General features: G+C 38.3%; 9 protein-coding genes, 2 long non-coding RNA genes and 3 other non-coding genes across 20 annotated transcripts; 9 read left to right on the plus strand and 5 right to left on the minus strand.

Annotated features, from left to right (window-relative positions):
• Positions 1-3063: 3063 nt before the first annotated feature.
• LOC117298983 lies at positions 3064-8395 on the plus strand. Its single transcript, XR_004520021.1, has 5 exons — positions 3064-3225; positions 4977-5055; positions 6129-6220; positions 6960-7044; positions 8084-8395. It is a non-coding gene; the product is annotated as an uncharacterized LOC117298983 (long non-coding RNA).
• Positions 8396-13623: 5228 nt separating this feature from the next.
• On the minus strand, positions 13624-25525 carry LOC117298275. Its single transcript, XR_004519958.1, has 8 exons — positions 25406-25525; positions 24525-24678; positions 23380-23511; positions 22427-22607; positions 21550-21715; positions 20888-21037; positions 19276-19355; positions 13624-17124 (listed from the first exon to the last, which is right to left on the minus strand). It is a non-coding gene; the product is annotated as an uncharacterized LOC117298275 (long non-coding RNA).
• A 323-nt stretch (positions 25526-25848) lies between these two features.
• On the plus strand, positions 25849-55267 carry LOC117298525 (telomerase reverse transcriptase-like). 5 transcript variants are annotated; one of them, XM_033781824.1, is made up of 27 exons: positions 25849-25910; positions 27193-27325; positions 27857-27980; positions 28552-28611; positions 30467-30623; positions 31608-31763; positions 32371-32480; positions 33865-33932; positions 35223-35502; positions 36071-36208; positions 36788-36884; positions 38071-38108; positions 38882-39007; positions 39837-39994; positions 40756-40852; positions 41628-41807; positions 43103-43177; positions 48528-48653; positions 49325-49409; positions 49973-50071; positions 50600-50680; positions 50987-51059; positions 51444-51486; positions 51734-51860; positions 52686-52755; positions 53715-53820; positions 54549-55267. In XM_033781824.1, the coding sequence occupies exons 2-27, from the start codon at positions 27225-27227 to the stop codon at positions 54624-54626; spliced, it is 2853 nt and encodes a 950-aa protein (XP_033637715.1). In that variant the 5' UTR covers positions 25849-25910; positions 27193-27224; the 3' UTR covers positions 54627-55267. The 5 variants fall into 5 exon arrangements, with proteins under 5 accessions (XP_033637715.1, XP_033637713.1, XP_033637718.1 ...); XM_033781822.1 differs by lacking the exon at positions 25849-25910 and adding an exon at positions 26094-26172; XM_033781823.1 differs by lacking the exon at positions 25849-25910 and adding an exon at positions 26120-26185.
• Positions 44124-46373, minus strand: LOC117298526 (tripartite motif-containing protein 3-like). Its single transcript, XM_033781828.1, has 2 exons — positions 45992-46373; positions 44124-45545 (listed from the first exon to the last, which is right to left on the minus strand). Exon 2 carries the CDS (start codon positions 45516-45518, stop codon positions 44631-44633), a length of 888 nt encoding a protein of 295 aa, XP_033637719.1. The 5' UTR covers positions 45519-45545; positions 45992-46373; the 3' UTR covers positions 44124-44630.
• Positions 55268-57294: 2027 nt separating the features above from the next.
• Positions 57295-116020, minus strand: LOC117298310 (unconventional myosin-XVI-like). Of its 2 annotated transcripts, XM_033781486.1 has the most exons (30): positions 115937-116020; positions 111814-111883; positions 103740-103994; positions 99944-100014; positions 99210-99353; positions 97243-97351; positions 96497-96621; positions 95533-95734; positions 94656-94809; positions 92965-93109; positions 91142-91252; positions 90167-90460; positions 89114-89376; positions 87164-87269; positions 85730-85916; positions 84797-85005; positions 82950-83099; positions 82288-82458; positions 81534-81609; positions 80976-81151; positions 79879-79953; positions 78792-78997; positions 78192-78294; positions 77669-77768; positions 74876-74997; positions 68204-68310; positions 62728-64544; positions 62200-62325; positions 61399-61823; positions 57295-60473 (listed from the first exon to the last, which is right to left on the minus strand). In XM_033781486.1, the coding sequence occupies exons 3-30, from the start codon at positions 103966-103968 to the stop codon at positions 60234-60236; spliced, it is 6243 nt and encodes a 2080-aa protein (XP_033637377.1). In that variant the 5' UTR covers positions 103969-103994; positions 111814-111883; positions 115937-116020; the 3' UTR covers positions 57295-60233. The 2 variants fall into 2 exon arrangements, with proteins under 2 accessions (XP_033637377.1, XP_033637376.1); XM_033781485.1 differs by lacking the exons at positions 111814-111883; positions 115937-116020 and adding an exon at positions 110039-110510.
• A 4696-nt stretch (positions 116021-120716) lies between these two features.
• On the plus strand, positions 120717-129739 carry LOC117298437 (ATP-dependent RNA helicase eIF4A-like). Its single transcript, XM_033781698.1, has 10 exons — positions 120717-120824; positions 122255-122351; positions 122905-123040; positions 123476-123615; positions 124329-124494; positions 124981-125093; positions 125399-125542; positions 125944-126081; positions 127208-127377; positions 128439-129739. The coding sequence occupies exons 1-10, from the start codon at positions 120784-120786 to the stop codon at positions 128581-128583; spliced, it is 1290 nt and encodes a 429-aa protein (XP_033637589.1). The 5' UTR covers positions 120717-120783; the 3' UTR covers positions 128584-129739.
• Positions 123995-124225, plus strand: LOC117299025. The gene has a single exon (XR_004520026.1). It is a non-coding gene; the product is annotated as a small nucleolar RNA SNORA73 family (small nucleolar RNA).
• On the plus strand, positions 124598-124829 carry LOC117299027. The gene has a single exon (XR_004520028.1). It is a non-coding gene; the product is annotated as a small nucleolar RNA SNORA73 family (small nucleolar RNA).
• LOC117299026 lies at positions 126537-126766 on the plus strand. Its single transcript, XR_004520027.1, has one exon. It is a non-coding gene; the product is annotated as a small nucleolar RNA SNORA73 family (small nucleolar RNA).
• A 2148-nt stretch (positions 129740-131887) lies between the features above and the next one.
• On the minus strand, positions 131888-142351 carry LOC117298477 (replication factor C subunit 4-like). Its single transcript, XM_033781754.1, has 11 exons — positions 142224-142351; positions 140555-140767; positions 139824-139902; positions 138742-138821; positions 137802-137918; positions 136796-136865; positions 135538-135611; positions 135265-135385; positions 134330-134455; positions 133720-133845; positions 131888-132341 (listed from the first exon to the last, which is right to left on the minus strand). Exons 2-11 carry the CDS (start codon positions 140668-140670, stop codon positions 132177-132179), a joined length of 1074 nt encoding a protein of 357 aa, XP_033637645.1. The 5' UTR covers positions 140671-140767; positions 142224-142351; the 3' UTR covers positions 131888-132176.
• Positions 142352-142465: 114 nt separating this feature from the next.
• LOC117298476 (carbohydrate sulfotransferase 1-like) lies at positions 142466-163712 on the plus strand. Its single transcript, XM_033781753.1, has 3 exons — positions 142466-142724; positions 152032-152197; positions 159584-163712. The coding sequence occupies exon 3, from the start codon at positions 161549-161551 to the stop codon at positions 162875-162877; it is 1329 nt and encodes a 442-aa protein (XP_033637644.1). The 5' UTR covers positions 142466-142724; positions 152032-152197; positions 159584-161548; the 3' UTR covers positions 162878-163712.
• Positions 163713-168583: 4871 nt separating this feature from the next.
• Positions 168584-195780, plus strand: LOC117298472 (putative ATP-dependent RNA helicase Pl10). The gene is made up of 16 exons (XM_033781750.1): positions 168584-168713; positions 171497-171536; positions 171737-171787; positions 175159-175216; positions 175454-175984; positions 176455-176554; positions 177099-177234; positions 179027-179112; positions 180086-180172; positions 180824-180984; positions 181667-181811; positions 182072-182234; positions 185644-185825; positions 186595-186712; positions 187574-187724; positions 191869-195780. Exons 1-16 carry the CDS (start codon positions 168672-168674, stop codon positions 192077-192079), a joined length of 2262 nt encoding a protein of 753 aa, XP_033637641.1. The 5' UTR covers positions 168584-168671; the 3' UTR covers positions 192080-195780.
• Positions 195781-205562: 9782 nt separating this feature from the next.
• On the plus strand, positions 205563-217696 carry LOC117298816 (low density lipoprotein receptor adapter protein 1-like). Of its 2 annotated transcripts, none has more exons than XM_033782153.1 (3): positions 205563-206130; positions 215317-215583; positions 216491-217696. In XM_033782153.1, exons 1-3 carry the CDS (start codon positions 205788-205790, stop codon positions 216808-216810), a joined length of 930 nt encoding a protein of 309 aa, XP_033638044.1. In that variant the 5' UTR covers positions 205563-205787; the 3' UTR covers positions 216811-217696. The 2 variants fall into 2 exon arrangements, with proteins under 2 accessions (XP_033638044.1, XP_033638043.1); XM_033782152.1 differs by lacking the exon at positions 205563-206130 and adding an exon at positions 213229-213792.
• Positions 217697-221503: 3807 nt separating this feature from the next.
• On the minus strand, positions 221504-240397 carry LOC117298809 (elongation factor G, mitochondrial-like). The gene is made up of 20 exons (XM_033782143.1): positions 240234-240397; positions 239484-239537; positions 238935-239045; positions 235732-235864; positions 234591-234756; positions 234142-234297; positions 233713-233786; positions 233043-233119; positions 232505-232585; positions 232282-232349; positions 231183-231258; positions 229730-229867; positions 229134-229292; positions 228088-228177; positions 227521-227651; positions 226746-226815; positions 225595-225687; positions 224118-224262; positions 223481-223641; positions 221504-222572 (listed from the first exon to the last, which is right to left on the minus strand). Exons 1-20 carry the CDS (start codon positions 240312-240314, stop codon positions 222393-222395), a joined length of 2244 nt encoding a protein of 747 aa, XP_033638034.1. The 5' UTR covers positions 240315-240397; the 3' UTR covers positions 221504-222392.
• Between the last annotated feature and the right edge of the window lie 649 nt (positions 240398-241046).

A 241046-nucleotide genomic window follows, 5' to 3' on the forward strand; every position in this document is an offset into this window, starting at 1 on the left:
ATATTGGTATGAGTATACTAAGACTTTTTGTAATCATTTGATAACTATGAAGTCATTTCTAGAGCATCTTTAGCCTACAACCTTTCATGATTTTTGCACAAAATTTGTACAGTAAATACTTGTTTAAAAGACATTTGCACCAAAGAATTATAATAACTTGGTATTCTGTTTTTCTTGTTTAAGTTAGCCAAAAAGACAGGGGTTTCTAGTAAGATTGTGGAACATGTAAAGTAAATCCGCAAATAGCTTAAACAGCAAACTAACGTGTGTTATGTTCAGGCCCAATTTAATTAAGATCAGCAAATTCTTTTGCTGAGCGAGTTTACATCAGGGCGTCAGTCAATACAATGTTAAAAAAACATATTGGCTGGTAACCTGTTTCTGCTTAGCAGTTATGTTCTGTGCTAAGCAAATTTGTATATACTTACCAGATTTAGGTCCTGAAGTTAATTGGTCACCTTGTTGCTATAAAGCGCTAGGCAGGTTCATGTGTTATTGTTAACAGTGACTGTTCTTTTTCTTCTACAAAGAGACATTCCTGTATTTGATTAACTTTCACAATTAAGATATCAGAGTTGCTTTTGCAGAAAATATTACTTATAAATACTATGCTAAGCAGAAATGAACAGGATACAAGGCACAAATTGGACATTTGACATGGTAGTTTGGCTGGTAACCTTATTCTGGTATAGGCAACATTTTCTTGTGCTTAGGTACTTCTCGTGCTTAAGCAGCTCTATGAAATTGGGCACTACAAAGAAAATAGCTATCTTGAATTTATTTAATTTTTATTTATTTTATAATTTGCCATAAAGTCAGGGAGTCTCTCATTAAGTAAAAAAAACCAATTGTTGTCACAGAAACATAAATTGATGACTCTTAGTTGTTACAATGTTTTAACAAGAAATTCTACTGAGGATTTCTAATTGATGAATGGGACCATCTAAAACTATACTCTTGCCCTTACTTGGACATCTTTTTCGTGCCCGAAACAGGACACAAATAATTATTTAGATATTTATTATAAATTTATTATGGACCAGATTTCTAAATAAAGTAATCCGTATTTAAGAGAATTTCTTGCAGTTTAATTTATGTTCTAGGAAAAATATGTAAATATTATTATCATCATCAGGATAAGGAAAGTTAATTTTTTTGTACCATGCATTTATATAACATTGTTTTGTTACATTAAACCTTGTATTAATTTGATGACTCGATGCAGGGGTTGGTGGGGTTTGTTTTACACAATTATTGTAACTTAAAAAGGATTTCCCTATTAGATTTACATACAACGTTTCCCTTCTCATTGTACGGCAATTGCCATTTATTGACAAAAATATCTCGTAGCCCATTATTTTAGTAAACTTTTGTATAACTTTATTTATTGAATTTGCCATTTTGTAGTGTTCATAGCTATCAGGGTATTTAAGTTTTGGGGGAAATTAATAGAAACTCACTAGGAGTCAATTAATTTATAAACAGAAAGAATTTGTCATTGAAACTTGAACAGGGAATCCCACCTTAAAGCCATTGGACCCTTTCGGTTCAGAAAAAAAAAAGTTCACAGATTTACAAATAACTTACAGGGTTTACAGAAGGCATTGGTGAAAGACTTCTCTTGAAATATTATTCCATGAAATGCTTTACTTTTTGAGAAAACAGCAAAACAATATAAATTCTCGTTAACGAGAATTACAGACTTATTTTAAACACATGTCATGACACGGCGAAACGCGCGGAAACAAGGGTGGGTTTTTCCGTTGTTTTCTCCCGACTCCGATGACCGATTGAGTCTAAATTTTCACAGGTTTGTTATTTGATATAGAAGTGTGGTACACAAAGTGTGGGTCTTGGACAACACTGTTTACCGAAAGGGTCCAATGGCTTTAATTAATTTATTTACTTTTTATGATTTGATTTTTTTTCTGGATTTTTATTTTTCCCTTTCTTTTTGTGTGTGAAATACAAAAATCCATTTTGTCACAAGCTATTGTCAAATGCAACAATTGTCCAAAACCACAAGCCACATATGCATTGTCATGTATTTGCATTTGTTTTCCTTTCACGAATGTTTCGACTATGTCCTGTTAAGCACTGCAGCTAAAAAGCAAAAATGCAAATATAGAAATAGATGTAAACATTTAGTTTGCCACATCATTTACAATTTTATTTCCTAGACTGAGGTGATACAAAATTTGTTGAACAATAAATCAAAAGGGTTAGTCTTTTATGCTCAGCCGTTTGTCTTGAATAAATCAGGGTCTGTCTGCCTTAAGGTCTGGTTAGTCTTGTTTTCAGTCGTTTATACTGAATGATTCAGGGAAACATGCCTATATTATGCAGTAGGCCTTTGTATAAAGGTTAAACTTGTCATTCTTCAAAAACGGCAAATTTAACTCAATAATATTTAGTCTTTGCCGAATATTTAACATGAACGATTTTTTTTTGACAACTCAACTAAATATTTGGATTAATTTGTTAGAATTTTATATTTGTATTTTTTAATAACAGTATAAATGTTATCTTATTTCATGTGTACAATTTTTGTACTTTTAATTTCTTTGAAAGCTTGCTTAAGAAATTCACTGATAATAAAACAGTTTTGTTTGTGTATTTTTCTAAACACACACACTGTGCACTTACTTCTTTATGCACCGATAAAAATGTTTTGGGGATTTTCAGAATTGTAATAAAGCGAACAATTAACAGGGAAAATATATGTATGACTATCTGAGTTTGTGTTTTTCCCTCTTTTTTAAATGTCGTCTTGATATAGTTTTTTCTTTTAATTCCTGGAGCCGATTCACGAAACGCTAGGATTAATCCTATCTCGTGATGGGTTCAATGCGTCCTGACCGTCTATGTATACGAAACTGAACTCGTCCTAAGTCCTAAGATTATTCCTTAGTTGGGAAGAAAAATAATGTATGTGAAAAAAAAATAATAATAATACCTTTTTTTAGTGCGCCCCCTGTAGTTCCAATTTAGGTAAGTAAGACGTATTGGCGCCATAGAGCTATATAGCTCTATGATTTGCGCACGTGTTAAATCGAAGGACATGCGCACTAAGGTGAAATGTGGTCATTTAAAAAAATTGCGCTTTTCATGTAGCACCTGTCTGGATGTTTGGACGACAGAAAACGTCCCAAAAACACCCATAATGACATGTTTGTATGCGCTTCGACAAGTTGAAAAATACCACAAGAAGTGAGGCATATTTTGGTAAGTAATTTCTTGCTTTTGGAACATGTAAATGCAAGAAAACTGTGTGTTTTTGTGTTTGAGTGAGTGAGCTAAGTTATTGAGTAAAAGAAATTCCGAATATTTTCTTCTTATTATTATATGCTAATAATATGCCAGCAGTGGGCAGGCCGACATCCTGACGTGATGCATCGCGGGAGATGACCAAACCGACTTATTATGAACTAACAACAAGCATGGTTGTATGCACAATACAAAGCTTCAGTAGTCAGGGGTTTCAAATGGTCAGTAGGATTAAACTTGGCTTAATTTTTGATTGATCCGCAAGGTTTTTGATTGGTTCATAAAATTATTTAGATTAACTATTCCGATTGATACATATCGTAGCGTCATACGTTATCGACCCTCATATGTTTTTGGTCCCAAACTTTGATTCCCGTTTACCGCGAAACTGTGCAAGCTGCATCGGTGACAGAAGCTATGCAGTTTACTCACGGTCTGTTTTTGGGTATCAGGCTTAATCATGCTGAGAATAAAGTTTCCTGTCGTTGGTTATGCTCAAACATTTATAAAATGATTGATTTTTGGTACTAATCACTAGTGCATTATTATGCCAACATTCCAATGAGTCAAAGAAACATCATCCAACCTCGAAAGTTCAAAACAAAATTACTATCTGCTAGATTGAGTTTCATTCTGCTTTAGTCACTAGATGGATTAAGTGAGGTGGTTACTATTTGGGATTCTATGGTATGCAAATGTGGGGAAAATATTAAAATATTTTAAGTGAAAATGACAACAATTTTAATTTTTTTTATTTACTGCATACTGTAATAAATTCCGATAAGCGTAATAAATATTAAGTCTACATTAAAGAGAATAATATCATAGATTGGTTTCTTATCTCCTGAAACAAAACATTACTGGTCTGAAATGGGGGAAAACGGATTGTTATGAAGTGTGTGTGCTTCAAGGGGGGTGGGTGTTTTACTTTTCATGCCTTATGATATCTCTGGATTCTAATATAGTAGCCATAATGCCTTAGGACAAAAATGTAATTAAATTTGTTAAGTAGTAATTGAATAATATTTTTTATTTATTTTGCACGCCATACTAGCTTCTGAATATTCAATAAAATACCAACCAATGAAAGGTGTGAAAACATATGACGTTGCTCCAATGTCGTGCATGCATAAGCACTGTTAATGGTGGACTGTCTCTCTCAACGTAAAACCCAAACTTTAAAAATTTCAACACACCATGAAGTAAAAGTGTTATTGTTAAAAAATTTGATAGATGATTTGAATTTTTTTAGTTTTTGATTGTGAACAATTTTCCTGTTATCCTACTGAAAACACATGACACCAGGATACATGTCCTGTTTCGGATAACTTTTCGTATGGCGCCACCACTTTTTCACTAATTTTTACAAAAAAGGGATATTTCATTGAGGTAATCTTGACACTATAAGTATATTTCATATCGAATGAAAAAGTGTTGGCGCCATATGGAAACTTTTCCACGGGCACTTCCATTGGAAAATCTTCATGTCAATGGGAAACTTTTGAAGGGGCACATGTAATTCCAGGCCTGTGAATGTGAAAGTGTGAAAATGTTCATTACATTAATTCCTTACAAATTTATTGTTGCTTCTTGCTTCATTCAAGCTGGTGCCTGAGTTTTGCTGGCAGTTCCCAATCATCTTGGACCTTGACATTTCTAAGCATTGGTTTTGACTTTAAGTATGTTTATTTTGTTGTCTTTTCAATTAGAGTTGTGTGTTTGAGACAATCCATCCATCAAGGAGAGCTCAGAGTTCCAAGCCACACATTGATTGTCATCCTCATAAAGGTAAATACAAAAGAACATTGATGATCTGTATTAATAAAAAACAGATCATCAATGTTCTTTTATTAAAGGCGTTGGATACTATTGCTAATTGTCAAAGACCAGTCTTCTCACTTGGTGTATCTCAACATATGCACAAAAGAACAAACCTGTGAAAATTTGAATTCAATTGGTTGTCGAAGTCACGAGATAATAACGAAAGGAAAAACACCCTTGTCAGATGCTTGATTTCGGGACCTCAAAAATCTAAATCTGAGGTCTCAGAATCAAATTCAAATATTTTAGTGAAAAATTACTTCTTTCTAAAACTACGTTACTTTAGAGGGAGCCGTTTCTCACAATGTTTTATACTATCAACAGCTCTCCATTGCTTTTTACCAAGTAAGTTTTTATGCTAACAATTATTTTGATTAATTACCAATAGTGTCCAGTGCCTTTACAGGCACTTTGTTACAAGTAGCACTCTTGTGTTTTGTTTTAACAATGTATGGGTAACTGCAAGCCCCTCCTATTATCGTTAATGGTTCAAGTTTTACTTAATTAAAGGCAGTGGACACTATTGGTAATTACTCAAAATAATTATCAGCATAAAACCTCACTTGGTTACAAGTAATGGGGAGAGGTTGATAGTATAAAACATTGTGAGAAACGGCTCCCTCTGAAGTGACATAGTTTTCGAGAAAGAAGTAATTTTCCATGAATTTGATTTTGAGACCTCAAGTTTAGAATTTGAAGTCTCGAAATCAAGCATCTGAAAGCACACAAGTTCTTGTGACAAGGGTGTTTTTTTCTTTCATAGTTATCTCGCAACTCCGACGACCAATCGAGCTCAAATTTTCACAGGTTTGTTATTTTATGCATATAATGGGATACACCAAGTGAGAAGACTGGTCTTTGACAATTACCAACAGTGTCCATTGTCTTTAACTTTGAATCGGTTTTGAAAGTTATTGATGGGGTAAGCTTGTGTAACAAGGTATCGTGAATGCACCATCCTTATAGTTTCACATTTTCTGGGTGTCACCGTCAGTACAAGATGTTGTTTAATTAAAAACAAAACATTTTATTTGATGCAGGTATTTGTTGCTGTCGTTCTGGTATTTCTAAAGATATCAACCACAAAACTGAGGGATGCTCCGCACCATGAATCAGGATTCATCTTAAAATGGTAAGCTGAATTAAATCTGCTAAAGCTTGATTCATATCTGCGAATGCGATACAATGTTGACGTCACATTCGCAACGAACAGTTCAAGATATTTCTGGACATTTGAGACCCCCCCCCAGCATTCAAACATGTTTTCAATTGTTTTTGTTTTTACCTCCACATGAGATTATCTTGGGGTACAAATAGTAGATAGCACAACGAGTTGAAAAGGGGCTTGATAATCAAATGCAAACTGACACATGTTTTGTTATAGTTTCACCACTGATCCTGTTGATAAATCTGACCTTATTGAGTTAGAAGTACAATCAAGAAATATATGTGTACCATTTGTTTACAATGCACCTCTGGATCTCATACTAAATCATCACAAGAGAGGGTAAGACTCAATGGTGTAAATCATCACAAGAGAGGGTAAGACTCAATGGTGTAAATCATCACAAGAGAGGGTAAGACTCAATGGTGTAAAACAATAGTCATACAAAATAAAGGCTTTTGGGGTTGAACAAAGAAAAATTGGCTAGAGTGAGATTCGAACCAGCAACCTCCAGATTAACGTGTCGGCGCTCTACAAACTGAGCTATCTAGCCCTATGTTGGCAGTCTTCCTTTATTTGGCAATATCTTTGTTCGGGGGTGCCACTAAGAAGCCCTTGTGGTTTATATTGATATGTGAAACAAACAATAAAGGTGTTTCACTAGATCCAAACTTATTTTTGTCCTTTTAAATGTTTGTCTTTGTAGTGTTCGTCCACCACCGTCATGAAGATGTCAAGAGATCACCAGTATTAAGCTCATAGTGATCTGAATATGATGTATAACTCAGAAGGTAAATACATAATTATTTGAAGAAAAACATTTTTGGGAGGGTAATTTGAAGGATTTGATGGCAAATGGATCTCCACATCTCCAAACAGAACTAATCCTCAGATTAAACTCATCTAGATAAAGGCTAATCACCTTGTAATGTCATGCATTTTAAGCTTCATATAACTACATTGTTTTTGAATTTGCCTTAATAAGTTCTATTGATAATGACTGGGGACAAGGCCAGGGTACACACAAATCCAAGGCTGACCCCCCCCCCCCTCCCCCCAGCACCAATGTGTCATGAGGTCTGATTTATACACAATATAATGTCAGAAAATTGGGCTGATTTAATATTATAATAATAATAACCAGTTTTTATATAGCGCTTTTCACACCCCCCGAAAGGGCGTCTCACATTGCTTCCAACATTGTTACCCCTGGTCACTGGGCCTTAACTCATTCCTTAAACCGTCTCAGCTCCCTGGGGAGAATACAGCCTGTGCAACAATAATGTGCTACTAAGCTACATGATCTGCATGTTGGTGACTAGTGATGGTGACCCTGCTTATTGACCAAACCTTACCAGGATGAATAGGCCAAATTTGAAACTGTATTATAGCCATTATACACTTTCAGTACAGAAATAAAAAAAAGTTCACGGATTTACAAATAACTTACAGGGTTTACAGAAGGTAATGATGAAATATTATTCCATGAAATACTTTACTTTTTGAGAAAACATTAAAACAATGTAAATTCTCGATAGCGAGAAATACGAATTTATTTTGAACATATGTCGTGACACGAGGAAACGTGCGGATACAAGGGTTGGTTTTCCCGTTATTTTCTCCCGACTCCGATGACCGATTGAGCCTAAATTTTCACAGGTTTGTTATTGTATATAGAAGTTGTGATACACGAAGTGTGGGCCTTGGACAATACTGTTTACCGAAAGTGTCCAATGGCTTTAACTACAAGACTGCGTTAGAATCATACTCTGTTAAGTCAGATGATTAAAACAAGACTAATGCAAGAATAATTGCTTTATTTTACGTTAGAACCAACTGCGAGGTGGCATAACAACTGCATCTCCTAAGGACCCCATGCCATCCATGAAGCACTACCTAAGTCAACAGTGTCAGTTTGTAAGCAAGGCCTGAATGAACCAACCCAGGGAGATTCAAGCTCCACTGAATGGAGGGCTGACACCCATTTTGCAGCCCTGGAACTATCAACATGTGAAGCAATTGTTAAGATGATTTAATGAACACAAGTCATGTTTCTAGTTTAGGTTGCCTTGTAAACTGCTTGTGAATTTATAAAATTTTGCCCGAAAATGCAACAAAATGCAGCATAATGCATTGCATTTTACTCAAACAGGCTATGGCCTTGCGTATTTATCAATTTTTGCTTAAATTTCTGCTCAAATTTGCCTGAAAATGCAAATTTGCGTGTTCATCAACATGTGTTAAAATTTTGCCTAAAAAAGCAACAAGGCTACATTATATGACCTTTCGTATTTGTCAATTTTTGCTTAAATTTTGCCTGAACTTGCAAGAAGGCTATAATCTTGCGTATTTACCCAATTTTTGCTCAAACTTTTCCTGAAAATGCAACAAGGCTATAGACTTGCAAATTTTTTTTTTCTGTACCGAAAGGGTCCAATGGCTTTAAAGGCAGTGGACAGTTTCTGTACCGAAAGGGTCCAATGGCTTTAAAGGCAGTGGACACTATTGGTAATTACTCAAAATATTTATTAGCATAAAACCTTTCTTGGTGACAAGTAATGGGGACAGGTTGATGGTATAAAACATTGTGAGAAATGGCTCCCTCTGAAGTGCCATAGTTTTCGAGAAAGAAGAAATTTTCCACAAATTTGATTTCGAGACCTCAGGTTTAGAACTTGAGGTTTCGAAATCAACCATCTAAACGCACACAACTTTGTGTGACAAGGGTGTTTTTTTCTTTCATTATTATCTCGCAAGTTCGATGACAGATTGAGCTCAAATTTTTACAGGTTTGTTATTTTATGCATATGTTGAGATACACCAACTGTGAAGGCTAGTCTTTGACAATTACCAATAGTGTCCACTGCCTTTAAGGCTAAATCTAAGTTTGCTCAAATTTTGCCTGAAAATGAAACAAGGCTATAACCTTGCGTATTTATCAAATTTTTGCTTAAATTTCGCCTGAAATTGCAACAAGACTATAACCTTGCGTATTTATCAAATATTTGCTTAAATTTCGCCTGAAATTGCAACAAGGCTATAACCTTGCGTATTTATCAAATTTTTGCTCAAATTTTGCCTGAAAATACAACAAGGCTCCTTGCGTATTTATCAAATTTTTGCTCAAATTTTGCCTGAAAATGCAACAAGGCTCCTTGCGTATTTATCAAATTTTTGCTCAAATTTTGCCTGAAAATGAACAAGGCTATAACCTTGCGTATTTATCAAATGTTTGCTTAAATTTCGCCTGAAATTGCAACAAGACTATAACCTTGCGTATTTATCAAATATTTGCTCAAATTTTGCCTGAAAATGAACAAGGCTATAACCTTGCGTATTTATCAAATTTTTGCTTAAATTTCGCCTGAAATTGCAACAAGACTATAACCTTGCGTATTTATCAAATATTTGCTTAAATTTCGCCTGAAATTGCAACAAGGCTATAACCTTGCGTATTTATCAAATTTTTGCTTAAATTTTGCCTGAAAATGCAACAAGGCTATAACCTTGCGAATTTAGCCAATTTTGCCTGAAATTGCAACCTTGCGTGTTTATCAAATATTTGCGTTAATTTCGCCTGAAATTGCAACAAGGCTATAACCTTGTGTATTTATCAAATTTTTGCTTAAATTTCGCCTAAAATTGCAACAAGACTATAACCTTGCGTATTTATCAAATATTTGCTTAAATTTCGTCTGAAATTGCAACAAGGCTATAACCTTGCGTATTTATCCAATATTTGCTCAAATTTTGCCTGAAAATACAACAAGGCTCCTTGCGTATTTATCAAATTTTTGCTCAAATTTTGCCTGAAATTGCAATAAGGCTATAACCTTGCGTATTTACCAAATTTTTGCTTAAATTTTGCCTGAAAATGCAACAAGGCTATAACCTTGCGAATTTAGCCAATTTTGCCTGAAATTGCAACCTTGCGTATAAAGTTTTGCCTGAAATTGCAACAAGGCTATAAGCTTGCTTATTTATCAAACTGTGAGTGTTATTTTATTTGTACAAGAATAAAGGCTGATGCTATTTATGGGCAAGTCAACCATTAGTTGATTTGTCTAAACTTGAAACTGTTGTCTCATTATTTGACTCGTCTACTTGGCCGCCATGTTTTCCCACAATGCAATAAATTGGGTGTGTATTAATTTTATTGGAGTTTCCTTGCGCAAAACAACTTGCTAAAAGCGACTTAGATACGCACCCAATTGTATTGTGGGTAAAAATGACAGCCTGAGGGTCCCACCAGGATAAGGTGGGCCCTCGATATTTAAATTGGGGGGGGGGGGGGGTAGGGTTAAGACAAATAAAACACAAGTTGCAAGGAGAGTCATGTTCAATTTTTTATTGAAAAATTTGGCCAAAAAAAAAGCAGAGTTGTGCAAACACCTGTGCCTGTCGGTGGACCCCCTCGGCCACCTGGAACTTATGATGACCTAAAGGCCCAAGTGCAATGGTTGATATGTTCTACGTTCATTGAAGTTCAATTAGATGTACTACTAGTGTCTACTTCAATGTTGTAATGTCTCACAAAATATAGATGAGCTAGATGCAATTTTGCGCTTTGTTTTCAGATGCAAGCATTGAGCAGAAGGTAGTTGTTGCTTGCTTAAATGAACTGATGCCCTCAAGGGCCTAAGATTTCACCGATTGTTGTCTCGCAACCAAGCCGCACTGGTGGTGCCAAGAGTTGTCGACGCTTGTTCCAATGGGATCCTAACTCAACAGATGATGACGACTTGCTATCCAGATGATGATGTGCTGGTTGGAGAAACAAGTTCTGCAATGGCCACTAATTTCCCCCTTGCTTTCCATGGGGCTGCAATTTGGATGTTCAGATGTAGCCAACTAACAAAATGGCTACAAATGAACTTGTTTTGGGCCAACTTTGATTAAAAACAAAGGTGACGATGTGTAAAACACATAGATTGTACCAGAAGCTTTGAGAACAATGCTTGATGTATGGACGCAAACATCGCAAATTTGGTAAAAGTTTTTTAGTAAGCTGAATAGTGACGTCTTCTCAACATGTTTGCCAATAAATGATAACAAAGATGACATTGGATTCATATAACGTCTACCATTCTAAAAGAGACCAACTTTGACCATAACAACAAAACATTTAAACACAGCTAAGATTGATCAAGAACTGAAGTATTTGATTTACTTTCTAGACTACTACACAACACTGTAATGGTGTATTGTATATTCACTAAAATTCAACTAAAAATTGTTACCTCTTGAGTTATTTGTAACCTAAGATTTTTGTCATTTGTGTTCAGAGAAAGTAATTAGTAAGAGAAGTAAACACTTCTAAAAGACAACTGTAACTATTGATTAAAGAATCAACCAGGAATATTTTAACAACAAGATGCATTTGCACAGAATAGGAAGAAAAAAAGAAGCATTTTAGGATACAGCTGTTTCCTAAACTGATGTTTTAAAAGTGATACTTTGATCGTGTTAGCAAATCTTTGGCCTTGCAGCAAGAGAAAAAACCTAACAATTTGTGACAATAAATTCCCCCTCAAATTATTATCTAATGAAATGAGGGACTAAAGATCTTTGTAATTTAGGGCACAACTGTTTCCTAAATTAAAAACTTGGTAAGAATACTTTAGCTTTGCTTGCATTGAACATTTTTGGCCCGCAGCAAGAGAAAGAACAAAAACAATTTGTGCTTTGCCATTTAGGGCACAACTGTTTCCTGAATTGCAGTCTTATTAGGAATACCTTGACTTTGGTTACAATCAAACATTGTTGGTCTTGTAGTAGGTAAAAAAAAACTTTCGCTTAGTTTTAGTTTTTCACTGAAATATTGTTGACCTTAACAGTATGACAAAACTTGTGTGTAACTTATTTACCCTCAAGTTATTTTCTAATAGAATGAGGGACTAAAGGTTAATGCAATTTAGGGCACAACTGTTTCTTAAATTAAAGTTTCTTTTGCTTGGTTTGTTCGACAACATTGCTGGCCTTGTACTAAGAAAAAAACGACAACCATGCTGTTTTGCATTTATTCCTCCATCAAAGTATTATCTTATAAATGAGGGACTGAATTTCTTTGCAATTTAGGGCACAACTGTTTCCTAAATTGAAGGTTTTGAATGAATACTTTCACTTGGTTTGCACTGACTCGAAGTACGACAAAACTTGATTTCCCCAGACAAATGACCGAATGGTTTTTTACTTTTTGTCAAAGATTGACTCAAAACTGTGACAGAAACCAACTTTGTTTCTTAAGTTCACACCCCTATTTTGGGTAACACAGCAGTTTGCTCTCTTTTCTGTTAACAGCATTTAACAGCATCACTTATAAAAAAAAAAATAGCCCTATAGGTTTTGTGCAATAATAACCTGATGCAAGATGTCTGTGTGTTGTACATTTTCCTACAAAACTTGAGACAAATTTATCCCTTTGAAACGACCTATGACCTTTCATGCAATGTTTTAATTGTTGGCTGACCAATTGATGACCTTTGACACAAAATGGAGATTCAGGTGAACAAGTCAGCACCCCTAGCTAGTAAGGAGTGAATGCTGAAAAATTCCAATTTACATGCTTGCTCGAACTTGCACTTGAACAGGTTAGGTCAACCTTTTCTGATTTGATACACCATATCCTAAGATAAGATTTTAATGTTATTGTCTAAGGAATTTGGGTGATATTCAATTTTAAAATCCTACTGAAAGATGTTAAGTGTGATGTCCCAAGCATTTAGATAAGTAGAAACATATATAATCAACATGTTGTACGAACAATGCTTTACACATGTGTAGTTCTACCTTGTCTAATTAAAATAAAATATGGTTTCAGAACTTTTTTTAAGTTAATGCCTTGAGTGGGTTTAGTTCTACCTTGTGTGACTTCTAAATCCCCCAAAAATATATTTAGTTGTGAACCCCATGCTTTAAAAAATGTAAACTTTTATAATAAATTTTCAGTTTGGATTTTATTTTTGAAAATTTGTTTCTTTCTATCTATCTAGTCTGATTTTATAAACTGTGCTCTCTCAACTGTGCTTTAAATATTAACAACGTAATAAGTGTTTAAAGGGAAGGTACACGTTTGGTAATTACTCAAAACAAATATTAACTTAAAAACTGACTTAGTAACAAGCATTGGAGAGATGTTGATAGTATAAAACATTGTGGGAAACGACTCCCTCTGAAGTAACGTAGCTTTTGAGAGAGAGGTAATTTCTCACTAAAATAATAAAAGACTGCTAGCTAGAAGTCTTTTATTCTTATCTGAAAGCACACAATTTCGTCCAACAAGGGTGTTTTGTCTTTCATCGTTTTCTTGCAACTTCGATGACCATTTGAGCCCAAATTTTCAAAGGCTTGTTATTTTATGGGTATGATAGGATACACCAAGTGAGAAGACTGGTCTTTGATAATTACCAAACGTGTACCTTCCCTTTAAACCTACAGTAACCTGTAGGTCGATTTTAAAATAAACATCCTACATTAACATTTAGCTGTAAATGTCCCAAGCTTTTAGAGAACTATAAACTTTTATCATTAACCTTTGTTTATGAAAGCTAATTTAGTTCTACCCTAGTTTGGTTATAAACTTCTTATCCTAGAAAAATATTTAGTTGGGAATGTCATAAGCTTTTTGAAAAGTATAAACTTTTCTTATTAACTTTTTGTTAGACATGCGTTGACGATGAATTTAATTCTATCTTGTATGGTAATAAAAACCATGGTCTGTTATTAATGTTGCACAGTTTCAGAGATAAACTTTCATGATAAACTATGTTTGGCATTGCTTTGAAAACTAAATGTTAATTCCTGCAGTAATTTGCCCTTGACCATGAACAGACCCTAAGAACCTTGACATAGACCAGACCTTTGACCTCTTCTAAAAACAATCGACTCAAAACAACTACAATATATAGGAATCCAGTGTCATCTTTGGTATCAAAAGGCAATAAAATTTGTGTTCTTACTAGATATTTTGGATGTAAAGTTGCATGACCAAGCAGAACATGTTTCTCCAGCCCTCATATCATCAACTGGATAGAAGTCCTCATCATCCACTAAGTCCAGATTCCATTGGCTCAAGCAAAGACATCTCAAGGCACCTTTGATGATCTTGAAAGATCCCCAGTACAAACCTGTTTACTCAAAAACAAAAGAATGAAGTGACCAACAAAAGGCTAAATAATAAGGGGCCCTCATCCCGACGTCTTGAGAGATCGACCAGAACGTTTTAGGGACCAACCACTACCTTCCAGCTCCGGCCCTAGTATAAACGCATGCTTCCAAAAATGCTCGCTCTAGCTCATCAAATTTTGTTAGGCATTACACCAGTGAAGGAGAACACAAGCTGTGCATCTAAAAGAATTTCACTGAATGGAGAACATACCTTCCATTGCACCCGGGCCCGCAGGACCACCACTTGTTCCAGGCAGCCGAGGGGGTCCACCAACAGGCACAGGTGTTTGCACAACTCTGCGAGTTTTTCAGAGGGTTTGGATGAGGCCCTAACATACATGAAATGAGCTGCTCCTACACAATGAGTCCATAATTTAGATCTTGAAAATTTCATTAAAAAAACTCTAAAAAACTTGAGAAAAACACAAAATTTTGTTTTCCCTTAAGATCTGAAAGGTATTGCCAAAATCTCTCAGAACAAAAAAATTATGAATATTGCATTTCATTTAGATAAAAATTTCGATATATCTGCAAGATACTGAGATTTCCATGGTTTTGTTTTTATGTTTGGTGAATGAAACAAAGTGAATGGCAAGAAAAGTCAATATTTTTTGAAAATTTTACTTAGATTTCCATAGTTTTGTTTTAATATTTGGTCATGAAACAAAGTAATGGCTTCGCTTGCAAGAAAAGTCACTACTTTTTAGAAGTTTCACTCTTATAAATGGTCTCACTTTTCGGTAGGAGCAACTTGTACACTTTACTTACATAACACAAAGACATATGATTCAGATTTGATGGTTAGTCAAAATAAATAAGAAACAGTTTGTGTTTTTCAAATCAAGATCCAAAAGTTCTAGAAACATTTTTTTTTAAATGTCTTTGAACAGTTTCAATCAGAGTGCTCTCTGACTGGAAAAATGGGAAATTTTCATCCAAAAGTTCTGCAAAAATTTGTTTTTAAAGTCTTTGAACAGTTTTATTCAGAGAGTTCTCTGATTGGTTAAACTGTTTCCCTAGAAGACGATCAGAGTGCACTGATTATCTGCAAGGGAATGTATCAATTATATTCACCAACAAGTTCTGCAAACAAATTTTGTTTAAAATTCATTTGAACAGTTTCAATCAAAGTGCTTTCTGACTGCTCTCTGACTGATAAAACTGTTTCCCAAGAAGACAATCAGAGTGCCCTGATTATCTGCAGGGGAAAGTTTTCTTTGATTTTCAAAGGTGTTGTTTTGTGAATTTGGCATGTCTGAATCTGAATCAAATATCTTTAAGTGTGAAAGGAGGGATTGTTATAAACTAAACTAGAGAACTACATAACTAATTTAGCACACAGGGGGAAGTGTGGGTAAACCTTACCACAAAGCAGAGTAGGTGAAAGTAGATAACAATAGTGTCAGTTACTCACTACACAAAGGAAGTGTGAGCTGCCCGAATAACACAAGGGAGAGTGTCAGTAGCTTACTACAACAAGGAAGTGTGAGCAACTCAGAGTACACAGGGGGAGGTTTCAGTTACTCACTACACAAAGGAAGTGTAAAGGAAGTGTGAGCAACTCAAATGACACAAGGGAGAGTGTCAGTTAATCTAATCATTACACACAGGAAGTGTGAGCAACTCGAGTAACACAAGGGAGTGTCAATTACTCAACACACACAGGAAGTGTGAGCAACTCGAACACGAGTGTCAGTTACTCATTACACAAAAGGCGTGTGAGCAACTCGAGTAACACAAGTGAGTGTCAGTTACTCATTACACAAAGGGTGTGTGAGCAACTCAGAGTTACACAAGGTGCTAGGCATCAGTTACTCACTACACAAAGGAAGTGTGGGAGCTCAGGGTTACACAAGGGAGAGTGTCAGTTACTACGCAAAGGAAGTGTGAGCTGCTCGAGTTACACAAGGGAGAGTTTCAGTTACTCACAACACAAAGGAAGTGTGAAGGAAGTGTAAGTGCTCAGAGTAACACAAGGTAGAGTGTCAGTTACTCACTACAAAAAGGAAGTGTGAGCGCTCAGAGTAACTCAAGGGAATGTGTAAATTTGTCCACACAAAGGAAGTGTGGCACACCTAGAAACGTTGACTAACTACAAAAATATTCAAATAATAAACTAACTGTGTCTCCTATTTCAGGCATGCAACTCTGTATTTTGATAAAAGAATTTCCAGAAATCCAGGCACAGCGAGGCTTTGTGCTGTGTTTTTAAATTGTTCAATGGTTAAGAAAACCATAAAAAAAAAATCAGATGTTGCATGGCTGCTAATGCTGATGTATGAGATGGGCGAAAACCCCGCCTATCTAATACCCTCTTGGGGAAAAAAGTCCCATCCGGCTCCACTATATGGCAACCAAGTGTGTCAAACTCCACACATCAGCACACACCTAAGCTGAATGCACTAAATGAATGTGCTAGAATAGTGAGCGCAACATTCTGAATAAAGACTCTGACAACGTTTCAGTTTGTGAGTTTGATGATAGACCACACAATGGAAGTGCGAGCAACTCACCAAAATAAGGGTATAAAGTGGTGCAATTTGGCACAGTACAAAGGCAAGTGTGACCAAGTCACCACCCAATTAATTAAACCATATCCCTATAATATTCAAATAGTTACAAAGTATACATAAAGGTGGTGCATCTCTACCAGTCATGGACGCTAACTCCTTGTGAGATCCAACACTCTCTGTCTGGATTTTGATCTGTAGAAGACGAAAGAAAAGAACAAACAAAAAATTGAACATCTTCGTTGATATCATCATTTAATAAGGCAATCAAAATATATGTATGTGATCCATTGTCATGATTCATTAAAGCATTTCCCTCTAATATTTATTAAAGGCACTATACTTTGAACGCATTGGCTTGTCATGTTGTCTGCAACAGACATCTGCCAACTGTAAGGGTGGTCATGGAGGTTATCAAGAAAGTGCCCACTTTATCGGAACTTGTGCATGTTCATGTTGAACTATTTTGTCATTTTTCTTTTGCAAAACCAAGTTTGTGGACAATCTTATTTTGCACCTAACAGTAGGTAAAACAATTTGTATACTGAGTTAAAACTATATAAACTTTCAAAGTTGAAGTTGGCCAGGATGCCATAATGACGTAATTCCCTTTCACATAATTTTTGTGGATAATGACTTTTTTGGAAATCTATAGGTCAAACTGATCCTATGGTAAAAAATTGTGCTTTTGTTCACCGTGTCACGATCTTTTCCTTATTCCACCTCACTAAAGGGTGTTAACCCAAACTACTTGGGTTTTCCTTAGAAATGTTAGGTTTTTATTTCTACCATAAAACTATATCTGTGACGTCACTTTTGATGAAAGTGTAGACTGATTTTTACGAATAACAGTAAAAAATGTGACCAACCGTCATACATGAAATAAGATAGACTATGTGTTTTTATTATTGAGAAATCCAAGTTATTGAAACTGTTTTATAAACAATGGGGGAAACAATTTAAGTCAAAGAAAATACCAAGCATGTGAGCAGGTCATGGAAAAAATCGAGGAATTTTTTTTTTCGTGTGCGGATTTTGGGCCAGCGCTATGGGTCTGTCCGAGTCCAGATTTTGGGCCAGCACTACGAGTCTGAATAACAGGCTTTGTACTGCAGCGTAAACAAAACATTAACAGAAACATAGGCCACAATCGTACCTGGTAACAATGTGTTGTTCGTCCTCATTTTTAAGATGTTTTTTGGTGACAAGCGCGATGCGTCCTCGACTACCATCATTTAGTTTCAAACTTGTCAACGTGAAAGACAGTGTGCGCCTAGTCTTGGCTCAACGTGTTGGCTTTTTAATACAGTTTTTAGTAAAGTGCCCTCTCTTGGTGGAACGGCACGATGACATGGGCAAAAGTATCCATCGTGCTTAATGAAAAACTAACAACGGCTTTAGTCAAAGACTATCACGAAGATGACAGGTTCCCTTTCTCTGCTCTGTGCGAGTGTTGTGCAGTAAAATTACTTGCTGCTTGATGAAAAAAATGAAAAAACGCAGACCGGCCATTCACGACAGAGTCGGGGAAAATGCAGAGCCCGCAAGAAAAACACAGAATGGGAAAATTAAAAACGCGACGCGTTAACGCTGAAGTCTCACATGCCTGAAGGACTCTAAAGTGTAGACTTGTGAATACAATGAACTCACCTTTGACTTGTACATTATATCCCGAAATCTACACTTTCTCTTCCATTCTCTTTAAAGGCACTGGACAATAATATTGGTTATTACTCAAAACAATTGTTAGCATAAAAACTTACTTGGTAACGAGCAACGGAGAGCTGTCGTGCATTATGAGCAACGGCTCCCTCTGAAGTAACATATTTTTTGAGAAAGAAAGAATTGCTAACTAAAATATTTGAATTGAATTTGAGACCTTAGCTGAGGTCTCGAAATCAAGCATCTGAAAGCACACCTTGTGCGACAAGGGTGTTTTTTCTTCAACTATTCTCTCGCAACTTCGGCGACAAACTGAGTTTAAATTTTCACAGGTTATATGCATATGTTGAGATTCACCAAGTGGGAAGACTGGTCTATGACACTTACCAAATGTGTCCAGTGCCGTTAAAGACACTGGACACTATTGGTAATTGTCAAAGACCAGTCTTCTCACTTGGTGTATCTCAACATAAGCATTAAATTCTAAATCTGAGGTCTTAAAATCAAGTTCGTGGAAAATTACTTCTTTCTCGAAAACTACGTTATTCAGAGAGAGCCGTTTCTCACAATGTTTTCTACTATCAACAGCTCCCCATTACTCGTTACCAAGTAAGGTTTTGTGCTAATAATTATTTTGAGTAATTACCAATAGTGTCCATTGCCTTAAACATGATGTTTACATACCTGTAATTGATTGCTCAATGCAAAAGTACTTCCACTCTGAATGAAGATCCGGCACTCCCGAGTGTCTGGCTTCAGTTGATCTGAGTATATGAAAGAAGGTCAAAACAAATATTGAACATACCATCAATAAGACATGTACAAAGCGCAAGTTCATTTCAACCTGTAAACCATATAACCTGTGACATCACACATGTTTAAAGAAGATCACTCACAGAGGCTGGACATTCTGCAGGTATGATTTTTCTATGGAAGAAAACGTTGTATGGATTTTTTTATCAACCTGTGATATGATGAAAGGAGCACATCGAAAACCCTTTTTAGTTTCTAATTTTTTGTAACTCTTGAATTTACTTGGAATTTCTCACGCAACAATTTTCAGAGTGCGTCTTGGGCTAAAATTTGATAAAATCACAAGGTTGAATCCTTGTCAAAAATGGGTTCAAGTTAACAAAATTCACAAGGGGTAGGCCTTGCGTTTTTTTTCTAACAAAGGTTAATAGGCTAAATATAAGGGGAGTAACCTTCGCATTTTCGTCCAATTTGGGCTGAAAAATCATTTGAAATTCCTTGCATTTTCCTTATAAAATAGGCTTAAACTAGATAAAATCAAAAGAGTTATGGGCTAGAATTTAATAAAATCACAAGGGGTAGTAAGCCTTGCATTTTTGCCCAATATCTACCAGAATTTTATTAATTTGCACAGGCCTCGCTTTTTGTCAAGAATGGGCTGAAATTGATAAAATCATAAGCATCATGTTTGTCAAAAATGGGCTGATCATGAGGGGTAAAGGCCCGGTCCCACTGCAGCGATAACGATAGCGATAACGATAACGACACAGAGAGAACGCATTCCATTGGTTGAATGAGCTTGTGCGTATTCTGCATCGAGCAATTCAACCAATAGAATGTGTTCTCTTTGCGTCGTGATCGTTATCGTTTCGTTATCACTGCAGTGTGACTCGGCCTTTAGCCTTGCATTTTCTTGGAAAGTTTGTGGATACAGAAAAACAAATGTCCACTTTTGTCAAAAATGAGTTGAAGTTTGATTAAAATTATGCCCTGCATTTTTGTCAAAAAGGGTTTAAAATTTGGGTATCACAAGGATTTTAAGCCTTGTATTTTTGTTGAAAATGTTATGAAATTGGATTAAATCACAAAAGGTGTAAATCCTTGCATTTTTGTCAAAAATTGCTGAAGCCTTGCAATTATGTCTACAATGGGCTGGAACTGGGTAAAACCTCAAGGGGTGAAGTGTAAGCCTTGCGTTTTTGACCAAAATGGGTTGAAATTTGAGGTATGGATTCTGACAATTTACTCTGGTTGCGTGGCTATGGATTCTTTTAGAAAAGCAAGAACGCAAGAACCCAATGGGGAGAAGACAATGAGGAATGAAGTTTCAGTTTTAGTTGTGGGAGGAACACCCCAGAAATTTCTTCCAGGAAAAACCCATGCAGTCACAGGTACATGTAGGAACTGATAACCCAGTCCACGTAGTGCCCCTGGTGTGATTCGAACAGGGGGTCATAGAGTCGGAAAGCGATGTAGGAAGTTAGATACCACTACGCCAACTCGACCACCAATTTTGTATTATCAATATCGATTTGTATCGTACCTGTAAATTTGAAGTCGAATGAGTTGTCATATCGGAGATTGCTGGACACTTGGCTTCAATAACGATAGCTGAAGACATGGCTTCTGCTCGTGTGCGACAGGACAGCCACTATGAATGATGATCTGAAAACCTCTGTTTGGATCACTTGGTCTGTAGATGAAAAACAGAATCTGAATTTTCGGTAAAGATTTCTAAAACTAGATCAAATATGGCACTGCTGAGGGATCCATTTACAGTTTCGTCAAAAATTGGCTCACATTTGATAAAACCCCAAGGGGTAACTAAGCCTTCTTCTTTTGTTGAAATTGGGCTTAAAATTTGATGAATTTTCTTGCATTTTTGTCAAAAATATATATTTGAAATTTGATTGCCCAAAATGGCTTGAAATTTGAAGTATATATTCACCTATTTGTGTAAATGGTGACAATGTAAGAATTGTGGTTCATTTTATTTGAATTATTCTGGTTGTGAGGCTAAGGATTATTTTCGAAGGACACCCCAGAAAATTATTCCAGTGAATACTCACGCAGTCAGTGATCCCAGGAGTGCCCCAGGTGTGATTCAAACAGGGGCCCTAGAGGTGGCAATGATGTAGGAAATTAGATTCCACTTTGCCAACTCCTACCGCCCATGTATTATCAATATCATTTTTTGTATCGTACCTGTAAACATGAAGTTGAATGAGTTGTCAAAACTCAGATTACTGGACACTAGGCTTCAGCATTGCTTCTTCTCTGTGTGACATGGACAGCCACTATAACTGATTATCTGACAATCTCGACGGCACTATGACTGATGATCTGACAACCTCCGTTTGGATCACTTGGTCTGTAGATGGAAGAAAGAAAATGAGGTTCAAATTCATTTGTTTTCCCACAGTATCGAAAGAAAAAGACATTATCACTCAAATAAGACCGGTAAAAAGAAAACATCTTTACAGTATGGATTTAAAAACTACATGAAATATGGCACTGCTGATGGATCCATTTGCTATTTTATTGAAAATTGGCCAAGATTTGATAAAACCACAAGGGGTAACTAAGCCTAGCATTTTTGTTGAAAATGGGCTTAAAATTTGATGAATTCACTTAGTGTACCCCTTGCAATTTTGTAAAAAAAATAGCTGAAATTTGATAAAACCACAGGGGTAAGTCTTGTATTTCTGCACCAAATGGGTTATGGATTCACCTTTTTGTTAACGGTGACAATGTCAGAATTGTGATTCATTTCATTTGAATTGTTCTGGCTATGATGCTATGGATTCTTTTAGACAGCAAATTTAATCACTGTACTAGCCTAGAACCCAACGGGGAGAAGACAATTAGGATGGCAGTTTCAGTTTAAGATGTGGGAGGAACAGCCCAGATATTTATTCCAGGGAAAACCCAGGCAGTCACAGGTAGGAACTGATTACGTAGTGGCCCCCGGTATGATTCGAACAGGGGGTCCTAGAGTCGGAAGGCAATGTAGGAAACTAGATACAACGTGACCCATTCGACCACCAATTTTGTATTATCAATATCATTTGTTGTATCGTACCTGTAAACATGAGGTTGAATGAGTTGTTATATAGATGATTGATGGACACTTGGCTTCAATAACGATAGCTTGAGACATCGCTTCTGCTCACGTGCAACAGGACAACCACTATGACTGATGATCTGACAATCTGGAAGGCAATTGACTGATGATCTGACAACCTCTGTTTGGATCAGCTGATCTGTAGATGAAAACAGGAGAATGCGGCTCAAGGTTCAATTATTTGCCCACAGTATCGGAAAAAAACAGACATTATCACTCAAAAGAGATCAGATGAAAAAATACAATTTTACAGTACAGATTGCAATTTTGCCCAAAATGGGCTTAAACTTGATTTTTTTTTTAAGAGTTGAAACTGGATAAAGTCAAAAGGGTGTACATTATTCATTTTTGCACAAAATTTGCTAAAATTTGCTAAAATTTGGTCAATTCACAAGGGGAAGGGAAAGTCAGTCTTGGAATTTTGATAAAAATTTAATGTCCTTATTTTTAAAAAATGGGCTGAAATTGTATAAAAGCACAAGGGGTAGGCCTTGCAATTTTGTCTAAAATTTGCTGAAATTGGATAAAATCACAAGCCTTGTATTTTTGCACCAAATGGGCTGAAAATTTGAGTATGGATTCACTATTTTGTGATCGATGACAATGTCAGAAACGTGCTTTGTTTCATTTCATTTGTTCTGGTTGTGAAGCTTAGACAGCAAACTTAATCAAAGTACTAGCCAAGAATCCAATGGGGATAAAAGACATCCAATGAGGAACGAAGTTTCAGTATTGGATGTGGGAGGAACACCCCAGAAAACTATTCCAGTCACAGGCAGGAACTGATAACACAATCCATGTAGTGCACCCGGTGTGATTTGAACAGGGGGTCCCAGAGTCAGAAGGGGATGTAGGAAATTAGATACCACTACACACAAGTTTGTATCATTATCATCATTTTTGTATCGTACCTGTAAACATGGAAGTTGAATGAGTAGTGTCATATTGACGATTACTGGCACTAGGCTTCAACATCACTTCTGCTCTGTGCGACATGGACAGCACTATGACTGATGATCTGACCTCTGTTTGGATCACCTTATCTGTAGATGAAAAAAAGAAAAAAAGTTCAAGTTAATCTATTTTCCCACAAATCGAAAGAAAATAAACATTAGTACTCAAAGAAATACAAACAATACAACCTCTAGTACAGATTTTAAAAACTTGATAAAATATGACACTGCTGTGGGATCCATTTTAGAAGCAGAGCTTAGGCAATGTTTCCTAATGACAGTCATTTACATGGAAACAGAGAATGACAATTTTCTACCTCTATGAATGAACCAAGGAGGTCCAATGAGAATTTTAACACATTTTGTATTTTTTCGGGGGGAGGGGACCAAATGTGATTTTAGCCTATGACACATTGAAAATCTCTGCTGTAAAAGCCACTGTGAAATCTCAATAAAGAGCAGGATTTGGCTGATTTTCAAGGAATTATTGCTCTTTCACCCATGCTTTTACTTTTAGGGAACTTGTAACAACTTGTCTCGGACCAGTTGGTGGTCTCCAAAAATTTCACCCTGAATGGCCCCAGGCCTCTGGAATTGGTCAGTAATTCTCTGAATGTCATTTCCCACTTCCCCAACTCCATGGTCTCATGGGTTTATTTGCCAAATTACCGTGCTCTATACTTTCAAATCTAAACATAGGTCTATCAATCTATACTTTCACATGTAAACATAGGTTTATCACAGTGTGCTGAACAGCACTGTTCTAGAGTTGCAAAGGTCCCTGGCCGAATTTGAAACCCATCAAAGTAATATGCAAGTGATTTTTTTCACAAACATCGGGAAAGTACTGAGTAAGTGTAAACCCCATCAATTATATTCTTTATCCCCATAGTAAATTTAAAATTTATTTTGTAATGATCACAACAAGCAACCAAACTGAGCAATTTTCCATTATACATGAGGGGTTATTTAATTAGAACTTGTTTTCAGAAATTAGGCTAAGCTTGTCTTAGAATAAGCATGTGAGGGAGGAATGATCTTTTTAATTTGAACATTAAAAACATCATTCATAATTTGTGTTTATATTGTTTATTGTTTCGCACCTTTACAATGTGAAGCTTCAGTTTTCAAAGCAGATTGCTGGAGACTCTCTGAGGCTTCATCATTGGTAGATTGAGACATCTCTGCTCAATGTGATGGACAGCCATCCATGAGTGAAGATCGGACATCTCTGCAGTCTTCAGTACTTTATTTTATCTGTACAAGTGGAAGAAAAAAACCGTAGGAATGCGTACAATTTTAACATTTAGTGAGTAAACTATTCATTGATTTAAAGACAGTGGACACTATTGGTAAATGTCAAAGACTTGGTGTATCTCAACATATGCATAAAATAACAAACCTGTGAAAATTTGAGCTCAATCGATAATGAAAGAAAAAATACCCTTGTCACACGAAGTTGTGTGTTTTCTGATGTTTGATTTCGAGACGTCAAGTTCTAAACTTGAGGTCTCAACAACTAAAACTGAGATTAAAAAAAGAGGAGGAAATCAGCTGATCCAAGGAAAAGTTGCATACCTGATTGGTCGTCGATTTTGCCCTATTGTTGAATATTGAAAATCACAAATCACTAAGATTAAGAAGATGTTCGTCGTTACAAAACGGAGTAGGCATAGGCCTGTCAAATTATCATCTCCTTAAGTAAATTAGATACTTTTTATTTCATGACGAAATATTTAATTCAATGTTGTTAATATGTTTACAGTAAGTAAAGCAAAACATACATGTATCGTGCATAAAAACCAACACTTTTGCCCACGGCCCTTCCGTCATACTGCCGCCCCTCCCACTGGCCGCCGGTCGGCGCGTGGTTTTTGAGTGGTTTTGGGGTTGTTGTTTTTTTAGGACAAATTATGCACACTCGACGACGAAGAACACAATTTTTTTTTGCATTTTTCATGTTCAAAAAGCAGTAGTCACTTACCAGGATGTTCTACAATTCTTGTGGAATTTGCCAACTTATCCAAGTGTATCAAAACCATGTAATTTTTTGACATTTTCTCGTCGTAAGACTCGTAAAAACGTTCACACGTGTACTACACAACAAGCGCCATTTTCTTAGTGGTGACCACATTTCACCCGATCAGTGCGCATGTCCGTCGCCTACACCCTGCATCAAAGTCCCCAAATATTGAATTAACAATTTTAAACAACTATTTTAAACAAGCTGTCTTGCTAAATAGAGCAATTCTATTGTATTTTTTTGACGTTGCAGTGTTTAATATTACCTAATTTAGAGGCAAAGAGCTCTTTCACCCTGAGCTATTATAAGCGGAGTGATATCCCCGCCCTCTTTAAGTAAAGTTGGCGCGCGCACACACCATAGAGTTATCACATACCATGCTCTGGTGATGCCTGATGGTACCACTTTTGTTAAGAGGGGTGGTGCAATTTTTAAGAAGGGACCCAATACACACAGATATGTAGAAGTTAGAACATTTAATCAATTATTTTTTGTAACTACTGAGATGTCTTTTGGGTGACTGATTCAGCGCAGTGCGCTAAACTTTTGGCAGAGAGTTACGATACGGCGCCCCGCCCACGGTGCCAATCGAACTTGCTCTCGCAGTCGTCAGAAACAGCGCCCTCCAGTGGCTTGAGAAGTTCATTGACGCTAATGGCAGCGCCCATGAACCGTCTCGTGTTTGTTTTTATCTGTCATCTGTCAGTGTCACTGTTTATCATAGACAGGTGTCATTTGTTTGTTTGTGTAATGCATGTGTAGCTTTTTACACTAACATTATATTGATTTAGGGATAATTTTCCGCACGTCGCCAGCAATCTATCTGCCCTAAATTGGGGCTCAAATGACAGTGTTTTTTTTTATACACATTCCTAAAATTCAGGCTGAATCCATTTTGTTATGTTTAATTAACTTTAAATTGGTGAATTATTAATTAGGCCTACTCCACTGGATTCGATGGGGATCATCATAGAGATGGATACTGAAGTTTCTATATAGAATGAGGGGATGGAGTGTACCTCCTTAGACACAGTAACTGGGGTGCCGTTACTCCTTTTCAAATTTGTCATTAGCAACCGATAATGGGAATGAGCAAATTTGAATTTGAAACAGAAAAGGGAATACAGCGCCCAGGCCCAGTTACTGGATCTAACTCTAACCTTAACCATGGACTCTGGCTAGAGGTAGAAATAGACTCTGGTCTACAAACCTCCATTTACTAAACTAAACCTCAATTTATTAAAATTGATGAAACAAAAATTACTTACTTTACTCCTAACTAAAGCCCTACACTAGCCCCACTTGTGTGGCCAATAATTCAGCTATCCTTGGCCACGCAAGTGGGGCTAGCCCTACGGTATTTGTCACTATTTTTAGGTAGCTCAAGCAGGCTACGTCTAGAAACTATAATAATTAAGGCTCCCCCGAAGTAGCTCTACCTTTAGGCTACTCCTAGAACTATTTCGGTTTCTTCCGGCTATCGTGTCGGAGACGATAGCCGGACGAAACCGAAATAGTTCTAGGAGTACCTTTAGGCTAGCATGGTAAGGTTTAACTTAATCCTAGAACTATGAGGTTGGTTCCGCTATCGTCTTCACTAGTGGAGACGATAGCGGAACACTAATCTCATAGTCCTAGTTAACTTAGCCCACCTTGTTGGGCTGACAGTTGCTACAGAGCCCCAGTTATTGGATTTAGATAAAAAAGTATTAGTAATCTTATTTAAAACTTCTCTATTTTGTCTTCAGATCGTCGTTTGTACATCATCATGGGATGAGTGATGGAGGTTCTTCAGAAAATCTACCCTAGAGTTCTTCCTCTTCAGGATTACCTAAAAGGCCTTGGATGCGAGGATGTTGTCCGCGAAGACGACAAACCAGGGCAAGTCATAAATATTGTAAACAATTGTTACACCTGAAGGATCTTTGTATTGGGATTTCTCTGTTTAAAAGGCACTGGACACTATTATTGGTAGGCCCCCTACTAGTTACTCAAAATAATTGTCAGCATAAAAACTTACTTGAGAACAAGAAATGGAGAGCTGTTGTATAAAACATTGTGAGAAACGGCTCCCTCTGAAGTAATGTAGCTTTTGAGAAAGAGGTAATTTGTCACCCCAATATTATAAGACTTCAGGTCTGAATCCTTTTATGAGGGCGTCTAAACCACAACAAATTGGGCAACAATTTCATTATTCTCTTACAACTTCGATGACCGTTTGAGTCAAAATTTTCACAGATTTTTATTTTATGCATATGTTAGGATACACCAAGTGAGATTAATGGTCTTTTACAATGACCTCCGGATTAATGTACACCAATTGGAGTGAAAGCATGTGATAAAATGTGATGTTTGCTTTTGTCACAAGTTTGTTAAATTAAAAATAAGATGATTCTTTATTATTGTTTTCAGCTTCAAGGTCTTCATGGAGAAAACTTTTGTTGGGGAGAGCGCAAATTGTCCGCAGTTCAGAGGGAAAGTCACGAGTGATTGCCCTGCTGCTAGTCTGGAAGACGTCATTCAGGATGCTGTTTTGGTCAGATATTTATGTGCTCTTCATCCCCTGACAACACTGTCTCCCATACTGCCCCACCCTGCCATTCTCCCACTCTACCCTGCCCCCTCGATCTGTCCTGCCTTGCCCTATTTACACCCTGCCCATCACCACTCTGACCTGCCCCACCCCTGCACATGGCCCACCCTACCCTGCCCGGCACCCTGACCTGCCTCTAGCCCTGCCCTGCCCCCACTCTGCTCAGCTCCCACCCAGCCTGCCCCACCCTGCCTATCCCAACCAGCCCTACCCCACTCTACCCAGCTCCACCCTGACCTGCACTACCCTGCAGTGCATCTACTCTGCCATGCTTCCACCCTTCACTGCCCCACCCTGCCCTTACCCCGTTGTGACCTGCCGCCCACTTTGCCCATCTTCCACATTACCCTGCCTTTTCACATAAAGGTCTTCAGCAGCACTTGGTAGCTAAAATTGAAAACTGAAAAATGAATGAGCTTTGCTGTATATCCATTTGTGCAGGATAACACATTGAAATACAGTGTTTTATATCACATCAATAAAATACCTTTTTTTCGCCCTCAATTTTCTTTAGATGCTAAAATCAAGAACAAAAGAACAATCAGTGAATGTTTTGACTTTTGGAAAAGTAAAGGTGAGAGGAATTTAAAATTGTACGTCTTGTACAGGTTGCCTATCAAAATTCAAAAAATAAAATATTATGAAAGTAGGGTTTACAGAATTGAATGCATCAATTGAAGACTTTTAGGGACACTAGGTGGCAGCAGACAATACCAAGTAATTACTTTGTTCTCAGAAATGTTTGCGTGCTATAAACATAGGAGTTTATATACCTGGTCAGGGCTGTATCTCGTTTTTAAAAGAGCAAGGGCCCAAGTCATTTTCTTCTTGGTAAAGGGCACCCTATGATGAAATTGCAAATTTGTACGGGAGCAATTCAAGGGCACCAAGGCAATGACCAGGGGACACGGAGGCAATCGCCTTCGTTGCCTCCGTGAAGTATCAGGCCTCCCATGTAAGTTTGCCACCACCGAGCTCTGTTGTGTACTGCATTATAACCAAGCTGTTCTCCCCTTCAGGTCTGGGCCCAATTTCATAGCCTGGAAGCACAAAAACTTGCTTCTAAAGGCAGAATCAGGTTACCAGCCCAATTTACATAAAAATTTGCATTTAAAGGGAAAGTACACGTTTAGTAGTTACTCAAAACAAATATTACCTTAAAAACTGACTTGGTATTAACGAGCATTGGAGAGCTTTTGATAGTGTAAAACATTGTGGGAAACGACTCCCTGTAATACCAATATCCGTCCGGCGTCCGTCCGTCCGGCCGTCCGCGTTAAAGTTTTTGGAAATGTTAAAGTTTTTGGTTTAAGTTTAAGTCTTTGAGTTGAATTGTTATTGGTATATACAAGCCAAAGTGAGATTACTATATACAATTGCCAGTCATTTTCAGTCATTTTCAGCTATGTTTTCAAATAATGTTGACGTTTTTGGAATAAATTTTTTTTAAAGTTTTTTGGAATAAAAAAAAAAGTAAAAGGTTTTTGGAATAACAAAAATGTTAAAAGTTTTTTTTTTCAGGCTCAAACATTGTCATCTGGATTTAAAAGAAACAAACTCAAATTAAAATCTTAAAGTTTTGAAATAATTTTTTACAACAAAAATCAAACTATCTGTCACTGGTTCCAATTGAATGAGCTGAAACAATGAAAAGCATAAACGATCATCACTCCTGATTGCAATGATGTACTGACTTGAAAGTCAAATATTGCTTCTTACATATGTAGATTCATATGAAAAGAGATAACTTAAAAAGTTAATCACAGGTTTCAGTTGAACGAGCTAAAATAATGTTATTTCATGCAATATGTTGATATACACCAACTGTGAAGACTAGTCCTTAACAAATACCAATAGTGTCCACTGTCTTTAAAATGCGTTGAAACTTGAACTTGGTTTTTACATGAGTTTTACTTCTGTCTTCCGTTAGTCTAGTTTTCCTTAAAGGAAGTGGACACTATTGGTAATTACTCAAAATAATTATCAGCATAAAACCTCACTTGGTAACAAGTAATGGGGAGAGGTTGATAGTATAAAACATTGTGAGAAACGGCACCCTCTGAAGTGACGTAGTTTTCGAGAAAGAAGTAATTTTCCACGAATTTGATTTCGAGACCTCAAGTTTAGAACTTGAGGTCTCAAAATCAACCATCTAAACGCACACAACTTCGTGTGACAAGGGTGTTTTTTCTTTTCATTATTATCTCGCAACTTTGACGACCAACTGAGCTCAAATTTTCACAGGTTTGTTATTTCATGCATATGATGAGATACACCAAGTGAGAAGACTGGTCTTTGACAATTACCATCAGTGTCCACTGTCTTTAAGTGAAACATAACATGAAATTTTGTAATTTTCATTTGAGTTGATGATTTTATTGCCGTCAAGTGTTCTCTTCTTTGTTTATTTCCTGCTGTTTTCCTATTAGGAAGGAGGTCAGACAGAGAAGGACAATCAGGATCTTGTTAATGTGAAGCTCTGGAAGATGATGTTAGGCAAGATTGGAGTGGATGTCGTCATGTACTTATTGACCAACACATCTGTGTTTCTTTTTGCCCCTCCGTCCTGCTACATGCAAGCATGTGGTAAGCTCGCTCACTCACTCACTCATTCAGTCGACCCAAGTTGTTGTGTTGCCGCATGTTTGAGTAGGGCTCGTATGTCTGATACAACTCCATCCTGTATATAACTGATTAGCTCCTCCTTATTGTTAACTCCTGCATTGTGGATCAGGTTCTTGAGCATGCACTGCGGAATGTTTGAGTTGGACTCGATGTCTGACACGCCACACAACTCTATCCTGCATACAACTGATTAGCTCTTCTTCTTCATCATGGATCCGGGTCTTGAGCATGGTCTTGATGGGTTTTCCAGGACTTCGCCTGCCGTGGGTGGGTTCCCACATGATGACTTGTTTGGCTGTTAGCTCTGCGTGCCGTAGGCATTGACCAGCAAGGCACCGACGCTCCATATTTTTCTCAATCAGTGCTGGCAGGCTGGCAATAGTGGGTCTAGCATTCTAAATCCCGTGATGTATGAATGGTCAGACAGTAGGAGGGTTGACTGTGTTTCGTTGTAGATGCGTTCACTAAATCATATCATATTCATCATTTCAGTTTTAAGGCCTTTGTCCAGTCTGTTCTGGGTTGGCTTGCTTTCTCCCTATGGCTCTCCTCCACTTGGCCCTGTACGTCACATCCCTTGCATTGACTCCAAGCAGTTCCATGACATTTGACACGGAGCTCTGCCAAGTCTTGTGTGGTCGGCCAACGGGTGTTGGCCCACCCGCAATTACGTTGGTACACCTCTTGACCCAGTTTGCATTTCCTTTCTCTCCACATGACCAAAGGCAAACCCTGTCAGCCTGTGCTTCCTTAATACAGTGCCGATCCCCTCTACTCTGACTCTCCTCCTCAGCTCCTCACTTGACAGCCTGTCAGCCAGAGACACCCCACACATCCACCTGATCATTCTCATCTCTGCTCGTCCCATATTGCAAGTTGCATAACTAGTGTATGATATTATTGTAGGTAAATTACCAAACAGATCGAAATGTGTTACTATTCCAGGCTATCCCATCTTTGACCTTTGCCCTTGGCTGGGTCAGAAAAGGAAATGTGAAAAAGAGAAATCCCCTTGGAGACATATGGGGAAGGACATCAGCGTATTTCCCAAGATCTGTGTATGCTACTGCAAAACAGGATTCAAGAAAATCTGGACAGATCGTGAGCAAACCCTTCCTTAACATTCTTGCCCCAATTTTATAAAAGCTTTCTTAGCACTGACAAGTATTTCTTAGTGAGAAACAGGTTGCCAGCCAAAATAGACTGGCCTCATGGCTTTCAGGTTAGCTAAGTCGTTTCCATCTCTGCACTTCATTTTTGTGGACCTTAGCTTGAATAATAATAATAATAATAGAAGCTTCTTATATAGCGCGCATCTCCGTCACTCAGTGACGCTCAAGGCGCTTTAACATGCAGTATTTCCACTGCATGTGGAACTACTTTTGAATTATGAGATCTACATGTACTCTTTTTACATAGCGCAATGTAATAGTTTACTAGGTGCACTGGGTTCTTTTATTTGCGCTACACAACACACGGGACCTCACAGCTTTACGTCCCATCAGAAGGCCGCAGCATTACTGGTTTAAATGTATTGTTTAAGGACACAAGTGTCAGGACCTGGACTCAAAACCATAACTCTGCTGATCAGAAACACAAGAGCTTAAGTCCGGTGTTCTTATCTGCTCTGCAACAACTCGCTGCTGCCCCTATAATGGACAATAATTTAAGGAACATCTCATTTTCTTGGTAAAAAATTATGTTTTAGATGTGTTGTCAACGTCGCCAGCTACAACCCCTGGAGCCATCCTACTCCTGAAAGCCATTTTCCCCTTTGGGAAAACAGTAAGGGAATCACTTACACAGAAGAACGTACTGGTGAGAAGATTTAAAAATATTTCCCTTGAAGTCTTGTTCGAATTCCAAGGCACAGATGTAAAATCCCAAATTACATGAAAAAAACTCTTGGACAGTAAACACCCGGTTCAGACAGGCGCTCAAATGTTGCGCTCAGTACATGAAAAGTTGACGTCTTAAAATTGCTGGATGCTCTGAAAGTCGTAAGATGCAGTTGTTCGGATTGACTTTGGAGCATCTTAACTGATAGAAGTTTTCCTTAGTACAAGTTATTATATGTTTTCTGAACAATATTATCACAATGTGTTGATTGATGTTCACATGAAATAAATGTATCTGAGATGAGCTGAAAGAATTGAGAAGTTCGCCTGTCTGAAACCAGAATTTATTTGGGTTGACATAGAGCCGCTCCTAATCTATTTGATTCAGCCACGACTCTGGAGCAATTATCTAAACTGTGTGTAAAAAAGGCAGTTCACACAAGTGCATGTGACCTCAGTGTACCTGGTAGCATTTCGCTTTATGCAAGGGGGTGTGTATAGTCATGACAGTGATGAGTTGACACCTTTCAATCTTTTTAGTTGGTGGGCAGTTCTGAGCGGTCCTACTACTTGCCGTCAACTCGCCGACTTGCTGTCAACTCGCTGTCAACTCATTTTCGTGCCGTCAACTCATTAAATTTACATGAAAAATCTATAAAAGGGGCATGGAAGTGTTAAGTCTGGGCTAAACTCCATATTTTTCATGGTTTCAATTCTTTCACAAAAACGACTTTGTGTTGATAAAAAAAAAACCAATCATTGACATCTTGGGCTAAGACTAATCATTGAGGAAAAGCAAGATGGCGGCCGACGGTTTTGCGGATTCGAGATAATCTTTTCATGAGAAAAAAACTCGATTTTTATTCCGAAATATCTCTTTGAGCTGATACTTTACAGTTCTATGCTTCTTTTGTGGATTTTAAATGTTTATTGGAGGAGTTGACGGTGAGTTGACACTGACAGTGCAGGTGAGTTGACGGCGAGTTGACGGCAAGTAGTAGGACCCGTTCTGAGCATTATTCAAGGGGGTATAGTGAAGAGTAGACACTTATCTTTTTAGTGGGCGGGCAGTTCTGAGTAGAACCCAAGGTTTCTTAGATAGCTCAGTTGGTAACGTGCTGCATGTTCAACCAGAGATTGTTGGGTAAAATCCCACTCCAGTAAAAAATGTTTTGTTCAACCAAAAATTATAAGGAGAAACACTGACGGCAATGATTATAGATTTTTTTTAAAGACTTGTTGTATTTTAAGTTTTAATTTCATCATTGTATTCTGCTTTGTTATATTTAATTTCAAATTTCTTTCCCTTTTTTATACCTTGCAAAACTAGATTATATAAAAAGCTGTGTTTTTTTTCTCTTTAGGTGAAAAGAACCAAAAAACGTTTCGTCGCTTTGCAGAAAATTCTGAGAGACCTGCTGACAAATTACAAGTAACTCTTCTCATTTTTGAAGTAACGGTTTATGAATACTAATAGGCAGAGACCCATAATCATTGTATCAAACCCCCTTATACACTTTTGATGCCTCTGTTCATTTGGGCCTTTTAAGCATTCTTGAAACCATCTCAATTCCTTTGGAGTAATGCAGAACCGGCTGCCAAGTTGGTGCACATAATGGCTTATTATTCATATCAAGTAGCTCAAACCTTCAATGCACAACAATACATAATTATTCTCAAAATTAGCATAAGAACAAGAGTTCACAACCTTTGGGGAGAAAAATGCATATTCATTAGTGGATCTGCCCCTGTAAACTTAAACATACATATTCATTAGTATATCTGCTCCTGCAAAATAAACACCATACATTAGAATGGGGGGTAATTCTGACACAATCTTTACCCTAGAAAGTACCTGTTTACTCCCGAGAGGCATTTATGGCTAGGTCTCTTGCCCAAACACGCAAATGTCACGAGGGGGATTCAAACCCACACTCTGTGACAGTCGTCAGAACTTGAGTTTGAAGTTCTACTTTGAGGCAGTTATATGCGCTACCCATTTACTTCTTCTCAGAAGCAATTGTAGTTAAGTGTCCTGCCCAGGAACACGAGTGTCACGACACGGATTCGAACCCACACTCTGTGACTCCACCTTTAGCACTTAAGTTTGATGCTCTACTTTGTTTACTGTTAGGCAGTTTATATTGGCTGCCATTTGAACTGTATTGACCCATTTTACCTGACGTCATTAGCAGAAAAATCTTCAAGGCGCCATACTGGTGGGCAATTTCACTGTGCGTTTTAATATTAACTCTATGCTGCACGTTATGCAGTGAAAGTGTGCATTTTAGGCGACGCAACGTTAATACACGTAAACCTACATGTAACTGCCCACCAACATGGTGAGCATGGCATTGGTCGCCGTGTGTGATACGCGTGCAAGGGGTCAATAGCACTTTTCTATTCGATTCTATTTCACTACTCTATTCCCCGGATCGCTATTCACACTTGATCCCTTTACCACCCGGTATGATGGGCATACCCTGCCCTGAGGAATAGCCATCCCTGCTCTGGAGTAGGGGTAAGCAGTAAAACCCTGGGATATTCTTGAAATGTGTAACCGCAACCCTATGGAATAGGGACCTTCATGTACATGTAGGTGGGGACTTTGTGAAAGAGTGCCGGGGGTTAAGAACTCCTAGGGTCTCCTCAGGGATGTACATGTACTTCACCGGGATAAGAGATGCAGTGTGAAAATAACCCATTCCAAATCCCTTTCCAGGAAATGCAATATCATCAAACTACTTAAAGCTCACTGTCCAGTCTCAAGGTCAAAGGTCAAGAATGCTTTGCCCTCTGAGATCATGGAGTCATTGGTGAAGTCGAAGGTTGAACCCTGGAAGGTGTTCTTGTTCCTGAGGCGAGTCGTAAAGAGGGTCGTTCCACTTGAGTTGTGGGGATCTAAGCACAATCAGTCAAGTTTCTTCAAGTTTGTGGAGAAGTTCGTCAAGATTGGCCGAAGTTCCAAGTTGAATGTGGAATGTCTCATTGACAAGATGGAGGTGAGTTTGAGTTGTAGTTAAGTTTGGGCGTGAGCTCAAAAGTGAGATTTATTTGAACATTTTGTTAATAAAAATTTTACTTGCAAGGAGTTGTGTAGTCTACAGTTCCAGTCAAGAAAAATTTTGGTATTGTGTTTTACATAATACCAATTTGTGTGGACAATTTCTACTAACTAGTTTCCCTGTGAAATTTACTCGAATGGGATTCAACCCCTTGACCTTTGCCATTTTAAACCAGATGTCCAGCCACTGGACCATCAACATTGCTGAAGCACATAATGTGTGTATAAAGATTGGTAGGATTCGAACCCATGACTTTTGCAATTCTAGAGCAGATCTTCTAGAGGAAAGAGTTAATCTATGCAGACCAAAATAACAAGAGTACATTTTCCATGTTGTCGACCTGTAGAAAATAGTCTAACAGACAAACTTCAAACACATGTAGGTAGACGAGATGAACAGATAACGAAAAAAAAAATTCTTCTCTTTTTTCTCTGATTGCAAAAGCAGATTAATTTTTTTCTGAAAAATTTTGTTTTTGTTTTTGGTGGATAATTGTAAATTTTAGACAGCGGACCTGAAGTGGGCCGTCCACCAGGCGGTAAAGGATCACCCTTGTTGCCACTCTGTCGTAATGACCAAAGACAAGATGATAAAGACTGTCATGTCGTGGATCATGTCGCAGTTTGTCATTTCTCTGATCAGGGTAGGTACATGACAAAAAGAAAACTTAAATTACGTTATCATGCTGGTTTTGAAGTGTACCTGGAAAAAACACTAGAATCCTTTATTGCTGATCTCTAAATTTTCAGCCAACTAGATTCCTTGAATTTGGTTGATCAACTGACTACCTTTCTTCTTACAGCAAACAAGAGTCCTTGATGTTGGTTGGTCAATTCGTTACCTGTCTTGTACAGAGAATTAGTAACCTTCATGCTAATTGGTCAACTCATTCCATGTCTTCTTACAGCCAATTGGTATCCTTGATGCCGATTGGTCAACTCATTCCCTTTCTTCATACACAAATGTGTATCCTTAATGCTGATTGGTCAACTCATTACCTTTCTACTTACAGCAAATTTGTATCCTTACTGCTGATTGGTCAAATCATTACCATTCTACTTACAGCGACTTTGTATCCTTAATGCTGATTGATCAACTCATTATCTTTCACCTTCTACAAACTACAATGGTTGATTATGATTGGTCAAGTCGCTATCAATTGTTCAGGTAATAAGTTTCCAAAAGTTTAGTCATCAGTGATCCTTTTTTTTTTTTTTGCTAGAGTGCCTTCTATATTACAGAGACATCAACATCTCGCACTGGAATTGTCTACTACCGTAAAACCACATGGAGTGGCCTAGAGAAGCTGGCATTGGAAGGTGAGATTTTTAAACAAGAGGTACACCTTAATAACAAAAAAAGCAGCCTACAACTCGTGTTCTCCGACCATCTTCTACAGCCCACCTGGAATTCAACTCTGGTCCTATCCCTCGCACTCGCTATGGAAACCGATCCTTCTCAATCGCACTCCCACTCTTTGAAACAATCTCCCCGTTCCTATCCGTGCCTCATCTTCACTGGACTCATTTAAAACTGCTCTAAAAACACACTTATTTAAATCCATCTGGTCTGTTCAGTTTCTGCTATTTCATCCCACTTTTAATTGTCTTTCTTTTGTTATCATACACTTCCTGTTCAGCGCTTAGAAACCTTGTATTAAGCGCTATATAAATGCATGTTATTATTATTATTATTATTAATAATAAATAATAATAATAACCATATTTATAACCTGCCTTTTGCCAAAGGATACAAAGCGCCAGGTTTTTTTACTGCAAGGTTTGGGGCGAATTTTGAGATATAAGACCTAATCCTTAAGCACCATGTAATGGTTTATTCACACAGTCTTCAGATGGTTTTGTGTATGTTTAGAAATGAAAAATGAAATAAGTAACTCTGTACACTGACAACAAAATGTAAACCTTTAATTTGGAAGCACCTCATATAGTATATACAATAATAATATCAATGCGCTTTACATTAGTACCCTGATCATTGGGCCAATAACATTCTTGCAATCTTTCTCAGCTCCCTAGAGAGCATACAGCCCCGAGCTGCAGATGGTGCTCCAGTGGCTTTTCAAACACAATATCAACCTCTACCCTCGCATGTACCCATTTATACTCCTGTGTGAAGAGAAGCAATTATAGTGAAATGTCTTGCTCAAGGACACAAGTGTCATAGCAGGATTTCAAACCCACACCCTGACTAAATCACCAGAACTAACTTGAATTTGATGCTCTCATCCGCTCAGCCATGACAGTACACCCAATACAATTCTTGCTGATGCTGCACTTCTCCAGAAAAACTGTCTGAAATACAGTCAAAGATTTATAACAAAAATAGCATTTCAAAACCACACTCAAAACCAAACAAAAATCATTTATCTTGAGAGATTTTGAAAGAGTCACCACTTTAACAGCATGCAAAGCAAGAGGTCTCAGATTAAAAGGATTTACTCTTTAAAATGTTATTTTCAGAACTTACATTTTATTTGTTTTTTAGATTGCAGAGCTTCTGGGAAAATTAAAGAGATAACAAGTGTAAGACTTCTTTTTATTCATTGTTAATTTTTATTCATAATGTAATTTGTCAAACTGCTTTCAAAAAGAGAGTGCTCATTAATTGTTTATGGCCCTTTTATGCTTGTGTTATTGAATGATATATGTCTTAACAAGTAGAGGATTGTGTTGGATTAGGCTATTACAAGAACCTACGTTTTATCATAAGTTTTCTTTTTGTGTTTGACTTAAAAAGTTTTACAGAGTATTAATTTTGGTTTTAACATTACACTGATGTGTGTTAGCACTGTAAAGCCTTATACTCAGATCTTTGCCGAGTTCTGTGGAAAAAAGTCACAGGCATATTACTCTGGTGGGATTCTAACCCACGACCTTTGCAATCCTAGAGCAGTGTCTTACCAACTAGACCACAGAGATTGCCCGGTAACCAGAGGCTGTTTGAATCCTATATTTTAGCCTCTAGAAAATAGTGAAAAACCGATTACACATTTTGCATGACATCGATGCAAAACAAAAAATTAATAAATATAACGCTCACTGAGAGATGAAGTCCAAACACGAAATTAGATGAATAAATTTCTCATCAAATATTACATTTGACATTTATGACATTTAAGTCTTCTACTATCATCAACAAAAACCACAGCACCTCATCAAGTAATATTTTAAGGGAAGCTTTCTTCCGTCAGTATATATTTTCAAACTGTGTGAGTTTAATGTAAATCTGTGGACATTGTGTTGTGTGTCCAACAAAAACCTATCCAAACCCTTTTAAATTTGCTTTTGATTTACAGAGGGAAGCCGAGAGTTACTTGTCGGTCAGTGGAGTTCAGGAATGTTCATCGCTTCGATTCATTCCTAAGAAGAACAGTTTGAGGCTGATCACACTGCCTGCAAAAGGAGCAAAAGCTGGCCAAAAGGTTTGGCTTGATTTCTATAATAGTCATAATAATAATAATTTGGGTGGCTAATCATCAAGTTGCTTTCAGCTGAGAAGCTGAATAGACCGATCCGGTAGGCTCCGCCCACGACGCACTTGTGAGCAAGAACACGTGGGGCTCTCCAATGCCTTTCTGCACAACTCTGCCGCGCGCGCCAAGATACGCGTATGCATGTCGGACCTTGTTTGTCGGACCTTCGTTGCGTTGTGATTGGTCAATATGCAATGGGGCGGAGCTTAATGGATCGGTCTATTTCCAAGGACGGGACTACAATATGTTTGAGAAGCAAGCATGCAAGGGCACCTCTAGCAGCCAGCCACATTGTCCCATATGAACACGGTGCCAGACATGTAAAGTGTTTGATTTATCCAGGGGGGTGAGGAGGAAAACCTGGAGGGCCCAAAGAAAATCCTCAGGATAGAACCAATGCACAACTCTACTCAAATATTGACTTAGTTGAGAATCGAACCAGGGTCACATTGGTGAGAGGCGAGTGCTTTACGCACTTGCTACCCATGCCACCTATGCCGGCATGCTACATGGCATCCCTCCTTAGTAACTAAAGTCTGTTCACTTTGATGCACACCGAATCTTGTTTCAAAATGTTAGTATAAACAAATCTTCTTAATGACGAGGCATTTATACCACATTATTCAGTTTTGTTCTTTTACTGTAAGAGACCATTTTCACTGTGTTTCCATAGCTAGCTTATTATTATTATTTTTTTTTTTGGGGGGGGGGTGTTTCCTTTTTGGGGGGTGGGTGGGTGGTCCTGACTTTTGTTTAATTGTGTCCTTTTATACTTCAGACTCGCAAAGTCTACAACCCGTTGGAAAACATTTACAACGTCTTAAGAATGTTCCGACACCATACTCCATCTCAACTCGGCTCATCGCTCTTTGGAGTCAGCGATGCGTATCCAAAGTGGAAGCGGTTTGTCTCGGAGACCAGGAAGCAGTCCGACAGGTAATGCTGTAGTGTTAGCCTAAAAGCATTTGAACTGCCTCTAGCCATCTGGCTAGCTCGAGGGCCCAGTGGTATGACATCAGCTCTAGCATTAGAGTGTCGTGGCCGAGTGGTTAAGAGCATCGAATTCAAGTGCTAAGTCACCGGAGTGTGGGTTCGAATCCCGGTTGTGACACTTGTGTCCTTGAGCAAGATACTTTACTATAATTGCTTCTCTTCACCATGGGGTATAAATGGGTACCTGCGAGGGTAGAGGTTGATATTGAGAATGAAAAGCTTTCGGAGCGCCGCAGCAGCTCGGGGCTGTATACACCCTAATGGGAGCTGAGAAAGATTAAAGGGAGTTTTATTGGCCCAATGACCAGGGGACTAATGTAAAGTGCATCGATATGGTTTTTTGTGAAATGCACCATATAAGAATTTGTTATTCTTATTATTAAAGGTCGATGGTTTGAATAACACCCAAGTGATTTGCCTGTGGATTCTTTTTATCAAAGAACTTTGGAAAGTACTGAAAATAAAGTAATTTATACAAATCTGTGTAAGGGTAAAAACAAATAATATTCTTTATCCCAAATGCAAAAATAACATCTACTAAATATGAAGAAAAAGGACCTCAATATTTTCTAAGCAATTTGTTTTATGGTCTGTTAATGGCTTTAAAAAGTTTGGCTTAAGTGGTTATACCATGTCAGTAATTGCTGTAAAATTGTTATTTTTTGTCTTATTTTTGGTTGCATTATTTTTCAACCCCGACGCAGGCCTCTTTACTTTGTGAAGGTGGACATCATGGAATGTTTTGATTCTATTCCTCATTCTGAGCTCCGAGGTGTAATTGCTAATGTACTACGAGCTGAGGTAAGTCACTCAGTCACTGTGTATTTTCAGTAAAACTTTGCAAAACATTAAAGATGCTATGTCAGATTTTTGGCCCCAAACATTAAAAAATAGAGAAAAAAATTTTAGTGAATGGTACCACCTGCTCTAACGAAAAATAGTTGGTCACGTGATATATTGTCGGGATCCCGACAAAAACTAATTTTGAGCAATGGCTCAAATGAAAGCTTGTAACTTTCTCGACCCCTATCAAAATACCTATTGAATTTTAAATAAAAATGTTTGGGTCAAATCGGCAAAAAAATCTGACATAGCATCTTTATCTCTTTCAATGCTAATGTTGTATGTACGATATATTTAATGTATACCAACATTTTTTCATAAATCATACATATTCGACCCAGTTATCACAAGGGGGCATTATCACTCAAGAAGCACTATTGACTGGGATATACCAAGGCAACACAAATCAGAAAGATACACTTTGTTTGGTTGGAAATATTCTTTTTTGTTTTTACACAAAATCTAAAAAAGCTGTGCATTTTAGGTTCAAAACACGTAAAAGAGAGGGCACCGAACGAGTTTGCAATATTACCTGTTGAAACAAGTCTTCAAAATCCTACCCTTGTCTGAAATGTTCTCCCCATTGTCCCGATCCCCTGTCACTTAGCATGACATTTACTGATTTGTTATTTACAACTATGCTACAATTTAGCAAGGGACCCTTGCTAAATTGGTCTCGTGTGAAAGGGGCTAAAGTCTCATTATGTTCTCCACATTGTCCTCCACCCCATAGCATGACAGATACTGGTTTGTTATTTACAACTACGCTACTGTGGCCAACTGGAGAGGACAACCAAGAAAGAGATTTCACAAGAATGCCTTCTTGATGACGCAGTTTGTAGACCCCTTGTCGTTACTACTGTTGCAAATGGCCAAAGAGGAACGCTTGAAGAACACGATCTTTGTTAATCGGGTAATTCATTTTTCAATCTTAGTGTTTTTATTTTTAAGGTATTGATTGATATTTAAAGTAATACAAAAGGGAAGATGTGTGTTAGCACTGTTTACTCAGTACTTTCCCGAGTCCTGTGAAAACATATCACAGGCATGTTACTCGGGTGGGATTCGAACCCACGACCCTTGCCATTTTAGAGCAGTGTCTTACCAACTAGACTGCCGAGGTTGCCCGGTAGCTAGAAGCAGTTCCAATCCTATGTTTTGGCAGCGGGTATCGCAACGATATAATAGGAAAAAAAGGACTCGGGGGGGGGGGGGGGGGGAAGTACTGAGTATACAGTGCTAACACACATCGGTGTATGGGTAAAAACCAAAAACTTATATTCTTTATCCCCGATGCAAATTTAACATCTATTAAAAGAGAAGATGCTTTTGTTGATGTGTATTCAGAAGTATAAGTCAAGCGGAGGTAGGATAATCTCCATGGACAAATCACTTTTGCATATGATATAAGACAAATAAACTGATTTCCACTTTCAGTCACCACTTTCATAAAACATAAGAACAAAGCTCGAAAGTAAAGTAGGAGAAAACAACTTTCAAAAGTGGGATCACTTTTTTAACCACCCTGTTTATTCTTTGGTTTTTCAAAATTGTTATATTGGTTGTGTTCGGTAGACTTCATGTTGTATGTTTGATTGTTAACATCCAACAAAGTCTTCATTCTGTAGTATTCTTGTGGTGAATAATGGTGGGCTTTATTCTGTACACTACAAATTTTGCAAGGTCAACCACTATCGCCCAATCCAGTCTTCATTCTGTATTACTCTTTTAATTATGTTTTGTTCTGCAGACTTCATCTGCAAAATCTATCATGTTTAATCTAGTCTTTACTCTGTAGTATTCCTCTGTTCATATAAATTTTTATGATTTTCATTTTGCAAGTTCAATCATATAAAAGGGTTTGCAGTAACACCATGTAACGACTATCTCTAATGAGTTGGGGTGGTTCTGAAAAGAACCGTTGGTTTCAACTCGACGTTTCAATCAGTATGCTCTGATCGTCTTTCTCCAGAAGACGATCAGAGCATACTGATCGAAACAGTGAGTTGAAACCAACGGTTCTTTTCAGAACCACCCCAACTCATTAGAGATTATTATAACTCATTAGAGTTATTACACAGTGTTACCGCAAACCTTTCTATATCGTATTTCCACCATGCAAAGTTTCAAACCTACTTAAGTTCAATCATTATAGTATTCATTCTGTAGTCTCGTTCTGGTGAACCATAATTGACTTTAATTCTGCAGGTGACCAGTTTTCGTACAACTGCAGAGACCTTATTGAACACAATGTCCCAGCATGTTGAATGGAACATAGTCAAGGTATGTTGTTCATGTTACAAAAGTAACATTGTTACTTAAAGCTTTGAACCAAAAATACCCAGCTCTTTTAACTTTATCAAAATTCTGTATTAGAAAAAATTCTTTTTTTCTCTTAACTTTATCTTGCTGATTTGGGTTGCCTTTAATTCGAAACTCAGTAGTATTTAATAATAATAATAATAATAATAATGATAATTTTATTTACTGCGCCTTGAACAACCAGCAGGGTGGATATGTGCGCATTACAAGTCTTATTATTAATAATAATAATAATAATAATAATAATAATAATAATAATAATAATAATAATAATAATAATAATAATAATAATAATAATAATAATAATAATAATAATAATAATAACAATAATAATAATAATAATAATAATAATAATAATAATAATAATAATTAAAGCTTTGAACCAAAAATACCCAGCTCTTAATGGGTAAAAAGAGTTAAAAGAGCTGGGTATTTTTGGTTCAAAGCTTTAATGGGTATATTAATGGCGTCCGGATGTTGTGCTATTAGATAAGACGAAGAAGATGTGTCATCTCATTGACATAGCGGTGCCAGGTGATATAAGGGTAGCTTCGAAGGAGATGGAAAAGATCGAGAAGTACCAGGACCTGGCCAGGGAACTTCGTAAGATTTGGCAGGTAAAGGTAAAAGTAGTCCCCGTGGTGGTTGGAGCACTTGGCACCATTCCCAAAGCACTGGGGAAACATCTAGATGAAATAGGGACAAATGTGAGGGTAGATCTATTACAGAAGGCAGCGCTTTTGGGAACAGCGAGGATCCTGAGAAAGACCCTTGAGATCTAAGGCTACGGGACGTAGCCCGGCTCGAGGAGTTACCGGCACAAAGGAAAATGAGATATTTCTTTTGCATGCTGTGATAAAATGAAATAATAATAATAATAATAATAATAATAATAATAAAAATAATAAAAATAATAATACATGTACAAAGTTCTTATAAAGCGCACATATCCTAGACACTAGATCAAGGCCCTGAACAATTTTTTGAATTTCATGATTGAGTCAGGCTAGCGGATTTCTGGAGGGAGTTTGTTCCATAGGTGGGGGGTCGCTATATCCAAAAGCACCCTGACCAACCACTTTCTTACAGATGGTGGGAGTAAGTGTTGTTGTGTCAAACAGTTTATGGAGTCAGCTGTCGCGATGATAAATGGAGAGAAGGTTGTTGAGATAGACAGGTGCTGAGGAGTGAAGGCATTTCCAGACAAAGAGCATTATTTTGAACTTGATTCTGTCAGAAACGGAAAGGCAATGGAATTGTTGAAGGATGGGCATGATGTGTTTGAATTTTCTACATCCAGTTATTAAGTGGGCTGCGTGGTTTTGGATTTGTTGTAGTTTGGCAATCTGACAACCTGTAGCTACAGATGGCTTTGCAGTAGTCGATGTTTCAGAGTGATATTCGGGGGGTCATATCACATATAGCAAAATATTTTCACTGAGAGACCATCAGCCACCACGAGGCCACCAGAAGGTGTGAAAGCAATTCCAAAAGGGTTTTTCAGTCCGCTGATGACCCGACCTTTGTACTTCCCCTCGGGGTCAAAGTGGTGAATCTCGCCTTGGTCCATCTTGGCGCCGGTCTGTGCGGAGATGTAGATGTCTCCGTTGCTGTCGCAGCACACACCACACGGCTGGATTGGCTTATTGTGTTCATCCACTGTATTCACAGTGAATAACGCATTACCGTGATCGTCAATAGACAGTAGTTTCCTTGCATGGAAATCGGTGTACAGAAAATTCTGTTTGCTACCGACAGTGAGGTAGTCCCCGATCATTTTAGCGATGATGCTTACGATGTGTGCGCCGTCAGGGTCAAAGAGGTGTATCACCCCATTGACCTCGTCTCCAACAGCTATATGACCTTTGCCATCATCAACTGTAATGCATGTTGGGATAGCATACGATGTTTTCATCAGGCTAGTCGTAAACTCGCGTATGAACTCGCCGCTCCGACTGAAGATCTTGATCGTTTGGTTTTCCAGGATGAGTATTTGGTCTTCCTTGTTGACCGTAACTCCAGTGAGGTCACCAGTGTCAGGTTGGTTTTTTGCCGACTTGACCTCATGAAGTTGACCCTCGGCGTTTAGAGTGACCAACACGCTACGACCGTTGTCTGCAATGATGATGTCACCATCAGAGAAGACGGATATCTCAGTGCAATATCCGACCAGGTTCTTCATCGGATCAACCCCTCGAGTAATCTCCGTCTTCAAACTCCATTTCTTTGATGACCCCTGACCCTCCAGTTGGCCTTTGTTGACCTCCTGACCCGTATACGTCTCTGTGCCTTTGTTCTCCATTTTGAATTGAAACTTCAGATCAATATTCTAAATTAGAGTTGAAACAAATGAAGAATAATTAACAAAAGGGCGACAGAGTTTATGAAAACTAATCGAAAGTTTCAACAGTAAGCTTAGTCTTAAAACCACAAATTGTGAATTGTCAACAACCCAAAAATGTAATTAAATCTCATGTATTTGGGGCACAATCGTAGCAAATAAATGTTTTTGAAGAAACAAAAACGATTTTTTTTTTTTTGACTATCTCCATATCGTACTTCTTCAGAAGAAATAGAAGAAATAAATAAATATTTTCGTACAAAAAAAAACCGGAATAAGTACTTCAACCTACATGTAACACTTCAGCAAAAATCTAGCAAATAAATATTTTCGGGAAGAAAAAACCCAAAAACTAAATTGTCAGTATGAAACTTCAGCAGAAATGTTACAAGTATTAATTTATTTATACAAAAGCATATAGACTAAATACTTACATTTCACACTTGTCCAGAAAACAGAACAATGTTCTCTCGTAGCCTTGGTCCAGCTAGCCAAGCACTAGCTGATCAGAACTCTGTCCAAGTTTTCAAGCTGGCTAGTTCAGCATTGTAAAGCATCACTACTCACAGTGAAATATGGACTAGTGAATGGACAAGTGAACTGGTTGTCTGATTATTCACTGAAAAACATAGGCGAAACATTAAGCAAGTACTTGAAAATCTTACACTTCCTGATGACGAAACAGAACTGAAGTGAAGACTTTCATACATTGTTGAGTATAAGTCCCTAACATGCGGTTATACTTCAAAGGGGATTTCTGCACAGTATAGGAAGATGAGGATTTTCATGAAATGTAAAAAAAAAACAGGAACTGTTTTAAATATCTAGTGTTATGTTATCAATAATCAGATAGCTTGTGGTGTTTTGGTAAGGAAGTGATGGTGTAATCAAGCTGCTATCATGCTTGCTATACTTCCTCTTTGGCGGAGGACGTCGTGTTCACCTCTTGGTGTCAATTATTTGAGGAAGTCCAGATCCAGACACAAATTTACGATTTGTTTCTCTGTATTAAAAATGCTCTGTTGTGTATGGACGGGGTTTGGATTTGGGATGGGTGACATTCCGATATATCTACTTTAGAAGAAAACATTAATGTGGATGCTATTTAAACTTGTTTATGATGTGTGTCACACCATGGGTCGGATTATCCCAGGGTGTGGACCTTACAGTGAAGTTGGTTAATTGCAGAGAATGAATTATCCTTGGTTAGCTTTACTTAGTTGTTAGCTTTACTTAGTTGTGCTTGTCACAACAAACGTCTGGGTGTTCCTCCAAGTTCCCACAAAACTACACTGGTGCTTAGCTGAATCAGCTGGCTGAAGCAAGGAAGAGGAGTTGCCTCCTTTGCCCACACAGGGCGATGTCCACAAGGGACAATGTCCACTCAGGACATCTTGGGGGAGAATCAACGATGGGGCAGTTCCTCAACAGGAAACTGCTTACCACGATAGTGCCACCATGGAGGTAGAAACATGGTGCCACACAGGCTTGATTCAGAAAAGTTTCCGTGTGGCGCTACCACTTTTTCATTCGGTATGAAATAATATAGTACCTAAATTACCTCAATGAGATACCCCTTTTTGAAAAAAAAGGGGTGGCGCCATACGGAAAGTTATCCCTTGCTTCCTCCACTCCAGTTCTAGTCTGCTCTTAGCTTCACTTGGCCCTGACCGAGGAACCTCTTTTACAAGTAAATAAAATATATTTTCAACAACCTTGTCACACTAAAAATAAGGCTAACTGTCGCCAGAATTTCACAGAAATAAAATAGCAGGTACATGACGTGTCAGTTGCCCTATAATATCCAGGCAAAAGCTTTTTCCACAAAACTCCATGCTGGAAAATTACAAATGAAATTTCCTCCCCTTTATCCTCTGATACAAAAATGTAAATGCAGGCCACAACCTACATAAATCTCTTTGACAAACTATGTACAGAAAATGAGATAAATAAATGCAACTTACGGTACTCCAACTGGCTTCTTATCCTTTGAAGATGGGCTATACCCAAGGCATTCCACACTGCCTCAATCATAACCGCACTCAGCAATCTCCAAACAGCATGTTCTCCCACCCAAAGTCTGTCTGGGTGTGGCTGCTCCTGCAGTGCTGTATGCATATATCTTTCTACACACATATACTTGTGCCCATACAAAGTCGCCCATGCATGCTTGCTCACATGCACAGAGCACAGAACATACATTAGCATATGCCTTGCCTAATCTTTGAATACGTTTAATACTTGCAAACTTCTGGGCAAACTTTTTGGGAGTTGGCTATTCCACTGGGGCACAATACCCAAATAAATGAAGAAATTAAATTAAATTATGTAAAGAATACAGTCACCTCTTGACAGTATGTTTGTTTATCATTTAATTGTAATGTTGATATTTTTACACTTCTGAATTCGCGTTATTATCGATCATAATGAAAGGAATTTCGTGTACTTCTAAAATGACAAACAAATTATTGAATTAAATTGAGTTATTTTCACTAACAAAAACTTACAATATATAGCCAAAAACTCTTTATCTCTCTCTGTTTTTTTGTCAATGAAGTTGGGTACAGATTAGAAGCATATTTGATAATTGTTCATGGATTAAATGATATATAGTTGACGCTACTCGAGCCGAACTCGGCTCGAGACATTGTGACCGTGGGTTTTGTCAATGGTGTTTGAAGCTTTGCATGGTGTGGCGAATAAGAAGTAACTATAAATACTAAATCGTAAACTTACGGGTACATCCATGTATAATATATCTTTTGAGGGAGTGTTGGCTCTGAAAAGAGCTGATGTGGTCTCATTGTTCGAACAGTATCTGCTTGTCTTCAGGAGAGTGTTAGAAATTGTGGTTTTGTCAATGATAAAAATTGTGCCCGCTTAGAACTGTGTAAATACCCACCAAGTCTGCTTCTAGCCTCTGAAATGTCGACCATTGAACTGCCTGCATGTTTTTCCTTTTTGATGCAGTTTGCCGGATCTCATTTCTTGAAAAAGAAGGGCATCCCCCAAGGATCCATCATTTCATCTTTCCTCTGTAACTATTTCTACGCTGCCATGGAAAAAGAACACTTGCCCTATTATGGGAAAGATGAGGTCAGTATGCCTACCCCAAAAGCTCACGATGGTGCTGAGTCACTCTGTGGACATTCCTTTAAGGAAAATCATGGTGTCAACACTGAAAATAACACTTTACGAAAGTGTTGTAAGTCCATATAGTGTTTCAAGTCCCTACTCGATGTGGACATCTTTTGTTTTAAAATCCACTCTTATGTTGTGTTAAAACATTCCAAGCATCCTTTTTTCAAATATTTTCTTAAAACTAACTGTGAGAAGTATATTTTGTTGTAAATAAATACCATTACAAATTGTTTTTTCGATTTATACCTTTTAAAAGGATTCTGTTTTAGATCTAACGCTTGAAATTTTTTTTTAAAGTCAATTCAAGTAAAACAAATAAAAAATTAAATGTTAGTTTGAGAAAAATCGTAGTAGTAGGCATAATCCATCAACTGACAAAGGACTTTGCCCGGGGGTGTAGAAGAATAGAGCTGTTCAAAAACAATATATAACAGTCAAGAATGTTAAATTGGAAGACAAAAAAACATGAAGAAATTGAATAGTTTTTGTATTGTTTTGTATATGATTTGATTTGATTTGATTTGATTATTTTTATTTGATTTTTTAATTTTTTATTTGACTTGATTTGATTTGATTTGTTTTGATTTGGTTGATTTGATATGATTGGATTTGATTTCTTTGATTAGCTCTTGATGCGTCTCTTGGATGATTTCCTCTTTGTGACTCCTCATCTTGAGAATGCCCAGAGATTTCTAACCCTGCTTCTCAATGGTACGTCACCATGTTTATCATCTTGTTTCAGTAGTCTCCTTACAGAGGGCAGTGGCCTTATAATAGGGCTAATTACGAATGGCTTGTATAATCTGCGCCCTGTGAACCAAATGGATAGGAGTGTAGGTTTAAGTTTGATTTTAATAAAATGATAACAAACAGCATTACTCTGGATGAAAAATCAATATTTTACAGTAAACAAAAAGATTTCACACCAAGATCATCACAATGAAGTAAAGCGATGTCAGATAAGGGAGGTGCACTATTAAATGAGACGCAGTGATATTTTTGGACCTATAAAAGTCAGATAAGCTGTGTATTGTACAGAGGACATTATGGTATATCACGCCATTGAGGCACGACTTGAAACTTGCACCACATGTAAGCTAAGGTCTTAGGATGTGGTCACCAAAATGGCAGCTTCAAAAGTATGTGTGCGATCTATGACATAGATCCACAAGAATGTACACAAGATGGATGCCCAGACCCCCCCCCCCACTCCCCCTCTGAATCTGCTCCTGATGATGGCTCTAATTAAACGTTGTTTCTTTGCTTTTTTCAAGGCCTGCCGAGTTATGGTTGCCATACCAACACGGCAAAGACGCTGACCAACTTTGCTTTTGTTCATGACGGGAAAGAAGTGAAGAGATTAGAACCATCAGGTAAGGATCAATCAAGAGATTTTAGCTAGATTTACTTCATGTTGTAGGTCATATTACAAAATTGGTTCATCAGAGTTTCAGTTTGTTTCCTGGACCCAATTTCATAGAGCTGCTTAGCTACAATGGAAGTTTTTATGTAACACACTCATGCTGAAATATTCAGTGAACATCAGTGTCGGGCTTCAGAAACATCAATCAATTCGCAACCTTCGTTCTTCTTAACGCAACCTTCTCTTGGAGCATTGGACAAAAAGTAAAGCAGGAGACCGAGCAGAAGAGCAGAAGAGCCTTCTCCAATACATGCCTGACATTGTGGAACTCAATACAAGACAGCTGCAAAAAAACAATTCAAGAAACTGCTGAAGACCCACTTGTTTCGTCGAGAGTGATTTTCTTTTTTTGGGACATCTTTGATTTAGATTTTTTAATCTGTGTTAGACACATCCTAGCGCTTTGCAGCCTCTGGAAAAGGCGCTCCATAAATGCCAGCTAATTATTCAAAGTTGTTTTGCCGTTTCTGTTGTTCAGAACTGTTTCCTTGGTGTGGACTTCTCATCAACACGGAGACTCTTGGAGTATCAAATGACTACACAAGATACAAGGATGTCAGTAAGTGATTATTTTGTGTCTCAATGCATCAAAAATCAACCAACAAATTCAATAAATCAATAATTTAATTGATCAATCAGTTAACCAATCAATAATCCATAAATTAATCAATCAATCAATTACCAGAATCAGCACTTTGTCCAAAATCATCAGGATTTATCTGGCAAATTGGTCCTGTTTCATAAGTCATGTACATAGGTGCAGGTGTTTTACATGTTACATTATACATGTAGGTGTTATATTTTGGGAGGGCTTAATTGTTTTGTTTATTTTGTTTTCTATTTTTCATAATTTATTTTTCTCTAGGTATCAGCCATACCATGATAGTGAACTTCACAGATAAGGATGTCCTTCCCAAAGTCAAGACCAAAGTACTGCAGTAAGTATCAAATTATTACCGCCAATGCAAAATGACAACTTGAATTTCCTCTTACGACACCCTGTATTTAAAGTGAAAGCAAGTGGTTCTATCCGCTAAAGTGCAGTATTCTGCATTTGAACATCGCTGGAAATTGTGCCTGATTGCAGCTTTGAGTTGTAAACCGTTCAGCACTGTTTAAAGCAAGTGATTCTATTCGCCATAAGCAAAGAATTTTGCATTTGAACATTGCCGTTAAATTGTGCGTGATTGCAGCTTCGAGTTGTAAACCATTCATGTTTTTTTTCAAAACCTTCATTCATAGATTATAGAGAGAATATTTACATGATTTTACTTTGTCGTGCTCTCATTTTCCCTTTTCTGTGATTTGTATTTATTTTTCAGATTGCTGAGGTCAAAGTGCAATAAATTCTTCCTTGATCCAGAGGTAAACAAAATTGTAGAATTTTTAAAGGTTTTTCTTGTGTCAGTTTCTTTTTGTATGTCACCATAAAAGTTGGTAGACAAATTTGCTCACTGTTCTGTTATAACAGAAAGCAATTTTTCCATAGAGCTCAAAACTATGAAATTGGCCCATTGCAATGGTGCCTTTTACTAATGGATGTTCTACTCTATTTCTTTTAACACATAGTACATGAATTCTTTATCCTGATTATTTTGTGTTTCTATTTTAGATCAACTTCCCCGAGATCATCAAGAGGAATTGTTACGAGTTCTTCCTGATCTCTGCATTTCGGTTACACAGTCAGCTTAAGGTGCTTCAGTTCAAGGAGGCAGACAAGGCTGCCAGTAAGCTCATGGGTAAGACTCTTGACTTGAAAATTGTAGTCATCCAAAAATCATCTATATTTATTAGACAAGAGTGCAGAGTTTTGTATTGTATTGTTCATCTTCTTGATGAAGGGTTGGGATCTTTCCCACCGTATATCTGTAGCCAGCTTCTGTCTTTTCTCAAGATATTTATATGGTAAATGTGGCACCAGTGTGTCCGAACTGGTTCCTCCCATCAGGGTGTGTGAGCATGAAACAATACTTTCTGCTTCTTCTCATCTCCATACACTTCTTTCTTTGCAGTAAAGTAACAAAATAAAATATTTTAAAAAAATTACGTTTTGCATCTCTTTGGAACTCCTTGCCTGGCGTGTTACATGTACCACCCTCCTACATCCAAGTCAACTGCCACCAGGGGCACGTTGCCACCTGCTCCTGAGGCTGGAACAGGGTTACCCCTTCACAGTCTGTGAGGATGTAGGCATGGATACAATGTCCTTTTCATCACCATCCGTGCATTAAAATTCTTCTCACCTTTACACATCGCTTCTGTAATCAACATCCATATAAGCCATCTTGCTCAGGTCTCCGGTCTTCAAGTGATCTTTCTCTAGCAGTCCCGAAATTAATACGATGATGGGGTGATTGAGCATTTACTTCCAACACTCCTCCCTTGTGGAACAAGCTTTCTAACTCATTGAAGACAATGTGAGAATATTGTTAATTTCAAGACCAAACTGAAATCATACCTTGTGATACACTATTTTTAATTAACTTTTGTTCTTGTCAGTGCCTTGAGATGGGTATGTTGTATGGGTTAAAAACATCTTTAATATAATTATTATTTCTATCCAGATATACTCTTTCGGCTGACAGATCAACTTCCTCACATGGGATGCACTCTCAAGAAGCAACAAGTAAAGTGGTGAGCTGCCAAAAGTGTTTTCCGAAAATCACATTTAGAAATTATCATGAAACTGTTTTCAGACGTTTCCTTGCACTGTGTTTAAAAACTGTCTCAATGTGCTTTATTAGTGCCCTGGTCGTTGGGCCAATAACATTCCTCTAATCTTAAAGCTCCCTGAGGAGTATACAGCCCTAGCTGCCATGGCGCTCAGAAGGCTTTTTCAAACACCATATCAACCTCTATCCTCACAGGTACCCATTTATACCCCTGGCTGAATAGTATACACATAATGAATGTTTATGAGTGCAATGGTGCGAATATGTTTATGAGTTGAAAGATGGAATGTTCTATTCAACGAGGCGGAGCCGAGTTGAATGAAACATTCCAGCTTTCAACGAATGAACATTTTCGCACCATTGTACGAATGAAAAACATTCATTATTTGTTTTATATAACATCCAAGTAGATCTTTGTCATTTTGATTGAAAGATACAACTTTCAAAACAAACAAAGCGTAGGCCTACAATTTTTAATTGTCGAAGTCGAATGCTAGTAATGTTACTAATATGCCTTGCAGTAACACTGCTGCGTTACCAAAGACACGCGCACGCAGTGATGTTTTTACTCAGATTTTTCGTTCCATCCGAAAAGTACCATTGCACGCTAGCAGCGTGCAATGGTACTTTTCTGATGGAACGAAAAAGCACGGTGAGCGACTCAGCGTGTATTGGTACTTTTATTTGCTATCACGTGATGGACAATCCTCCAATCAAATGGCAAGGATCTGCTTGGGTGTTATATAAAAGCAATTATAGTTTAAAGCATCTTGCTCAAGGACACAGGTGTCACGACCGGATTCGAACCAACCCACACTCGGATGACTTACACCACCTGAAGTTTAATTTGATGCTCTTAACCACTCGAACATGACACCGTTCATGAACTAACATCATAATATTTTCATTGATACATTGTAGGTTGTGCATGAAAGCATTTGAGACCAAGCTTCAACGTCATCACAGCAGATACAGAATTCTACTGAGGCGTATCAAGAAAACAAAGAAGAGAGCTGCCAACTGCCTGGTAAGCTACATGTGTAATTGGTACTTCTCTGCGAGGGACCTTGTCAAAATTAGTTCAGAACCACCAGTGGATAAAGACCATCACCATTGATTCTCCTTTTTTGAAATTGGGTGTCAGAGAAACAAATGTCACTTGATTGATTTGGGCAAGCGGCCTAAATCAATTGCCACCAGGGGCACACTGCCACCTACTCCTGGGGCTAAAACAGGGTTACCCCCTTCACAGTCTGTGAGGATGGATACTATTCACTAGGAGCCTGGCTGGTAGAGCAGAATTCACTACCTACCCAACTTTTTCTGAAATTATTATGATTTAGTCCTTTTCTCAAGGGCACAAGTATCATGACCGGGGAATCAAACCCACACTCTGAAGCCGACAACACTCGAACTCGAGCTGACAACACTTGAGCTCGGGTCCGGTAAACTAGGCTGCTAGCTACTAGCCCAAATTAACCTGCTAGCCCAAATCAGCCACGACAAGCCACAAGTCTTAGCTCTTTGTGGAGTCGAGCCCTGGGGCCATTTCACAATGATTTAATATTGATCTTTACTGGAAGTCAATCACAGCTGCTAAGAAAAGTGTGATGTCACGATACAAATCACTAAGGTACATGTAATACTGAAAATTTTTTTTACAATGAATTTTATTGCTTTGTGGAAATCTCTTTTCTCCTAATGACGAGATATGTCGACACTTACCTTCCCTTCCTATATTACATGTCTCCCCAGGCAGAGCAAGAACTCCTGGCACTAGAGGTAGCCACATCACCATCCATGCCTCAAGCTTTCAAGGAGATGAAGACATGACAGGGGAGTGTGACGCCCCATGAAGCAGGGTAGTCCATAAACCCTTGTTTGACCTGTAGCAGGGTAGCCCATTTACCTTCAATTGACTTGCGACCATCAGAGCTAAGCAAAAAAAGTAGCTAAGCACAACAAAAGAAGGCATGTCAGAATAAGGTTACTAGCCAAAATAGCATGATATATTAATATCTGTAGCTGGTATCCTTCTTATTTTGCTCTAAAATGCTCAAAATGCCTCAAGGTGTACATGTAACCCCTTGCCTTTTGTTGTTATCAAGTTTTGGCCTAAAATGCACAAAACAAATCATAAGGTCTTGCATTTTCATCAAATTTTGCCCTAAAGTGCACAACAAAATCATTTTAGAACTTTGTGCTACAGGGCCAAACAGGTGAAACATGGGCCAAAGTTATGTTATATGGTTTTTTTTTTGTGTTTGTAGATTCTATGTTTACATGGGAAACATTGGACAACGTCAATTTGGTCCCATACATTTTCTTTGACTCTCTTATACATGTAAGACATGTAGTTTGAGTAAAAGTAGCTCAATACTGAGACTGTTTGCAGCTGCTCAGGGCTCAATGTCATGGCTCTGCTTACCGCCGAATTCTGGGCTTACTATCACGATTCCCCGCTTACAAGGCAAGCGCCGAATTTCTGCGCTAGCCTTGTAAGCGTAGAATCCCTAGTAGCGCGGAGTACGCACGCGCAGACGCCAAATTTCCCGCTAACCCGTGAAATACGCTTGCCGTAAGCACGGAATTCCCTGCTTCCGTAAGCGCCGATTCTGTGCTTACAGTAAGCAGAGCCATGAAATTGGGCCCTGGTCTTTTTGGTACAAAAGGCTGCTACATGTATGGTCTCTAAAGGGTTAAACAAGTGATCACCAAAGAGGATAGGTTTAAAGTGTATACATTATTTTGTGTAAAATATTTTGTACACATTGTATTGATGTCTCCTCTTAGCCTATCCATTCTACCGTCCACTTAAAGACACTGGACACTATTTTGTAATTGTCAAAGAGCAGTCTTCACAGTTGGTGTATCCCAACATATGCATAAAATAACAAACCTGCACCATGGTCACAAGAAGTTGGGTGCTTTCTGCTGCTTGATTTCGAGACCTCAAACTCTAAATCTGTGGTTTCGAAATCAAATTCAGGGAAAAATTACTTCTTTCTCGAAAACTACGTCACTTCAGAGGGAGCTGTTTCTCACAATGTTTTATACTATCAAACTCTCCCCATTCATTATCAAGAAAGGTTTCATGATAATAATTAGTTTTAGTAATTACCAATGGTGTCCACCGCCTTTAAATAACAAAGTATACAGGAACAAAGGTAGTCAAAGGTAGTTTATAATCAATGTGTGACCATTTCATGTTAAAACAAGTAACATTAACAAGTATTGTAGTTGTTAATTTGTCAGATGTGTTATTTTACTGATAACGGAAAAGAAATCCAGCATTAATTACATTTTTAAAAGGAATCATCAAAAGTAAAGTAGGTAATCATAATTCTTAAATATGTTTCTGAGCCAAATTTGAGCTAATCGGACAAATTTTTTAATGTTAATAACCTGTTATTAAACAACCCATTTCATGTTTTTTTTCTACAGTTTCTGCTTTCCGATTTAGCTACATAATGCAGGTTTTTCTCTGAATACAAAGTCCAAACAAACAAACAAATCGTTAAAATCAAAAGCTTCACTCTGAAAAAATTAACCATGGCTAGTGTCTCATGATCCAAAAATATTAAGCTGGAATTTTGTTTAAAGACAGTGGACACTATTGGTAATTGTCAAAGACTAGTCTTCACAGTTGGTGTATCTCAACATATGCATAAAATAACAAACCTGTGAAAATTTGAGCTCAATCGGTCGTCAAATTTGCGAGATAATAATGAAAGAAAGAAAAACTGCCTTTAAAGACTTTATCCTTGTTTCAATAGATGGGTTGCAATACGAGTCATCGACCGCCATTTTTGATGCATTACCAAGGAAAAAGTGCGCGTCGTGTACGCATTGCACTTGATTCTCAGCCAATGGTAGCTCTTCATGCGTGCACAAATTATCAAATATGGTGGCCGATGACGCCTATTGCGATCCATCTATATTTGAAACATCTCACCCTGAAATGTTATCAAAATCATTCCTTTCACCCAATGGTGTGTTAATTAAATAATATAGAACGTAATACATCATTGTACATGTAAAATCAAAGCGCAACTTATACAAATAAAAATCATATAGAAGCAAGACCCGCCTGCTTTGGAAATGTTACTGTTAGAGCATAAATAATGGACAGATTCAGTTATAGTTTCTGCAAAACCAGTTGCTATTCTTTATGTTAATTACAAACTAAAAGCTTTATACAGTTACACACCTAAGTTCCGATGTCCCTAGTGTTTTCCTATTCCTAACCCCAACCCTGGCCCTAACCCCTACCCGAACCATAACCCCACCCCAACCCTTACCATAACATGGAATCACAAGAGGGTTGTCTGAATATAGAACACTGGCCTTTCATACAGTCTATTTGTGACTTATTTTAAATGTTTATCAATATATTATATTGAAGGGACGCAAAAAAGAGCTTTAAGAGCAAAATGGCCGATGAACCTCATTTTAGTGCTGTGTTAATTTGTCCGTAATGTGTGATTTTCTTGCCAGTAACTTTTTTTTTGCTCATCAGAATGGCAGTGCATATAAAAAATAGCCTCAAAGAGTGCATCATATTTAAATAAAAAGCCAAACTATTTGACATAGCAACTGTCTCTTTAGTCTGAGGAATTAAGCAAGTCATTGTACCAGACATTATTTTATGTTGCCCCATGTAACATGGACATTAGAGCAGGTGCGCGCAAACACACAAATCACATTTCAAAACATAAAAGTAATAATTGAAAGATAACCTGAAGGCAAACCTTAAATTTAAAAATCAGAATCAAGATTGTGATTTATGTAACAGCCTGGTTAACTCCTTGTTAGTAAATCATAAATATGTCATTAAGGACAATAGCATTGAAGTATTTTGTGTTGTATTGACACCTTCTCGCATTAGTTCATTTTGTACACTTCACATTCACATGCATACCTATTGGAAATGCCAATCAAAGTTAACCGTTAAGTACGACTGCTTTTGTCATGTTATTTACCATTTTAACATAAATATTTACAAATTACTTTCAATGAAAAGAAACTACGGTTAAGTCGTTAATTACCCTGTCCCTTAATACATTGTATATAAAACATTTCTTATATTAAGTTTTTTACTTATTGATTTAGAATATTTCTTCAAAAACCTTTCTTAAAATGTTGTCGAAAAGTGAAGAAAAAAAATCTTTCATTTGTCCATCTCACTTCTTGGAATTAGAAATGCAATTTGCATACGTTTGCATAATCTTAACTTACCACTAATCTCGATAATAATACAGATGTTTGAGTAATATATTATAAATAGATCTACATAATCGCCAACAATAAAAAGAACAGCAATGTTTGTTCTGAAAGGATATGAAGCACTATTAATGAAGATTACAATATCATTGATTATTGCTACAAAACAAAATCAAAAGTCATCATCCCCAAGTTGCAGAATTTTTAAGAAAATATTTATATTTTGAAATAACAAATTTTTATCATGACGCCATAAATAAAACTTACAAATTGGAACAATTGTTCAGAAATGGTCCAAAATTATGTGCAAACTTTAGGAGACTGGGGAACACTACATGTAGGTATTCAGAGGTCAATTTACTTCTAAAAAGACATTTTTGAACATTAGCTCATTTAAAAGAACAATTAACCTGGTAAGTCTGCTGCCATTGAGTGTTTCCAAAGTCTCCTATTGTTCCAAAATATTTATTAGACACATTGTCAATATCCATTTTATCGCATATTGTACAACTCATTCACAGAATAAAACAACTATTTTCAACATAAAACTGTATTAAGTTTTCCATGAAGGTACATTCCTACCTCCATGGCTTTTCAGACCAACTACCAACATTTTTTTTACTGAAATATTTTTACTAAACCAGGAAAGACAACAGAAGTCAACAAAATAGTTATATTCAAAACACACTTTGTCAATAATTTGGTTGTTAACAGTCAAAACCAAAGACTGTTTCAGTTAAATTAGCCATTGGTTAATCACTGGTTACAGCCACAAAAATGCACCCATGATGTCCATGTTTACACCTTTGACCTTTTTGTGCTTTTCTAAACTCAACCATAATTCTAGTCATATATCAAAATGAAAGCAACTTTTTAAGGAATGAATCATCAGCAGTGAAAAAAGTGGACATACTGTCTTAACAAAACAGCAATTCGTAGAAAAATGCCAGTTAAAAAAAACCTTTAAATTAAGAATTTCAGTGAAATCAGGAATCAAGATCCAAATAATTCCATTTTAGTTTTGTTTCCCTTTTTTGTGAAAAGTCGTATATATAAATATCATTTTCCATAAGGTTTAATGGCATTAAATTCGGACGTAAGCAGAGTCTTTATCTCAAAGGCTAAATGACAACACAACACAGACAAACGTGTGTCAATGTATGAAACATGATTGCATTTTTTTTCAGAACTGCAGTGCTAAATATTTAAATTTGGAATGAATATTGGTCAAGTTAAATTATCAGGAAATAATTATACCTGAATTCATAATTGTCCTCAAATTAAAATTGTTTTGTTCTGATCACTCAGTTGTGATATAAAAAATGGTGAAATAAAGTCACCAGCGCTTTTTGACAACCTGTAGGTAAGTAATCATTTACATGGAATGGTCAACATTGGTCACTTGATTTGCAATTAACCAACAAACATATAGTATCAAACATAATTTAACAATTTCATTTCTGTGTAAAAGTCTAGCCACTTAAAATGGTGACCCTTTATAGAAACCATGCATTACTGTATAAATACAGACATACACCCAGACTTCTTGGACTATCTCCTGACTATTGTAACTTTTCACACTAGATTCCTGGATTTTCCATCTACGGGAACCATGGTTAATATACATAGTGAATATGTTGGGATATGGTTGGCAGTACAATACAATCTTGCATCCCATTATTATTTGTTTCATCCGATGTGGATTTCTTCTTGACCAGTTTTTCCAAACGAAAAAAAAAATCCAGAACTTTTCCATGACTTTCTACAATACATTCCTTGATTTTCCATGTTTTTCCCCAACATCTATGGGAACCCTAGTTAATACAAAATGTATATACACAGGAAATATCCGTGGCAGTCCAATACAATCTTACAACCCGTTATTATTTGTTTCATCCGATGTGGATTTCTTCTTGACAAAAAAAGTAACAACAATCCAGAACTTTTCCATGGCTTTCCACAATACATTCCTTGATTTTCCGGGTTTTTTTTTTTCCAACGTCTATGGGAACCCTGGTTAATACATGTATATACACAGTGAATATGTATGGAGATGCTGGCAGCACGATTTAATCTTATCTCCCATTAATTTTTTCTTTACATGATTTCAAAAGTAATTTTTCTATGACTTTCCACAATACATTCCTTGATTTTCCAGATCTATGGGAACCCTTGTTAATATACACATGGAAATATCTGTGGCAGTCCGATACAATCTTACATCCCATTATTATTTGTTTCATCCGATGTGGATTTCTTCTTGACGAGATTCCGTTTCCACGTCGGCATAGCCTTAATCTTGGCTTCTCGCTCTTCCTTGTCATGGTCAACGGCGGCCTGTGCCTCCTCAGCCTTCTTGCGCTCCTTCTCCATAATCATCTTCTTCTTCCATTCTGGGATGTCTTTCCATTTGGCGTCTTCTTGTTGTTTCTTCATCGCTTCTTCTGCCTCCTTTTGCTGAAGGTTAAAAAAAAAACATGTACATGTAACAAACAAAATCATGATTTTGGTCTGACTGTGCTGTTTCCATTTCATAGCAATGCTAACTGTAAGCACACAATTTTTTTTTATTGTGCAATGCAAATCCCTGGCAAACGTGCAAGATGGGCGACTAAATTTCTTGCTAACCTGTGAAATACGCTTACACGCTTAGACGGTCTGGAACTACACGAAGGCCATGTCTCTATGGGCTTGGTCTTCGCCTTGGTGTCCCTTCAAAAATTTCCCTTAGACATGTTAGACTTTTGAATGCTCACTATGATTATTATTTAGTGCTAGCTTACTTGCATTGCCACTTACTGGTGTGACCCAGGAACACTCGGGTTAACCCCTAATCTTCCAAGATAAGTGTGCTGGTTTCTTTTACATGCACCAAAACTAGTACTATGTCCCATCTAGGGGCAAAGCAATAATGTTAAAGTATGTTGCTCAAGGACACAAATGCCAAGACCAGGACTCGAACCCACACTCTGCTGATCAGAAACAACTTGAGTCAAGTGCTCTTAACCCCTCGGCCATGACACGCCATAGTAATAGCAGAATTGGAAATTGAGTATCGATATGCTGAAAGATCGCAATTGCAAATTTGTAAGAGAATAATGAAAGAAAAAACACCCTTGTTGCATTACTCTATGTGCTTTCAGATGCATAATAGAAGGCTTCAGCTGAAGTCTTATATTTATTTAAGTGAGAAATTGCCTCTTTCTCAAAAACTTCGTTACTTGAGAGACAGACTTCTCACAATGATAAACACAGCTCTCCACTGCTCGTTACCAAGAAGAAGAAAAATATTTGCTAACAATTATTTTGGGTAATTACCAGTAGAGCCCAGTGCCTTTAAAAAGACCGAATCTTTTTTTCAGAAGTGAACTTTCACCCTCACCTGTTGCTCCTTGAGTTTTTTATCTCTCATGGCCTTCTTCCAAGGAGGCAGATCATCCTCTTGAGGCGGGGAAGCACCTTGCCCGACTCCGTTTGATGAAGCAGCACCCTGGTGGGCAGGAGGAGGGATGACTCCTGGCTTAGTGGCAACACCCTGGTGGGCAGGAGGGTGGTTGGCGGTCGGTCTAGCTGTAACACACATGCCTGCCGTCACAGACGGAGGTGGAGGTATCACTCCAAGGTAATCATCACTAGATGTTGATTTGGTCTTGGGTTTTGGAGCGACGAACGGGATGGGTTTGGCTTGGGTTTTGGGGCCAGGACTCTTCAGGGCTGGGTTTGGAGGGGTCTTCGATGGCTTAGTCGGGCTGACTGGGGGTGGCTGACGCTTGTTGATGATCTTGGCTTGCTCATCAGGGTCAGCGACTGCATGTTTCAAATTCAGAGTTAATTCAAATTCAGAGAATTGCAAAGGTCGTGAGTTCGAATCCCACTCGAGTAATATGCCTGTGATTTTTTTCCACACAGTGCCAACACACATCAGTGTATATGGGTAAAACCAAAATGAATATTTTTAATCCCCTATGCAAATTTAACATCTATTCAGCAGCTTTTAAGCAGAAAATGCTGGTAAGCAATTTACTTTGATACGCAAAAATTGAGAGGGGCACCAGTTGCAACAATTTAAACCTTTATGGAATTTGTGTCGGTAACCAGTTTTTATTCAGCAAGATTATTCTGTGCTTAGCAAGTCTAATGCTTAAATGCTTTTTGAGATTGAACCCCAGCTTTGAGTGCTTACCTTGTCCCTCTGTGCCTGGACCTTTGACTGGCTTTGGAGTAGGACGGAGTCTGTGAGCTCCTGACAGTAACTCAGCCACCAGATCATCCATTGGTGCTTCAGACTTTTTACGCTTCCTTTCGGTGTCTAATGGTTGACAACAAAATAACACTATATTCAGCAGAGTCACATTTATAAAACAATAGGGAGACCGCCAACATAAGGCTAGATAGATCAGTTAGTAGAGCACCAGCTTGTTAATTCGGAGGTCATTGGTTCGAGTCCCACTCTAGTGAATTTGTCTTTGATCATTAAACTCAAAATCAATTCCAAAAAAATAAGAGTTTTTCTCATACCATGCATTTTCAGTCTCTGAATCAAAATCTGAATTATACAGTCGGCAAAGCATCGTAAAGGAAACATCACACCAACTTTGTTTTAGAGAAGACAGTGAATAAAATTCAGTTTTCAACATAGGGGAACTGAAAAACCCAATCCAGGAAGTATGAACCAGGCTTCATCTTAAAAGAAAACAAAAATCACACTCACCAGGCGCAACTGACGACAACTGCACGTTCATGATCCCATCTAAGAGGCCTCCACCATGTCCTGATGACCCTCCCATCGGAGCAGACGGAGAAGGCGGGGGAGGAGGGGCAAAGGGTGCTACGGGTAACCCTGAGGGTGGAGGGGGTGCAGGGCCAGGCGGTGGAGGGGGCGCAGGGCCGGGTGGTGGGGGCGGGGCTGCCCCTGCATTGTCCAGCATCGGAGGAGGAGGTACAGATGACTTAGAGGCTTTCACAACTCCAGGGATCCTCGTGAAAACATTGCTGGCATTCGATGGAATTGGGGGTGGGGCTTCAGTGGGCGGGGGAGGAATGTTCGCATATAACTCGTTCAGCGATGGATCTGGCTGCTGTAGGTTGCCGTAGAGTTGTTGTTGTTGTCGTTGTTGTTGTTGGTGATGTTGTTGTTGGTGATGTTGTTGTTGTTGTTGTTGTTGTTGTTGGAAGTGATTTGATTGAGGCTGATGAGAAACAGAAGGGGGCGAGGAGCTGTCCTTGTACAATGAGTAAGGAACGTTTGAATTTCGGTGAGCATTGTTGTGAGGGGCTTGGTTAGGGGAGGTTTCGGGAAGATTCCCATAAATAGGTTGTTGGACTGCCTGTGGGGCTAGTTGGACTGCCTGTGGGGTGTGTTGGACTACTACTTGCTGTGCCTGCTTAACATTGCCATAGAGGGGCTCAGAGACATTTCCGTAGAGCGATTCCTGTGGAGGGGGAGGGGCAGGCATGTCTGGAGGCGGGGGAATCCCCTGGGTGTCCGAATACCTCCTGGGATAATTAGATGGTTGTGATACTGGGTATTGGGTAGAGGACGTTTCAGCGCTGGACATACAACGCTGTTTCTGCTCATGATATGCGACCATCTGTTCGGTTCCCATCGTAAGACGGGTATGGGGGTCTCGAGTCGGCGCAGGGGGCCTTCTCTTAACCGCTGCAACCTCTTCTTGCATCCGAGATGGTGGGTATTGATCATGTATATCGGACAACGGTCGACTTCGAGTTTTCTCGGGAGAGGATTGTCTTTTCTCGGCGGATTCAAACTGCGCCTTGAAGGCTGCAATGCGTTCTTTCTTGGCAACTCCCTCTGGCTCATCGGCGGCGCTCCACCGTTTCTTCTGGTCGACCGTGACCTCCGAACCATGTTTCTCCTCCTGTAGGAATCGCGCTCGGATGTTTGCAATGTTCTGTTTCGTCTCCTCGCTGACGTCCGACATCGGCGGTGGAGGAGGAAAATCACTGGGTATGTTTGCAACCTCTAGATCATGGGCAATTTCCATCGGTGGAGGGGGTGGGAGGTCACCCATTGGGACGTAGGTGTCCTCACTGTCTCCTTGCACGAACCCATTCTGGGATGGAGGGGGCGGGGGCGGGGGAGGGGGAAACATATCTCCCCCTGGCTGGAATGGTGATGAGTTCATACTCAGTGAGCCACTACGTGGCGAAGGCTCTTCCAGATGTTGAGTTGCCCCGCCGATATTTATGCTTGCATCGGGTCCCAAATGTAGTTCGTAGATCGGTTCGTCAAAAACGTTGTCGGCTTCCTTTGGCGTCGGTTCCTCGTCTGCTTGTGTAAGCGACGAGGAAAGTATGTTCTTGTTTGCTTTTATTTGATCTGCAGTCAGCTGATAAGGCAGGGTAGATTGGCGTCTGTCCAGTTCAGGCTTACTAACGTACATATCTTGGTTACTGTAGCCATTGCCAGTCATACACTCATACGACAATTCTGAAATCACTCCTGACAGTCGCACATTTCCTTCCATATGGGCATAATTAGAATCTGTCGAGACATTCTCATCACTTCTGTAGAATCAAAACGAGAAGAAAATTCATAATTATTCCAAAATCAGTTTTCCACATTTATAACAATTAATAAGTTAAACATTTGAACAGTTGCCCTGATCCTGGCCTAAGTGCCCCTTCAAAACCTTTCCCACAGACTTTAGGTGTTTCCAAGGAAGTGGTATGGGCACACTTCACGATCATCAGGACTTGCTAAGACAATCCTGCAAGGCACTGAGTGGATGGGCCTAACGCTGAATGACTCCCTGAGAAAGTCTGAGGATCGAGAGGGATGGAGGAAACTGATTGAAAAGTCTTCAAGGGGTACCCTCACTGTCAGAAGACTACGAGACTGGTAACAGGTAAAGGAAATGGCCTTAGTCATCAGTCAAAATTTATTCAAAAATTTGAAGTTTGATCAAAGACTACATGTAGAGCTGGATTTGACAAAGCCTGTCAGCATAAAAACTTGCTAAGCACAGAAAAATCTTGGCTTTACAGAACCTGGTTACCAGCGAAATTTAACATTGTTGTAACTGGTGCCTTACTCATTTTTTGCTCAGCAGTATTTTTTGCCTGACAGCTTTATGAAATTGGACCATGATTGAAGCTGGTAACAGGTAAAGGAAATGGCCTTAGTCATCAGTCAAAATTTATTCAAAAATTTGAAGTTTGATCAAAGACTACATGTAGAGCTGGATTTGACAAAGCCTGTCAGCATAAAAACTTGCTAAGCACAGAAAAATCTTGGCTTTACAGAACCTGGTTACCAGCGAAATTTAACATTGTTGTAACTGGTGCCTTACTCATTTTTTGCTCAGCAGTATTTTTTGCCTGACAGCTTTATGAAATTGGACCATGATTGAAGCTGGTAACAGGTAAAGGAAATGGCCTTAGTCATCAGTCAAAATTTATTCAAAAATTTGAAGTTTGATCAAAGACTACATGTAGAGCTGGATTTGACAAAGCCTGTCAGCATAAAAACTTGCTAAGCACAGAAAAATCTTGGCTTTACAGAACCTGGTTACCAGCGAAATTTAACATTGTTGTAACTGGTGCCTTACTCATTTTTTGCTCAGCAGTATTTTTTGCCTGACAGCTTTATGAAATTGGACCATGATTGAAGCTGGTAACAGGTAAAGGAAATGGCCTTAGTCATCAGTCAAAATTTATTCAAAAATTTGAAGTTTGATCAAAGACTACATGTAGAGCTGGATTTGACAAAGCCTGTCAGCATAAAAACTTGCTAAGCACAGAAAAATCTTGGCTTTACAGAACCTGGTTACCAGCGAAATTTAACATTGTTGTAACTGGTGCCTTACTCATTTTTTGCTCAGCAGTATTTTTTGCCTGACAGCTTTATGAAATTGGACCATGATTGAAGCGTTTTACTTCTCTTTAATATTTTTTGTCTGACTGGATTGATTTGAGAGCAGGTGGGAAAATTAATTTACCACCTACAATGTAGTTGCAATACAAGGAGGTATATGATTAATTGACTTGTCGGTTATAGTGCCAGTCGGTTATAGATGTAGGGAGGGAAAGAGGAAAGCGGCTGGAATTACAACTTATTCATCTTTACTTGACAGTAAGTTTATTAAAACTTTTAATACTTTTCAATTCATATTTTGATTAGAGGCGCGCTTCAAAGTAGAACATAATCCATTACTTTTCATGGGCATGTTTTTTAAAGGCAAAGTATTCCCTTTGTTTTCTGAACCATTCAAATGTTTTAATCATATATAAATGAAAATATAGATTACATATAGAAACATTACTTACAGTGACGCTTCTCAGAATCAAAATTTTGGGCATTACATATATAACCACATTACTTCAAAGAGAGTTGTTTCTCACAAGGCTTCAATTGTCAATAGTAAATCAGTTGTTACCCCATAAATTTGAATATGGGAAGCATTACTGACAGTATCTTTCTTAGATTGTGTTTTTCTATTAGAGATTATTCTTGTTATTTTAGAGAAATAACAAGTACAACAATGTCACGAAAATACGTTTTACATGGAAAAATAACTACTGATTAGTTTTTAAACTAATTTCTTAAAAAACTACAGCACATCAGCAAGTAATATTTTAAAGGGAAGCTTTCTACCATCAGTATCTTCAAACTGTGTGAGTTTAATGTAAATCTGTGGACATTGTGTTTAGTGTCCTACAAAAAGTACCCAGGGTGGATTTCACAAAGGTAGTCCTAACTTAGGACTAGTCCTAGGCAATGCTAAGAGATAGGACCAGTCCTAAGTTAGGATGAGTTACTGGTCCTAACTTAGGACCAGTCCTATCTCTTAGCATTGCTTAGGACTAGTCCTAAGTTAGGACTACCTTTGTGAAATCGACCCCAGACCCTTTAAAAAAGTGTAGATGGGAATGATACAGCATTTGTTATCCAAAAGAAATTCACAAATAATCTTGTTTGTTTTTCCGGGAAAATTATCAAACTATTTTTCCGGGTGATCCCAATACACAGGTAACAGACCAATACACACCTGTAGGGTTTAATGTGACCCTGACCTTTCACCCTTGACCCAGCTTCTTGTCATACAGGAAGTTGGCAGGAATCATCAGTTATCTTGATTTCCCGTTGAAGTGAGGGTTATCACTTCAACTGATAATGAAATCAACGAACAGGAACTTGGCCACCGTGCAAAAATTAAGTTGCTATTGTTTTTATATGAACTAGTTATTACCAGACATTTTTGTTTTGTTTTTTGAAAGGGATATAAATATATTGTACATGAATGGTGCATGAATTAGTACCAATGATGGCATTTTAAAACTAATGTATTTTAAATTGATGTAATATTTAATCATGTTTTTCATATTGAGCAGCAGGGAAACCATGATGATGATAAAATAAAAATGATGAACAGATACTCTACTCTATGGGTTTACTTTAATTTGTGATCTAGAATAAATGAACTGAAATTTTTCTAGTTTCAGTGATACAACATTATCTTTGTTTTATTTGTTCATTTATTTGTTTTGTTTTATCATTTATTTATTATCATTATTTTTTCCCTCAATATCTTCAAAATTAAAAGACTAAAAAAATTATTAAAAACTGAAATATAACATTGTCTTTTTATATAGCTTTGCTCTTGTACACAGTGCTTCTGTTTTGCGGCAATACTGTGCCTTATGAGTTTTTTTGTTGATATTTTAGGAATTTCCTTACTAAAATACATATCCTATGGACCCAATTTTTTACAGGAGCCCGATAATTTATCCCTAAAAGGTAACATATAAATTAAGTTATTGGTAATAATATGATTTTAATGTCGATAATATACTTTAAGCTAACATGATTGGTAGTCATCAAACACAACAAATAATTTGTTTTACTTGCTTAAATTTCTTTTGTTTATTATTTATTTCTTGTTTGTCCTGGGGAACCTTTAAGTGAAACACATTTTTTTTCAAATGTGCCCAGCAATAACACTCATTCAAGAGACTATATTTAACAGAGAATTGTAGAAAACATTACTGAAGCATTAGTGTTTATAATTATAAGGGTCTGTTTATGTTAAGTAATCACTCTAAAAAAAAAAAAAAAAAAAAGGAACTGAATACCAGAAAAATTTAAGTACATCCTAAACCAGAGACCCTTCGTACCTATCTTCATTTGTGTTGAATAAAATTTGAAAACAAAATTTGCCTCTTACCTCTCTTCTACCGTGCCTCCTTCTTTGTTCTCCCCCGACGCAGCAATATCATAGAGTCCCTTCACTACAAGCGTAGTCTCATCATGATCGTTGCAGCTCTCCAGCACCTGGGGAGTCGAATCACAAGAAGGTTCCATATTCAATTCCGTTCCACTCTACTACTCAAGAGAATCAACCCAGCTCAGGGTAGCGGGGGCTGGCCAGCAAAGAGTGAAATGAATACCAGACGTTCCCAGAGTCCCAGTGGAGATTCTATACTTCACTGGCTGTTTGTTTTCATTACCGTTCCTTCAACATTGACCCATGGTAAAAAAAAAATCAATTTTTTGTCTGTTGCTGCTTCTTTATGTCAGCATAATTATGAATGGATTTTTTTTTTAGCTTCTTCTCAAGTCGACTTTGACAAAGGAGAGGCGGAGCAGAGACGGACAAAAGCACTTATTAGTCATTCACATCGCTGGAGAAATACTATACTGGCCTTTCCAGTAGAGCAGCCACTTGGCATAATGGTACATGCAGCAGTGCCTGCGCAGCCTGCCCTCATTGTCGGGGGGGGGGGGGGGGGGATGGATATAATTGTTCACTCTAGTGGAAATCTGACACATCAAAACATGATATGAAACAAAAAAGCTAATCAAGGGGAAAGAGATAGAACAATATATTAATGTGGAAAGAAAAACTAGTAGGCCTACAGATTGAATAGATGTTATTTTTGCAGCGGGATAACGAGTATGATTTGTTTTAACCCTTACACTTATGTGTATTAAGCAATAGGCCCTACTGTAATTTCCTGAATTCTGTGGAAAAAAATCCACAGGTAAATCACTCGATGGGATTTTAACCTACGACCTTTGCATTTCTAGAGCCTCTAGCCACCGAGCTAGCTCAGTGTCTAATGCCTAATGCTAAGACATCCGCTCAAGAATGCAACAGAATATATTACCACAAAATACATTACAGTAAGAAACATGTTAGAAATGTATGTAAGAAAGAAGAAATATGGCCATGAGCTATGTACAGTCCTGGAGGCCAAGACTTGCAAATTTGATTTATGACACAATTTGGCAAACAAATTAACTTTGGAAAGAGACTTCCTTTCAAATAATGACCTAATAATTCCAATTGTGTAAAATTATATCATACCCTGAAAAAGAAATTTCCAAGCCAAAACATGCCCCTCCCCCACTTAAAATAAATAAATAAATAAATACAAATGACCAATTCACTGACGTAAATCTCTCCAAAGCAACAATGACAACAAAAACACATTTCAGCAAAGGACGCTTAATGCAAATTCCAGCTGTTCAGACAAATTTTCTAAGCAAACTGAAAGGAAAAAACAGACTCCACCTTCAGCCGCGAGCCTTTGCAGTCATCAACGAGTGATATCGTCAGAGTATAATGAGATGTCAAACGCCCGGTCGGTTGTCTCCACTATGAGTTATGTCGATATTACTAGACATTCACAGTCCTACTACCTAAAGCAAGTCATTGTTTCTTAAATCTTACGCTCCAATGAGTTCTACAACCTTGACTTCATCCTCTGTTCTCTTTTACCGGTAACCATCATAAACAGTTAATGCTTTTGGCATAGCTTCATAATCTCACAACCAGCTACTATTACAGACGATCCATCAAACACATTTCCTTGGTGTTGAATCGCGTGCGTTTTCGAGACATAGACTAGCCAAAGGCCCTTTATGTATTTCTATAAGACTTTATATATTTCTAATCTATAAGAATTCTAGACTGTAAAGCCTAGACAACTTATACAAGTCTTTATTTCTATTAAAGGGCTGTTTTTGTCACATTAGAAATTCTCAGTTGTCAATGGTCCAAGTAAACATAAGATATTTAGAATATTCCGCGCAAAAACCACTGTAAATCATAAAAGTCTTTATTCCTATAAAAAGGGGTATTTTCATCTCATGAAAATTTCACATCTTTGGGTAGTTTTTCAATGTTCCAGTGTGAACATAAGATAATATTCAGAATAACACCTTGCTGTAAAATAAAACTTGTCCCACACAAATAGCCTAAAAACATTTCCTCAGAAAACAAGCCGTGACCCGATCTGAGCTTTATAGCCTTGACAGTGAAATTATTCCTGCCCTCACATCCCATCGCACCCCCACACATGGTTTGGTCGGGGCTCTGCACTCTGTAGGCCACAAAACAAGGTCAGGTGATGTATAGAAGGTGTTACCATGGTAACAGATCAGATGGGAAAGCCATCAATTGTTGGCTGTGGTTATTGAATGGGATTCTGATTGCCATTGAAGGGGCAACATCATAAGAAAAGAAGTATTCACATTTAGTATGGTTCTAGTGTTGACAGTGGATATGAGGTGATGGAAGCTGACCCAAACTATGTTATATTGCCCCTTTTGTTACATTATCCCTAAATGTATAGGGTATATGTTTTCTAAAGTTGTTTTTTGCATTTTAATTGATGTTTTTTGGGGGAACTAGTTTGTCAGTTTACATTCCATTGGAGGAGCTAATATCAACTGTCCAACTGAAGCAAACTATGTTATAAGGCCCTTTTTGGTACACTATCCCTAAATATATACAGTATATGTTTTCTAAAGTTGTTTTTTGCATGTAATGTATTGTTGTGTGAGTCAAATAACAAACAAATAATATAAATGTGTTTGGGAAAACAGCAATGCTTGTCTTAGAGGTTAATGCAGCACAATGCTGTTAGAGGGCGCACTATTACGATTTAATCTGCTGAGCGTAGTACACTATGTACTATCGATCACTGACTGTCTCACATGAATATTCTCTCAACAATTAGCTCTAGGTATTCCCAGCCTTTCTTTTATAGTAAGGCAATTGTCTTGTAGACAGGTTTCTGTGTAGAGTAAGGCCTACAGGATTTCCTTTTAGAGTCTGCAGTGAAGACACTTGTGTCAACTACACCACGCCATGACTTGGTGCTTAAATTACTGCTATAGGAAAAGGCTCATTCGAATCTCACTGTCACACCACACTGACACATAATGTATGATGTTTAATCTACTATCAGCTGATGCTAACACTACGGCTACTAAACACTGACTTCTGAACAATAAGTAAGTTTTTTTTTTTATGAGTCGGATGTTCGCCTGTCAGTGATTTCTATTTCTATATTAGTTGTCACGTTGTGAGAGTTCAGTTTTTATTATGAACTCAAATGCCAATAGAAAGAGTTCTAATAAAAGTGGGAAGTCTTTAAATGGTGTAAACTGTCATCTTATTTAATACAATTTCAGAGAAAATTTTCAAAAATTATGTAATTTGCAGCCAAAAAAAAAAAATACAACCAAAAGAATTGTTTGTTTGTCTAAAAGTAACATTCAGAGCTGTTTTTGATTACTCCGGATTTTTTGCAATATCTCAAAAACGTTTACCATCATTTGAAATGAACTTTAAACACTCAGTTTCATTGTATCATATTTAACGACACGACACAACAACACTTACTCCAACCATTTGTAAGAAAGTGATTGTCATCGTTGGTTTTAGCGGCCCCCACCTATGTAACATACTCCCTCCGGAAATCCGCCAGTCAGACTCAATCATGACATTCCAAAAACTGTTGAAGACTTGAACTGTTCAAAGCTCATTTATTTGTTTATTGTTGATTCTTTATTTGTTCAGCGCCTTGATCTAGTGTCTAGAATATGTGCGCTTTATAAGAACTTTGTATTATTATTTATATAGGGTTAAACAATTGAACAGTTCCAAAAACCAAACGTATATTTCCCCTTTAATCTTTAAACACATGAAACATTCATCATGCTTCATCTGGGCAGATTTATGTGAATCTGCGTAATAATGTCATTGATACATGACATTCAAACCTCAGCTGGGCCTCACAGGGTAGTAAATTAGAAGATGATGGTTACAAGAGAAAGTCATCATTATTTTGACAACCCTTCATGTGATGAAAGAAAGTGACCTTTTGAGAAGTGGACAAACTAACAGTTGAGTCTTAATGACGAACCACACCTGCAGACTAGGTTGCCAAACCCGAGATAAAATGTGATGCGATCAAGCAAAATGGGCCGTTTGTGGACCCAGGTAATTTTTTTATATTTTTTTTATAATTATACAATTGAAAAGAGCTGAGTATTTTTGGTGATGAAACCAAAGATGCCTCGTCAGTGAACTTAATCACTGTAGCTCACAAGCCTGAGGAAACCTGTAAACAAAGGTTCTTGCTATGTGAACCTGAAACACCAGGGTTAACCTCTACTTTTCCACGATAAATCAGCCATGGTATTTGGTCCTTTGAAAAAAGTAGTATAACTGTATTGGACACAAGACAAGTCCTGACCTACAGTGGTAGACTAATTTCATGCTATTTAATCACAAGTGAACAAAATCGCAAATCAGACTTAAGTAGAGAGAATATCATGCTTGGATAAGTGTTCTGGGTGCTTTGAGGTGCACTACCAATCCCAATGCACAAGACCAATGGCTTAATGTCACATCAAAAGGACAAAGCAATTATGATAAAGTATCTTGCTCAAGGATGCAAGAGCCAGGACGGGGACTCAAACCCACACTCTGCTGATCAGAAACACCAGAGCTTGCTCTCGGTGCTCTTAACCACTCGTCCACAACACGCCAATGAGCCATTTTGAGGTATGGTGTTCACAACACTATGGCACTGTAATGTTTGAGTAAATCTGTCTGTATACACCCAAACCAAACAGTGCACTCCTATAGTGGCCACCACACCTCAAAATTAGAAAAATGCCAATGTCATGTCACCATGAACTTGGACAAAGTTGCCACCTTAAATTTCCTGTGAGAGCGATCCAGGTCAATTTTCTAGACCTTTGTAATGTGAAGGTTCTGAATATCTGACAATTACAATCATCTCCCTACCACAACAATACGTAAGTGACCTGTCACCACAAAACATCACAAAGTTGCAATACTACACTTCCTGTAAATAGAGTTTTTTAGGTAATTTTTTAAATACCTTTTTAACCTTTAGGTCTAGATACATCTATCTAACCATTACAACAAAAATTCAATGACCCGAGTCCACAAAACCTGGCAAAGTTGCGACTATAAATTTCCTGTAGACAACGTTCTAGGTAAGTTTTCTAGACCGTTCTAATGTGAAGGTATTTAAAATCATCTCTCCATAAGAAACAAAGTGACCTGTCACCACAAAACCCGGAAAAGTTCCAATTCCACACTTCCTGTAAACAATGTTTTAGGTAATTTTTTCTTTACCTTTTTAACCTTTTACAACCATTAACCAGTTGAGAAATATATTCAACGAACTGTCACCATAAAACCTGGCAAAGTTGCAACACTACGTTCCTATGAACATCCTTTCTTTTTTTAAGTCATTTTGCTCCGCGTTTGTAACCTTACAGTCAATAGGATCATCTAACCATTAGAAGCATAACAAAAGGGTCAGTGCCCCTCACCACAAAACTTGGCAAAGTTGCAACATTCAATTTTACGGCGACACTATACCAAGTCAATACTCTTAACATTGCAATATTTATCTATTAGAATAATCTCACCTATAAGAAAAATACACGTGTCAGTGACCTGCACCACACAAACTTGACAAAGTTGCAACTCTAAATTTCCTGTTAATAGCATTCCAAGTAAATTTTCTATACTGTTTAAGATTTTTAAGATCATCTCACCATTAGAATAATACAATGGCCAATCATCACAAATACAGACAAATATGCAACCTGTCACCACAAAACGGACAAAGTTGCAACCCTAAATTTCCTGTGAATAGCGTTATAAGTAAATTTTCTATACTTTTTTAGGCTTCCACGATCATCGCACCGTTAGTATAATATAACTGTCACTGACCAGTCACCACAAAACTGACTAAGTTGCAAACCTAAATTTCCTTGAAAGAAAATTGAATTTGAGAAATGATTCATGGATGAATCATTTCTCAGATTTCTAAAGGGTTGGTGCGGTTGGTATCTGCTGTAACCTTGCTAAACATGGATGAATTTGACGTTCAGGTTATAATACCATGACGTTTTTTTTCCCTGTTTTTTTCCACAAGTAGACACTGTAACTTTCATATGTGAGTTTTTATTGTATTTTTCTTTATCATTCTTCTTATATGTCAGTATTTTGTTGACAACAAACCAACAAGGACCCTAACAGCAGGATACAAAGTGTACCACGCGGCCCTAGTCCCACAAGGTATTTTTTACAGGCTAATTGGAGGCCACTGAATGCACTGTATGGCAAAGGGAGACACAACAAACAGAAAATTCTCTGAAAATTGAAATGTCATCAGTGGTTTTTTTTATTTTATTTTTTATGGCTGTGATATCCTGGAACCAGTTGCCTAAAAAATAACCCTGTGCAACACGGTCCCGATATATTCTTTAATAATAATAATAATAATATTTATTCAGACAAAATATTCAGAATACACATTAAAAATATATTGATAATTTAATTTAAACAATAGTGGGATGCCCAGGAGAGCACAAAAGTAAAAAATAAAACTGTCCCAAATACATGTACATGTAGGTGTATGTCTCCCAAATCCCAGAAAAGAATAAAGGCAAGAAAGGGCATAACAAATGGGCCTAACAAACAGGAAAAAGAGCACAGTAAGACAAAAAGAAGAGACTTAAAAACTCTGTGGAAAGAGAGAAATGAAACCAAACTTACCTCCAGCACCGCATCTCCCTTTGCGCTGATTTCATTCAAGAAGTTGGCTACGCATTCTTTCTGTCGATTCCAATGCCCAAAGAAGCTTTTCATTCCTTGTCGGCTTAGAAAGCCTCGTACCACTAACAAAATAAATGCCAAGAAACTTTACTGAGCCTGTTGTTAATGTTTTCCTTTCACTCCACGTGGTTGTTAAAGTTTGATAGTTTTGTTGTAATTAGTTTTGCACCTTTAAACCTTATAAAACGCTGAAAGTGAAAGTGCGTACTGAAAGTACAAGTTAACTTGTTGCAAACGAAAACTCAGCAAGTACGTTCCCCTCAAGAAAACTACATAGACTTTATTATGGCATCATCATCAGATGTCCTGTATACAGCAATGACTACGGACACACTATAACACAATAGGAACCAGACTATTTATTCCTCTGGCCTCGGTTTGGTCATAAAATTTGTGGATACTGATAAGTGCTGCTCTACACAAACAGTCCACTAACAAAGGGGCATGCGAGCGATATGAACCAAATGAATGTTTGCAAACTTGTTGCCTCCAACGGATGTAGATTATACTTTTAACCTCATCATATTACAAAACATCTTTGATAAAATGCAACCAAATATTTCCTCTGTATATGCAACATATACAAAAAGAAAATGTGTCTAAAGTTGTAACAATATATAAATGAGGAAGGAGTGAGGAAACTTCTGATCGCATAACAGGACACAAGTTTGGAGTTCCCCGAACCTAATAGCACCATTTCCTGCAAGAAGATGCTTAAGAGGGCTCCCATGGCTCAAATTCGAGGAGGGGGGGGGGGGAATCCACCACACTGCAGGGCTTGTACATGTAGCTTAAAACTTTTAATGGACCAGAGAAATTGTTACAAGACCGGAATCTACATAAATGAGAAGAACACCATCTACACAGTTTCACATTTGAGCTGTTTTTGGAACAAGTACTAGGAAAAGATTTTTTTATATTTTTTTGTTTTTTACATGTAATGCTTCACTACTCAAAAGAATGTAAATATACATGTATTTGTATTTATCAGTTTAAAGGCAGTGGACACTATTGGTAATTACTCAAAATAATTATTAGCACAAAAACCTTACTTGGTAACGAGTAATGGGAAGAGGTTGATAGTATAAAACATTGTGAGAAACGGCTCCCTCTGAAGTGTCGTAGTTTTTGAGAAAGAAGTAATTTCATCAAATTTGATTTCGAGACCTCAGATTTAAAATTTGAGGTCTCCAAATCAAGCATCTGAAAGTGCACAACTCCTTGTGACAAGGGTGTTTTTTCTTTCATTATTATCTCCCAACTTTGATGACCCATTGAGCTCAAATTTTCACAGGTTTGTTATTCTATGCATATGTTGAGATACAGCAAGTGAGAAGACTGGTCTTTCACAATTACTAATAGTGTCCAGTGTCTTTAAATTAAGAATGCAGCGAGGTGTTGTGATTCCACAAGCACAAAACTGCTGACTTGTATGGTCATAACTTAACTTGCCCGATGCTAAAACCACTGGCCTCTGGTCCAATGTTCATTTTGGGCCCTGACTCCCTATTCATATTACGTACCACTAAGGAAGGTGCAGGGCTAGAATTTCAGGAAGTGAAAACGAAATCTACTCCACCACAGGGCTTAACTGGATTAGAAACAGTTTTTTTTTTAACAAGAGAGGCATGACATTTGAAAAGTAGGAAAGTTTTCGAGTATAAGGAACCAAGATCATAAATTCATTTTGGATTTTACCCATATACAGTACACCAGTGTGTACTAGCACTGTATACTCAGTACTTTCGTGATTTCTGTGAAAAAAAATCACAGGCATATTACTTGTGGGATTCGAACCCACAACCTTTGCAATATCAAGGTGATATAAACACTCATAAAGACTTTTTCTGTCTAAAAACGTTTCAACAATTTCATTCATTTAGGCCTACTAAGGAAAGCTAGAGATGATTTCGACCTCTTTGTTGCTCTCGCTTTTAAACTTGAGGTATGCCTTCCAAATTTGCATCACTATTTGTTTGCTTGTTTAGATGATCTTCCCATAAAGGGAACTCAGCAAAATCCCATAAACGCCAAGCTGGCAAAAAAACAGCCTCTCTCATACAAACATTGGTTTTGCATCTATGATTGTGAATTGCACAGATCAAGACATTTGAATTCAGTAACCAGATGACAATACTCAGTCTAGTAATTGTGAATCAGCAGTTAGCTTGTGTCATTCAAACCCACAACCTTGTAATTGCAAGTACATGTACAGCAGTCTTACCACTGGCTCACAGTGTAAAATATCATTTGACCAGTCAGGCAGATGGATGGGCTAAAGTATCTTTAAAATATCTTCTGAAATACACTGGACGACACTATTGGTAATTGTCAAAAACCAGTCTTCTCACTTGGTGTATCTCAACATATGCATAAAATAACAAACCTGTGAAAATTTGAGCTCAGTGGACGTCGACTTTGCCAGATAAAAATTCAAGAAAAAACACTCATGTCACACGAAGTTGTGTGCTTTCAGGTGCTTGATTTAGAGACCCCGAAATCTAACTCCGAGGTCTCAAAATCAAATTCAAACATTCTAGTGGAAAATAACTTCTGTCTCTGTTACATCAGAGGGAGCCGTTTCTCAGAATGTTTTATACTATCAACAGGTCCCCATTACTTGTTACCAAGTAAGTTTTTATGCCAACAATTATTTTGAGTAATACCCAATAGTGTCCAGTGCCTTTAAAACATCTTCTACAGAAGGAGCAAGACAATTGAAGCGCATCTTACCTTTCTGACATGTTACTATCTTTCCTTCCAGAACACGGCTTATCTCTCCCAGTTTCTCCGCATGCCAATGCCGGAAGAAAAACTTGGACGACTTGCCAAGCTGTTAAAAGAGACGAGTACAATACACTGAATGCTGCTTTCTTGGGAGAAAACTATGCACATCTAAAAATAGCTAATTGGCACTTCCTTTAGACATAAATGACTGATCGTTCATGAGTTAAAAATAACTAAATTTTAAACCATTGGTTGCTGAGTCAAGGTTTTTAAGTTCAGGGTGAACTGGGAGGGAGAGGGTGGGGGTGGTCTTGAAAGGTAGTGATGTCACAAGAGCGGAAGGTGGGAGGACAGTGCTATCATATTCTTTAAACCACATAAGTTTAGTGTAAATCTGTGGACGCTTGTGTCTTGTGTCATACAAAAAGTACCCATTCCCTTTAACTGGTATTATTACATGTATGATTACAATGGAGATGAAAAACGATAGTGGTTTTAGTTTTGCCGAAAAAACCCTAAATAAACCCACCTTCCAGTCTGTAACGTTGTGATGTTTCAGCGCATCTTTACACTTCTGCAGATCCCCAGCTCCTGATTTCCTGTCCGTTGAAAACTCCACCAGAGCCCCATACCTGAGGTCAAAGGTCAAACAAATAGGATAAAGATGAACCTTATGGAGGACCTGGACATATAGACTGGTCCCCTGTCTTTATCCGCTATGACAAAGACATGCATTGGCTTTATATGTATACACATGTAAAAAGATTTAACTGCAAATCTCCAGGACCATAAAGGCCATGTGAAATGAATGGGAGGTCAAAGGTGATTAAGGCATTGGCTAAAAGGCAGATCTCTGGCGTAATTCATGAGCCTTGAAGTGTGACGTCAGATGTTCAGGCTAGTTTCTTGGTAGGTCTTGGTGAAGATTACAAGAAGACACTGATATCTAAGAAACTTTGATTTATTTTCGGCAGTATCTCAAAAATGCTACCACCTTTTGAAATGAAACTTTCATGCGCAAGTTTTACTGTATATATCTATGTTTACATAGGATTAAAACAATCCAACGACTCCAAAAACCAAAGTTTATTTAACTTTGCCTGAAAACCTCCTTCAACCCCAAACAAACCTCTTGATAAACTCCTCGGGTGTCAAGCGTAGCGGGAACCCACTCTGTCGGATCCTGGTTGTCTCCATGACACCCGTGTAGCGTAGCTGGGCAATCACGTACTCCGGAGTGAACTTGTCCGGCAGTTTGGCCGTGTTTGGTTTGATACAACGGATGAAGTGGGGAGAGGAGTGCATCATCTTATTGATTAACTCCGCCAAGGAATTCTGCCAGGAAAAGAGGCACCATCATAATTTTCAATTTTATAAACAAAGTTGAAATATATTTATTGTCATCTGGTAAGACATCTGAGTGATTTGCCTGCGGATTGTTTTCAACAGACTTGGAAAAGTACTGAGTATACAGTGCTAACTACACATCGATGTAAGGGTTAAACCAATTAATTATATTCTTGATCCCTGATGCAAACCTAATAACTATTAAACCGTTGCCGTACCCACAGCATATGGAATAGCATGAAAGATGTTTTCGAAGTATATTATAATGATCCACACAAATAAAACTGGCATTTTGTGGAGTCAAAAATTTGACTCCACAAAATGGCGTGTCGTGTTAGTTCCTGACGTATAAGGAAAACTGGCAATTTCAAGGCATTTTTGTGTGGATCATTATTATTATTTATTTGGCAATTCACATAAAAATACAAAATACAAAAATTGTATTCTCCTTTTAAAACATCTATCCAACCATATGCATTTTATAACAAACGGTTTCAAACACTTTCAACAGACCAATTCGCTCGATCCAAGGCAACATATGTCCCTTTAATCTGAATTCATATTTTTTTTTCAATCAGGTTGTCGAAGAAAATCATCCCTTGTTGATCCCTTGATGCAAAGATTTCATAAATAACGCTTCTTCTTCTTTTGAGTCCATCATCTACTCTTCAAATGTTTGGCCAGGATTTCATGGCAGCACTGCTCCTCAAGGCCTGGGCAGCGTAGAAGGTGTGACAGGGGTGATATGCCACAATTGTATTTGATGTCTTGCATCTACCCAGCTCTGTACGTAGCGCATTGAGGTACTTCAGAGCTGTACTTGTTTCAAGGTTTTTTAAACTTACAATTGAAAATGAAAGCATTTTTACCTTGAAATGAAACAACACCGTTGCAGCTCCCTTCCTTTCTGTTCCCAAGACAGGCCTCTCCAACTTATGTCGTCTCTGTTAACAAAATAAATGATTACAGGTAAATTATATCATAAATAACCAACAGAGAAGATGCTTTACTTGTAACAATCTAGAAACTCACACAATATTAAGTTTCCACCAGTACAAATCCTGAAATGAGTTGAACAAATAGCTTCTGCTGCTTATTTAGAACTACGGCAATCGAAATAAGCACATAAATAAACATGCCCAGAATATCTCACAAAGCTTGAACAGCCTTTTAATGATTTCACTAAAAAAGAAGTCTCAGATTTGCAACATGCAACCTTTTATTACCCCCCCCTCCCACCACCTTTAAGGATAAGAAATTGCCTTGTACACAATTAGTTATGTTTTTTTACAATGTTATTTTCTTTTAAATAAATATTACAAAAATAAAAAACTTTTCGTAATATACAAGGACCTTCTTTTTTCACAGGAGTATGAACTAGCCTTGCATACTCCCCACCAGGGAGTTGAGATGGTTTAAGGAGTGAATTAAGGCCCAGTGACCAGGGGTAATAATGTGAAGCGCTTTGGGACGCCCTCCAGGTGTGAAAAGCGCTATATAAAAACGGGTTATTATTATTATTATTATTATTATTATTAAAGAGTTTTTCTCAACACATAAATACATATATATTTGGTTTCCTGTAACACCATGTGTGTATCTACTTGCCAGGTAGTGTTTGTTCTTTAGATTATAGAACTGTCTTCCTATATTCTCTTACCGCAGGGTAGATTTATCAGATTGTTCGGGAGACTTCTCAGTTCTGAAAAGAACTGCCCGAACTGCCCTGCTTTTTAATAACATGTACTACCTGGGCAGAAGGTACAGAAAATAGGCTGGAACTACTACATGTACATGTACATGTACTTTAGCAGCTTATAGGATCATTATTAACTGCACTATCGAGGAGCAAGTTCTTAAAATGATCTCAACGTTTCGACTAGCTTGCTCTATAGTCATCGTCAGGAGACTATATTCTAGCAATTCCTCGATCAATTGTTTCTGATAATATCAAATCTACACCTACCAGACTTTCTCGTTCTGACATGCGCTTTTTGCGGAAGAATTCAAACGCATCATTGGTGTTCTTGACGGATTGCTTACGAGACTTCCTTGTTGCACGTTGTCGTATGCTGGGAGCGATGGAACCTGTACGAGTGACTTTGCTCTGGAACATCTCACGAATCAGGGAACTGTAACTTGCTGCAATTAAAAAAAAAAAAATAATATTTTCATTTGTCCGAGGCCCATGTCACTCACGCAATTTACAGGCAACCAGTTCCAGGCAATCTCTAAACAAGAAAAGGCATTCACATTTGAATGTTCACGTACATGTACTATTCTTGGGGATGGCAAGACATTGTTCGAAGAATGACTCATGGGCTACAAAAGTGGTCCTTTAGCATCAAATTCAATAAATACTTATTTGGGTATTGCTCTCACATGATACAATACAACATTGGTGTTTCATAATATTAACAGTGACAGTTATAAACAGTAGCATACATTATTGTCAGAAGGGCAAAACTTAGGATTGGGTGAAGCTTTAGCTTTTTTACCTAACCTATTGACTCAGTTGACTTACTTTTCATTGTGAAGTGAACAGACTTAGCGAGAGTGTCCCTGTTCTTCTCTAGTATCCCATTCAGGTCATAGTGCACCTAAAAGAGAAAGAAATGGACCGCTAAATGTGATGCTCCACGCCCAAACTAGGCACTTCCTGACGAAGGTCAAAATTGGGATCATTTGCTCATCAAATAGTGAGAATTACTGCTTTCTAATAACACCTAATTTAAGCCTATAAGGTAAATATTTCTCAACATGTTGAATGTTTGAAGGGAGGGTGTACCTTTGGTAATTACTCCAAAAATGAACACCTACTTGGTAGGAAGCACTGCAGCTGTTGAAAATTTAAAAAAATAACAATTCCCTTCAAAAGAATGTGGTTCCATTCCCTTATGGCACCGTGTTAAGGTTTACAAGGTTCTGCAGCGCAATTTGCTGCCGATCAAACCAGGAACACCAGGCCCAACCCCTTTTTCTATAGGATAAGTGCACTTGGTTTTCTACATGCATTACACATTACAGGACCTAGGGCTTTATGTTCCATCTGAAGGAGGCAGCAATAATGGTTAAGTGTCTTGCTAAAGACACAAGTGTCACAGCCGGGACTCAAACCCACACTCTGACAATCAGAAACACCAGATCTTGAGTTCTTATCCGCTCGGCCACGACACACCACGCAGCACCTTGACGTCGCTGAGGTCTTTGAAGGATAAAAGACAAGCTCTTAAAGAAGTTTTTTTTTATTTATTTTTTTATTTAAAAGCCAGACTTACCATGCCAGCATAGTGTAGAACACCAAATGTAAGACCACCATCCTTGGGTGCAAAGTAGACATTCTTGGCCTTGGCGCTGAGCCCGCTGTGAAGCTTGGTTGCCATGGATTTATTGGTTCCTCTCGGAAAATGACTCTCTTCATCAATCAGTGCGATGATGCCAGTATGTCGCTATGGCAACAAGAATAATCATGAGAAATATTTAAGATAAAAATGTAAAATGATAAATGGTGTTTGAAGCTTTTGCATGGTGTGGAAAATAAGAATTAACTGTACTTAGTAAACTTGCAGGTAAAACCATGTGTTTAATCTCTTTTGGAGGAGTTGTTGGCTCTTAACAGAGCCAGGGTGGTCTCAACGTATACGCTGCTCATCTTCAGGAGAAAACTGTCTCCTGAAGAAGAGCAGAAAATACTGTTCTCTCCTGAAGACTGTTTTGAAACGTCGAGACCACACCGACTCTTTTCAGAGCCAACACTCTTCCCAAAATAATTTAACACATTGAGGATGAAGGATATGAACGCTATAAAAGAAGCCACTTTCACTGTTGTACCCGCAAATTTACTATTTATAGTAAACTCTTATCACATTTAATGATAATAACAAAATCACAACAATGTTATTTGTCTATTTATTAGAATAAATTATTATTAATTTTGTACCTCCAGAAAGAGATCCAGACATGGTTTGTTGTTAGTGAAGTTAATCTTGTCTAGAGCGATGCCTTCCCTCTCGCAGTCGTCTTGTTCCTTCAAGAAGACGTGCTCATTAAAGAAGTTCTGAAACTGCTCATTGGCAAGATTGATGCAAATCTGTAGCGAGAGAGAAACAGTTGGTCGTTGAGATATTAAACTGCTGGCTGATGTAGTCAAGCTAAGGAAAATCACATTAATTAGGAAGAAACTAAAACCAGGATTAAGTTTCACACAGACATGTTGAATGGCAAACTACCACGGTATGAATACTGTTTGTAACTTGGGTTCTTGATGATTTCTATTAAAGGAACATGTTGCCTTGGATCGGTCGAGTTGGTCTTTGAAAAGCGTTTGTAACCGTTTGTTATAAAATGCATATGGTTAGAAAGATGTTTTAAAAGTAGAATACAATGATCCACACAAATTTGCCTCGAAATTGCATGGTTGTCCTTCTACTTTGCAAACTAACACAGTTGGCCATTTATGGGAGTCAAAAATTTGACTCCCAATGGCCGACCGTGTTAGTCGGCGAGATAAAAGGAAAACCACGCAATTTCGAGTGATACTTGTGTGGATCATTATATTCTACTTTTAAATTATCTATCAAACCATATGCATTTTATAACAAACAGTTACACACGCTTCTCAAAGACCAACTCGACCGATCCAAGACAACTAGTTCCTTTAAATAGATGGATTGCACATGACGCCAAAGATCATGAGCCAGTCATCAAGCCCAAGTGCAAGACACAGGTGGAGTTAGAATCAAAGCCAGAGATGGATCATTTGCCCAAGCCACAGCTCAGAGCCTAAACCAGACTCAAAGTTTGGGCCTAAGACAAAGCTTAAACAGCAGCCTAAGCTGTGGCTACAAAGACTTCATTCATTCCACTGGATATTTGTGATGGCTTTCCAGATGCCCCTGTCCAGCAATTGCCTATGTCCAATTTCATAGAGCTGCTTAAGCACAAAAAGTAGCTAAGCACAAACAATTTATGCTTGAAGGTTACAAGTCAAAATACCCTGTCATTTGTACAATCTGTGACTTATATCCTGCTTAACGTTGCTTGGCAGCAAATGTGTACGCAATATTTTCTACTTAAGCAGCTCTATGAAATTAGACCCTGGTTGAGGTCTTCACAAAACCTGACATCACTTGGTCTGTTCTACTCTTGCAAATGACTTACATAATTGTAAATATATTAAAAAGCTGGCTTAAAGGCAGTGGACACTATTTGTAATTACTCAAAATAATTATTGGCATAAAACCTTTCTTGGTGACGAGTAATGGGAAGAGGTTGATGGCATAAAACATTGTGAGAAACGGCTCCCTCTGAAGTGCCATAAGTGACGTAATTTTCTGCGAATTTGATTTCGAGACCTCAGATTTAGAACTTGAGGTCTCAAAATCAACCATCTAAATGCACACAACTTCGTGTGACAAGGGTTATTTTTCTTTCATCATTATCTCGCAACTTCGATGACCGATTGAGCTCAAATTTTCACAGGTTTGTTATTTTTATGCATATGTTGAGATACACCAACTGTGAAGGCTAGTCTTTGACAATTACCAATAGTGTCCACTGCCTTTAAGCCCGGTTCATACTTCCTGCGAAGCGAATTGGACATGATTTTGACGCCACAACTACATTTTCGCTGCGATATTCATAACAGATTTGAGCACAACTCAACCCCTGCGAATTATTCCTGCAAATTTGTGGCATCAACATTTGTATCACATTCACATTCGCAGGAGTATGAACCGGGCTCTACTGGTCATAAAGTTCAACAATAACTGAACCCTGTTTCCTTACCTGCTCAAAACTATTCTTATTAAAGTTCTCAAATCCAAAGATGTCGAGCACTCCGATCTCATAGGCGCTTTCACTTTCCTCTACGGGTTGAAGAAGTTGATTGATGTTGTTCACCACCCAGCTAAAGAGACGACTGTAGATTGCTTTGGCTAGTGCATCACGGCATTCTTCTGCTTGTTCCACGGTGCGAACTTTGGTGATGGCTTCACCTGAAGATGATACATTGTCATAACCATGATTAGTTTTAAAAGGGAAAGTTTACCTTTAGTTTTTGGAATCGTTTGATTGTTTTAATTCTATACAAATGTAGATATACATGTACATATGTAGATATACATGTACAGTATACAAAAAAACTACCCTGTGAAATATTCATTTTTGAAACATCAACGAAAATCCGGAGTGAATATTATGTCCACGCAGGAAAATAGTCCCTATCTCAGATTCAAATGTTGGGCCATAAAAACCTATATCTTTTACATAAACTTATTACTTTGAAGTAAAATGCTTACACTACCAAAAGCTACTGTAGGCTTCTAACAAGAAGTTTGTATTGACATTAATTTAAGAGTGATAACCCAATGTATATATTACCTTTAAGATACGTTTACTTAATTTTAGAACCTCAGCTCAGGCAAACTTCAATGCCATATGTTGAAGACTTTCCAGGGCCCACTTTCAATTGAAAAACAAGATTGCTTAAGAATCGTATGCTTAACAGAAATTTGCAGGATACCCGTCACATACCCATGTATTAAGGTACATGTACATGTAACATGGTTGTTTGCAGGTAACATCACTCTGCAAAGCATACTTCCTTTTGTGCTTAAAACTACTTGTTGTGCTTAAGCAGCTTCAAGAAATTGGACCCTGAATTCAAGAACAGTTTCTGACGTGATCGCAAACCTTAAGTTTCTCAACCTTTGACCTTACCTCTGGTATATGTGGTCTCTGACATGATGGCCCCTCCAAGCTCATCAGAAGACACTTGAAGGAGAACAGAGACCCTCTCCAAGACCTCTTGGTTGACAAGGCGAGCCATGTCTGTGTCTGATTGGGTGAACTTAAGATCACCGAGATGGAGGACTGCCGCTAAGGTTCGATAAACACTGTCCTCATCCTGATAAAAAAAAATTAGCAAGTTAGTATTGAGCAAGTTAGTATACTTGATAATGGACACAAGTGTCATGACCGGGACTCAAACCCACACTCTGCTGGTAAGCACAAAAATTTGCTAAGCATGAAATGTCTTTCTTGATAAAAACAGGATTACCAACCCAATTTCCATTTGTTGCATATTGCTTTTTACTGGTATTCAGCTGTTGTTTGCTTTTATCCTGAAAATCACATGGAAATTTGGTTGGTAATCCTGTTTTTATGAAGGAAGAAATTTCATGCTAAGAAATTGTTTGTGCTCAGCAGCTCCATGAAAATGGGCCCAGATCTTGGGTCTTGGCTACAGACACTTGTCCGCTCAGTCACGACATGCCATCTATCATTCAAATTCAAAACCAAACCAAATCAAATTCCACTGTGCTTGACTGTGACGGTGTACATGGATGCATGCATCACATGATAACATGGCTACATTAGCTGGCATACATGTACTGCATCTATTACTTTCAAACAATGTGGATGGTATTGAATGGTCTGGCATCAGGAGGGTTGATTGTATCCTGTGTAGATGCATTCAACACAAGATAAAATGAGGTAGGCTGGCAAAATGCTTCTACAATGTATCATTCAAAACAATGGGATGATATTGAAGGGCCAGTCAGTAGGAGGGTTGACTGTGTACTGTGTAGATGTATTCAACACAAGATAAAATGAGGTAGGCTGGCAAAATGCTTCTACAATGTATCATTCAAAACAATGGGATGATATTGATGGGCCAGTCAGTAGGAGGGTTGACTGTGTACTGAGTAGATGAATTCAACACATGATAAAATGAATCAGTCTAGCAAGTGCATCATCCAAAATCACTTGAATGATATTGAAAGGCCAAACAGTAGGAGAGTTGATTGTATGCATTTTATAATCATCATCTGTAAGCATCATGAATTTCTGCACCGGCTGCCTGACTGGTGAAAAGCTTCCAATTAGACCGATCTCTTGAGCTGCCACTTCTGCCTCCTCCAAAGACCACCCAGTGCCCCAGTCTGGAGAGGTCCTTCTGGATTACATTTTTCGATGTCGTCCTAGGGCAACGTGTACATTTCCAATGGGTTGGTAACCAGATTGATTTACCACACAATAACATATGGCTTGGAGCATTGTGCATAAACTATATACCACATAGAGAGTCAGACAGTAAGAGGGTTAAGGGTATGATACATGATTGATAACGAGAGAATTAGCTTGACTTACATCTTTTGAGAAACCAATATGGCGGAAACAATCTCGTACTGACTGGAATTTCTGGCGGGATGCCGTGTTAACAGCTTTTCTCACATCATGGCCTTGGTTTAGGTACCTAGGGGGGGGGAAAAAGAACAGGACAAGAGTAAGACTACTGCTCCTGACTAAGAAACAATAATTACATCAAGATGAATTGGGCATGATACATTAAACAAGCAATAAATTCAAAAAGGACACTGAGAGTGGAGCGAATCTGGTGTTTGATGGAAAACGTTCCGTATCCTGCCTCCACTTTTTCACTTGTTTTTACAAAAAGGAATATCTCATTTAAGTAAATAACAATTATTTACTATTTTAATTCATGACAAATGAAAAAGTTGTGGCAGGATACGGAAATTTTTCCAAATTGCTAACCCTGGAAAACCTTTAAAAAGTTACCCTTCTAGCTTAAAATTTGGCCTCAACCAGTTTCAAAAATGGTGAAGTTTGTGACGCCATTTTTCTTCCAGCGTGTCATACAGACACACGATCTATACGTAAATTTGGGCTCCAATCTTTTACTTTTAGGTGTAATGGTGTTTTTTTTTGTATGAAAAGCAGTTTTAATCATAATCAAAGGTGCGTTCAACAAAGAGCAAAAAGAGGATGAGGAAACTGCAGAACATCAACAAACAGCCAACAGGGAATAAAATATAAATCTACAAATAGAATTTTCGTATAAAGCTGGTACATATGTACTTCATGCAAATTGGGAAAACACAGCGCATTTTATGTCACCATCCCAATGCAGTTGCAAAATATCAACCAGGACAGCAAAAATATTAAATTTACAGGCAGTTTTGCCCGAGTTGAGCAACGATACAACCAATCAAAACACTGTATTATCTACCGCTTGAGGGCGCACTTCTTGGAGTTAGGAGTTGGACAAACTAGTGCACTGATGGGTACGGAAATCACTAAGCGCTTTACAACAGCATCGCATGTGATGACAAAAGCAATGAGCACATGCATATTGTATGTTATTTTAATGTAACTTTACATGCAGAGCTTAACTGCTTAATACCAGAAACCAATCCACTTTTGAGGTTACCAGCCAAATCATCACCATTTAAAGTATGTACTTTCTCTGGTAACCTGCTGAACATGCTTAGCAATTATATCTACTTAGCAGGGAAAAGGAAGAATTGAAGATGAATGGCAGAAAAGAGTGATGTACAAAAACGACTTTTGTGTACTTACACGCAATCCTACTAGGGTGGAGAATGAAAGAAAAATGTGATCAGAAGAAAAGTCATGATTTGCTCACCCATGAAAAAAAGTGAACGATTTTCCATAAAATTTGCATGAAGAAAATACAAGTTAGAGAGGCTTGCAGTAGCACTACGGTTTTACTACTTCCTTGGAGGTAATACACACATGTAGGTGGCAGCAGATTTCACCGTTATAATTCATTGCTCTCAAATTGAACATGCCCAAAACATAGCAAAACACTTAGCTATATTTGCTTCTCTTCACCCTTGGGATGGTTCTTTTGACTGATTTAGTTTGACGCGCTACATATGTACACATGTATGGCAGCACAGGCTGTAAACTACCAAGGGAGCTGAGATGGTTAAAATAAAAATCTCAACAAAGAGCTAGATAGGTCAGTCGGTAGAGTGCCAACACATTAGTTCAGAGGTCGTTGGTTCAAATCACGCTCTGTCAACTTTTCTTTGTTTAACCACAAATTATTTCAAATTTACAAAGTCAGTTTCCCTTGTGGTTAAATAGGTGATATTCTGTACTAAAGGCATGATACTTGAACCCTGGACAAAAAGTAGAACAACTTTACTGAATACAATGCCAGACCTACATTTTTAGATTGTACAAGCATCAACAGACTTTTCATGTTATTCAATAACAGTTTTGCTGATTTTTCTGAGGGCCATAAGTTCGGAAATCAGTCTGAAGTTGTACCTGTGAGATTCAGGATTACTCAATCCATACTCCATCTTCTCCTCGTCCGACAGACCGCCATACATCAAGTAAAAGATATGGAAGTTTCTTTCTCTCTCGCCCTGAGCAATGACTCGTGATTTCTCAAGGAGGTACTCGGATATCGAAGCTCCCTGGACGTGACCGTCGCTGGAGAACAATAACTCCAGATACTTGCCGAAACGGCTGGAGTTGTCGTTCATTTCGGTTTGGGCATTGCCAAAACACTCAAGCAAGGGATTGACCTGTGAACATAACAAAGTTAAATATAATATTATCGCTCATTATCTCATTGCGTCTCTTGTATGTATTCTCCCTATACTCAAGGAAGACAAACTTCATGTTTTTTTATCATGCCAATAATTTGTTTAAATCTTAATCTTATTCTATGGCTTGAACGATAATACATTATTTTCACTGCTGCCTTTCTCGTTAGTTTCCCTGAAATGCGCACAATGAAAGTAGTTCCTGTCGCCTGTCCAAAGCTGCATTGGTGTGAATGCTTGGGGAGTTGGCGTTCGATTAGTTCATGTTAGAGGCTTACTCGGATGAGTTCACTATGGTTAACCCGGAAAGCTAATCTAATGCAGCAATTAGTGTGAATGGAGAGGGAAGTTGGCGTTAAAAAACTCATGTATGAGACTCACTCAGGAGTGCGTTTTGGCGACCCCAACCAGAAACATTGGTTATCGGTTGAGCGTTTTCGCATGTTCGGTTGAGCGCAGTGACGATGCTGTTCAGACCAACCGGTAACCGACTTGTTGAGTTGGTTGGGCTTTGGTTGGGGTCGCCAAAACGCACCTCAGACATGAGCACACCATGAGTTGCTAATCGAACGTACCCAACATATTGATCTGTAGCACCTTGTAAAACATTACATGGTGCTATAAAGGAATAGGTCTCATACTTCAAAAATGTAGCCTCACATACCTTGCAGAAAAAAAAAATGAGTGCTTTGATACGCCCCAGTAGGTGTGTGATAACGCCCTAATATTAAGAGCTCAGTATTATTCATAATAAAATAAGAGTACCAACCTGCTGAATTTTATCATTGAGCAGACTCTCTTCACTCTGAGCCGTCATCAAGATGTGCTTGACAAAATATTTGGCGGATTCTGTCTTGCCGGCTCCGCTTTCACCACTGATAATGCAGCATTGTGATTGGCCCTCTCGTAGCATCGCTCGGTAGGCGCGGTCCGCTATGCAGAATATGTGCGGGGTGAGGGAGCTTCGGTCAGCGAGGTCCGAGTACTGGCGGGCGACTTGGTTAGAGTAGATGGGGAGTGATTTGAAGGGGTTGACAGATATGAGGATGTCACCAACATAAGTCTGGAATGAGAAGAAGACAAGAAGTTGAAGACATTTTATTCCAACTTATTCTACTTTCAGCAGCGTGTCATGGTCAAGTGGTCTAGCGCATCAGCCTTGAGCTCTGGTGTTTCTGATGAGAAGAGTTTAAGTTCAATCCCGGTCTTGACAAGACACTTGTCACATAGCTACTATTGCTTCGCCTTCAGATAGTACGTGAAGTCAAAGGTCCCCTGTGTTGTGTAATGCATGTAAATAACCAAGAGAAACGGTTTGAACCTTACACTCAGTAAACCCTTACAAAATGATATATAAACAGGTCTCAGTTAAAAAAACAATTATGTGCCTCAACAGACTGTATACTCCCAAGGGAGCTGAGATGGTTTAAGGAATGGAATAAATGGACCAGGGGAGTTTTATGAGCATCAGTGAGTGATGAATTTGAGTACATTATGAAACCAATATTTGTTAACATTACTATCAAGTAAACACTTACATGTATTATTCATTGTTAATTATATAATTGTTGCTACCCTCTCCCAGGGTTATGGGGGTATGTTCCTGAATGGTATAAAACATCAGCAATTTGATGAGATTTCAACTATTATTTCTTTCATTTAATCATGATATGGCATAGGCATGTTTTGTTGTCCCATAATAATAACTCAATGACCTTCTTCGGGATCATCTTCTTGTACTTACATAGATGACATCTTTGGTATATCTCAGCATCAGCTCTTGGAGAATCATGTTCTGTGATAACTCCGACATTGATGTCAGGTCATCGGTTGAACTGGTACGTGGCAGGTAAACCTACAAAAAAAGAGAGAATCAAAAGTGTTTATAATGGGAGACTTTCCAATGCTAGGTGGCAGCAGACTTACCAGGTAATGTTTACGTAGTTCTGAGCGTGCGCACATGACCGAGAACAATGGATTTTACCTGGTAAGTCTGCTGCCACCAAGTGTCCCAAAAGTCTCCCATTTACAACTCTTCTGAAGAATGTAACATAAACCCTTGCCTTTCAACTCAGTGGACCCATCTTTGATGTGAAAATTCCAGCAGTGCAATATTATCAAAGTTTGTTTCATATTTCTGGATTTCTTGCCACAGTTGAATGTCCAGAGTGAAATGTACCACTTTAGGAGGAACCTGATGTAATAAGACTAATGTAGAAAGAATCGTGTCTGATAAATACCTCTAACAGGCGCTATGTACATGTATAAACTAACCATAAATCAAAGCTCTTTACATGTAAACCCGTCATGAATTGCTGTGCACTTTGTTATGCCCGTAGATAAAGCATGAGATGAAAGTTGTGGGCTAAAATTAAGCCTGAAATAACCCCCAAGGCCCTTGAGCCCATGGTCTCTGTTGCCCCTTTGTGCCCCTTCAAAAGTTCCCTTAGACTTTAAGATTGTCAGATGTAAGTGCCCTTTGCAAACTAAAAGCCTTGCCCTCTAGAAGATGAAATTCCAGGCCTGTAAAACTATTCCAATATGTTTGCCTTTGTTTCTCACTTTTTCCTCCTCGGATGGTAGACAATACTAAACAAAATAGCTGTGTTATTCTGATAGATAAATCAAGCAGGGTAGTGGTAGCACTTGAACACTAACTAATTACCTAAAAACTGCATAAGCTTTCGTAACAACAACTATTTCATCAGATGCAAAGAATAATAATAATAATAATACCAGACTCTTATATAACGCACGTTACTCAAGGCGCTGAGTATATATACTAACTTTCAGAAAGATAGGTTATTGAAGTGATGAATTTTGCGACCCAATTATTTAGCACCTTATAAGATACGGCGCATTTAGCAGCCACAGCCAGGAATACCGGGGCGAATCCCTTCTCTTTTCGATAAGTGCACTAGGTTCTTTTACATTCGTTAAACAACACATGGTACCAACACCTTTACGTCCCATCCGAAGGACGAATGAGTCCAATAATTAAAGGAATTGGATTCATTCACCCGTCTTGGCTTGATCCGCTTCATTGCATAAGATGAAGTAGTTGTTGCTAAGAAAGCTTCATGCATTTTTTTTTCTGTAATTAGTTAGTACTTAAAGCAATCGCACAATATTGGTAAACAGTATTGTCCAAATGCCCACACTTTGTGTATCACAACTTATATATAAAATAATAAACCTAAGAAAATTTAGGCTCGATCGGTCATCGGAGTCAGGAAAAAAGTAACGGGAAAACCCACCCTTGTTTCCGCACGTTTCGCCGTGTCATGACATGTGTTTAAAATCAATCCGTTATTCTCGATGTCGAGAATTGATAATTGTTTTAAAGTTTTCTCAAAAAGTAAAGCATTTCATGGAATAATGTTTCAAGGGAAGTCTTTCACCATAACCTTCTGTAAACCCTGTAAGTTAATTGTAAATCTGTGAACTTTTAATTTTTGTTCTGTTCAGAAAGTGTCCAATGGCTTTAAGTGCCACCACTACATGTACCTTTCTTGTTTCTTCATCCTGATCAGATTGATCTTTGAATACGATTGTTTAATAACTTACCGTGTCTTCCTCTTTGGGGACCTTCAGATCAGGGCTATTTATAGACTCCTCAATATCTCGGCTGGATCTTTTCTCATCGTCTGGAAGTCTCGTCTGAGCTTCAAAGATCTCTTCTGTCTTTGACAAGGAAGAGGACCTTGCTCGGCTGTAAACAAACGAACATACCAAGCATGTTTTGTTGGTGTTTTTTTTAATTTTTTTTAATTTTTTATTTTATGAGAGATCACCTAGCATCGCGGACAACCACTTTAAGCTGAGGCCTACATTTAACTGCTTTGGGCTATCGATCCAAATCAACTGCCACCAGGGGCAAGTTGTCACATACCCTCTTCAAAGTCCATAAAGATGAAGGCATGGGTATCATCCAGGAGCCAGGCTGATAGAGCAGGAGTATGCACTACCTTCCCAAAATTTTTACAAAGCAATAAATGAAGTACATGTAGCCGCCCAGCCTAGTGACATTAGGCGATTTTTCATTCAAAAAAAGAGGAAGATCTTAGGTGTACTAAATGGGTATCGGACTCAACCAACACCTTCTTTCAAAGTGACAAAGTGAGTCCAACTTGCCCGTGGTGGTAGTTGATTTGGGTTGATAGCCTCTGAGGGGATCCCAAAACAATAGGCTTCCGAGGGATCCCATGACTAATCCACAACCAAGTTTGGAGTTAATACGGCAAGTCCTTTTCAAGTTATTTCTTGGACAACTTTTTGTTTTGTTTTAGCCATAATGAGCTTAATATTTATCTGAGGGGGTCCAAAAACAATAGGCTTCTGGGGGATCCCATGACTAATCCACAAACCAAGTTTGGAGTTAATACGGCAAGTGCTTTTCAAGTTATTGCTCGGACAACTTTTGTTTTGTTTTAGCCATAATGAGCTTATTATTTATCTGAGGGGGTCCAAAAACAATAGGCTTCTGGGGGATCCCATGACTAATCCACAAACCAAGTTTGGAGTTAATACGGCAAGTCCTTTTCAAGTTATTGCTCGGACAACTTTTGTTTTGTTTTAGCCATAATGAGCTTAATATTTATCTGAGGGGGTCCAAAAACAATAGGCTTCTGGGGGATCCCATGACTAATCCACAAACCAAGTTTGGAGTTAATACGGCAAGTCCTTTTCAAGTTATTGCTCGGACAACTTTTGTTTTGTTTTAGCCATAATGAGCTTAATATTTATCTGAGGGGGTCCAAAAACAATAGGCTTCTGGGGGATCCCATGACTAATCCACAAACCAAGTTTGGAGTTAATACGGCAAGTCCTTTTCAAGTTATTGCTTGGACAACTTTTTGTTTTGTTTTAGCCATAATGAGCTTAATATTTATCTGAGGGGGTCCAAAAACAATAGGCTTCTGGGGGATCCCACGACCAATCCACGACCAAGTTTGGAGTTGATACGGCAAGTCCTTTTGGAGTTATAGCTCGGACAACTTTTGTTTTGTTTTAGCCATAATGAACTTAATATTTATCTGAGGGGGTCCAAAAACAATAGTCTTCTGAGGGATCCCATGACCAATCCACAAACCAAGTTTGGAGATGATTCGCAAAGTCCTTCTTGAAATATCGCTCGGACAAGGATGATGTGCACACACACATACACACACACAGAAGGACAAGGCAAACACTATATGCCCCTTCGGCTGGCTTTGCCGGCAGGGCATAAAAAAGCCTAACAACATAAGCCTACTTACAGGTTCTTGCTGTTGATTCTGACGACTCCCTTAGACTCTGGGAGTTCCTCGTAAATCTCCTCATCATTGGGACTGACCGGCTTGATGCGGTTTGGTAAGTACTCCTGCATGGCAGTCTTCAGCATCTGCTGAATAAGTTCTGTAGCAGCGATGTCTGAGTTGAGAAGAAAACAAAACCCGGAGTGACAATCTGGGCCCAATTTCATGGCTCTGCTTACCGTACAGAATCGGCGCTTACGGAAGCAGGGAATTCTGTGCCTACGGCAAGCGTATTTCAAGGGTTAGCGGCGAATTTGGGCTTCTGCGCGTGCGTACTCTACGTTACTAGGCATTCTACGCTTACAAGGCTAGCGCAGAAATTCGGCGCTTGCATGTAAGCGGGGAATCGCGATCATAAGCGCAGATTTCGGCGGTAAGCAGAGCCATGAAATTGGGCCCTGAACTTGTTTGCCATCATTCCCCTACTCGGACTTTACGGTCATCTCAACAGTCATTGCTATCAACTACTAGAGTTTTTTCCATTTTTGATCAAAGATCATGGTCTTACACTGCTTCATTTCTTAGGAAAAGTTTAAGTATTTACCACATAAAAAAAAAATTGTCAAACAGTTCTAGTATCATAAATTCTTGTTGCGCCATTTGAGCAGGCTTGTTCTCTGTAATCCTACTTACATTGTTAGTTCTTTGTATGTATACAGTATTTGTGCTGCCTGGAATTAAATAAATAAGTAAGGAAAAAATACATGTCAAACGTCAACAAGTCTAATACCATGTACAAGGCTGCCATTGTTCATCCCTAAGCTATAGACATCAGTGACAATGTAGCCATTGGTGCGGACACAAGTTTCTGACAATCCCTGCCAAACTATATACAAACCTTGTGGCGTCTCTTCATTAATGTTGGCAATCTTAGGGTTAGCGTTTCTTCTGGTCAATAGTTTGACCATCTTAGTATGGCCGAATCTGGCCGCAATGTGCAGTGGAGTCATTAACTCATCGTCCATGATGTCGATCTCCGCATTGCGATCTAAGAGATACTTAGCGACCTCACGGTAGTTGTTGGCCGCTGCTATATGAAGCTAAAAAGAACAAAATAATTTGCCTTTTATTCCCAAAACTATTTACATATCTGCAGAGACACCAACATGTGCATCTTTTTTTCTTTTTCTTTTTTGCAATGCTAAAGTTTACACATACATGTAACAATGCAACATACAAGTACAAATTACAAACCAAACATTTGCATCTTGCAATCAGGAAGATTTTGTCCGACATTTCAATTCAATTAAAACTCCCAAACAATACATAGCGAAAATATTAATTTTAAAAAAGGCAGCAAACTAAATAAACTATAAAAGCATCTTCTAGAAGCCAAGGTTTGTGTTGAGATACAAGAAAGTACGGACAGACAGGTAGAACAAAGACAGAACCGATGAAGATAACAATGATCGTATAATAATCTTTAATCTTGAAATTTTAATTGTTTTACTCTCCTTAAAGCATTGCGGCTGTCTTGGAGAGGGTGGATTGCAAAATTAATTTGTGCTTTGTGCTTAGGCTCTCAATAATAATAATAACAACAATGACAGTAATACAAATAATAATAATAAGTTAAGTAATGAAGATAAATGAAAGCAATTGCTGACTACTGAGCAATAGCCAAATGAGAAAATGAGAACATATGTCAGATACTGGGAGAGGAGAGCTTTTTTTTTTAGCAGGGAGATATTTATAACTACATTCAACATTATAGATTCAAAGCTTCTATAATGAGGGAGATTTTCATTCAACTATAGATCTGCCATTGAGCCAAGGTTTTCTAAATAAAGGTTTCATTTTACCAGTGATGTGTTTCTGTCGTTAGCAGTGTTAACATTCCCTCCAGTCAATAAAAACTCCTTGACATCCGATAACATCCTGTCTGCCTCTCGGTGTTTCACTCCCTTTAACGTACTGTAATCCATCCCTACAAGTCAAACAATGATTTCTTTAATAAAAAAAACAGACTTTGTCTTACAATAATAATCGTCTCATGACCACGCCTAGAGCACGCTAGATGAAAAATTAAGACCATAACTCACTCTGGGGAAGTGAAGTTAATAACGAGAAGTCCCCTCGATTTTTTTGCGAAAGTACACCTGGCTGATTACCTTCCGTCCAGGTAGTAGTTAGTAAGCAGTTCTTTTCAGAACTGCGAAGTCCCCTTATCTCTGAAAAAATCTACTTCGTAGCAGTAGAGAAATCTCCCGAATTCCAAAAAATCTACTCTGCGGCAGTAGAACATAAAGCAAGACAAGTTCTCATACCCAGCAAGTAGATACATACATGGTGTTACCGCAACCCAAATATACAATAATGATAGAGTCAAATGACTAAACCCATTCAAAGTTTCTTGCTTCAGTACCTCATCGACCTGGTTAACTACTTTTTACAAGCTCGCAAGAAGTTTGACTAGTCCTTTAAAGGTTTAAAATTATGGTTTAAAATCCAAGATTAAAAAATCTTGGATTTTAAACCATAATTTCAAGTATGACACAGCCCTACGGGTTGGTTAGGGGTTCCCAAAGACAGACAAACTTTTACTTACCGACTTGCTCCATGTACTGCTCCATTACTAATCTGGCCTCACTTCCTTCCGTCGCGTGATCTAGGGGTACGTTACCGTCGATGTCTAAAAGCGTCACATCAGCATGGTTCTGTCACGAGGAATACAATCAAAATCCTAGATTTATAACTTGATTCGAGAGAGGGGGAAGAAAGGGGGATGATCAAGGAAATGACTTACAGGTATAATAGAGTGCTTTCGACAAGTCTAGCTTAGGACAAGTCTATGTTTTATAGGATGACACAGAAAGAGGTTTAGGCAGTGATCTACTTCGGATTTCTTTTAAAGACTTTTGGGTCACTAGGTGGCAGCAGATTTACCAGGTAAATCCAGTGTTCTTGGAAATGTTATCATGCTCAAAACAAAGAAAACAATGAAAAGTTACCTAATAAGTCTGCGGCCACCTACAGATCAAAAAGGCACACAAAGCTTGTGGGACCTCCCCGACCTTACAGGTAGATAGCTACAGCGAGCTTTGGGCAAGTCTTATAGAATATACAGGAAGAGGTTTGGGCAGTGATCTACTCTTGATTGATTTGAGTTGCTTGGGCACACAAAACTGGCAGGGACTTCCCCAAAACTTACAGGTAGCTACAGCGAGCTTTGGACAAGTCTATGTTTTATTGAATGAAACAAAAAGGCGTTTGGGCAGTGATCTACAGTATATTGGATCCCTAAACAATAATGAGCTTTGGACAAGTCTCTGTTTTATAGGATGAAACAAAAAGACATGATACTATTAATTTCTTTAAGTTGCCAGTGGCTGGGCACATAAAGCTGTCGGGGACTTCCCCAAAACTTACAGGTAGCTATAGAGAGCTTTGGACAAGTCTATGTTTTATAGGATGAAATAGGAAAACATTTTTGCAAGTCTATGTTTTATAGGAAGGATGCAACAGGAAGGCACTTGGGCAGTGATCTAATTTTGATTTCTTTGAATTTCTGGACACAAAAAGCTAGAAAGGGATTCCCCGAACTTACAGGTAGCTATAGCAAGATTTGGAAAAGTCTATGTTTTAAAGGATGAAACAGGAATACATTTTGACAAGTCTAAGTTTTATAAATGCAACAGGAAGGTACTTGGGCAGTGATCTAATTTTGATTTCTTTGAATTTCTGGACACAAAAAGCTGGTAGGGACTTCCCCAAAACTTACAGGCAGCTACATGTACCTGTACAAAAAGCTTTAGACAAGTGTATTTTTTCTAAGAATAAACAGGAAGACGTTGGGCAGTGATCTACCTTTGATTTCTTGGAGTTGCTTGGGCACAAAAAGCTGGCAGTGACTATACCAAAACTTTAAGGTAGCTGTAGCGAGCTTTGGTCAAGTCTCATTAGGCGTGGACTGAGGTGCATGCTGGTCTAGCTAGTGATCAAGTTTGATCGCTAGCTAGACCAGCATGCACCTAATTCTACAGTTAGCGCTTGCGCAATAAGTATTTGCAAGAAGGTCTAAATCAACGGTAGATCACTGCCCGATTTCGTCTGTAATTGTCAGTCCCGCCTTCAAACGCCCCTTTTTTTTTCTCTCTTTTTTTTTAACAGTGGGATGAGTGGTTTTTAACTGTGGGTGGGTTTCAGGGACATTCTTTGTGGCCGGACGGTTTTGTAGAGGTGCTGGTCACCTGTTCCTCCTCGCCACTCACTGGCTTGGTATTTTCTAGCTATTTTGATTCTTTGTTTCTTTATGTATCGATTTGTATATTTATATTTTTATGCCAGTGTGAAGTCTAATAAAACTAAAACTATAGACCTTCTCGCAAATACTCGGTACCCGCTAGTTAGGCTTGGAATGAGGTGCCTGCTGGTCGAGCTGCTGGACCAGCAAGCACCTCGTTCAATAGTGCATGTGCAATAGGTATATTACTGAAAGGTCTATGGTGCCTTACTCACTTTCCAGAATGTAATACCTTCCTACAAATGGATCAGAATGCGGAGTACCAGACTTACATTTAGGAGTAACTGTGTGATTTCTGAATAGTCACATGCACAGCTTGCATGAAGTGGTGACCACCAGTCATCATCCTGTGCGTTGACATTGGCCCCACGGGATACGAGTATCTCTGCTGCTGCTAGGTTGTCATCTAGACAACACTGGTAACCAAATAAGGATGAACAGAAAAGACAAATTAATACTTTGTAAATTGTTGATTATTAAACCTAACAGGTTTTATTGAAAAAAGCATCTCAAATTAATCAAAAACAATATTTTTGCACATTTTTAATCTATGCAATAGATTCCTACAAACTAAATTAATTTTTTTAATTGTTTGTTTTGCTGAAATTGTTCCTTTTCTTACAACGATCTGGGGTCGAATTCACAAAGAGTAAGGACTAGTTCTTGCTAAGGACTAGTCCTAGGAGATATAGGAGATAAGACTAGTTCTATTCCTTCCTATCATTTAAAATCATTCTTTTTATTCTTTGTTGAATTTTCTTCTAGTTGAATTGGGGGTTTTTTCTGGTTTGTTCTTTTTGTTCAATCCTTCTTGTTCAGCTTTTTTGTTGAGTTGTTCGTTCTTTTGAAAGTGTTATTTTTGTTGAGTTTTTCTTTTTATTTAATTGTTCTTATTGCCCAGTTGCTGTTTTCTTAAGTGATCTTTTAACCTCATGCATTGTAGTAGAGCGCTTAACATTCTAGAGGTATTCATATCTGTTCCCGTGGCAATATCTGTCTAACTTACCTGATGCAGTACGGTGACACCACTCTCAGACGATGTGTTTGGGTCCGCTCCCTGGCTTAACAATGCTAAGACTGTTGACAAATAAAACAATGTAACAATCTTAAACTTACATGGTAATCAGTAAATCACAATGTCCCTTAAAAGGTTTGCTTTTGATGGGATGACAAGGGCAGAATGGGGGTACATGTATGTTTTGCAGGTTATCATGGGATGTTTTATACCATCAACCTCTCCCCATTACTCGTCACCAAGAAAGGTTTAATGCTAATAATTATTTTGAGTAATTACCAATAGTGTCCACTGCCTTTAAAGGCAAAGCAGGCCCCTATATACCTTTGGTTTTTGATTGATTCAACCATTATTAAAACTAACTTATGAAAACACATTGGTCACGTTTTGAGATCACCAAAAACCTGGACGAGTATGTCCATGCAGGAAGAATAATCCCTTATAGAAATGCTCAATCTGAGAAACGTATTCGATAATAACATTTCTCAGATTAAAATTTTGGGGCATAAAAACTAATGAATTTTTTACGTATTCACATAACTTGAAGTGAAATGTTTCTCAAAATGCTTTATACTATCCAAAACTTCTGATGTAGGCTTCAAAAACCAAGTTTTTATTGCCATTAATTCCAAGAGTGATGACCAACCATGTATGTGTCAAATCAACTATTCCAGAGTATATTTCTACTGACACACTGTCATTATTTCAATAAAACATTTATTCCATATCCTTGTTGAAAAAAAAGAACAATTGTGAGAATTTAACAGTAGAAATGTAACAAATCTAAAGTGCATTAAATTATACAGAAACAATATCATCTTAAAGCAAATAAAAAATTAATAACTAGGAATTAACTACATATGTACAAGAGAGGAGCGGAGCAAAGGCTGTTATCATCATTGTTATTATTTATTTGACCAAAACAACGCAAAAAGTACACAAATATATTTAACAGCACAAAATAATAAATATGTACAAACAACATTGAAAGCAAACACAAGAAATACACCAATCAACATCATAAAAGGGCCAATACAACATTAATACAACAACTAACCGAGGACAAACTTAAGCGCAAAAACCAAAACAAAAGTAACGGCTGTGTGGGTCAGAAGCTGCAAAAGTAGAATGGACCACTATTAACCGCAGGTATGCAGCCCCGCACAAACAAAAGAAAGTGACAGGACATGACAGACTATAAAAAGCACAAAACTACAAAAGACTAATACACTACACTACATTGTACATTCTCATGTCCTGTCAATACTCATGAGTTATGTATGGTAACAGAAATATGGCCTACTGTACTACCATTAAGACTTAGCGAGCCAAACATCGCAAACTGATAACGTCATCTGTGTAAATAACTGTATGAAACCAATAGGCACATGGCAAAATTTCATAAAGCTGTTAAGCACACACACACACATGCTAAGCACAATAATGACGGGGCACCAGTCATTACAACACGATTAACATGGCAGTTTTGGTTGGGAACCTGTTTCTGCTTAGCAATGTTTTTCAGTGCCAAGCATGTTTTTGGACTGACAAACTTTATCAAGTATTGTTTGAAGACGAGCAGAGTATACTGTTCGAAACCATACTAACCCTTTCAGAGCCAACACTCTCACAAAAGAGATACACATTGAGTGTACCCATCCTGGGAGTGTACTATTTATTTATAGTTTCTACCTATTCACAGGTAAGATATTGTAGATATCAAACGTCCCATATTACCCCCCCCCCCCAAGGCTGAATATCTTACTATTTATTTATAGTTTCTTCCAACTTTATCAAATTGGACTCTGGCATGCTTGTCTTGTGATTTTCCCCCGGACGCACAAAGGTCGCAAGATCTAGTGGGATACACGTGTACAACATGCTAAGGCCAAGCAAACATTGATCACGTCATGGGATTCCCGATAGCACTTAATCCGAATGACGAACAGGAAACATCACATGACTTGGGTGATTCATTGGCAAACCACCTGCCTCGACAAACAAGCTCAATGTTTAAAAATAATTTTGTCCAAAGATTTTAAAGATTGGAAAATGGTGTTAATCAGCATGCCGAACTGCCAATCAGAGATCCCTATTGGCTGCCAATCAGAAGTACGTATTGGTACGTATTGGCCAATCAAAATAGTTAAGCGTGAGAAGAAAACTGTGAAAATGAATTTCCACTAGATTGATAGCTTCCCTAGGTGTCATAACTAGGATAACATTTAAGGGGGGGGGGCACAAGGGGCGTGCACCTTTACGAGGGGCGTGCACCTTTACACGGGGCACTTCTGTGCAAGTTTCTGTTTACCTTTTTATTCTCAGCACAATCTTTATAAATAAGTATTTTTCAGTTATTTAGTTACATAATCTGGCATTAGTGTAAAAAACAAATACATTGTCAGTGTGTAAACAGTGAACAGTAAAAAAAAAAAAAATATCACATTTAAACTCAGGAAATGTTTAGTCCTAAAAGTCCACGTTCCAAATTGGGGGAGGGGTGGGGGGGGCACCAGGAGGGCACTGACATCAATTAGGGGTAGGGGGCCCTAAGGCCACAGATTCCCTGACCCCTGATGATTTCAATTAATGTTGGTTTCGTCAGACACCATTCTATTTTTAATTCCATGTTTCATTTCCTTTACTCTTCAGAGACCGTCTTGTCCTTCTTGCGTGTCATGGCCGTGCGGTCTAGCAACCCAGACACAAGTTCTGAAATTGCCAGAGTGTGTGGGTTCAGTTCCCGGTCATGGCACGTGTGTCCTTGAACAACACAATCAACCTTTAGTTCTCCAGCCGTCGATTTCACCAAACTCTTCCTAACTTAGGATTATTCTTAGGACTTAGGATGAGTTAAGTTCCGTATCCAAAGGCGTAGGACACATTGAACCCGTCCTAAGTTAGGACGAGTTACTCGTCCTAACGCGAGATAGGATTAATCCTAGCGTTTTGTGAAATCGGCTGCAGGTCCCACGTGATATATAATTATTATTATGTGCAATACATGTAAATGGCCCAGTGCACTTATCTAGAGAAGAAGTTTGCTCAAGTGCTTGTGGCATGGTTGGCTGAAAAATGCACAGCAGCACCTTGAAACCCTTACAAGGGTCTTACATTTTACACTTATAAATCAAACATAGCTTTGCATATCAGCTGAGGCAATAATGAGCTCTTTGAGACATTCGTAGGGTGTGATATAGGCCGTGGGATGATCATCAAAAAGGGCTCTATGTTTTTTGTTTTGTAGTTTAACCCTGAAACTACCTGTTTTGGGGCATAGGCCTAATTGGAGACTTTCCAACGCTAGGTGGCAGCAGACATACCGGGTAAATTTCCATTGTTTACGTAGTTCTGAACATGCGCATAATTCTGAGAACAATGGATTTACCCGGTAAGTCTGCTGCCCTCTATCGTCCCAGAAAGTCTCCCATTGATAGTCCCAAATGACTTGTTATTTTTATATAATGTCAGATTGTGTATCATTAGCCTATAAATACCAATAATCTCTGTTTTATCATCATCAATTAAGTATGCTTTTTCTTTTAAACAAAAATTTCCTGAAAATAAAATGAAACACACATCATATAGGCTAGATAATGTGTTCGGAAGAGAAATGTTGGAAAAGGGTTAATTCAGGTCAGGACTTTGTTTTTTGTGTTAGAATTGACGTAGGTCAAGTCTTGCAGCCGATTGCCACTGCTGCTGGGATTTGGAAAAAGACGTCTGCTGCCTGTATGGTCTCAAAAGGATGAAAATTGCTACCAACAATGTTCTTCTTCAAACTCACCTTCTCTCACATCGAACCTTGTGATTGCATCTCTGAGCTGATACGCAAGGCCAAAGTTCACCCTCGTACCCTTCTTATTGGGGGAGCGGGGCTGGTCTTCGTTCTCTTTATTCTGGTTTTCTCGCTCTCTGGCGTAGTACTTCCTTAGTTGCTCTTGTCGGACCTTCTTGGCAAGCTTCAGACGTTGTGTCCGAGGCATAGCATCAAAGGTGGACTGGTCTATCTCCATTGTCTTAGACGATGTATTGGCTAGCACTGGAGAATGAGGAGAAGAAAATCAAAACTTCATTACTATTTAATAGATGGAAATTTGCATCGGGATAAAGAATACCTTAATTTCCGTTTTACCCATATACATTGTACATCAATTAGTGTAAGCACTGTATACTCAGTATTTTCCCGAGCTCTGTGAAAAATATCCAGGCATATTATTCGGGTGGGATTCAAGCCCACAACCTTTGCAATTCTAGAGTAGTGTCTTGTGATTTTTGTTCACACAGCTTGGGAAAGTATACAGTGCTAACACACATCGGTGTATATGGGTAAAACCAAAATTAATATTCATTATTATTATTTCTTTGTATATTTGCGGTAACACCATGTTTTTGTATATCTACCCAATGGGTATGTTATGTTCATTTGAGAATATTTCTTGCTAACTGCAAGGACTGCCGTGGATTAGTTTTATTCTGACTGTGGGAGACTTCTCATCAGTTCTAAAAAAAGAACTGTCCTGCTTATTAACTACTATATTGACGGAAGGTAGGAAATCCGCCTCGACTACTACTTTCACTTAGTGGATCGAGGGATTTTAACCGCTTGGCTTCTGACTGGCAACCCTAGATATTGACAAAATAGGGAGACAACCAACATATAATGGCTAAATAGCTCAGTTGGTCGAGCACCTATAATTAGCAGGTTCTTGGTTCAAATCCAGTTCTAGTCAAGTTTTTCTTTGTTTAACCCAAATCATTTGAATTTTAACCATAGAGTTTCTTAATTATTTGATATAAAAATAATAATACAAATTGTTTACACAAAGATTGTTTAAATCAATATCTAATTGGATGTTTAAAAAGGTGTGTTCTGTAAAAATGCTCTAAAGGTTCAGTTATTAAGGCAGCGATACAAATTGCAATTGAGGTGTTACTCCATAACATTTGCAAGGGGTGCATAGACATTTAGTTCACAGCTGATTATCTTTCCTCAGAAAACTCTGTTCCAAGCCACTGAATTTGAACAAAATGGCCACCCACTGGGCACGGTTTATTGACTTCATGCAGAAAATCCACAAAAAATACCCTTTGAGGTCTTTGCTGCAACAGCAAATTTGTGGGTGTTGTGTCTAGATACATGTTATGGCAGCTTCTGTTCTATAGAACTGATACATGTAAAAGGCATGGGGGTAGTTCCATGATGCAAACAAATAATTGGACAAACTGTAATGCGACTGACTGTAATGCGACTGACCAATGTTTTGCCAAGCTCAAGTTGCTGACCATTAATAAGTATTGGATAGGGCCTTTGCAATTTTTTTTTGCTAGAGGAAGCTTTTGATATGTGACTTTTTTTTTTTTACTGTGTCCTTTTTGTGTAATGCGACTGACCGCTTTTTACAACGTTATAACATCCAAACAACAAAGCCCACAACATTTCTAATTTCATCAATACAAAGCCATGGGGCGTCAAGAACAAATCAGTCTATAAACTTGGGAAAGAATATCTCACATACGTAGAACTACTAGCACCAAGATAAAAAAATTACACAGAAAAGTGTTTTGCGACTGACCATGGAATTGCCGTTGAGCTTTTTCCACAACATCTGATAAAACCATTTTAAAAGCATGAAGGTCTGCATAATTCATTTCCTTACTAATTTTTATTTTTTGGCAGACTGATTTCCTTTTCTTTGAAGGACTGGTATTTTGGGATAACCTGTTGAATGTTTAAAACCATAGTGTACCGTTGGTTTGTAGAACTGGTTGATCGTTTAAATCATCAACAAATGTAGAACCTAGTACACAATTAAACTAACATGTGCAAATATTATTTCAAAGGGTAGCATTGTTATATAGCTGAAAATCTGATTTTAAAGAAACTACATGTAACTGTAGCATGTTTCATATTTTAAGCAATGTATAGCCATTAACAGACATAGAAAAAAAATCGTTGTGGTAACTTCATTATAGCAGAAAAATTTGCTTTAAGTGTACGTGAATTTCACAGGTTAGCAAGGGGAAAAAAATATTTGATTTCATAGACAAATGTAGTATTAGCTCCAGTTGTTTTACTGTTTTTCGATTTGAGCAATAATTCCACAGTCTTTAGTTGGTATGACACAAGCAATATCAATATTTGATTTTTTTTTTACAAATTTCTGATCGATTTCTGACCACTTTTAGCTGAGGACTACTCATGACTAGTGAGAAATCAACTGTCACTAAATCAACGTACTGGGGCTGAAACAGGGTTAACCTCTTCACAGTCCATAATATAAGGACGTTTGTGATTGATTCATGCAAATGATGACTTCAGTTCTACATGTGTTTGTTTTACTGGATCCTGTTTCAGTATTGCGGTCATTGCAACAAGTTTACACCCCATAACAACACTGATTTACAATCATTATGTCAATATTGAACCATTTTTATCAGCCTTTTTTATGACAGTTCCATTCTACATTGATAACATTGTAAATACCCTTGTAATGTCACCATCACTGTCTGATACCCTTCTTCCCTCATGATAATGACAGTTCAAACTATACTTCAATAAAAAGAACCACACTAATTTCCATATCCGCCCTCCGTCTGATGTTACAACTTGACACATTTATTACAAAATGAAACCACCCAGCATACCATTGCAAAAATAAAACTTCTGCATACCCACCAACTTCTTCATCAACAACACACAAAACCCCTTTTTACTCTTTCAGTGCCTATTCTTTTTTGCATTTTGAACCATAAATACCCAGTTTTATTTAGTTAGTTTTCTTTTTTGAACTTGCTAGTTTGTATCGCCTTGGTACATCCCAAAGTCAATAGTATTTCTTGAGTAAAAATGTCCTCTCCGTACTTGTCAGATTGATGACAATGTTGGAGTAAATAAAATAGCTTGTTCATGTACGTGTCAGACCTTGGCACTAAAAGGGTTTAAAGTTACAAAGAAAGCCTTCTCTGATCAAATATGTATGTGTTTTGAAGCCAAATAAATAATAATAATAATCATAAATAAAATACAAACCTCCTTTTTGTTTCTTTTTTTTTAAATGGCACTTTTTGTAGGACACAAAACACAATGTCCACAGATTTACATTCAACTCGCACAGTTCTACTAATTTTTGTGTTACAAAAAGTACCCAAATTCTTTAATTCACTTGTGCTTGAACAGTACAAACATATTAAAGAATCTTCCCTTTTAAAGACACTGGACACCTTTGGTATATGTGTGTCAAGGGTGTTTTTTCTTCCATTATTATCTTTCAACTTCGATGAACAATTGAGTTCAAATTTTCACAGGTTTGTTATATGTTGAGATACACAGAGTGAGAAGACTGGTCTTTGACAACTACCAATAGTGTCCAGTGCCTTTACGAAGAAGAGATTGTGCAAGTGTTAAGCAAGACAAGGTTTCTAGGCTCCTCAAGGCGGAAGGAACCATTGCTGACATTACCTCCTGTTTCGTGAACGCTCAGGAAGTTTATTTATAGCCCTATACTACTATACCTGACAAACTTGGTTGTTCCGGCTTAAATGTCAGCTTAATAATTACAAGGCTTGGAACTTAATCATACTGGGTGAAGTAGATAACCCTATAGTAGGCATATATCCATGGTCATCAGTTTTGGCAGATTAACATATTTATCACCAATTATTTTTTAGTTCCTTGAAGAAATGTTTGAATACAAAGTGTAGTAAACATCACAGTGTCCCAGCACAGGATGCTTCACCCCTTGAGAGAACATAATATTATATTACCCCACCACTTTTAGAGAACTTCATTGGCTACCGATCGGAGAATGAATCCATTATAAAGATGCTCTTCTTGTTCTTTAGGGGGTCTTGGTACTTCTTGTAGGATTCAAAACACAATGTCCACAGATTTACACTAAACTCACACAGTTTGAAGATAATGATGGTAGAAAGCCTCCCTTAAAGGCACTGTACATGTTTGGTAATTGCCAAAGACCAGTGTTCTCACTTGGTGTCCACAGGCCTGTGAAAATTTGGGCTCAATCGGTCATCGAAGTTGCGAGAAAATGATGAAAGAAAACACACCCTTGTTGGACGAATTTTTGTGCTTTCAGATAGCAAATTGTAAAAGACGTCTAGCTAGAAGTCTTTTATTTTTTAAGTGAGAAATTACCTCTTTCTCACAAACTACCGATAGGAGAATAAAGTTGCTCTTCTTGTTCTTTAGGGTATGGGTACTTCTTGTAGGATTCAAAACACAATGTCCACAGAGTCATTTCCCACAATGTTTTATACTATCAACAGCTCTCCAATACTCGTTACCAAGTAAGTTTTTAAGTTAATATTTGTTTTGAGTAATTACTAAAAGTGTACCTTCCCTTTAAAATATTACTTGCTAAAAGGTGCTGTAAATTTTAAGAAATTAGTAAAACAATTCAAAAAAATAATTTTAGCTTGTAAAACGTATTTTTAAAGGAAAGGAAATTTTGTGACATTATTTAATACTTTCTCAAAAACTACAGCACCTATGCAAATAATTTATTAAGGGAAGCTTTCAACCATCATTATCTTCAACGTGTTACAATGTGAATCTGTGGAAATTGTGTTTTGTGCTATACAAAAAGTACCATAAAGACTGTGAAAAAAACTAACATACAGCGCATGGATAACAGTTTAGACTGAAAGCAACGACTCATTGTTTAAGTTTTTCACACACACACACATACCAGGTTGATGACAACCAACCAACAAGAACAATGACAATGGCCCCCAAGTTGTAATCTTTCCTTGGATCCAGCGAAAAAACCTTGTGGGTGTTTGAAACCCTTTCTCAATGGAATGAACTAATCTGCATTTCATGCTTTCATGGTAATTCTGCACCAAATAAAGTGTACACCAGCCTAAGTTCATGATTTCGGGAAAACATAGAAGGCCATCTGATCCAAGAGTCCTTGAGTTGATTTAAACACATTCTCACAATCTCTCTGAGAATGGCAAATCAATCTAAGTCTTTATTATTGGTACAAGATTGATATAAGCAGGATTTGAAACTTTGCAAATAGGATAAAGGTTAGCGGTAACACCATGTAATGATAATCTCTAAATGAGGTTCTGAAAAGAACTGTTGGTTTCAACTCGACGTTTCGATCAGTATGCTCTGAACGCCTTCGGGAGATAGCTATGCTGCATGCTGCTTAAAGGAACACAGTGCCTTGGATCAGTCGAGTTGGTCTATGAAAAGCGTTTGTAACCGTTTGTTTTAAAAGACATATGATTGAGAGATGTTTTAAAAGTAGAATATAATGATCCACACAAGTATCACTCAAAATTGCGTGGTTTTCCTTTTACCTCGTCGACAAACACGGTCGGCCATTTATGGGAGTCAAGATTTTGACTCCCATAAATGGCCGACCGTGTTAGTTCGCAAAGTAAAAGGAAAACCATGCAATTTCGGGGCAAATGTGTGTGGATCATTGTAGTCTACTTTTAAAACACCTTTCTAACCAATATGCATTTTATAACAAACGGTTACAAAAACGCTTTTTCAAAGACCAACTCGGCCGATCCAAGGTAAAGTGTTCCTTTAAGTACTGATGATGCAGATTAGCTTGATTGATAGGCTATTAAAGATTGATTAGCTTCTGGATAAATTTTATTTTATTTTTTACAAATAAACAAAGACAAATTTACTAGAGCTGGATTTGAACCAAGGACTTCCGGATTCCCGTGCAGACTCTCTACAACCAGATGAACATTGTTTATAATTTTACATGCGCTTATATTTTAACCATTGTTAAGTGACCTTTTCAGCTACCACTGCTAGTAATTTTAGTTTACAAATGCCCCCCAAAAATTTAAAATTTATACTCAACATGTTGGTTGCTGTGTTTCTTTAACCCAGAAGATCATAAGAAACGATTTTTCATTTCCGAAAACCAATGTGATGTAATAATTATACTATGAATAATTTTTGTTTTACCCACATTGATGTACAATGTATGTATTTTAAAAGCACCGTTAGTCAGATACTTTCCCTAGTTCTGTGAAGAAAAAAACTTTTAAAACTAAACATGTTCAATAAGATTTTACATAAAATGAACTTACAGATCTCTCTTGTCATACTCTCAAACAACATTTGTCGCATTCTGGCCATTTCAAATCCAATCCAATGTTGATCTTCATAGAAGTCCCAAACACACAGTTTTCAACAGTTGCACTTTACAGAAGTTGTTTATTGACAAACAGGGTACTGCCGTAATCCATAGACAAGGTGTCAAAAACCCACTGTGTTCAATAACTCCATACACAACACATCAACACTCATTGTGACACCAAACTTTGTAACCCTAACTTGAATTGTGCCAAGTTTTCCGTAGACAACAACATTGAAACTTCAATACTTGAAAACACAATTTCCAATCTCAGTTCTAAAAATCAGAGAAACACTCCCCAAAAGACTTCCAGTAACTTTTTATTTCCTCAACACCGTTTCTCTAGTATTCCCATCCAGTCTGGTTGAAGTCTGATATAACAGTGTTTGTGAACGTGATATGACGCACTGCTTATAAAAACTCAACCCCGACCACTTTAACAAAGCCTAGTTCAATCTAGCCTAGTTCAATCAACTCTCCACTCTACAATTAAAGGGGCAATGATGAACAACTTCAACCAACCCTGGGCCTTTTTTGTGTAAAGCTAATTGTAAAGAGTTTAAAAGAGAGTCTTTTGGAAGCAAGTACATGAATCAAATAAAGTCCAGTGTACCCCCTGATAAATCTTAATCACAACAAATTGGTTCAGCAAAATCTTCATTCTTCATTTGTAAAAAAAAAAAAAAAATTATGTGAGAAAGACATGAAATGAATCCAGGCCTGAAATAGGCGATTGCCTAATGCCCCCTGGTCATTGCCTTGGTGCCCTTGAATACAGTAGAAATTTACAATGTCCTCATCAGGGTGCCCTTTACCAAGGAGAAAACTTGGAGCCCTTGCCCTTTCAAAAACGAAGCATACAGGCCTGTGAATCCCTTGAACTAATTCAGCCAAAACTTTGTTGCCAGGGAAAGTAATAATAACCTAAGATTGCCCATTGGCATGACTCAGACAGAACAAAATAGTATTGGCTCCTTAACACTTGAATAAACCTGAATGGGGCCGTCCCGCTATGGGGCCGTCCCGCTAAAGTGCGTACCGAATTCTACAAAGAGTACATGTCTGGTTTTACTGTGCAACTTTTTCCGTCAACAAATACTTTGTTTGTTTTTTATTCAAGGTCCAACATTATAAAGGATTCTGAAGGGGAATTACTGGGGAAAGTCATTTTCATGACCTTGCAGATTTTGTTACTTTTTATCTTAAGATGGTTGTGTCATTTTCTATTAATTGATCCACCCAATTTTGTTAATATTTTTTTTAACCAAAATCTGAAGACTAAGGAAAATTCTGAGACTTATTTATGTCACATATTTTTATTCAAAATGTATTTTTGAGAGCTTTTGTTCTGTCCGTTGAAGCAGAAGTTACAACAATCATTGAGTCACTGAAATACACATCAACAAGTAATTACATAGTTACAAGCAGTTTATAACCAAAGACGTTAAACCAATGCTTGTAACAAAGGAAAGATCATCTAAACAAACAAACAAACAAACAAACAAACAAACAAAAAAACAAACAAAAAAACAAACAACTAGATAGCACAGTTGGTAGAGAACTGGCACATTAAGTTTGTGGTCCCAGAATCAAGTCCCTCTCTAGTAAATTTCTCTGTCAACCCCAAATAAAAGTATCAAACTAAAACAATACAACAACATACCCTAAGTTTTCTAGAACTATAAAGCAAAAGACTGTTTACCTAAAAATTGTTGAAATTAGGCCTACCTGTTCAACTCAAAGCTCCTTCTTGTCTTGCAGTACCTATGTCCTCTTCCCACTCATTATTAACACACAGCTGGTAAAAAAAAATAGAGAGTTTCAAGCTTTTTAGAAGGAAGTAAATTGTGTTTAAATCAACAACTGGGTCTGATTCCTATTATTAGTCTGCCGGTAATTAGAATACACTTTCCAAGATAACTGAATACCTGTATGAATGTAATGCAGACGTCATCTGACATGTTTACTTCACAGAAAGTAAACAATACATCATACAATATACTGAATCATCACATACCCGCAATGGGGGGAGGCTGGACCTATGAGTATGCAGGCCTGTATGCTTCGTTTTTGAAAGGGCAAGAGCACCAAGGCATTTTCTCCTTGGTAAAGGGCACCCTATGAGGGAATTGTAAATTTGTACTGTAGCATTTCAAGGGCACCAAGGCAATGAGCAGGGGCCACGGAGGCAGTCACATTCAATTGCCTCCGTGAAGTTTCAGGCCTGAGTACTGTCCTTACTCTATGGTAGTACACATTATGTCTAGTTTATTCCATGATTGTACCATTGAGTAGGGCTCCTATGTATCCTGTACACAATCAATGGGAGTTGCCAGCCTACTTTAAAAGCCTAAAGGTTATGCAACCACACAGTGGAAGGTCCAGTCACCACACAGAAATACAATGGTTCTTGTTCAGTGAGGTGGATCATGGTATGTCCTTGTAAAGTGGAGTATTGGCAAGAACTAACTCAAACCACTCAAACCATGGAGCAATAAACTAGACTCAAACCCACTGTCACAGTGTAAAAGGCGCTGAATTTGTTTGGTAATTGTCAAAGACCAGTATTCTCACTTGGTGTATCCCAACGTATGCACAAAATAACAAGCATGTGAAAATTTTGACTCAATTGGTCATTGAAGTTGCAAGAAAATGATAAAAGAAAAAACACCCTCGATGTAAAAAAATAGTGTGCTTTCCAGATGGGAGTTAAGGGCTTCTGGCCAGAAGTCTTTTATTATTATTTGGTGAGAAATTACCTCTTTCTCAAAAACTATGTTACTTCAGAGGGAGTCGTTTCTCACAATGTTTTATCAACACAATGTTTTATCAACAACTCTCCGTTGCTTGTTACCAAGTAAGGTTTTATGCTAATATTTTGAGTAATTACCTAACGTGTACAGTGTCTTTAACAGACAGCTAGTGTAAAGTATTCTACTAAAAATGTACTTCCAAATGTAATTCATAGGATTAAAAGTGATTTATACCTCCCTGCTGACAAATGGTTAATGCTGGTGAGGATTTTGAAATCAAAGTGAATGCTTGTTGGCCATACCACATAGGTACAGGGTGCAGGAAAACCGGGGGCAATAAATAAGGTTCTAAAGATAAAGTAGGAGCTAGACCATTTTTCAGACTTAAAAAACAAGGAGGAGGACTTTGAATTGATATGTTAATAATTTAATAGAACTATGCAATTTAATTCTCTAACTTTCAATTTCAATGATTCAACTCACTTGATTTCCAGTCAGAACAACAGAAGAAAAAATGAAACATCATGATTAAAGGAATTATAATTAACAACTAAATTTAGATTACAAACAAAGCAAAACATGACAAATAGAAAACAAACAAAAACGCTAACCAAAACGCCCTGTGTAAACAGCTAGTGTGGTGTAAACGATAGTTAAGTCAAAGATCTACTAAAGTTTGAAAAACACTTTTTTGTGTACTTTTTAATTATGTTCTGTGATGAATTACAGAAGGTTACTCCTGTGATTCAAACTTATTTCTACCTCCATGCTGACAGATTATTACAGGGAAGATAGGCCTATTTGTTTGGACATCAGCTCTTAAAATTGATGGCAAAAAAAACTGTTGGTTAGAAACCTACAGCAGCTTTCGATATAAGCATTTTTGGGAACCTTTCACTTTGAAGAAATGTTGTTAGAAATGAAGTGTGACTGTCAGTAACTATTCTATGTACAGGGGCCAATTTCATAGAGCTGCATAAGCAAAAAATTTGCTTTTAAAGCACGAAAATAGCTCGCTTATTTTTCACATGTTACTGGCCAAAATTTCATGCCATATATGCATTGCCTGTGACTGGTATTTAGTTGTTGTTTACTTAGCATAACAATTGAGTGGAGTCTTGGTCGGTAATCTGATTTTACTAAGCAAGGATTTTGTGCTTAAGCAGCTCTATAAAATTGAGCCCTGGTATTATTCTTACTGCATAAATATTCGATCAGCAATATCTCAAAACCATTTATAACCATCTTTTGAAACGAATATTTCACATGTAGTTTTATTAATTGTATTTAACGTTGAAGAAATGTGCTTAGAAATTAAGTGCGACTGTCAGCAACTATTCTCAAATTGTGCCGATAAAGGTATTATTCTTCCTGCATAAACATTCGATCAGCGATATCTCAATAAACATAACCAACTTTTGAAACAAAGTTTTATTAATTGTATTAATTTATACAGGATTAAAACAAACGAGTGGTTCCAAAAACCAAATGTACAATACGTAGCCTTTAATGCTGGTGAGGTCTTTGAAATCAAAGTGTCATTTAAAGGCACTGGACACATTGGTAATTGTTGAAGACCAGTCTTCTCACTTGGTGTATCTTAACATATGTATAAAATAACAAACCTATTAAAATTTGAGCTCAATTGGTTGTCGAAGTTGCGAGATAACAAAGAAAGAAAAAACACCCTTGTCACACGAAGTTGTGTGCTTTCAGATGCTTGATTTCGAGACCTCAAATTCTAAATCCGAGGTCTCTAAATCAAATTCTTGGAAAATTACTTCTTTCTCAAAAACTCGATACATTTCTAAAAATGTTTTATACAATCAACTTCTCCCCAATGCTCATTACCAAGTAAGTTTTTATGCTAATAATTATTTTGAATGTCCACTGCCTTTAACTTTTAAATAATGTGAAGCTGCTATTTTTCACTTAAAGCAGTGACAATTAGCATCTGATGAAAAGTAAAATTGAGAATAACTTATAGGTTTTAAATAGATTGTAACCGGATTCCTAGAACTATTACTTTCATTTCAATTGTTTATTTCACTAAATCACTTGAGTCTCTTAAGAAGACACATGAATAGATGACAAATTATAATTAAAGGCATGAGAGTTTTAACAACATAAATTTAGATTACAAAGCAATTTTATGACAAATGAAGCCTTAATTTTAATTTAAAAAATTAATAAAGAAAACTCTTTTTATTAAAATTCGTATTTTACAGCTGTAACGTCTAGCTTGCAATATTTTATTTGGATAACTTTCCGTATGGCGCCACCACCTTTTCACTCATTTTTACAAAAAGGGATATCTCATTGAGTTGAGGTAAATTAGATACTATATTATTTCATATCGAATGAAAAAGTGGTGGCGCCATACGGAATCTTTTCCTTTTATTACAAAACTTAATGTTTATTTCTGATTTTAGTTCTATCATACTATTTTTATCTTTCGTATTTCGCCTGTATATTGTAATACTTTTCAGAGTTGTTTATATTATATTTCCATATATTTTTGTAAATGATAATTTTTAGTGTATTTGTACATAACATAATATTTTTAGACACGCAAAACCAAAACGAATTTCACTGTACTAATATTTGTTTTTTTACAAGTGACAATAAAACATTATTCTATTCTATTCTTAAACAAACTGCTTTATACAAAAATGCTGATTTCAAACATATTATGGAAAAGTTTCCGTATGGCGCCACCACTTTTTCGTTCGATATCTAATTTACCTCAATGAGATATCCCTTTTTGTAAAAATGAGTAGAAAAAAAGTGGTGGCGCCATACGGAAAGTTATCCCACATTATTGTTGAATACCCCCCCCCCCCCATCACCACTCCCCCAAACTGGATAATCATGATAATACAACTCGTACGCCATGATTCCGCAATGCATTCACACAGTAACACTAAATATTTGGTATCACACAAACCATAGAGTAAGGACGCACAAACAAACAAACGCAACACTTGTGACATCCACATGAAGGTCAAACACAGATATTCCGGGAAATAGATGACGTAGTATGGCATAACAAAACGTCATTAACGTAATCGATGATAAAAACAAGACATATCACTTACCAATTATTGTTGACCCTGTTTGCAAAAAAGGTCCCAGATGATTCAGAGTTGTTGTTGTTGGTTGTTGATGTCTCTCTTGCTTCCCTGGTTGAGTAATGTTTTGTGATTTCCGAAAGCAAACTCCAACGGTCAAACTCCATCCATTAGCAGGTGGTCAATATCGGGTACCCAGACACCTTGGTTGTGTTCGGCGATTAGGTGCGGTTTCTTGTCACCCGTTTGACATCCTCATAACATTCTCATGAGGGCGCTATGACAACTTTGCGGGAGCGAATTTATTTTTTGTTTGGTTGACTGATCGTCGGCGACCTGATCCGACGTCGGCGCTCTATGATCTTTGCTTTGAACCAATCATTATGCGGCATGCACTAGTGGTCATAACATTATTTCAAGCGTCTCAATGATTTTGTTTTCTAATAAAGGCTACTAGACGAGGCAGATACAAGACAGGGTCTAGTCTAGGCCTGTAATAGTGAGTGATACTGAGTCGATCCAAGTTTCCTATTATTATTTACAAACTGTGAGGCCTTCTATGACCACACCTCGACTAATTTTTTTAGCTTCCTGAAAAAAGAACAATGACATTATTACTGAAGGGTCACTTAAATTTAACACTGAATATCCTCCATGGATAATTTTTTTTTATGGCCGGGATTTCTTGACGTAAAAGTCGAGACTATTAGTAAACACAACTTCTGAGAGACCAGTTTCAGTTTTTATATTGACCAATAATTGTGATGAGGATTAAGGGTTCCTCAATATAAGGCCAACAGAAAATACGAGACAAGACAAAGAGCGAGTGTTACCACAACACATTAACTTGTCCTTATGGGACTATACAGCCAATACAGAGGATAACAAATCCTCAATATGCCAACAGAAACAACACACAGAATAATAAGAATCTTTCCACACAAAATCTCTAAGATGTTTAAACTCATCCATACTTCCATTCACTCAAACAATTTCACTTTATCCATCTACTAGGTCTATCATTCATGTGAAAACAAATCTTTAAAAAATACACTAAATTTTATATTTGGCCTAATTGTTTTAAAAACATGATACTGAAGGTATTATTTACCAAATTGAAAACCTATCTATTTTGTTAAGTTGTTGAACATTATTATTTTACGTCTGTTGTGTGTTTGTTTTGGTTCTGTCATGTTGGATGTTCTATACTTGTTGCTGTGTGTTTTCGATGTTTGCACCATTTCATTCTCGATTGACCATTTCAAACAAAAGTCTCTGTTTTTTTCATGTTCTTTCAGTTCAGTTTAGTTTATTTCCACTAAATCAGGGGAACAAGAAAGAGGCGGATTATTTCTTAGTGTCCTCTTTTCAGTTTTAAAATCCTCCAGCCAATTGAATGATTGAATGTTTCCACCTGTTGGTGAAGAGATGCATTCACACATTCTTGGGTCATGACGTCTATTCCGTGTCAACACAGATTTTGAATAAGGCAGGTGTTTCGCACAATAGTTAAAGTGATACAATTTCCATTAGTGAGCCTATTACTACTGCACTCAAGTTCTGTTTGTTTAATTGGATTAACTTAAGCTATTTACATGTCTAGACACTAATAATGTCTAGACACTAATAATGCTATTATTATAGCACTGACACAGATTGAATTGGTGAAATGTTGTAGAAGGTAAGACAGACCAAAGGGTCGTGATTTTGTATTTGTATTTGCACACATTTATTTCATTGCTACCCTACATGTACAGTTAATGTACACTTACACATTTTACAAAGTTTTATAAATATATTCAAATTATGAGTAGTTTACAGTATTACTTAGTATCTTAGGATATGAAAGTTTACAATGATTTAGATTAGTTATATTATAATTATTAGGAAGCTTTTAAAGTTTTTGTTGTGCCGGCCGCGTGCCGGCCAAGCTAGACCACAAACACGGGTACATAATATGAAGTAGGCCTAGTTTTATATAAAAAAAAGTGTTCCTTTGGCAATTACTAACACAAGGCATACCTCCAATTCCTCTGGTTTTCTCAGGCATTTTTGTGATTCGCTCGCAGTTTCAAACGCTTTGAAAACTCACCGAAATATTGTCTGCTGTGTTCACATGAGCCTGCACGCCCATAACATTTCACGGTAACGGGTTCCCTTGAGAAATGACTGTCTTCGGTGGAAATTTTTACGGAAATATTGTCCTCCACTGAGATGAAAAAGACACCAGCTCCATCAGCAAACGTTTTCCAGTCAATGTATAATAATAAAAACGAAAAAATAACCTGAGAGAAGAAAATTATGTGAACAATTCTCACAGAATTTGAGCTGAGTCAGTGCTGCATCAAAATCTCGCTGCTATTGAAAAAGCGCAACATGTTGAAGAGTAACTTTTGCTTTTGTATTCAAAGGGCGGTTCACTGGATGTATATCCTCGCGCGGTCACTGAAAATGTCTTCAAATATCACCTTTTGTCCAAGAAAGGTTATATATTACTTGTAAAGTATTCTCAATGTAACTTAAATAGGATAAATTTTATGTTTGTTTTATTTTTTATTTGAAAAAAAGAGAAAGAAAAAAACTATTTCTCTTGGTGCGAAGGGATACTGACCCCTTTACAACCAGTGAGGAAAGTCGTCTGCTAGAAATTTGAGGTGAACCGTTTTAGGGCTTGCCATTGGTCAACAGTAGTGACAAACCTTCTACTGATTGGCTAATTCAGAATGCGTTATGCAAATATCCTGGCGGTAGTCACATGCTGAACTAATAACTTCGTAAAAACAATATACTGATCACACTCCGTCGTGCGGTACGTGACCTATATAGTGTGGGTACTAAATAAAATGTAACACGGAGTATTGTATGATGTACGTGAGTTGAAAAGACATGAGTTGAAAAGACATGATTTTGCCTACTGTCGCAATTTTTTGTTCAGTAGTTTCGAAATCACTGAAGAATACCCCGGAGTTTGTAACACTAGACCTTACCGGTGGCTAAAACAATGCCATTAATAGGTAAGCACAGTTCCACCAACTAGGAATGCCACGAGAATGTTCAAACGATGTCATTGATGTGTTTGTGCACGGAAAGTGTGGTTTTTACATGGGCCCCCATTGTAATAATTTTGCTGCCATTACTTTCAATAAAAATCTCATGAAGAAGCTGCAAATCCCTTTATATCCACCCTCAAATTATTTGATTAGAAGGGGTAGCTGTCAGCTTTGAGTCGGACAACTTCGCGATCCTATTATGGCAGCCCGACATCCTGTCTGCCGTGCACAGCGCAAAATCCACGCCCGGCGCGTGTGATCGTGAGCTCTCGTCGCTCAACAGAATTTACGCCGTACTCTCTTTTGTAGTGGTATATTGGATATATCAATCAGCAAGTGTGATTTCAATCAATGTCACAACATTCAACTTTATAAAAAAGGGTTAAGTCTTTTTTATTTAAAATTTATCGAAATACAGCAGATTGCGGTCCACGTACGAGTCTTCCCACAGTGGCTTAATTAATGTGTGGCATTGTTTTCTATACCCACTTTAGGTCACGTGATCACATAATTGGAAGCGCAATCGGTCTATTCTAACGTTGCTCTTTGCTAAGCCTAATTTCATAGAGCTGCTAAGGCACAAAACTTTGCTTAGCATGAAATTTCTTCCTTAAAAACAACAGGATTACCAACCAAATTTCCAAGTGTTGCATATTGCTTGTTACTGGTAGTCAGCTGTTGTTTGCTTACATTGAAAATCAATTAGTGGAGATTTGGTAGGTAATCCTTTTTTTTATCAAGGCAAAAATTTCATGCTAAGGAAATTTTTGTGCAAAGCAGCTCTATAAAATTTGGCCCCCAGTGGTTAACTGGTTGCCTGCTTATTTTACACAAGTGTCGTTTTGGTAACCAGTGAATGAAACTTTCAGGCTACATACATGGAACAAACGATGGGTTCCAGTTACCAAACATGATACTGAATCCCTTTAAAAGAAAAGGTATGCCCTACCATAGAGCAAGGAAGAGCCCTACACACAATTCTTCAGGCAAGGCCGATCGAGGAACTTTTTGCAAGCACCAATCACCACTGTCATGTTCCCGCTGCTGCAGTGAAGTGCCACGCGTAACAAACGTGCAAACGTGGGCCACGCCCACCGAAGTCGAAGTGTTCGCCATTGCCTAAGTTATTTTCAAGATAAGAACGTGTATTATTAATTATACACAGTATTTAGGTATGGTCAGCTTCAATATAGGGGAGCAAATAATATCAGTGATGAAGTAATAAACCAAATTAAAAACTAATGACTAATCACAGCATAAAATAATAATCTGAAATTATATTATGAGTAAATGATTAATTGAGTTTATACACATTTTATTTTTGATGTTACGATTTTGTGAAATTCGTGATTTTATTACATTACTTTTCCGAAGTTGTGATCTTTTATATAACGGGATGACGGAACAAAAGAATTTCCTCGTACAAATTATGCACTAGGACTAATTACGCACCACGACGTCACTGCATACCATTAAGTACATTCTGTGGCATGGCATTGCGCAATGTGCTCTCTACCCACATGTACACCCGGCGCCTTTTCACCTCGTTAAGTGGGCAAACATCACTCCGCAGATAAAACTTATTTCAGTTTTTTATGGGCAAATTTAATATTTTCTCACCTCTTACAAAACAGTTTATCAATTATATTTTTTATTTTAGTCCTTGATGATGTTTATTTGTCAAGAATGATGTATTTTAAGATATATGTTGTTGCCCGAGTCTGAAAAGTGTTACTTCCGGATAGCGGATGGATACGCTGAAACGTCTGGCACATTTCTTCATTCGCTCTGCTCGTTCCTTTTCCCGCTGCACGTACAAGAAGAATGTCAAACGATCATCAACAGCACGAAGATTCTGTGTCAGAGTGAGCTTTTTCTTCATTTATTTCACACATATCATTGAAAGAAAGAGTGAAGTTGATTTTGAGTTTGTTTCTGTGAGCAAAACTGTATTAATTTCTGAGTTTTCTGTGTTTTCATGACAAAAAGATGGCATTAAATATGGCGACATGGCATGGCAGATTATCCAGTCACATCCGAAGCACGTGTTCTTGCACAAAATTCTTTATCTTACCACCATGGTCCCGATTCTTTATCATGATGAAATTGCATTCCTTGTTCGTATAAAAACCATGTCTCTTGACCTAGCTGTAAAGGAAACTATGGCTGTTGTCTTTGTCTCTCATGTATCAACATACAGCGTCGAATATGTAAAATTTTGATGGTAAAAAAAAGAGAAAAGAAAATTGAAATGTTGTGTAAAGAAAATCTATCTGAATGGGATTGGTCATTGATCATGGACGGCAAGAATTTGTTAATGAGTTTAAACCTTTCCATCCAGTGGAGTCCACCTTTGAATGTTACAAAATGTGTGTTTAATTTTATTTTTCAATTCTGTACTCAAGCAAAACTAGCATTTTCCAGATCTGTGCAACTGTAACTTTTTATTTTTTATTGTTGCTTTCATTTCAATTCCCCCTCGCCCCAATTTCATTTTTTTTTCTTTCCTTTTCCTGTTTTTGGTCAGCCACACTAAGTTCGCTTTCAATCGGATAACGACTTCACAAATTGTTTTTCCGAAAATGTAAAATTTTTGGTAGGTCATGACTTTTGGTATAAATCAGACATGTCAGAAGGCCAAATTTATCATAGACAAGTCAAAATATCCTACAATTTTTTTGGTTACATCTGTGGAGGATTATGAGACAATCTACCCCTAGAACTATTCGGTTTCATCCGCTATCGTCTTCTGTAAGTGTAACCTCATAGGTTTATATCTCTCACGCGTAAAACGATGATGGTTCAATGAAATTTAGAATCACAAATCTTTTTTTTTCTTCTTTTTTTTTTAATCTCGCCAAAATTAGGCTCTATGTGTCCTTTGATATCTCATTGTCTGGGGGGAACGAAAAAAAATCCACTCCGCAATCTCAAAAATTATAAATTCTTACCGTAATTCAGTCCCCAACTACTCGGTTTTACCACTACACTACAAATGCTGATTGTCCCTGGTCATTGGTTGAGCGTTTTTCCGTGTTTGGTTGACCGCAATGACGATGCTGTTTAGACCAACCGGCTTTGGTTGGGGTCGCAGAAACGCACTCCTGGTTTGTCACTGATGCATTATGGGTAGTGGATGTATATCGACCTCTCTTAAAAAAAAGCGCCAATAATGTATCAGTGCAAACTTGACACTTGACCAAATATGGGTGTGAAAATCGTAGCAAAATCACATTGTTAACCCCGCAATATTCCATACTCGTGCTTTGATGCAATCCCTTTTGTTTTCATGTAGACCTCAGCAAACTTCCGCTGGTTCTGGAAATGCAGGAGACTTTGCCAAACAACCCAAGGAGACCAACCGTAACAATGAAGTGCACGAACATATTGAGGTAAGTAACCTGGCTGACCCCCCCCCCCACAGGTCTTTGTCCCACACTTTCCCCTTCAGAACACATATTTCTTAACTAGCCCCACCCGCCCCAGTCACAACCTTAGAGCGGGATCAGTCCTGGAACTTCTGGCCTTGAATTACATGTAGGCCATTACCTCTGTTGCCCATAGTATTTTGTCTAGTGCCCCTTTAAAAGTTTCCCATCGACTTAAAACAATTTCAAATGGAAGTGCCCATTGAAAATTGAAAATGGCCGCCCCTCTCGAAAGATAAAATTCAAGGCTTGCTCGCTAAAGCTGAAACTGTAGGATCTTTCTTGATAATTTGTCTATCTACGGTAGACTTAATGCATTGATGTCATCCAGCTGCCATTATAGAGGTAAGACGATGACAAAAAAATCAAAATTCACATATTTGTAGGCGGGTCGCATAGGTTTGTACAATCGCCAGTCTTTTTTTGCCCTACTGCTATGACATCATTTGCATAAGGTCTATTGTTGGCAAAAAAACGATGACCCTTCCATAAATACTAAAATTCTTTTTTACCACAGGGGAGTGAGTCCCTGGAGGTGATTGAGTCCTTTGATGATATGGGCTTACCTGATGAATTACTCAGAGGTATCTATGCTTATGGTTTTGAGAAACCGTCCGCTATTCAGCAGCTTGCTATTAAGCCATGCTGTCAAAGTAAGTACCTCTCTCACCATTCTAAAGAAAACTTGGGTTAGCACCTTAGCCCAGTACACCTGAGCTTAAGCACAACAAAATTATGCCTAACAGAAAAAGGTTACCAGCTAAACGCCATTTTACATGTAGCAACTGTGACTAGTATCCTGCTTATTATTGCTTAGCTTTCCTTTCTATGTATCCATTTATGTGTGCACAATCTAGACTAGCTTGCTGTGTTTCTTATTCAATATGGTGCAGACCACATCAGATAATAAATGCAAAAGACTGGTCATTGATTTGAGTTTTTCATACAAAAAAAAATCTAAGAACTAACTTGAGTAGAAAAGCTCTTTCACCAAGCAGTGTTTGTATTCTGGCTCTTACTTACCAACCTTACAAAGTTATGGAAACGACAAGCATAAATATATTGATTTGTTTATTTTTTTCTTTTAGGCAAAGATGTGATTGCTCAGGCCCAATCTGGGACCGGCAAGACGGCAACCTTTGCCATCTCGATCCTTCACCAGATCGATATATCGAGAGAAAACTGCCAAGCTCTGGTCTTGGCTCCTACCAGAGAGTTGGCCACACAGGTACAACCCTCTTAAGATTTTAGATTCCTCCACGCAAACATACCCCCTTATCATAAGACATGTCTTGATTCAGCCCTCAAAATATTAAACAGCACACACAGTAATAACTAATTGCCAGGGTGCCATGTGCTTTTGCTGTGATGCCCTTTGCAAAGTTCCAATACAAATTACTTTTTTCCCTCAAATAAGTGGCCTTTGCCAGAGGAAAAATGCTGTGCTCCTTCAAGGGCAAAGTTCAAGACCTGTTGATTTATTTTGTTGCTGCAAGTTGTACAAGCATTTCATGTGTGTATTTGATAAGCAGGCAACCAGCATGCGACTTAAACACTTTGAATAGTTGAGATGATGTTCGGGTTTAGGAGGAGAAACCTTATTAATACCAACGATGGTATCCAGGTGACTTAACACTTCACTTGGCTCTGCCAGTGTGGCGTACGGGAGCTGAACCGCTATGGTTGTGAGGTACATTCCCCTTCCACGACGTTGAAGATCAATTCCTGTCCCCGATGTTTTTCAGCATTTGTGTGGACGGGATTCTTGCATATTCCTGCGTCTTCTTGGAGTCACTCTGTGGCAGTTACTAAGAGGGTAAACCATGCAAGGAACAGTTATCTTAGATTAGGTTACGGCCTATTTGTTTTAAGCATACACACTGCATTAGAGTATATGTAGTTGAATCAGTCTGGTAATTTGAGTTTGTTATGTATGTTTAGATCCAGAAGGTCTTCATTGCTCTTGGAGACTACCTGAAGGCCTCCTGCATGGCCTGCATCGGTGGAACCAATGTGGCCACCGATATCTCCAAGCTGAAGAATGGTGTGCAGGTTGTTGTAGGCACCCCTGGCCGTGTGTTTGACATGATTGGCCGCAATGCCTTGGGTGAGTGGTTCTTCACTGCCTTTGTTTATTCTTGTTCTTTCAGTAATAAGAAAACAAAAACAGGGCTTGCTCATGTCTGTTTATTTGAGAGTCAAGTTCATAACCAACGATGGTATCCAGGTGACTTAACACTTCACTTGGCTCTGCCAGTGTGGCGTACGGGAGCTGAACCGCTATGGTTGTGAGGTACATTCCCCTTCCACGACGTTGAAGATCAATTCCTGTCCCCGATGTTTTTTCAACAGTTGTGTGGACGGGATTCTTGCATATTCCTGCGTCCTCTTGGAGTCACTCTGTGGCAGTTACTGAGAGGGTAAACCATGCAAGGAACATTTCTTATTATTTTGTTAGACTTTTTTATATCTAACTTGGGCCCAGTGCTGCAACAAATCAGCATTTATGTCCGAGTGATTTTTCTTGGTTGACCCTCAAGACTTTATTAATAAGTTGATCGTAACATGCGAATTGATTTATTCGTACTGACAGATACAACCTACATCAGGATGTTTGTCCTCGATGAGGCTGACGAGATGTTGTCAAGAGGCTTCAAAGATCAAATCTACGAGGTCTTCACCCAGCTGAAGCACGACAACCTGCAGGTGAATAGAAATCGCTTGTCATGCTGCCATCTTGGTCATGCTCTCTGACTTAAAACTGTCAATTAAACATTGATTTCCGAAAAACGGGGACAGACTATATTGTTGTTAACCTCAATTTGGTTCATGTGGATTTGAATGGGTTTGAATTCTCAAGAGCTGAAGCCATAAATAGTTGTTTCAGTAGTGCTGTCATCAGTCTAATACAAACCAGTTATTTGTTATCAATGAATTAAGACTCAACTGGGGTTCAAGTTAATGTATTACACTTGACACTTTTTATTACAGTCTCTTTAATTTGTCCACAGGTTATTTTGTTGTCGGCTACAATGCCAGATGATGTACTGGAAGTGACCACCAAGTTTATGGTCAACCCGATCCGCATCCTCGTCAAGAAAGAGGAGCTTACCCTGGAGGGTATCAAGCAGTTCTACGTCAACGTAGAAAAGGAGGTGAGTAATAACTACCTGCTGATATGTCAAAGTCACTGGTGACCTTTCTTACACCACCATTTAAATCGAGTCCCCGGCCTTAACCATGCTGCAACCATCTTGGACATGTTCCCTCAATCGAATAACCGTAATGATGGATAGTTTTTATTGCACTGAAAAAGGAACCAGATAATGTTTTTGTCCTCGAGCTTCAGTTTGGTTGTAGACGGGCCTCAAAATAACTTCTGCTCCAACAGCAATTGCTTGGTGCCCTTTGCAAAATTCCAATAAAATTGATGTTCTTCTTCAAGAGCAATGTACGAGGCCTGATGGTTTAGATGAGTTCTGATGAACACAACATCAACTCTCATTTGTTCATTGTCAACAACTAAACTATGTGTTAATGCTGTGTCTCTCCTCAGGACTGGAAGTTTGAAACTCTATGTGACTTGTACGAGACACTGACCATCACACAAGCAGTAATATTCTGCAATACTAGAAGGAAAGTCGACGCCCTTCAAGAGAAGATGAAGCAAAAGGACTTCACCGTCTCCAGCTTGGTGAGTCTTGATATTTGTTTGTTCTTGTTCTTTTATCTAAAACACTGATGGCCCAAATTCCCCTGAAATATGCTAATCACATTCACGCGTGCGTACAGACCCTGTTGGTTGGCAAACGCCATAGTGCACCCATTAGCCGTATACAAAACAGTGCGATGTTCCCTCATTTTGCCAACCAAAACGTTAGTGTGCACGCGCTATGTGCAACTTACATATTTCATGTTGGGAAGGGTCTATTTCATAGAGTTGCTTCAGCATTAGGGTAGCCAAGCAACACAAAATGAAGCTTACCAATTTCAATTCAGTATTTTCTGTGTAAGCAGCTCTGTGGAAATGGGCTTACTATGTTCAGAAGATGGGGTTGGTAATGATTTGGCTGAGTGGATGTCCAACATGCAACTTAAACCTTTGAATGATTGAGTATGGGATTAGGGGAGAAAATTCCTTGAATAAAACCAACGATGGTATCCAGGTGACTTAACACTTCACTTGGCTCTGCCAGTGTGGCGTACGGGAGCTGAACCGCTATGGTTGTGAGGTACATTCCCCTTCCACGACGTTGAAGATCAATTCCTGTCCCCGATGTTTTCAACATTTGTGTGGACGGGATTCTTGCATATTCCTGCGTCTTCTTGGAGTCACTCTGTGGCAGTTACTGAGAGGGTAAACCATGCAAGGAACAGTTATCTTAGATTATGTTAATTTCTATGGTTTTTTTTAAGCAAATCCCTTTTCATACTAAAATCCTGAGGGTAACTACAGTGAATAATGGCCAGCCTGTGGATCACTTTATCCCTGATCTACCCAACAAATGGGCATACCTTGGGGGGGGAATAGCCATCCCTGCTCTGGGGTCGGGGTAAGCAATTAAACCTTGGGGTAACGTTGAAGCGTGCAGCCGGGACTGTGTTGAATAGGGACCAAGGCAAGGACTGTGTGAAAATGTGGTAGGGTTAAGAACCACTGGGATAAGAGATGCATTGTGAAAAGGGCTATAAACACTTCATACTCTACTCAAAAGTAGTGGAATCTTGAGTCATTAGGTAATCAATGGCAATCTTGCTCATGGAGAAGCAAGACTTTTCTGTCCTTAGAGTTTATTTTGTAATTTTTTGTTTTCTTGTAGCACGGAGACATGGAACAGAAGGATCGTGATGTGATCATGAAGGAGTTCCGTTCAGGCTCTAGCCGTGTCCTGATCACTACTGACCTGCTGGCTAGAGGTATTGACATCCAGCAGGTGTCTCTGGTCATCAATTATGACCTTCCCTCTAACAGGGAGAACTACATTCACAGGTTAGTGCTGTTTGAAGCTTTGCATGGTGTGGATAAGTAAGAAACTATAGATAAATAGTAAACTTCCGAGTACAATCATGTTTAAATCTCTTTTGGGGAGTGTTGGCTCTGAAAAGCTTGTGTCTGGTCTTGAGATTTCAAACAGTAGTCTCTGCTTGCCGATCTCATGACGACGAGCAGTGTAAACTGTTCGAAATTTCGAGACCACACTGGCTCTTTTCAGAGCACTCCCCGAAAGAGATTTACACATGGCTGTAACTGCAAGTATACTATTTATTTATAGTTTCTTCCATAGTCGTGTTCCCCCCCCCCCCCACGCTGCATATCAGACAGAAGGGACTTGTGGCGGGGTTGGGATGTTGCCAAAAACCAAAGTTGTTCAAGCATTGTTAACATTTAAAAACATGCCCATCAAACAAACACTTGAACACTTAAATTTCTGGAGTTTTTTTTTTGTACACAGTTGTTCAAATGATATTTTCTTGACCGTGGGTTAAACCTGTGTTTCTGCGGAGGATGAGGACTGGTGTAAAGTTTTATTATTAGCTTTGATATTATTTTTGTTGTAAACAACTTCCAATAAAGCACCGCAGTGATGTATCAGTGTCATCTGTGGTCGTCAGCGGAAGGAGATCAATCCCAAGCTATGCATCATGGGTGGGATGGGGGGATTTAATCATGTTCCCCTCAATCTCAATATGCGTACCTACATACATGGGAACTATGTCGTAAAAGCCTGTAAGAGAAAAAATTTGCTAAGTACAGACAAATCTTGCTTAGCAGAAACTGGTTACAAGCCAACATTCAATAACATTTTAATTGTGGCCGCTGGTGCCGAGATGGTTTTTTTTACTTGCCAATGAAACTTGCCAGGCAGCATTTTCTTGCTGAACAGCTTTATGAAATTGGGACATGTATTGTTCTGAAGGAGGCTGGTCAAAACATTTAGAAGACCACCGCGGTTATTTGTTTACTAATTCCCCCAAAAATAATTCCTGTAAAAAATCTTTCCAATAAATTACACCTGAAACCCTGTATAATTTGTTGTTTGTATTTTACAGGATTGGTCGTGGTGGCCGATTCGGCCGTAAGGGTGTGGCCATCAATTTTGTGACAGCAGATGACCTGCGAGCTTTGCGTGAGTTGCAACAGTTTTATCATACGGTGATCGACGAGATGCCGATGAATGTGGCCGATCTGATTTAAATATTTTGTGTGGGACAGTTTGCCGCTACATCGTCTCTACTCGCAGTGCCTGAGGTAGATCCTCTCACGACTGATGATTTTATGTGTACTCCGCTTCCAAACTACGCCATGTGAGCATAGTGACCAAAGCGAATCAAGTGACATTGAAATACCAGGTTGAGTTCCTACCTGGCGTTTTTTTGATCGGTTTTGGATTGAGTCTCTCGAACTGCGATACAATCGATAAGGCAAATCTCCACGGGGGAAGGCCTCCCCCCACCCCTTCCTAGAAGGGGGGGTACCTACCTTAAGTTTATTTGTAAACAATTTACAATAATATAAATATTTTAAGTATTTAAAGCACGCATTATCGTGAGCTTTGTTAGTTTATCATACATACATAAATCTGGAACATAATTTCAGTTGATCACTATCAAAGAAAAACAATCAATCCTTTTTTTGTTGAAATCTATATTAAAGATTTCGCGTCTTACTCTTCAACCTTTGCTCAAGTTGTATTGTAATATTGTAACCGATTTGAATTAATGCAACATGGAATTGTTTAACTGCCAAAGAATTTTACTGATAAATGCTCGCCAAGCTGTAGTCAATTTGAGATTTATGTGCAGTATGTACAAGAGCTTAGAAAGGAGACTTTCTTCAACAAATCTTGAACCTTTCACAAGAAATTTCTTCTTGACAAAAAATTTATTTTCCTCGAAGGTTTCAACTCCAGACATTGCTGCGCATCATATTAAAATAGAACAACATTGGACTGAATTTGTTAAATTGCTGGAGATAGTGCAAAACAAGTCCGGAGAAAAAACTTTGTTGATGTTAAAATTCTTGAATGATATATTTTTGAGGGTCATTCAGTTTTTGGCCACAAGACATGTACGTATAAAATATTTGTGGATTTTCACAAAACTGTTCAATTACACATTAGTTAATTGTTACATTAGTTTATCTCTGTCTTTAACAGTAATTAATGTACACGTTATTAAAAACTCATCAAAACATCTGTTGGCAATTTTTTTTAAACTGCCTGAAATGTTAAAATGTTTTGTTTGGCGCCCTTCCGATGGGAAACATTTCATGTACGTTGTCCTTAGGTTAATGCTCATCATTTTGTTGTACTATGTGGTTTTGTCTAGATTTATTAAAATCTATATATGTATAAAACATACACCTTGTTCTCTGTTAATTTTTTGTCAAGTATCATGATCTGCCCTCCCCTTTGTTTTAAATAGTTGACCATTGGCTAAGCTACCTCAATAAGAATTTATCACATCTTTTGATAAGGTTGCTTAAACTCTACGGGCCAGGTCACATGAGGCTATTCACAGGCAACTAGTTCCAGGCAATATTCATGAAGAAGGGCATTCAAATTTTTATGTTCACAAACATTAATTTTTCTCTGGGAATCATAAGAACGTTGGACAAACGGTGTTTCCAAAGTGGTCCTGCAGCATGCACTGCAGTTGGTTGCCTCACAATTGACTGTCGAAGTTGTGTATGACAATAACCTATAGTAACCTCGGAATATTTTGGTTAGAAAATGTGCAATTTCAGGACAAGCTTCAAATCGCGCCAGGGTTTTGAAAAAAGGCTCGATTATTCTTGTTGAAGCGGATCTGGCTACCCAGAGAGTGGGCATGTGCTTTCTCTGGATCTTCCCAAAATCTCCTTGTGCCTTCAAATTTCTTTTGAAAGATTTATAAAGAAGTAAAGCACTCCACTGATCTGAATTTATATTTTCTGCTGATGCATAGAGTTGTGAAGAACAATTGTAACATGAGGGGGGAGTAGTCTACACTTGTCTATGTCATGTTATACAAATATTGACTGCTTCGAGTGCTATGGTTAAAACTGACTCCCGAGGTGATCCCCCGATAGGAGTCGCCGAGGGAAAAATAGAGCGCTCCGGGGATCACCGAGGAAGTCGTAGTTTTAACCATGTTGCACGAGTGAAAGCAGTTAATATTTGTTTTATAACACCCCAATCATTTGTAAATACTGTAATATTAAGTTACAGACCTGAATGCTACAATCCACGGACGACGCGAATACAGATTGCGAAAACTTTTACTGTGCTGCATGTAGTGTCATGTAATCCGAAATGGTTACAGACTATTAATTTATCGTCCTCGTACACGCAACGGTACTGCACGCCGTGTGATAGTCTTCGGACTAGTGCACGGCAATCCGATGCACTATCACACGGCAAACCAATGCACTATCACACGGCCGTCGTCTAGTAAAACTAAGACATATTATGTGACGCGCTCTAAACCAATGAAAAGGCAGAATATGATAAACTGCTGCAGAAATTTGGTCTTCAGTTAATTTTATTTAAGCTGCTTTTACATTCATTTAACAAATTAATTACATGGATAAAGAAACAATGGTTCAACAGTTGATGTAGGATATTTGTCTTTATTTTCACAAAATAAAAACTACCAAAGGTTTTTATTTGAAAAATCAGTTACATGTACATAATGATATGGAGGAAGACAACAGTAAAATTTAAATCTATACAGAAAAGATATTGCGCATCTCAGACAGGGAGCACAAGAAAAATTACTTTGTTAATGGCACTGGGACAGTATTGGTAATCACTGTTGGCATAAAAACTGACTTGGTAACGATCAATAGAGATAAAATATTGTGAGCAACGGCTCCCTCTGAAGTAATAGTTTTTGAGAAAGGCAATTTTCCACTAAAATAATATTTGAATTTGATTTTGAGACCTAAGAATTTGATTTTCAGGTCTCGAAATCAAGCATCTGAAAGCACACAACCTCGTGTGACAAAGGTGTTTTTGGGGTGTTTTTTTTTCTTGCAACTTCAAAGACCAATTTCGTTCAAATTTCCATAGGTTTGTTATTTCATACATATGTTGAGATACACCAAGTGAGAAGACTGGTCTTTGACAATAACCAAAGGATTTCCAGTGCCTTTAATCAGCAAATCAACACCTATGCATTGACATCAACATGACGCCATCTTAGAGGTTATAATATGATGATCGAAAAAATGGAAACCACACATCTTGAAGCTTAAAGGAACACGTTGCCATGGATCGGACGAGTTGGTCTATAAAAAGCGTTTGTTACCGTTTGTTATAAAATGCATATGGTTAGAAAGGTATTTTTAAAGTGAAACTACAATGATCCACACAAATATTCGTCAAAATTGCGTGGTTTTCCTTTTGCTTTCCGAACTAACACGGTCAACCATTTATGGGGTAAAAGGAAAACCTCACAACTTGGAGACATGCTTGTGTGGATCATTGTATTCTACTTTTAAAACATCTTTCCAATCATATGCATTTTATAACAAACTGTTTTAAACGCTTTTCAAAGACCAACTCGTCCAATCCAAGGCAATGTATTCCTTTAAAGTTTATCTTCCATATTATGATAGTATGTGCAGATAACTTATCTGCGCATACAGAAAAAGTTTTCTCAAACATCCAAAAAACTTGTTGTTTTACCGACTCTTTACCTAGACCAATACTGTTCTGTTTTACAGAGCAATGCAGAGTTTACCAATGAAAATGGCTTAGAGTTTGGATTGTGAAGTAACAGGGCATTTGATTGGCTAGCTGACGATCAGGCATTACACAGTTGGCCCATGATGTGTGTGAACATATCCATGACTTGAAGATACTCATCAGCACCATCACACAGCCGTTTATCGATAATAGCAATACGTTCCGTTATGGCAGACTTCTGAGTGTCAGTCATGTCTTCTCTGTTGACGATGATGTCAAACACCTAACAGCAAGGGGAAAAAGTAATTAAAGGCAGTGGACACTATTGGTAATTACTCAAAATAATTATCATCATAAAACCTTTCTTGAGTGCGAGTAATGGGCAGAGATTGATAGTATAAAACATTGTGAGAAACAGCTCCTTCTGAAGTGACGTAGTTTTCGAGAAATCAGTAATTTTCCACGAATTTGATTTCGAGACAGAGGGTGTTTTTTCTTTCATTATTATCTCGCAACTTAAACGACCAATTGAGCTCAAATTTTCACAGGTTTGTTATTTTATGTATATGTTGAGATACACCAACTGTGAAGACTGGTCTTTGACAATTACCAATAGTGTCCACTGTCTTTAAGGATATTAAGGAGAATGTCATGGCCGAGTGGTTTAGAGCATTGAATTCAGGTTCTGGTGGTTAATTGGAGTGTAGGTTCGAATCCCGGTCGTGACACTTGTGATTTGAGCAAGATGCTTTACTATAATTGCTTCTCCTCACCATGGGGTATAACTGGCCACCTGCGAGGGTGGAGTTTGATATTGTGTATGAAAAAGCCTTTGGAGCACCCCATCAACCCTGGATTGTTTACTCACCAGGGAGCTGAGAAAAATTACAGTAATGTTATTGACCCAATGACCAACCGTCGATTTCACAAAACTCTTCCTAACTTAAGACTAATCTTAGGACATAGGACGAATCCCAACCCTGCACTGTAGCATGCAGACCTTAAGATAAATCCTAAGTTAGGACGAGTTACTTGTCCTAACTCGAGATAAGACGAGTCCTAACTCTTTGTGAAATCGACGGCAGGGCACTAATGTAGAGTGCATTGATCTGGCTATTACAAAATGTGCTATAATATAAGACTTAATTATTTGATGGTGCATGCATGCCGACTTGTTCCAATGTCATGAATGCAAGATGTGTGCGGGGGCAGCGCTAGTGCGGTTTCAACATTTATTTGTTTATGTATTGTACTTTTCAGGGATTGTTTAAAGTAAGGAGGCTTTATTCCAGCATCCGCATCCCAAACTATAGGAGGGCTGTAACAGCCATCACTGATTATCAAGTTCTTCCCAGTACCTATCCTCCAGAGAAATATTTTCCTGCAATTTACTGCTAAACTTTAGCCTTGTCCAAAGCCATAGCGAAGAGCGAAAAATATCTTGTCATGCCACGCAGCTTGGCCTGTCCCAGTCAATTGTATTGGCAGATATAACGGCTGTCACGAAGGTTGTTGCTAAGGACCTTTATACTTCAATGCATGATGATGCATTGAAGTATAAAGACAAAAAGTATAAGACGTAGCCATAAATAACTAAACTTGATATTTTCATGAATGTCTGATCATAGAGAGTAGGTCATTTATATATGGACTATTTTTACCTGATTGACGACTTGTGTCGCTGCAAACCCTTCTTTAAGAAGATCTTGTACTGTTCTCTCCAGCTTTTCATAGGACCCTCCTGAACAGGCCGTCATCAAGTTCCCAATGACCTCATCTGGGACAACCTACACACAAATTTAATAAACAACATATCCAAGAAAACTTGACTTAATTTGTTGCTTTTTAGAGGAGCACATTGTCTACAGATTAAGCGTTTTGTGCGAGTCGCAGCTATAGTATTTCAATTACTCGGTTAATCGTGCTGCCATGACGGCTACAAAATAGTCCAGCTACCTGTTTGGTGAACCAATTGTATCGCTCACGACTACTCATGACACACATAACTTACTTACAAAACACAATCCGACATCAGTGACACATCCTTTCAGCTTGAATTTTAATATTTTGCGCTTGCGGGACACATTGTCACAATGCATCTTGAGAATTAAAAATAAGTCGCGGCTAGTGGCGTAATAAATTTCACCTGTCACCCAGGCCTAGTTGTAACAACTCCGTGTTTTAATCAGTAGGCCCTATGCTCTGATCATCTGGAGACTAGTTCATTGTTCCATTATTTCTTAAAACTCCAAAGTTTAAAATCTTACATACCCCTCCGATTTCATAGATGTCTTGAACGCTGATACTATCATCGGATCTCAGTCTTGCTGCACTCTGCAAGAATGTGATGGCTTTCCTCAAGTCTCCCTCTGACGTGCTAATGATGGCATCTATTGCCTGGAGATGAAAACAATTGATTGTCATCACATAGATAGAGAAACAGTCTTACACCCGTTTCACACAGGCACTCCAGAGTCACGTCAAACCAAATTATCAAATTAAGTGCATGAAAAGTTTGGCGTCTCAAACAGTTAGGAGCAACTGGAGGCACTTGAAGTCGAAAGATCGACTGTTGCAGTCGTTCGGAACAACTCTGGACCGCCTTGGTTTCAGACCTTGACCTTTTCATGAGCCGAGCCAATGTAAATGTTACATTTAAGTTTGCCTGTCTGAAACCAAAATTTATTTGGGTCGACCTACGGTCGCTCTTCTTAATCTATTTGATTCAGTGCGACACTGGAGCACCTGTCTGAACCAGGTGTTACTACCCCATGCCATGGGCCTTTCTCAAGCCTCGGCTTGGACTCCAACTCCGTCTGCCCATGTTCGAACCACCGCTTCCAGCAAAAAAATACATAGGAAATTTATACTCGCTGCGTTTCCACTACCTACACAGTACGTGGAGCCCAAGCCAGAGCCAGCGTTGAAGTTTAAAACAACTCACACCAGAAAGGGGGCCAAAAAGTTGACCAGCTCATTAGCCCAAAACTTTAAAAATAAAATTTGTATCAAAGATTCATAAGTCCAATAAGAACCTTTTCGTATACTTCAATAGCAAAGCAGCACTATGAAATGGAAATCATACAGTAAGCACAAAATCGGCTGTTAAACAGCTCTATAAAATAGGGCCCAGATATAAGGAAGCTGTATAACATTTGGCCCTGGGTTGCCATAAACAGACGGTTTGAAGTTGTGTATTTCCTTACCTCCTCTCCACACCTGGCCCCTTCTTTCCGACAAATCTCCTCCAGTCTTCTCTTCAGAATGTCTTTAGACAGGGGTTTGAAGCGGAACTTGGAGCAACGGGACGTCAAAGGTTCAATGATCCTGCAGTCACAATAAGAATTTAAGATAGCTGACTTTTTTTTTACCAGGATTACTGTCACAGAGGAATTATTTAAATTTAGGGAAGAAGTCATCTATAAAAGATTCATGAAGCCTATTTTATTTTAACAACTATTCTCAATCATTTCACCTACCTACTGACGTAATTGCAGATCAGACAGAATCTTGTGTTCTTGGATTGTTTTTCCATTGTACGACGCAAGGCGGACTGAGTGAGAAAAAAAATAGAGAATAAATATTCTTTGTGTGATCAAAACACCAATACATGTATGTGGATTCCAAAACAAAACATTTCCACACACACACAACCATTAAAATGACAATTGCAGTCAAATGGTGAATTACTGTGAGTATATATAAATTTAACATGGTTTGTGGGTGACTAGTCGATATTAGCTCCCCAAGGTATTGGAAGTTGACAAACTAGTTCCCGAGACGAAGCCGAGGGAACTAGTTTGTCAACTTCCAATACTGAGGGGAGCTCATATCGACTAGTCACCCGAAATAAATCATGTTATTTGTTTTACTATACTTTATACATAATTCAGTTGTTTGGAGCAAGGGAAAATTACGACTGTGAAATAAAATGAACCATATTGTTCATGCGATGAATGTCGCTGAGAGATGTTCGTGCGTTTGTACAACAGTACCACGATCATAAAGCGCATGACAAGTAGAATAGCGCCCGGGGATGACGTCACACAATGGTAATGCGCATGACAAGTAGAATAGCTTCCAGGGAGCTACATTATTACTTGTCATTCGCTGTTACCACTTGAGTAAATACTCACGTGCGCGCTTGGTAATTAGCAAAATTAATACATGGCACGTGATGATGAATGGACCAGCGAGTACTTGACTCTCAGTCATGAATATGTATGAGGTATAGTAATACAAAATATATTTGTTTATATACAGAGCTTTTTTTAATATTTTTTTTTTTATGCAAGACGCCTGACACTCAAGGCCTGAATGCCACTTCAAGGTGTGGGCAATAATTATTTTTTTCCAGAGGCCATTGCCATCTACTCCTAGGGCTGAAACAGGGTTACCCCTTTTACAGTCCATACGAATGTAGGCTTGGGTATCATCAATTCGAAGCCTGGCTGGTAGAGCAGAAAGCACTACCTCCCCAATTTTATGTAGCAAGTGTCACGACCGGCATCCGAACCCACACCCTGCTGATCAAACACCAGTGCTTGAATCCGGTGCTCTTAACCGCTCGGCCATGACACGGCCAACATTAGCATCTTGAAGTCAAGGAGATTTTGTACACAAATCAGGGAGCTATTTAGAATTATATTCAACATAGTTCTGTTGCCAGCAGCGTCATGAACTTGGGTCTAGGCCTGCAATGTAATCTGGAACGGTTAATATAAACGAGAAACCTACCTGAGCAGCATTTGTCATTGAATCGGCTTCATCCAGAATAATAATCTTAAAGGCGGGGCATGGACGTCCGCTGTAAACAACAAATCAAAAAAGTTATTACATTATACACATTTGACGTTCCATGCTGAAATAGTTTTTGTGGATTTTGCAACATTCATATTTCGCTCAAGGAGATACTCAGCACTCAACACATGCACAGTGCAGAGACAAGGTCGATTGTGATTAAACTGTCGTATTTGTTCTCTACTTTTGCAGTTTAAAAAGATAAAACAATTCAAAGCCATTGGACACTTTCGGTAAACAGTGTTGTCCAAAGGCCCACACTTCGTGTTTCACAACTTATATATAAAATAACAAACCTGTGAAAATTTAGGCTCAATCGGTCATCGAAGTTGGGAGAAAATAACGGGAAAACCCACCCTTGTTTGCGCACGTTTAGCCGTGTCATGATGTGTTTAAAATAAATCCGTAATTCTCGATATCGAGAATTTATTATTGTTTTAATGTTTTCTCAAAAAGTAAAGCATTTCATGGAATAATATTTCAAGAGAAGTCGTTCACCATTACCTTCTGTAAACCCTGTAAGTTATTAATATTTTGTAAATCTGTGAACATTTATTTTTGTTTCTGTTCCGAAAGTGTATAATGGCTTTAACAGAAAGGTAATTATGAATGGGAATCAAAGTTAAAGTATGTTGAATGGGTTTCAAACTATTTGTTTTAACACAAAGGGCCTGGGGTGGATTTCACAAAGAGTTAGGACTAGTCTTATCTCGAGTTAGGACCAGTTACTCGTCCTAACTTAGGACTATCTATGCAATATATCCAATGTATATCTCCTAGGACTAGTCCTAAGTTGGGACTAGTCCTAACTCTTTGTGAAATCGACCCCTGGTTCTTTATAAAATTATAACAAACCAGGCCTCAGTGTGTTTAAACATATGATTTAAAACCGAATCACCGCGCTTTAGTTCCCTTGTAACAGACCCCTGAAATGTGGACTTACTCTGGCCTGGTGCCTCCTGCCGTCTGCTGGGCAAATGTCTTGACTTTGTCTCGAATCACTTGGATCCCTCTCTCGTCAGATGCGTTCAACTCCAGCACTCGAGAGCGATACATGTCCCTGAAAATTAGCAGGATTTATATAAAAGTTATGTAAAGGGTTTGAATTTTAATTATAGAAAAGGCCGTTGGAGAAACTCACCCTTATTCACAAACATCAGGCTTCGAGAAATTTACGCTCCAAATCACAATTTTTACTTGCTTGTTCATTGGCTTCATTAAACCAAGTCATAAAGCCAAAACGTGCATTTTCTACGTCTTCTCCTACTCTTTGGAACAAATTCTCCCGCAACATCAAAGACGCACAAAATCTGGATCAATTTAAACGCCTTCTCAAAACTTACTTGTTAAACTCTGACTATAATTCGGTGGTCAAGTTGTCAACCACCAGTTCTTTTCAGAACCAACACTACACAAAAGAAATTTACACATTGTGCTACCACAAACGTCACCTTAAAGGGAAGTTACACTATTGGTAATTGTCAAAGACCAGTCTTCTCACTTGGTGTATCCCAACATATGCATAAAATAACAAACCTGTGAAAATTTGAGCTCATTTGGTCATTGGAGTTGGGACAAAATGATGAAAGACAAAACACCCTTGTTGGACGAATTTGTGTGCTTTGAGATGGGAATAAAAGCTTTCTAGCTAGTAGTCTTTTATTATTTTCGTGAGAAATTACCTCTATTTCAAAAAATCTATGCTACTTCAGAGGGAGCCGTTTCACACAATGTTTTTTATTATCAACAGCTCTCCAATGCTCATAACCAAGTCAGTTTTTAAGTTAATGTTTGTTTTGAGTAATTACCAAACGTGTACCTTCCAACAGGCAAAGTTTCAAATCCTAGCAATGAATGTAAGAAAGCAGTCCGAGAAACCTTACCCGAACAACTCTCTGGATGCAGCTAGGATCGTAGAAGTCTTTCCTGTGCCAGGTGGACCATAGAACAACATATTTGGCAACTTCAGAAATAAAAAAAGAACATTTCTCGGGAATGGTAAAATGACACTTTCTAACTTACTCACTCTTGATTTTGCATGACTAAAAACACAACAAAGTAAATGGAACACAACCAAATAAATAAAATTTTGTATAAAGGTATGATACACACACACAAATTCTTGAAGGGGCACAGCAATTTTCCTTCTTTGTCAATTTGTAATAGAACTTTGAAGAGAGGGCACCACAGCAACATCACGGGGCACCACAGCAAAATCACGGGGCACCACAGCAAAATCACTGGGCACCGCAGCAATTACTTGAAACTGTGACCTCTGGACTTACATGCCAGAGGTCCCAGATTCAAGTCCCACACTGGTAAATTTTTCTTTGATCAACCCAATGTTATTAATTATTTACCAAGTTAATTTCCGTAGGTTTATTACTTTTAACAGCAATGATAATTTGGGGGGAGGCTAATCATTAGAACAGCTGAGAAGCTGAATTGCGAAGGACGTGACTACAACATGTTGGAGCTCCAAGGCATGCAAGAGAGCCTCTAGCAGCCAGTCACAGTGTACCAAATGCCCACAGAGCACAGCCAACGCCTAACATGTTTGATGTTTCAAGAGAAAACCCCGAGTGTCCAGAGAAAAACCCTCATGGCACAGGAGAAAACCAATGCACAACTTTACTCATATTATGGCCTACTTCGAATCAGGGCCACAGTAGTGAGCACTTTACGCACATGCCACCCTTGCCACAATACCTCCATGCACGTTGCTAGTCGAGTTACTGGTTGTTCCTCACACCCACAACAATTGGGGTGACAGGGCTTTTTCTCATGCTGGTCCTTTACTTTGGAATAATCTGCCTCTCAATATCCGTAACATGAGCATCACTTGTGGTGGATACCGGTGCACTATAAGTGTTCTTCTTACTATTATTCTTACCCAACAATGTGTAGTTCAACCTCTTAAGACAAATCATGATATAATTTTTGTCTGGTTACACCCTGAACTTACGTCTGAGCCTTGAATTGACTTTTTGAGCATCGCTACAACTTCCTCTTGATAAGCAACATCATCAACCGTCTTTGGGCGACTAATTGGAGGAAGAAAAAGAAAATATTAAGGTATTTCTGATCATGGGAAATAGACCAAGGTCGTACTTTTTATCAAAGTTCCTGAACCAGTTAATATTTATATACTGACACATGCAAGAAGACTATCCAGTGAGTTGGTCTTGTGTTGGAAGAGCACTTGTGGGATACAAACTGTGCTTGGGCGACATTTAAAATGTTATAAATCACGTTGCGAATTCAATGACAGTAGTAGTCACCAAAGTTTAACAATGATTATTATAGCTCTTCATTCTTAGGGATGTGACGAACAGATTTGATCATCACAGCGTGACTATAAACAATGTGACCTCTGTTTACATTTAAACCGCCCTCTGTTGACAAAACTCTGTCCAAGTCATGTTTCGACGGGCAAAAAGACGTGTATTTTTATTTATTTATTTATTTATTTGTTTCCAGGCAAACAGTACATACAAAGAATAGGCAATAACAAATAAGACTACACAGAGAACAAGCCTGCGGATAACCAAAGTGCAGTCATGGTAAGATTGCAAGCTCTTTTAGCTGGCTGCCAAAACACAAAGGTTTTGCCCGGGCGGCATGCGAGCAAATCATGCTATGGTTTTCGAGTGATGTCAGAGGTCACATTGTCGATACAGTCACGGAATAACTTACTATTTTTCCACCCATGGTATGAGGCGCTCTCTTGTCTTTGTACTCTCACCGCTCCCACCAGCCTTCTCTTTGACTGCAGGCTTTGACGTCCCTCCTCCCTTAAGAAAGGCTTGCATAGTGACTGTGGTTTTTGGTGTGGTTTAGAAGCAGTATCACAAGTCGTATAACACTTAAAGTTAAAGAGTCTTACTCAAAACTACGTAGTTGTCTGATCTGGTAAGAAAAGAGAAAAGATATTTTACTAGTATTACAGGACGTCCTTGTCAGTTTAACCAACACCTTTTTTTGTGGCACTGGCTGAAACTTACATGTAGTGTGATTTAATACATAATATTAATTTTTTGTGTCAAAGAGGATGCTAGGCTAGTACAAGATCTTCCAGTAAAGTTGTGTTATGATACGATCATCCGTCGCCCGTAAAAGATCCACTATCAGGCCCTGAACTTCGCTCTTGAGAGGCACAGCAAAGTTCCTCTGGAAAGGAGGGTAAATTCTATGATGATGGGAAAATTGTAGGATAACATTCCGCATGGGCGCCACCACTTTTTCACTTATTTTTACAAAAAAAGGATATCTCATTGAGGTAAATTAGACACTATTTTATTTCATATCGAATGAAAAAGTGGTGGCGCCATACAGAAACTTTTCCAAATTGTAAAGATTCCTTAATTAAAAATGAGAGGACAAATCACAAATGAGATATTCTTTAATGGAAAAGTTTTGTATGATGGCTCCACCACTTTTTCATTCGATATGAAATAATATAATATCAGTCCGCGCAAAGTGCAGATAAGGCAACGTTGCATTATTGTGCAACCAGTAGCGCAATAAGGCAACTTCCGGTGTAAAAGTAGAAAAATGTAAGCTACGTTGAAAACAAGGTGAAATACTGTCAATGCTACTCAGCTTATGTGGTCTGAGGGTACAATAAAACATCTTCACTGATGTTTTAGGATAGTTGGGCTGGTTGGGGATGGGGTGGGGTGGAGCGTGGAGGCGTTGAGGAGGGTAGGGGTACACGTGAGAATAGCGTCATGTTTAAAGGTTTATTTATTCATTTTTTTAAATTTAAGCTTCATAATTATATTCGGTATTTACTATGAGTTTTTGATTGTAATACATTTCAACTCTCAAATGTTTTACTTTTTTGAGTGAACAAGTGGTGGCAGGATAAGGATAGGGAAATTTGTCCCTCTTTACTTTTGACCAAACATCCATTATAGTTTATACAATATGCCTACATGAACAATGAGCCAATATTACACTTACAGTGATGTGCTTGCTATACTAACGCGCTCTAGTGCTGTGCTCACTTTTGTAAACAGAGGAAGAGAGTAGAGTTGTGTGGTGTGTGTCTCTGAATTGATTCAGATATCAAACAAACACAACAGTTTACGTTTACGTTGATACTCGGCAGAATTCCGAATCCTTAAGTGAGGACGTAAGACCAAGGGTGCTTGATTGTTTATGCAGTGCAGATCAAAACTGAAGAAACTGAAGGTGATGAAGACACACCACTGGAAGTGGAACTCAACTGGTGCTAGACACAAAGTGTGAGTAAAAACTGGGCTGCTGCTTAGGCTTGCTGCAACTCCAGTTTATCAAAACGAGATCACAGAAGTGTGCATTTAGAAGCAGGGGTTGAATATATCAAATAAAAATCCCTTACCTCACTCCACTGCCACTGTAAGTTGTAATCGTCGAAGATAAACCACTGCTTGTCGAAGTCACTGGCCAGTAAGCTTGTATTTCGTAGTTGTACCTCCTCGACCTCTTGCTTGGACATCAAAGCGCGCGCTCCTCACATGTGTGGCGCGCCATCAGTAGAGCGCCCTCTGCTGGTAAATTTTCAGACTGGTTTCTCATTACTTTTTCACATAATGCGCTGACAATGTGCACACACACGAACTTGAAAATGAAAGTCAATAAATAATTTAATTATTCCGTCAAAATGTCCACACCTCTCCTCGAGCTCACACAGCAGCTGCATAGAACACTGGTGGTCACCACGATTTGTCATCTGAAATGAAACGGGCAAGCAAGTGTTCATGAAACGCTTTCATTTCTTCGTGCTTTTCTTTCCTTCTTCCGCCGCTGTTTGGTCCGATCATCTCCTGCCTGCTCGGACCTTGTGTGAAAGTCGTCTGCTGACTGACTGCTGTGATTTGTGGTAAGTAGACGGACGCATCATGCATGAACCATGGAGGTAGAACTAAATTGTATCAAGAATGATATATGGGTCATTCCCATTGCATACCGCTGATTTCACAATGACTAGAATAAATATTGTCGTCTAGTTACTGAATCACAATTTCTTGATTTGTGTTATTCATAATCATAGACGTTAAACCATGATAGAGACTTTTATGGATGGTTAATTTAAACCATAACTTTATCGCGAATAGCAAAATATGAAGAGAGGGCGCTGTTGAACCCACACAAAGGTATGGGCGTTGCGTGCGCGAATCGTAGAAACTGCATAGAAACCGCCCCCCATTCCTTCCCACAATGCATTGTGTTTCTGAATCGCGATAAACCTTATGGAGGTAGAATTAGATTATAACCAATGTTTGTATGAGAGTATGGTGGCCCTGAAGGGACATCGCATATCGCAAATATGTGCGCAGACGTATGTAATGTCGTGAAATTAATCGCAAATATGTGCACGGACGGATGCAATGTCGTGAATTAATCGCAAATATTTGCCCAGACGTGTGCGTTATCGTGAAATTATTCACGAATGTAGTGAATTTATTATCAAATATGTGCGCAGAAGTGTGCGATGTGATTTGTCGTGAAATTATTTGCAAATATGTGTGCAGACTTTTGCGATGTGAATTTATTTGCAAATATGTGCACACACTTTTGCGATGTCGTGAATTTATTCGCAAATATGTGTGCAGACTTGTGCGATGTCGTGAATTTATTTTGATGTACAGAAAAAAAAACCGCGGCATTTCCATGCGAAGCGAATGTTTACGTCACAAAAATCGTAACGAATATTCGCAGCAGTTCAGCTCCGTTCAACTCACTTGCGAATATCGCTGCGAAAGGATAGTTGTGACGTCAAATTCACATCAAATTTGCTTCGCATTCGCATTCGCATTTGCAGGAAGTATGACCCGGGCTTGACTCGGCCGTAAAACGACATTTTATGAATTCGGAATTGGGACATTCTTCGAACACGGGGCGGACGTCGAGGGGGTTTTAGAACAACCTTTTTGCACTTGCCTGTTTTTTTTTAGTTTACTCGTCTCTCTACTTATCCTTGCTCTGCTGTTAATTTATAAATATATAGCCTGATTTTTTAAAGGTACCACTGCTGGACATATTTGGTAATTTCTCAATCAAAATAATTGTTAGCATAAAAACTTACTTGGTAAACAAGCAATGGAGAACTGTTGATAAAACATTGTGAGAAACAGCTCCTTCTAAAATAACGTAGTTTTCGAGAAAGAAGTAATTTTTCATGAAAATATTTGAATTTTATTTCGAGACCTTAAGTCAGATTTAGATTTTGAGGTCCCAAATCATGGAAATCAAGCATCTGAAAGCACACAACTTTATGTGACAAGGGTGTTTTTCTTCCATTATTATCTTGCAAGAGCGTTGAGAAATTATCCCAAATCCCCCAATCCAAAAAGATGCTAAATTGTGTTTTTAATGATTAAATTGCCCACTTTTTTATGAATTGATTGGTCTAGAATTGATCCTATAAATAATACGGTCAGCAGGCCTGATGCTCACAGCACAAATTTGCAATTTCTTCGGTGTCCTTTACCAAAGAAAAAATGCCCTTGCTCTTTCAAACAAGAAGCATAGGCCTGGGTCAGTTAGAAGTAAGGCTGTTTTCATTTCATGTTTTACAGGATCTAATTCTAAGTATAGGAATATTTTCAAGAAGACCAATCTCATATTACCCGTGGACAGTCTGTGGTTTGTGTGCAGTGTACATACATGTACATGTATTTGTGCATGGTGTGCTGTGTGGGTGGGGGGATATTGTCCTCTGTGTACACAGGATAGGCTGCCACTAAATAAACTTGCATATAGCATACAGTGCGAAATGCTATAAAAATACAAATATGGTATTAGATAGATAGATATAATTGTTTATTCAATGTTGCAAATAGTGTATAATGCAGAGTAATATGGACAAAATAAAAGTAAATATAAAATATATTAAAAGATGAAACAATAAACAAAAGGCAACATCTAGGTCCGGGGAGAAGCACAGCTTTTGTTCCCCAGCCTATGAACAGACAGACATTAAAAATACAGGACAAAACTAACAGGACAAAATTGACAGGTGTAAGACAGAAAATAAAGCCGTTACAATTTCTACATACAAAAATAACATCAGAATCTTAGTATTCATTAAGAAAACAAGTTTTAAGTTTTTTGGTAAAAGTTGAGAGAGTACGCAATGATTTAAAAGAGTCATCCAGACTATTCTAAAATAAAGTGCCACGCTGGACAACACCATTTTTAGACAACGAGGTTCTACGATAGTTAACATACAGATTTTTCCTAGCAGCGCTACGGGTATAATAGGAGTGGATGTTTGAGGTAAGTGTAAAACTGGAGTTGAAACAAGCAGGTAAAAGATTATTCATATATTTATACATAAACTTTCCTAAGTTAAGATGATAAAGGTCAACGAATTTTAACAGTTTTAAATTACAAAAGAGAGGCCCAGAGTGCTCACAATAGTCCGCTTTGGAAATAACCCGAACTGCACGTTTCTGAAGAGTGAGAAGTTTATTACATTTAGGAGTTGGACTTCCCCATGTCAAAATTGCGTAATAAAGATAAGGTAAAATAAAAGAGTTGTACAAGGTCAGTAATATGCTACAGGGAAGGACATTTTTAAGCCGATTCATTATACCTATATTTCTAGATATTTTAACTGCTATAGTGCCAATATGCTTCTACCAAGTCAAATTTTCATCAATATGAATTCCCAGAAATTTAGTACCCTTAACCTGCTCAAGATTGGCATTATTTAGAATTATAGGAACAGACTAGGTGTACTTGAACTGGCTAGTACAAAATATAATATATGTTGATTTGAGAACGTTTATACGTAATTTATTTGCTAAAAGCCAAGAAGTGATTACCCTGAGCTCAATATTAAGGTTCTGCACAGCTAAGTCTACATTTTTATCTGAATACAACAAACTTGTGTAATCTGCAAACAAACAAAATGTAATTTTTTTCTGATGTATTGCAGATGTCATTAATGTACAAGATAAATAATAAGGGACCCAGAACGGAGCCTTTAGGTACACCGCAAGTAATAGGCCGTTCAGTAGATTTTACAGAATTGTACATTACTTATTGGGATCTATTACATAAGTAACTTTTAAACAAGTCAAGCGCTATTCCTCGGACACCATAATGTTCTAATTTACGCATCAAGATAGCATGGTTAACTGTATCAAATGCTTTAAAAGTCCCAAAAAATACCAACTGAAAAATGGTTTACATCTAGATCGATCATTATACAATTTATTAACACGAAAGATGTAGCTAGATCAGTCGAGCAGTTACGTCTAAAGCCAAACTGTGATTCTGTCAAAAGTTCATTTTTGTAAATAAACAAAATCAATCGGGTATAAATTAACTTTTCGAATAATTTCGAAAATGTTGATAAGACAGAAATGGGTCTATAATTTCCAACATCATGCTTGCAGCCTTTTTTATATATTGGTATAACCTGAGCCTTTTTTAACCCATCTGGAAAAACTCCAGCTGTTATAGATTTATTTTTAAAAGATGTCAGTTAGGGGCTTAGCCAGGGAGTACTTAGCCTCCTTAAAGCCATTGGACCCTTTCGGTTCAGAAAAAAAAATTAAAGTTCACCGATTTACAAATAACTTACAGGGTTTACAGAAGGCAATGGTGAAAGACTTCTCTTGAAATATTATTCCATGAAATGCTTTACTTTTTGAGAAAACAGTAAAACACTATAAATTCTCGTTAACGAGAATTACGGATTTATAGTAAACACATGTCATGACACGGCGAAACGCGCGGAAACAAGGGTGGGTTTTTCCGTTGTTTTCTCCCGACTCCGATGACCGATTGAGCCTAAATTTTCACAGGCTTGTTATTTGATATAGAAGTTGTGGTACACAAAGTGTGGGCCTTGGACAACACTGTTTACCGAAAGGGTCCAATGGCTTTAATAACGCAGGAGTTCAATTCATCAAATCCAGATGCCTTTCCAGACGGAAACTGGTTTAGAGTCTACAATTTCTCCTTTCGTAATGGGTGTCAAGAAGAGTGAATTCGAACATCTTGCACCAAGGAATGTTTCAACAGGGGTGTTACATAATGGTAGCTTGCTGGCAAGGTTACTCCCTATGTCAACAAAGTACTTGTTTAAGGCATCAGCAATGTCTTTGCTAGCAGTAATTTTCTTATTGTCACCAGAACAAAAATAAGTGGGGTTCAAACTTTGTTTATGCTTATTGAGTAATGAATTTATAAGTTTCCATGTACCTTTGATGTTATTTTTTTTCCTGATTAAATTTTGTGCACAAGTAATTCTTCTTAGCTAATTTTACAACAGTGTTCAATCTATTTGTATACAAAGTATAAATGGATTTATTGTGTAAAGTACGGGTTTTAAGAAACTTCTTGTATAAGTGATTTTTCCTTCTAATAGAATTCTAGATACCCTCAGACATCCAAGGAGACTTAGATTTATCATAACAATATTTAACATCAATCACTGGAAAATGTCTGTCATAGAGTTGTTTAACATAAGTTAAAAAAGTGTTGTACATACAGTTGATATCATTCACCGACAGTATAAAATCCCAATCAGTCGCATTCAGATCACAAATAAATTTTTCAATATTATCGTTACCATAAACCCGCCTTTTACATTTCACATTAGTCTGTGAACTCTCTCTAAGATTATCAATAATTCAAAAAACAGGTAGGTGGTCACTGATGTCAGTTATTAGAACCCCTCCACAGTGTGGTTTAAATAATCATTTGTCAAGATATTATCAATTAAAGTTGCACTATCAGTAGTAATCCTAGTAGGCTTGTTTATGGTGGGATAAAATGACTGAGAATCAAGAATTGACATGAAATGTTGCACAGCATTATCGGTATCAGATTGCAGCAAATTTACGTTATAATAATAATTTGGGGGGCTAATCGTCCTTACTCGCAGCTAAGAGCTGAATTACGAAGGATGCGGCTACAACGTGTTCGAGAAGCAGGCATGCAAGGGCGCATTCAGCTGCCAGCCACATCAACCCATTATGACCACGGAGCACAGCCAAGATCGAAAGTGTTTGATTTTTTCCTGAGGGAGGAAAACCGGATAGTCTGGAAAACCCTCGTGGCACAGCAGAGAACCAACGCACAACTCAACTCACATATGGCCCCGACCGGGAATCGAACCGGGGTCACCTTGGTGAGAGGCGAGCGCTTTACGCACAAGCCAACCGTGCCACCCAAAATAGAACATTTTTTGTTCTCGGCATTAAGCCGACCTAACATTACATCCATGTCATCTGTAAAAACGTTACAGGAAACACTCGGGGGTTTATACACAATTCCAATTATAACATTAGATTTATTGGAGTGAACAAACTCAATAAAAAATGTTTCCATTTCAGAGTTACCAATACACAAATCTTGACGTATTTTATACACAAGATCCTGCTTTATATAAAGTACAACCCCATCACCTCTTCTGTTTAGCCTGCATGAACCTTCTACTTTGTAATTTGGAATCTGAATCAACGGATCACAGCTTTTTACAGTAAAGGGGAAATTCTACATGGACCGTCCAATGTTCCCTGAAAACATCCAAGCATCGATCTTAAAAAATGTCACTACTGTACACCTCTCTGCAAATAGGACTTTTTATTTGCAGGGCCAAAGGGCCTATCATCCAAAATAACTCAACTTGGAAATTAACAACCCCAGGTAACAAATGGGCGAAATTTGTATGTACTCTGTATTCCTTTTAGTGGGCTCTCAAATATTTCTAAAAGAGATTATTTTGAGGCCTACAAAGCTGGGGCTCTGTTTTCTCCCCATTTAGTGCGGTGGGGTGCACCCGTAATCCCTGGCCTGAACGACACTGATTGATAGATAGAAAAACAAATGGAAGTTATCACTTGGTTGAAGACACTCACTGTTATTATCATCTTGAAAGCTCTTGTGACTGTTAGTTTCCCTTGCTGATAGAGTCGCCAATAGACGCTATCAACCACAAACTACTTTCACTCTGAGTACCGCTAGTACTCAAGATAGCGACTTCAACAATGTTAGCGGTCTGTGCTGAGCCCTCTTGTGGCGATTGATCATTGGAAGACATATTAATAAACAGAGAGTCTTGAATCAAGACTAGTGATCATCAGACATGGTCCCGAGTTCCAAGAAATCCTACACGGTACGTGTAGGTGTAGTAGTCATTTTCTGTCTCTAGAAAATGTTGACTTAAAGGGCCTTAACCATACCAATGCATACACTGAGTACCCCTGATGGTGACATTCAACCAATTGACTTAAAGGGCCTTAACCATACCAATGCATACACTGAGTACCCCTGATGGTGACATTCAACCAATTGACTTAAAGGGCCTTAACCATACCAATGCATACACTGAGTACCCCTGATGGTGACATTCAACCAATTGACTTAAAGGGCCTTAACCATACCAATGCATACACTGAGTACCCCTGATGGTGACATTCAACCAATTGACTTAAAGGGCCTTAACCATACCAATGCATACACTGAGTACCCCTGATGGTGACATTCAACCAATTGACTTAAAGGGCCTTAACCATACCAATGCATACACTGAGTACCCCTGATGGTGACATTCAACCAATTGACTTAAAGGGCCTTAACCATACCAATGCATACACTGAGTACCCCTGATGGTGACATTCAACCAATTGACTTAAAGGGCCTTAACCATACCAATGCATACACTGAGTACCCCTGATGGTGACATTCAACCAAGAGTGTGCTAATAACATCTATAAAGGATATGAACTCCGGAATCAGGAAATTGCTTATTTATTCTAATGAAAGTTCTTTCCACCCCCATTCCCTTTTCCCATGCTGAGGAAAGTTTGATAAGTTTGACTCCTATTCCCTTAGGTGTTCAGCCGTCGATTTCACCAAACTCTTCCTAACTTAGGATTAATCTTAGGACTTAGGACGAGTAAAGTTCCGTATTCAAATACGTAGGACGCATTGAACCCATCCTAAGTTAGGACGGGTTACTCATCCTAACTCGAGTTAGGATTCATCCTAGCGTTTTGTGAAATCGGCTGCGGGACATCCGTTGGCCTTTTGTAGATTTGTAGATCTGTTCTATGTGTGAGTTTTGTAAACTGTTCTTTTCTTTTTATGTTGCAAGGGCGGCGTTAACGAAGTTTCATAAATACCCCAGACAGTTTCTCTACTCCTATTGGTGGCAAGCGCGTCACGTGGGGGTGTTTAAACGGTTGATAAAGACACAGCTGAAGCTGTCAAGACCGCCTGGCTTCCGCGTGCCGGGCGCGCGCGTTCAGGATTATCACGCGGAACGCAATTCATAGCTGTTAGTAACAGCGCGTAATATATGTAAAGGCGCGCGCCTAATCTAATTCTAAGCACGTGCGCATACATACAACCCATGCGCATCAAACACAAAGTTTTTGAAAAACAATATTTCAAACGTCAAATTTTCGATTGTCAAAGTGTGTATAATTGTATTTTGTTTTGGTCGTTGCCATGCGATAAAGGCCCTCCCCTTCGGCTTGGGCCTTTATCAAATGGCAACGACCCTGCCGGTTTTAAACGATCGCTTAAGAACTCGTCGCTACACTTTTATTCCCTTAATAAAAGCATAGCATTTGTTGGGCGCACTTCATCTGTTAATCATTCAACAACTGGGTCATTCAAATCATTCTCAGATGTCTTTATCTAGGCCAATTCATTCATTGAATGGTTTATTTTTTTAAGAAAAAAATTCCCGTGGGGAATACAATGTAAAAAGACGATCTGACTGACCCCCAATTCAGCCATTCAATGCTGTTTTCATCAAAATTGTCTACTCAGATATAGTGCTGGGCGAATAGTGAAATTTTGATATTCGGATACCCCTGGCCAACTATCCGAAATTAACCGGATATTCGAATATTTTTTTCGCCGCTAGAGGGCGCTATTAAAAAATAATAATATATATATATATATATTTTTTTTTTTAAATTTGCCGCTAGAGGGCGCTGTTCGTTTGTGAATGAGATCTTTTGGGCGGAATGATATTAGTTTTAGACAGTGTAACTCGGTTCATTCATAAAAATAACCGGATCTAATTTAAAGATGGCGATTTGCTTTTTCTTTTGATCGTGATTGACTCTACGTGAGGGAAAACTTTCGAAATCTTTGAACAAACTACGTCAGAAATGTCATTGTTTTAGCTCTTCACGGAGGTGAGCATAATTAAATACTTAATTTATGGTGTTTTATGCTGTCTTAATAGAAGTTTCATAAGGATTCAGACAAAACATTCCTATCAGTTGTCGCCCGACGTCCGCGGATATTCGGATATTAAAGAATATCCGGTTACTTGGTTGTAATTACAGAACTATCCGGTTTACAAATAGGTATTCGCGCCCTATGCGGATATCCGGTTAAGAATAAAAAGGCATTCGCGGTTACCTATTCGCCATTAACCGGATATTCGAATAATTCGCCCAGGCCTACTCAGATACAGAACTTTCTTCAAGGAAAGTCTGGAAGGAAGGGAGTTTAATCCACTACAATCCCTCCCCCGGTGTCTGTCAACCCTTCACCCTTACCACAGTTACGCTGCCAACATTCTAAATAGGAGACTTTCCAACGCTAGGCGGCAGCAGACATACCGGGTAAATTTCCATTGTTTACGTAGTTCTGAACATGCGCATAATTCTGAGAACAATGGATTTACCCGGTAAGTCTGCTGCCCTCTATCGTCCCAGAAAGTCTCCCATTGTTCCTACGGTACCCTAAGGCCGTGTCCGAAACGACGACTTCGGCTACAGCTACGTCTAGATCAGCGCGTCTACCAGTGTTGAAGAATAGCAGACGCGCGCGATCTAGCCGTAGCTGTAGCCGAAGTCGCCGTTTCGGACACGGCCTTAGAGTCAGAATTATGCATGGTTCATATGACAAAAACTTGCACAGTTGGTGTACATATAATAAGTGCCATTGGATTTCCTTCCCTCCTCCCAATTCTCTGATCAATTGCTCTTTCTCTCTCTCACTTGTGCTTTGAGAAATTTGGGTAAAAAACGCATACAAAAATTAATGTACTAAATTTTGTAAATGATTCATCCAATCAGAAAGCTGCATGTAAGTATTAGCCAGCTTGCATTGAGTGTGCATTACTGCCGCAGCCTTGGACTGGAGTATTTGTGTGGGTTCTTATTTCATGGTCTGCTTTTCTCATTTTAAAAACACAACAGGGACTAGAGGGGGGAGGCTGTACACTACAGTCAAGGCCTGGAATGAATACGCTGCAGTCCTGCTATTCCTACTAAATCATGACGGAAAGCCAAGTTTGAAAGGTCAGAGGTGGATCAGTGTTGAGGTAACTTGCCCCTCAGACAAAGAAGGTGATTTCTTGAGGAGGTAAGTAAATCATAAAACGCTCCAAGTATTTCTGACATTTAGATTTGAGAAAGACTGATTCATCATTCTTCATGTTGTTGGTTTTGTTTTCATTCGTGTACTGTAGGGCATAGGAGTTTTTTGTTGCTGGTAAAATGTATTGTATCATGTACTGTGTATGGGTGTCGTGGGTACACTGTTTGTTACAACAGATTAATTGGAATTAACTCTTTGCAGTTATTGTAATTGACAAACTCATTGACTTTGTATTTTACCATTGACACAGCGTTTGTTATGAAATAAATAACTTCAGTGGTTTTCAAGCTGTTCATAAAATGCGGGAAAACAAAACGTGTTCCTGTGATCTTGTGGCTGTGCACCTAGGAATATGTCTGGTGTACTGTAGCCATGGATGTACTGTACATGGAACAAGTCCTTTCAATTCATCAAATGGTGTATAAAGGAAACGATGTAAATACTTCTTTGAGTTGAAAAGTGACTGCTGTCATCACTTGGTTTCAGTCTGCAATGTACAACGTTTTAGACAAAGTAGTGCGAACCAGTCGCTGTTTTAGAATGGTCTCAAGTGAAGTCAAAGAGGTATAAATCTTCAACTTAGCCTTTATTTTTAAAAGTGATAAAAATGCAACCTCTCTACTGGGAACACGTACAAAGTATGTGCACAGTGAGAGAGAGCTTTGTGTGCATGGATTGGTAGACGTAATTGTAGTTGACTTACCATTTTAAAGTAATCGCACAACATCGATAAACAGTTTTGTGTCCAAAAGCCCACACTTCGTGTATCACAACAACAAACCTGTGAAAATTTAGGCTCAATAATATCGGAGTCGGGAGAGTTTGAAAATAACCGGAAAACCCACCCTTGTTTCTGCACATTTCGCCGTGTCATGACATGTGTTTAAAATAAATCTGTTATTATCGATAAGATCGAGAATCGATAATTGTTTTAATGTTTTCTCCAAAAGTAAAGCATTTAATGGTATAATATTTCAAGGGAAATCTTTCACCATTTTCTTCTGTAAACCCTATAGATTATTTTTAAATCTGTGAACTTTTAATTTTGTGTTCTGTTCAGAAAGTGTCCAATGGCTGTAAGCAGTAGGGCCCTTACGGCTACATAGCCCACATTATTGTACACCTTCAAACAGAGCCAAATCTGCACACACAAAAACAGAGCCTGACTAAAAAAGCAACTTTGCCCAACTAGAAAAACAAAGATTTAAAAAATGCTAATTTCATAGAGCTGCTAAAATACCGAGCAGCTGAACAATTTTCTGCTAAAATGTTCTGTGTGGACATATTCGCTCCTGATTTTTCGACATGTCACATCATGTAGGCCTCTGTTAATAAATGTACACACTCAATAATGCGACATCGTTTTGAAATGAAATTTTCACAGGTTAGTTTTATTGTAATGTACATTTATATGGGATTAAAACAATCTTGACGGTTCCAAAAACAATAAGGTATATCGTGAACTTATCCATATAGGCAGGCAGAGTGAGTACAGTTTGACTTCCTCACAGCAAGGAGTAACTTTTTAAGACCTTGATCAATGGTCACAAGTATAAGCATGAATTGTGAGCAAAAGAAAAAAAAAAATTAACTATTGCTCTCTTTCCTTCAGGAAACTGGGTGATAAAGTCCAAGGGCCTCTATTCAATATCTTTGTACACACCAGACACATGTAGCTCTAACACTAGCAGATCGAACAGATGAAAACAGTCTTGAAACTGGCTGAAACTACTACAAGGTTGTATTAACCACAACCCAAATATGTTGATAGCTCACCCTGCAACGCCTCAAATCTAAGTCTTGACCTACTATTCCTAACATACATATTTACTTTTCGCAGAATTACATGTACATGTACTTGTAGAGTAGGAAGAACTACAATGTACAGTTTTGTACACTGTTGTTATAAATAATTTCTCATCCTGCAAATAGCAAGTGGCCTGATATGTCGACCCAGACAGAGTCTTTCTCTTTCTTTGAGAAAGACTCGGCTAGGGTCAAAACATCAATTCCAAAACACAAGGTACAAATTAAAGACACTGGACACCTTTGGTATTTGTCAAAGAGTGGTCACCTCACTTGGTGTATCTCAACATATGCACAACATAAAAAACCTGTGAAAAATTGAACTCAATTGGCCTTCGTAGTTGCGAGATAATAATGGGGGGTTGTTAAATCTCACACATACATGTAGCTGGCCTCTGAACTTGGCATCTCTGTCAATTGGGTTATCATTCTTCCAGCAGTACATTACATGTAATGAATGCAGGCAGGGTAAAATGGTAATGCAAAGACCAATAAGTCACAACCTTGGTCTTCTGACCTATGCTGTATTCTCCCTTGGCCAATGGAAACAAATTCTAATTGAAGGTCACAAGTTCATAGGATGTATATTTCACAAGAACCTGATGTCTTGCCTACAACAAAGTGAACTGGTGCATTCAAGGGCGATTCCGTAACAGTTCCCACATCAAATCAGTAAGTAGTGCAAGAACCACCATTTGTACATGTTATACTACAAAAACAAAAAGTCTCTTAGAATTCAAGCCCTTGTGTCAGTATATGAATATCACTGTCAAGTGTCATACTAATACTATATTGACTACTTATTTTGAATGTATGTGATCATCTGAATGACTGTACAGTACATTTATAATCCACCCTCATTGAGGTCATCCAGCCGCCATCTTAGAGGTAAAACGGTGATGAAACAATCAAACAGACACAGATTTGTACGCGCGGCGCACAGGATTGGCCAATGAACAACCTCCTTTTGACCTCAAGGTGAGGGTGCCTTACTGAAATGTCTTCATGTGCATACATGAGGTCTTGAAGAACCATTCTCTATGGTTTAAACAAGCAATATGGACACAGTACAGTTGTCCTTTAAAGGGACACCAAGGCAATGACCAGCAGCCAGTTTCACAAAATGCTACGGATAAATTCTATCTCGAGTTAGTACGAGGATGGGTTCAATGCCTTCTAACGCCTATAGATACGGAACTTAACTGGTCCTAAGTCATAAGATTAACCCTAAGTTAGGAAGAGACAGTCTAGTTTGGTGAAATCGACGGCAGGGGCATAAACCCTATTCACACGACAGAAATTTAACTGGGGGGTCCCTTGCTTAACTTTAGCATGGTTGTAAAATGTAGCAATGTTTTACATTATTTTGCAAGGACAGTAGACATAAAATTTTACAACCTTACCATGCTACAATTTAGCAAGGGTCCCTTGCTAAAGTGAAAGAGGCTACAGATGCAATTGCTTCCATGAAGTATAGGCCTAAACTAAATGTACACAAGCTAGTCTCTATGTTTACAATCCATATATATGCCAAACCAACAGCGATTATTGACTATTGCTGTAATGACTTATGTTGGTATTGCCACCTACATTGTATACATGTAACAGAAGAATCAACAGAGCAAACAAAAATTGGAAAATAAACTGGACAAATATCAGGCATTTGAAAATTTGTATCCCTCGATGACAATACAATTTCCTGTTTATTGCCAAGTCCTGTTACAATCATCCAATCATCAAGAGCTAACCAGTTCACCTGATGCCATCCATGGTGCCACTGTTGACACACAATACAGTTCACACGCAGTAACTGTATTCTTCATACCCCGATGTAAGTTTATCATAATTGTATCTATCTTGTTACAGTGCCACTTAGGGGGAGACACCAGATGCCGTTATCGTAACTAGATGCCGTTATGTATGTAAATTGTGAGCATTTTAGGCGCTGTGTGTGCGTTAAAATGCACATCTGTGGGTGCATTTTATTTTCGAAAATGGCAGGGCTTAGCCATTTGACAAGTTAGTTCAAGAAGGGGTAAAAACTTGAAAGATTAGTCGACAGAGGATGAGAGTTATTCTTTGTTTGTTTGTTTGTTTGTTTGTTGGGGTGTTGGGCTGTTTGTTTGTTTGTTTGTTTGTTTGTTTGTTTGTTTGTTTGTTTGTTTGTTTGTTTGTTTGTTTGTTTGTTTGTTTGTTTGTTTGTTTGTTTGTTGGGGTGTTTGTTTGTTTGTTTGTTTGTTTGTTTGTTTGTTTGTTGGGGTGTTTGTTTGTTTGTTTGTTTGTTTGTTTGGTTGTTTGTTTAGATGTCCATTGCTGAAGTGGCATTACATATTTTTAGACATCCTATCTAAATGTAAGGCCTGATGAGCCAAGGGCAAGGCATATTTTCCCTGGGCTAGAATATAGGGAAACAATTTGTTTCTACTGGAACATCTCAAAGGGCACCAAGGCAACGACACTGTGCATGCTTATTTAAATGCAAAGTTGGACAACAGAGCTCATTTTAAAAATTCTGGCAAAAAAACCTTGACACATCTAGATCTCTCTTCATCCCACTGCTTAATTTTGACATTTCAGATTGATTCCTACAGGTCGTATCAGATACGTGCGTGACTGATTCCATCACATTATAATAAAAAATATATGATTCTCTATCTGTAGCTGTCAAAAATTGTATGTTTTTAACTAGTTCAGTACATGGGACAGACCATAGAGCAAATCCCTTGCTCTATGAACTACAGGGCTCGAACAAGCTATAGTACGGTGCCGCTAATGACACCACAAATCAATCCCATTGCTTATTATAGCACATAAATGCCAACACATGATGTAATGATCTTGTTTTGGGCACAATTTCCGAGATTCTGTTCTTAATGGGGAACAACATCAGTTGTTCAGTATAAGATAACTCACATTTTAGGTTGGGGGGTGGGGGTTGAAAATTGCATTTAGAGGAGTATTTAGGGTTTGGCTTTTAGTTAAGCGTCATACGCGGTAACGATTCATGGTATTTTTTCACATCACAATTTGGGGCTAAACTACTATGACTGTACACGCAGTGATTGTATGATATTCCTGACAAATTTTTTTGTAACTACATACTGTGATACAGCATTTGCAATGTCATTTCAATGTTGGATGTTTGATAGAAAAATTTCAATTAATCATCAAATTAAAACCTTTTTGTCAACAACGTAAGCCCCTATGCAAATCGCTTTTAAAAAGCCTAATAATTCTATGAAATCTGCAATTTAATGTACTTATTGGAAATAACCCTATACCAGTCTGAAAAAAATTCAAATTTCCTTTCTCATAAATTTTTGATGCAAAAGAGGTCTAAAGTACGTAGTACTAAAAATTTGAATGCAAATGAAATTCCCCAAGCGTGTGTTTGGCAAAAAGTGACCAAATACCAATCACCGACACTAATTCCTTGATCCTGTTATTTTTAATTTATTATTGAGGATACAAGCTTAGCATGATTGCATAATTAGTCATTAGATTGAGAAGCCTTCCTGAGGGAGGATAAAACAGACTCTTCCCCTAAGGTAACTGATCACCTTTGACAGCCAAAATTAAAAGTCTGAAGGAAGACTTATATACCTGTTGAAAGCCTACAGAAAGGTAGGAAATCAGATCCTTTTTTACCTCAATGGACCCCAGTACGAATCCCACCTCAGACTCAGAGCCTTGCATGTGGATTGGGTTTGTCCCTACAGTTCATGAAAATTAAAATCTAAAATGAAGACCTCAGCTATACATGTACCTGATAAAAGCCAAAATGCGTGAGATAAGGTTTCTTTCACTGCCTGTCACCTCTGTGGACTCTGGTTCGAACCCCACCCCAGATTTAGAGCCTTGCATGTGGATTGGGTCTCAGTTCACAGCTCATGAAAATGAAAATCTAAACCCTACAGGGATAATACCATGAACATTTTGAGTCGTGCTGGTTGACATCGACAACTCAATGTTTCGATCAGTATGCTTCAACGAGCTACAATAAACTGTACACAGTTCAGCTTATCGCATTCCTGTTCCGGCCTCCATGCACCTCCACGAGCCAAGCCCCGTACTTTTAAGCTTAAAAGCAGCATCCAACAACAGTCCAGCATTCTCCTGAAGACGATCAGAGCATACTGATCGAAACATTGAGTTGTCAACCATCAAAAGAACCAACAGTCCCCAGCCAACACTACTCAAAACAGATTTTCACATGGTGTTACCACACCTCTCTTAGTTAAATACTTCCACCATGCAAAGTTTCAAATCCTACTGAAGTGTTTCTCAAAGGAACATTACAGTTTGATAAGAAAACAAATCGTCTAAGAACACAGATTTACATAAAACTTAAAAGGTATTATGATGATGATAGTAGAAAAACATCCTTGAAATATTTCTGTCCGAAATATCATATTTGATGAGAAATACGTAAAACTATTCTCCCATTTATTGCTTAGTGAGTGTTTAATTCTTTTTTTAAATCGATGTTAAATTGGTTTTTCACTATTTTTTAGTGACCCAGATGGCCAATCGATCTCAAAATTCTACAGGCAGAAAAAAAAAGTTCTGCAGTGTTCCTTTAATTGATTTTCCGAACATCACGTCCTTAGACAGCTACATGTACATTTTGAAGAACTCATAACCTGACAGTCTGACTCTCATATCAAGTTATTCCAGAAGGAGCTGATTACAAAACATTCAGAAAAGTGCATGTTTTTTTGATGAGGCGCTATGAATGATTTCCTGGCCAGAGCAGTGTCAAATGACTAAATAAGGATAAATGTGTAGTCTTTTCAGCGATCTGTCAATTAAAGGCTTGAAATTGACAAATTGATGCTTTGCAGTTATTCCATATTGAGACAAATCTCTAAAGAGTTGCTGTGGCTTTGAAAACCATTCCATGCGTGTTACGTGTACTATGCATTATACAGCACAGACTACGTGTATGGTTTCCTCTAGAAGATAATTCTGAGTACCCAGATTTGAAGACAGTTTCAGGCAAGCCTGGAATTACAGAGGACACGTACAATGTTCAGGGTGTATATAGGCCATGGCCTCTGCTGCCCTGGCTCTGGCCTTGGTACCCCTTGCCCTCTAAAAGATGAAACACAAGGCCTGTCCAGGGTCCAATTTAATACAGCTGTTAAAGACAAATATATGTCTTAAGTTCATAAATATGTAGGACTTCTAAGATCAGTGCACACCTTTGTGCGTGATTATCTTATTTTTCAAGAGTCCATATGAAGAGGGGAAAAAATTAGTTACGTGCTTGTCTCATGATATAAGTGAAACTAAGTGAACTAATAATAACTCGTTGGTTCCTTTTGGAATCATGCCTGCGGCTCAGTACGAAAATTCTCAGTATTGGCACGAACCACATGCTATCTCATTTACCTGGAATTTAAAAGGGCACAGAGGCGAAGTGCTACATTATTATGGTTCTAAATTAAAAAACCTTCAGCAGGCCTCTTTAATACTTTGAGCCTGTGTGAATTTAGGCCAACCTTAACCAAGTGTATGGACGAGACTTTAAAATATCGTTTTTTTTCTGTTTTCATCCTGCAGGGAGCAAGATTTCAGGTCTTTGGATGTTGAGACCATATTGTACTCTGAGGAACTTTGTGAAGTGAACATTATGCACTATGGAGTTTGAAAAACTGTACCATCTCACAACGAGTCTCAGTCCTAGATGAAAGGTACTGTACAGTAACGGTAATCCCAGCCAGACAGGCCCACTTTCACTGCTCAAATGACCGTCAAAACATGGAGCTACCACTCACTGAGGGCTAGTTGTGCAGCACAGAGGGACAGCTAGAGCAGAGGACGCTAACGACATCTCACAGTGACATCAAGGTTATGAGGTACTGAGGACATCACACTGTGAAGACCAGGTCACACTGCTAACTAGCCTTTAAGCCTGGTATTCGTTTTCAGACCACAACCAAATGGTGTCCGTAAGCATCATAGAAAAACACTGAGTAAACTTGACATGACTCTGCGGCCATTACCGTGACCTACATCTTTGGTGTTTGTGTGTACGTACCGCCCGGTGGTCGGGTGAAAGATCTTGGAAGTGAGGTGTTAATACTTTCAGTTGGTGCTATTCTTAGCTGGAAAAGGGAAACTCAGCACACATGTTCCAAGTACGGTTTTGAGTTGTGTTTACCAAAGAAAGCATTTTTAAACAACTTTTTAAAAGGCGAGGCTCCGGGAAAGGGGAAAAAGTTTTACAAACTTTACACCTGCATTAGGTTATTTTTGAATAAAGATAATCTCAAACTAAGGTTTTAAGCGCAACCTGTTTTGCCATTTCAAGACTGTGCCAACTCTGTAGGCTTTTGGGAAAGTTTTACAAATATTATACCTCCATGAGGTTTTATTTTTAAATCAAGATCATCTCATACTCAAGTTTTAAGTGCAAACCTGTTTTGCCATTTCTTGCCGAAGAATTTTGTTATATCATCTCATCAATCATAGGAGTCCAGAAAGTCACGTAATTTTTTAAAACAAAAATAAAGTAAATTTCATCAGTTTTCTACCTGTAGTAATTAAGTAGGAAAAGTTGAGAGTATTATAGCAACTCCAATCTGCCAAATTTTTGCCACTTATTTGCATTTAAATCCCATAAAATTTGCAAATTATTCCATGCTTTTTTATCTTGACTGTTTAGAGATCTAGTTTTGAAGATGTTTATTTTTTATCAAGTAACAAACCACAAGGGAAACTGACTGGGTAAGTTTTCAAAATAGTTGGGGTCCACACCAATTTTTTGATATTTAAAAAAAGTCAAATTTACTCAATAAACGGCTTGTTAAAAATGGGTTGAGTTAGATACATGTATTTTCATCCCTGCCAGTTCTTGCCGATAATGAGATGAAATAATTTGAAGCACGAAGGGATCGTTACATTCAATTTGTTATTTACAAACTTTGTTGGTTTGGCTCTTACGCAAGAAACTGACACATTCCTCCCATATAAGGGCATCGAGCACTTTGTGAGTGAAGCTAAATGATTAACTCTAGGAAGTGTGGGACGTTGATATTATCGGGTTTGACCCAACGGATACATGAGAAAGTGCAAGATATGGTGTATTTGGTTCTCTAATTAGCCTGATCATGTCCTAAATAAATTCAAAGAGAGCCTTAACTATCCATGTTGACAAAGACCGGGTTAATAAGTTTCCACTGCCATCATCACAATTTAGGTACTTCAGACCTGTGGGGTGTCGATCTGACTTTGTAAGCTGGTTGAGATCTGACTAAGTCTTACTGCTTGATTTCCTGTGACGTTGTGTCAGTGTGGGAATGAGTCAGGCCAGGTTTGAGGTCATCAATCTCAAGGCAACACAGCGCTCTGAAGTCTAAAGGAAGTCAAATGTTACTCTAGGGATTTTTGGCAAAGTCAGACTGTCCTTTTGTTTATTTATTCATTTACAGCGATACTGTTTTCACTCTCATGATCAATTCAGTACTGCGCTGTACTAAAACCACTGAGGTATCTAAATTGTAATTTTCCTGCAACGTGTAAACCATGTACTCCATGAACCGTGGATTTGTGTACGTAATCGTGGCCTGTTCTCTCGTACTTCTTTCTATACTAACCTACACCCAAGTTCTTCCGCATCACATGGTGAGATTGAGCCACAGGCCTTTGGCGACGCCTGTGGCCAGGGGACTCTTGGGAAGCAATCATTCCACAAGGTTCGTTAGTAAAACCTTGAATGCGGTTCCGATAGAGGTACTAGACACCATGGATATGGTTCAACAAAGAGAGATCTTCAATCAAACAAATGCCACATTAGTCAACAAAGGTACCAACCCTGGGAAAGACCCTGGGAGAGTGAGTAACCTGCATCAGGGCCTGAAAGTCATCGTCCTCGCCAGAATGCGAACTGGCTCTACACTCCTTGGGGAAATCTTCAACCAAAATCAACAATTGATGTATCTGTTTGAGCCGCTCCACGCGACGGACAGCATGGTCAAAATGGGATTGATGACACCCGACAAGATGAATGTAGCCATGAGAGGTCTTCTCGGTAAGCTCGCACATTGTACATTCCCAACGGAGTTCATGCATGACATGTACAAGTGGTCCATCGGGAAGGCAAAGAGCACAACCATCCATGGGATATGCAAGGCTTCATCTCGCTGCGCAGACGTCGTCCCCGGTATGTTAGTTCAGACCTGTCGGCAGCACAAGGGCAACATGGCCATGAAATTAATCCGTGCTGACCTGGACACTGTCCAGCCTCTTATAACCAATGACAAACTCAACGTCAAAATAATACATCTCATCAGAGATCCACGCGGTACAGCAAACTCCAGAAAGGGCTATTACTGCCCGCGTAAAAAAATTCCCGCCAAGGACTGTACGTTGGATAATCTTAAACTATTGGAGCATGACCCAGACAATTTTAAATTCAACACGGTTCACAAATTGTGCCAGTGGATGCGAAAAACGGTACCACTCGCATTGCAGAGGCCGGAATGGCTTCGAGGGCGCTATAAGCTCATCCGATATGAGGATTTAGCTGCAGATCCATTCCGCTTAACGCAAGACATCTATGACTTTCTTGGGCTTCCCATGCAACCTGAGGTGACCCAATGGGTTAAGACAAACACCCAGGAGAACACAAGTAAAAGTACAAACACTTTCAGCACTAAGAAGAACTCATCGGAGGCTTCGATGCATTGGCGCAGTTTACTGAGTTTCAAAGAGGTCAAGGACATTGAGAGGAAATGTGGTGATGTCATGGAGATGCTTGGATACCAGCCAATCACAAGTGAGGATGAATTGACCAATTATAATGTACCTGTTACTCTACCGCTAAATATTGGTACAGATATAAGCTTTGTGTAGGAGTTCACACATTCAATCAATCACATGTTACACATGAGGCAAGGGTGTGGCTTCGTCTCTCCAGGGCCCAATTTTATAGAGCTGCTTTGCGGCTGATTTTGTTATTACTGTGTGATTTCAATTTCATCATAGCACTGCTATTACCGTAAGCACACGATTTAAGACGATCAAGTGTTTAAATTAGCAAAGTAATTCTTAATTTTATTATCCTACTGCATTTGGTTATGTATTTCAATTCCATAGAGGTTATTTTATAAAAGAAGAAAGGTATATTTTGCATATCGGTTATCAGTGTAACAACTCAGTAGAGACCTTCTTTGATGATGCCCCCTTTTTGGTCATGTTCCTATTCGGCAACACAACAGTAACAAGTGCTAAATGTTTTAGTAACCTAAAGGGGCCTGACTGTTTACTGATTGATTTCGGTGGGGCCTTTTACATAGGGGGGAAAACAAAATGGCCGCACCATTCTTAGTTTTTTTTTTCTGCAACCCAACAAATCATGTTAATAAAAATTTAGGTTCATTTTTGTATTGCATTGAATGAATAATGATAAATGATGGTGATTTATCTGTACATTATCATTACTATGGTTAGATTAATCAAAGGAAATTATAAAATTGTAAATATTACCCTCACAACTCATCCAAGTGTAATAGTTTAGTCTTGAAAAAGTGTAATATGGATGTATAAGCTTTAACTATAAAGATTGAAACACAACAAATTAGTTGATTTTTGAGTGTAAGGTTTCTTTATACTGCAACAACTCGACCGGGCAAGGTTTTTAGCCAATAGACAACCAGGTATTCATGAAATAGTATAAAATGAATTATAACATTATAATAACTATAAAGATTGAAACACAATAGTTTGATTGTTTTGTGTTTCTTGATATTGCATCAACTCATTCAAGCTAATCATGAATAGTATAAAAAGAATTATAACATTATAATAACTATAAAGATTGAAACACAATAGTTTGATTCTTTTGTGTTTCTTGATATTGCATCAACTCAACCAAGCTAATCATGGAAAGTATAAAATGAATTATAACATAATAACTATAAAGATTGAAACACAATAGTTTGATTGTTTTGTGTTTCTTGATATTGCATCAACTCAACCAAGCTAATCATGAAATAGTATACACATAATGAATGTTTATGAGTGCAATGGTGCGAATATGTTCATGAGTTGAAAGATGGAATGTTCTATTCAACGAGGCGGAGCCGAGTTGAATGGAACATTCCAGCTTTCAACGAATGAACATTTTCGCACCATTGCACGAATGAAAAACATTCATTATTTGTTTTATATAACATCCAAGTAGATCTTTGTAATTTTGATTGAAAGATACAACTTTCAAAACAAACAAAGCGTAGGCCTACAATTTTTAATTGTAGAAGCCGAATGCTAGTAATTTTACTAATATGCCTTGCAGTAACACTGCTGCGTTACCAAAGACACGCGCACGCAGTGATGCAATGGTACTTTTCGGATGGAATGAAAAAGCATGGTGAGTGACTCAGCGTGTATTGGTACTTTTATTTGCTATCACGTGACGGACAATCCTCCAATCAAATGGCAAGGATCTGCTTGGGTGTTATATAATATAAAATGAATTATAACTTTATAATAACTATAAAGATTGAAACACAATAGTTTGATTCTTTTGTGTTTCTTGTGTTTATAATATGTAAATCACTGTACAGCGTTTTGAGATTTTTTATGTAAGACGCTATATTAAAAATAAATTATTATTATTATTATTATTCTTGATATTACATCAACTCGACCAAAACAATGTTTGTAGCTGACCAAAGGTTCTTTATAGAACCTCCCCAACTCATTAGAAATAGTCATTACATGGTGTTACCGCAAACCTTTCCAAAATCACCTTCTATTGTGAATAATGTAAGCTCTTCATATTGTAAAGAGAAAGATTTTTGTTCGTAGAGACAATTTGCAATGTTTATTTTGCTTTTCGTGTCGGAAGCATCTGTACAAATTAATTTACCATTCACATTGAATGTGCTTTACTTTATGAATAATCCTCTGATTGCACACAATGTTTGTGGACATTTCAAGATATATTGGTCTAGTGTGCCATGATAATAATATAATGTTTTTATTTTGCTGTAACCATAACAAAAAAAAATTGATTTTTGCAAAACAGTTGCTGGCAGTGTATAAATTATGCACTTTATGTAATCCACAATATACATAAACTATCATCATCATTAGACCGTGTAAGTTTTATGTAAATCTGTGATCTTAGACGATTTTTTTATCTTACCAATTCTATAATAGATGTTAAATTTGCATCAGGGATAAAGAATATTAATTTTGGCTAGGGTCCCGGGTTCGAATCCCTCCCGAGTCATACCTGTTTTTTTTTTCTTTTTCTTTTTTCTTTTTTTTCACAGGACTCGGGAAAGTACTGAGTATACAATGCTAACACACATCGGTGTATGGGTAAAAACCAAAATTAATACAATTCTATAATGTTTCTTGGGCATTTTTATGTGTTGTTTTGTGTGGGTTTTTTCCCAGTTTGTTTGTTTGTTGAGGTGTTTGTTTTTGAGGGGTTCTGTTCTTTTTCTTTTAAGTGGGGTCGGGCTATTTAATGTATCGAACCATTAATTTAAGTGCATTTTTGATTGCATTTTGGGAAGGGGAGGGTTCTGAGGGGGTGGGGGTGGCTTTACTGCCCCAATCCCCACCCCTTGGTTATACCACGCAGCTACATGTACATGTAATAATTAGTTCAATATCTTATAGCTCAGTGGTCAATTTGTATAAGACATCTGCTTGCCAAAATGTCAATTGGGCAAGTTTGGAATTTATTGGAATTATTACTTTAATTTAAATAAAATTATTTTATGTCAGATTGAGAGTAAGTTGAGATGTGTTGTCAAGTTAACTGTATTTAGAGATCAGTTCAATGTTTTCAATAGACCGTTGGAGTCTCGCGCAACTTTGAATATTTTGGGACCGCTTTCATGGTCTCTCGGAATTTGCTTTATTTAGCCTGAACGAAAACAAAATCACACGGGTCTAATGTTCGGTTACGCGTGAGACTTGCAAGGTCTGTACAAACTAAGTCCTTCGGATGGGACGTAAGGCCGTTGTTTCAGTGTGTTGTGTAACGCACGTAAAAGAACCCAGTGCACTAAATCGAAAAGAGAAGGGGTTCGCCCCAGTGTTCATAGTTTAATTGGCAGCATATTGCGCCATAGCACCATGTAAACCATTACATGGTGCTACGTAAAAGAAGTAGCTCTCATAGTTCAAACGTAATCCCATATTACAGGGAAAAAAAAACTAGAACATTGAACGCCACTGAGTGACGGATATCTCACACAAATATGCAACTCAATTTCCTTTCGACGGGAATATACTGTTATATTGCAATTGTTTTGTTTTTGTTGTTGTGTTGATCTTACGTTGGAATATCCACATTGTGATTAATAAATTTTGTGAATGTGTCCTGCAAAGGTAACCATCGTCTGTGCTGTTAATAATATGATAAGGTTTGGATTGTGAAAATTAGTTTCTCCATGCGCAGATTTTGACCATGGGCAATGCCTACTAGAACTATGAAGTTCGTTCCGCTATCGTCTCCTTGTTCGCGGAGACGATACCGGAACGAACTTGATACTAGGATTATAGGCAAAACCTAATTCCCCGTAAAGTTTCAATTCGGAATCTTAGAAAGTTTGTAATCCCGCCCAATGGTCCATTGCCGTGTTTTGGTGCCTCCTTGAACAGAAACAAGTTTCGTATATTGCCATTAAACAGATCATGGCGTAGATCTCTCCAAAATGGCGTCTTCAAATTGCCGCCTTTGAGTTCCGCCATTGGGAATTAATTTCTTGGTGTACGTTTTGACTCCCACAAAATGGTGGGTATAGGAAAGTGCTCCCACTTCGTGGATTGAGTCAATCATGGAGGTAGACTCGGTCAATAATGAGTTGCGTAGAAATGGGTAGAAATCCCCGCCCTTTTTCTGAAGTTCAAATATTTTCTTGTTTGCACATTTTTTTGTAATACTTTGAAAATCAACAATGGGTTATCTGTGATATAGACGTCCCAATCAGACCACCAGATTTGTTATAAAATGTTTGCTTCAACCTGTTATTGGCCTTCTTGATAAAGTACACAGATATGTTGATATTATGGAGCAATATTACGGGAAATGCGGCCGAACTACTCCAACTAATTTAACTCATTAACACGTACCGGTGGCACCATCAATAGAGGGGGTACATCAAGTCAGCCAAAAACACAGGCCAAAACAAAGGTGTATTGTAGCCTAACTAAAGTGTTGAACCGGTCTTTTGTGGCCTTTACAACCGTAGTTAAATTGATCGAAACGTCGAGTTGAAACCAACGGTTCTTTTCAGAGAACCACCCAACTCACTTAGAGATAGTCATTACATGTGTTACCGCAAACCGTTCTATGTCGTATAGTTAGAATGTTCTTGTGGCGTCGACTTTGTATTCAAAGGATTTTGGGTCATGATTTTTTTCAAAGTGGTATGCGGTCCATATCAAATTTGCTTACATTTCATTCCACATCTTTGCTGCAGAAATTTTCTGAAAACATTTTGAATTAATATGCTCCATACCATGGAGGAAGGATGACCCAATAACATTGTTGTAACATGACCACGCATGGCACAAAAACTAGAAGCTGGCGACGAAACCATCTAGGCCTAATAATTTCGGGGAAATAATCACAGGGATTTTAACATGAAACACGATAACTTGCTCGCAATGAATGGATTTAAAGTGTTTACCGTGTGCCTTGGGGTTTCCTTATCAACATAAACTGTACAAAGATAATACTTCCCGGCCCTTTTAACCGTTTTTGAACAGTTTCGACCATGGGCTTTGTTGAAATTATATTGAAGAGGTATTCTTGAGAGATTTATGGGGTTTTTCAATTAATAATAAAGAGGTCACGCACTCATTAGTAAGTTCCCGAAGCGTAAGGGGGATAATAATGTGCACGGGAGGGAAGAAAATAAAAATGCCCTGTCCATCTCTCTGTATCTGTATTAGACTTCGATATTATCTGTAGCGCCCACCACGGTAAGTCAGGCCCGATAAGGAAGCTAAAAAACATTGGTCAGGCACCTGAAGCTGAGTTACGGTAGTCAATGCGAGCGGGGAGGCGCGAAACCTTTATACAACGTAATATTGGGTCCGGGGCCCGCTTAAGGGTCCCGGGATTTTAAAGAAAAAATATTCTATGCTCTGTGGTGCGATTCATAGCCACTTTTCACTCACTTTTTGTGAATGCTGTATGTATTGATGCATGTGTCTCATGTATGTATTGATGCAGGTGGCGCATGGCGAAGCGCACGGCGAAGTGCGGTGCCGAGTTTGTTCGTAGTCGTCATAACTATCAAAAGTACATGTACGATTAAGTGTCGATTAAAGTACATGTACGATTAGTGTCGAGTTTGTCTAGTCTGCTGGTTTTGCGTTCGTGAGATTTGTTTAACTTTTAAAGTTTTTTTTTTTTAATTTATATAAAATAAAATAAAAAGTACTTGACCATAAAGTCAAAAATATACTGAGTGGACCTAATTTTTAATTTACAAGAGATACTTTTTGATTTTGCGTTATGAATTAGTTATTGCAGTTAGAAGATAACTCATACAGTTCGAGGCTGGCATGAAAAGCCGCTGTGTGTCTTCTCTCCGTGCCCTGCCGTCGAAACTTCACCAACACTTCACAAAAGTTCTAAAATTTCATCGCCAATTTCTCACATTTTCCCCTAGTAATGAGTAATGGAGGAGGCCATGGAACTGGTCTAGAACACCAGGTATTGTACCCGTTTGTTAAAATTTAAATATAAGTGGAGAAAGTGTTTTTATCGGTCATTTTTACGATGTCTGAACTGGAAAAGAAAGGAAAAACGTGGGTTACATAAAATAAAGCGACGACGACGAACAATGCACACTGCATGCGCAGCTGTCGACTCGTGCTGTTTCTGAAAACGTCTGGTGGTGGCAGATAAAAAGAAGGGAAACTGTCTCTATTAAACCAAAAATTCACTTGTTTATTATTTAGACAAGTGTTTCCTCTGGCTTCTTGAGTTAGTCAGGTAGTAAAAAATCGATTATAAAGCAACAAAATGTGTGTTATAATTATTTATATCATCATGCGGCTTTTGGTTCGGGTGAATTTATTAAATTATTTAATCGTTTGTGAATCGTGCTTATTTCCTGCTAAACATGCTGAGCTGTGAGCATGCTGACTGAGTGAAAACAACTGGTTAGGCAGAGAAAGAGGGAAAACTCACTATTTTAGCAAAGTCTAAACCTTTAACTTGTTTATGAGGACCAGTATTTCCTCTGGCTTTTGGATGTATGTAGCGAGGTCATAAATTAAAAATGTTTTTCATCAAACAACTTAACAAAAAATTGTCGTTTGCAAGAATGCACACAATTTTGAGTCGACACAGCATGTGTAATGTTCCCTTTTTTTTACTTCATGTTTTTGGTGGAAGCGTGGTGGTAAAAAAAATTGAATAAACAAGCTTGTTACGTGGGGTACACTGCAGGCAGGTGTGTGATGACCTCTTCCACTGTACCAGTCTGGACTTTATTTAAATAAATGAGAGGATGAAACATTGATTAATTTAGACACGCACTGATGTAGTTGGTTTTAACTACTTAATGTGTTATTAAGTTCATATTTTGATATTTTTCTTTGCAACTCTTAACCTTTTTAACTCTACACTTTGAAATATTTGTAAAGGAATTTCAAATTCTTCAGCAGGATAGCCATGACAACAAAACATGATTTCTCATAATTATGGTTGTTTTATAGCAATTTGTTAAAAGTAGAAACTACTTGACATTTGAAAGATTTTAAAGAAAATATTTATTTTTGTCAATATTTTGGCCCAAATATTTTTATCTCTGTAATTATTGTGTGGATTCCAATCACCCCCAATGATCCTGCCAGAAGGATTTCAATCTATCAATCTTTTTTGCCTCTACTGTCCCTAAATCAACCTAAAAAAACAAAAAACTCATTTATATGTTTGTCGTTTGTCAATATTATTGTCAAAGAGGGCAATGTAAAAACTTGTACCGGAAGATGCAGTAGCAGGCCTGATACCATTGCCTTGGTGCCCTTGAAATGCTCCAGTAGAAATTTTAAATTTCCTCATAGGGTGCCCTTTGCCAAAGAGGAAATGCCTTGGTGCCCTTGCCCTTTCAAATTCGAAACATACAGGCCTGAAGTAGTCGAGTGTACCATTTTGAGACTCAACACAGTCTTGCATTCGATTTTGATGCAGTGTGTCATGGCCAATCGGTCTAGCACACCAAATTCAAGTTCTGGTGCCTGAGTCATCACAATGGGGTTCAAATCTCAGTCCGTATCCTTGAACACGCTACTTGTAATTGCTCCTTGGCGTTATATCCTGACTTGTGGAATCTGTTGAGTAACACAGTAGACCAGAACAATGAGCACAACTAAAATTATCCAAATTTCTTCTCCAATATTTAGGATTGCGGGTGTTTTCATTGTGACTAGCTCAATGATTAATAATACAGAATACTAATACCAGCGTTCTGTAACATCATTAGGCTTATAGGTCGTCCCAGCATAACTGTGCAAGAATTGATACTGTGAACATGTCTACCAAAAGTGTTTTACTTCAACTTTTTGTGAAGATTTCTATTTATTTTGCCAGAATTCACCACACATGCAAAACATAATGATCTCCATTATGTATTTAGGAGCAATCTAACAGGAGACCATTTCAAACATCATCATGTGTAAATATTTCCAAAAACTTGTCAGCAACTTGAGACTAGTCCATCTTCCAGTTTGAACCTTACCTATTCATGAAATCTAGTCGTTTAAAAGACCTTGTATAACAAAGCCTTCTAGTGTACATGCCTTCATTGTGAAGTGTATGCGACTTGGCTGAAGGTCAAACTACATGTAAATTTGTCCATTGTTTGTCTTTGTGCCAAATCTTCAAACTACACCAAAAGGAAGGTTTTATTAAAGACATTATGTTTTTGTGCAAGTTTTTTATTGACATTACACGGTTAAAAAAACCTACTATTTCTCATGTTAAGTGAGAAATAGTAGTTAGTAGTTTTATAAGACTTGCAAAAATGGTATGTATGTATTTTTTCATGTAGGGCGAAAGGTACTTTCCCTGTGAAAAGGACATGTTTGTTGGAAAATTAAAAAGTTATGCAAGAACAAGATCAAGAGTTACGTGACTCAGTACAACCACAGTCAAGCTTGACCACAGTAATGTTGCTTACCAATAATGGGTTGTACTTAAATCAACAATGGACAGAGAAAGTCTTTGGAGTTTTCGTAAACTTTTTAGTTTACAGCGCTCTTAAGAGAGAAAGACCATGCACATTTTCAACGAAACCAAAACTCACTAAAATACATTCAAGATTTGTCTGGTCTATGTTGCAGCATACATGTACAAGGATAATGGATGACAGTGTCTTAAATATAAACTTTTTGTGTAAATTGTGAACCCATATATCATGTGTAATATTAATTTTAGTTCTTAGAATTTTAATAAACAAATTCTCTTTTTAAAACTTTATTCCTGAACAGTTCGCTGCACTAGAGTTGAAGGATGGCGGACGACAGGAAGGTAGGTATTATTATTATCTTTCTGTTAAAGGCTCCGGACACCTTTGGTAATTGCCAAAGACCACAGTATTATTCCCACTTAGTGTATCCCATCATAATATAGGCACAAATTAACAAATCTGTGAAAAACACTTGTAGACTAAAATAATAACATTAAGAGAGCATTTACATGTACAATGTTTTTTCACTTTCTCATTTCAGCTAAGAGGTACATTCCTCCCCATATGCGTCAAGGTGGGGATGTAAGCAGAGGTAAGTTTAATCACTCTTTGATTGGTTCTGTTTATTGGTTTTTAATTTTGTTACTTTAGTGAAGTGGGAGGAGACACTTCTATTTTGAATAAGGCACCTCCCCCCCAAAAAAAAAAAGCTCTCCTTTTGGTTACATGACTGACCCTAACTTTACGCAGCGACCCTCAACTTTTTCTTTAGCTAAAAACAAAATATAAAAAAATGTAAATCATTTAAAAAGAATGCACCATGGATGTGCTTTTACCAACTTAACATGTTTCAAACAAAATTCAAATAAAAAAACAGAACAAATTAAGACAAATTTACTGATATCTCCTGGATGGGAGTCTCATGATATGTGATCCATGGCCGTCTTCGTGCGTAATCGGCTACTTCCACCTAGCAAACACCCTAAATTTATTTCACTGCGTGCACATGTTTTCTCAACGGTGCAGGCTGGCATTCCAGAGATTTGCACAATCTGCAGACAGCGTGCAATCTTACCGAATCATCAGATTGTGCACCATACTTACAGAGCGAAATCTACAAATTTTGCACGCTTTTGCTCGATCAGCAGATTCAGCTGCACATACTACAAAGCGCAAACTGCAGATTACGCACTGCAGATTGCGCACAAGTTTGTCCAATTTGTTGTGCAAATGAAATCCATTGAACATATAAATGCGCGAGTGTGGACTTAACAGAAGTCGTTAAAATATACTAAAGATGTCTTTGATGCATTTTGGAGCATTTTTATAATCTCACCAAAAGTATCAGAAAAAAAAGAAGTTGTGAGCAGGTTTAATTGTTTAGAGATGCAAGCACATTATTCAGATTCTGTTCCGCTAACATGTATCTAAGCCACCCCCCCCCCCACTTATTCCCGCACTAGAACTGCCTTAAAACTGTTAAATGTTCTCGCATCTTGCTCTCAGAAAGCAAAACAAAATACACAACATGGCAATCCAAATGGTGGTGGGTTGGTCACACCATGTATTGGGATTTGTTTTTCTATTTTTCGCACTGTTGCCAATGCATACCTGCCAATTTTATCAGAATCATCCTGATTTATAAAAAAAAAGGGTAAGTAAATAAGAATATTGCGATTTCTAATAAAAGGGGAAAGAATTTTTAGTAGTATTATTGTTATGACTAAAGGTTTAAAAGGTATGCAGTTGTGATTGGCCATTGCCTGAAAACATGTACGTGTAGACCAATTGACCCATTTCATGAGTCAAAATCCATGCAAAGGAATTGACGCCCAAAATGGCAGCAAACAGTACACACAACATTTTGAGGAGGTGCATTCTGAGTCATGCAGGGGGGGGGGGGGCAATGACCATGTAACCCTTTGTTAACAAAAAGAGGGACCTTGTACATTCTAGGGTGTTCCTTGCAGGCAAGATGCTATCCCGGTCATATGGGAAGTTTGACGTTTCGTGCCCGTAATTTTCACATCAATTCAAGAGTTTTAAAATTAACAGCTCTGTACAAGATTTTAGATGTGTCCCCTTTCTTCATATCAAAAGTTGTTAAAAACTTACAGTGCAATCTCCATAAAATGAAAGATTGAATGTTTTCTACCATTGGGCTGTGTACAAATTGTGCCTGCAGTCCATGTATTGTGGCTCTTAAGTAAACATGTGATGTCACATGTTTAATGGTCTATTGATATGGAAATTCAATGATCATTCGTTATTCATTTACCACTTACAAAATGATGACCAAATTCAAAAGATTTTCACAAGGTATGTTTACGCATGAAACTCAAACCACACCTAACCAATTTCATGCTGACACTTTGCGGAGGCAATGGATGCTTTTGCCTCTGTGCTCAGGCCATTGCCTTTGATAGCTAAGATTCCCTCATTGGTTTGCCATTTACCTAGTACTGAGCAAAATGCCTTGCTCTGAACCAAACTGAAAATCCAACCACATGTTTTGTTTGATTATGTTCAACTGGGAATTACAGTAATTAACTGATGGGGTAAGTACATGTACTGCCCTAAAAAGAGTTCAGCAGTTTTTGTGTTGCGTTACCATGAATGTGTTGGATTTTGTTTAGAGTGAGGAAGTAAAAGTAGTAAGTCACTGAAGGGAGTCGAGTCCGTGAAGTACCGTGCCTTTACCATACACCATTGCACAAATCAAAATCTTGACATGCCGTTGTGTAGATTCATGATGAAGTGTTAAAGTTTTTGACATCCTCTCTATTGTAGTACATGTATTTGCATCGTATCTTCCAGACGCAATTTCATAGCGCTGCTTAAGCACAACAAGTAGCTAAGCACAAGAAATCATGCTTACCAGAATGAGGTTACCAACCTAAATGCCGTGTCACATGCACAATTTATGACTGGGACCCTGCTTCTTTTTGCTTAGCAGAAAAGTTGAGCAGAAAACTGTTGTGAAGCACACTAGTTGAACCCAGAGCTGTGTATCGAGTTGCAACATGGAGATTTCAGTTTACTTCGATCATTTGGTTGCATTTTCAGCCTAAATGTATAGCACAAACCATAGAGCTATATATATTGACTAGAGCGCTAACACCCCGTTATACACGCATTAAGGTTTTGAAGCCGTACAAATTCCTCATATTGCGTACAAATTAAGCGTACAAATTGCGAGCGTCATGTGCGTCATGTTAAAAAGGCGCGTATGCTTTTTTTAGTACATCAATCAAGTCAAACTTACGTTTTTTGTAGCGCGGACATACGCGAATGAGCAGTCGCGTACGTAAGCGCACGCGCCGAATGTAAACAAATCGCGGCAATGTGTGTTCTAACTTAAAATTAAAATCGTTCCATAGTCACGCAACACATCAAACATGTCTGCGCCTAGGGTGGCTTCAAAACGCAGAGCAAGTTAGCGCTCTCGTCACTATATATAGCTCTATGGCACAAACCCATTCGGCAGTCTAGACTGGCACCCTTACCAGATGGGAATAAACTCTAAACATTTTGCAGGCCCAGAATGTTACCTTTTTAAGGGCTTCTATTTATGGGGAACAATGGTCGATAGCCTCTGTGTAGTTCCAGGCCTCATGTAGTAACACAAAAGAACAATCATATTGAACATAGGGTTGTTCAGATTAGAAGTGGAAAATCTTTTTTAAAAAAAGAACAAATGGATAAAAGACATGATAGTGGGTACGTTGACAGCAGAAGCTTGTTTTGAGAAAAAAAAAAGTAGCCACCAAAAAGAACAAACAGACCAAGAGACGTGACAGTGAGTTTGTTGACACCAGACACAAGACATTATACAGGCACCATGACACTAATTGTACTGTATCTGAATGCATTCAGGATCATATGAAGACACTTGTGGGCACCGTTTGTTCTTGCTCTTTTACAGCAAGGTAAATAATAGAGCGATTATTGTCTGCTTTTCAGGTGGATTTCCCAACTACCCCACAAGGGGGAATTTTAACAACAGCTTCAACAGAGGTAGGTCCCGAAAAACCCTTCTGTTGTAGTGTTGTACTGTGAAATAGTTGCACCCTTCAAAAAAAAAAAAAAAATCCTCAGAAATGACTCAAGGCGGATCATTTTAGTGGGTTTTTTTGGCTTTGGAATATTTCCGATCATCAACTGCAGGCCTTTAGATTTCATTCCCTACCTGGTGTCGTTTTTACATCCTGTTTTTCTTAAACATTATACCAAAATGTGGTTGTTTTAAACTTGTTCTACCAGGTCCTCCACCAGCTGGCAACTTCCCAAACCAGGGTGGATTCCCAAATCAACAACCCCAGGACTTTGGTGGCGGATACAGCCGAGGGGGCGGATACAGCCGAGGTGGCGGCCGGGGCAACTACCGAGGTGGAAATGACCGCGGAGGTTTCAACGACAGAGGCGGGTTCAACAGCCGGGGAGGCGGCTTCAACAACCAGGCGTTCGATCGCAACCGTGGTGGTGGTGGCGGCAACTTCCAAGACAGGGGGTACAACCCGGCGATGGAGAACCCCGCTTTCAACAACCAAGGTGGAGGCTTCGGTGGTGGTGGTGGTGGCCGTAACTTCAGCAGCTTCAACCGGGGGCAACAGGGCGGAGGATTCGGAGGGCGTTCTGACAATAACTGGGGAGGCAGCGGCGGTGGAAAGCCCTACCAGAAGAATAACCGCTGGAATAACGATGATTCGTACGGCCGTGGACGAGGACAGGAAGAAGTGACGGAAGAAGACTGGTCCAAGCCTCTGCCAAGGAATGAACGACTAGAACGGTGAGCTCAAGAATTGTTTTTTACTTGAATAACTGTTAGTCTGCTTATTAAACTATGCATGCTTGTGGTAAATATTGTTTGAAGATGACAACAGAACTCTGAGAAGAGGAATAATCATGTTACCAAGGTATAACAAAACAATTGTTGCATGCTGTGATTTCGGGTCCGTGGGTTTTTGTACATCCTTGGGGGCAAATGGCACCCTACCCTTGACTTCCCCTTGGGTGCCATTATCACCCCTGGGTGTACAAAGTGGCATGGATCCCGTCACAGCCTGCAACAATTGTATATTGTTACTCTTACACAAATCTGTATTAAAAACTGTATACCCAGTACATTCACAGAATTCAGGAAACATACAGCGCTTGATATAAAAAAATAAGTTATACTGTTTTCCCGATGCAAAATAAACGTACCCTAATAAGATGGAATTTTGTTAGTCACGGTTAATTACCATTTATTCTCCTTAGTGACCTTTTTGGGTTGACAAACACCGGCATCAACTTCAACAAATATGAGGACATTCCAGTGAACGCAACAGGAGAGGACTGCCCAGAACACATTGAGAGTGTAAGCATTCTAGGGAGTCTCCGGGGCCCAATTTCATGGCTCTGCTTTCTGGGCTTACAATTCTCCACTTGCGTGCAAGCGCCAAATTTCTACGCTAGCTGTACGCACAGGCACATGCCAAAACACATGAAATACGCTTGACTTAAGCACAGAAATAGCTCCTTTAATTTGTTTGTAAGTGCAATGATTTTCTTCTGGTAAGCATAAAAATGAAGTTGGGCACTGCTTATGGCCAAATTCTGTGCTTTCGATCACCATTCTCCACTTATTGTGCAAGTGGCGAATTTCTTGACAAGCTCCACCAAATTATAAATTTCAGCACCATGGGTAGGCCTATCTTTTACGAAAGACAAGGCGCACTACAAGTGTACAATACTAATATAATGAACTTCTTTTTTGAAGGAATCAGCCTTTTGTCAGAATGGACCATTTTGTTATATCACTACAAGCTTGGTCTAGTGCTAATTTGAACCCTGTTCCTACTGTTCCGACATTCGAGATGCTCCCTAAGTCCCTATTTGCTTTTTCCTCCTCCCCCACACAGTTCAGCGACATCAACCTGGGTGAGATCATCAGTAACAACATCAAGTTGAGTAACTACACTAGCCCAACCCCAGTGCAGAAATACGCTATACCGATCATCAAGGGGAAGCGAGATCTCATGGCATGTGCCCAAACAGGTAGGCTTGGCTTGTAATTTCTCCCGTTTTCAGAATATTTTCTACTCGACATTGAGTGAGGGAAAAAAGAATCTTAGAGGTAGGGTGCCAGGCCCGTTAGTTTACGGAAGCAGTGAAAGCGATTGCCTCCAAGCCCCCTGGTCAATGCCTTCGTGCCCTTGAAATGCTACAGTAGTAAGCTTGGGCGGTTCCAGAAATTGGGGCTCGGTTCCGGTTCCAAAAAAAAGCTTGGTTCTGAGACATACCCAAGTCCAATTCAATATAAAACATAAGCTGCCAGTCCCGAGCTCACACACACACAATTGAGCCGATCTATTTAAACTGAAAATAACCAAGTTAATCAGACCGGTCCGGAGCTCACACACACACACAATTGGAGCCGATCTATTTTTAACGAAAAATTAATACCAGAATACCCACCAAGTCAATCACACATCGTGCCACCGAGCACCTATTCTCCCTGCATTTATACAAGTCTTTGATTTTGCCGGCAGCAGTACGTCCGTAATGCAGTACGTCCGTAGTGCAGTACGTCTGTAGTGCAGAACGTCCGTAGTGCAGTACGTCCGTAGTGCATGCAGTGTGCCGTCTCTGCACATAGAAGTGTACATGCCTGTACATGCATACAGTACTGTGTATTTTGTGCATGGGAAGTGCTTTTATGAATATGGATATATCGGCAGCCAATCACAACGTGCTGTCTGGTTGGACTTTGGACTCTTTATATCTCAGCATGCATTAGATATACAGGTGGTGGTTGTAGATGCCTATGCATTAGAGGGGGGCTGTGCACTGTGTGTTGTATAATAATGCAGCCACATGTGATAGTTGATACTCATGTCGGCTTGAAGCCTTTGCATAGTGTATCTGCGGTCACCGCTTTCAACATCAAGCCTCAATTTCTGGAGCCGGTTCGTCCCAGGATCGGCTCCACAGAGTCTTTTATAATTGGGACTCGGTCTTTTAAAATCGAAACCGACAAAAGCGGGTACCCGGTTCCACAGAAGAGTGGAACCGCCGGTCCGGTTTTCAATTTGGAACCGGGTAGAACCGTGTAACCGAAGGAACCGCCCATGCTTATACAGTAGAATTGTTTTATTTCCTCATAAGGTGCCCTTTACCAAGAAGAAAATGCCTTAGTGCTATTGCCCTTAAAAACCGAAGCATACAGGCCTGTTTTTCACTCTCTATTCTCAGTTCTGAGGACTCCATATTGTTTATGTTAAACAAACACATTATATGCAGTGGCGGGAACGTGTTACATGTTAAGTAACACTACAAGGTTCACTACTTTGGTTTTTGTTTATATAATGCTGATCCGCAGGCTAAATCATCAATGAAGATGCATTAAAAGTCGCCTGTGAAAGTAATCTGAATATAGTGTCTACATGTTGAGACAGCCTGTCACTGTATTGTCATAAAGAACTGTTCGAAACCCAGAGAGGTGACAACCGGTACCAACCATATCTCTGGTTGCTGCATTAACAAATGGACACTCGGGAAATTTGAATCTCAAAAAAGTTGTCTTCAGGTGATCTTTGGAGATTTACATTTTTCTGACAAGCTTTCATTGGTTTGAAATCAACAGGGTCAATTGAGAAAAAAATGACTTCAAAGGATGCTTAATACCATCAATATAACAAGTGGGATTTTGAGAGAAAAATTAATTATACAAATCACTAGAGATAAAAACTTGGTATCATTTTCACAGTCAAAACCGTCGGAGAGTAATTTTCCTCCATGTGAAATGTTGACAATTTATTTGTATTCCACCCCCCTCCTCCAACCTTAGGCTCTGGAAAGACAGCTGCCTTCTTGGTGCCAATCCTATCCCAGATTTATGAAGGCGGACCATACAAGTCAACTTCTGGAACAGGGGTGAGTAATAAAGATTACGCTTCTTCAAACACCTGCACAACTTGGACCGGTATAAAACACATCGTGAAATAAACACTGAAGTACCAGTGCTACTGTAAACACGCAAACCATTACGTCACACCCTGGACTGAGTGACGTGGGTTTATCTTTGTCGCTGTGCGTTTTCCATCGTCTTGTCTGGATCGAGTCCGTAGTGTGATATCACCGTGCTGTTTTGATTCCTGGGGTCGATTTCACAAATAGTTAGGACTAGTCCTAGGAGATATTAAACACTTAAGGCTTGTCCTAAGTTCTAAAATCCACCCCTGCCACCGATTTCACGAAAAGCTAGGATTAATTCTATCTCGAGTTCGGACGAGTAACCTATCGTGCATCCTAACGTCTCTGGAAACGGAAGTTAACTCATCCAAGGTCCTAAAATTGGGAAGAGTTTCGTGAAATCAACAACTGAGCACTCTGGATCTTTTCGTAAGACTTTCTAGCCCAGCATGACACTCATCCAAATTTTTTTTTTACATTATAAAACAATTTTGATTGAATTTTACTCATGTAATTGGATTCTAAGAAATGAACAATAACATTAGTTTTGTTTGAGTTCATCGTAAAACATCTCGGTTATACATTGCTACTATGTACCTAGGCTCAATTTCATAGAGTTGCTAAGCAAAACAAAATTTGCTTAGCATGAAATTTTTGCCTCGATAAAAACTGAACAAGACTGGATTACTAACAAAATTACCACATGATTTTCAGGATTTATAAGCAAACAACAGCTGAATACCAGTAACAAGCATTGGGCAACAAATAAGAGTTTGGTTGTTAATCCTGTTTTTGTCAAGGAGCTTAGCAGCTCTTATGAAATTAGGACCTGTTCTGCTTGTTCAGTTCTTTGTTGAAGTTTACACAAATGTTTTATCAGACTGATTTAGACGTGTTTACGGTACAAATTTTTGTCTTTGATATTTCTTTTTAGGCCAATCGTCGTAAGCAGTTCCCCTTGTCTCTGATTCTGGCACCTACCAGGGAGTTGGCCTCTCAAATCTATGACGAAGCAAGAAAAGTAAGCATCTAAGGATTCATTCTTTTACAGTTTTCGCTGTAATGTTTTTGATTGTTAGTTCACCTACTTTTTCTAGGTGCTTTTATTTGTGTTTCAACTGAAGAAATCACTCTTTCATTATGTTCACTGGGATTTTAATTTTTTGTTTTGTTATTTTGTGTACAGTTCTAGGACACATAGTCTAGGTTTGTAAATGTTTATTTGAACTAAGGGATCAATCTTCTTAAACCTTTGCTGTGTTTTTAAAAACTTTTTTAGCTTGCCTACTTTCCCAGATGCACATTTGTTTAAATTAAGGAATCACTTAATGGGATTTGAGGCATTGCATAGTGAGATAGCAATATATATTTTGTGTGCGGTAACACCATGTGAGTATCTTGCCAGGTAGAGTTTTGTTCTTTAGAGAACTGTCTTGCTATATTTTCTACTACCACGGAGTAGATTTATCAGATTTTATGGGAGACTTCTCAGTTCTAAAAAGAACTGTTCTGCTTGATAACTACTACTTGGGCGGAAGTTAGAAAGGCGAATGGGACTGCTACTGCTTAAGGATCGTTAAGAACTGCACCACCACCGGGTGAGTTCTTAAGTAGTCACAATGTTTCGAATAGCCTTTTAAATCCTTTGATATGATGTTTGAATTGTTTGCAGTTTGCCTACTCTTCCCGTGTGCATGTATGCGTAGTCTACGGTGGGGCAGACATCGGAGCACAGATGAGGGAGCTGGACAATGGCTGTCACATGCTAGTCGGCACACCAGGACGTCTTGTGGACATGATGGAACGCGGCCGCGTTGGAATGGAGAACATCAAGTAAGGGTTTAATGGGCCATATTTTTGACCGCGTGAGGGCGCTCTCAATCACTTCCGGGGGTATATTCATTCATACGCAAAACAGTTTTTAAAGATTGGAACACATTATAACCACAGACATCTAATCCATCACATACAATAAGACTTTAAAAGGAGCCGTTATAATCCACCTCTAAAGCAAATTGAAACTACGGCGCAACAAAAGTGACAGAACGCCTATTAATTTGTGCAGGGCGAATCGCGTGTACCCCCGGAAGTGATCAAAATACTATTTATAGCGCCCCCGCGCGGTCAAAAATAAGGGGCATTGAATAAAAGTTGGCTTAACAAAAACTATACCTCTTGTGGAGCCTTTCTGTTTTCTGAAAGCAGGCCTTGAATTTCATTCTTGAAGGAGCACATCAATTTTCCTCCTGCAATGGGCACTTTTAGGAGGAAAGTTCATACTTGTAGTTGGAACCTCAGCTGAGATCTCGAAATCAATTCAAATATTTTAGTGAGAAATTACTTCTTTCTCAAAAACATTGTTACTTCAGAGGGAGTCGTTTCTCACGTTGTGTTATACTATCAACACCTCTCCATTGCTCGCTGTCAAGCAATGTTTTGATGCTAACAATTATTTTGAGTAATTTCCAATAGTGTTCAGTGCCTTTAATGCAAGGGTATTTACTTGACTTTGCAGATGGGTGGTGTTGGATGAGGCTGACCGTATGCTGGACATGGGTTTCGAGCCGCAGATTCGTCGCATCGTCGAGGACGACACCATGCCCAAGACCGGTTTACGACAAACACTTATGTTCAGCGCCACCTTCCCCAAGGAAATCCAGGTACGTTTAAGTCTTGTTGTTCTCACTGAAAAACCGTCCAAGCTTTCTAATTCACTTCTCTAAGGAGCGTGCCACCCCAGAACAGAGTGTATATTGGCCTTGGCCTAAGAGGGTCTATGTACTTTTTGTAGGACAAAAAACACAATGTCGACAGATTTACATTAAACTTGCACAGTTTGAAGATAATGATGGTAGAAAGCTTCCCTGAAAATATTCTGTGGTTTTTGAGAAATGAGATGAATTTGTGTATTTTCTTTCAGATTCTGGCACGTGACTTTTTGGACAACTACATCTTCTTGGCGGTTGGCCGTGTCGGCAGCACCAGCGCTAACATTACCCAGAAAGCTGTCTGGGTAGAAGAGAGTGACAAACGCTCCTTCCTCCTGGATCTGCTTAATGCAGCAGGTAAAAACGATATGACAGGTAAGGCACTTTCTCTCTGCTTACAAAACCACCATCTGCACCTGCCGCAACGCTAGTTAAACGGCCACCGTATCCTCGCCAAAGCAGGCCAAGGCATGGTTTAGTCTAGCCCCATAAATCGGTCCAATCCACTCTGTATCCTTGGCCCCAGCACATCTGATATCAAAATCGTTCTTTTTTTGTTGTAAAAAAAACCATCTGCAACGATCTGCATCATGAAACTTACTGATCTAATGCATCTGAAGTTGTAGATAGCTCTACGCCTGGATGTGTTCAAACAAACTAACGTTTTGAAATGAATTTTGAGTGTGAATTTTCTCAACGATCTTAACAACTTGCTCGTTTTTTCGAAGCGCGCACACAAGATCTCATAATGAGTCGGGTTCCTTCAATTGTAGCAATTGATCACACCATTTTTGATAAGTGTTTAAGGGAACCCGACAAAAAAAATGTGAAAGGTTTTTATATCGATGCTGCTGGGGCTAAGGATACGGAGTGGATTAGACCGATTTATTGGGCTAGGTTTAGTCAAGTTTCAGTTGAAGCCGCGGTTACTTTCCCGAGCATGTTTATCCACGTCTTTATGCATGCACAGTAAGACATCTTCTGTTTGGTACACCAAAGTCTTTTTGTCCCAAAATTGGCTCACACTATGTTGAATTCTTTTGTTTAAAAGACGAGCTTTGATGTTGTACACCCATTTTTAAAAATGCATGCTATATCTTGACCTACCTTCTTAAGAGTTCCACCCAAAAAGATATCAATGTTGTGGGAAAAAAAAACGCACCATAAAAAATTCTTACTGGGAATAAAAGGACTGTACTAAGTCCACTATGTGATACTGTGGCCGTTTAAATGGAGTGACAACGGAGCACGAGTAACCCACAGCCTTTCAATCAACAGGAGACCAGGTAAGTATGAAAGTCGGCCTGAGAAGCCTTTGCTTTCCTCGCTTCATCATTGCTTCACGAGGCATCTTCATCACATGGACTGGTTTGTTAGACGGGGCTGAAAGCTTTTGCAAAGTTGGACAGATTGTTAATTAAAGCATATTAACACTGCTTACCAATCAGTCAATGTCAGTGAGCTGCTTAGCGGATTTAGGATGCTTAGTAGAAATGTGACCCCTTACAATATGTATGTGACTGAGATTTGATTGGGCTGCTAGTTCTCTAGACGGCTGAAGAGGGTGCACTAAGCCAAAAAGTTAGTGAGCGGCTTGTTGACATTGGCTCAAGCTGTGACGCCACGCTAATCTGTAAGTTCTAGCTGGCTGGCAGTTTGAAAATGCTAAGCAGAGTTGTCTGTATTACAAGGCCATGTCACACAAGGCAGTTACAGGTAACCGGTTCTAGGCAATTTTCAATAAGGAAAATTGATTCAGATTTCAGTGTTGTCATTATTTTCTTGTGGATATAGTGAGTTACCCTAGAAGATTGTCTTTTGTGCTGCCAAAAAGTTCCTATTGAATGCAGTGCAGTTGCCTCCAAGTTGCCTGTGAAAATTTCCCCGTTGTGACATGGCCCTTAACATGTTGTTTCTTGCGAGAAGCATGGGTGTGTTCTGTACACAGTTGTGGTTGAATATAACGATGCCTGTGTTGGATTCAGTTCACAAATCGGGTTCGTTTTGGCCGACCATGCATGGCCTCTAGAGGGCACTCTTTGCTTCTCGGGAAACGACACTCATGCAAGAGCATTACACCAATTATGTTTGATAACCATGTTTATTTGCTCTTCTGATGGGCATAACTTTGATTAATGGTTTTTTTGGCACAGACTTTTAGGTTTGATCAAGGAAAGTTGACAGAATGATTAGTAATTTTTAAAGATTTGAATTAACATTTTTTCTCCATTCCTTGTTGCTATGTTTTTTTTCTGTTTTGAGCCTTGCATGCACATCCATGCCACAAATTTAAACTTTGATATGAAGTAGGGTGTTTTCACATTTCAAGAATATTTTATCAGGAGAATTTCATGGGTCATTAGGTCAAGACACAGGGCAGTGGAAGTACTTTACTTCCATGCAATTCCAGACTTAGTGATTTGATACCTCAATAAGAATGCTACAAGCTAAAGTTAAATCAGAATGTTCAAACACTCAAATGCTTCAGCTGCATCACCCTCCGTCGCACCATCAGAATTTCAGCACACACTTACAGCTGTTTTCAGCAAATTGTTTTATAATATTGTTTATATATTTTTTTTATGGTAATCATAATCCCCTTTCAAATTTCTGAAGAATGGTCGTATCTCATTAGATTAAAGAGCCTTCGGCCCTTTTCATATTAAAAGCCACAAAACTGTCCCTTTTCTACAAAAAGGGCACCAGTTTAGATCAGTTCAACCTCTTTGTTGCATCATACTTCAGGCTGTGTGTGTTGAAGGCATGCTAGTTGTGTTTTTATACAATTACATCAATTTGATGTTTAGAATCAGAAAACCATTGCTAGACACCTTACCACCACTGTTTGCTAACTTGAATGAATTACAGCAATGTTCAAATCTCATAATTAGGCTGCTTTATTTTACAGACCATTGACATTCCATTTGTTGCACTTTGCCTTGCATTTTGGTGAATAATCCACTCTTAAAAATCATCCCCAGTTCTTGCATGAAGTTTCCAAGTTCTTTTAAAGTATCACTTTTGAAACTTCTGTTGCTGGATAATGGGAAAGTTTATTTTGTTTAATTTCACTTTTGAAGTTAACTTTCTTGCAACTTTAGTTCCTAATCATTGTATCATTTCACAAATTGTACTTGCGTACAGCTAGGATATTTTGGTAATTTTGACAAAATCCACAATCATACATGTAACAGCACTGTTGCCTTTTGATTTTTAGTCACTGAAGTTATTTTCAGGTGGGGTGGGGGGGGGTAGGAGGTCACTTTTTTTTTACTTTTTTTTTTAATTCATGAAAATAACAATGTAGCAGGAGAAAGGCATTTTTACTTATAGTGTAAATGACTTGTGAAAGTGGTACCCAGCTAATTCTAGTTTTAGCGCAGAAATTGGCGAAGCAGAATTTTCTGCGTAACAGCTTTCAGTGACATTGGGTTAATTTTACATGGTTCCTCAATACGCCTCTCTTAATACTTATGCATGACGTCATAATTCTAACCCAAAATGAGGCTATGGGCGCACGTTCCCCATCACTTGCAGTGGCTGCGCCCATCGCCTCGTTTTGAGTTAGCATTGTGACGTACCTCATGCATAAATATTAAGAGAGGCGTATGGTTGTTAATAGTTAGCGCGTTCGTGTCGCTATTAACTCGTGTGTGAACAGATGTAACTTCTGGGACGATAAGTTAACAATGTCTTGCGGGAAGCTACATTGGTAAAAATGGAAGTGGACATCTGTGATCCTCGCCTATCCAAAAACTAATGCCCTTATCTCAACCTCCTGTAGGTCCTGAATCCCTCACCCTCGTCTTTGTTGAGACCAAACGTGGCGCAGACGCTCTGGAGGATTTCCTCTACAAGCAGAACTACCCGGCAACCAGTATCCATGGCGACCGTTCCCAGCGTGAACGCGAAGACGCCTTGAAGTCATTCCGATGTGGACGCACTCCCATCTTGGTAGCGACGGCTGTAAGTCACAAAGTCCTTGACTGGCAAATTTTGACGAAGCATTGCTGTAAACTTTTACCACTTACCCTCGACCAATGTGTATTTATTAAGCACTGTAGACTATCCCAAGTAACTTTCTGAGTTTTGTTAGAAAAATCCACAGGCAATGAAATTTGCAGCAAGAACAGGCATGATATTTTTTTCCATGTAAGTCTGATTTCGTTCCCTTTGAAAATCAGAAAAATATATGGTTAAATGGTCTGAAAATTTTATTAAAGCCTACACCGTATTGATATGTTAATAATAACATCTTAAATAGCGCATTTCACAATAAACCGTATCAATGCGCTTTACATTTATAGTCCCCTGGTCATTGGGCCAATAACATCCCTTTAATCTTTCTCAGCTCCCAATAGGGAGTATACAGCCCCGAGCTGCTGTGGCGTTCCAAAGGCTTTATCTTTCACAATATCAACCTCTACCCTCGCAGGTACCCATTATACTCCTGGGTGAAGAGAAGCAATTATAGTAAAGTATCTTGCTTAAGGACACAAGGGTCACGACCAGGGTTCGAACCCACACTCCAGTGAATTGGCATCAGAACTTGAATTCGATGCTCTTAACCACTCGGCCATGACACTCTGAAAGTTAGTCAGCCCTTGTACTTAAAATGCTCCTACTTTTATTTAAGAAACAAACATCATGCCTGTAAGAAAAAGGTCATGTGTTGTGCCAAGCCTTACATTTTTTGTAAGGTGAAAGAAAGATGTTTTGATTTTCATTATTTAAGGTTGCTGCTCGTGGGTTGGATATCCCCAACGTCAAACACGTCATCAACTTTGATCTGCCCGGAGAAATTGAGGAATACGTTCACCGCATCGGTCGTACTGGACGTGTCGGCAACCTCGGTAAGATTTCTTTTAGTCAACGTTTTTCTCCTGTATGACTGGTAGGATTCAAAAGTGGCAGTTGCATGTTGGTGACAACACTAGCCGCTGATTGTTGAAATCGTTGTACCGCGAAGATTTCATTGGAAAAGCAGTTTGAATAAATAGATCTTCATCACGAAAATCCATGAAAAATGGTTGTTCATTGAAAAACAAATTATTAAAGGGTGAAATTTAAGGAGAAGATAGTAATAATTTTTTGTGTGATTTTCACTTCAGTGTTTTTGTGGGGTTTTTTTTACGCTTCAAAAATTATATGCAGAATACATGTGGGCTTGTGAAAAAAACTTGCGGGCAACCCAAAATTTTGGTTGAAAGCAAAAGAAAGTTTAACAAAAGGAAAGCTTTGAATATGGACTGAAAATTATTAAAGGCAGAAATTTAAGGAGAAGATAGTAACAATTTTTGTGTGATTTTCACTTCCATGTTTTTGTGGTTTTCTTTTTACGCTTCAAAAATTATGTGCGTAAAACATGTGGGCTTGTGGGAAAACCTGCGGGGCAACCCAAAATTTTGGTTGAGAGCGAGAGATAGAAAGTTTAACAAAAGGAAAACTTTGAATATGGACTGGAAGTCTTTGGGACACATAAGGGTAGCAGATATACCACGTACATTCTTATTGTTAGCATAGTTCTGCGCATGCACAAACTTCCAACAGTCTGCTGCCATCTTTGGGTAGCATCCCCTAAAATCTCTGATTGAAACTTCCAATTTCTTTTTCGCTCTGAACTTTCCATAAAAAGCTCTGTTCTTGTTTGAGATCCTTGGACATCCTTTCAAATACTGACATGCCCCTTCCTTGTCTTTTACCCAATGTTCTAGGTCTTGCCACGTCTTTCTTCAATGACAAGAATCGTAACTTGGCTCGTGACCTGGCCTCTTTGATGGTGGAGACCAAGATGGATCCCCCAGCCTGGCTGGAGACCCTTGCGTTTGAAACCAAGCAGAGCTTCCATGGAAAGCGTGGACGCAAGTAAGTACCCATTCAGTCTGTTACTAGAGTGATTTGTGTGTCGGTCCCGTCTGAAATTATACTGTAGAATGATATTATGTCTTGATCTACTTCGGAGGACTTCTTCTGTTTTTGATTGGTGTCCTCGGTCAATGATGTTACGGCTGGTCTGAGTTGTCCCCAGAACTCCTTGTCCGTCATGCATGCGGATTTTTGTCCAGCTGTCACAAATCCAGTGTCCCTTCTGAGCAGATCAACATAGGTCAGGTGACCTCGACCTCTTTGTGCTTGACCTTGCTTAGGCTCCCAGAGGACAAGCTTGCTGGCTGGAAGCTCAGGGTGGCGATAGCAGTGCCCTGCAAAGTTCACTCTTCTTGCGCAGATTTTGTCAATTATAATAATAAAATAAATAATAAACCGTATTTATATAGCGCATATCACTAAAACAAAGTCCCTATGCGCTTTAAGGAAAACAAAATAAAGGAAGAATGAACCATCAAAGAAAGTTACTGAAAAGCGTTGAAAAGATGAGTTTTAAGGCGTTTTTTGAATGTGTCAACTGTGGAAGCATCCTTGACAGACTCGGGTAAGCCATTCCACAGTTCAGCTGCAGCTACTTGGAAAGAGCGAGCACCATAAGATTTTGTAACAGGGGTGGAAATGACAAGAAGAGACTTTGACTTAGAGCGTAAATTTCTCAAAGGAATGTATTTGTGAACTAGGTCCTGGAGATAAATCGGGGCTGTGCCTTGCAAACATTGAAAAGTTAAAAGGAGAATTTTGAATTTAATTCTAGCTTGAACAGGTAGCCAATGAAGATTTTGTAGGATGGGAGTTATGTGATCACGTGGACGAGTGCATGTGACTAATCTAGCAGCTGAATTTTGAACTCGTTGCAGTTTTTTATTAATAGAATCCGGTAAACCAAAGAGAAGACTGTTGCAGGTGTCAATTCTGGACATGACGAGGGAATGAACAAGTGTTTCAGTAGTTTTGGTGTCGAGATATTTTCTTATGGAGCCGATTTTGTGAAGTGCGAAGGAAGCAGTCTTACAGATAAGGTTAACATGATTGCACATTGTGAGGTTTTTTCAAAGATGACACCAAGATTCCAAGCAAGTAAAACAGGATTGATGTTATCGTCGTCAAGCTGGAATGACACAAGAGGAGTACAGTTACGGTAACGGCTAGTGAAATGGAGAATTTCTGTTTTATCCTCGTTTAATTTCAATCCATTATTGGTAGACCAGTTCTTAATATCTTTAATGCACGATTGAAGTTTGAGAACGCTGTTGGACATCTGATTTTGTCACTAAGCTTTGGGAACCCGGAACACTGTTACTGAAACCTCTGTAAAATCTAAACCTTACCCAAGGGGTTGCCATAAGGTCGAAATGCCAGCGTTTCAAACTTGCCTCCTAAAATTCGGACGCTAGTTTTACATTTTGTAGTCAGCAATGAGTCTCGCCCCTGCATTTGTTTTGGAATGTCCTCTTTTGGTTGAGTCAGTCATGTTGGTCGATAGGTATTTCTGCCCTCGGATATTCCATTGTGTAGTGTGGTTCAGTGACTCACTTCAGCTGCAGTGATTTACTCTAGCATGAAATCAACAGTATTCAGTGTGACCTTTGACCCTCCAGTAGGCGTGACTTTTGACCTTCTAGTAGGCAACACCAAGTGACTGATCTTTGGGGGTTGTTTTTCTTAGGTTGAGTCACACAGTAATGTTGGAACTCCCATTTGACACATTTGTACTCATAAGATGTATTGGATGAAATAATATTATCAAAATAGGAGCTTAGTTTTAGAATATAAAGTTACAAACCACCAGGGAAACTGACTGGGTAAATTTGAAATAATTTGGGGTTTTACAAAGAAGTTTTATTTAGAACATCAAGTTAAAAACCATGAGGGAAACTGACTGGGTAAAATTTGAAATAATTACGGGTTGACCATAGAAGTTAAGTTTAGTTTTTTTTTAAGACCCACACGAGCATTTTTCTTGTTAAGGTGAATCCTTTACATGTGAATCTGGTGTTTTTTCCCATTTCCTTTTCATTTTTATTTGTGTTAATTTTATATAAATTAAATTCTATTTATATTATACACAAATGTCTATAAATAATTTTTTTTGTTTTGAAGATTTTTGTATTGGTCTTATAAAAAGAAGATTTGAATTCATAAAAGGATTTAGGCTTCATTCGATTTGTTCTTGTTTTGATACCGGCGAGACATGCACAGTCTATATCAAAGTTGTATATCAAAGTTGTATCTATAAGGGTTTTGAACATTTTTTTTTTTAATGAATCAAGTTTAGTTTCTTGTCATCACCTACTTCAGTGCGTAGGTATGCAAAGTTGACCTAAAAGTGAAAGTTGTATACTTAGCACTGCATTCCATGCCTCCTCAACCATATCAAAAGCACTGTGCCCATTCGGCTGTAACCCTTCAGTGGTTTGTGTGAGGGTTGAGGCTATTGTCAAGAATTTCAATTCAGTTATGGAATTTATGATTGACCTTTCATATTGGCATTGTAGATCAGTGTACATTTACACTTAAAGTGGCATAATAGGATTCACACAAGAGGGATGGTATATTATAAGTTAAGGGAAAAGTATACACTGTAAATACGTGTACATCATTTGCATTTTACAAGAGTAGAACAAGCCTATCCATGCCAAATCAAACTAACTGACCTAGTGGTAAAAGTTGCTGTATTTGTTACATTTAGCAGTCAACTCAAATGCCATGTCTTATTGTGCTGCATTTACCAGGGTTCCATTTGACATTGACACGACGTCAATGGGCAATCCCATGTCCCTAGCAAACTTTAATGCATACTGGCGTATTAAACCAGATATAACCAGAATGGTACAAGTTGTACTGAATTTACTTTTCAAGAAAAAAGTAATAGCCCAAAACCCAAAACAACAACAGAAATGACCTCCGTTCCCTTCAACTAACAATTAAGAAATTATAAATTATAAATTTCCAGCTCAGAAAAAAGATAAAAAAGTTCACAGATTTACAAACAACTTATAGGGTTTACAGAAGACAATGGTGAAAGACTTCTCTTGAAATATTATTCCATGAAATGCTTTACTTTTCGGGAAAACATTAAAACAATTATCAATTCTCGTTGTCGAGAAATACCGATTTATTTTAAACACATGTCATGACACCGATGACCGATTGAGCCTAAATTTTCACAGGTTTGTTATTTTATATATCAGTTGTGATCACGAAGTGTGGGCCTTTGGACAATACTGCTTACCGAAAGTGTATAATGGCTTTAAGAAATGCTGCTACCAATAAATGAAAGAAAGTGCAGCAGTATAATCTAGAAGAATTGATGTCTTTAATCAAATTTCGTTCTGCTCATGGAACACATCAATGGAATTGTTGTTTGCTTTGTATCCTGTTCCTTCAGGCAATGCTTCCCCAAAAAGTACGTACGTGCTGAAAACCACTCTTCATTTTTTCATACACAATTAACAACAGATCCATTGTTGTTCTCCCACTGAAATTGACGTTAAACCATAAAGTGGAATGCTGGAGTTTCAATACTTTAGTGGTTTAGGATGTTTATGTATTTTGGTTCAATGAGGTGTTAATTTGAAAAGCGAGATATATTTTAGAAGGTCTGATGGAAACATTGAAGTCTGGAATGTATTTCTAGTTGGAGAGTACCACTTCTCTAAAATGCAGCAATTCTTATACAGGTCATCCAAAATGTCTCTGATTGCCTTTTATTTGACCATCTGTCTAGTGTGAGCAGGTAATCATTGACTCTGGTTAATATGATTTTGTTTAAAATAATTAAGGGGGGACATCAGGGCTTAATTTCATTAAGCATGTAAGCACACAAAACTGCTAAGCACAAAAAAAGTATTGCTTACCAGAAAAGGTTGACAAGCCAAAATCAGATTAGGTTTATATTGTTGTGACTGGTGCCCCACTCATTTTTTGTTAAGCACAGAATTTTGTTAAGCCCAGAATTTTGTTAAGCCCAGAATTTTGTTCAGCCGTCTGTTATGCTTAACAGCTTTACAAAAAACACATATGGTTTTAGACGATTCATTTTCCTGTCATCTCTCTAGGTAATTGGAAGGAGCAACTTACACTTAGTTACTTTTTTTATGCTAACAATTTTCATCTTCTCTAGGAATTATGGATCAGGTGGATTTGGTTCCCGTGATTACCGTCAGACCAACCGTCCCCGCGGTGGCGGGCAAGCCGGTATCCAGTTCAGTGGCGGGCATCAACACCATGCCCAGGTGCCGTTCACCCCCTTTCAGTACCAGGCCCAGTATGGAGGAAGCTACACTCAGGCTAACTCTGGTGGTGGGAGTGGAACCGACTGGTGGGGTAGCTAGATGCCCTCTAGAGATGCGGTAAGACCATTCAGGGTGTGAGGTACCTATTCCCAGAAACCGAAGAAGCCCTAATCAGCTTTTTACAAGATGACTGGATTTTTTATGTTTGAGATTGTTTGATCTTGTCTTGAAAACATTCATATAAATCCTGTAAACAAAAACAATTGTAAACTATTCAGGATTCGTTGTGTTTTTTCTTTGATCACAGCACTTCATAAAGTAAATAGAGACTGATCTTTTTTCTGTACTTCATAAGCAGAAGAAGAAGAAGAAATATTTATAATCATTGAGGAGTCTCTATATTTGTTATAAAAAGTAATAATTTGGTTTGATACCGATGAAGAAAAACATTAGAAATTATTATCAAGAATTGGGAGGACATTGTCTTGATTCATGTAGACTTTAAAAACTATTTATAAACATGACGTCATCATGTGACACGTATGACAATTTATAGACTGGTACCGAGCATCCTGAAAGTATGGTAATCAACAAACAAAAAAGGAACCAGACAGGACAGGTGGCTTATATATGTACCACCACCTGTTTTCTTGTCTTTACTAATTGATTGATTAATTAATTACAGTAAATTGAATGTTATACTTAAAGCATAGTTGATGTTTTTTGGCAGTAGTTTTTTTTTTCTGTAGGAGTTGGTATATTAGTTCTGGCCCCTGCGTTGTTAGTATTTAACGGTTATTAAATATGTAGTGTCAGTGATTAAAAAGTTTCAAAATTTAACACAAATTTGCGGAGTTAAAGGACAACAAAATTGATCTATAAATTAAACAGATCTTATGTGATACTCACAATCTAAGTTCTCTTGAAAGTTCACTTGGATTTATAGTGTCTATAAACAACAAATTTGCAATATGTGTTACGCACAAATATCAGACAAGTTCCATTGGGTAAACGGTCAGTCGGACATAAATGACTGAATTGCTCTGCCGTTCATTCGGTGACAGAGCCACAAGAATTTATTTACCAGCAGATATTCTTGGACTAGGCTGTTGTCACTGTAAAGGATCTGCCTCGTTGAGAAAGTATTCACAATGTCTCACAGAGTGAAATATTACCCTCCTGGCATAAGTTATTAAGTATATATATTTTAAAAAGTGACTTGTTACACAAGAAGTGTTGGTTCGGCTGTGCGATGTTTTAATGCACTCGTTTATAGCTTGAGCCAATTGGCTTAATAGTAGTGAGTGAAGTGCACTTGTTGATCATTAATTGATAAGTAGCGCTCAGCCTGTGCAAAGCTTTTGCATTCACATGCATTCTTTGTATAGGCTGAACAGCTACATGTATCAGTTGAGGTTTATATGTAGAGTTTAGTCCGAGTGGCAACTTTTTGTCACTTCTGAAGATCTTAATTTTCTGCATGGTTTTTTGCAGGGGCCATAGTTGTTTTATTTGGTGTTTAACGTACTTTAATCAGTGCATATTCTGTTGTTCCATAAGTTTGTTTTTCCTTGAGAGACTCTCCTTAACAAAAATGATGGTGGAAAAAAACAAAACTTTTTTTTGTGATTTCATCTTGCGCCGTCATTTGAAGGAACAAAAAAAAAGGAGACTTCAAGATGACTTAAAATTCAGTCTGGCCGAACTTTTCACCAGAAAGAAAAGTGATTTTAAAAAATTTAAATGTCAAAATATGTAAACTCCAGATTGGCTGATATTGTTACATAGTCAAGTATTTAAAAGCAACACGAAGCTGAGAATTAAGATATTTAACGTCCTACTTGACTAAAGTTTCGCTTGAATTGTTGCAGTATCCCTCAACAGGTCCAACTCTTGGACTTACTTTGTGCAATGATCCAGAAAGACTTTTTATTGACAAACTGGCAAGATTGGCTAAATTCTTGCTTGAAGTTACACTTTTTTGAACTGTGTTTCTTTTGTACATAACCACTGAACCGATGCCAGGGAAAACCTTTGCATGAATTCTAAGTAAAATGTTGATTATTCGTATTTATGACACATCTACATAATATGTGTGTGCGCAACCCAATGTAAACAAAGGTTGAATGATTTTCTTTGAGCTATAGTTTTGTTTTTTTCAATTTCTGAGATGAATATCAATTTAAGGTCTACCCTGGTCGTCACTTTGATCCTAAGAAGGAGTTCCGCAGATATAAGGTCTCCTGCAAGATCGATAGTGCGAGTATGAGTGCCATGTGAAACAGATTAGTTCTTGTACTAATCGCTTATGCGTGTGACATCATCGTGACATCACTGGTTGTACTATTTCATTGAAGAACAACAAACTATACCATTGCTGACTGGTCTGGGCCTTTCGAAAAATTATTCTCCTTCAAAAATTGGGCTTGAAATTTGCTGAGTATATATAAGGTTCTAATATTCCTCCCGTATTTAAGAGTCATTTTCAGATTAAGGGAATGTATCTTCTTGGCTATTAATAAGAACATTTCTTACATGTAACCGTTAAGTAAGAAATGTAAAGGAGTTGTGGATGTAATTTAGTGTCTAGGGGTATATCGGCCGAATTCTGGGGGGGGGGGGGTAGTGTAACTGTAAGTAAACATTTCCTCAGTGCTTATGTATTTTTTTCTAATCAAGAAGTATCTCACTGTTGCTGTTGAGATCTTCAATACTGCTGGCTCTGTGTTAGGATGGTGGAGCTTGGCAGATGTCTTAATGGTTGGCCGCGTAGGGTGACTATATATAAACGGGGTTGAATCCCAGCACCCTGGTTGGTGTAAACCCAGAGTCGCCTTCGGCCATTCGGAAGCTTTTGTATCTTTGAGAGCCGGTCTTCAAAAAAAACCTGCCCTGTAAAAACATTGAAGTTTGAGATCTCAAACGCCTTTTTTTCCCAAAGATGTCGGCTCATTTTGTAGTAAATGAAGACGGTGTGGTACTTAGAATACAGGGTAAATAAAATCTTATTTATATTAATGTGGAGTTGCGGATGGAGCTCCGTCTTATTTCTGAGGCTTTATGTGCGTTTGGAAGAAGCTACCCACATAACCAGCTAAAATAAAGCAAGCACAACATTCTTTTCACCCGATTCGACTAGCCACCATGGTTCATAAGTATTAAAATAGTGCCCGTGATACCCTTCTTTATAACTCTCAATCCGTCTTATAAGAAGAGATGCGGTATCAGTCATGATACATTGGGTGCGTTCGTTTAGCTTCCCTGGGTCTACCCCGGTGAGTGGCGTTTTTTTCTTCCCAGGACGAACGTTGGTTATTATATGCACACGCTCGTCCTGGAAAAAAATAACGCCACACACCAGGGTCAAACCAAGGGGAGCTAAACGAACACACCCATTGTACCATGATAGTACATGGACTGCTCAGTAACTGGCTAGCAGGACCAGTTAGCTTTTTATATCACTACTCCCTTGCACTTGTCCAGCCAGACCACTTGAAGTGAGTTCTGACTGATCCTCGTGCTAGCGGAACCCATTTATGAGAGAACATTGCAGTATCATGGGAGGTTTGTAAGCGGAGCGATGTGACCTTGTGGCCTGTTTGTAAACCATGGTGGCTACGCAGTTGCGAATTGGTTGATCTTTTGAACAAAGATGTGTGTATGTAAACATAAAAAAAAGGCAATGTGACACATTTGCTTGGGGCTGTTTAGTGCCGACAGGGGACTTTTCTTACTTGCTGATGCCGATATGGCTTCTCTACCAAAAAAAAAAAAAGAAGAAGATTTTGTGATACAAACTGAGAAAACAGAAATATTTTTATAAGATTCATTTTCCTGTGCCTTGGGTTTCTAGAGGTAGGTGATGAGAAGTGCATCGTAGACATTTAAGGATTTAAACAAAAATATCAAATCCAAGAAAACAAGGAAGACTTTTCTGTTTAAATGTTTTTTCTAAAAATCAGTGACTCGTGTGACTGTCCTGTTGCAATATTTTTTCTGAATTTAACATCTCAATCACAAACAATGAGACGTGTAGTTTTTTTTTTTTAATTGACGTTGAGTAAAAATTGTTTAATTTAGGTTTTTAAGTTTGGTTTGTGTAACCACTGAGATGGTGAGAGAAGGAGGTAGATTACATATTCCTGCTGAGAAAGTAACGCTGCTTGTCACAGTTTTCCTTCATTGACTATAAACCAACAGAAATATGTTGCTTGGTAATTTTTTTTGTTACGTGCATTACTAGTCACAATTATATGGTGTTACTCACGTTACAAGTCACAAAAATATGTTTTTTTGACTTTTTTTTATTAGATTTAATCTGTAGAAAAATTGTCAACAAGAAAATGTTTTGACATGTTGGATTTTAAAACTCGATTAGAAAACTGTATGAAAAGCCTGTGAATTTTGAGGTGTCGCAGTATAACAGGTCGGGAGATGGGTTGACAAGCAAATCAATAACCACTGTCCAGCAGGATTGTGTTTTTCCCTCTGGTTGTTACGTGAATGTAAAGATGATGATGAAGATGTTGATAAAAAATACCTTAGCCCCGCACAAACACTCTGGACGGCTGACATGACCGACTTGATAAATACCTCATTGAGTTTAACATGAGTTTATGCAAATGCCATTATGCCTATAAAGAAAAAGGGAAAGCTATTCAAAATAGACTTTTATCGCTAGCTCCCTCCCTTCCAACTTCTTCGATGTTGCCCTGGCCCAGAATTTATGCAACACACCCTGGGGAGTGTAAGGCCAACAAGACGCCAGTCCCCAAGGTGGAAGTTTTGCATCAAGATCTAAAGAGTCTTCATGATTGAAATTAATTTTTGAATTCCTTGAGGAAAATTTTTCTAAGGGAAGGTTTCACATTTATTTGCTGAGCTAAAATGTACAGGGAACCAGTCATTGTATGCTACTTTAGCTGGTTACATGATTCTACTTAGCATGTGTCTTCTTTGCTTAGAAGATATAGTAAACCTTGAATTGGACCTGGGGCAATCACAAATTGGGGAGGGGGGAGCTGGGGGCAGTAACTGATGCATCGATACTGCCTCATTTGTAAAGGCTTTTTTTAAAAAGCAAGTATTTCCCTACAATGTGACAAAATCATGTTTGGGTGCAATCTGTATTTATATTTAACAACCTTATCTTTTATTTGGGTTTGGGTGGAGGGCAACATAAAAGAAAATACCTTTTTTGTGATATCAGAATTCGAACAGTTTATAAGAGAAATCTTAAATGTCTCTGGCAGATTGTTTAGACGAGATCAAGCTGACATGATTGTTGTACAGTATTAATTTTTCTTTTCTTTTTTAAACTGTAGGAAGTAAAAATTTCTTCCCAACAGCTTCCCGTAAAAGTGTCTTAAAACCGGTGGGGAAAAAAACTAATAGCGGGGCTGAATATGAATATGTTTATTTTTTTAATACAACTTTTTAAATGGTCTGTTTTATGAGATGAGCAGCAGATATTAAAAAATTGTATTCTGCAGTCCCATCGTTTTGTTGACAGGAAAAATAACTGTTAGCGGTTGTAAGATATTTTGTACTCTAAATGGCCAGAGACATTTTTTCTTTTTTCTAGCCTGTTGAAATCATAAGTATTATGGTATCTGTTAACTTAATACCAAGTTGTTAAATACCTCACAGCATTTGTTAGGCTTTTTGGAATATGATACTTGTACGCGAACCAATTTTTTATAATACGTACGATATAAATATATATATATAAACATGTATTTATACTTGGAGGCATATTCAATGTAACAAAAAAACTGTATATTTGTTTTGTTGTCATGGAAGTCAAAACGGTGTGTGTGGTAAGACTACAGTTATTTTTAAAAGAATAACATTTTTTAAACATTTGTTTTTGATTAATTGGCGTGCTGCGTTAACATTCCTTTCTATTCACAAGTTAACCATTGGGAGCTGGTATCTTTGAACTGTATTGTAGAAAATAATATGAACACAATCTGCTCGCTAGATTGTGGTATTTAATTTTAAAACATTTTTGCTCTCACACGAGGAAAAAAAACCCAAACAAAACCAGGGAAGGTTGTTTTTTAAAAACAAAGAATAGAAGGGCTGCACAAAACAAATCACTTGAAAGTGTGACAACTCATGTAATTTTTAATATTCAGTAATCCTTTAGTACCCACAAATTCTTTAATTCATTATCAGGTTTTTCGAGTTAACTTGTTAGTGTTCTATTTTAATGTAAAGGTCGCGATGAGGTAATTTCGGTGATGAGTCTTAAGGTATTAAGGTGAACAATGTCATTTTGGAAGCCATGCTTTCATTGTGGAAACCAAAGCCAAATGCTGTTTATATTTGCCAATAAAAATCTGATTTTGTTTAAACATTATGCAGTCCACCAGCCGAAAAGTCTACACAAGTTGTGTATGTTATCGGCGATGACCCAAATCCAAATGTAGCAATTTCTAAATTGCTGCCAAGCAATTTCTAAATTGCTGCTTATCAATTTGTAAATTGCTGCTTGTCAATTTGTTAATTGCTGCTTAGCAATTGCTGCCAAGCAATTTCTAAATTGCTGCTTAGCAATTAAGTTTGCTCAGCAATTTCTGAATTGCTGCTTAGCAATTTAGTTGCTGCTCAGCAATTTCTAAATTGCTGCTTAACAATTTCTCGATTGCTGCTTAGCAATTGCTAGCACTGTTTTGTTGAATGCGAATCTGCCATTTGTGTTAATTCCTTCAAGTGTTCACTTTATGGTTCGTTTTGTTTTTAGTAGCATTTGAACAAAGTTGTTGAAATTATATATTGACTCTTAAAATCCACCAAATTAGGGTAACCTCAAGGACCAATGCCTGATAATAAAACCTATCTCAAAATTCCTTCAGGGATAGCACTTTTTTTATTATTGACAACTGAACTTGTTTTATACTTGTAATTACCAAAACTGCATTGAATGAAGTAAAAAGAACAAAGTTGGATGTTAATTTTTTTCATTTTTTTTTTCATTTGAGAGAGGGGATTGTTAGTAAACATTAAGTACATGTATATGCTTATGTTGGCAAATACCAAAACATCTATATGTTTAGGTATTTGCCAACTATAGTTGATTGGAGGATACAAAAAATGCATGTTCTTTTTTGTGTGTGTGCTAAGAGTAAGCATCTTATTAGGATAGGAGGAAAAATTGCCTCACTGGTACCTGCCAGTTGATGAATACATGTATGGGTAAAAACCAAAATTAATATTCTTTATCCCCGATGCAAATTTAACATCTATTATATCTTTGCGGTACCCGCTGCCAAAACATAGGATTCGAACTGCCTCTAGCTGCTGGGCAATCTCGGTAGTCTAGTTGGTAAGACACTGCTCTAGAATTGCAAGGGTCGTGGGTTCGAATCCCACCCGAGTAACATGCCTGTGATACTTTTTCACAGGACTCGGGAAAGTACTGAGTATACAGTGCTAACACACATCGGTGTATGGGTAAAAACCAAAATTAATATTCTTTATCCCCGATGCAAATTTAACATCTATTATAATACATGCACTGTTAAAAAAAATACACCTTTCAGGTAACCAGCTATCAGGTCAAGTACTCAATTTTAAAAGTAACTAGTTAGTGGCCTGGAAGGATCCAACATTTTGTGTGTCGATTTAAACGACAATCATAGTTGGAGGAGAAGCTTTTAGTATTATTTTAAACAGGTGCTACAATGGGAGATTGGCAGAGTAGGGTTTACCACCTAGGGGCTATACCACCTACATATTAGAATATTGAACTCTTGCGTTCAAACTACCAGACTTTGTTGATAAAAGACACTTGTCAATTGTAATGTAGATATGTATGTGGTATAGTATGCAAACACTTAGTTTGTTTCTGGAACCTGATTTTATTGAGCTGTGGGGCCAGTATTATTTCTTTGCAACTATAAGTAGGGAACCAGTTCCAAACACTGACATAACACAGCATTTTGGCTGGTAACCTGCTTCCTCTAAGCGCCATTTTGTTCTTCTGATAGCAGATTTGTGAACCGAAGCGGCTGTATGACGTTGAACCAAGGTGTGTTGACGTCTTTTTGTTGTCATAAAATTAGAGAAATCTTCTTCAGTGTCATCTGAAGGAGAAGTTTGTCAACTTTTTACTACTTTGAAAAGTACTCTGTAAACCATTGAACAGTATTTTGTACACTCCTCTTTAGATAGCAATTTTGATTATGAGTTCTGGAGTTGTACAAAAGTGCCTGATACCCATTTTGTTTTCATAGTGGCCTTCTATAAAAACAAGTCAAATTTCAGTTACCTTTTTTAGATGGTTATTGTACATTGTTCATACTTCACTTGCAGTTTAGTATAAATTGACGCAGTTCAACTTGTGCGAATCATTTGCATTGTGTCCTTACATCAAGTATGGTCTTGGATGCATGCAACCTTTTTTTTTTATTACAAGGTTTTTTTTTAATTTTCAAACTAGATCTTTTGGCTTCCATCATAGTAATATTCTGATAGGTGCCTATTAAATAAAATTGCGTCCAATGTAGGAGACTCTTTAAAAAAAGGAGAAGTTTTGTAATCAACACAATGTTTTTTGTCCTCATTGTGACTTTGTTCAATCTTGCCACTTGCTGCCCTGTGCAACAGGACTCACCATGTGGTCATTTTTGGCTTCTGTTTTTTTATCGCTTTCATTTCTTTATTCTCGTACAATGTGGAGTACATTTTGTTTCTCCATAATTTTGAATGTACTGTCGTTTCATTCACCCACTGCCAAATTCTCAGGTCTTTTGGAACAGTCATTCTCCAATCAATAAAAATGGCCTATTTTCCATGGACTGAAAAAAATTAACAATTAGATTGTTACAACTTTTCATACGTAACATGAATGAACATTGTACATTTTTAATATTTATATATATTTTTTAGAGGAATCGACTGATTTTTCACCCCTCAGGCGCGCTCTTTTCAGTACGAAACACCTCTTGTTTTTTAGCAATTTTTCTTTATATTTAAAAGTGTTATCTGATTTGAGATATGGAAAAAGAAAACATTTTACAAGATTTTTCACAAATTTAGGAATATGGACCAAATTTAAGTTCTGAAAACTCCTGTCTTTGCTACTGGTATTGATGTTAGTAGTAGCAGATTTTTTTCCTTCCTCCTTAACTAAAACAGGCAGTTTTTATTCCCCACCTTTTTTTTATTTATTAATTTTATTATCTTTTTTCCCCATATGCCTGTATTTGAAAGTTTAGTACGCACAAAATATGAGGACACTGAAGTCAATGAAGTTACAGTACAGTTTAGTTAAATATTTTTTATCAGATACGCTTTTAATATTTGCCTAAATTATCTAATGAGTCATTCTTTCAAGTCATGTGTGTGCAGTTTGAGAAAGGGCAAAGCTAACCAGCAAACCCAGTGTAAATGTGAAAAAAGGAAAACCTATGATGAGGTTTATAAAACATCAAAATTTGTAGTCGGTGAGAAAGTTAACAAATAAGTTGCAATAAAAATGATGAACCGTGCTTTACATGTTTAAAAGAAATCTTAAATGAAATGAAAAACATTCAGTTTTTGTCAACAGTGTAATTTAAATGGTTTTGTTTATTCGTGTTTGTAACTGAGGCAATGATTTTACTATACAACGACATCACGTGTATTTAATTTTCCAAAACTGCTGTTAACCGTTTTAGGAGTATATTGATAATTTATTGATAAAGCTGTGAGGTATTCTTTCCATGTTATCAAAGGTCTGTACTGGGGAAAGAGGTCGAGGTCAGAGGTCATCAAGCTGCTAAGCAGAAAGTATTGCTTAATGGGTTTATTTGCTTAGCACAAATCAGCGGGGAAACCAGACACAAGAATATACATTCATTATGGCATTTGACTGGTGACCCGTTTTTTCCAATACATGATTTGTGCTAAGCAAGTTTGAGCGCTTAGCAGCTCGATGGAATCGTCCACCGAACTCTGTATTAAAAGACGAAATTTGTCCATAGAGTGCGGGGCAAGTGTGTATTTTGTGAGAAAACAAATTAAAATCAAGGAGAGTATGTGTGGTAAGAGATTTGTAGCATGTTTCTATACCATAACGTCCAGTTATATGCAGAGGTATCATAATGTAAAAAATAATTCACTGAGAGACAACAAAAACTACAATTAAAAAATTATTATAACTATTCCTATGTCTTGTACGTAGCCAAAGAAAGGGGTGAGAGATGGGGAACTAGACGTATGTATGTGTATCTTAAAGGTCTTGATTATACTCAGCATAAGTGCCCGAGGGAGAGTACCAGACTATTTTTTGTTTTTGTTCAAACCGAATGGGACAACAGAGATGTATTACTATTATTAACTATTGTTATTTACCGAGACTTTAAAAAGAAAGAAAAAAATACAAAAAAAATCTAAGCATTTTTCATCTAGTGTGCTTTTGCTGTTTTCGTATTGCATTGTTTAATATTTGGGATACCCTAATTGGTTGTCATTTTAGTGTGGTAATGAGTTTGGAGTTGTATCTGGTATTTACAGAGCAAAGTTACTCACCTAAACATAACAAAAATGAATCATTCATGACATTAATATTTTGTAACCAAAGATGAAGTATCTTCAATATTTTTGTTGGATTATTCTTTATAACAGTTGGACTTTTGCTCCACGATGTTCGTTTTTTGTAAGCTCAGAATACCACAAGTGTTGTTAATGTATATTTCTTCAAAATTCTTACAAAAGAAAGGATAATGTTTTCTTAATTTTCCGTCATCCATCCAGTGTTTTTTTTAAAGTTGTTTTTGAGCTTTATAATGTGGGTAACTTTGCGATGAGTTCCAGTGTCAAATCTCTTGAGAATTGAGCAAAATTATTGCAAGGAAACTGTCCTCTGACGTCATTATGTGTGACAATTCGCACTTGGGATTATATATTCTCAGTCGGGCTTACGGTGCAGTTTACTTGGAGAATGGTTTTGTTGAGTTATACAAAACGGGTTCCCTCCCGTGAAGAAAGTGTTGAATTATGATGAATGTAAACGTGGATACCAGGAGATGAAAAGGGGCGTGTCTTCATATATGGAGACGAGAAAGGATGTTTCTTCACCGAATTTGTACTGAATAAAAAGTGAAGTAGTTGCAAAAGCAAAATCATGACAACTTTCCGTTTTGTTATTGTGTGTCTTTGTTGTAGATTTTTTTCCCAGTTGTCTAACTTGGGAACACGGACCTGGTGCAATAAAGCATAGTCCTATAATTTGCCTATTGTAATAAACAGAACCCAAAGTCCATAGAGCTACTTTAAAGGCAGTGGACACGATTTGTAATTACTCAGAATATTGTTAGCATAAAACCTTACTTGGTAACGAGCAATAGAGAGCTGTTGATAGTATAACACATTGTGGGAAACGGCTCCCTCTGAAGTAACGTAGTTTTGAGAAAGAAGTTATTTCTCAGTAAAGCAATTGAACTTGATTTCGAGAACTCACGCGTGAAGTCTCGAAATCAAGCATCTGAAACCACACTACATGTACTTCGTGTGACAAGGGTGTTTGTTTCCCCCAACATTATCTCGCAATTTCGACGACCAATTGAGTTCAAATTTTCACAGGTTTGTTATTGTATGCATATGTTGAGATGCACCATGAGATCACTGGTCTTTGACTATTACCAAAGGTGTCCAGTATCTTTGAATCGGACAAGTTTACTGACAGCATCTCGAGGATGAGCTATATGCTCTATCTTGATACATGTAAAAATATTAGCAAATCATGTACAAGTCTCCAAGATGTATATAATTAAATTTTTAAAAACTAGTGTCACTGCCCTACCATACCCCCCTCCCCGGTGTTAAGACATTTAAAATAAACCAGACTCGTTGTGAGAAGGTTGCACATCAGGGCACCATTTTGAAAAAATTGACTTGATAAAACAGGATTACCAACCAAGTTTCCACGTGATTTTCAGGATAGGGAAACTACAGCTGAATACCAGTCACGAGCACTATGCAACAAACGGAAATTTTGTAGGTAATCCTTGTTTTAATCAAAGGAAGAAATGTCATGCTAGGCAATTGTTTTGTGCTTAGCAGCTCTATGAAATTGGGCCCAGGTTGAACCATGTGAGTACTGGCTAAAAATATGAACAAGGGTAGAAGATTGTACATATTTTGTTTTGTCTCAGGGGACGGGAGGACCGGGACGACACACTTGCTACCAACTTACACAAGTTTGGAGGTGCATCTAGATATCTATTGGTAATTACTCAGATAATTATTAGAATAAAAGCTTACTTTGAAACGAGCAGTGGAGAGCTGTTGATAGTATACAACATTGTGAGAAACGGCTCCCTCTGAAGTAACGTAGTTTTTGAGAAATGGGTAATTTCCCATTCAAAAGACTTAAGCTGAAGCCTTTCAGTTGTATATGCATCTGAAAGCGCACAAAGTAGTGCAACAATGGTGTTTTTTCTTTCCCATATTCTCTTGCAAATTCGATGACCAATTGGGCCAAAATGTTCACATCATGTTTTTGATTTTACGCATATGTTGGGAGTGAGAATACTGGTGTTTGACAACTACCAAAGATGTGTAGTGCCTTTAAAAGCAGTGGACACTATTGGTAATTACTCAAACGAATTATCAGCATAAAACCTTACTTGGTAATGAGTACTGGGGAGAGGTTGATAGTATAAAACATTGTGAGAAACGGCTCCCTCTGAAGTGACGTAGTTTTCGAGAAAGAACGAATATTCCACAAAATTTGATTTCGAGACCTCAAGTTTAGAATTTGAGGTCTCGAAATCAAGCATCTGAAAGCCCACAACTTCGTGTGACGAGGGTGTTTTTTTCTTTCATAGTTATCTCGCAACTCCGACGACCAATCGATCTCAAATTTTCACAGGTTTGTTATTTTATGCATATGTTGAGATACACTAAGTGAGAAGACTGGTCTTTGACAATTACCAATAGTGTCCACTGTCTTTAAAAGGTCTGTATACGTTTGGTTATGACTCTGAAAAGTAATGGAGAAAAAAGTTCCTCGGTAAGTGAGAAGTACGCAGCTTTGCATAATATAAATATAAAGCCTTTTGAAAAAAACGTTCACTTCAAATTACTGCAGTTAATATGGAAACATAGCACTTTTCTATCCCCCAAAAGTTTAATGTGGGAAGCGTTGGCTCACAGTTACTTTTCTCAACATGTGTAATCCAAATGCAGATTATTACATTAAATTTTTAGTTGGCCTAAAAGCTTAGAATTATCAAATTTTATTCGAGTATTTGTTTAACATCAAATTTCCAGATTTCAGACTTGGACTGTTCATGGAGAGAATCCTCCATGGACTGTTTAAGCAGTTCTATCTCCATGCTTTGGGAGCAGCTGCATTTTATTTCCTGTTCATGTTGGGAGTCAAAATTTATTTTGAGAATCCAAGGTTGCCCTTGCTCGACCCAACTCTTTTTGTTACCCGAACAGCGATCAATATTCCACCATTTCCACCAACAAAAGAAATATTTACAAAGGGGGAACTGCGAATATGTTAAATTTTGATGCCGTGTACATTTCTGCTAGAGAGGGTCGTTGGGATGCATTGGACCGTGAAACTGTTCACCCTCTCCGTAGACTATGTGTGGTGGCGAGAGAGTGCAAAGCTAGTTGAGTGGATGCCCACACACAGTGCCATCGGCTTCTGGTGACCCAAAACTAGCGCAGCATTCCATGAGTCATTTTATGAAGACTGCGCCCGTTTCCCGATTCCAAAATCAGAGGGTGAAACTAGAACATATCGGACAGGTTTCTTATTTCCTCACCTGAGAACTTAAGAAGATAAGAGAATCTTAGAATCATGTACGGAGGGACTGGTTATGGAAACCCCGGTCACCATCAGCAACGCTTGATGTCACGGGGGCCTGGCCCACAGATGGCACCGATGGGCCCGGGCCCTCAGGTCCGTCGACCGCTCCGTTACCTGCCCCCTGAACCCCGTGGATATGCGGAGTTTCCTGCTATCTATATGGGGTCTGTTCCCCTTGGGGCTGGGAATGGCGGCGGGGATCCAAGTTTTGAAGATGTAGCCCGCGTTGTGTCGTTTCTCCGAGACAGGACCGAAGACTTCAGGAGGAATGGTACACGTCTCAAGATGTATGTGATGGAAGTGGGCTGTGATAGAGTGTCTTTCAAACAACCTGGTAAGTTAGCAAGAAAATTACACCAAATGCTATAAAGTATACCATGTGTGGAAAAGTTTCCGTATGGCGCCACCACTTTTTCATTCGAAATAAAATAATATAGTATCTAATTTACCTGATTGATATATCCCTTTTTGTAAAAATGAGTGAAAAGGTGGTGGCGCCATACGGAAAGTTATCCCCATGGGTATTTATTCATCCATGGTTTAACCATGGAGGAATAAAGTATACCATGTGATATGGTTTAACCATGGAGGAATAAAGTATACCATGTGATATTCCTCCATGGTTTAACATGGTATACTAACTTGTTCCATGCACGATTCACATAGAGAATAAAACAGTTATTGTAATCAAATTATCACAATGTGTGTTGATATAGTCTAACTAAGTTGTAATTAATTTGATGATGGTTTCCTTTTATTTTGCATGCCAAATTGTTGCCGCCATGTCATGCTGCCTGTAAAAGTTACCTCGTGTGACACGGCTTTTGTAATGTGGAACTGCTGTATACTGTATATACATTGTAAACACGTTTATGGAGTCCTCAGAACTGAGTAATAAGAAGTGGAAAACAGGCCTGTATGCTGTTCGTTTTTGAAAGGACAAATGTATCAACGCATTTTCTCTTGGGTAAAGTTAAGGGCTCCCTATGAGGAAATTGTAAATTTATACTGGAGCATTTTAAGGGCACCACGCAAGGCAATGGGTAGGGGCAGCGCATGGAGGCAATCGCCTTCGTTGCCATGAGGCAGGCCTATGTGTTAAAAACTCATAAAAACACTTGTTAGGCGTGAATTACAAATTGTTGTTGTGCATCTTCAAGTGGTCGTTCGAAATATAAACCTAAAGCCCCACCGATTTTAAGCTTCTCAGATGTGCAATTTCCAATAAGGCATGTATCCTGTGAAGCCTCGAGCTAAATATAAATTGAAACGTCGAGAAAAACTGCCGCGGGATAGGTGTTGCCCTTGGGCTATGTTTCAAAGGGGTTTTGTTAGCAATTATTATACACCTGACCTTTATTGTCATTCAGAGGTGAGTAGTATATAGGGACTACAAGTTCAACGTGCTTTTTTGTGAGCCTCCAGTGTCACTGTCAGGTCACTTCGCACCTTTGACCATTTCGTTCCCTGGTTTGACACGTCGTACCTTTGGACACTTTGTACCCTGGACACTTTGTAAACTGGACACTTGAATCGTAACTTTCACAAGACACTTCTTACCTTCTTCAAGGAACTTTACGAGAACCCTTTATCGCCCTTCTAGATTACGGCCTCGTTTCCATAAAGTAAAGCCAAAGTCAAGCTTTGTCTTCTTGAGTGTATCTTTGAATACATAATACTTTTTACAATTGAAGAAAACGAATTGTTTAGGCGCGCGTATTGTTCCTGCCGGCGTGTGTTTTGTACCCCCCCCCCTCATTTTTGTAATTGGTGTGTGTATAAGTATAGGTTAATAACAAAGTAAAGTCGTTTAATTTTAAATTTCAGGGATCTCCACTCAAGCTTGCTTCGAAAGATCCCTTTATTTATCCCTTAGTTTGATTATTAGCACCGTATATAAGTCAAATCACTGCTTGAGTGGACGCAAGAAACTCAATCAATAACGCAGATTTCCAAATTGAAATCATCTCCTTGTGTGCAACGTAAACCCCCAATACACATACCAATGTTCTGTGTTTTTGACACCCCCTTTAATTGAATCGATTTTTTTTACAACAGGCCTGTCTTTAGTACCTTCATTGAAAAACGGAGAATTGGAATGAATTATTATTATTGATAGTACATGTATCTATTCGGCAAATAAAAAATAATAATACAAACATAATCAAAACAAAACAAAAGCCACGGACATTATGCCTGGAATTAAACAAGTTTACAAAAAACTGTAGCCCGATGGCTTTCAATTCCAATATCTCTGTCCATATATTAAAAATCTACAATTACTAACAATAAATATATAAAGACAATAATAACATTAGACATCAACAAAAAGATACAAAAAGTCAATGAAGCAGAATGAGTAAAAAATATCCCCCAAACAAGGCAAATTATAAAATTAACCATCAAAGATTTAAAAAAAAAAGAAATATTTATAAAATAAATAAAAATTGGCAAGAGACACAAATGTTTAAAGACCTTGTCAAAGACCAGTCTTCTCACTTGGTGTATCTCAACATATGCATTAAATAACAAACCTGTGAAAATTTGAGCTCATTTGGTCGAGATAATAATGAAAGAAAAAACACACTTGTCACACGAAATCGTGTGCGTATAGATGGTTGATTTCGAGACCTCAAATTCTAAATCTAAGGTCTCGAAATCAAACTCGTGGAAAAAATTACTTCTTTCTCAAAAACTATGTCACTTCAGAGGGAGCCGTTTCTTACAATGTTTTATACCATCAACTTCTCCCCATTACTCGCCACCAAGTAAGGTTTTATGATAATAATTATTTTGAGTAATTACTAATAGTGTCCACTGCCTTTAAAAGGTTCCCCAATCAGTTTGAAAACAGTTACAAACAATAGAAACATATATTAAAAATATATAAATGTCAACAAAATAACAATAAACAAACAAATAGGCCTCTAAATAAATAAAAATAAATAAATAAATAAATAAATGAATAAATAAGTAAAAAAGAAAAAAAGAAAAAAGAAAAAAAGGTATTTCCAAACAAAAGCCTTGAAGATAAAAAACGACAAGTAGAACTTTGACAATGGAATGGAATACACTAAATATGAGACACATATAAACCAGAAAGTAAAACAAAATGATGTCCAAGTCTTAAATTCTTGACATGTACTGAGAACACAACGAATCGTCTTTTACAATATTGTTTTGGAGATAAGTCATTTCAAGAATTGGGTTTTGTTGGAATTTACTTCTACGGTAGGTATTACGGTCGGATCACATGGAAAAACGTCTGTACTTCGACGTTGTCACTTTTAAACCGTGCAGCCGAAGTCGTTCGATTTGAACACGACAGTTGTCCGTTACGTATATAAGGCACTAGGCAGCCATCTTGCTTTTCTCGCAGCTTGTTCTTTCTTGGTAATAACTTTGGGCTGTTTCCTTCATATTTTACTAATCATATTTTTATGACTCAATCTACCCTTATTCAATGTGATCTTGGTTTTTAGAAAAGAAAAATTAACCGCGAGACCCATGTTCAACGTGTTTCTACTGCAAAACGGTGGGGCTTGAAAACCACATGTCTAGTCGCCTTTATGGCTTAGTTTTAGAAGATCAGTTGCATTATAGAAGTTAATATTTCATATATGCCTACTATTGATGATGAATGAAGGGTCAAAGTTCACATTACACGTATTATTTTCAAATAAAGTATGTATTCAAGCGAAGAACCGATTGTACAATAAGCTACACATACAACAAGAAATTCAAATTAACGTTTCCTTTTTCAGTGGTCTTTGGAGGACGTAAATTCTACAGCGCGCTGAATTGGTGTGGAGGTGTTGTCCGCGCTCCCATAAGAACCTAAGAAGACAAAAGTGTCGTAATTTGTGTTGCTTTAAAACCCAATTTTGATAGGCTGTGTATGCTTATAAGCCATTATACACTTTTGGTACAGAAAAAAAAGGTTCACAGATTTACAAATAATTTACAGGGTTTACAGAAGGTAATGGTGAAAGACTTCTCTTGAAATATTGTTCCATGAAATGCTTTACTTTTTGAGAAAACATTAAAACAATATCAATTCTCGATAGCGAGAATTACGGATTTATTATAAACACATGTCATGACACGGCGAAGCATTTACCATTTAGTTAAATAACCAGTTTAATGTACGTCACTGGATGTTAAAAACTCATACGCCAAAATCCTCAAGAAACATTCCACATGATTCTGTGTTAAATTTACCAAAAGATATGTCAGACTGACGCAGAATCCGAGTTAAAATCAAGTTTTTTTTAAAACCAGTTTCCAGGTCAGCCTAGCCAACAGAAGTTGGATCAGGCCCTTGAGACTCGAAATCCGGGTCAATTCTTACCAGTGACGTGACGTCATTAGAAGTTGGATCTAATGAGCGAAACTGCCCGGTAATTACCTGTTAAAACGTGACTTCAACAATCAATGGTCCAACAACTTGGAAGGTACAAATAAATTACCGGAACCAACCAAGCAAACGAAAAAGGTATCGCCAAACCTGAAGTAATTCCCACACTATGGAACAATGATGTCATTGAAAGCCTTGACTCAGAAACTTTCAAGGATGCCAACAAATATTCTGGATGAGACTGATCTTATAGCGCACGTTCGAACACAATCGGCTATACGAACCGTAATGTCTAATTTGATTGAAAATAAACAATTATGGAACTGTTCCAGTTCGTTAACCTAAGAAGATTATTCCTGTTGCCACAATCGACAAGTTAATGCCAAGGGCAGAAACGTCACCTTCCGTTCATGTATTGCTTATAAATTATAAGCTCTGTTTCGTAAAGCAAACTTGAGGACCAAAGTTTGCTTGTAGTATACTTGTCTTAAGTTTGCAAGTAGCGCATGTAATTGTTAATGGCCTTTTGACCCTAATCAGAGTCTTTCTCGAAGGCTAAACCTCTTAAGATTCAAGTCCCTTATTTTCAGAAACCCACCATGTTCAGACCCTTGAGAGTGTGATGATGTGTATAGGCCATTACTTTAAAACTTCAAAGCATTTTGATATTGACCGTTCATTTTACATTCGGTGAAGAGCCCGCGGTTGGAGAGCGGTCTCATCCGTTTCGTTGCGTCACACGCATGCATGTGTATCTGTTGCATAGTTTTCGCTATTTCTGGTTCCAACGTTTATGTTTAATGTCATCCCAAATATACCCATTTTACTCGTTTAAACTTATGACAAAAACTTGCCATTCTTAAAAGCCTTTTAGTCTAAAGAGTATAAAAGCCAAGTCCAGTGATTTAACTTTTCTTGCATATAAATAGAATCGAAGGAAAAAATGCAATTCCTATGGGCTTCTGCTTATCAGTGGATAGCCAGTCAATGTGAAGTTATTGTGGCTTTACATTGGAGCTACGTCACACTTTGAACATGATGGACAAGACAACGTAAAAATGGGCTTGTCCGAATTGACGGCCGGTGTCGCATGCAATTATGTACTCTATGCAATACTATCCGGAAGACATTACTGCATATGCAATAATGTTCGCCGGACGGTTTTGCATATGCAGTTGTGTCCGCCCCCGTGCAGAACCGTCCTTCCAGTAAATTAAACGCACTTAGACAGAAACGTTCGCCATTTTTTTTACAAGCTAAGTGCGTGTCATGAATGACATGGGAAATGTTCGGCCGTTGGGCATTCGCTGCAATCATAAAATACGTGAATATTCATGCTGCATATAGGCCTACGTAGGTTCAGTGCATGCATGCTCGCTTACGCACAGACATACATGTACAGTGATGTACATGTACATGTCCGCCGGACGGTTTTTGCATAGCCCGGACACGATTGCATATGCAAAAGTGTCCGGAGCGGACAGTGTTGCATGGCGGCCACAATTGCATCTGACACCGGCATTGGGTGGCTGGATCGCTAAAACGGCCAAGGGTCAACCGTGGCTGAAGTCCGAGACATACGGTCTTATTCCCGGAACTCCATTGTCATCCACGTGCATGTTTAGACTCACTTATAAATCCGGCTCATATTTACCCGGAACCCAGTTCAGGCGAACCCAAACCATTGAGCAAGGAACCAAACATAATGTATCCTGTTCACAGCGCATGTCGACCTTCCTCACGGCCAGTTTTTGTTTGTTTCGTTTTTAAATTCTTTGAGAAGCAAGAAACCAGTTTAGGTATAAAGGAAAAATAATATGATCTAATTTCATGGTTTTATGACTAAATAATTGTCCTTGAGTATTCAGACAATCATGCAAGAAGTAATGACATATATCTTAAGTTTGTGGCAGCCATCTTGTTTCGTTGTCCATTCAAAATCAATGAACCAAATCAATGCTTGCTGTGGGAAAGCAATGTATACAAGTCTGGCCTGCTGATGTCATTGTGTTTGTATTAATGCTAAAAGCAAAGGGAACATGAACAGAGAGGGGTTCAACATGTCCGAATAAAGTTCTGATCATTTTGTTTTTGTCGAGATTTCAAAGGCATTAAACTCCACCCCTAACATTATTTGTGACTTTGATAAAATGTAATTTATCGGTTTATAGTGATACACAATCTCCTAAAAAACATGTGCTTGGTGAAGCAATTTACCAGCGAAAAGACGTTATTGGGCCGTATTCATAAAAAATGTCAATTGCTTTTTCTAGGCTTTTGCTTACATCTTTAAACAGATGTATGTATAAAGAGGTAAGCAAAAGCCTAGAAAAAGCAATTGCTATTTTTTGTGAATACGGCCCATTTGTACATTACGATGATTGTTTGTTTAAAATTTTACACATAAGTCACTATATTTGTAACTCTTTCTATTTCTCAAAAACACCTTGGGAACCGATCAAAAACATTTGCAATTTGGGTATAAGCCAAAAACCACAGATAACTCTCCACAAACCTATGCGTTTGTTTTTACTCGTTTGAATTGTGCCAAGTAACTCCGAGAATCGGCGAAAAGGTTTTGGTTTTGGACGTACACAATGGTTGCCCCGCCAACTCAAGTTTTACTGTATGTAACTTTGAGCGTTGGTGCATGATGAACAGAACAACATAGATTCAGTCTGCAAAATAGAACAACATTTATGCCATGTTTTTCCCCTTTGTAGAAACCGTGAGATACCAAATGAAACTATTGTTATGATAAAGAAAGTAGGGGTTATGTGCATAGCTGTTCGCCGACTCCTCACATATCTACGCCCACGGTTTCTTGGCCTTTCAGAACTCGAGGCTCAAACCAGGCTAGGAATCGGCTGTGAAGTTCGTGTTTTTCTAAACTGTACATGGCCTTGTAATAATGGTGACACAGGACTTTCGACGCGTCAAACACAAAACACCCAAATTCATTCTTTTGTCCCCTCACAAAATGGGAAAATATTTCTGCTAATAATCATGCATGAAATTTGTCGTCTCAACTCGCTGTCGTTGAACAATGTATGTCACGCTGTTTGCTTTTGGTAACTGGAGAGATTGAGGCTGTGCAGTAGAACCAACTAGCCTGCAAAAACTACGCCATTGTGCCCGACTCTGACTGTCTGACAGTAACGAGAGTGTATTGGGCTTGAACTGGTTCCGGTTGCAGCTGCTTTTTTGTGGACTCTTGGAGTAACTTTTATTAAGGAGTTTAGTTCAAGACAGGAATGGGTGACCAGGTCTACTATGTGAGACAAACTGGGACCATGGGACGAGGAAGAGGACGGGGAGGAGGTCGTCGTTCAATGTCTCGGTCCCCGACTCGTATGGCTATGAGTCAGAATGGCCGTAACACCGTAAGACGCAAAGGCGGTCCGCATGCACGGGGAAGAAGCAGTTCGAACGGCCCGGGAGGCAGCCGTCAAAAGACCTTTTCCCGGCTGATCTTCCTCGGTGCTTCCAAAATGAGGAGTGGCGAGCCAGGTGTGCAGGAGTTGTCACAACTGGTAGAGGAGATCCGAGGGCGCGCTAAGGCGTATAAAGAGCGAGGTGTCGCCATACCTTTCTACGCCATGAATATCACCGAGAAACAGGTGTCTTTTATGGAAGTCCGTAAGTTTGTAGTGCTCTAATCATAATCACCACAAATCCGTCAAATCATCGCGAACACTAAACCCTCGATAGCGTTAAATATCGCAGGCCCGTATAATTGCTCGTTCGTTTTTGAAAGAGCAAGGGCACTGAGGCATCCTTTGTAAAGGGCACCCTATGAGGAAAATTGTAAATTATTTTCTACTTGAGCATTTTCATCAAGGCAATTACTAGAGGCATCGGGGCAATTGCATCCAATGCCTCCGTGAAGTATCAGACCTAATATCGCCAATCTCTCCGGATAACATGCAACCAATGTTCTGCTTCATGAGTACTAAATATTAAATCAACCCGAATCCACTTTTCGTTCACTGTAAAGGTTGAAAAGGTTTCTCTGCCAGCCCTATACAATGTAGTTGATGACTGGGCCCAATTTCATAGAGCTGCTAAGCACAACAATTTGCTTAGCATGAAATTTCTTCCTTGATAAAAACAGGATTACCAACCAAATTTTCACGTGATTTTCAGGATAAGCAAAGAACAGCTAAATACCAGTAACACGCAATATGCAACAAATGGAAATTTGGTTGGTAATCTTGTTTTTATCAAGGAAGAAATTTCATGCTAAGCAAATTTGTTTGCTTAGCAGCTCTATGAAATTGGGCCCAGATTAAATTGACCAACTTATTCTGTAGTTCATCTTGTTATAATGCTTGTATTTTAAAACCCACTCCCACATTGTGCTCAATGTGTGAACTTGACGAGACGAACAAAGGCGCGCATAAGTTACAATTTTGATTACCAGTCAAAGAGCACGTACACGGACCAAAGGCCGAAGCCGTGAAACTGTTCTTCCATCCCGTATAGTTGGGAATGCAGTTTCGATACATTTGGTTTCTCAATGTGTTAATGAGTTTATAGTTCAGTTACTTATTCACCTGGTATTTATTTTGTAAAAACTAGTTTTCGTTTAGAGCTTGTGGTTGGATTTGATGTCAAATTAATACGTCTACAAAATATAGTTGGGCCTAAAGTTAGTCAGACTTTTTACTTCAGAGTTTCTTGCGTTCGTGTTTGGTTGTTGTAATATGCTGCTGCTGTTCTTTAACAAATGCTGCTGTTGCTGACTTTCTTTTTGCCTCCAAATGAAGGAAATGTTACGGCATAAACCGGGCCCAATTTCACAAAGCTGCTTTTTGCACTGCGCGATTTCCACTTCATAGCGATGCACACGAAAAGGTATGTTAACCTTACGTAAAGTGCACGAACATGAATGACGTCACAATGCAAATCCATGTGAACGTGTCAGATGGCCGCCCAGTTGACACCTTAGCAAATTTGTCTGCTACAGTAAGCACGAACAATTTGCCTTCCGTAAAGCAGCGCTACAAATTGGGCCCTGGTTTTAATTAAGGTTCTCGTCGGCCGAAGCTCTCAGTCTCAATCTGACACTTTATACTGGAGTTTGAAACTTCTTGAAAAGTGCCTAGTTTAGACGACAAAGTACCAATCACTGACTCCTTTCCCCTGTCCTATCTTTGACAGAGACGAGAGATGTTCAGCACATCCCAATAAATCTGATCCATTTCGTCGCTGCCGACCCGCGTCATAGCAACATCTTCTCCATGGTGGCCAGAGGTAAAGGGAACCGTTTCGTGTGCCACGTCTTCGAGTGTAACACCCCGAGGCAGTGCGGGGTCATCACGTCCACCCTGTCCGAGGCGTTCCGTGTCGGGTATGAGAACTGGATCCATGTGGAGGAGAACCAACGCAGATTGGCCGAGAGGAGGGAAATGGACATGGGAGGACTTGGTAAGTTTAGGATTAGTGGAAATGGACATGGGAGGACTTAGTAAGTTTAGGATTAGTGGGATGGACATGGGAGGACTTGATAAGTTTATGAATAGTTGAAAAGGACATGGGAGGACTTGGTAAGTTTAGATTAGTGGGAATTGACATAATAATTATGGGATGACTTGGTAGGATAAGTGGGAATGGACATGGGTGAACTTGGTAAAGTTTATGAATAGTTGAAAAGGACATGGGAGGACATGCTAAGTTTATGAGGGATTGACATTGGATAAAGTAGGACTTTTACAAGTTTGGGAATGGGGTTTAAAATTGGTAGTCGGGCTTAGACATATAGGAGGGCTTGGGAAAATTGATGATAATGATACTACATCCTGAAAGGTTTTGAAGTTTTGAAAAATTATTAATGGTGGCCAAATTTTCAGAAAAATTACATCAAACTGATTTTTAATTTGTTTTCCCACTACATTAGTTATGAAATCAAGACCATTTGTATTATTATTATTTTGTGTTTGCAATACTTTCAGTAATAAATATTTCTCAAAACAATCGGAACTGAAGAAAACAAGCAAGCTTCATTTCCCCCCAAAATACTTTATTTAAATGTTACATTATTACCATGCAGTAAGATTAGATATGTTGTCCATATAGACCTAAGGTTTGGATGCTGTATTAAAAATTATATGCTTTTTGAGGTTGAACAAAGAATTGACTAGAGTGGGATTCGAACGAACGACCTCCGGATTAACGTGCCGGCTCTCTACCAATTGAGCTATCTAGCCCATGTTGGTGGTGTCCCTAGTTTGTCAATATCTTTGTTTGGGGGTGCCCAAAATTAAAAGCAAATGAAATCTTACAGAACACTTGATCAAAATCAAATGTTGATAAAATGTTAATTTTTCTCTTAAAGACTATTTTCAAGAATGGGACGACCACGCCCCACATGGCACGCCAGTCGTCAACATCGTCGAACGCTACAACAGGGGCATCTCTTGTCCAAGAAACTTCGTGAGGCCCCAAGACGAGTTACCTGTCCTCCCGGACCGCCTCATCGTCACCCAGGGCGGCCGAGAGGTCAATGGAGAACCCTCATCCATGAGGTACTCGTTCGAGGATGAAGAAGAGGAGTTTGATGACTACCCGGTGGAAGAGGTCTACGTTAGGTCTGGTGGTGGGGGGCGTCGCCGGAACCAGCCTGTTGTCTACGACGTACGCCCTGACTGGGACTAAGGCCAGGTACTAGATCAGACGTTGATTTCACAAAGATAGTCCTAACTTAGGGTTAGTCCTAGACTTGGTTCCAAGTCTTTGATCGTGGCTTTTTGAGTCCTCCTGCTGATAGCTTCTACATTATTGGCCGAAACAGTGCCCTCTTGTTTCGGGTTAGGCGCTTGATTACTAATAATGTGGGGGCGTTTTTCGTGGCTGAGATGCAGAGGAATAACCCGATCTAAGACTTGAAATCGAGTCTAGGTTAGTCCTTACGTAGGGTTAGTCCTAGGACTCTGATAAGCTGAAAAGTAGCATGCCTGTATAAGTTCAGACGAAAAGCTCATCGTTACTGGAGATAAGACTAGTCTTTAACTCTTTGTGAAATCTACATCTGATGAGGATAGGACGTTGAATATACAAATTTCTATCTTAAGGTGGAATTCGAAATAATTATTTACTCATATCTGTAATGAGAATTTTAATCACCGGTTACAAGTATAGCCAGCATTTTGTTTGTTTTTTTGCCATCATGCCACGCACTGGAATACCCAGTCTAGTCTCATGAAACTACATAGTAGATCTTTTGGAATAAAACAGAAAGTCTCACCAGTCCAGTTATTTTGGCTGAATTTCACAAAGCTGCTTAAGCTGAAAATACTTCTAAACAAAATTCTGCTGTGCATATTAAAGCAGAATACCACTCATCGATGGTACATGTGAAATGGAATTTTGGTCGATGACTTTACTTCCATAAGGAAAATTTGGTTTTGCTTAGCTGTTTTGTGTGCTTAAAAGCTACTCTATGAATTTGGGATCAGTTAGCAAACAAAATTTTATAAACTGGACTGCAAAGTTTTGCTAATCAAATGGGTTTGTGATGGTGGGAAAACAAAAACCTCACAAATCACACAAATCAGACAACCATTCAAGATTCATTGTTACGTAGTCGCACTGGTGTCCATGCAAATTTCTGCACAACAAGTACTCCTCAATGGGATTAATGTAGTAGGTTATCAAAACAAAATTTGGTCTCTAGTTTTATGACGGATCAAGAAGCAATAATGTTCACACATTTACAAAACTTTGAGATTGCTTGGAATTGTCGTTTGTGGAGACCATGACCAGAACATCATAAGAGATTGAATAACAAAAACTTTCATTGGTCTTCTAGACAGTGGACACTATTGGTAATTTTCAAAGACCAGTCTTCTCATTTGGTGTATCTCAACATGTGCATAAAATAACAAACCTGTGAAAATTTGAGCTCAATTGGTCGTCGAAGTTGCGAGATATAAATTTAAAAAAACCACCCTTGTCACTCGAAGTTGTGTGCATTGAGATGGTTGATTTAGAGACCTCAAATTCTAAATCATGAGGTCTCGAAATCAAATTCGTGCAAAATTACTTCTTTCTCGAAAACTATGGCAATTCACAGGGAGCCGTTTCTCACAATGTTTTATACCATCAATATCTCCCCATTACTCATCACCAAGTAAGGTTTTATGCTAATAATTATTTTGAGTAATTACCAATAGTGTCCACTGCTTTTAAGTGCAGAGACTTTGTCAACATTAATCCACTCTAAAACTCAATCAAAAGGTTTTCACTGATAAGTCCAACCTCTACAAGGTCCCCCGAAATTTCTCATCAGTGAAAAATAAAGTTCACATGTTTTCCATGGGATCGCCAAAAAGGATTTCATTCAAAACAAAATGCAGCCATCAATGAAGCCTATACGCTGTGACCTTCCTTCCCATTCAAGTTTGATCTTTTAAAGTTAAAAGGAATCAACGAACCTCCAATCTGAAGGTTTTCTGGTGAAACACTTTGTTCAGGTTGTGAAATAATATCCCAAATAGCTTTCAACTTCATTTTTGCCTATGACCCTGAGTTGCTTTGTGATCAAATCTTGATACAAAGGAAACCAGTAAGGCATCAAAGATAAACTCGCATGGTTGTTTGATTTTCCTCTCAATTAGTTATCAGCAACTCTGTTTTTTCTAGGGGATAGTATTTCACATGGCAGCCAGTAGAGGATTGTCTGGCCTTTGCTGAGAATAAAACCACAGGGCATGTTTAACAATAGCTGGGATCCTGTTTTATGCTAAAATGCTTGGATGTGGAGAGCTTTAGTTTTGTGTGTGTGTTATATGCAGCAATCACTGTTAAGAGGTTCACTTGAGTTTCACTTGTAGATTTAGTTTTTGGTACTTTTCCATTGCTTTAATTCTATACAGTAAAACTGGAAATTTGATTTCGGAAGGTGGTAGCATTTTCAAGATATCACCAAAAATCTGGAGCAATTATGTCCAAGCAGAAATAACAATCCATAATTGGAATACACAATCTGAGAAGTGTACATTTATCTGACTGAAATGTTTCTCAGATCTTGGGGGATAAAAACTGGTATAATAATTTTCTATTACCACATTCTTTCATTGTAAAAAAAACTCTCAAAATGCTTTATATTATGAAAGCTGCAGTACTTGTAAATAAGTAAGTTGTTATTGCCATTACATTTAAGAGTGATAAACAAATGCATACCTTTTTAAGCAAAAACCTTTGCATATCCTTTGCATACTATGCATAAATGAATGAGTTACCTGTGTTTTAGTTAGCAATTTATTCATTAAACATGTCTTTGAAGGCAATTTTGTGTACATAACAGATACTGCTGTAATTTGTTTTTAAAATTAAATTCACAAAGTAAGCAAGTAATGTATGCATACATGGATGTTAACGAGATGGGGTTCTTATTAATGAGGATATTAACATACAATTAGTTTTAGGTTTTTCTGTATTATATAAAGCAATGCATACTTAATAGATGTTAAATTTGCATCATGGTTAAAGAATATTTATTTTGGTTTTACCCATAAGTATACACCGTTGTGTTTGCACTGTATATTCAGTATTTCACAGAACTCATGAAGTACCGAGTATACAGTGCTCACAGACTTCTCGATGTATATGGGTAACACCAAAATAAATATAATGTATGCTTAATTTGTTCAGGGGTGCGATTTGACGAATTCGAAAGGGGATCCCCCTTATTTAAGGGTGCGTTCGTTTAGCTTCCCCCGGTCGACCCCGGTGTGTAGCGTTTTTTTATCCCAGAACCAATGTGTGTAGATAATTTCCCACGTTCGTTTTGAAAAAAAAAGAAACAAAAAAAAGACACACACCGGGGTCGACCCAGGGAAGCTAAACAAACGCACCCAGTTTCAGATGTTACAATTCATGTTGATATACTGTACTGTGGTTGAAATACAAAACTAGGGGGTTCGGACACAATGTGGACAACTTTTTTTTTTCAATTTGGTGATTGTTTTCTTTCGAGGAAATTTTGGAGGCTCAAGGAGTGTTTGAGAAAAATAGTGTATAGTTTTGCATCCTTAGCTTGTTAAGAAAATGCAATTGAGAACTGATAGTTCCTTAAAATCGATGACAACGGATCTTTCATCACTGAATTACTTGAATTATAAAAAACAGTTTTAGCAAAATGTTGTCATAATAGAAGACAGCATTTATCTGTAACTTATGTATTTTTGTATTAAATTTTTAAGGGGAATACAATTATTGTACATAATACTACTGTATCGGTAATAGGGAATTAATAGCCTATTGAGGATTTATAGATTTTTGTTTAGAATAACTCATTTTTTTTTTATAAACTCTTCACTAAAAATCAGAGATGTGACTTGTTGTTGCATATAATTATTGTTTATTATTATTTCATGTACAAATCAGGGTCCAATTTCATAGATCTTCTTCAGCAAAACAAGTTGCTGAGCACAAGAAACATGCTTAGAGGAATAAGGTTACCAGCCAAAATAGTATGTCACATGATGTACCATCTGCAGCTGGTACCCTGCTCATTTTCGCTTAGCAGAAAACAGTTTAGCAACATCCTCTGCTTAAGTAGCTCTATGATTTGGGTCTAGGAAAACAAATGTAATGTACACATTATATAGACACTTAAGACTAGAAATTATTCTAACGCAATGTTTGCCAAGTTTTGGAGTTACAAAATCAAAACCCCAGCGTTGTAAATTGCCTAAATTTGTAAAGTATGTCCGATATGTCATGCTTTCCCAAGTGCTCTTGCAATTAAATGAGTAAAACGCATTTATAATATTTATGTGTGTTGCTGCTTTTTATTCATAATTTTCAATATGAAAATTTAAGTTAAAAATCTTACTATATACTGTCTGTTACTTTTGAGTGAAATGTTTTAGTTAAAAAAGCAAGAGTTTGTTCTAATTCTTTGATAAGGGAATAAAAGGGTAGCGACGAGTTCTTTGACGGCCGTTTAAAACTGGGAGGGTTGTTGCCAGGTAAAAAAGGCCTGAGCAGAAGGCGAGGGCCTTATCGAACGGCAACAACCCTGCAAGGTTTTAAACGGCCGTTTAAGGAGTCACTACTCTTTTATTCCCATTCATCGATAAAGTAAGAAACTGTGTAAAACTTAATGTTTTTGGATGTGCTTGAGCTCTGTACGTCCGTGTGTTGTACTGTTATGACTGAGACGCCTATTTCCAACAGTTTCCGGATTCGTTCGTGCGCGTACAGTCTTGGTGCAAGACGTTCTCGTTTTCCTTTCACACACAGCGTGGCCAACTCACCGACAGCGCCCGCATCACCCGTAACAAGAAACGTCTTGCACTTAGACTAACCGGTTATAAACAGAGTTCAGCTGGTCATTATCAACCGTTTAAACACCCCCACGTGATGCGCTCTCCACCACTAGGAATAGCAAAACTGTCTGAGGTATTTATGAATGTTAATTTAACTGACTATGGTTTGACGCTTGATGTATGATATTTGGTCTTGTGGAAAAAAGGAAAATTTTGTAAAGTAAAGATTATAAGGGAAGAATTTTGTTGCTGTTGGTACAGAAGCTCTGTGGCTGACGTGTGTACAACCTAACTATCAAAACAGAACCAAACATGGCAGTCTCATTTTTTGAGAAAGCATCGACCAAGAGTTTGTGTTTTGAACAGATTTTTTGCAAGTTTTAGTTTTTGGGTTTCTCCCATGTTGGTTTATCTGGAATCTGGTCTGATACGTGTTTTCAAAATCTTAGAAGTATCGTTACTCAGTATATTAAACTTAAAATTGCAAATCTCCCTGGCCCAGCTTCACTGAGCTGTCTCCACACAATCAGATAGCTTAGCGTTTTCTCTACTGCAAGCAAAAGTATGATGAGAACCAGTCAAACATAATACCAGTCATACTGTCATTTGGCTGGTAACCATTCCCCCACTAAGCAGGTCTATGAGATTGACAACCGTGACAGAAGTAGCACATAGAGAATGCTGAGCTCAATCAAAATCCGTGTCTGCTGTGCACGCACTCTTAGTAGTATCAATACCATGTGACATGCCTGTATGGCAAAGTTAAACCAGCTCAACCAATGGGAAAGCTAGAATATGCCATAGGCCTACAGCTTAAATGGCCGCTCGACCCATATTCACACCGACTACGACACACACAAAATGCTCTGAATTCTATTTCAAATGATAACTGAAAACATCTTCTGATATCTACATGTAGAACCAAGAAATCTGTACCATTGATGGATGGCCATTGATGGTTCATCACCTCGACCTCTTTGCCGTCTTGATCAACCCATTATCTGTTTGGTATTGTAGTATAAGCCCCTCTTGCACGGCTGGTCTACACGGCTGGTAGTGACTGTACTCCATGCTGTATTCTCCTTTTCCCTGCGTGGCTGAACGAAGTTCAGTGGCATACCCAAACATATCATTAAGTGGCACCTGCAAAGGAATGGAAGATCAGAGCCAAGCGTTTAGCCAAAACATTCATGGGGTGATGGAGCATTTGCAACTCAAACTCCTCGGGTGTGGAACCAAGACGTGCGAGATTAAATAGTTTGCATCGAGGATAAAGAATAGTAATTTTGGTTTAACACATGAATATCGTACTCGGTACTTTCCCGAGCTCTGTGAAAAAAATCACAGGCATAATTACTCGCGTGGGATTCGAACCAACGACCTTTACAATTCTAGAGTAGTGTCTAACCAACTAGACTACCGAGATTGCCCGGAAGCTAGGGCAGTTTGATTTTTTTTTTTTTTTAGCGGGTACCATAATGAAATATATACCCATATATACACTTGTGAGATTGTTGGTGATTTCGAGGGCAAACTGATGTCACACCCAATGACATACTGAAACACACAGTAACATGTCATTACCCTTTCTTATAAATGAAATTATCAAATCTGATTCACTTCAGGACCTCTCCAGAGCGTAAACTCTCATGAGATAATTTCATGGTGTTGAAAAGAACCTTCCCGTTACTGTATCTTAGGATGGTACAGGTGGCTAGAACGTAAAGCGCTTTGCCTCTCAGCACTGTGGCCCTGGTTCGATTACCGGCATAGGCCATAAATGATCAAAATCGTGCACTACTTCTCTTCTACAATGTATGCCACAAGAAACACGAACACTTCTGATCGCTGGCTGTGCTCTGTGGTTGTACATGTATATGAGCGGATGTGGCCGACTACCAAAAGGCACCTAAACATGCGTGCGACTCGACCACGTTTTACCAACGATCTTCGCAATTTAGCTACTCAGCTGCAAGTAAAGACGACTAGCCCCCATAATAATTATGAATGGTTGTTATCTCGGCATGGATGCAAAGTCCCTTCCAACTTACGTCACAGGTGATTGAGAAGTAACCCTCTCCTCCGTCAGACCCACTGATGACTCCATTGCGTTTGTTGATCCCTGACAGAACTGCTCCGTGAAACTCTGAGGGCGCTGTGACCTCAACGTTCATGATTGGCTCCAAGACATGGCATTGTACTTCGCTCATTGCTGGTATAACGAACAAAAGATAATATTGCTTTAAGTTGGACCAGATAATAAAAATAATTATAGGTTCTTATTATATCGCTTTATCACACCCCTAAGGTTGTCTCAAAGCGCTCTGTATTTATTCTTGCAAGGTATGTCGAGCATTCTAAGTATGAGATATTCCTTTCTAGCACCATGTAATGCTTTACAAGGTGCTGTGGCGCAATATGCTGCAAATCAGACCAGGAACACCGGGGCAAACCCCCTTCTCTTAGGGATATTAATGTGCACTGGGTTCTTTTACGTGCATTTCACAACACACAGAGCCTACAGCTTTATGTCCCATCCATAGGACGAAGCATCATGGTGAAGTGTCTCGCTTAAGGACACAAGTGTTCATGGATTCAAAGATCAAATTCCAGGAATGGAGGCCAGTACAAAGTCTAGACTGTTTGGTGTTTATAGCCAAAGGAATTAAGCAAACCATTTGTTCCTACCTTCCCTGATAGCACCCAGCCCGGCCAATCTGAATGAAAGCTCACTGGAGTCCACCATGTGATGCTGTCCGTCTTGAAGGCGTATGCAGATACCTGTCACCTTCTGCCCAATCTGAGGACCTTTCTCTGCCCCTTCTAAGAAACCCTATAAGGATAAAACAGGCAAAAAAAAAAAAAAAAAACATGTTACATGTACCGCCGGTAACAGTTTTTCTGTTTATTGCTTGCTTAGCAGAAAAATCCTAGGAAAACCTTTTAGCTTAAACACCATGTCACATGTACCGCCATTAACAGGTTTTCTGTTCATTTTTGCTTAGCAGAAAAATCCTACGAAAACTGTTCAGCTTAAACACCTTGTTACATGTGTCGCCAGCAACAGGTTTTCCCTTTATTTTTGCTAAGCAGAAAGTTTCTAGGAAATCTTTAAGCTTAAAAACCATGGCGCATGTATCGCCAGTAACAAGTTTTCTGTTTTTTTTTGCTTAGCAGAAATTGTGACACTTTCTGAAACATTTATCACATTTGGCTGTGGCTGTTGATTAATTCTTTTCAGTGATCTGGTTTATGAGGCATGGCTGTTGGCTGCAGCGAGCAACCATGGTTGGAAAGTTCTTTATGTTTTGGAAGCGTACCTTAAAGCCATTATACACTTTCGGCACAGAAAAAAAAAAAAAAGTTCACAGATTTATAACTTACAGGGTTTACAGAAGGTAATGGTAAAAGACTTCTCTTGAAATATTATTCCATGAAATGCTTTACTTTTAAAGAAAACATTAAAACAATTATCAATTCTCGACATCGATAATTACGGATTATAGTAAACACATGTCATGACACAGCGAAACAAGGGTGGGTTTTTTCCCGACTCCAATGACCGATTGAGCCTAAATTTTTACAGGTATGTTATTTTATATATAAGTTGTGATACACGAAGTGTGGGCCTTTTGACAATACTGTTTACCAAAAGTGTCCAATGGCTTTAAAGATGAAGCATACCTTTGGAATTTTGAACTGTTTGATCGTTTTAGTCCTCTATAATGATTGATATATACAAAGTACATCTAACCTGCATGCAAACTGTTTATACATGGCTGATTGACGTGATTCTTGTTCGAATTCTGAGGCAATTCATTTTTGGTTTCTGATTAATTACCAGTTATCACCATCAGATTGTTTTCATGCTATGCCTTTAACAGGTAACTTTCTTAAAGTCTATAAAAATAACTACTTAACACTCGGCCAAACCACCATCCAGTGGTGGAAGCAGGCACCAGCGCCACCACCCGACTGGTGGTGCCTTGTTCTGAGGATGACTAGTGAAACTAGTCGAAACGTAAACAAAATTACGTGGGTATTTGGCTGTGTTTCTTAGAAAATACATTTAATAAATTAACTATTTAGTTTTTTTCCCTAAACTTGTAAATCAAACCGGCTTGCAAAAATTTAACCTATCATCTTTAAGGCCTTGTGTACAAACCTTTTCAACTGCTGGAACAAACTGCTTAGGAATATTGGTGCCTACTGTGTCGTCATGAAACTCAATCTTGGTGTACGAATCTGAAGGGAGAGGCTAGAAATCAGATACACAACAAAAATTAATGATTTTTTTTTAAATTGTTAAAAAAAATCTTTTGCAATGAGAAATAAAAATACAAAACTGGTTTGCGGTAACACCATGTGCCAAGTAATTTTGGTCATGAGAGAACTGTCTTACTATCTATTCTACTACCCCGGAGTATTTTTTTCCGATTTTGAGAGATTTGTCAGTTCTGAAATGTTCTGCCTTTTAATTACTACCTGGGTGGAAGGTAAAAAACCGACTGGGACTTCTACTTTGAGTTCTGTGAGTTCTTAGACGGTCTCAATGTTAAATTAAAAATTATTATAAATTTTTGATTTGGGCGGTTACTTGCACAAATTCAACAGCCACCTGTAGAAAAATTCATCTAAATATTATTATTTTATTTGCCATAACAGTACAAAACAAAATACAAGCGATATACCCCGAGATGGGCAAGGGACAACAACAAAAGCAAATACATACTATGATCCGTAGATCTGTTGCCCCACATCTGGGGTACACAATATATTAATATAGATTTAACATGATATAGTACACACAGCAATAATAAATTTGATAATGAACCAACACCCTCTTTTTGGTATATTATCCAGAACTTGAATGCATTCCAGTGTTATTGAAAGACAGTCATTCTTTTATTATTTCAAGAAATTTTCAGTTTACCATCAAAGCATGCATAATAGACACTCCACCTATCAAATTTCTTGACCCAACCTTATTATGAATCATCTCTAATTTGTCACCACCATAGCCTTTGATATTCACTACACACTGTACCAAGTTACCATTGAGCTTTCTCCAGGCTATATATCCCAACCCATTAGGTTGTGTGTGAGTACTTCAGCATGCATTATTGCACTCACTTGGTCCAAAGCCTTGGAAAGTTTTTTAACAACAGAGTTTCTGTACTCCATACAGACTAAACCAGGCAGAACTAGGCTTTTCCCAGGCTAACCCAGCCCATGAGATTTCCGATTGGCGCTGTAGCGTGAATGATTGCATTGCGATCACACACACACATTTGTCACAGCCTCATTTCGACTGACCTCTATTGTTCCGATGACTTTTCCGTACTGCCCAGCTCCGCCTGACTGCTTCTTGTGAAGGAAATCAAAACTAAGAAAGACAAACAAGAAATTAAACAGCAATGTTTTATTGAAATAAACTAATATTTGTCCGCCTCCAGCTTTCACAAATAGAGAGCCACAGAGGGCGCTATATCAGTAACCAATAAGTACCAATAAAAACCCCAAGCATGGTTTAAAATAACAATAAGTCTTATATAGCGCACGTATCTACAAAATAAGGTATTCAAGGTGCTGAGTATATACAAACTTGAAACACTTTAGAAGAGAAAGTGAAATATAACAAGTGAATTTAAGTGTATTGTGCAGAGATGACTTTTGGCCCTTGGAAAACAAGTAGGAACATTCTCTCAAGTACAATGGCTGATCTAAATACACACTTGGTGTAGGCTTATATAAACCCTTCAGGCAATTCAATTTTGTGTTTTGTTGCAACATGGAGGTGTAGAAAAAGCAACATTCAACAAATGCCATTACAGTATTGTCATTTTGACCCACAAAGTCAATGCTCGCAGGAGTGTAGCTAGTTTTTCAAAACCTTCAGGTTGGGGCCTAATTTGTTGAGCGAATATTACGAATAGTTAGAAGTGCACAAATACCAAGTATATAACTAAATGATAACTTTATATAACTAAACTAACACATTATAAACAAGATTTAGTTGCATTCACATAAATTTTGTTTCCACTCAAGTAGCCGTGTTAAAAAAAGGATAAGAAAAAGAATTATGGCTCACTCTACTGGTCGTGTGATGGACTCTCTAAAGGCCACTTTGGGTTTGCCTGTTACCACAGGACAGCTGTACTCATTACCCATCCTCTGGGCGTAGATCTCCAGGTGAAGCTCTCCCATACCAGACACGATAGTCTGCAAAATGACAAGCAAGAACAAATAATCACTGTACTATATATATTTGGTTGTGTGGTAATAGTTTCTGCTGGAAGTGAGTGATGTTGTGCATTTGTCGGAGGTCTTCAGGAAGTGAATTCCCAGAGTCTTGGTGCTATGTTGGAAAAGGCCATATCTCAGTAACTGGCCAAGCGAGTTCCAGGAACATAAAGCGTATTGCTGATAGATCTAAGGCCTGGTCTCGTCAAATAGGGTGTCAACAGATTTTGTACCAATATTGGTAATTATCAGGAAAAAAGTTTGAATCTTATCGTTTTTTCAGCGATTGCCATTATAAATCCTTTAAGAGAATAAGCAAATTACACTGTTTGAAGCATTAAGCCTGTAACATGTGAATGAGGATGTTTGAAAATGAAAAACACTGAACATTTTTAGTAGACTAGTAGATGCATACCTCCTTGCTCTCATTGTCGAAGTGAACGGTGAATGTTGGATCTTCTCGAGTGAAACGGTTAATGGCCTTGGAGAAGTTGTCAACATCGGTCTGAGGAAGGAATGAAACATTTTTTTAAAGTTTAATTCTTGGTAATTATGAGAAACATAAATTGACACATTTAGTAAAAAAAAATGATTGTTATAGAGTTGTTATCAGGACCAATTTGGATGATTCACAGTACAGAGTAAGGGGTTAAATAGCAGGGAAAAAGCCCCAATAGTAGGAGGTCAACTAGCAAGAAAATTGCCCCACGAGAAGAGGGTCAACTAGTAGAAAAGTTGCCCCGAGAGTAGAGGCCAACGAGCAGGAAAATAGCCCCAGGAGTAGAGGTCAAATAGCAGGAAAGTTGTCCCAAGAATATGGTCAACTAGCAGGAATGTTGCCCCAAGAGTAGGGGGTCAACTAGTAGGAAAGTTGCCCCAAGAGTAGGGGGTTAAATAGCAGGAAAGTTGCCCCAAGAGTAGGGGTTAACTAGCAGGAACAATGCCGCAACTGTATGGGGTCAACTAGCAGGGAAGTTGCTCCAAGAGTAGGAGATCAACTAGCAGGAAAGTTGCCCAAAGAGTAGGAGATCAACTAGCAGAAAAGTTGCCCCAAGAGTAGAGGTTAACTAGCAGGAACAATGCCCCAAGCATATAGGGTCAACTAGCAGGAAAGCTATCCCATGAGTATAGGGTCAACAAGCAGGAAACATCACCCCAAGAGAAGGGGGGCAACTAACAGGAAAGTTGCCCCAAGAGTAGGGGTTAACTGGCAGGAACAATGCCCCAAGCATATAGGGTAAACTAGCAGGAAAGTTATCCCATGAGTATAGGGTCAACAAGCAGGACAAATCACCCCAAGAGAAGGGGGGCAACTAACAGGAAAGTTGCTCAAAGTTTAGGAGGTCAATTAGCAGGAAAGATAACCCTACAGTAGGGCGGGGGCACAACATATGCGAAAGTTGCCTAAAGAGTAGGGGGTCAAGAAAGAGTTGGACGAAAAACACTTTTTGTGACTCCTACCTTTTTCTGCGGCCTCATGGCAAGAGAGATGACTGGTTCAGGTACATGCATAGATTCCATGGACAACTGGAATTTAGGTCGAGAGACGAATGTGTCACCACTGGCACAATCAATACCAAAGAGGGCGCTAATATCACCTGCGAATATCTCACTCACATCCTTGCAAAGGAGATCAAAATTCAATTGATACGACCACAATTATTCTTTCTGTAGAGATTAATCTGTACTTACACAATGTATACAAGTATTAATATCTAGAGATGGTCAATTGAAAAACATTAAGAACTACAATAATAATTAGATGAGACATAAATAAATCAAAGGCAAATGTGAGCTGCCTATAAGGTTGGTTCAAATATGGGGCGAGTGGAATTTCTCCACAGATTTTGGGAAAGTACCTAGTATACATGGCTTGGTGTTCTAGCAGTAAGACATCTGCTACATGTATAGCAATGCAAAAGTTGCTTGTTCGAATCCCACTAGAGAGATTTGCCAGGGGAACTTTTCACAGAACTTGATACAGTGCTTTAAATATACATCTGTGTAAGGTTAAACAAACAAAATTCTTATGATGCTGACATAATATGACGACCTACCTCCATTTTATCTGCATGCATGCGGACAAGCCGTGACACCTTGACTTTCTTGTTTGTCCTTGTGTTATAAATATACTGCCCCTTGTTCAGATGGCCTTGGTACACTCTCATGTAGGTCAACTGACCAAATCTTCCAGCCTTTTTTTTTAGACAAATAAAAGTGCAATTAAAAACAGTTTTTAAAATGGCTGAATCAAATACTACATATTGAGAAATTTTTCCTGGTGAAGACAATATATGATATATACACAACGAATTACGTATTTGTTATTCTTAAGGTTACTGAAATGACTTCAGGTTAATCTGGCAGGGTTCCCATTGGTAAAATGGCAGAAATCTTGTTGCGAGTTGTGATGGGTCTAAAAAAAAACTGGTGCTGGTGTAGAAGGGGTTCGCCCCGGTGTTCCTGGCTGGATTGGCAGCATATTGCGCCACAGCACCTTGTAAACCATTACATGGTGCTTAAGAATTAGGTCTTATATCTAAAAATTCCCCCCCACTCCTGGCGCTTTGTATCCTTTGGCAAAAGGCGCATTATAAATACGGTTATTTTTAGTATTATTATTATTATTATGCTGTAATAACTCAACATTTTGATCTGTGCTCTGATCAATTTCAGATCGTCTTCTCTTGAAGACCATCAGAGCATACTGATCAAAACGTCGAGTTGTGACACCAACAATTTCATTTAGAACAAACACACCTGATTAGACAATATTTTCAGTGTTTATGGGCTCTGCAAAAATGAGTCACAAGGTGGACAATTGACATATAGACCGTATTGAATAACCCCTTTTTGCTATGAAAAGTCGCCAGCGTGTAGGGCAAACTGTATGCGCGTCCAAATGCGTACATCATCGAAGCACGCAGCACGCAATATTCCCGGTTTGATTTCTACGGCACATGCACGCACACACCCACACGCACAGACGCCATCTTGTAGGTCAGATATTTGAGCAGCGTGATGTCATATTCAATTGGTCTATTGGGTTTAATACGTAGCTGAAAAGAGCATTCAAGGAGCTTCATTTTGACATATCTTATACAGTTGTACTATGAACTTTTGAAAATATATTATGTCACAATCTGAAAATAACCCATACTGGGGAAATAAAAACCTCAACTATTGATGTCTAGGGGATATTGATGTCTAGGGGATGAACAAAAAGTACATGTTTTATTCACCTTTACCGTTTTTTTCTTCAGAAAATGTAAAAAATATAGACCCTAAAGAAACATAGAACCACACAAAAAAAATTAATTAATGAAACATAGAACCACACAAAAAAAAAAATTAAATAAAATAAAATTCACCCTCTGGAAAGCGGGTTTTGCGTCAAGCGACTCATTTTTTTAGAACCTGTCACAAATATACCCCTAGGCCCTACTAAATTTCCCTCCCGTCATAGTCCTACTCATGATCTAAATTTGTGATGAAATGTGGGCAGCATACCTCAAGTTTAAAAGCGAGAGCAACAAATGGGTCGGAATCATCTCTAGCTGGACTCATCTTTAGCTTCTCATTCTCACTGTTACATAAAAACAAAAAAATTGCTGAAGAATCAAGGAGAAATTTTGTTATTTTAAGAAACATTACGTTAAGCTGTTCAAAAAATTAGCAGGGTATAAAATTCCTTGTCAAAACATTTCTGACACTTTAAGTTGGATTCCAACCATTAACATTGAACACAAATTTTTGTTGTACAATGCGTGTCGTGGCCGAGCGGTTAACCGCACTGGATTCAACCTCTGTGTTTCTGGTCAGCAGCGTGTGGGTTTGAATCCTGGTTGTGACACATGTGTCCCTATGCAAGACAATAAACCATGATGCTTCGTCCTTGGGAATGGGAAATAAAGCGGTAGCTCCCATGTGTTATTATTAACAGTACTTATATAGCGCTATTACAAAATAAAGTCTCTAAGTGCTTCTGTGATTGAAAAGATGGATTTTAAGTTTAGATTTAAATGTTTCTAGCGTGGCACAGTCTATGATATTGTTGGGTAGAGAGTTCCATAGTCTAGGAGAAGCATATTTGAAGGAGCGTTGACCGTAGAATTTTGTGTGAAATGGAACTGCCGTGAGAACCTTTTGAACTGGAACGAAGTTGTCGGGGAGGGTGATAGTGTTGAATTAATTCCTGGAGACAGTCTGGTGCTGATCCATTTTTGCATTTGTAGGTGAGTGTTAGGAGTTTGAAAACTATCCGTGATTTAACAGGTAGCCAGTGGAAATTGTGAAGGATTGGAGTAATGGGTTCAAGTGATCAGTAATAATAGTAAGACTTGTAATGCGCACATTTCCACCCTGCTGGGTGTTCAAGGCACAGGTGTCTTGTGTAATGCATGTATGAAAAGGGGTTTGCCCCGGTACTTTCTGGCATGGTTGGCTGCTCAATGTGCCACAGCACCTTGAAAACTATTACTGTGTACATCCATGGTGCTATTTAAATAAGTCTAGTTCAGGAGAGTACTGAGCCAAGACGCTCTGTGCTTTTAAAAAAATTCCATTTTACTTAATCAACTAGGAGCATTATATGGCAAACTTGACTCACTCGTTGAAAGCAAAGTTGTCAACTTCAGATGGGTTTGGAAGATAGTCAATGACTGCATCCAGCAGGGGCTGCAAGAAAACATTGAAACAGGGCGGGTCAATGAGTGACACAATTTAAATAAAAGGTAGAGTTCCGAAAGAGTTTCTTTTATAAATTTTTTATATTTTTTAAATTTTTTTATATAAATTTCTTTGGGGGGAGGGGGAAATTAAATTAATTTTACCTGAACTCCTTTGTTCTTTAGAGCTGTTCCGACTAAGACTGGCGTGAAGGCCTGTTTGAGGGTCGCTCTACGGATGGCAGCCTGATTGGAAACAAAGGAAAATTACTAAAATATCATCTGATTTTTTGTTACATATTTTAATTGATTTATTATCACTCATCTTTTTATAGCTGTTTGACATAAAATTTCGCTTTAACAGGAGCTCCAAGGTCAATTGAGGTTCAAATTGTTAGAGAATTAAATGAAAATGGGGCAGTTACATAATAATAAATAATAATAATAGTAAGACTTGTAATGCGCACGTATCCACCCTGCTGGGTGTTCAAGGCGCAGTAAAAACCAACAACAAAAAAAAAAAAAAAAAAAAAATTAGTCCTTGAAAAACTGTGACATAAGATAAGTTTTGAGAAGAGATTTGAATGATGTGGTACAAAGACAAGATCTAAGAATAAGTGGTAGAGAGTTCCAGATGTCCCCAATATGTGTAAACAAATCCTCAAATGTCATAACTTTTTATACACTTTCAGAAAATCCTCACCTTTATCTGGTCTTCATTTGGTTGTAACTCTTGAAGGAACATGTCGCCGAGCTCTTCATCTGCATTGGCGACACACTCTGAAATCAAGAACAAAAACAGACAGCCACTTTAATGCGAGGGCTACCCTTAACTGATATGGGCTATCGACCCAAATCAATAGACCGATCCATTAAGCTCCGCCCCATTGCATATGCTTGGCGCGTGCGACAGAGTTGTGCAGAATGGCATTGGAGAGGCTCAATAACTCTACAATTAACACAGCGCCTCACAAGAAAAACAAAATAACATAAGTAGAAAACAAAACAAAAGAAAAAATACTAGAGGCTCTCAGTGGGGAAACAAAAACGCTTTGACCTCAGTGTGTTCTTGCTCAAGTGGGCGGAGCCTGATGGATTGGTGTATTGTCACCAGGGGCACGTTGCCACCTACTCTAAAGGCTGAAACGGGGTTCCCCCTTCACTTTGCAGAATGCAATGCTGTAATTTATATTTTGTCTTTTTAAATGATTGAGTGTAAATAAATTGAACAATGGACTATGAACCACCTGCACAACTAATCTTTTAACTCCAGTGGCTGATCCTCTGTGGGGCACTGAGGTCAAGTCCATTGAGAGAGAGAGAGAGAGAGCTTGGAGGGAGGAGGGGTGGGTTGAGTACTTGAAGCTACATACCAATCATTTCCTGACGTCTGTCCTCCATCTCGGACAGCATTTCTTGTGGAACGTCTGCAAATCTGATATTCTGTCTGTAGGATGCAAAAGAGGGAAATCGCAAAAATTGAAATTAACAACAATTTAATTTCCACTACCCTCCATCCTATGTTCAACAATTTGATCAGGCATGGAATTACATGCAGACGACAGAGCCCATGGCCTCTGTTGCCCCTGGTCTTGGCCTTGATGCCCTGTCAAAAGTTTCCAATTGACAGTAAGATTTTCCAGTTGAAGTGCCCTTTTCAAAATAAGAATCGCATGGGCCTTTCAACATGTTCAAAGATGAAACTCCAGGCCTGTTTGATTGCTTGATGCTTTCAAAAGTGAACAGACTGATCCATTGACCCTTTTAAGAAGTTTTTCGGGGGAATAATCTCACTGACTTACCCCTGTTCTCCATCGAACAAGATCGCTCGTCTGTGGACGAGGTCTACCACACCTTTACACTTGGACTCCAGTCCGATGGGGAGCTGCAGAAAGGCAGCGTTGTGGTTCAGCTTGGCTCGGAGCTGAGACAAGACGCGGTTTGGATTGGCGTTCAGTCTGGATAAGGTGTCATAAAAAACAATGAATCTTGGTGTGTTTGTACTTCACAGAAAATGAAGAAAAACAAACAGAAACTGGAAACAGTCTTCTTGGACAAAAGATGAAGAAACTAACAGACTTTCTTTGCCTCTCAGGAGAAATTGACATTAGCATAATCTGATAAGCACAATATTGACACCACAAGCACACAGCACAAATGGATTTTGCAACCCAACCTCTCCAGGATAGCAGCAATGTTTTTAGAGAGTGTTCAAGGATCAAGATCAAACTTTCCCTTTATATTCACCAACCTGTCTAGTTTGTTAATGAAAGCAAGTCGAGGCACATTGTATCTCCTCATCTGTCTGTTGACGGTGAAGGTCTGGCTTTGGACTCCCCCGACCGCACAGAGTACAAGCACAGCACCATCTAGTACGCGCAACGCTCTCTCCACTTCCACAGTGAAGTCAACATGACCTAGACAGAAAACAAATGGAATATGTAGAGTAGCAAGATACCGGAAACTTATAACAAAATTATTTTACTTATTTATTTCTTATTTATCCTGGAGAAACCTCTCAGTGACACACTGTTTTTCAGAGGTGCCCAGCAACTACAAACAAACCAAATAAGATTTGTAAAATTATTATCAAACATTCAAATTTTAAAATTATTACAACAACAATCTTATGTGTCACTCAGAGCAATTGTCTGTTTGCTTCATGTTTGAAAGGGCGAGGGCACCAAGGCATTTTCTACTTGATTAAAGGCACCCTATGACGAAATTGTACATTTCTACAGGAGCATTTTAAAGGCACCAAGGCAATGAACAGAGGGCATCATCGCAATCCCGTTCATTGCCTCCATGAAGTATCAGGACTGCTGTGACTGTGTTGATATTCTGGTTCTGATCAGTTATAAGAAACGATACTTTTATGTTACATTTTGTCGAATTTCTAAAACTAAGACATTCAAGGCAGAACATCGGAATAGATAACAATTTTGACTCACAATTTTCGTTCTAATTTTTTGATTTTCATTCCAAGATTCTTCTGCTTTTAGTCAAATTTTCATTTTGCAAAGTCGGATTCCTGGCAAAGTTTTGAATAATCTGGGAACGAAAATCATAAGAAGTTTCCAAAATTTTTTAATAAAATTTTCATAATTGAAAGCTTGGATTTCTGAAGAAAAAAAAAACCCAGAAGAATCTTAACCTTGGTAAGTTATGGGTGAAGCCAAAATCACACTTGTTTTTCCTAAAGCAATCATTAGCCTAAATCTATTAAAGGTAAGGTAATAGATTGGTGATAACTCCAGAAATGAATGACCGGGACTCGAATCCAAACTCTAGACCAGGACACTCTCTTTGGCCATTTGCATGATGAGTGTAGACAAACACTTCCATGAAATGGATAAAATATTGAGTTGGTCTGAGGTTGGTTCAAACCCTACCTGGGGTGTCGATGATATTAACAGAGTAATCTTTCCATTCAACGTGAGTAGCTGCTGACTGTATGGTGATGCCTCTCTGGCGTTCTAGCTCCATCGAGTCCATGGTAGCGCCTACATTGTCCTTTCCCTTCACCTGAAAATTCATTCAAATTATCTTAAATAGGAAGTTTGAAACAAGACGTCATTGGATTTTAAAGACAGTGGACACTATTGGTAATTGTCAAAGACTAGTCTTCACAGTTGGTGTATCTCAACATATGCATAAAATAACAAACCTGTGAAAATTTGAGCTCACTCGGTCGTCGAAGTTGCGAGATAAAAATAAAAGAAAAAACTCCCTTGTCAACTGTAGTTGTGTGCTTTCTGATGCTTGATTTTGAGACCTAAAATTCATGGAAAATTACTTCTTTCTCAAAAACTACGTCACTTCAGAGGGAGCTGTTTCTCACAATGTTTTATACCATCAACCTCTCCCCATTACTTGTAATCAAGAGTAATTACCAAAAATGTCCACTGCCTTTAACAACCAATGGGTCTTTACATTCCAGTGAATGATTTCATTGTGTCCACTGAATGCTAATATTGAGTAGCTAATGGAGATTTCTGAGTAGCAACTGTAACATTTTGTGTAGCATTTTGCTCTGCTATACAAGGGAAAACGTTCACTGTATTCAGCGCCGGGGGTGGGGGGGGGGGGGAAGGGTGGAAGAGAAGTTGGTAGCATAAATATTGCTTCTAAGTAAGCATACTGTTAAGGTTGATCTTTAGACAATGAATAGTGCTGCATGCAGGAAAGTTAACTTATAGAATTAGGCCTATGGGTTTCTAACTTTTAGTACAAGGTGTTTTGGTCAGGGAAATCGGGTTAGACTGGCGTAGGATGGGTTCCAGTATGTAGAGTAAAAGCCGAGTTTGAACTGGGTTTCACTGGGCGTGACTGGGTGTCACAGCTAGACCCATGGAAGATGATTGAAATTGTTATTTTGTATGTTCTGTGTACACTAAATTAAGGGCCATGATTTGCTTCTGTAAATAAATGCTGATGGAGGTGCTACTGTGCAAGTGCTACTGCAGGCGCTACTGTGCAGCACCTGCTGTGTTTGGTTGTAAATAGTTTTGGCAGGTGTGCAAGCGCTACTGTGCAGCACCTGCTGTGTTTGGTTGTAAATAGTTTTGGCAGGTGTGCAAGCGCTACTGTGCAGCACCTGCTGTGTTTGGTTGTAAATAGTTTTGGCAGGTGTGCAAGCGCTACTGTGCAGCACCTGCTGTGTTTGGTTGTAAATAGTTTTGGCAGGTGTGCAAGCGCTACTGTGCAGCACCTGCTGTGTTTGGTTGTAAATAGTTTTGGCAGGTGTGCAAGCGCTACTGTGCAGCACCTGCTGTGTTTGGTTGTAAATAGTTTTGGCAGGTGTGCAAGCGCTACTGTGCAGCACCTGCTGTGTTTGGTTGTAAATAGTTTTGGCAGGTGTGCAAGCGCTACTGTGCAGCACCTGCTGTGTTTGGTTGTAAATAGTTTTGGCAGGTGTGCGAGCGCTACTGTGCAGAACCTGCTGTGTTTGGTTGTAAATAGTTTTGGCAGGTGTGCAAGCGCTACTGTGCAGAACCTGCTGTGTTTGGTTGTAAATAGTTTTGGCAGGTGTGCAAGCGCTACTGTGCAGCACCTGCTGTGTTTGGTTGTAAATAGTTTTGGCAGGTGTGCAAGCGCTACTGTGCAGCACCTGCTGTGTTTGGTTGTAAATAGTTTTGGCAGGTGTGCAAGCGCTACTGTGCAGCACCTGCTGTGTTTGGTTGTAAATAGTTTTGGCAGGTGTGCAAGCGCTACTGTGCAGCACCTGCTGTGTTTGGTTGTAAATAGTTTTGGCAGGTGTGCAAGCGCTACTGTGCAGAACCTGCTGTGTTTGGTTGTAAATAGTTTTGGCAGGTGTGCAAGCGCTACTGTGCAGAACCTGCTGTGTTTGGTTGTAAATAGTTTTGGCAGGTGTGCAAGCGCTACTGTGCAGCACCTGCTGTGTTTGGTTGTAAATAGTTTTGGCAGGTGTGCAAGCGCTACTGTGCAGCACCTGCTGTGTTTGGTTGTAAATAGTTTTGGCAGGTGTGCAAGCGCTACTGTGCAGCACCTGCTGTGTTTGGTTGTAAATAGTTTTGGCAGGTGTGCAAGCGCTACTGTGCAGCACCTGCTGTGTTTGGTTGTAAATAGTTTTGGCAGGTGTGCAAGCGCTACTGTGCAGCACCTGCTGTGTTTGGTTGTAAATAGTTTTGGCAGGTGTGCAAGCGCTACTGTGCAGCACCTGCTGTGTTTGGTTGTAAATAGTTTTGGCAGGTGTGCAAGTGCTACTGTGCAGCAGCAGTACTTGCAATATAAGCACAAAGGCATTGTTTGGGTCTGTCTTTTGTTCTGTGGGGTGTAGTCGCTCAGGAATGTCTTGGGAATTTCACTGGTGTACATGAGTGAACAGAGTGGTAGTTTAATAATTGAGGTGGGGAAAAGTGAATTGATGCCCAGAGTACCAGTTTTTAAGTCAGTGGGGTGAGGTGTGTGTAGTTAGATATGGGCACATGGCAGTCAGAGTTCTTGCTTGCATGCTACAGCACAGATTGGATCTGGTGAGGCACAGAGGAGAGCTGAGTTGGCAAATGGTAAGTTCTCTTAATAATGTTTATTGAGAAAACCCTTTGGATTGTAGTAGTGTGTTTCATTAATTGAAAAGCACTTGGTAAAAGCATTTTTTCAGTTCGAAGGGTCTATGTTCTTTTTTCTAACATAAAACACAGATTTACATTAAACTTACACAGTTTGAAGATATAGTAGAAAGCTTCCCTTAAAATAATACTTTCTGAGGTGCTGTAGTTTTTGAGAAATGAGTAAAACATTGTCACACAAATAATTTCTGTCTCAGTTTTAGCATGCGGGGGTAAAAATGTATTAACCGGCTATGGTATGTTATGGTTAACTACCATAATTGTTTAATATGTTTTTACCTGCTAAAATAATTGTTATTTCATTGAGAAAAAAATTATTTTGTGACATGTTTCACTTATTTCTCAAAAAACTTCAGCACCTCAGTAAGTAATATTTGATAGGAAGCTTTCTACTATCATTATCTTCAAACCCTGTAAGTTTAATGTGAATCTGAGGTCATTTTTAAAAAGTACCCGAATCCTTTAAAGGAATTGTTGATCCCAAAATGGGATGCAATTGTTACCTCGTGCATCTTGTTGATCCTGCCGGTGTAAAATAGAAGCCGTTCTGTTAATGTCGTTTTGCCTGAATCAATGTGGGCTGAAATTCCAATGTTGCGAATCTTTTGTACATCCTTATAAATAAAAAAGAATAAACAGATATGATAATTCAGTGACACTTTAAAAAAAGATAATTTCTGGCATGGCCAAAATCTCCTAGTTATTTTAACCTTAAAATATTTGCTTCTGGTAAACATGGTAGGCTATACATTGTAGCCCCCTCACCAAGAGTGGCTTTTAGCCTATTTTGGGCGAACCTGCATCAAAAAGAAACAAAAACAACAACAATAGGAACTAGAATGGTTGTTAGCTAATGATTAAAAACAATCACAGGAATTTGAAGTATTTTTCTAACCAGCAAATTGCTCCACGGTCTTACATTATGAAACACTAAGATTATCCTCAAATACAATAAAAAACAGACTTAATATACACAATCATTATGCAGCAGTGTGAGTCTTATTCCTGAAGATGACAAATAAACAAAAGTCTTTGGGAAAATGTCTACTCACTAGTTCGACGTTGCCACTGACAGAGGAAGCGCTTCGGACCATAGAGAACAAAATCTACAAATACAAATGGAAGAACAATTTATTGCTTTTACTCTCACTAACATTACCTGCATGCCGCTTATAACACAACATTTGGAACCAGTACTAAATAATTTACAGGATAATTTTGATGTGGATGCATTTTAGTTGCGATAACGCAACCCTCCTCCCTAGCGGCCATCGGGAGGAGGGTTAGGTTGTCGCAACTAGACCTATTTCTATCTGTTTCAAAATCATGTAACTGGTCCAAATTAAAATCCGATTATTCGCGATTGTATGTGGTAAGCAGTAAATAACAAAAGTTAACATACATATATAATTAAATTGTGGATCAAAGTTATTAAAATATTAAGTGTTATATATTTGCAAATTTTACAACATTTGGCAATGTTTTGGTCCCCACCCTCCCCTTTCATTTCACTCCTGAGTCCTAGTCCTACTTTTTTTAAAACTTTATAATTTTAATTTATATAAATATAAAACTTTATAATAGTGATTCACTCAAAATAAGATATTGTTTGGGATGTCCTGTTATTATCGTATGATCAAGTCCTGTTATTATCGTATGATCCAGATGGAAATCGTCTTCTTGTTGAGCCTAGCGAATAATTTTTATTAACGAACTGTCGGAAATACACGCAAAATCGCTTACACACATGTAAGGAAAGGCTGTTGCGCAAATGAACGGAAAAAATCATGTTAGTTTTTAACCTTTTTTCTGAGATCCAGTGTGTTGAAGACATTTCTTTTACTTGCCCTGTTCAGAAAGAGGGTGGCCCTCATAATGCCCATCTTGAAATTGATTTTTTGTTTACACTTTCCGGCGATCGGGTGTCTTTTTTAACAGGGACTTTCCGGATTCTCCGCATGCACATATCCAGAGGCACCGGGTCCAAATTATGCAATCAATTTTGTCACTGCTCAATTGAGGGCGCCCTCCCAAATTTGAAAGGCGTTGAAAAAGGTTTATTTCCACTGTATCCTACTGTAGTCAGCCTAAGATTTGTCTACAGAAATTTTCATGGTAAAAAAAATTAATGCCCCACCAATGTTCCTCCATACTGGGTGTTTCTGCTTGCAGAAAAATTCTCAAAATTACATGTTGGAGGTTGCATTTACCACTATTGCGAAGGGAGGTTGTTCCATTCGGAAAACTATTTTGGAGAAGAATTTTTTTTATGCAGTCCAGCCCAGTTTCTTTAGTCCTGGTTTGTACAGCTTTGTGTTGTCATGTCTATGAAGAAGCTAAATTTAACTAAATTAAACATTATTTTCGGACAACTAAACTTTAAACTTCTAAATAATTTAAACTTCTTGCTGCTGTCGAACTCGTCTTGGCAAATACTGTCCAATCCTGCGTCCATTCCGCACCTAGGTGGACCGGATACATTATTGATATACGGATGGGCACTATTCCAGCGTTCACTGCATACAACAGCAAGGGAAACTATTGGCAGGGGACACTTTTGTCTAGCCATTGCGACTCGGTCCAGGGTCCGCCCCAACCCTGGACCCCATTGTGTA

Source organism: Asterias rubens, chromosome 13 (genome assembly GCF_902459465.1).
Source record: "Asterias rubens chromosome 13, eAstRub1.3, whole genome shotgun sequence".
In the NCBI taxonomy this organism is placed as follows: domain Eukaryota; kingdom Metazoa; phylum Echinodermata; class Asteroidea; order Forcipulatida; family Asteriidae; genus Asterias; species Asterias rubens.

Coding starts and splice junctions, on each gene's coding strand:
- LOC117298437 (XM_033781698.1), top strand. CDS start 120,784: ATGTCAAACGATCATCAACAGCACGAAGATTCTGTGTCAGA. Junction 125,094..125,398: donor TGAAGCACGACAACCTGCAG/GTGAATAGAAAT, acceptor ATTTGTCCACAG/GTTATTTTGTTGTCGGCTAC. Junction 125,543..125,943: donor ACGTCAACGTAGAAAAGGAG/GTGAGTAATAAC, acceptor GTCTCTCCTCAG/GACTGGAAGTTTGAAACTCT.
- LOC117298816 (XM_033782152.1), top strand. CDS start 213,408: ATGGGTGACCAGGTCTACTATGTGAGACAAACTGGGACCATGGGACGA. Junction 213,793..215,316: donor GGTGTCTTTTATGGAAGTCC/GTAAGTTTGTAG, acceptor TATCTTTGACAG/AGACGAGAGATGTTCAGCAC. Junction 215,584..216,490: donor AATGGACATGGGAGGACTTG/GTAAGTTTAGGA, acceptor TTTCTCTTAAAG/ACTATTTTCAAGAATGGGAC.
- LOC117298472 (XM_033781750.1), top strand. CDS start 168,672: ATGAGTAATGGAGGAGGCCATGGAACTGGTCTAGAACACCAG. Junction 177,235..179,026: donor CATGGCATGTGCCCAAACAG/GTAGGCTTGGCT, acceptor CTCCAACCTTAG/GCTCTGGAAAGACAGCTGCC. Junction 179,113..180,085: donor AGTCAACTTCTGGAACAGGG/GTGAGTAATAAA, acceptor ATTTCTTTTTAG/GCCAATCGTCGTAAGCAGTT.
- LOC117298525 (XM_033781824.1), top strand. CDS start 27,225: ATGGAGGTTCTTCAGAAAATCTACCCTAGAGTTCTTCCTCTTCAGGAT. Junction 27,981..28,551: donor TCATTCAGGATGCTGTTTTG/GTCAGATATTTA, acceptor AATTTTCTTTAG/ATGCTAAAATCAAGAACAAA. Junction 49,410..49,972: donor TCTAACCCTGCTTCTCAATG/GTACGTCACCAT, acceptor GCTTTTTTCAAG/GCCTGCCGAGTTATGGTTGC.
- LOC117298477 (XM_033781754.1), bottom strand. CDS start 140,670: ATGCAAGCCTTTCTTAAGGGAGGAGGGACGTCAAAGCCTGCAGTCAAA. Junction 136,866..137,801: donor GCAGGAGGCACCAGGCCAGA/GTAAGTCCACAT, acceptor TGTTGTTTACAG/CGGACGTCCATGCCCCGCCT. Junction 133,846..134,329: donor ACATCTATGAAATCGGAGGG/GTATGTAAGATT, acceptor ATTTGTGTGTAG/GTTGTCCCAGATGAGGTCAT.
- LOC117298476 (XM_033781753.1), top strand. CDS start 161,549: ATGTACTCCATGAACCGTGGATTTGTGTACGTAATCGTGGCCTGTTCT.
- LOC117298310 (XM_033781485.1), bottom strand. CDS start 110,087: ATGGCCAGAATGCGACAAATGTTGTTTGAGAGTATGACAAGAGAGATC. Junction 94,810..95,532: donor TAATGAAGAGACGCCACAAG/GTTTGTATATAG, acceptor TTCTCAACTCAG/ACATCGCTGCTACAGAACTT. Junction 78,295..78,791: donor CCCGAGGAGTTTATCAAGAG/GTTTGTTTGGGG, acceptor CTTTGACCTCAG/GTATGGGGCTCTGGTGGAGT.
- LOC117298809 (XM_033782143.1), bottom strand. CDS start 240,314: ATGGGCATTATGAGGGCCACCCTCTTTCTGAACAGGGCAAGTAAAAGA. Junction 232,586..233,042: donor CAAATGAAGACCAGATAAAG/GTGAGGATTTTC, acceptor GTTTCCAATCAG/GCTGCCATCCGTAGAGCGAC. Junction 222,573..223,480: donor ACTTCTCAATCACCTGTGAC/GTAAGTTGGAAG, acceptor ATTCCTTTGCAG/GTGCCACTTAATGATATGTT.
- LOC117298526 (XM_033781828.1), bottom strand. CDS start 45,518: ATGGAGAACAAAGGCACAGAGACGTATACGGGTCAGGAGGTCAACAAA.